Source organism: Rhinoderma darwinii, chromosome 4 (assembly GCF_050947455.1).
Source record: "Rhinoderma darwinii isolate aRhiDar2 chromosome 4, aRhiDar2.hap1, whole genome shotgun sequence".
NCBI classification, from domain to species: domain Eukaryota; kingdom Metazoa; phylum Chordata; class Amphibia; order Anura; family Rhinodermatidae; genus Rhinoderma; species Rhinoderma darwinii.
Genome location: NC_134690.1, coordinates 55,153,903 through 55,393,255, shown reverse-complemented (window position 1 = coordinate 55,393,255; position 239,353 = coordinate 55,153,903). Strand labels below are relative to the sequence as shown.

General features: G+C 42.6%; 5 protein-coding genes across 7 annotated transcripts; 2 read left to right on the top strand and 3 right to left on the bottom strand.

Moving 5' to 3' along the window:
• Positions 1-6,140: 6,140 nt before the first annotated feature.
• ITGB1BP1 (integrin subunit beta 1 binding protein 1) lies at positions 6,141-22,187 on the bottom strand. Of its 2 annotated transcripts, none has more exons than XM_075861119.1 (7): positions 22,071-22,187; positions 16,263-16,362; positions 14,730-14,808; positions 13,223-13,359; positions 12,766-12,858; positions 11,645-11,794; positions 6,141-9,232 (listed from the first exon to the last, which is right to left on the bottom strand). In XM_075861119.1, the coding sequence occupies exons 2-7, from the start codon at positions 16,332-16,334 to the stop codon at positions 9,149-9,151; spliced, it is 615 nt and encodes a 204-aa protein (XP_075717234.1). In that variant the 5' UTR covers positions 16,335-16,362; positions 22,071-22,187; the 3' UTR covers positions 6,141-9,148. The 2 variants fall into 2 exon arrangements, with proteins under 2 accessions (XP_075717234.1, XP_075717235.1); XM_075861120.1 differs by lacking the exon at positions 22,071-22,187 and adding an exon at positions 21,711-21,775.
• On the top strand, positions 22,043-46,928 carry CPSF3 (cleavage and polyadenylation specific factor 3). Its single transcript, XM_075861118.1, has 18 exons — positions 22,043-22,344; positions 25,661-25,724; positions 27,218-27,315; positions 29,785-29,913; positions 33,180-33,357; positions 33,834-33,923; positions 34,753-34,903; positions 35,245-35,420; positions 35,511-35,669; positions 35,899-36,045; positions 36,178-36,330; positions 36,529-36,637; positions 41,963-42,061; positions 43,348-43,442; positions 43,958-44,045; positions 44,913-44,982; positions 45,921-46,017; positions 46,613-46,928. The coding sequence occupies exons 1-18, from the start codon at positions 22,274-22,276 to the stop codon at positions 46,715-46,717; spliced, it is 2,079 nt and encodes a 692-aa protein (XP_075717233.1). The 5' UTR covers positions 22,043-22,273; the 3' UTR covers positions 46,718-46,928.
• A 1,470-nt stretch (positions 46,929-48,398) lies between these two features.
• On the top strand, positions 48,399-60,704 carry IAH1 (isoamyl acetate hydrolyzing esterase 1 (putative)). 2 transcript variants are annotated; one of them, XM_075863894.1, is made up of 7 exons: positions 48,399-48,486; positions 54,130-54,198; positions 55,832-55,884; positions 56,157-56,305; positions 57,993-58,154; positions 58,580-58,701; positions 60,034-60,704. In XM_075863894.1, exons 2-7 carry the CDS (start codon positions 54,151-54,153, stop codon positions 60,199-60,201), a joined length of 702 nt encoding a protein of 233 aa, XP_075720009.1. In that variant the 5' UTR covers positions 48,399-48,486; positions 54,130-54,150; the 3' UTR covers positions 60,202-60,704. The 2 variants fall into 2 exon arrangements, with proteins under 2 accessions (XP_075720009.1, XP_075720008.1); XM_075863893.1 differs by lacking the exon at positions 48,399-48,486 and adding an exon at positions 48,493-48,640.
• A 3,406-nt stretch (positions 60,705-64,110) lies between these two features.
• On the bottom strand, positions 64,111-148,009 carry ADAM17 (ADAM metallopeptidase domain 17). Its single transcript, XM_075861117.1, has 20 exons — positions 147,879-148,009; positions 143,078-143,404; positions 138,365-138,497; positions 135,824-135,957; positions 135,192-135,280; positions 133,612-133,774; positions 115,133-115,275; positions 109,238-109,324; positions 106,528-106,641; positions 105,592-105,736; positions 95,651-95,739; positions 78,977-79,129; positions 77,559-77,758; positions 75,396-75,499; positions 73,724-73,858; positions 71,300-71,430; positions 70,356-70,434; positions 66,489-66,577; positions 65,844-65,900; positions 64,111-64,670 (listed from the first exon to the last, which is right to left on the bottom strand). The coding sequence occupies exons 2-20, from the start codon at positions 143,199-143,201 to the stop codon at positions 64,332-64,334; spliced, it is 2,508 nt and encodes an 835-aa protein (XP_075717232.1). The 5' UTR covers positions 143,202-143,404; positions 147,879-148,009; the 3' UTR covers positions 64,111-64,331.
• A 53,169-nt stretch (positions 148,010-201,178) lies between these two features.
• YWHAQ (tyrosine 3-monooxygenase/tryptophan 5-monooxygenase activation protein theta) lies at positions 201,179-226,179 on the bottom strand. The gene is made up of 6 exons (XM_075861116.1): positions 226,033-226,179; positions 223,224-223,636; positions 206,961-207,084; positions 206,168-206,331; positions 205,267-205,362; positions 201,179-202,422 (listed from the first exon to the last, which is right to left on the bottom strand). The coding sequence occupies exons 2-6, from the start codon at positions 223,518-223,520 to the stop codon at positions 202,357-202,359; spliced, it is 747 nt and encodes a 248-aa protein (XP_075717231.1). The 5' UTR covers positions 223,521-223,636; positions 226,033-226,179; the 3' UTR covers positions 201,179-202,356.
• Positions 226,180-239,353: the final 13,174 nt, after the last annotated feature.

Sequence of the window (239,353 nt, the reverse complement as noted above, 5' to 3'; positions counted from 1 at the left end):
CTTTAGTTTAGTGCAAAAATTTGGTCGATAAATTCATTGCTTATTTGTGAAAAACACCAACATTTAGCGAAAATATGAAGAAATTATGATTTTTCCAATTTTAAATGCATCTGCTTGTAAAACAGATACTAATACCACACAAAATAGTTACCAATTAACATCCCCCATATGTCTACTTTATGTTTGCATCATTTTTTGAACATCCTTTTATTTTTCTATGACCTCACAAGGCTTAGAACTTCAGCAGCAATTTCTCATATTTTTAAGAAAATTTCAAAAAGCGATTTTTTTCATGGACCAGTTCAGTTCTGAAGTTGTTTTGAGGGCCCTATATATTAGAAACCCCCATAAAACACCCCATTTTGAAAACTGCACCCCTCAAAGTATCCAAAACAGCATTCAGAAAGTGTTTCAACCCTTTAGGCGTTTTACAGGAATTGAAGGAAAGTAGAGCTGAAATTTTCAAATTTCATTTTTTTTTACAAAATTCATATGTAATACATTTTCTTCTGTACCACAGAAGGTTTTACCTGAGAAACGCAACTCAATATTTATTGCCCAGATTCTGCAGTTTTTAGAAATATCCCACACGTGGCCCTAGTGCGCTAATGGACTGAAACACAGGCCTCAGAAGCAAAGGAGCACCTCTTGGATTTTGGGGCCTCCTTTTTTCAGAATATATTTTAGGCACCATGTCAGGTTTGAAGAGGTCTTGTGGTGCCAAAACAGTGGAAACCCCCAAACGTGACCCCCATTTTTTAAACTACACCCCTCAGGGAATTTATCTAGGGGTATAGTTAGCATTTTGACCCCACAGGTATTTTGCTATATTTTCTGGAGTTAGTCTGTGAAAATGAAAATCTACTTTTTTTCTGGAAAAACGTAAAAATTTATAATTTTTGCAAGAAATAAAGGAGAGAAAGCACCCCAACATTTGTAAAGCAATTTCTCGCGATTACGGAAATACCCCATATGTGGTAATAAACTGCTGTTTGGACCCACAGCAGGGCTCAGAAGGGAAGGACCCCCATTTGGATTTTGGAGCTCTGATTTTACTGGAATGGTTTTCAGTGCCGTGTCACGTTTGCAACGCCCTGGAGGGACCTAAACAGTGGAATCCCCCCAAAAGTGACCCCATTTTGGAAACTATACCCCTCAAGGAATTTTTCTAGTGGTATAGTTATCATTTTGACCACACAGGTTTTTTGCTGAATTTATTGGAATTAGTCTGTGAGGATGAAAAGAGGCTTTTTTTTGGAAAAAACACAGAATTTTCTAATTTTTATAAGGAATAAAGGAGAAAAAGCACCTCAAAATTTGTAAAGCAATTTCTCCTGATTACGGAAATACCCCATATGTGGTAATAAACTGCTGTTTGGACCCACGGCAGGGCTCAGAGGGGACGGAGCACCATTTGGATTTTGCAGCTCAGATTTTGCTGAATTGGTTTCTGGGGGCCATGTCGCATTTGCAGAGCCCCTGAAGTACCAGTACAGTAGAAATTCCCCAGATGTGATCCCAATCTGGAGACTATGAAAGAATTAAATTAGAGGTGTAGTGAGCATTTTGAGCCCTCAGGTGTTTTATAGATTTTATTAGAATTGGTCCGTGAAAATGAAAACATTTTTTTTTTCCAATAACCTGTAGCTTTAGCTCAGAATTTTTCATTTCCACAAGGAATACAGGAGAAAAGACACCCCAAAATGTGTTACACAATTTCTCCTGATTACGGAAATACCCCATCTGTGGTTGTAAATGGCTATTTGGACATATGGCAAGGGTCTAAACGGAAAAAGTGCAATTTCGTTTTTGGAGTGGAGATTTTACAAAATTTGTTTTTGACGCCATGTTGCATTGCGCTGAGGTACCAGTACAGTGAAAACTCCCGAGAAGTGACCCCATTTAGGAAACTACACCCCTCAAAGAATTCATCTAGAAGTGTAGTGAGCATTTTGACCCCCAAAGGTTTTGCAGAAATTAGTGCACAGTGGATGTTGCAGATATAAAATTGACATTTTCCACATATATGCTATTTCAGTGCCCAATGCGTTGGGCCCAGCTTGTACCACTGGAGACATACGCCCCATAAATTGTTAAGCGGTTCTCCAGAGTACGGTAATACCCCATATGTGGTCATAAACCGCTGTTTGGGCACACTGCCAGGCCCAGAAGGAGCTCCATTTGGCTTTTGGAGCGCAGATTTTGCTTGGTAGTAGTTTTGTTTAGTGTTTTACTGGTGTTTCAGTTTATAATGTGGGGGCATATGTAATCTGTGCGGAGTACATACATTTTTTGCGTGACACACTGTCGTTTTTATTGGTACCATGTTTGGCTACGCGCGACTTTTTGATCACTTTTTATTCCATTTTTTTGGAAACAACGTGACCAAAAAAGGAAATTCTGCCATAGTTTTTTATGGTATTTTTTTTACGGTGTTCACCGTGCGGGATAAATAATATGATATTTTTTTAGGTCAGGCCGATACGAACGCGGCGATACCTATTATGTCTAGTATTTGTCTTTTTTTTCATTTTTTTTCTAATTATAAAGGGCTTGATCAGGGAAACAAGGCGATTATTGTTTTTATTACGTAAAACGTTTTTTTATTTATTTATCGAAAACTTTTTTTTCACTTTTTATTTTACATATACTAGGGGACTGGAAGATCTGATCTACTGATCCCCTGCACAATACACTGCACTACTTCTGTATGTACTGATGTAGTGCAGTGTATTGTAACTGTCACTTTACAACTGACAGTTGAGCCTATTATGTCCTGCCTTGGGCAGGACCTAATAGGCTCCCGTACCTGGCAACCAGGAAGCCGTTGCTAGGCTTCCTGGTTGCCATTGCAACCATCAGAACCCCGCGATTTTTCGCGGGGGGGGCAATGGGGTGCAGAGGGAGCCCCCTCTCTCTGTATCAATCACTTAAATGCCGCTGTCGCTATTGACAGCGGCATTTAAGGGGTTAAACGACAGCGATCGGAGAGGACAGTGATCGCTGTAGTTGCAGTGGGATGTCGGCTGTATATTACAGCCGACATCCGATGAAGATGGAGCAAGCACAGCTCCTGTGCCCGCTTCATCCTCAGGGCGTTACTATACGCCCATTTTCGGGAAGGGGTTAATAAAAATAGTGTTTTTTTTTGCACCGCTTTCTCTGATCTCCTCACGTATTTCACAGAAGTGAGGAGATCAGAGAAAGTGACAGGAGCTTTCTCCTGCAGACAACGTCACAGACGGCTGTGATTGGTCAGTCTTCAGAGACTGACCAATCACAGCAATCGCCGGCATTGGGGACTGCTAATTGGTCCCCAGGCCGGTAGCAGAGACGGTTAGCTGTCAATGACAGCTGCCGCCGTTGTTCTGTCACTATGTGATTTCACATAGTGACAGTTTATTCCTGCGCCGTAATAGTACGTCGAAGGTACGCTGGAATAAGCGGCCAGCGACGTACTATTACGTCGAAGGTACGCAAGGGGTTAAATCCAATGTGCATAATAAGTTGGAACACTGTAGAGATCTATGACACCTACATCGTTTTCAAAAGGCCGTAATAAAACAAAATCTATAAAGACTAAGCATTATTAATGTCCAATTAACTTTAGAAATAAAACAAATTCCTGTAAAGACCTTTAAAATACGATTCTTCTGGAAATGTCATAATAAAGAATAAAAATATTTATAGAAGTAGACTTTAAAGCAAAGACACTAAGGCCTCATTCACACGGCAGGGTTTCCCAGCCGGGTGCCGGCCGTTCATAAATCGGCCGGCACCCGGCTGCATTAGGAATGATAGACCCCTAATGGGGCTATTCACACGACCGATTTTTTGACGGCCGGGAAATCCGTCCGTCAAAAAATAGGACATGCTCTATCTTCGCCCGGGTACCCGGCCGTCCGGCTCCCATAGAAGTCTATGGGGCCGGGTAATACACGGCCATCACCGGGATGTGTCCCGAGTGATGGCCGGGTTTTCCGTGGCTTGCACTCTTTCTCCTCCTCCTCACAGCGCAGAGTGCATGTGAGGAGGAGGAGTTGATGCCATTCTGACGAATGGCATCGCTGTACACGGTGTGGCAGGGCCGGGGTGTACAGCAGGTGGAGGGAGCGCTGCGCTGGCTCCCTTCCCCTGCTTGAAAAGCACCCTGGCCCGGCGACACCTTCGATGGCGCCGCTAGCAGCTGCAGCTGCTGCTACTACTACTGTAGCGACGCCACTATAGCAGAGCAGGGAGGTATCTCCCCGCTCTGCTATGTGCTAGCCGCACTTTAGCTCCTTGAAGGAGCGGAATCCCCGTGTTTTCGGGGATTCCGCTCCTGGATAGAGCGCTTGATGTCTCTGTCCATATCTGGGCAGTGACATCAGGGGAAACTCCTGAAGCGGAATCCCCGAACACATGGGTATTCCCCTTCAGGAGTTGCCGCTGATGACACTGTCCGGATCTGCCCGGCCCGGCACGGATGCAAAACTTAATGCAAACCGGCCGGGCAAAATGGCCGATTTTACCGGCCGACACTCGGGCTCGGGAACGACCCGGTCGTGTGAATCCCGCCTAAGTTGAAAGTTGATCTGAACCCCTTGCTACATGTAAATGTCTGCTGACTGCATTTTGGCCTCCTTCGCACACACTTTGGCTGTTTTCTGCAATGTTTTTTTATGGCTATTTTGTTGCCTTTCTTAAGTGTGATTTACTGTTTATTTAAGGCCCCATGCACACGAACGTGCTTTTGCGGCCGCAATTCCCCCGAAAATCCACGGGAGAATTGTGGCCCCATTCTTTCCTATAGGGCCATGCACACGACTATGGTTTCCACGGTCCGTTCATGGCCCAGGACCCCGCACCGCAGAAAGAATGGGCAAGCCTTATTATGGCCGTGTTTTGCAGTCTGGGCTCATTGAAAATAATGGCCGCGGCCATGTGCATGGCCCGCGATTTGCGGGTGTCTCGCGGCTGATACTCCGTGGCCGACCCGGAAATCACGGCTGTGCACATGGCTACGTACGTGTGCATGAGGCCTTAGATGGTGTTTTTCTCACTGCAAATCAGGTGAGTCAAAGATCGTGTGATGCAAACACATTGACACTTAGGTTTTTTTGTTCCTCTTTGGAAAAACACATGGAGGTCAATGGGACAAACGCCATTAAATTATTCCAAAAAAAGCCAAAGCCATGCTTGCTGTGTTTTGTTTTTTTAAAACGCCACCAACCCAAAAATAGCAACTTTTAAATAAAAAAAACCCCATATGTTTGTAGGGCGTTTTATATTTCCATATTGACTTCAAGATTACATCTCGCCACAGCGTTTTTAGACGCTAAAACGTTCATAAAAAGTCTGTGTGTGAATACACCCTCACTGTCATTGTGAAACACTAAACTGCTGATTAGAAGGCTGTGCTTTGTATTTGTGAACACAAGAGGGCGCTCATGCTGTGTACTCAAATGGTGGGAAATTTTTTTTTTACTGTCCTGGGCACCTCAGAGCCTGGAGGAATGGACTGTGGGTATTTCTTTTGTTGTATTCACTGAGGACCAAACCCATGTTGACTTTTCCTTTTTTTTTTTAGCAATTCGTTATACTGATGTACTTATAATGTTATAAATAAAGCAGTTTTTTTTTTTATTAAAAATGAGCTCTGATCTTACTATATTGATTTACTAAAATGGACAAGGTGTAAATAAGGAAAGAAGGTAATTACAGCAATATATTAAAAACGATGTTCACCTTTAAATATTATTTACAGTATATATATATATATATATATATATAACCTTGAACTTGTCTACAACCTGTAGAATATGCCCGAGCTGCATCCACAGAGATCTGCCCTTGGGACTGAATTGCTAAGATAATATATTACTTAGTGATTTATAGTGTCCTGAGGATCCGTGTACATTAGCGGTCACCCATACAACTGATCGTTCCCAGGTACCCCAATAAACATGCACGCCTGTATGCAGGGTCATATGAATAGGGAGAAGGGAAAGCCACTGCCAGACACCAGGCCTGATCTTTCCCCCAATGCCCATCTTTACCGACAAGTTTTGCTGACTTGAGCTGCAATATCAGACACAGAACAAGAGTGACGCTGTCTAATGGATACAAACACAGTAACTGGTTTTAAACTTTATTATAATGCAAAATAAATATTCATAACCTTTACTGACTGACACAAGACCATTATATAAAGGAATGCAATAGAACTCAAAATTAAATACATTTTGTAGTAAAAAAAAAAAAAATATCAGTCAGAATGGAGAATGCAGAATTAAGACGTAGAGAAATTGAAAGCATGAACACACCACACAGAGGGGGAAGACCAACCATTTCTTCTTGGGTATGTCAGCTGGTAGGCCGCCTGCCTGTTCACACCATCAGTGGCCCGCTGACATGAGCAGCCACAGCATGACCATCTTAATTCTTGTATGTATGTAGTTACAAGCGTTGGAATGTAGTTTTCGAAACGTGTTAAAATCTGGCAACACAGCTGTCCCAGTATACGTGTGTGAGGCAATTCACAGTACGGAGCAGATAAGGAATTAAGGGGTAGAAAATACTGATCGGTGTGGGTGCCGAGAGTCGGACCCCCACCGATCAGATGTTTATGGCCTATCTTGAGGAAGCAATGATTGTGTTCTAACCTTTAGCGGGCACCCTCTGCAGTGACACTGATGCCCCGACCTGTGCCCGTTCCAAAGGGTATTGTCCTATTCCTGTTGATGGAGCACAGCTAGGGTTAATCAGAATGGAGTTTCAGAGAGATTTCGTTTGCTACATTAAACTATTATATGGTACAGGTCTAAACACCAACTCCCACAGTGCATGATCTCTACAAACACTCAACCACCAGTAGGCTGTGAGTTTATGCAGCCTGAGAGCCAACTGGAAGTCAGCGGAATTTAGAATGAAGGTCTGGATGGGAATGGAGAAGCAAGATAAACGATAAAACTGAGCTCCGCTATAAGGCTATGTTCACACGCAGAGTCAAAAACATCTCAAAATATGGAGCTGTTTTCAAGAGAAAACAGCTCCTGATTTTCAGACGTTTTTTGTGCCACTCGTGATTTTCGCAGCGTTTTTTACGGCCGTTTTTGGAGCTTCTTTCAATAGAGTCTTTGGAAAACGGCTCCAAAAACGTCCCAAGAAGTCTCCTGCACTTCTTTTTAGCGGCCATTTTTTTACGAGTAAAAAAACGCTCCGTCGGAATAGAACAACGTTTTCCCATTGGAATCAATGGGCAGATGTTTGGAGGCGTTCTGCATCCGATTTTTCGGCCGTTTTCAGCTCGAAAAATAGCCGAAAATAGGCCGTGTGAACATACCCTAAGGCAAGAGCTGTATATATGTACCTGGAGCAGCAGAATCCTTCCATCAACACCGGCAAAGAAAAGTGCTACCGGAGGCATTACTGGCCCTGTAGTCTGGCTAGAATGGAGAAAAACTACTACTGGATATATAAATCCCAAGTCTAAGCTAAAGCAGCCGCTTCATTCCCAGCTGTCTGTCATGTGACCGGCTTCCATGATAGAATGTCAGTGGAGGTAAACCAGCGATCTATACGTAGAATGTAAACATAAAGGAATATAAATATAGTTAATGGAATCGGCTGCGTAGATGACAATCACAGGTCCATATCCACACTCCTCTAGATCAAATTAGAACACAACAAATGTTTCAACATAGAAGACGAACCCAGGCTCTGTTCACATCTTGTTTTTCAGGCACATCGGTGGTATAACTCGGGTGTTTTCCCCGATGTATACACCCACGTGCTCACAGGCCCCCCCATACACTCAGCAAATGACAAGACTGTCCATTATGTGCCGGGAATAGCTTTTTTTCACTGTATAGAAAAGTGTGGTCTACCAGGCTTTTCTAGGCAGTAGGATACAGTAGAAAAAATGTGGACCGCAATAGGAGTTTATGGCCGATATATATATATATACTACTGTATGGCGTACTGGGAGAACTACCGTTGTGTATACCTCCGACGTGCCTGAAAGACCAGAGGTGAACAAGGCCTGACCAGAATGTGCACAATATTCCTATTAGGACACCCGGTCACTACAACTGCAAAAGTGAATAAGACGAGTCAGGCGAGGGATGACTATTTGCTAAGTATGGCCATTAAAACATTGTGGGAGATTTATAAAAAAAAACAGTGCAAAGGAATAATGGAGTTGTCCAAAGAAACCAATCGGATTCCACCTTTCATTTTTCAGAGGCCCTTTGGGAAAATGGCAGCAGCAAACGGAATAATTGCCATGGGATCTGCTTCACTTTTCTTTTGCCTCGGTTTTGCTAAATCTTCAATATAGTGTATATAGTGTGTATACAATGGAAAGGATCCGGATATGGAACAAAAAAAAAATATCAGCCAGCTGCAAAGGACGCAGATGACAGCAGCTCTGAATATGTATTGTATCTCACCAAGGGACACGTGGATAAGGAATGTTAACTGAACATTGAGTCTGGCTGAAAAGAAGCAATTGGGGAGAAAATCTGAGAACCTATGTATTCCCGACTAATAGAAACCAGTTGGAAATGTATGTACCTCACCAGAAGAAAACAGTGAACATTCGGTAACAATTATTTTTAGGCCGGGGTTTCAAAGGGGCCATATTGCTCCAGCAGCACTGATGGGACAATCCGCCATTGTTTTAGATTGTCCCATCTGTGACTACCAGGTAGATGCAGAATACACACAGGACAGAGCAACATATTCATTAAGAGCGGTGGCCTCCACCTCTGACATAACTACAACCCTCAGCATGGCCTGAGCTGGAGAGACTGCATGAAAGGTGGTTACTCTGTTATATGGGCTTCTCCCAGGAGCCGCCATGTAGAGCCTGCCTTAGAGTACAACCGGAAGCCGTTGTACCGGTACCTTTACATATACAGATAAATAACGTACCTGTGAATATCCACCCCTGTAATAAGTGGATGGACACTTCATACCTGCCATGGTCTGGAACCTCAAAGCCGATAACATTGCAGCTTTGGGAGTAACTTTAGTAACGGTGAATATAAAAATATAGCTCTGTGATATATATATATACACATGTCCTCACAAATCCTGGGTTGTGGCTTTCTTCTGCATGAGACAATCCGGAATAATCCTGGTAGATTTGTCACATCCGGCACGGTCATTCTGCAGGCAATCGTGTCTTCTCAGTGAGAACCGAGTCAAACGCTGAGGAAAGGACCTTACAGATGGACTGGGCATGTTCCTGTACAAAGAATGTAATAGACTGATGAGTACTGTAAACTTCCAATAAAAAAGCACTCCGGCAAAACTAAATATTGAAATTATACCCTGTAAACCCAAGGTCATAAATAAACCGGGCACTTTATTTTATGGTTCGCCGTTCCATGCCGCTTTTGGGTCATGTGATCTCCACTCTGACCAACCAAGTCCTATAGCGTCTGCGCTAGGGACCGGAGGTCAGTCTCTCAATGTGCATCGAGGCCATCATAGACTTGCATTAAGAGACTGACTTCCAGTCCTTGCAGCAGATGTTGAAGGATGTAGTAAGCCAATACACCTCACTACTAGGGATGTCACGATACCAGAATTTGGACTTCGATACCGATACTTCGTTTAGTATTGCGATTTCGATACCAATTCGATACTTATAGTATCACAGGCATATATCTATATACAGATAGTACACAGGCATATATCTATATGCCAGTACATTATCTATATTACAGTGCATTAGCCTGTGGATGGATAGTACACAGGCAGTTGTTAGAACATAGATAAGTATGCCCTAACAACAGGAAATATGGTCAGACAGCCCTGGGGTCCTTCAATGGACCCTGGGCTGTCTGCCCATATATGGTATGTCCCTCAATCGCGTCACAGGAATTCCCTGTGACGTGATCCCAGGTGCATCCCCCCTTCTCACTTTCCCCTGAATGCTGCAGTCAGCTGTGATCGCAGCATTCAGGGGAATAACGGCGGAGATGAGAGGTTTCTCTGATCTCCGCTGCGGGGCTGCGTCTGTGTAATACAGCCATTGCCCCGCTCCTGACAGGAAGTGCGTGCGCGGTCAGCATGAGGAGATGCGGCCGGCGCTGCACTAATGAGAGGCGGTTCAGGCACTGAAGACAGAACATGGGGGTGTTTTGTAGTGCGGCCATGTTCTGTCTTCATTGCCGTCGCTCATTAGTGCAGCGCCGGCTGCATCACATCATGCTGACCACGCGCACTTGTCAGGACTCAGGAGCAGGGCAATGACTGTATCACACATCCGCAGCCCCGCTCTCATACATTCATGTATTACTATACTAAGCTGTGCGGCGGCACAACTAAGTATTGAAATACATGAAATAACGGTATTGAACCGTTTGGGGATGCATCGTGCATCCCTACTCGCTACCATTCAGTTATTCACATTTTTAAACGTGGGCGGGAGGGGGGCTGGTTGTCTTCGCTACATTTAGGGTAAGGACACACAGGGCGGATACTCCGTGTAGAAAGCACACAGCGTATGTGTCCTGGAAGCCGCAGGGAATTCCGCCCGAAAAACTGCACCAAATTGTGGTGCATATTTTTTGGCAGAATCTCTGCTGCGGAAACAATGCTAGAAAGTAAGGTTCACTATGACAACCCCCAGGGATAAGTATTAACCTTTTTTCAGTTTTAAACCAAAAAAAAAAAAGTTTTTTTTTTATGATTTGCGATTTTTACGGCAAGATTTGCCGATTTGTTGCTGGTTTTACCTCCCCATTGAAATCAATGGGGAAAACCCTCAACAGAAGAGCAACGATTCCGCAGCATAAATTGACATGCTGCAGATTAATAAATCGCACCGCAGGATAATTTATGAACGGTTTCTCGGCTGATTTTTTCCATTGTGTGTGGATGAGGTTTGTTCAAATCTCATCCATTCGCTGCTACTGTAATACGCTGCAGATTTTCCACATTAGAGGGGTTAAGATTGCCTCTATCCAAGACAAACTTCGTCTATTTGCTGATGACATTCCCCAAATTTTTACCTCTACCACAAAATCTCTCCCCAATATCCTCAAAAATCTGTTCAGCTTCTTGGCACATTCAGGACTGAAAGTCAAAGATTCCAAATCTCAAAACTTCAACCTACCCTTACCCTTACTTGGCCATATATTTGCTGCTCTGCCTTTCTATTACTCTGGTCTGATTCCTCCTGAATAGCTGGGGGTCCCCATGTGTGATGTATCCACGCTCTGCACGGCTAACTACCCACCACCCCTTACTCATTTACAGAAACTACTTAAGGAATGGTGCAGATATTACATCTCCTGGCTGGGACGGATAGCGGCAATCAAAATGATGTTCCTCCCCAAATTATTAAACTATTTCTGAGCAACTCCCATGTATGTACGAACCGCAATAGATGGGGAGTTCCCTGGAATAGTAGAACGCATGATATTGATTTTATGCTGATCAGATTCGTTTCCAAATTCAACCAGGTCTATTTGGTTTTATGTTACCTCAATGTCTCCTACTTCTGGTCACTGGATTAGTTGTGTACTTTGAGGCTCTGTTATTTTCGATTATATCTTTTTAAAATACAATATAAAAAAAAACAACAACGATGATCTGAACTACACATTGGGACTTGTACTGGTGTTTATAAAAGTAAACTGGTACTCACCAGATTGGCACACTGGTAAACCCACAGGCTGCACTGCTCCTCACTGGCATCTTTGGTCTTCAGCGCTAGCAAACTCTTTCCAGCCACCAGTCCATCATCATAGCACACCATGGAGACGATGAGATAGAGGGGATGCCTGTGCAACACATCCTGGCGGTACAAGGAACAAGTGGAAACACAGCACGATGCCGGTCATTATGGTGTTCAACATTTATGGAGTGCTGCACCGACAACATACATGAACGGCGATTAGAAGGCGTTTTCGACAAGTTGGAGGAAAACTTCTAAAGCCACTTCCTAATAGATTCATTAAAAATAAAGATGTAAAATAGAAAAGCTAAAAATTAGAACATGCATCGTCCTGAAAGTAGGTGCGGTGGAAACGGCAAGCATCTGGATAAATCATGGCCGGATACTGTAGGTATCAGCCGGAGAATAGTAAAGTATATTCAGGGCTCGGGTAACACAGACAAAAATCCTCAATGGCTAATTTGCTCAGTTGCAGCGGTCTCCTGTGCAGCGGTGCTGGTAGTATATATGGCACGTCTGCCCCTCATTTAAGGCGCTCTACACATTCTATAAAATCTCGGCTTCCTTGGATGTATCCAGCACAGGTATATCCTATCTACATAGCGGATACAGCAGCAATGTAGACGTGTTGTTATATATTTCCTTTCAGCATAGAGAAAAGCCTGTGCTGGATGGATTCAAGGTAAGTAAACTTTTAAAAAACTTTTGACGTCATAGTGACTTCTCAGAAGTTTTGATCGGTGCGGGTCCGAAAACTGAGACCCCACCGATCGCTATAACGAAGTGACAGAAGCGCGGTGCCGCTTCCTTTCTGGACGACTTTCCTCGGAAACGCGAGTGAGCTGTGTATGGGCTCAGTCTATGCGTTCGTACACAGCTTGCCTGGTTTCTAAAGAAAGCTGATCAGAAACAAAGTGGCACAGCGCTAAACCGTGCGCTGCTGATGCTTTGTTTTACCGATCAAAACTTCTGACATGTCACTCTGACATGTCAAAACTTTTTTAAAAGTTTAGTTACCCTTTAATAACCAAACACAATGTATTGTATAGCTGGCTTTACTGTGCTGATGGAATAAATCTACAATCACTTACATACTGATCCAAGGTAGTTACTTTGATGCCGTATTTTGAAATCACCATAAAGAAATCTTCATCTGAAGGAACAAAGGGAAGTTTTCCATCTTGCTAAAATAGAGAATAAAATCATCAATTATAAACATAAAAATCAGAAATATTCTGTCTACCAATGTGTATGTGCAGAAACACTGCTATTAATTACAAAATAAGATGACTAAGGTCACACTCCAAACGTCGAAAACTGACCTATTCCACTTACTGCCAGAGGATGGCGCTATAGCTGAAGAAAATGAAGCAATGGCAGGGTGCTCACACATTAATGTTTTTTGTTACTAAACTGGCCTTATATTTAGGAATGGGCTAATATGGATCTTATGTGCCACTACACAGGAATTATACATACATCTTGGCACTCTATTAGCGGTCATACAGGGTCAGTGCACAAGTCCCACATGATTGGTAGAATTATTACCTGGGCGACATCAATATAATTTATTAGGTCCAATGAGCCCTGCAGTGTTTTGCTTTCCTCCGGCTTTACTCTTTCAATAGATCCCACATACTTCACCTTGAACTCAGCACAGGGCTCTGAAGTACTTGACGCTTGACCTGTAGGGAGCAGAGATGAAGAGGTTAATAAACAGAAATACATGCCAACATACCCGCGCTGACAGTGCCCCATTACCTATCTTATGTGCTCTTATGTCCTGCATTTTGCATATAGCATTGCATCGCGGGCTGCTGTGCTATCTCTGCCGCGATGAGAGGAAGTGCACTTCCTGCGAGCTTGTTTCATGCAATCGCTCAAAGCTTTTTAAAGGAGACGCGCACATTTTTATCAATATGGCTCAGACAATACAAGCAAATCTCCTCCTGACAGTGAGAATCATCAGGAAAAGAGCTCATATCAGAAGTGATATCATTTATAATAATCTAAAGATGGCCAACAGTGAGCGGTCGTCCTCCTACTGGAGATTCTGCTTGTGTGCAAAATAAAATACACGTCAAAGAGGGGGGGTGGGGGGGTTTAGAAATACCATTTATTTCACTGCTTCCAGCTAATTCTATGTCGGAATGATCTTGTGTCTTTAAACCTACAGAGATCTTCTAACTTAAAGGGATGGGTAATCATGACACTCCCTAGAAAAGGTAATCCCTCAGTATTTCCCCAAAATACATCTGGATAGTCACTTTGCACATGATGTCAGGGTTCGCTAACTATGTTCAACGCTAACATGTTTATTATGTGAGATTATGGCAGCGGCTCCAAGCTGCAACCGCGATCTCAGTAGTAGTCATGGCAACCCTTGTCCCGTGACTGCAGACTATCACTTCCCTGCCGTGGAAATATGGGGGAAGCAGTAGCCTGAGGCACCCGCAGTATAAGTGAATGTGGAGGGTGGGCACAGCTGGTGAAACCATGATCTGCCCATTCACTACATTCAGAACTTGTAAGTGCTGCCACAGAGGGGAGGGGAGTCTTTTTTTTGTCATCCCCCACCAAAGTTTTATATACCAAACAAGAGGCCCAGATAGACTGTTCCGCCGCTTCAATTAGAGAGTTATTCTTGGGTTTTACACGGACGTCCTCGCCTGAGGATAAGCCTTCAAAGTAAAATGACTGAAAAAAAAGCTTTGAAACTATTTTTGTTAAAGAAAACATCCAACGGCTTCCAGCTCCGAGGACTGGCGGCCCGCCTCTGAGGACTGGCGGCCCGCCTCTGAGGACTGGCGGCCCGCCTCCCCTACTGCAAAATGTAGCAGCACTTCAGTAACATAAAAGAGGATCACATCACTGGTCCCCCAAGCGCATGGAGACCCCACCTGGTAACGGCTCATGCTAGAAAAGTGCAAAAAACTCATTTGGGTGCTGCGTTACAAACTTAGCACTTCCAAAGATGAAGTCTGAAGAACCCCGAACATCAGAGCCTGGAGTGCCACATAGACACCATAGAGAGACCCATGTAAGAGAAACTTACCTAAGCTTCTTGTAGAGTCGGTATCGAGGCTAGCCACGGTGCTGGATCTGGAAAGGCCTCCAAGGCTAGAATCTACAGACTAAAAAAAAAAACACAGCTACCAGTCAGCACAAAATATACTGAAAATAAATCAGTCCTTGTTCTTATTTCTATTCTTTATATCAAGAAACAGATCATGCGAGACTCATTACCACAAAGAAGTAGCGGACTAGTAAGAAAACACCCATCTCCTAAAATATTCTGCTGTCGTTAAATTCAAAGGGGCTGAGCTGTAATACCAGACACGACCCATGGACAGGAGTGGCACTATTTCTACCTTTTTTTTTTCGCGATTCCAGTTAAAAGCAGATCCGTCACCACACTATGTTGCCCTGTTTATGAATAGCATAATATAAAGACAGGTCCGCTGTACTATTAGCCCAAAACAAGATGTTGTGCGTTTGGCAAAAAACACCTAACAAAGAATACGGAGGACTCGGAGTCTGCTGTACTCATGAGGGGAACGCGCTCCCGCACCTCCTCACCGGTGACTGACAGCTGCCATTATCCTGCATATAAACACAGTGGCCGTCAATCACTAGTGAGGGGGTCGGGAGGAGCCAGGGTGATGCTCCCCTCATTAGTACAGTGGACTATATATAATTAAGAGTCCACTGTATTCCCTGTTAGGTGCTTTTAGCCAAACAGCACAATAATGTTGTGTCATTTAGGTTATTAGTACATTGGACCTGCCCCCACTATATGCTCCCCTTAAACATGGCAGCAATGTGGTAACAGATTCGTTTTAAATGAGTTTTCTGTAAATAAAACTTTAGTGAAAAGTTCTACTACTTTCTAATATGCTTTGTGTTTCAATTCCACGCCATTTTCAAGATATGTGCTTGCTGTCAGTGAATAAGAATACTCTTGTTTACATTAACAAGCTGATAACCTGTATATACCTAAACCTGCTCCGAGCTGAGAAGTGGCTACAGTTGTACTTATTCTAGGTAATGATTTGCAAACTAAATATATTAACAGCAGCTGCACAAATCTCTCTGCTAGTTTGCTACAATGTATCAGTCTGGATACCGCATTTGCGGGCCGTGCTCCCATTATAAAGTATAGGAGCACGGTCTGCAAAATCGAAAAATAGGACATGTCCTATTTTTTTGCGGGTTATTTCTATGGCCTGGACACCTTCCCGTAAATATACGGGAAGGTGCCCGTGGGCTATAGGAATGAATGGATCAGTATTTTGATCTGCAATTGGATACAATCACAGAGGAAATCCATCACGGCAAAGGCATGACCAAAAACATGTGTTTGATCATACATCATGCCGGGAAGTGTGGTTCAATGGTGACATCAGAGAGGGAGGAAGTAGCCAACTTCTCCTCCTATTGGGTTTTAATAAAAATTAATGTAGCTGGCCGGCTGGGACATAACTCCATGAAAAGAGAAGTCTGACATGTGTTTTTTAATAAACAAATATACCAGTGTTATAGTCCAGCCGGAGACACAAAGGACAATTCTTTCTCATAGTGTACGGACCTTACTCTTGGTGCTGATCTCGCTGCTTTGTGAGCTACTACTGCTGTGTCGCTTTTTCCCCTTACGGAACATTCTCTTATCCCAGGTCCATCCAGACTTCCTGAAGGGAAAAAAGATTTGGTTTGTGAGTGTCCCCAGAATATTTCTGCTACCAACATTCAGAACACAAAAAGGGCGCAGCAAAAATCAAAGTGTAAGGGTATGTTCACACGGCCAAATTTCAGACGTATACGAGGCGTATTATGCCTCGTTTTACGTCTGAAAATATGGCTACAATACGTCGGCAAACATCTGCCCATTCATTTGAATGGGTTTGCCGACGTACTGTGCAGACGACCTGTCATTTACGCGTCGTCGTTTGACAGCTGTCAAACGACGACTCGTAAAAATACAGCCTCGTCAAAAGAAGTGCAGGACACTTCTATACATTATACGCGGGACACTTCTTTCAGACGTTTTTGGAGCTGTTTTCTCATAGACTCCAATGAAAACAGCTCCAAAAACGAGTTGGTAAAAAAATGAGTTGGTAAAAATGCGAGTTGGTAAAAAACGTCTGAAAAGCAGGGTCTGTTTTCCCTTGAAAACAGCTCTGGATTTTCAGACGTTTTGGTTGACTACGTGTGAACATACCCTAAACGTCGACATATACTGTATATTACTATCATTTATATAGCGCCATTATCTTCTGCGGCTCATTAGGACGCCTCCAGACAGAACAGTGGCGTATTACACATTGCAGCACGGTGGCAGGTGTTGCATTGTAACGTCCCTTTGCTTAGTCTATGTGTGCGGATCAGACAAGGGGGACACAGAGCGGATTGGCTGCACATTTGTGGTGCAGAATAAAATATAAAATCTGCAACAGAAGAACAATACAATGCTCGTAAATGGAGTCTAACAAAAATACATACTGCAGAAAAATATAGATCCGTATCATACAATTCCCGAACATGGTGTGTATAAGGCCGAACACACTAAAAAATGCCACATTAACAAATATTGGCTACAACCCACACACAAAAATAGTTTCACGTATAATGTGTTTATTTTCCAGTCTTATGTCCTGCCCCTTAAAACATAAGATCACAACCCGCACCACAAAAGACAAAAACAACAACACCGCCCAGGTAATATCCTTCAACACATCCCCGATTTGTCAAAGATTTTGTTGCAGATTTGACGCGGATCTCACTCTTTGCATTTCAAAGGGTATTATCTACATGGAAAGTCTGCAACAACTCCACGATGTGTGAGCTCAGGCTAAGGGCTAGTCCACACGTGGCGTTAATACTGTGGATTTTCTGCAACGTATTTAGTGGCGGAAAATCTGCATCATAATACAGTAGCAGAGAAGTGGATAAGATTTCACGACATCTCATCTACACGCTGCGTACGTGATATGTGGAGATTCCGCACATAAATTGACCTGCGGTGCAGTTTTTTAAGCCGCAGCACGTCAATTTTGGTTGTGGAATCACCGGTATTTTGTTGCGGGTTTTCCCCATTAAATTCAATGGGGATCTAAAACCCGCAACAAACAGTCATGCGTTGCAACTTTTGCAGCGAAATTGCAGCGATTATGCCGCAAAAACCTTACACTTACCTCTGACGTTCTGCAGGCCGAACTCCTAGGATGATGTTTCATCCCATGTGAATGCTGCAGCCAATCACAGGCTGTAATAGGGCTGGGCAATTAAGCGAAAAATAATCAAAATCAAAATTCTGCGCAATTAATCAACGTCATCTTGGGAATTTCGGTTTTATCAATTATTTTCTCCCGGTTTAAACCGTATCTACATCTTCAGGACGCAGATACAGTTGAATCCAATGGTAGAGCAGGGGACCTGCTCTACCATTCACAATGTATCGCCGGACGCGAGGCAGTGATGTCATCGCGCCTGTCTGCCCAGTGCCGCACAGACCAGAGGGATCTCCTCCACTCGTCGTTGGAACGGGGTTAGGCGGGTATGTATATTATTATTTTTATCTGGCACTATTGGGGGCAGCTGTGGGGGCATTATACAGCCTGGGGGCAGCTATGGGGGACTTTATACTGTGTTGGGTGCATCTGTGGGGGCATTATACTGTGTGGAAGTCAGTTATGGGGGCATAATACCATGTAGAGGCAGTAATGGGGGCATTATACTGTTTGGGCATTTATGGGGCATTTTACTGTGTGGAGGGCAGTTATGGGGGCATTATACTGTGTGGGGGAAGCTTTGGAGGCTTTATACCGTGTGGAGGGTAACTATAGGGGCATTATAATGTGTGTGGTGGGGCAGTTATAGGAGCATTATAATGTGTGGGGCAGCTATGGGACGATATACTGTGTGTGGGCAATGTCAGGGGGTTTATTATATACAGCAGGCTCAGGGGATACATTTTTTATTCAATGGCGTAGCATGCAAATAAGGGGCAAGGTATGAAAAAAGGGGTGTGGCCTAAATAATCGTAATCGAGGTTACATGTTCAATTAATTGCGATTTTGATCATAATTGCCCAGCGCTAGGCTGAAGCAGCAGTCACATGGGATGAAACGTCATCCCAGGAAGCCGGACATTTCATCCCATGTGACCGCCGCTGCATCCAATCTCAGGCTGCAGCGGTCTCCTGAGACGAAACATCATTCCAGAAGAGCGGCCTGTCAGCAGGTCGGCTAATTCTACAGTCCTCTGCAGCGTACATTCCGGGCGAAAAATTGCACCACAATTTGGTGCGGTTTTTCGCCGGAATTCCCTGCGGCCGCCGGGGTGGATACAAACGCTGCGCTTTGTGCGCACAAAAGGTCTGCGTGTCATCAGCATATGGTGCGTGGCTGCGTGATTTTCTCGCAGCCGCCATCATTATGACACTCTGGTTTGATGTTTACAAACAGAAAAGCACGTGGTGCTTTTCTGTTTTCATTCATTTATTTTACTACTGTTGCGCGAATCACGCGAGTCACACGGAAGTGCTTCCATGTGCGATTTGCACGCACCTATTGACTTCAATGGGTGCATGCTGCACGAAACACGGGCAAATATAGGACATGTCATGAGTTTTACGCAGCGCACATACGCTGCGTGAAAATCACTGACAGTCTGAACGGCCCCATTCATTAAAATAGGTCCGTGCGACGCGGGTGATTTCCACACGTGTGGCACGGACATATTATACGTTTGTGTGAATAAGGCCTTACTCTCACCCACAAAGCTGTCCACAGTGCACCTCCTTACATCTGCTCCCTCATCTCTGTCTACCACCCTACTCGCGCTCTACGTTCTGCCAACGACCTTAGATTAACATCCTCCATAATCCGAACCTCCCACTCCCGTCTCCATGACTTCTCTCGTGCTGCACCAGTTCTCTGGAATGCGCTACCCCAGACAATCAGATTCATTCCCAATATCCACAGTTTTAAATGTGCCCTGAAAACACATCTATTTAGACAGGCCTATAAAATTCCCTAATCTGACTCCTTTCCATGGCCCTCCTTTTAGATTAGTCATCAGAACTTGAACCCCTTCATTCAGCAGTATCCCCCACACACCCTGCACCCTAATACACTTCATGTCCGTCATACACGGATACTGGCTGGTGAACGGCTCATGCAGCTTTATGTTACCACCCCATGTGTATAAAAGATGGCTGAACCATTGTACTGAACAAGCATTGTTTTACACTTTGTGTCTCCCTTATTTCCTCATAGATTGTAAGCTCTTGCGATCAGGGTCCTCACTCCTCTTCTTTGGATTAATTAGCTTTGTCACTATGTAATGTCTGATATTGTCTGTACATGTTCCCTCTAAATTGTAAAGTGCTGTGGAATACGTTGGCGCCATATAAATAAATATTATTATAACCCCCATCATCCCTGTATATAACATTGGGGCGGGCACTGTCCGCTCGCCGTGGAGTGTGGGCATTGAGGCTAAAGAAAAAGTAAATGGGGTGGGCATTGAGGACACCATGGACCAATAGGATGCCTGAAACGCTGGTATATGGAAGAAGTCCAGCGGAATCTGAAACGCACCGGGCTGCACAGACCAGAGGGATCTCCACCAGTCGTTATTGGAACGGGTTAGGGGAGTATGGATTTCATTAGACACTATTGGGGATGTGTGGGGGCAGCTATGTGGCATTATACTGTGTGGGGGCAGCTATGTGGCATTATACTGTGTGGGGGCAGCTATGTGGCATTATACTGTGTGGGGGCAGCTATGTGGCATTATACTGTGTGGGGGCAGCTATGTGGCATTATACTGTGTGGGGGCAGCTATGTGGCATTATACTGTGTGGGGGCAGCTATGGGGGCCATTATACTGTGTGGGGGCAGCTATGTGGCATTATACTGTGTGGGGGCAGCTATGGGGGCCATTATACTGTGTGGGGGCAGCTATGGGGGCCATTATACTGTGTGGGGGCAGCTATGGGGGCCATTATACTGTGTGGGGGCAGCTGTGTGGCATTATACTGTGTGGGGGCAGCTATGTGGCATTATACTGTGTGGGGGCAGCTATGTGGCATTATACTGTGTGGGGGCAGCTATGGGGGCCATTATACTGTGTGGGGGCAGCTATGTGGCATTATACTGTGTGGGGGCAGCTATGGGGGCCATTATACTGTGTGGGGGCAGCTATGGGGGCCATTATACTGTGTGGGGGCAGCTATGTGGCATTATACTGTGTGGGGCAGCTGGGTAAGGCCGGATTTACACAAGCGTGTGCATTTTGCGCGCACAAAAAGACGCGGCGTTTTGCACGCGCAAAAGGTACTTAACAGCTCCGTGTGTCACCCTCGTATGATGCGCGGTTGCGTGATTTTCGCGCAGCCGCCATCATTATGACACTGTTTGTATGTTTGTAAACAGAAAAGCACGCGGTGCTTTTCTGTTTTGATTCATACTTTTTACTGCTGTTGCACGAATCACGCACGTCCCACGGAAGTACTTCCATGTCCTGCGCGTGATTTTCACGCACCCATTGACTTGAATGGGTGCGTGATGCGCGAGAAACGCACAAAAATAGGACATGTCGTGAGTTTTACGCAGCGGATACACGCTGCGTGAAACTCACGGACAGTCTGCAGGGCCCCATAGACTAACATAGGTCCGTGATTTTCACGCGCGTTGCACGGACGTATATCACGTTAGTCTGAATAAGCCCTAAGGGTCAGTGTCAGGGTGTGTTATATACAGTCGTTTACAGCCGGCTTAGGGAACTAATGTCATAGCATGCAAATAGGGACGTCGAATTCGAAAGGGGTGTGGACTAAAATAATTTATTAATCGTAATCGAGGTTACATGGTCAATTTATTGTCATTTTGATTTAGGCCATAATCGCCCAGTCCTACTCCACAGCGCAAACAGCGGGGCCAACGCCACTGAACCACCCATGAACCCAGGGTAACAGAGAAACATCTTCTAGGAGGTCCCAGAAGAGCAGACATGTATCGTATAACCCACATACAGTGCACACTGCTGCTGTGCTCTGCAATCTATAACTCCCCAACTGTTGTGAAACCACAACTCCCAGCATGTCCAAGATGTAGAACAGCAATACAGTAAAGTGCAAAAAGAACAGCAGACAATAAGTGGAGCCGTTACCCATAGCAACCAATAGGATCACTTCTTTCATGTTCGAACCTGCGATGGAAAAGTGCAGGAATCTGATTGGTTGCTATGGGCAACAGATCCCTGGGCAAGTTTTGTTGTTCCCAAAAAAAACTTGAGGCCCTGTTACTATACAGCGTGGAGCGCCGGTAGTAACCAGTACACACAGCTGTTATTACCGCTATAACTACCCCAACCAGCCCAGCCTATGACTCACCTGTCGAGCCGCTCCTGCCAGCGTCACTCTAGTACAGAACGAGCAAAAAGAAACTCGCCGCAACGCTAGGGAGTAAAAAGCTAGCGGAACCTTACTGTAGAAAATACCGGAAGTGGCGGGGGATAATCTGAGACGGACTGATAGAGGTGCCAGAGACGGACCGGAAGTCAGGCTGACTTGCTGGGAATGTGGTTGATTTTAAGATGTCTGTGAAGAGGAAAGCGGAGAATGTGATCCCGGCGGAGGAGAGTGACCAGCTCCTTATCCGGCCGCTGTGAGTGCACCTCTCTATGTCTGTGTTCACTAACATATATATATATATATATATATATATATATATATATATATAATGATCTTCTACCTGTGGCTCTCCCGCTTCTATGGAACTACAACTCTCAGTATGTCCTCATAGCTACAGACTGTCATGTCGTAACTGAGGGACCATTATAAGTATGCACTATGCAGGGCTGGCTCCAGGGTTATGTGGGCCATTTTGTGCCCCCCCCCCCCATATAGAAGTTAGGCCGCCAGTTTGTACCTTAGTGCCCACTGTAGATAGCCCCCCTCCCGGCTAGTGCCATGCAGCAGCATCCCTTCCCAGGTAATGCCATGCAGCAGCCTCCCTTCCCAGGTAATGCCATGCAGCCCCCCCTTCCAGCGTAATGCCATGCAGCCCCCCCCTTCCAGCGTAATGCCATGCAGCCCCCCCCTTCCAGCGTAATGCCACGCAGCCCCCTTCCTGGGTAATGCCACGCAGCCCCCTTCCCGGGTAATGTCACGCAGCCCCCCTTCCCGGGTAATGTCACGCAGCCCCCCTTCCCAGGTAATGTCACGCAACCCCCCCCTTCCCGGGTAGTGCCACGCTGCCCCCCCTCCCGGGTAGTGCCACGCTGCCCCCCCCCTCCCGGGTAGGACGGACAGTATATGGATAGTGATGCCAGAAGGAGTCCCAGGCAGAGCACTAGAAGCGGCTCTGCTCCGGTACTCCATCTCTGGGGAAGCCCCTGTCGTCACTGTCCATATATGGATAGTGATGTCCGGAGCAGAGCTGAAGTACCAGGCAGAGCGCTAGCAAAGTCTCTACTATGGCTCTTGGGAAGCCCCTGACATCACTGTCTATATATAGATAGTGATGTCAGGGGCAATACCAGAGCCAAAGTCCCGGGCAGAGCCCTAATAGCACTCTGCCTGGGAGTCTGTAGCCCAGTAAATGGCAGAGTAGGGCGCTACCTCCCTGCTCTGCGTAGCTTTCGATAGTATCTGCGTCCTAAAGACGTAGATACTATTGAATGTAATGGGGCGTCATTACCACTGTAGCAGCCATAGCGGCTGTTAGTGTGGCCAATGGGCATGGGGGGGCGGTGTGACAGCGGGCTGCACGGCCCCCCTTATGCCGCAGGCACCGTGCTACAGCGGTAGTTACGCCGCCTCCTAGACAGGGGCTCCCTCTAGAAGCAGAATCATGTCGGCAACACCCTGGCCGGAGATTCCACTCCTGGCGGAGCCATGGTGGCAGCGTCAGCACCTGGCAGCCGAGTGGGTCCAGGTTCGCTGGGTGCTGACTGAACCGATTCCCTAATTGTATTCTATGGGGCAACAAATCAGGCAAATAGATTTGCTCTTCTCTAATCAGGACTAAAGGCCCTATGAGACAAAGCGATTATTGTATGAATGTTTGTATAATTATTCGAATGTATGAGGTAATCGCCATGTGTAATAGTGTTCAACAACCGGACTATAAATCGTTGGGTTTCCATGAATCAACCGCATCAACCTGAGTGAAAGATTGTCGTTCGTCACCTCCTTATTTCCTCGTCTAATCAGAAATCTTCAGAGATGAGGTGGGGGCGAACGAGCAACGATTTCAGTAACGACTGAACAGCGAAAATCTTCACTAATAATTGTCACGTGTATCAGACCGTCTCTCGAGCACAAACGACTCACTAAATCATCACTTGTCTCTCATTCATGAAAGAATATCTGCCCGTCTAATACGACACTTAAAGAGGCTCTGTCACCAGATTTTGCAACCCCTATCTGCTATTGCAGCAGATCGGCGCTGCAATGTAGATTACAGTAACGTTTTTATTTTTAAAAAACGAGCATTTTTGGCCAAGTTATGACCGTTTTTGTAGTTATGCAAATGAGGCTTGCAAAAGTCCAAGTGGGCGTGTTGAAAAGTAAAAGTCCAAGTGGGTGTGTATTATGTGCGTACATCGGGGCGTTTTTAATACTTTCACTAGCTGGGCGCTCTGATGAGAAGTAACATCCTCTTCTCTTCAGAACGCCCAGCTTGTGACAGTGCAGATCTGTGACGTCACTCACAGGTCCTGCATCGTGACGGCCACATCGGCAGCAGAGGCTACAGTTGATTCTGCAGCAGCATCAGCGTTTGCAGGTAAGTCGATCTTACCTGCAAACGCTGATGCTGCTGCAGAATCAACTGTAGCCTCTGGTGCCGATGTGGCCGTCACGATGCAGGACCTGTGAGTGACATCACAGATCTGCACTGTCACAAGCTGGGCGTTCTGAAGAGAAGTGGATGATACTTCTCTTCAGAGCGCCCAGCTAGTAAAAGAAGTAAAAACGCCCCGATCTACGCACATAATACACACCCACTTGGACTTTTACTTTTAAACACACCCACTTGGACTTTTGCAAGCCTCATTTGCATAACTACAAAAACGGTCATAACTTGGCCAAAAAATGCTCGTTTTTTAAAAATAAAAACGTTACTGTAATCTACATTGCAGCGCCTATCTGCTGCAATAGCAGATAGGGGTTGCAAAATCTGGTGACAGAGCCTCTTTAAGGCCGGGTTCCCACGTAGCTTAAACGCTGCGGAACTTGCACAACAGAAATTCTGTGCGGAAATTCCGCAGCATTTACAGCGGCAGCAAAGTGGATGAGATTTAGAAAATCTAATGCCCACGCTGCAAAAAAAAACGCAGCGAAAACATTGTTAAATTGACCTGCGGTGCGGAATTTAAATCCGCAGCCTGTCCATTTATGCTGCATTTTCAATGCTTTTCTGTTGCGACTTTTACAGCTGAATCGCAGCGATTCAGCTGCAAAAATTACAGCTACGAAAAATTATACTTACCCAGAACTCCCTGCTTCTTCCTCCAATCCGGCCTCATGGGATGACGTTTCATCCCATGTGACCGCTGCAGTGGTCACATGGGCTGCAGCGTCATCCAGGGTGATCAGACGGCAAAGGAGGGACACGTCAACATGACAACGGCCGGGAATAGGTATGAACGTTTTTATTTATTTTTTCTACCCCTGCTTCCTGCAGCGGAAATCCCGCCTGCGGATCTGCACCACAATGTGGCACGGTTTTTAAGACGCAATGTGCTGCGGATTCCGGGTTGGATACGCTGCATAGTTTTACTAATTGTATCCAACCCGTGGGAACCCGGCCTATAGGTGAAGTCACACGTGGTAGATTTTGTTCCGATTGAAAATCCGTTCCATTCTTCTGACAAAATCTGCCACGTGTGACATCAGATTTACTGTTTGAGATGTCACTGTCTTAGTAATTGTTATTCTCTAGTTCATCCTCCACCTTTTATGTGTATTTTTTTCAGTGGGGCTGGTCAGGAGGTCGGAAGATCATGTATCATCCTAGAATTCAAAGGAAGAAAGATCATGGTGAGTGACCGCTTCTGGACATCATAGAAGAATATTAATATTATTATTTTTGATGTACTATACTCGTCATATTTTCTTCTTTCAACTTAAACACAGGACAATAATATACCCATGTACCCTGTATTTGATATGAGGCAGATGTAACCTAGCCGCCTTATACGTATATTCTCTGATGGGCACTGTAGTTATTATTATATCAAATTATCTTGATTGAAGACCAGCAATGCAGAACATAGGAGACAGTCAGATGTAAAGGCCAACATAAATCCTTATAAAGTAGATGCGTCTATAGAATTGCAGCACAACCACGTCATTTTCCATTGACTTCCCAGACGTACTGAACTGCACTCATTATGTCACCCAATGGGAAACCTTTTCTAAAAGCGTATTCTTTGCTTTCACGGTCCATGTAGTTGCACCATATTCCCCAACATAAGTTAAATCGTGCCTATAATTTCATCCTCTTGATTAGGTGGGAGAACGGAATAATAGGAACACTTTAAGTCAATGTGATCTGGTTAAAATTGAGCCATCATTACGGTCATTGATCTGTAAAGAACAGAAGCCATGGCGTTAGTGGGAGCAGCCGAATTCGTCAAAATAATACAAGTTGTGATGGACATCCTGCCCACAAGTCCTGTGATGAATAATGTTTTTGGCACTGCTGTTTGGTCGGCAATGGCTTAAAGGCTATGTACACCTTTGAAAATGTCACATAGATGTGATCGATAACAGGTGGATTCTTCGTGTCAATGACACCCAGGACCCGCTGTCACTGAACCAATCAGGGCCGCTGACCTGACAAATTCAGGTCTCATCGCTAGATTCAGTTGCTCTGTATACGGGATACAAAGCAGCTGTATCTCAAAAAGTCAAAATAATTTTTAATAAAAAGTAATTAGAAAGTTGCACCAAACACACTGATACACATTTTTTTTTTAAATGTGTACATAGTGTGTTCAATGTGCAGCATGAGCATGCCAGCCATGGCCTGGGGTAGGACACAAAAGCAAATTCCCACATCCCTATTCAGGCGTTGCCCATATAGACTGCTAGCGCCGCATATCTTTACATTCCGCCAGCGCTTTCAGTCCTACAGTAGGTTGCAGGCGAGATAAGGAAAAGCAAGGTATTTTTTCTCTGTTCTTGTCATAGGCAGAGGTATCTAGCAGGGAGATATTTTGTATCCTCTGGAATTATCCTTTTAAAAGTGCTTGAAGGCTGTCCAGTCAGTCACTCTAGATATTATCTCCGGGCTGAAGAATCGTGCTAGACGCTGAAAGCGGTCCGTGTGATCCTGGCGGTCGTTTTGGTGACAGATGTCGCTTTGATTTTCAGACCACTACCTCTCAGGGACTTGGCATGAGACTGTAATTAGATATCATCACTGTTTAAGCGAATGGAGCGGGCGGGCACAGCTGGTGACATCATTCACGTTGAGGAGCCAGGGGCTGTGTGACTATTATTATTAATGGAAATCTTTCTGATCTTAGCTGGATTGTGGCATTCACCCCGGGCTGGAAGGAATGGACGCACTTCCTTATATTGATTTAATTGATCCTGCAGAGATTGATCTCCTTCTAATAAGTCAGTAAGTAAAGTGCTGGTGCTGATTATTTACATATGGGTCATTGTTTTATTGCACATTATATGTGTATATTAGGAGTGTCATACAATTATACTCTGACCTGATCAGGAGGTCACTAATAGCGTATCATGAGACATTCAGTATTGGTGCACCAGGGAACTGCACTACAAAAAATTCACAAAATCTATTAGATACAATTGGCCATCTTCATTAATACCGGCGTACCTCCAAGTGGCACACCAGTATGTATTTTATATGCTACATGCGTAATATTCATCAACGCAGCATAAAACGTGTCGATGAATACAGCAGAGCTACTGAGATGCAACAAGATTGCCGGTTCTTTAACCCGTTAGTGACCGGCCCATCGTGTTTTTACGTCGGTCACTAACGGGCCTTATTCCGATGCCATAGACTTTTTACGTCGCGGCATCGGAATAAGTAAACAGAGCAGGGAACTGTCAGATCTCCCTGCTCTCAGCTGCCAGAGGCAGCTGAGGGCTGGGAGCGTCCCTGCTCTGCCGTGTGAGATCGATATTAGTATCGATCTCGCACGTTTAACCCCTCAGATGCGGTGCTCAATAGCGAGCACCGCATCTGAGTGGTTTTGGAGAGAGGGAGGGAGCTCCCTCTCTCCCCCACCGACACCCGGCTATACGATGGCCGAGTGTCTGTGTCACTAATGGCAGCCGGGGGTCTAATAAAGGCCCCCAGGCTGCCTGGAGTGAATGCCTGCTAGATCATGCCGCAGGCATGACCTAGCAGATGCCTGTCCGTGTTAAACGGCCAGGCAGTAATACACTGCAATACTAAAGTATTGCAGTGTATTATAATAGCGATCGCAGAATCGCATATTATAGTCCCCTAGTGGGACTAGTAAAAAAGTTTAATAAAGTTAATTTAAAAAAAAATGAAAAACCCAGCTTTTCCCCTTACAAACTGCTTTACTATTAAAAAAACAAAATAAAGTAAAAAAGTTACACATTTTTGGTATCGCCGCGTCCGTAACGACCCCGCCTATAAATCTATTACATTATTTAACCCGCACGGTGAACGCCGTAAAAAAAATAATAAAAAACTATGGAAAAATTGCTGTTTTCTGTGAATACTGACTTTAAAAAAATTTAATAAAAAGTGATCAAAAAGTCGCATCTACTCCAAAACGGTACCAATAAAAACTACAAGTCGCCCCGCAAAAAAAAAGCCCTCATACAACCGCATCGGCGAAAAAATAAAAACGTTACGGCTCTTCAAATATGGAGACACAAAAACAAATAATTTTGAAAAAAAAGCGTTTTTATTGTGTAAAAGTAGTAAAACATCCAAAAACTATACAAATTTGGTATCGTTGCAATCGTAACAACCCGCTGAATAAAGTTATTGTGTTATTTATACAACACGGTAAACGGCGTAGATTTAGGACGCAAAAAAGAGTGGCAAAATTTCAGATTTTTTTCTAGTCCCCCCCCCCCCAAAAAAAAGTTAATAAAAGTTAAGCAATAAATAATATGTACCTCAAAACGGTGCTATTAAAAAGTACAACTTATCCCGCAAAAAACAAGACCTTATACAGCTATGTCGACGCAAAAATAAGAACGTTATAGCTCTTTGAAAGAGACGATGGAAAAACTTAAATAGCCTGCTCATTAAAGAGGCTCTGTCACCAGATTTTGCAACCCCTATCTGCTATTGCAGGTAAGTCGATCTTACCTGCAAACGCTGATGCTGCTGCAGAATCAACTGTAGCCTCTGGTGCCGATGTGGCCGTCACGATGCAGGACCTGTGAGTGACGTCACAGATCTGCACTGCCAGAAGCTGGGCGTTGTGAAGAGAAGAGGATGTTACTTCTCATCAGAACGCCCAGCTAGTGAAAGTATTAAACACGCCCCGATGTACGCACATAATACACGCCCAGTTGTACTTTTACTTTAAACACGCCCAGTTGTACTTTTGCAAGCCTCATTTGCATAAATACAAAAATGGTCATAACTTGGCCAAAAATGCTCGTTTTTTAAAAATAAAAACGTTACTGTAATCTACATTGCAGCGCCGATCTGCTGCAATAGCAGATAGGGGTTGCAAAATCTGGTGACAGAGCCTCTTTAAGGTCCAAAATAGGCTGGTCATTAAGGGGTTAAGCAAAATAGTGTTTGTGTTGTTGTTGTTTTTTTCTCTTTTCATTTATTTTTTATATATTTTAAAACTCACTACATGCGACTTGGAAGCCACACCAAGTGTTCATGGCTTGATAAATGTAGAGTAAGCCTAAACGCCATTCTTAATAACGCAATTGCACCAGAAAACTGTCCCAATTGCATAAGGGGTTCATAGTATGGCACATATTGTATACAGACAGTGACCTGTATAGATATAGGAGTGCAATCTTGTATGTGATCAGTTTGGTCAGTGCTCATTTACTTTCAATGTTGTATGTGAATGGTCCATTGTTTTATACTTCATACCTTGTTTAGCTTCCACTTAGATCACTGCGGGGCTCTACCATGGTTTCTGCAGAAGACAAACTTTAAAGGCCGGACGTTCATGACGCACGCTACCAAGGCAATTTATAGATGGCTGCTGTCAGATTATGTCAAAGTCAGGTAATCCAGATGTGAAAAATTCTTTCTATATGAATGTATTTGCAGATTATTTATTGCTGTGTATTGATTTTCTGCCCAGAACTCTAAGAATATCTACACACCGGTCGTTTAAGTGATCTTGGTTGGTTTTCAGCGAAGTTTGGCATGAAATTTGATCACTATCTATCTCTCCTAGCTAACTGATATGAATTGACTAAATTGTGGCATGTGAATGCAGCCTTAGGGCTCATTCGCACAAAACGTATTACAGCTCTGCACATAGGCTGTATATTTAGAGCCAACAATGGGATCTGATCCTGTCCTCTGAAATCAGGAAAAAGTATCCTAAAGTTGCAGGTTCGTCAATCGGGGTCTGTGGAAAGCTGGGTTATAGTCCCTAATGGGCATTGTGATGGCTTCTGTTAGTTGTTGCCACCTGTGGAGGAGACCAGGTTATCTTAGAAATGGCTCACTTTAACCTCTTAGTGACCACCAAAACGCTTTTTCACAGCAGTCACCAAGAGGCCTTATTTCGATGCATTCGTTTTTTACGCAGCATCAAAATAAGCCAGTTCAGCTGTCTGATGGCAGACCGGCTCCAGCTGTAACGGCTTGGATCGGCTTAAAGAGGCTCTGTCACTACATTATAAGTGGCCTATCTTTTACATAATGTTATCGGCGCTGTAATGTAGATTACATTACAGCGTGGTTTTTATTTAGAAAAACGATCTTTTTTCACCGTTATGACCTATTTTAGATTTATGCTAATGACTTTCTTAATAGACAACTGGGCGTGTTTTTACTTTTGACCAAGTGGGCGTTGTGGAGAGAAGTGTATGACACTGACCAATCAGTGACCAATCAGCGTCATACACTTCTCTCCATTAATTTACTCTGCACATAGTGATCTTGCGAGATCATGATGTGCAGTGACATACACATTAACGTTACTGAAGTGTCTTGACAGTAAATAGACATCGCGTCCAACCAGGAAGCGATGTCTATTCACAATTCCGCCACTTCGGTAATGTTTGTGTGGGACTTACAGCACAGCACATCGAGATCACGTTGTGCTGTCGTTTACAGCGAGATCTCGTGAGATTACGTTTGCTGTGCTGTAAATCCCACACAAACGTTACCGAAGTGTCGGGATTGTGAATAGACATTGCATCCTGGTTGGACGCAATGTCTATTTACTGTCAAGACACTTCAGTAAGGTTAATGTGTGTATATGAGACTGCACATAGTGAACAACGCAGGATCACGATATGCAGAGTAAATGAATGGAGAGAAGTGCATGACGCTGATTGGTCACTGATTGGTCAGCGTCATACACTCCTCTGTACAACGCCCACTTGGTCATATAGTAAAACACGCCAAGTTGTCTATTAAGAAACTCATTAGCATAAAGCTAAAATAGGTCATAACTTGGTGAAAAATGATAGTTTTTCTAAATAAAAAACACTGCTGTAATCTACATTACGGCGCCAATCACATGTACAAGATCGGGAACTTATAATGTGATGACAGAGCCTCTAAGTGGTTTATAGAATAAAGGCCCTTTTACACTGGCCAATTATTAGGCAAACGAGCGTTCACAGAACGCTCGTTCCCGATAATTGTCCTGTTCATCAGCTGACCGTATCGTTTTAAATGCTGAAAATATCACTGTCGGTAGCACATCTCACAGAGTGAAACGTGCTGCCGACATCATAAAAATGTATGGGGATGAGCTATCGGAGTAACGAGCGCTCGTCCCCATACATAGCTCCTTGTGAAAGGAGCAAACGAGCGCCGATCAATGAGCTGTCTTGTTGATCAGCGCTTGTTTACACGGCCCTCATCGGGCTGTGCAATACCAGCTTAAGAGGGCTCCTTCTTACCCATCGGTGGTCCATGAATGTGATCGTGGGTTGCAGCCCATCGACAGCCGGGGCCCTAAGAAATGCCCCTAGGCCTGCCATGACTGTATTCCTATTAGTCCGTGCCAGAGACACGGCCTAATAGAATGCTTGTCAGTTTTACACTGACAGGCAGTAATGCTTTTGTATAACAAACCAATATATAAGTGATAAAAGCATCTGAACCTCCATAGATTTATGTCAAATAAAGTTCATTAGAAACCAGCGCACAGTAAAAGAAATGTAATCAAAGTTATCAAATAAGTCCCATTTTGCCCTAAAATTTAACCAATGAAAACTACATCTCGTGACGCAAAAAACAACCCCACAAATGGCTACGTCGGCGGGAAAAAAAAATTATGGCTCTTGGAATGCGACGATGCAAAAACAAATAATTTTCTTTTTAAAAGTGTTTTTATTGTGCAAAAGTAGTAAAACCTAAAACCTATATATGTGGTATCGCTATAATCGTATCAGCCCATAGACTAAAGGTAACCGTTTATTTAAAGGGAACCCGTCACCAGCATTTCACCTATTGAACTTTACATATCCCTCACTGGCCGCTGCTATCAAAAGTTCATTGCCGTTATCCCCTCTCCTAAACTCCTCCTCCGACTGTAAAGAACGGTCTGCAAACATTTGACGCTTTTTATCGTAATAATCCGGTGTCCCTTTGTGCGCACATACATACATACTAGAATAGGACATCGATGCACAAGCGCGGGATTTTGTGTGCTGGGGAAAGGCGAGGAGCTGTCAATCAAAAGTAAGGAGGCGGGGTAAACTCAGAAAGACTTGAGGAATGAAGATCCGACTCTTTTCAAATAAAGTTATGACTCTTTTCTGCTCATTAGCATACGGTGTGGGGAACACTAAAAAACTGATTACTAAAGCTACAGAGCCGACTAAGAAGACCATTATAGGTTATATAGCAATGATTTTTCACCCACTACCCCCAGGTATTGCTGGTTTAATAGGTGAAATGCTGGTGACAGGTTCCCTTTAAGGTGTACCTCGTAAATTGAAAACAAAAAAATGGTGGAATTGCTGGGTTGTTTTTTTCCGCACCCCCCCCTCCCAAAAAATGTTATTCAAAAAACAATACGTACCCCAAAATGGTGTCATTGAAAAAAAACAAAAAACGTCCCACAAAAAATAAGCCCTCATGAATCTATGTCGATGGAAAAGTTAAAAAGTTGAGGCTCGTTGAATGTGACAATAAAAAAAAAAAGTGCTTGGTAATTAAAGGTCAAAATAGGCCGGTTTTTAAAGGGTTAAGCAAGAGAACCCCTGAAGATGATCATTACACTTCTTTTCTTTCAATACAACCAAAGACGCTGCTTGTGTGACATCATGTGTTCGTGTCTTACTTCTCCTGCCCTCCAGTAACATCTCCGCAGATGACATGCTGTACACAGAGACCGACCTAGAAGAAAGTATGGACAAAATCGAGACCATCAACTTCCATGAAGTGAAGGAAGTAGCAGGAATCAAATTTTGGTGTTACCACGCTGGACATGTCTTGGGTGCTGCTATGTTTATGATCGAGATCGCTGGGGTCAAAGTAAGTTTAGGAAACATTTATTACCTTCTGCCATGTGATAAAAGGAGACCAATACTAATCGGAAAGTCTGCCACATGTGCTTGCATAATATGCCCTCAGCCCCCATACTTCCTATCCTTGTGTGCAGATGTATAACAGATCGCCTCTGTCATGTCATGATAGCACCAATGTTATATACTCTGCACTTTCACTGGATAAGGGGGCTGGTGCGTGATATACAGGGGGGTACACCGCATCTGTTACCCCGTCCCCTGTAAGCACTGACATCTGCACTTAGACAATCTTGATGGGTACAAAGCTTTACATCTCTATATGGCAGACTTTCTTATTGGAATAGGATCCCGATCAGCACAATGGCTACTGTCAGATTACGATGGTGCAGAAATAACGGTTTCATTATGTAAAATAAAACATGAGCCTTCATTACACCAACACTTAAGCTGCCATTCTTGGATTTCGATTTCTTTATTTTACAGTTGCTGTACACGGGCGATTTCTCCAGACAAGAAGACCGACATCTCATGGCAGCAGAAATTCCAAATATTAAGCCAGATATTCTCATTATTGTAAGTGTCACATTTCTAGATCTGTTTTCTGAAGTTTGCCAGTATCACAAATAGGCAAATACAGTAAACAGGGTTGGGTTCATAAACAATCCTAGGTCTGTAGGTACTTGTGACGCTATTCCATTTTTTCCCGTAAAGTGTAGATTCAAGTTCAGTGAGAATTAAGTCCTAAGAGGTTCTGTCTGAATTTGTTGATCTTCTGGGTATACTTGATGGCAAGAAAAGCAAAGTCTTCAGCAGGTCCGGCATAGTTGCCAGGGCTTTGTTATAAACGGAAATCATGACGCTAGTGTGAACAGTTCCTGAACCTACACCTATGTACTAGGGTATTGCATATAGAAAATTCCAATCCGTGTGTATTATCAGAATTGCTCTCTTGTTTTTTAATAATACTGCAAGGAAATCAAACTTCCTTCAGTTTATCTGTCATCCTTTTTATGACATCCTGTCTCATAGGAAGAGCACAGTGTATTTAGCCTATATTCTGATGACATTTTTGCAAGGAGATGACGGGATCCGCTGTTTGGCTCATGTCTGAGCAATTGCGATAATAAACGTACCTATGAGGAAACTACTGTATATCCAGTTTCCTCCTATATAAGTGTAGGATCACGGAGGGAAAAGTAGGGTTAGGTGAGCCTACACTTCAACTTTACAACTTGTTGTTGAAATATCCTCTATTGTAATGAAAAATCCAGTTTGGAGATCTAGGGTAGACAATATCTTGTATTAAACAGTGAATATGTTGGGAACTCTAGTGTCATTGTGCGTCTTGTCTTGGTTATATGTGTATACAAACAACCTCTGTGTCTGCTCTCCTTCCGTGTAGGAGTCCACGTATGGCACACACATACATGAGAAGCGTGAGGAGAGGGAAGCCAGATTCTGTAACACCGTACATGACATCGTGAACAGAGGAGGACGAGGTCTCATCCCGGTGTTTGCTCTTGGACGAGCTCAAGAACTTCTGTTGATTTTAGGTGAACATTTTTCATGGTCTTCCCAACGCATCAGAACTTGGGATTGATTTATTTCAACAAAGCCATTGTTTAACCAGCAAGTATATCTTAAATAGTGGTGTAATATTTTTGATGGAAAGACTCTAGTAGGGAGACCAATCCCTGCGCTCACAGCTCCTGGTGTAGGAAATGCTGGTAGTCTGTCATCCGCACCATTCAGTTGCTGAGTACAAACTCCCCACAGGAGCATAAAGCCTAAAAGTGCTATTTTTGTTGCATTAAGAAATACGTAAACCTCCTTTTCTGATCTGTGTGGTGACCTTCAGATCTATCTAATGGACTGTGTGTATTCTTTACTACAGATGAGTATTGGCAGAACCACCCAGAGCTACATGACATCCCCATATACTACGCTTCATCATTGGCTAAGAAATGTATGGCCGTGTACCAGACCTATGTCAATGCCATGAACGACAAGATCCGCAAGCAAATCAACATCAATAACCCCTTTGTCTTCAAACACATCAGCAACCTGAAGGTGAGTTATTCCTGTATGCTGCGAGCTGGGGGACATCACATAAATGCATTTGCTACGTCTTTACAAGAGGGAAACGTCTTCCTATTACAGAGCATGGATCACTTTGATGACATCGGTCCCAGTGTGGTGATGGCTTCTCCGGGTATGATGCAGAGCGGTCTATCTAGAGAGCTGTTTGAGAGCTGGTGTACAGATAAGAGAAATGGAGTGATTATCGCTGGATACTGCGTGGAGGGAACGCTAGCGAAGGTAAATGGTTAGCAGGGCATTGCTTTATCCAGACCGGCTCGCTCAATTGAACTAGTTGACTTTTATAACGTTAGATTATATAAAACACATCGAGCGTCTGTACGAGTTGCGAAGTCAATACGTCATGTTATCCAGTATGTTGCTCTTGAGATGGTAGAAGAGGACTAAGCAAGATAATTATTAAGACTTTCACCCATTATGCCAGTTACCAAATAAGCTCTCTCCACAGCACATTATGTCAGAGCCTGAAGAGATTACCACCATGTCTGGCCAGAAACTGCCCCTGAAGATGTCTGTGGATTACATTTCTTTCTCTGCACATACAGATTACCAGCAAACCAGCGAATTTATCCGAGCTCTAAAGCCCCCTCACGTGGTGAGTATCCGCTGATCATCTAGTCATACAAATCTACTTTGGATCTGTATTAATCTTGAATAGAATATAGTTCTGGTACTGTATTGGTGTGTAATGATCCATAACAACACTGGTAACACTTAATCTATACAGATACTGGTGCATGGAGAGCAGAATGAGATGGCACGTCTTAAAGCTGCTCTCATCCGCGAATATGAGGACAATGATGAGGTTGATATTGAGGTTCACAATCCCAGGAACACAGAAGCTGTGACCCTAAACTTTAGAGGAGAAAAATTGGCCAAGGTAAGAGGTCAGATGTACAAAGGCCTCCATACATGATAATTGGGGTTTCCCCAATAATGTATTATACCAGTGCTATCTTGTTTGCTCCAATCTATGGGCTGCCCTTTTCCATGTTTGTAGGGGCTACAACGGTACTTTACCTTAAGGTTACACTGTTGGATACATTCACGTTTCTGAAATCTGCTTTGTTCCTAACAGGTGATGGGTTTGCTTGCGGATAAGAAGCCAGAACAAAGTCAAAGAATCTCAGGGATCCTCGTGAAAAGAAACTTCAACTATCATATTCTTTCTCCAAGTGACCTGTCCAGTAAGTACACAGTATGTATAAGTCTTACAACTCTGGCTTAGACGCGCAAAGTGCCCTGTTTAAAACTGATATCTGCAATTTCAAGTGAAGTTTAATATGCAAAATATTAAAGGCAATCTGTCATGATGCCTCCAACCTGATGACCGGGCGATATAGGGGAGGGGGAGAGCATTGTAAACAAGTTGCATGACTGAGAAAACAAGATTTATTTGTCCCAGCGCTGCAATCGCAAGTGCCACTTAGGCTCCTCACAGCACCCTGCAAGTGCCGCCCCTCTCATCTGAGTGACGGCTCTAGCAATCTGATTAGCTGCTAGAGCCGTGGCTCGGAGCAAAGAATAACATTTGTATCCGCTGTGCCAGGGGAATCAAACGTTGGTTTCTCAGTCCTATAACTTACATGACCAAGACAAAAGGTATGTTTACAATGCTCTCCCCCTCCTCTATATCACTCTCTGCAGTTTTGAGGCCTCTAAGGAAGTGTTATGGAATTAAAGGGGAAAGGGTTACAATTTTTTAATTATTTTTTTCCAAATCCTTACCATTATCACAATCTCTTCTTGCTGTAACTGAATGAAAACATGCTTGCTTAACCTCAGATGTTGAAAACTTGTACAGACCTAATACAGTTGTACAGTGTTAGACACACACAGGACCAGCTGTCACCAAAGCAGTCAGTCCTGCTGACCTGACGGATTTAGCTTTGATGCCAAGATACAGCTTCTATGTATAAAGGATACATAGAAGCTGTATCTCAAAAAGTAAAAAAAATATTTTAATGAAATGTAAAGAGTACACAGCGCCACATGGTGCAAGATAAACCTGGGGGATAAAATGCAAGGAAAGGTGATTGCGCTCACCTATAAGGGTTGTACAAGTCAGGTACAACACTGATGTAAGCGTGTATAGTTTAAAAACAACTGCAACTCCCCAATCCAGAAACCGGTAGCGTAAGCACTACCACAATAAGGATAAATGTAAAAGAAGTAAATGTATGGATATACAGGAAAGTGCTGCTGGTAAGAATTAAATAGCAATGATAAATTCCTTGAATTATTATAAGGCAACGCGTTTCGACACAGGACATGTGTCTTCGTCAAGCCAAGGAAGAACAATCAATAAAAAATTATACACATATATACACATCTAAAAAAGGGTTACACAAATCAAGAACAGCCACAAAAAGACGCGAAAAAAGATCTCATGGAAAGAGCAGCTGTCAGTGACGTCATCAAGTAAACGGATGTCAATACACAGTACGTGAATAAACCACAAATGAATAAACAAACCAACTGATTAGTAATTCATTACTCTGCAAATACCTGAAGATGAAACACCAGACCCAACAATGCAGACGAGCTGAAGGCCGCTATCAAAGCAACCTGGGCTTCCATAACACCTCAGCAGTGCCACAGGCTGATCGCCCCCATGCCACGCCGCATTGATAACACCTCAGCAGTGCCACCGGCTGATCGCCTCCATGCCACGCCGCATTGATGCTGTAATTCATGCAAAAGGAGCCCAGACCACGTATTGAGGGTATATACTGTACATACTTTTCAGTAGGACAACATTTCGGTATTAAAAATCATTTTTAAAGTTGGGCTTATTTAATATTCAAATTTTCTGAGAGACTAAATTTTGGGTTTTCATTAGCGGTTACCATAATCATCAACATTACAAGAAACAAATGCTGGAAATAGATCACTCTGTGTGTAATGAATCTATATAATATAGGACGTGTGTGTGTATATGTATGTGTATATGTATGTATGTGTATATGTATGTATGTGTATATGCGCGTGTGTGTGTGTGTGTGTGTGTGTATATATATATATATATATATATATATATATATATATATATATATATATGTGTGTGTGTGTATATAGTGAAGGAAATAAGTAGTGAAGGAATAAATAGTGAAGGAAATAAGTATTTGATCCCTTGCTGATTTTGTAGGTTTGCCCACTGTCAAAGACATGAACAGTCTAGAATTTTTAGGCTAGGTTAATTTTACCAGTGAGAGATAGATTATATTTAAAAAAAAAAAACAGAAAATCACATTGCCACAATTATATATATTTATTTGCATTGTGCACAGAGAAATAATTATTTGATCCCTTTGGCAAACAAGACTTAATACTTGGTGGCAAAACCCTTGTTGGCAAGCACAGCAGTCAGACATTTTTTGTAGTTGATGATGAGGTTTGCACACATGTTAGATGGAATTTTGGCCCACTCCTCTTTGCAGATCATCTGTAAATCATTAAGATTTCGAGGCTGTCGCTTGGCAACTCGGATCTTCAGCTCCCTCCATAAGTTTTCGATGGGATTAAGGTCTGGAGACTGGCTAGGCCACTCCATGACCTTAATGTGCTTCTTTTTGAGCCACTCCTTTGTTGCCTTGGCTGTATGTTTCGGGTCATTGTTGTGCTGGAAGACCCAGCCACGAGCCATTTTTAATGTCCTGGTGGAGGGAAGGAGGTTGTCACTCAGGATTTGACGGTACATGGCTCCATCCATTCTCCCATTGATGCGGTGAAGTAGTCCTGTGCCCTTAGCAGAGAAACACCCCCCAAAACATAATGTTTCCACCTCCATGCTTGACAGTGGGGACGGTGTTCTTTGGGTCATAGGCAGCATTTCTCTTCCTCCAAACACGGCGAGTTGAGTTAATGCCAAAAAGCTCAATTTTAGTCTCATTTGACCACAGCACCTTCTCCCAATCACTCTCAGAATCATCCAGATGTTCATTTGCAAACTTCAGACGGGCCTGTACATGTGCCTTCTTGAGCAGGGGGACCTTGCGGGCACTGCAGGATTTTAATCCATTACGGCGTAATGTATTACCAATGGTTTTCTTGGTGACTGTGGTCCCAGCTGCCTTGAGATCATTAACAAGTTCCCCCCGTGTAGTTTTCGGCTGAGCTCTCACCTTCCTCAGGATCAAGGATACCCCACGAGGTGAGATTTTGCATGGAGCCCCAGATCAATGTCGATTGACAGTGATTTTGTATGTCTTCCATTTTCTTACTATTGCACCAACAGTTGTCTCCTTCTCACCCAGCGTCTTACTTATGGTTTTGTAGCCCATTCCAGCCTTGTGCAGGTCTATGATCTTGTCCCTGACATCCTTAGAAAGCTCTTTGGTCTTGCCCATGTTGTAGAGGTTAGAGTCAGACTGATTAATTGAGTCTGTGGACAGGAGTCTTTTATACAGGTGACCATGTAAGACAGCTGTCTTTAATGCAGGCACCAAGTTGATTTGGCGCGTGTAACTGGTCTGGAGGAGGCTGAACTCTTAATGGTTGGTAGGGGATCAAATACTTATTTCTCTGTGCACAATGCAAATAAATATATATAATTTTGACAATGTGATTTTCTGTTTTTTTTATTTAGATAATCTATCTCTCACTGGTAAAATTAACCTAGCCTAAAAATTCTAGACTGTTCATGTCTTTGACAGTGGGCAAACGTACAAAATCAGCAAGGGATCAAATACTTATTTCCTTCACTGTATATATATATGTGTGTGTGTGTGTGTGTATATATATATATATATATATATATATATATATATGTGTGTGTATGTGTATATATATATATATACTACCGTTCAAAAGTTTGGGGTCACTCAGACAATTTTGTGTTTTCCATGAAAACTCACACTTATATTTATCAAATGAGTTGCAAAATGACTAGAAAATATAGTCAAGACATTGACAAGGTTAGAAATAATGATTTTTATTTGAAATAATAATTTTCTCCTTCAAACTTTGCTTTCGTCAAAGAATGCTCCATTTGCAGCAATTACAGCATTGCAGACCTTTGGCATTCTAGCTGTTAATTTGCTGAGGTAATCGGGAGAAATTTCACCCCATGCTTCCAGAAGCCCCTCCCACAAGTTGGATTGGCTTGATGGGCACTTCTTGCGTACCATACGGTCAAGCTGCTCCCACAACAGCTCTATGGGGTTGAGATCTGGTGACTGCGCTGGTCACTCCATTACAGATAGAATACCAGCTGCCTGCTTCTTCCCTAAATAGTTCTTGCATAATTTGGAGGCGTGCTTTGGGTCATTGTCCTGTTGTAGGATGAAATTGGCTCCAATCAAGCGCTGTCCACAAGGTATGGCATGGCGTTGCAAAATGTAGTGATAGCCTTCCTTATTCAAAATCCCTTATACCCTGTACAAATCTCCCACTTTACCAGCACCAAAGCAACCCCAGACCATCACATTACCTCCACCATGCTTGACAGGTGGCGTCAGGCACTCTTCCAGCATCTTTTCAGTTGTTCTGCGTCTCACAAATGTTCTTCTGTGTGATCCAAACCAAACACCTCAAACTTCGATTCGTCTGTCCATAACACTTTTTTCCAATTTTCCTCTGTCCAATGTCTGTGTGCTTTTGCCCATATTAATCTTTTCCTTTTATTAGCCAGTCTCAGATATGGCTTTTTCTTTGCCACTCTGCCCTGAAGGCCAGCATCCCGGAGTTGCCTCTTCACTGTAGACGTTGACACTGGCGTTTTGCGAGTACTATTTAATGAAGCCGCCAGTTGAAGACCTGTGAGGCGTCTATTTCTCAAACTAGAGACTCTAATGTACTTGTCTTGTTGCTCAGTTGTGCAGCGGGGCCTCCCACTTCTCTTTCTACTCTGGTTAGAGCCTGTTTGTGCTGTCCTCTGAAGGGAGTAGTACACACCGTTGTAGGAAATCTTCAGTTTCTTGGCAATTTCTCGCATGGAATAGCCTTCATTTCTAAGAACAAGAATAGACTGTCGAGTTTCACATGAAAGCTCTCTTTTTCTAGCCATTTTGAGAGTTTAATCGAACCCACAAATGTAATGCTCCAGATTCTCAACTAGCTCAAAGGAAGGTCAGTTTTATAGCTCCTCTAAACAGCAAAACTGTTTACAGCGGTGCTAACGTAATATGTTTGCTAACTGTGTTAGAAGGCTAATGGATGATTAGAAAACACAATGTACCGTTAGAACACTGGCGTGATGGTTGCTGGAAATGGGCCTCTATACACCTATGTAGATATTGCATTAAAAACCAGACGTTTTCAGCTAGAATAGTCATTTAGCACATTAACAATGTATAGAGTGTATTTCTGATTAATCTAATGTTATCTTCATTGAAAAAAACTGTGCTTTTCTTTAAAAAATAAGGAAATTTCTAAGTGACACTAAACTTTTGAACGGTAGTGTGTATATATATATATATATATATATATATACATACACACACACACATGTAATGTTCTTTAATCTACATGTTATATTCCAGGCCTCCTTTAACTCTCTGCTTTTCTCATAGGTTACACAGATCTGGCGATGAGCACAGTGACACAGACACAAGCCATTCCTTACACCGGCCCTTTCAACCTGTTATGTTACCAGTTGCAGCAACTCACAGGTGTGGGATTCTCGCCCTCTCCTTATATTATTATAGGACTGCCTTCTTCCCTGTTTTCATTAATTGCAGTTGATGCTGTAAACCAGTGGTCTCCATTCTGTGACTTGCCGGCTGTTGGAAAAGTACAACTCCCATCATGCACTGATAGTCTGCATCCGTGGGTAATTGTTGGGAATTGTACTTTGCAAACATCAGGCAAACCACAAGTTGGAGGCCACTGGTGTAAACCAAAGTTTTGATTTTATTTTTTTTATATCCTACACTCCCTATCATAGAGAAATCATTATAATCTTATCCTAAGTGATGTGGACAGAAGGAGAAAGTCTATTGGAGGTGCATGAATGAGCGCTTTTCTCTGAGGATTGATCAGATTGTCCTTTCTGTAACTTTTTGAATTCTATTTCAAAGTTACATTTAGATGGACTTTGCTGATATCCAGGCTTACTGATACATTTCCTAATGCAAGAAGTCGCTGATTTGTTGTGATTTTACAATAAGGCCTGGGCTACACTGAAACTTTTTGTAGAAAACTACTGATTGATTTTAACTATTGAGTGACCGCTGCAGTCCACAAGATTTCATGCAACTCAATGTATTTAATTGGACTGCAGCTGTAGCTCAATAGTTGAAATCAATCCTTCGTTCTACAAAAAGTCTCCGTGTAGCCCTGGCCTTAGGGTGCAGTCCCACGTAGCAGCTGTTACGCACGGCCGAAGCCAGTCTCACCTGTAGAGGCCAACAGCCCAACGATTTTGCTGGGTATTACCGATACAATAGTGTGACCCCCGCTACGTGGGGCCATACACTCAGTGTAGCCCTGGTTTTAGGGGGCTAGGCATGCTTTTAGAAGGCAATGGTGATCACCTGGTCTTGTTGCCATTTAAAATGATCTTCTGATATTGCATGGATACATGTGAGAAGATCATATTGGTTCTCAGACCACCACTTATTTGCAGATTTTCACAGAGATTTGTTACTCATAATCTGACCGGTTCTAAGCTAAGGACCATTCAAATCAATGACCTTTTGCTTCGATTGTTGGGATTTTCAGTAACAATACACCTTTTTACGGTGGTCATTAAGGGGTCTTCTTCTACAGCGCTGCCTTTTTACGGCATTGTAGAATAAGTCCTGCACGGATGTCCCGTACTGCCCTAGAGCGGGTGCGGTGGTTGCGAATAACAGCTTAGCTCTAACGGCCGGGATCGCACTGTTTCTCCTGTGTTCGTTTCTATAGGGTCTTGTGTGAGCTCATATCATTCATGAACAAGTTTTTGCTCTTCCAGGTGAAGTGGAAGAAATTGAAGTGAATGAAAAGGACTGTCTGAGGGTTTTCAAATCCATCACCGTGGTAAAGGAGCCAGGCATGGTTATACTGGAGGTGAGGATAGTTTTCTGCTTTTCCTCTTACTTGAGATATCAGAGGCATAGTATTTTCGAGGAGCCATTCAAAGGTTCAGGATAATCCCTCTGAACAGCAGCGTTCTAATAATCTGCTGATCTCCATAGGTCCTCAGGTAAGTTTTGTCCATAGTGACTACATCATCCAATGAGTGGACATCAATGCAGTATCACTACAGTCAGATACTGGGATGGAAGGGGGGTGGGGTTGATAGACCCCTTTAAGACTCCTCAGTCTGCTCAGACCATAGCATACAACTGGGACAGCAGCCCACAATGCTAAGACCACAGGTCAGAATGGATCTTAGATTTCTCTGTGTGTGGAGGGGCTTCCGGCATTGTACTGTTACCTGAGCTGCGTCTCCCGCTGTCACCCTGGTGGGAGGCGCGGTGCCATACATAACTGGAGGTTCACTTTAATGATATGATGGGGTTATTTGGTTGTCAGACATTACTACTTCCCCTGTTTAACCGTAATATTTCTCTTTCTGCCAGTGGGTGGCAAATCCTTCCAATGATATGTATGCCGACACCGTGGCTACAGTGATCCTGGAGCTGCAGTCAAATCCTCGTATACAGAAAGGTAGGACGTCCAGAATCTTGAGTTCTATGCAGGTCATATTTATATATGTTTTTACATCAGTCATGTAGCGACTGTGTTTATAGACTCCGACATGGTGTTTTGGTCAAGGATTGCTCTCCTCTCTCCAGCTCTTGCACTGTCCGTAGCAGTGACACGTCCCTTTGCCGGTTCGGCAAACAAGTACAAGACTATGTGATCTCTCGTGAGAGATCAGTCTTATACTTGTCTGTCGAGAGCTGAAGAGTGAGAGCACGCGCGCACGCTCTCCAGCTCTTGCTGTGACACTGGCCATATCTGATTGGACAGTGTCACAGCCATGTTACACGCCACCTTGCCATTACACGCTCCGTTGACCGTTCAGGGGGTTATTTAAATATGGGGCGCCAAATATAAACTGCACCGATATCTAAATAACGGAGGAGGGTAGAAAGAAAATGTAAATTGCCCCAGAGTTTGTGCGGCCCGGCCCATTACATGCTACATTCAGCTGCACATGTATGGGGAGGTGGAAGGCACGTTACTGACAAATGGATCAGTCTGCAATTGCTCTAGAGCTTGGATCTACTAATGTGCTGCTATTGCAACGAGTTGTCAGCAATTTTTATACTTTGGGGATTGTTTGGAGTATGTGTCTATAATGCAATCATAAGCCCGAACACTGCTGACAGATGGGAACCAAACAATAGTACTAGATCCAAGAGTCCGGCTTCCCTTATTTATATGCGACTCAACTGTTGTCTATTTTATTGCATGTACTAGAAGCCGTTTTTATTTAGTTGAACCGCGGTAACAGTTTTCAGTGCAGGTTTGTACAATACCTCCTCGCGTATATTAAGTTTATCTGAAGCACATTTTTTTTTTCCCCAGCGGTGAGTCATAGAGCCACTAAAGAAATGGACATGGAATCGTACAAAAAGAGACTGGAGATTATGCTGCAGTAAGTATGGAAGGTTTGGTCGTATTCACTATAAACGATTCCTGCCCCTGGCTTCAATCTACCAACGCTTGTCTTATAAAGCTCCCTATACAATCCCTCTACTTCCAGCCAGGGCAGTAATAACCCTTTAATCTAGTATTAATAGTGATAGTTGATGGATTATCGGATGGTTATGTAATAGCATATAAAACTCACTCGTAAAGTTAAAGGATATGTACACCTTTGAAGTTGTGTTTTTTTTAATTTTGGTTTTGTTTTTTAATAAAAATGTGTATCCGTGTGTTTTGGTGCAACTTTGTTATTACTTTTTATTAAAAACCATTTTTAATTTTTCAGATACGGCTGCTTCGTATCCTGTATACAGAGTACCTGTATCTAGCGCTGAATCTGTCAGGTCAGCAGGACTGACTGGTTCACTGTCAGCGGGTTGGATCGAGCTGTTACCGAACACATCTAAGTTCATAACTTCGATGTGATCGATAACAGGTGGATCCTTCGTAATAGAGACACCCAGGACCCCGTGGACCTGACAGATACAGGTTCAGCACTAGATACAGCGCTCTTTATACAGGATACCAAGCAGCTGTATCTCAAAAAGTACAAATAATTTTTAATAAGATGTAATTCCAAAGTTGCACCAATCATTGATACACTTTTATTTTAAAAAAAAAAAACGTTTTCACCGTTGTACATGGCCTTTAAAGAGCATTTCAGGAAGAAAAATATTAACACAATCTGCCACTATAGCTGTGGTTTTTTTTTGTTTGTTTTTTTGATGAGAGGATTCCCCAAATTGGTTCTCTTTGCTCCGTCTGGCCACGTTATATTTCTGTGCATGGGTTGTCTGACTTTCTGGATTATTGGTATCTTATTGTGTCTAACATTACAATACAATGTGCTAGTACTTGGTTGTGTCTTACATTATCCTCTGGTTACAGGGACATGTTTGGCGAGGAGTGTGTGAGCAGTAATGAGGACGAAACGATCGTAGTCACCGTTGATGGGAAGTCGGCCAACTTGTCTTTGGAAACTCGGGTATGTCAATCACAAATAATGGTAGCACAAAACTGGATGGTGTGTATGAAAACTCGAGCGGACGGTTCACATCTGCGCTTGACATTCCGTCGTTCTTCTCCGTCAGAGGAGCAGAGCAAGGGAATAACTGGTAGCGCTGGTTCCGAAACCCATTGACTTTAATGGGTTCCGTAGGTGTGTCCAAACTAGCGCAGCAAGCTGTACTATTGTTTCTGGTAATTTCGGCCGGATCTGCGATGGAGGCCCCTAACATAGCCTTCAGCGCAGGTGTGAACCGGCCCTAACCGCTAACACCGCACTGGCAGTATTATCTATAGACATACTGTTATATCTCCCATCTCCCAGACATGCATTGATGAAAAAAGCAGGAATAACTGAAAAGCGCCATTAATGGAAATTATTCTATTCTGTGAAACTCAAAAATATAACTTCTCCTTGGGTAGATCTGTTCCTGGGAAAGCAGAATCATAACCACTATGGCTGTCATTGCAGATCCCACAGGGGTTAAGTCACCGGGGCATATTACATGACGACTGTCTGGTGTTAAAATTCTTTACATTTTTTTTACAATCATCTCCATTATTTCATTCCATAGACGGTGGAATTTGAAGAAGGATTGGATGAAGATGAATCGCTGCGGGAGTTGGTACAGCTGGCAGCTCAAAGACTGTACGACGCAATCGGCCCAGCCAAACGCTAACTCGTCACTTCTGTGGGTTTCTTTCCTTTTTGTTTTTTTAAACTCCTGTATCTGCCGCTTAAATATGGCTGAGCGAACAACTGCTGCGTCTCCCCAAATCATCTCCAGGGGGGTTTCTGAAATAGTGTCCGATGATGTAAATAATTAGTTGTAATGATTGATACCGAAGCTGCGACTACCAAGCAACCGAACATTAAATATTTTATAACTATTCATTTATTTGTGTGCATTTTATTCCATGACCAAAGAAAGAGTCGGCACGGCCAGAAATAAGACACGTAAATGTATGTGGCCACGTGCAAAAAAAAATAAACAACCAAAATGATTGTGTCAGGTCCGTATATCAGGGAAGCTCCTTTCTCCCTGTCATTTCACACCGAATAACCACCTCTGTAAATTGAAAGCTGAAGGCATGCCTGGAAAGAAGTGAATGAGTCAGAAATGTTCGCTACACAACTTTCCCTTCCTCGGAAAAGAGGAGAACTGAACTTTTATTCAGAACAAAGAAACAGACAGAGGAGACACATGCCCCTCCCTAGAGATGTGGGACTTGCTTAAGTCCCATTGGCTCCTCTGCTGTAAGTTTTCCTGTACATTCTTCTGCACACTCCTCTTTGCATTCCAGGGGGCGGTGTCTTCCATAGGCGTGTTATGCAGGCTCTTTGTGCTCCATGAATCCAATCTCTTTGTAATATACTGAATATATATATATGTAAGGATAATATTTTTCAAACAATATACATAGTAATGATCCCTGACAATTGGACACCTGCAAACAAATACAATGCCGAAAACGGTTATTCACAAATTCTCATCCAAAGATCATCATCTCCCAGTGGATTAGATATGAGCATAGAAAAGTCATTTCAGTAAGTGTGATGTATCTCTAGTCATATATGTGCAAATTGTGCAGTATCCATGTCAAATAATATAAAATCTGATAACACCTACATATCGAAATATACAGGAATACGTATTCCAGGGTGAAAAAATGGTGGAAGACGCGTGCAGCGTGGCAAATTATAAAGTAGTACAACATGAGTAGTAATCACTGCGCTCCCCCACCCAAGTTCTCAAAGGGTTGTTCCAGTTAAAGCTTATTCAATTTTTGTCAAGATCTCTGCTTGCAGTTATTGAACAGGAACTTTTTTTGCTTAGCCACACGCAAAGCACACTGATGCATAACGCAACTCACGTGGAAAGATTTACGTGCGGTTTTTACGAGCGTAAATCTATCATGCGCGTGTGAATGTAGCCTAACAATAGATATCAGCGAAACATAATCTCTACCGATTAATCCCTTGTTTGTCACATCACAGGGCTACTATACCCATATCATACATGGGTAGGCAGCTCGAAGTCCTTTGAGGAACCCTAGGGCTGTCTGTCTCCCTGAAGTATGGGGAAGAATTTATTTATTTTGCATTTCCATCAAAATATAAATGAATCACTGACACGTGCCTAACAATAGTACCAAAAGAAAGTATAACTAGACATGCAATAAAAAGTTAAAAGGTATTCACTGCCAGAATGACAAAAGGGGGGAAAAAAGGGACCTGTTCTTCAAGGGGTTGAGGCTGTTTTTTGATGAATTGCAGCAGACAAGCCGGCCTCCGTCTATACCCTGTAACAGACACCAGATGTCGCTGTTCTGACTAAAGACCCCACAAGAAGGAAGAAGATGCCGCAGTCTGGAGGAGGCGTCTGGTCATGTGACGCGTTACGCTCCTCCTCTCCCGGAGCCGGCACCGACACCTGTGTAGAGTTCTGTGAGTGTCTCCGTTGCGGTGTGTGAGCGCATGTCCGGTATTCTTGCAGTGATTGTCTGCAGAGATCGCGGGACTTCACTAAGAAGTTCTGTGTCTTCGGGGTGATCCTCCGGAGAATATCCTGTTGTCAGTGCCCGGGCTCCCGATCTCTGAGGTTCGTGGATCCTGAAGGGGAAACTAAACTTAGTACTCCCCCTCCCTCCACTGATGGGCTCTACCCCAACTGGCTATATACATACACTGATATTTAAGGGGACAGACACACGATATATATGAGACATTTGGACCCTCAGTGCACAGATTTAGTCTCCAGATGTTGTGAAACTACAACTCCCAGCATGCCCTGTAAGTCACAGGCTGTTAAGGCATGCTGGGAGTTGTAGTTTCATACCAGGTTGAAGTTCTCTGGGTGAGAGATTATAGTTGCATCTTTGGCCTTTATACCTCCCATTTAGCGCCGCTGTTGGCGATACTGGCAATCGTTTTGTTGCTACAAGAGTCAGGACAATTCCTCAATGTTTTTAGCTTTTTGATTAGAATGTGAGTGCTGAATACCTGGTACAGCCCACCGGACGAGCCACGTGACCACCGGTGACCTGCTCGCCTACGTTTCAACGCATCATTGTTGACTAAAATAGCGGTTCTGTAACCCCCTAAGGCCTCCTGCACATTGGTTTTGAGGCCCGCAAAACCACGGATACGTTGCAAACCATTAGGTATGTTCACACGGCTTATTTTCAGCTGTTTTTCGGGCCATAAACGCCCCAAAAAGCGGCAGAAAATTTGGGGGCTGAACGCCTCCAAACATCTGCCGATTGATTTCAATGGGAACAACGGCATTTCGTTTTGTTACGCACCTGTTTGTAAAAACGGCATGTTACAAAAACGCCCCGTATAAAAGAAGTGCATGTCACTTCTTGAGCTGTTTTTGGAGCCATTTTTCATTGTCTCGATAGAAAAACAGCTCCAAAAACGCCGCAAAAAAACAGCTGAATCGGGCTGTTTTCGCTTGAAAACAGCTCCATGTTTTACGGTCGTTTTTAGTTTGCTGTGTGAACATACCCTCAGACCCTCTGTTGAGCATCCGTGTCTCGTCAGGATTCACGGATCCACAGAAAAATATATATTTTACCAGTTTGTGAAGCTGCAAATCCAGACCATAAAATTACTTGTCCTGAGTTTTGCGGTACAGACTCGCGGCCCCAGTAAGGATCCATGAAAACCAGTCGTGTGCATGGGTCCTTAGAAATGAATAGGTCCGCAATTTAAAATGCGGATAAATCACGGACGCAACTGCATGGTCGTGTTCATGAGTCTTAATGACCAGAGCGTTTCAATCCTAAATAACCGGACACTTTTTTTTTTTGCAATTTTGTGCACGTGGTGTAAAGGTGTTGTCCAGACATGGCTGCTTTCTTCCAGAAACAGCGCCACACCTGTCCACAGGTTGTGTGTGATATTGTAGCTGAGCCCTATTCAGTTCAATAGAACTGAGCTGCAATACCAGACTCAACCCATGGACAGGTGTGGCGCTATTTGTGGAAGAAAGCAGCCATGTTCTTTTCATTCTGGACAACGCCTTTAATGATTTATTTGCTGGGCTACTGGAATAATTTTTGGACATTTTTTTAGATACATTTCAATAACCTTTTTAGAGACACATATACACTACCGTTCAAAAGTTTGGGGTCACCCAGACAATTTTGTGTTTTCCATGAAAACTCACACTTATATTTATCAAATGAGTTGCAAAATGACTAGAAAATATAGTCAAGACATTGACAAGGTTAGAAATAATGATTTTTATTTCAAAGAATAATTTTCTCCTTCAGACTTTGCTTTGGTCTTGGAATGCTCCATTTGCAGCAATTCCAGCATTGCAGACCTTTGGCATTCTAGCTGTTAATTTGCTGAGGTAATCGGGAGAAATTTCACCCCATCCTTCCAGAAGCCCCTCCCACAAGTTGGATTGGCTTGATGGGCACTTCTTGCGTACCATACGGTCAAGCTGCTCCCACAACAGCTCTATGGGGTTGAGATCTGGTGACTGCGCTGGCCACTCCATTACAGATAGAATACCAGCTGCCTGCTTCTTCCCTAAATAGTTCTTGCATAATTTGGAGGTGGGCTTTGGGTCATTGTCCTGTTGTAGGATGAAATTGGCTCCAATCAAGTGCTGTCCACAGGGTATGGCATGGCATTGCAAAATGGAGTGATAGCCTTCCTTATTCAAAATCCCTTTTACCTTGTACAAATCTCCCATTTTACCAGCACCAAAGCAACCCCAGACCATCACATTACCTCCACCATGCTTGACAGATGGCGTCAGGCACTCTTCCAGCATCTTTTCAGTTGTTCTGCGTCTCACAAATGTTCTTCTGTGTGATCCAAACACCGCAAACTTCGATTCGTCTGTCCATAACACTTTTTTCCAATCTTCCTCTGTCCATTGTCTGTGTGCTTTTGCCCATATTAATCTTTTCCTTTTATTAGCCAGTCTCAGATATGGCTTTTTCTTTGCCACTCTGCCCTGAAGGCCAGCATCCCAGAGTCGCCTCTTCACTGTAGACGTTGACACTGGCGTTTTGCGGGTACTATTTAATGAAGCTGCCAGTTGAGGACCTGTGAGGCGTCTATTTCTCAAACTAGAGACTCTAATGTACTTGTCTTGTTGCTCAGTTGTGCAGCGCGGCCTCCCACTTCTCTTTCTACTCTGTTTAGAGCCTGTGTGTGCTGTCCTCTGAAGGGAGTAGTACACACCGTTGTAGGAAATCTTCCGTTTCTTGGCAATTTCTCGCATGGAATAGCCTTCATTTCTAAGAACAAGAATAGACTGTCGAGTTTCACATGAAAGCTCTTTTTCTAGCCATTTTGAGAGTTTAATCGAACCCACAAATGTAATGCTCCAGATTCTCAACTAGCTCAAAGGAAGGTCAGTTTTATAGCTCCTCTAAACAGCAAAACTGTTTACAGCGGTGCTAACATAATTGCACAAGGGTTTTCAAGTGTTTTCTAATCATCCATTAGACTTCTAACACAGTTAGGGTATGTTCACACAGCCTATTTCCGGACGTAAATCGGGCGTTTTTGCCCCGAATTACGCCCGAAAATAGCGCCGACAAACATCTGCCCATTGAAAGCAATGGGCAGACGTTTGTCTGTTCACACGAGGCGTATATTTACGCGCCGCTGTCAAATGACGGCGCGTAAATAGACGCCCGCGTCAAAGAAGTGACCTGTCACTTCTTTGGCCGTAATTGGAGCCGTTATTCATTCACTCCAATGAATAGCAGCGCCAATTACGGCCGTAATTGACGCGGCGTTCAAGCGCCTGCACATGCCGGTACGGCTGAAATTACGGGGATGTTTTCAGGCTGAAACATCCCCGTAATTTCAGCCGTAACGGACGCCCTCGTGTGAACATACCCTCAGCAAACACAATGTACCATTAGAACACTGGAGTGATGGTTGCTGGAAATGGGCCTCTATACACCTATGTAGATATTGCATTAAAAACCAGACATTTGCAGCTAGAATAGTCATTTAGCAGATTAACAATGTATAGAGTGTATTTCTGATTCATTTAATGTTATCTTCATTGAAAAAAAACTGCTTTTCTTTCAAAAATAAGGAAATTTCTAAGTGACCCTAAACTTTTGAACGGTAGTGTATATGTATATATATATATATATACATACATACATACAGTACAGATAAACACAGCACTCCATGCAGCTATATATCAGGCCATGTGCTCGTTACCAGGGGATGAATCAATTCCCCTAAATTGAATAGACAGCAACCATAGAACGCAGTAACGGCACCAGGACTTCCAGATAGATGAAACAGGGTGGATTTATTCACCTCATATGAGCGACGTTTCGGTTCGTCTTAGAACCTTTCTCAAGCTGAGAAAGGTTCTATGACGAACCGAAACGTCGCTGCTCACTTGAGGTGAATAAATCCACCCTGTTTCATCTATCTGGAAGTCCTGGTGCCGTTATTTTGTCCCATGGTTCTTATGTATTCAAGTTGGGGAACTGATTCATCCTGTGGTAACGTGCACATGGCCTAATATATAGCTGCATGGAGTGCTGTGTTCATCTACAATTGGACTGTGTATATATATATATATGTACAAATACAAAGTAGCAGCACTCAAAAGCAAATTCCAAAATGGGAATGTGTGCCCAGCAGGTACTCCTGATCCAAGGACGGTTGAATATATAAGAAATCCTGCAGCACTCCGATATGGCAAAATATGCTATGTTTGCATCTGTTTGTTGATTGAATAAACCACATTTACTGCCATACCGGAGTGCTGCAGGATTTCTTCTGGGAAAAAAATAATTTCTTTACAACCCCTTAACGACATGTCACGTACTAGTATGTGACAGCCGTTAAGGGGAAGTATGGAACGGGCTGAGCTGGCTCCATATTCAGCGCGTGACGGCTGTGTTATACAGCCGACACCTCACTACAACGGGTGGAATCAAAGATCACTTTGATTCTGCCTGTTTAACACCTTAAATGCCGTGGTCAATCGCGACCGATGCATATAAATTGTTAGGGTATGTGCACACACACTATTTACGTCCGTAATTGACGGACGTATTTCGGCCGCAAGTACCGGACCGAACACAGTGCAGGGAGCCGGGCTCCTAGCATCATACTTATGTACGATGCTAGGAGTCCCTGCCTCGCTGCAGGACAACTGTCCCGTTCTGTAATCATGTTTTCAGTACGGGACAGTTGTCCTGCAGCGAGGCAGGGACTCCTAGCATCGTACATAAGTATGATGCTAGGAGCCCGGCTCCCTGCACTGTGTTCAGTCCGGGACTTGCGGCCGAAATACGTCCGTCAATTACGGACATAATTAGTGTGTGTGCACATACCCTTAGAATCAGGGGGGCACCCCCTCAAACGTGCCATCGCGCAGCCCCCCCTTGTACTCCTTTGAAGGGCTTAGAAGGGGACTGTCAAGATCACGATATACTACAATACATTAGGATTGCAGTATTTCATGCAAGCGATCCAATGATCGTTGGTTCAAATCCCCTAGGGGAACTAATAAAAAAGGTAAAAAAAACTTGTCCCGCAAAAAACAAGCCCTCATATGTCGACGAACAAATAAAAAAGTTATGGCTTTTGAAAAGCGGGGAGGAAAAAACAAAAATGGAAAAACTCAAATTGTCCTGGTCTTTAAGGGGTTAAAATAGTTTCCTTATTTTGTTTTGATACATAACATGTATAGTTTTGGGGGAATGGGGCGGCTATGGCGTTGGTTTAGGTTGGCATAGGTGGTATTTTGTTTTTGGCATGTATAGGAGCCCCAGTTACAGGGGAAACAACCTTCTCTGGAGACATTAGTCACTGGCTCAGCTGATCTGGGTTTGCTAAGACCCGGCAGCTTGGCCATCCCAGTGGCGCCTGGCGATCACATGATCACTCGGTCCCATCGAAAGATGCTGTAGGCAGTGGGTGGTTGCTGAAGGGTTAATAAAATATGTTTTACCATCTCTATTTAGGCGCATTGTTTATGTTGTGTTTCGGCCTCTGTGGTAATTTACATAGACGTTTTTCTAGGGACATTTAAGATGAATAAAACTGGAGTTATTAATCTCGATCATCGTTGTCTTCTAGAATTCCACCCTGAGTATTACGATGACTTCCTGGCCCCTCATCCTCCTCTTTGGAGATTCAATCACTCAGGTGAGGAGATTTTGGGCCTGCTTGGATCTGCAGTCTTCATGTAGAGTGTGATTTGCAGTCTCTGTGTACGTGCGTGGAAAGTGCTGAGGTGTTGCTTCAGTGTATAACCGCAGTCCTGTCAGGAGAGGGTCATTTATTATCATTACCGTTCTGCGTCCTCACACATCTCTAGAAAGACATCACAGGGGATTGCTCCCACAATGCACTGCTCCCTGACTATGGAAATCTACGAGAATTCTAAATTTAGCTATCTATATGTATATGGAAGTCATAGTCCCGAGAAGAGCGTCACTAAAAAAAGAGCATCTCTTGCTGCGGCGGACCGGTCCTGTCCCTTTATTGCATAGTCAGCCATTTATTTCAATTGATCTCTGCTGAGGAAATGTATGGACAGCCACAAGTTCCCCCGGTGATATCTGATGTTTGATGGGACTTCAGAATCTGGACTTGCGGCAATCAGCAGATGGTCAGACCTGGCTTTAGTTGAAAGTATTCAGTATTTTATGTGTTTCATTTGTGTAGTGCTATTAATATGTTGTGCAAAAGTGAAGTTTTCCTTTAAGATTGTACTCTGAGGCAGCAGGCGCGCTAGAGTAAGGCCTCATGCACACGAACGTGCTTTTGCGGCCGCAATTCCCCCGAAAATCCACGGGAGAATTGCGGCCCCATTCATTTCTATGGGGCCATGCACACATCCGTAGTTTTTATGGTCCGTGCATGGCCCGGGAGCCCGCACCGCAGAAAGAACGGACCTGTTATATTACGGCCATGTTCTGCGGTCCGGGCTCATTGAAAATAATGGCCGCGGCCATGTGCATGTCCCGCAATTTGCAGGCGGCTCACGACTGACAGTCCGCAGCCGGCCGACCTGAAAATCATGGCCGGGCACATGGCTACGGTCGTGTGCATGAGGCCTAAGATCATTGTTTGTTCCCAGTCATGTAGAACATATTGTCTTCTTTTAGATTAAGGCCCTGTTCACACAGAGGTTTTGGCAAGTAGGAAAAATCTGCCTGCGCTTTTTTTTCTGCATTTTTTGCGCTGCGTTTTAAACCCATGGCCATTGAAAATAATGAAATGACAACGGGCAAAAAAATGCAGCTAAAAACGCTCAGAAACGAAAGTGAGAAAGGACATGCCGCTTTTTTTCCCCACAAGCAGCCAAAAGACCCCTGGGGAAAAAAAAACTCTCTGCCTCCCATTGAAATCAATGCGTGGCAATTGTGGCTGTTTTTTGGCGATGATTCCGGTGCTGTTTCCTCGTCAAATTCAGCGCCACAAAAGTCAGTGTAAACAGGGCCTTAGGCCAGCATCACACGATCAAGTGCAAACTCCGACGTGAAAAACTGCCTCCGAGACGCACTCGTTTTCACAAATCCCTCATATATTTGAGTCTATTGAGGGATCCGTGAAAACTGACGAAAATAGGACATGTCCTATTTTTTCACGGGCCCTTCACACGGTCCGTTAAAACAACGGACGTGTGAACAGCCCCATAGAAATACATGTGTCCGTGTGACGGCTATCAAAATACGGCCGTCACACGGACCAGATTTACGCTCGTCTGAATTCAGACTCAGATTGAGATTTTTGTAGATTGATACAAATTGTAATTTTTTTATTTTTTTTTTAGTTTGCCTTTGAAACAAATGGCTGGGGAGCGACACTGGCTAATAAGCTTGTTAGGTGAGTACCGTCTTCATGAGTATCAACCAGTTTTCACATGACGGGGAGATTTATTATTATTACAGCGTGCCCATCCCCCAGTGCAGCGTGCCACATTCATCATACGCCCTGTAAACAAGTCCAGAAAAGTGGTGGAAAGCTTAATAAATGAGTCACACGGAGTGCAACCCAGAAGGCCCGGCCACATGTTCTGACACGGGTGCGATGCAGAGACTTCATGTATGTGGCTCCCGTGAGCCCCTTAAAATGCTGTGTTTTCTCTATTTTTGTAGAAAGTGTGATGTCCTTAACCGTGGCCTGTCCGGGTACAACACCAGATGGGCTAAACACATCCTACCAAAACTCATCACTAATAGATGCCAAGCTGAAAACATTGCTGCCGTTACCATTTTCTTTGGTGCTAATGACTGTTCTCTAAAAGGTAAATCCACTTGGTGATATATAATGGTTGTGCGCTGCACATTCTCTTAAATCATATTTATTGGGGTTGTCAGAACAACCTTTGTCTGTATGCTGTATTAACATGGACATCACAGGCCGGAGCTCCGCTCAGGACCGGCCTCTATAGTGAGGTATGTATAGGTTTAGTGAGGGTGTTGCTGCAGGGGAAGTGTGCAGTCGCCAGCAGCTTCCCCGTCCAGTTCCAAAGGCGTGGACTCCCAAAATGAGCTCACCAACGAGGAGCTGCAGGTTTAAAAAGATTGTCCAAATTCAATCATCCCTTTAATGTATATGTCTAGTGATTCGCTTAGGAGAAGCACATCAGTGGGTAAATTCAAGCTTCTCATTTAAAATTAAAAAAATGAGTGACTGATGTCATTTATTTCCAGCCTGCACACTCCATTCATTTCAATATGGGGCAGGGTGAGAGGGGACTTGAATTACTGCCGTCCTTTACTTCCTCCCTGCTGAGAAACTAAGGGAGTGAGACGAGGAGAGAAGATAGCTGAAGAACTTGAATATCTTATCTAAACAGGAAATTGCAAGTTGTCTGTGTGACCGTACATGAGGACCTAAGAGCACTGTGAAGTCTTTATTTTTTACTGTTTTTAATAGCTGTTTTGCCCTTCATATACAAATGAGTCCTACCTTACCTTTCCTCTTATCTCAACATATCCTGAGATGTGTGGTGCGAGATGACCGGCTTTGAAAATAAAACATGATATTTTGCGAGACTCTGTCACGAGATGTCTTTGCTATATGTGTCAATGTGTGGCCACCCAGTGGTTTTGATGTGAATTGCAGCCTGTCAAGGGTTTTGCTAGCATGTCCCGATATTGTATTGAATATGTTTCATGATAAATTGGAGTCCTTAACCTTCTTCAAGCAAAAGTAAGGGACGGACGGACACATCTGTAGATCTATATGTGGACACAGTCAGCCTTTATATGAATATATGTAAGAGCGTCATAAGAGGAGATTCCTTAAGACAGTCATTCCTAAAGACATTACAAAATGAAGGATCATAATGCTGTATAGGACCTCCCAGGCTAGGACTCCCTGAGAAGTAGTAACCTTATAAACGTATAAAGCTGGAAGCCTCCCCAAAGGGGCTTTGCAGGAGGGGCTTCCAGCGCTGTACTATTGCCCAGGCGTACTGACCGCCCACCCTGCTGCATCTCCCGCCATCACTCTGAGAGGAGACATAGCTGCGGTCATAACTGGGGGTACACTTTAAAGAAACACTATTAAAAATGAAAAATGTCTCAGCCTCTACGAGTCTTCTGTAACTGCTCCCCCATTTTTGGGACCGGAGAGGGCGGTCATATAGACTCACTGTTATGTCGCCTTTCCCTTTTGTTTCCATAGCAGGGTAAAATCCCAGTATAGGTAAGATTTGTGGTGGTGGGAGGATTGACCTTTGTGCAGAGTGTTATACAACATACACATTTCATGGGCTGGTCCAGTCTTTAATGATAATCCATGGAAATGTCTCATCTGTATCATTCTCCTCTAGACACCCTGTGTTTTTCATCACTCCAGACTGTGTGCTTCTCAAATAATGAGGGTGCCCCCTGCTGGGCATAAAAGCTCTGCCGCTCAGCACCACACTGGGAATTACACACAATTACAGTTCATTTTCTTTTCTTTTATCTCCGTTTATATAGAAGAAAACCCTCAGCAGCACGTCCCGCTGGGAGAATACACCGACAATCTAAGAAGCATGATCCAGTATTTAAACAGCGTCAATATCAAGCAGGATAAAATCATTTTGATCACGCCGCCGCCGATCCACGAACCATCTTGGGAAATGCAGTGCTTCACAAAAGGTAATAGCATTAAGATCACATTACTGAGCACATTAAACCTCCATGACTTCCCCCGCTGATTATCTCGTAGAATAATATGATTTATAACATAGCCTGATATTGGGAATAACACTTCATGATTCCTGCCGAGCTGGTTTCTACTCTCCCTGGTCATCACACTTCTAAAGGTGATCCATATCTGACAGACTTGCAAGGATCACAGAGATTTCTAACTTTTAATATAGTTGTTTGCGACTATTTTCCCAATAGGAAATAAAGTTTCATTGCAAGCATATTTTACAACCGCCCTGTAGCCCCAGACTGAATAGGGTTGCCGGACATCATGTCCCCCGCAACCAGTCTAATCCTAATACTAGTCATTATAGATCTGATGATAAATACAGGTCACTCTCACTAGTATCTCTGTCTATTCTGTCATCATAAAGGATCCAAGCTTAATCGCCTGAACTCTGTAACTGGCGCCTATGCCAAGGCCTGTGCTGAGGTTGGCTATGAGTATGGAGCAGAGGTTGTGGATTTGTGGACGCTAATGCAGGAAAGTGGCACGGTAAGAGGAATCGTGACCTTATTAATGACAAATTATTGAAAACATTGCAATAAATAAGGCAAGGACTACACACAGACTTTTGCAACTTTAACTATCGAGTGACCGCTGCAGTCCACCGTTGCAGATATCTCCTTGTACTCCTCTGGCTGCAGCAGTAGCTCAACAGTTAAAAAGGGACAATTTCACTCGGCTGTGTGCAGCTCTGGCCTTAAACAATTTTACCACTTCCAGACCGCCCATAGACTATAAACGTCCGGGCGGTCCGCAATTAACTCTGCAGGGCCGTTCGAGAACGTCCTGCAGAGTTAGCAGGTTTGCCGCACCCCGGCGGCCTTTAGCTCCGTAAAACAGCTGTCTCTAGACAGCTGTATCATGGAACTTTAACCGGAAGACCACTCAGTGTGGTCTCTGCTCCGAACAGCAGCGCTTACGCGCCGACTGTGATGAGCTCCGTGATACAGCTGTCTAGAGACAGCTGTATCACGAAGCTTTCACCCGGAGACCACTCAGTGTGGTCTCCGATCATGTGATCGCTGTGACAGCATGTCACAGCAATCACATTGCTCCTCCCGGCAGCGCTTACACGCCGTCTATGAGGAGCTCCGTGATACAGCTGTCTAGAGACAGCTGATATCACGAAGCTTTTACCCGGAGACCACTCAGTGTGGTCTCCGATCATGTGATCGCTGTGACAGCATGTCACAGTGATCACATTGCTCCTCCCAGCAGCGCTTACGCGCCATCTATGAGGAGCTCCGTGATACAGCTGTCTAGAGACAGCTGATATCACGAAGCTTTCACCCGGAGACCACTCAGTGTGGTCTCCGATCATGTGATCGCTGTGACAGCATGTCACAGTGATCACATTGCTCCTCCCAGCAGCGCTTATGCGCCATCTATGAGGAGCTCCGTGATACAGCTGTCTAGAGACAGCTGATATCACGGAGCTTTCACCCGAAGACCACTCAGTGTGGTCTCCGAGCTTGTCATCGCGATCACATCCATGCCGTCGGTAAGGAGCTCCATGATACAGCTGTCTAGACAGCTGTATCACCGAGCTTCAGAGTGGTCTCTGGTGAGGTGATCGCTTTGACAGCCGGTCTCCGACACCGATCATATACTAATGACCTATCCTGTGGAAAGGTCATCAGTAGTCCGTGCCTGGACAATCCCTATAATTATGCCTCGCTTACTATATGTGGCCAATTGGATATAGAAAGAGAAGGCGCTAGTGGCGTCCACAATATAATACTCAGGTGATCTATTACAGAGTTCCCTATACTTGTCATCTTCAAAGTAAGTAACTTGTTCAATGTGTTGCGTTCAATCCAGGACTTCACAGTGTATCTGTCAGATGGACTCCATTTATCGGATGAGGGCAACCAGTTCCTGGAGTCCAAATTGTGGCGTCTTTTGGAGAAGAAGTTGGGAGCCCTGCCTTTTATATTACCTTATTGGAATGACGTAGACAATAATGACCCAGAATCCTCTCTGTTCTAAAGCATCGCTGAAAAGGATGAATTGTTGGCTTTAGCGAACCACTTTATACAGGGGCACCCACCAGGGTTTCAGCACATCCAATCCACAGAGATGACATTACAGCATTAGCATTATCTATGTAGCCCAACAGAAATGTGGTAATAGATGGTTTATAATTTACAGGAAACTTCCATTAGATGAGTATAATATACTGTATTATTAATCATAGGGTAAACTGGTCAAGAGAAAAAATACCAGACGCCTCTTTTGTGGGGCTGCTCTTAGGAGTAGATTCTCAGTGCCGCACTTTAGGTGGTCCCTTCCATGATTTATATTTTTTATTTTCTTCTCCAGATCACTCAGGTTTTAAGGAATATTTCTAATCCACTGTAACTAATCTCATAGTGCACGGGGTAGCAGGAACATTATATTGGAATATAGTAAATTAAAGGCTGAGGCTTGGGGGAAGTGAGCAATAAATTGTATTCTGCTTAAATTTGAATAAAAAACAAAATTAAAAAGAATATATATATTTATAATTTAAAGGGTTTGTATCAGATTATAAAAACATGGCTTCTATCTTCTCGCACAGCACAACGCTGTTATGTCAAGTGCGGAAAAAGAACCTCCTATTCTATTTAGTTTTACAATTCTTCCCAGGTGTGCACCACCAATATGAGTCATAGAAAATTGTGGATATGGGGAAAGTAGGGCAAGAATAATTGATGTTAGGTCGCCTTCAATTATCAAAATAATTAAAGACGACCTAACATCAATTATTCTTGCCCTACTTAACCTTCTTTCCTCATACCCACGATTTTCTATATCTAGTGCGGAGCCTGAGGGAGCGGTGCATGACACAGGTATTTATAGACCAAAGAGAGAATCCCGGTGCCATGCTCCGCCCCACAGGCCCGGCACTAGGTATAGCAGAGTGGGACAGATTTACTCGGCTAAAATTTTGGCAGCATAACCCATAGACCAGGCAGTCTGAAGATGCGCCAAATTTATCAGCGTGGTGCCTGCTGTATGATAAATTTGGCATATCTTGCTGGACCACTTTACTCTTTATATCAACTCTTGGTTGGGCTTATTTTCCGTTTAGTGCATTTTAAGCCACGCCTCTTCCCACTAAGCCACACCTCCTTTTGTAGAAACTATTTAAGAAAGTCTAGTGAGGTGCAAAAATTTGTTCTTAAATTAGTCTAACCGTGGTGCATTTTAGGACACATTCTAGACGCAGACGCAGCAGTAAATTTGCCCCAGTGCGTAGATTTTAGCTGGAGTCCTTTAAATTGTAGGGGAAAAATAAAAGAACAATAGTTTATTTTTTATTTCTGTAAAAAATTCAGAATTTCAACTTGTATAAGAAAACAAAAACACATCTTTGCTTAATATCAAGAAAAAAGGAAATATACATCTTGTAAAAATATTTGACAAGTCAAACTGCTGTACTAGAGTCATTCCAAGGACCGCAGACACGAAGCATTCATATCATCCATTTCCCAATGCTTATATAGCTCAACCTATTCTGCAGCGCTGTACAGATATTGCCATTATAAGTCCCCGTCTTCTATGGGGTTCACAATCTAATTTCCCTATCTCAGACACATCCACTAGAGCCAATATCATAGGAAGTAAATGAACCGATCAGTATGGAGTGTGGAGGACTCTGAAGTACCAGAACATGCAAAACTCCATGCCGATGTTGCCCTAGATTCGAACCCAGGACCCCAAAGCAGCAAGACATCCATAATAAGCTGCTGATTCAGGAGATCAAAGATGAAATACTCGAGATTACAGTGTATGACGCTACATTGCACTGAGGCAGCACGTAAGGCTCGGTACACACGGAGACATTTTCAAAAAACAAGCTGCATATTTATAAATTGAGGGGAATTTCTTAAATGTTCTAGGACAGTAGAAAAGTTAAAATTTGAGCAAAAATTTGCGTCTTTGCCAAAAAGTGGATGGGGCTTAGTGAAATGGGTTACAACGCATGACTAATTTACCCCAGAAATTAGCGCAAATCAACACCAGTACATAGGGGTCCTGAGCGGGGCGCTCTATGTCCATGTGCTCTAATAGGGCATATGGAAAGGCGGTGTTTAGGGAACTACATAAATAGCAATTCCCCCTTAAAGTTGTTGACCCATCTAATGTGTTACTGTAGATCTACTTTGGTCAGTGATAAATCAATTAAAACACATGTAAATACTTGCCAAGGTCACATTATTTTTCTCTAAGGCTCTGTTCACATCTGCGTTGGGGTCCCGTTCTGACATTCCGTAGGAGCTTTCCGTCAGAACGGGACCCTGAACAGACACGAACGGAAACCAGAGATTTCCGTTTCCATCACCATTGATTTCAATGGTGACGGATCCGGTGCCCATGGTTTGTCTCAGTTGTGCAAGGGTTCCATCGTTTTGACGGAATCAGTAGAGTAGTCGACTACGGATCCCTTGCACAACGGAGACAAATGGAAACCATTGGCACCAGATCCATCACCATTGAAATCAATGGTGATGGAAACAGAAACTTATGGTTTCCGTTTGTGTCTGAGGGCTCAGTTCCGACGGAAAGCTCAGTCGGAACGGAACGGAGCACTAGCGCAGATGTGAACGAAGCCTAAGAGTCCATGCACACGGCAAAGCTGTGTACACAAACACTTTATGGCAGCACACAATCTCTGTAGTTGTTATCATTGGTATCTCACATGCCATTGTATTCTCCCCTAGAACCATTGCTCAGTCAGTCATACGGCATGGAAGAGAACAATCCACTATTTATTTTTGTTACAGATCTGTATGGAGGTACAGTACGGGCCTTTAGCAGATCCATAATTCGTCTGTGCGTGAGGACATAGGCTCATGTTTTGGGGGTTTGTTACAGATTCATTGATAGATCTAATTATTTAGTTTGAGAATTAAACCAAAGACAATGACTTAAAGGGATCCTGTCATCAACATCTTACCTGTCAAACTCGCCTGACCCCTCAATGGCCGCAGCTGTCCAGAGTTCGTTCCTGTTCTCTTCTTTCCTGAAGTCCTCCTCTGTCGGTAAATATCGTCGTAAACTCTTCCCACCTTTTATGGTAATTCGTTTTTCCACTGGGATGCAGCTTCTTAACCCCGCCCACCGCCACCACCTGTCCGGCCCTGACTGGCTAAGGAGCTGTCAATCAAAAAGGAGGTGGAGTCCACTCAGATGCTGGAGGAATGAAAATCTGACTCTTTTCAGATGAAGATTTGACTTTTCTGCTCATTTGCATACGGCGTGGGACCGCTGAAAAACGGAATACTAAAGCTACAGAGCTTACTTAGAACATATTTATAGCTTAGATGACAATGATTTTTAACCCACTTTCACCAGGTATTGCTGGCTTTATAGCTAAAATGCTGGTGACAGGTTCCCTTTAAGGATAGCTTCATGGATGCAGAGCAATGTTCTGTTGGATATGCAATCCCAATCAAACCTCCCTTCCTTCCATAGAGGAATCTAAGGCTTTATACACACAGTGCATTTTTGGTACAGTTTTTTTAACCCACAACCTGGAGTGGATCGTAAAAGTGAAAGTATATAAGAAATATTCTACTTCTCTTTTTTTAATCCACTCCTGATTGAGGGTTCAAAAACGGCACTGTGTGAATATACCCTAAAAGTAGCCAGGTTTTAAAAGGCTTTAACTGACTGTCATCGGCTTCCTATTGACATGTTATTAAATTACACTTTTTATAGTTGTTATGTTTGCCTTACACCTAAAGATCTTATAGTCTGAAAACTTGGTTACTAGTGCAACAGCCTCTAAAAATGAGTTGTAGAGAATAACAATAGAAAGGCTGAATGACCAAGAATGGCAAATGTCCACCACAGTGAAGTCTTAATTCTAGGAATAAAACCATAAAAAAATAAAAGAACATTTTGCAGTCATTCCAGTACAAAACCAGTGAAAAGCTGTTTTAATCATAAATAGAGATGTGAAAAGGATTCCCTTTAAGAATATGTGTTTGGGCATACAAAACAACACTTGGCAGAAAATATTACATATATACAACATCTGGCAACCTCAGAAAACGGTACACAAATTCAGGGATTTCTGGTAGATTGTCTTGAGACAACTAAATAGTCATGGCTCAGCACCCCGGGAAGTATCAGCACTCGGTCTCCTTGCTGTCCACTCTTCCTTGCCGCTGGAGTTTAAATGAAGATGCCTTCTCGCTCCTGGTGACTGGGTGGTCGGTGAGGTCCTCAAAAGACTTGGCAGGAGAACCACTGTTGGGGAAGGGATCATCATCAAACTGGTCTTCAAGGTGAGAGTCTGTGCTAGGATCTTCCTGGATAGTATCCATCCTCTGATGGTCAGCCTTGGCTGAGCTTGGAGCTACTGGCACTTGCTGCACGGGTGGGAATCGTGAGTTTGGTTGGGAGGATGGGAATGGTTTGACAATACGTACGGGGGCCGAGTCCATACTGCTCAGCATTTCCACATTCTGTCAGAAAGAAAAAAAAGTTATATTGGCCATGTATTCTCCCTCACAAACCTCAAATTCAGAAAGTTAGACCTGTCTATGGCTGTATGGCAACTGGCTGCAGCAAGAGCACTCCCCCAGACGGTTTCAGGTACAGCAGAAAATCCTGCAGACTGACGGACACTGGGGACATGTTTATCTCCTGTTTACTTTCATCATTTTAGCTTTTATATTCCTTTAACTCTGCCATTCAACAAGAGAATACGGATTTAGTCATGTCAGTACCATGTGCATGGCTGTGACAATCTCTAATTTCATGAAAGAATGACTGGTTGTTAATGACTTCTAAAATTATTTGATTTCTAAAGCCTCAACCCCCATTTTACATATCTGTATGATCTTTTGACAAACAGAAACCTCTGGCGCCTTTTATATCACGAGGAAAACGTTACAGATTACGGTCTGGCAGTCCCCATACACATTACGTTGTTATTGGATTGGAAATTATTAAGGTTCATGAGTAGCTTTAGTGTCTGCTAAACAGAAGATAAGAGACTAAAGGTCCTATTACACGGGCCGATAATAGGCCGGTGAAGTGAGCGCCGATCAACAAGATATTGTCACAAAGAGCTATGGATGGGGATGAGCGGCCGTTACTTGTTTACACAGGGAGATGTGCTGCCGACAACGATAAGATTTCACTTTTTTAAAACGATACGACCAGCAGATGATCGAGCGTTTGCTCGTTCATCTGCCGATCGCTGCCCTGGTTACACAGGACAATTATCGCCAACGAGCGTTTTATGAACGCTTGTCTGCCCGATAATTGCCCAGCGTAAAACCCCCTTAAGCCTAGGGCTACATTGTGACTTTGTCTGCGAATCAGGTCGTGTGGCCAAAGATCGCTGTATCGCCCTGTTACATCCCAGGTAATGACAATCACTGTCGCTGCGTTGCAACTCACAGGTTCCGCGACACGAAAGTGCCCAAAAATCCAGCAGGTTAGAATTTCTTGCAACTGTGGAGTCGCGGTTAAAGTAACTTGCGGGTCGCAAAGCGACAACACTGACTTTCATTACCTGCAATGCAGGCAGGGCAACACTAAAGTTACACTTACACTACACTACAGCTCAAGTCGCTATGTAGACCTAGCCTAAATCTCATGAAGCCGTTAATTACAGAATGTGAACTTACACTTGGCAAGAACAAGGATTTGGCATTTTCTTCATACTGCTTGTCAAGCTTCTTATCCTAGAGAATTGGGAAGAACACAGGATTTTAGGAATTTGTAAGTCTTAAAACAATTTGACCTCGCTGATCGAGAAACATCTGGGTGATATAAGACGGATGTCCTATTACTAGTGGCTTTTACCATGTATACAGAAAACGACGAGGCAACACGGACATGAGAAACTAATATTTTGGTGAAGAGATCAGGACGGTCCTATACCAGTAATGCAAGCCTCTATATAAACCGACATTTCCTAGAAAGTCTATGCCACCCTGTTGACGCCGGAGGACTATTCCATCACTTTGCAGCATGGGGACCAGGAGTCTCTACCTGCTGTCTCAAAATCTTCTCCAATTGCCTCTACTGCCTCCTTAGTTTTGTATCCAGGAAAACGTGTGAAGTACAGTAATAAAATACTAGGGGGCAGTGCGGGACCATTCCGATTTTTACAGAATGCGGACTGATATTTGGGGGTCCGGCTGGTAGTAAAGCTTCTAGTCAGCAGCTACACATTCCTGCAGGGGAAATGTCGTTTTATACGGTGCTCATTAAAGCCCATCCATATGACTACAACCCCTTTGAGGACGGGTGATAACTCTCATACTCACCACACAGTGGACAAGAATACTCAGAGGAATCCAGAAGAGCAAAGAAAAGACAATGACGGATCCTACAATGTTGTCTGCCAGGAACTTGCCTGAAAGAAAAATACAACACAGATAAAAAAAGGGTAAAACAACATAAAACTGCCATCCTGTGACTGCACAATCCAAGTTTTCCTGATTTACAGGGCCCCATCAACATGAATATTAACAATGTATGGAGAATCCACGATCAGTGTGTTCGGTATTTCTCAGTGAATATCTAATGGAGATTAATATCAAATATAAAAACATGTCCGGTGTTCCAGTTGGTCCAAAGGACTTCAATTGCCCATAGACCTGATGACCATCATTACGAGGGCGGTTCCTATAATTGTTATGTCTGTGTTCCACCAATCCAATATTTTTTTGCGATTACATGCCTTGTTCGGATAGAGGCAGACATTGCCTATAGACTTGCACTTTATCCTATGGCCTTCCTTCAGATCTCCAGAGTAAGGGGAGATACAGACGGACGTTGCGTTTTTGCGCGCGCAAACAGCGCTGCGTTTTGCGCGCGCAAAAAACATTTGACAGCTGCGTGTGTCATCCGTGTCTGATGCGCGGCTGCGTGATTTTCGCGCAGCCGCCATCATAGAGATGAGGCTAGTCGACGGCCGTCACTGTCCAAGGTGCTGAAAGAGCTAACTCTTTCAGCACCCTCGACAGTGAATGCCGAACACAATATCGAAAAACCTGTTGAAAAAAAAGAAAAAGTTCGTACTTACCGAGAACTTCCCGGCCGTTGCCTTGGTGACGCGTCCTTGGTGACGCGCCTCTCGACATCGGGCCCCACCTCCCTGGATGATGCGCCAGTCCATGTGACCGCTGCAGCCCGTGCTTGGCCTGTGATTGGCTGCAGCTGTCACTTGGACTGAATTGTCATCCCGGGAGGTCAGACTGGAGGAAGAAGCCGGGATTTATCGGTAAGTCAGAACTTCGTTTTTTTTTCTAGAGGTTCATGTCTATTGGGATCGGAAGTCACTGTCCATGGTGCTGAAACAGTTTAACACTTTCAGCACCATGGACAGTGACCATCTCCTGACGTCGCGTACCGATAATTTTTTTGCCGGGTTCGGCCAAAACGAGTTCGGCCGAACCCGGTGAAGTTCGGTTCGCTTGTCCGGCTTCGCTCATCGCAAAGACACTCCGTTTGGATGTTCGGAAACAGAAAAGCACGTGGTGCTTCTGTTTACATTCATCCTTTTGACAGCTGGTGCGCGAATCGCGTGATGCGTGAAATACGCAGAGTTATTGAACCTGTCGCGCTTTTTGCGCAGCAGACAAACGCTGCGCAAAAAGCACGGACTGTCTGTACTGCCCCATAGACTTGTATTGGTCCATGCGTGCCGCATGAAAACCACGCGGCCCGCACGGACCGAATACACGCTCGTGTGAATCCCCCCTAAAGCCAAGAGACGCCAAAGTTGCTACATAATCTAACAAACACTGGCAGCTTCGTTCGAGCAAACAGTGGGGGGTCCCAGAACCCACCCGCTAATAACGTCTGTATGACTGATCACATATTTTCTACAACCTGGACATACAATTCAAACATTTTATAATAAAACGTTTCTGCAAATTTGCTTCTGCTTCTTTGTTTTTGTTTCTTAACCATTTTCCCATTTGCAGTCAGTGAATGGAAACCTGTTTGTTTACCTTTTGGAGAGTGAAGACCAATCAACCTTAACCCCTTAAGGTCCGAGCCATTTTTTGATTTTTGTTTTTCACTTCCCGCCTTCCAAGAGCCAGAACGTCTTTATTTTTCCGTCAATAGGGTGGTGTGAGGGCTTATATTTTGCGGGAGGAGTTGTAGTTTCTATTGGTAGCATTTAAAAGTACCATATAATGTACTCGGAAACGGAAAAAAAATTATTTGCGTGCTGAAATTGGAAAAAACTGCGATTCCTCCATTATTTTGTGTGTTCCGTTTTTACGTCTTTCACCGTGTGGTAAAATCAACAACTTAAACTTTATTCTGTGGCTCAATACAATTACGGTGATATCAAATCTATATAGATGTTTTTATATTTTACTACTTTTAAAAAAAAAAAACACGTTTTGTTTCACCACATTCTGAGAGCCGTAACTTTTTTATTTTTCCGTGCATTGAGCGGTGTGAAGGCTTATTTTTTGCGGGACGAGCTGTCGTTTTTATTGGCACCATTTGTTGGTACATATGACTTTTTGATCACTTTTTATTAACTTTTTTTGGGAGTTGAGGTGGCCAAAAAACTGATTTTGGCAGTTTACAATTTTTACGGCGTTCACCGTGCACCTTAAATAACGCTATATTGTACTAGTTCAGACTTTTACGAACGCAGCAATACCAATTTTGTTTACTTTTTTTTATTTTTTACATTACTTTAGAGGGAAAAGGTTTTGTTTTTTTTACTTTTTATTTTTTTGCACTACTAAAAACTTTATTTCACTTCTTTTGACACATTTTATTAGCTCCCCTAGGGGACTTGAACCACCAATCGTTATATCGCTGGTACAATATACTGCAATACTGATGTATTGCAGTATATCGTCATTTTTACAGGCATCTGTTAAGCCCTGCCACAAGCAGGGCTTAACAGAGGCAGAGTGAAGTCAGCCCTGGGAGCCTTCATTAGGCCCTTGGGCTGCCATAACAACCATCGTCACCCTCCGATCGGATTGCTGGGGGGGCTGTCGGAGGGGACCGCCCCCCTCTTCTCAATGCCTCTTCTCAAAGGTCACGATTGCCTGCTGCATTTGAGGGGTTAAACAGCCAGGAACAGCGCGATCGCTGCTCCCGGCTGTTAGTCCCAGGTGTCGGCTGTAAAACACAGCCGACTCCCGCAGCATATGGAGCGCGCTCAGGGCAATTCAAACGTCAAATCCCGCACCATGACGTACCGGTGCGTCAAGGAAGAGGCTCTGTCACCAGATTATAAGTGCTTATCTCCTACATAATCTGATCGGCGCTGTAATGTAGATAACAGTGGTTTTTATTTTATTATCATTTTTGAGCAAGTTATGAGCAATTTTATATCTATGCTAATTACTTTCGTAATGCCCAACTGGGCGTTTTTAACTTTTGACCAAGTGGGAGTTGTAAAGAGGAGTGTATGACGCTGGATCATGCTGTGCTGTCACTTACTCACACATTAACTTTACTGAAGTGTCTTGAGAGTGAATAGACATCACCTCCAGCCAGGATGCGATGTCTATTCACACTACCAACACTTCGGTAAAGTTTCTGTGGGACTTAATTGCTGCACAGCGTGATCTCGCGAGATTACGCTACTGCTGTCATTCATAGCGTGATCTCGTGAGATCATGCTGTGCAGCAATTAAGTCCCACACAAACTTTACCGAAGTGTCGGGAGTGTGAATAGACATCGCGTCCTGGCTAGAGGCGATGTCTATTCACTCTCAAGACACGTCAGTAAAGTTAATGTGGGTGTATGTGACAGCACATCGTGATCTCGCAAGATCACGCTGTGCCGAGTACAAATGGACATGAATGGAGAGGAGTGCATGAGGCGGATTTGACCAAGTGGGCGTTGTAAAGAGTGTATGACGCTGACCAAAGTTAAAAGTTGTATTTTTACATAATTGACAACCAATACAGATTTAATACTATTTCTCAAAGTGGAGGCTTTGCTACAATTGAATCCAGTCAAGGCAACCCTCTGTAATCTCGACAGCCTGAACTCAAGGTTTAATATAGTTATGGTGCATTGCATTAGAATACGGGTAAGGTCCGAAGTGACGGCGCTATTGGCCACCACAAGTGAGAAGAGTTGTGGCTGCCGCTATGTTGATCCGTGCCCTACAGCTATAAAACACACACAAATGACTCACCCAACATGTTGATGCTTAGTTTGTCAATGAAATCCCAGATCCTCTCGATCACATCTTGCACCTGTTTTTCACATTTTCCCTGTTAGAAGCCACATAAAAAATAGACCACGTTATTAAGACCATTGTCTACAAGGCATTACACATCACACTGCAGAGGAGAACGGATGACTGCTCCTGACATGCACATTAGGCAAATCTCACGAGGCCGGTGCATGTCATCAGTGGTGCTGCCCCTATTCTATACCCCGCGCTCAATGATAAATCAGAGTATACAGAGACGGTGTACCGTGTGTCATACATATACGTAGCACGGTTAGGCTGAATACAGTATTGTTTCTGATTTGATCCCCCGCCGCTGTCATTCATTAGTCCCAGGCGCTCTGGTGCTCACTTCATGGTGTGATAATTTGTCATCCATACAGATATCACGTCATGTGACTGCAGTTAGTGACAACCACTGTGGTCACGTAATGTGGCATTATTAGGGTATGTGCACACACACTATTTACGTCCGTAATATACGGACGTATTTCGGCAGCAAGTACCGGACCGAATACAGTGCAGGGAGCCGGGCTCCTAGCATCATACTTATGTACGATGCTAGGAGTCCCTGCCTCGCTGCAGGACAACTGTCACGTACTGAAAACATGATTACAGTACGGGACAGTTGTCCGGCAGCGAGGCAGGGACTCCTAGCGTCGTACATAACTATGATGCTAGGAGCCCGGCTCCCTGCAGTGTGTTCGGTCCGGAACTTGCGGCCGAAATACGTCCGTATATTACGGACGTAATTAGTGTGTGTGCACATACCCTTACGGACGACATGTTATTGGTGGGGGATGATGGACCCTTGGGCAGGAGACCAGAAATGAATTTTAAAAGTAAAGTATTTTGCTATTTGGGGGAGCTTCAGGGGGTTTCCTGACAAATAGGTGACAACTTACATTGGCATCACAAAAGCCCACAGTGCACGGCTTCCCTCTACGTAATAAGCGGTACTGTTTAGAGGCGTCCACGTATGGACTGCAGATCCCGCCGTGGTCCCGGCAGCAGACTTTACATGAATGCTCCGTTTCTGAAAGCACAAGACACAACATATTGTCAATTCATCTTAAAAACAGAAGTTCAAAAGAAGCCTAGTAATGCCAGTTGTACATGACTGAGTGCCACTTGGGCCAATTTTAACGGCCTCCGAGTGGCACCCATCACGGACTCATTCACTTTAGCAGGTGAATCAGTTTCTTGAAAACTGACCCGATTCTCAAAACCGTGGAAAGATAGGACATGTCCTATCCTTTCCACGGATCACGGACGGGACTCGGCCGGCGCACACTATTGTGTGCATGAGGCATTAGTGTGGTGTTGCGGCAACTTGACCACGTTGACTGTGCGGCCAAAGTCGCCATATAGCCCTAGCCTTCATTAATATCCGACATTTATGTCCCAGAAAAACGGTCTTTGTTGCCCATAGCAACCAATCAACTTACATTTTTCAAGCGCACTAATTGAATTGAAAGCTAAGCTGTGATAGGTCGCTGTGGGTAACAAAGACAGTTTTTCATGAATTTCCCATGGGCCTTATTTTTTCTAAAACGGTCTAACAGAACCACTCGCCTTGTTGCCTATAGCAACCAGAGTTTAGCTGCACAGGAAAAATGAAAGTTGCTCTGTGATTGGTTGCTATAGGCGACATGTGCTTTTACATAGAAGTCATTTTAGGATTATTTTCCTTGAACGGTTTCTGCTCAAATCTGCAACATGCAAGTTGTACCACATGTTCTGGTTATGCCAGTCGTCTGGCTTTCTGCTGCACCACTATCCTATTTGTCCAAAAATATTTCTCTCTTTTTTTTAACAAATTTTATTTATTTTTTTTAGTGCCCACACAAAACAGAAGGTGTAAATGTCACTGAGCTGTAACAACTGCCTCTTGGTGACAAACATTTACATTCACTAAAGAGTTAAAAGAATAAATGTACCTCCAACTTGAAATCATTTTTATGATACAGAATTAATTTCATAATATATCTTTATAGGGGTCAGAGCCTCTTTTGTTCGTATACAGAGCTCCAAATCTTCTACTTCTCTTCACACTAAATTCTGGCTGACTGCAACTGCCACTAGGGGGAGCATTCTACAGACGTCCATTATGTATGCATTATATGCAGTAAGTATCAGTAAAACGTCAGTATCAGAAAAATACAGCTCAGACCTCTATAAAAATATAAATGTAATCAGCACTGAATTTTGGAGCTAAAAACAAAGTTACTTTTAAAATTGTACCTCCAACTTTGAACATATTTATGCCAAATTACAAATCCAATATGAGAATGTTGGAAACAACATACATAAAGCCCAGTTTTTCTATATAACACATCTCATATTATACTGTATTACATGCATTAATAAAAAAGAGAGAGCTTTTTTTCAAGTGACTTTCAAAATAAGTCTGCAAACCCCAGTATAAACTATTCTGCAACATGTTGCCTCCAACAATGAGCTGTAATCTATGGGTGAACCCAGCAGCAATTGTTCCATATTGCAGTGCCCTGCAGCGCCATCACAGGAGAAACGCAGTGTTACATATTTTTTTTATAGAAAATAATGGGGGGGGGCCTGACTCCTTTATTAACTTAAAGGGGGTTTTCCCATCAGGGACATTTAGGTCATATCCACAGGATATATCATAAATGTCAGATAGATGCAGGTCCCACCTATCTCCAGAACGGGGCCCCCTAAACCCCATTCTACCACTCTGTGTTTCCACTGACGCTTGTGATTCCCGACCATGTAAGAAGAAAACAGCATAGCTCGCTGAGCTAAGCTGTTTAACTCCCATAGAAGTGAATGGCAGTTATGGAAGCAGCATAGCATGCGAGCTACACTGTTTCCGTAACTGGCATTCACTTCTATGAGACTTACGGAAACAGCGTAGCTCAGCGAGCTACGCGGATTTCATCTAACATGGTCGGAAATTACATGCTTCAGTGGAAACACAGAGCGGTCGAACGGGGTTTAGGGGGCCTCGTTCTAGATAGGTGGGACCCGCATCTATCTGACATTTATGACATATCCAGTGGATATGTCATAAATGTCTGATGAGAAAACCCCTTTAATGTTCTCTAATAGGGGGTTTGAAGATGTGTTTACTAAGGTGGATTTGAGTCTTTTTTTGGAATCTCCGCAGTTTTGTCACTGCCTGTAATAAACGGACAACAGCTGATCCCGTCCATCAAGCTGCTTAGAAAACGGTGACACAACAGAGCTGGCAACTATTAGTAGTAGCATGAGGATAACTAAGTAGTGGACTGTTCAGCGAGGTGTGTCTGGGTCCCTGTAACAGATGTGGAAATAAAGAACACCCTAACCATTGCAGGCGCAGGACTTGAGCTTCATCTCAATCTCACAGAATGGACGACATTCTCCCTTGGCACATTTTCCCAGATCAACGCAGACTGTCTCATCTGCGGCATTTCCAGGCGCTGGACACTCACTGCTGTTCCCTGTGGATGGATAGAAAGTGAAGTGCATTGACTAGGACAGGAAAGACATATAGAAACATCAAGCAACCTGACCCGTCCATAATGGATTGAGTGATGTGATGACTTGATATTACAAGTACAATTGATGATAAATTAAAGGGGAACTACCAAAAATCAGAGGTTAAAAATTACTTGGCATCAGTGATACAAGCTTCTGTGTCTACGTTCCCATGACAAAACTTCCTGACCCCTGTGCTCTGGCAGCTGGGACTTGGCCCTATAGCAATCAATGACATCTCTGCTTTATCCCTCTTACCAACGTTAGTGAAATGACGGATTGATTTTTATATAGATCACAGGAAGTGCCATCATGAGAACACAGGCACGACATTCTCCACACAGAAATAAGACTTGTTTTTCTAACCTTTTCCCTACATCTAGGCCTCTACAATTAGTCCCTGCACCTTGATTTACTTGTGGCAGCAGACCTCTATGTGGACATAGAGAGTAGACATCTTCAGGAGTCAATGATTGATCATAGAACATGATCCAATGACATGGCCAGTAGCCCTGTATGGTTTACATGCTGTAATATAATAATCAAATCTACAGTATTTCACCAACACCAGGCTGATGCCAAAAGCCTTTCTTGGTTCCCAAGCACCAGATCTAAACATCAAACGGTGACCTGACTTCTTCTGTCCACTGCAGTAAATGAAGAGCATATATAAATGAAAAAAAATTCATTTTATTCCAGAAACAACGCCACTCTTGTCCATGGGCTGCATCTGATATTGCAGCTCAGCAGCATTAAAAGGGTTTTCCCATCTTGGACATTTATGGCATATTCACAGGATATGCCATAAACGTCCGATTAATGCAGGTCCCACCTCTGGGACCTGGACCTATCTGTAGGATGAGGCCCTCCGACTCCTGTCCTACCTTCTCTTGTTCTCGCCAGCTACTGACTGACGATGTGGTTGGGAGTACAGAAACAGACAAAATAGCTGCGCTATGCAGTTTCCGTAATTCACAAAAAAGTAAGTAATACAAAGTGTAACAGAGTGAACTACGCTGTTTCCATAGCTCTCGAGTTCCGGAAACAGCATAGCTCGCCATGCTACGCGGTTTCCATAGCTGCCAATCACATCAGTTACAAAAACAGCGTAGCTCAGCAATCTCAGTCGTTTTCGTACTCCCAACACCTTGGCCGAAGAGCAGTGAGAGCAAGACAAGGTAGAACGGGGGTCAGGGAACCGTTCTAGAGATAGGTCTCTGGGGTGGTACCAGCATCTACTGGACATTTCTGCCATATTTATGGATATGTTATAAATGTCTAAGATGGGAAAATCCATTTGATGGGGCTAAGCTGCAATACCAGACACAGCCCATGGACAGGAGTGGTGCCATTTCTGTGGGAAAAGTAGGCCCTTTTTCCCCCAGAAAAAAAAAGAGAAAGAACAGGACTAAAAAAAAGTCTATAAAAAAAATACTTCAAGCAAGTGATAAACACCATGACAGAAAGACTAAAATTGTCCTCACATGCAGCAACACTAACCTGTGCAGAACGACTCTCCTTTACAGGTGGCATTTATAGCTTCCTGGCATTTCTTTTGTACAGTTTCAAACTGGCACTTCTTGCAGCAAGGACTGTTCCGATCACTGAAATATTGATGGGTTTAGAAATTGGTCACATCATTTTAACTATTACAGATTAATAATTTTGTGAATGCAACTTGCTGGAATGTCAGCCCACTCATGGTCATCTGCGGAGAGAGCCAGGAACAAGAAAAGGGGGCTCAGATACTGAACTTTCTAGCCAAGGTGGATCTTTCTCATTTTTAGTGGACCTCTGGCTTTGCATCGCCCTCTCAACCATTACACTATGCAGAACACAGTATCAGTTTTGCCCAGAGTTTTCCTTTAATATACTTTCAGTAGCAGAACTGATCTAAAGCTAGAGAAGGGGAACAGGAGAAATCACAATCTCTGCAGTTGCTCCCGGAGCCCATCAATAGCCCAGAATTCTCCTACTGAGAATATACATAGTTGAGTCACATTATTATGACCACCAGCCAATATCCAGAGTAACCGCCGTGTGCAGCATGGACAGCAGCTAGACAGGCTGGGAGTTGGTCTTCGGTATCTGGAACCGTGCTGACTGCAGTGCATCCCACATTTGCTGGAGGGTGCGTGGGGGAGGATCCATAGAGCGAACAAAACGATTGAGGTGGTCCCACAGATGCTCAGTTGGGTTCAAGTCTGGGGAATTAGGGGGCCAGTGAACTATTTGGAAGTCCTGGTCGTCCTCTTCCAACCACTGTCGGACATTTCTAGCCGTGTGACATGTCGCATTGTCTTGCTGGAAGACTCCATCTGCCCAGGGAAGACAATCAGCATATATGGGTGGACATGATCTGCAACGATGGATTCGTACCCAAATCAGTTCCGAGTGCCCTCCACATGGATGAGTGGGCCCAGAGGATGCCATGAAAAAATTCCCCAGACCATAACGCTGCTGCCACCAGGTTGTGTTCTTCCAGCAATGGTTGCAGGGTGTTTGTTCTCTGATGTTTCTTGCCTGACAACATCCATCCGTTTGATGAAGCAGAAAACATGATTCATCAGAGAAGGCAACCCCGTACCAATCATCGGTGGTCCAATTCCGATACGGTAGTGCAAATTGAAGCCTTTTTTTCAGATGCACCTTTGTTAGCATAGGAGCAGTGACCATCCGTTTGCTTCAGAGCCCCAGTAGGGTTCGCTGAACTGTTATTGACACACGTTTGGTAGCCCCCTGGTTGATTTTCACGGTGAGCTTCTTTACTGTAATGTGTCGTTCAGCCCTCATGCACCTTCGTAGACGACGTTCACCTCTCACATCAATGGCACGTGGTGCTCCGCAGTTTCCACATCGGTTATTCCCAATGCTGCCATTTGTCCACTTACGATACACTTTCACCACAGCAGCACGCGAACAGTTCACAAACTGCGATGATTGAGAAATACTGCCACGCTTGGTCCGAAAGCCAATAATCATCCCTTTTTGCAACTCTGATAAATCGCACCTTTTACCCAAGGCAACAACGAGTGATATGTGATCAGACAGCCTATATATACACCTTATATACCCACCAAGACAGCCCACGACACATCACTTCCTTCATGGGCTTCACGCTGCCGACGTCAAAAGTAGGAGGTGGTCATAATAATGTGACTCGACTGTGTATTACGAGATTGCACATAAAGCTATCATCATGTGTACTTCTAGACTTTAAATGCCCCCTAACACTATTTTTATGCTTCTTTCGTTTGCTAGAAGTAAATATAGACTTCTCTGTGGATACCAGTAAGTTTGAATGCACACAGGTGGTTTTCCACAGCACAATGGGGGTCATGGGCCCCCCTGTTCTCCTGAAAGGGGTGTGTCCCAGATGTGGGACTCTGAATTATCAGACATTTATGCCATATTATATACTGTATATACACTAACTGCCAATTGTCACAATACCCCTTTAAGTATGTGTCTGGTGACAAACTTGTCGACTATTTCCAATGACATCCAGCAGGACTACTCTTTTATGCAGATTTTAATGTTATTCATGTGGTTTAAAAGTAGACTTTCCCCTTTAAAAATTGGGTATCTATGATTTCTTCAGACTTTAGCAGCTTCTCAATCCCCTACTTCAAAATTCAGTTTACTTGTCTCTGCTGTACAGACCTGCATTTAGCATTATTCTTAAACTTGCATTCAGAGGTACAGCAGGGGTCATCATGCTGGTGCAGCAAGCCTGGGTCACAATCTTCCCCTTCATCCACTCTGGAGTTGCCGCAGACCTTGTTGTTGCGCTCTTTGAAGCAGAGTGACGCTTTGCTCATCAGTGTGCGGAGGATTGACTCTCTGCTGCAAATGGAGAACATCTAATGGAGAGAAGCAGAAAGGAGTTCAACATCTACCTATATAGAGCATCTAACCCAACAAAACCACAAACATTGATATTTATGGGATGTGCTTGTTTAGAGAACATAGTCCTCTTCTTTGATCCTGCTTTCCCCCACATCACAGCTTAAAGATCCTGATACACATATAAAATGTTTTCTAGAAAGGCAAAAAGGCAGTTTGGGAAAAGAGGTAGAGTTAGGGCATACGTACCATAGAGAAAGACCATGTGGCTGCTATAGGAACCTTGGAAAGAGGCGGCTCAGCCCTGGATGGTCCCATGGGCTTTGTCTCTGAGTGTCAAGAACTTGTGTTCTCCCCTCTCCAGAAGAGCTTCACTGTTAGTAGACAAGGGGTGGGGAGTTGTCTCAAGGGTCATTAAATGGTGTGGAGGGAAATAAAAACCCAAAACACCTGCCCTTCTGTCCTGTGTGGTAAAACTAGGCACCATAATGGGTTGCCCATTTTCATCTTTGTGATAAGGTCTCCTTTATTCTATGTACCCCATATATCAGTTGTTCCCTAACCAAAAAAAGGCGGGAACCAGGAGGAGATAGGGTCCTGCTAAAACTTAAAACTGCATATTAAAACTTGTGAAAAGATTTGCAGAGTGGTAAATTGTTAAAGGGGTTGTCCAATTTAAAAAACCCACATTCAAATACATGATTAGGGAATTCTGAGATAATAGTGAGGGGGGGGGGTGCTACCTTGGCCAGAGTGTAGAGCGGTTAGAAAGAGAATCTCGCTCTGGATGATGGTCCGGTCCTGCATTACAGACAACACATTGATATGAATGGGCACTGTGTAATGCTTAATTTCACCAGTGGTGGCACTGCAGAGAAATTGAACACTTACTGCCAGATTTTCCCAAAGATTACAGCTGGGGATCCCAGTAGGGGGACACTTTGTGATCATCTGATTGTCAACTGACCCTTATAACAACCAGGGTTTGTCCAAAGTGGAGAGCCCCTTTAAGTTCTCCATTAATTGTCAAGTTTAGTATTCCAGTAGAGATCATCAGGGTGGCTCACAAAGTATGATACACAAGAGTAAGTTTATGAGGTCCAGATGAAATGTATTTAAGACTGAAAGGAGTTCTGACCTACTCAGTGAGTGCAGAAAGACTATGTAAGTTATTCAGATGTGTGAAATGAGTTACGTGGGCAGAGAACAAATGATAACAGAAGGTTTATCTTTACCTTGTTATTTTGATGGTCTCCACTAACAGCTATGGGGTACATCACAAATTTCCCCCCACGATCCTCACTAGGTGCACAGTCTTCCATGCTGTCAGGGTCGTGTTCAGACCCAAAGTTGTGTCCCAGCTCATGAGTAGTGACTAGATCAGCTTCCTGTAAAAGATAAACACAAGAATGTCAAGCATTGTCACGTATGATAGTGCAACTCTGAATGTAAAGCCAGACTCACGCCTAATTTGGGGCCATGGGGGATGTCATGTACCAGCATCGAACGGTGTTCCCCAAAGCAATTATGGGGGGGGGGGGTAATTTTGGCATTAGGCCATCTATCTGAAGATAATGCACCATTACAGAGCTCATAATTTCTAGCAAATCTTCACCATTAGTGAATGGGCACTTTTATATTAAAGGCTATGTAAACCTTTGAACACCAAAGCCGTCAGTCCCGCTAACCTAACGGATTTGGTTTTCAAGATTAAACTTCTATGTATCCAGGATACATAGAAACTGTATCTGAAAAAGGTAAAAAAAGTTAAAAAAACAATTAAAAATGTGCACCAAAACACGAGGAAACATTGTTTAATTAAAAAAAGTATTCAATGGTTTACATAGCCTTTAACGAATTACAAATCGTAATAGTTGTTTTTCAATTTTTAAAAATGGTGTGCAGATGCTTTAGCTACAGTATGATTCCTCACTTACTAATATGCTGTCTGTAGCTGTAATGCCTCTGTAAGGCAGTCTCCCATGCAGTCACATGACCATGCTTGTGGCGTTTATCTCCTACTTGTATGAAGTTCTGTACTTTGAGCACGTGGTTATCTCCCCTTTCCCACCTCCCTGCAGTTCAGGATGTCACACATCACATGCCTCTTCTCTCTGAATCTCTAAACATCTCTCTTTACCAGGTGTCTCCTATATTTTACTCCATTGTAAGCAGCTTATTTAATCTCACCATAGACTATTATTTTGCCTATTGACATAATAACGTCAGCAGTACAAGCCCTTACATGGTTCGGTTACACAAGAATGTGGCTGCAATAGAAGCTGATTACTGTATGACATGGGAATAAGACTGAATGGTACAATATGAAATCCAGGCTCTTTCGCTCAAAGTAGCTTATTAAGAATGGTTACATGTTGGGGCGTGGCTCGGCGAGCAGCAAAAGCACTCGCATTAGTCTGTAGCTCCGCAGTGAATTTGTGCCATACTCATTCTCCAGACATCCTCAGTTCCACAATTCTGTCCCGGAGATGCAGAAGGTTGAGGGCTACCAGGCAAGTGACTATGAGCCCCACGAGAAGACAAACCGCTGCAGAAAAACTGCAAGAATTTGCTAGGGGAGAGGGGCAAGTTGGCGAATCGGGAATCGGAGCCTACTCTGACAGAGGTGACAAATGAATTGCTGGCAGCTATTTCGGCGTGTAAAATCTCCCTAACTGGCAAGATGGAGGAGGTGAAAATTGATATTGGTCTTATTAGACATGATATGCAGGCCCTGAGAGAACGCATGACATACGTGGAAGACAGTTTCCGGTGTGAAAGATAAGATGGCGCACTTACCCGGCGCCATTTCTGACCTGGAAACAGCCAACGAACTGTGGAAACAGAAAACGGATGATCTGGAAAACAGATTACACCGGAATGACCTTCAAATAATAGGTATGCCTGAACGGACTGAAGGCCAAAATCCGGGTGACTTTCCTAAAATGGATCAGGGATCTGCTCCCAGACGCACCCTTTTCGCAGGCCTTTGCTGTAGAGAGGGCTCATAGAGTCCCATCGAGACCGCCACCGCCTAGTGCCCCACCCAGGCCGCTACTTGCCAGACTGCTTAATTGTAAACGACAGACTTGGTTCTCCGATTGGCTCACAGACTTCCAGATCTGAAGTTTAATGGAGCCGCTGTTTCTATAATCCCTAATTTTTCCCCAGACGTGCAAAAACGGAGAGCGACAATTGTGGCAGTTAAAAGATGCCTCAGAGATCTGAATATTCCATACTCCATGTTGTACGCAGCAGGGCTGCGGGCAGTAGATAATGATCGCTCCACATTTTTCAACTCCCCACAAGATGCGGATGAATGGGTGAGAAGCAAAGGATTGCCTCGACGAGACTGATCCTGGATGGGAATGCATTTACCAAGGGATCTTCTGGAAGCGGGCAACATGGATCCATTGTGGGATTCATACACCCAGCTTTCACTGGAATATTTTGCTTACCCTCGCTTAAAAAAAATGTATGTACCCTGACTCAGGAACGGTATCCTGATATGTGATTACCAAGAGATGATTTGGACTCGCGCACGGGGCAAGTACATGCTGATCGTCCTTTGCAGACCCATGTAATGTTAGGTTTAAAGTTAATAGGTTATGCTGAACGGACTTGCCTTCATGTCCTTTTTTCTAATCTGCCCTGTATTTACTTATCCTCTCCGGGACATTCTCACATACATATGCTGGAATAATGTATTTATAAATTGGATTCCCCCTTTGACGAGTTATGGCATGGGGACACTCCTGTATACCTTACATGCCACGGTTATGGGCATGAACCGACAATGGTACATATGTCTTCTTGCATTGCTGGGCCAGTTTATTGTTCTAATATTAGTTCTACTTTGTAAATTTTAGAATATGCCAGCTATTAGTGAACATTTACTCAAGTACAAGTACAGGTGTAGGTTTATAAATAGACTAGGAATGTGAACCATGTGAGATCTTTTGGTTATGGCAGAGTATATACAGAGCTGAGTAAAGTGGGTGGATGGTTACTAAAGCACTTTAAGTTTCTAAGATGGCATCTGTAACGGTTATGTCGTGGAATGTGAAGAGCATGGGTAGCCCACAGAAACCGGCTATGGTGTTCGCACACATACGTAAATATAACCCTCATATACTAGGTTTACAAGAAACACATTTAGTACCGGATAAAGCCCAGGCCCTGCACAGACCGTGGGTTCATTGGTCTGAACACTCATACCATGCATCTTATAACCAGGGAGTATCTATTCTAGTCCACTAATCCATAAGATGGGAGGCAGTACACACTAAGGTGGATAAGGATGGCAGATATATATGTAGAAAACACACAGTTTGTTATTTTGGGAATGTATGTACCTCCACCTACTTCTTTAAATGACCTGCATTTGGCTGCCACATTTGCTGCGACATACCCGGTTGATACGGTATTAGGAATGGGAGATTTTAATATGGTAATAGATTCATACTTAGACCGATTTAGGGCTGTTCCGATCTCAGTCCCTGACTCGCAAACACAGTCTGCGCTAGATTTGTTGCTCCATGAACTGGGGGTGGAACAATATTTTTCGTTGTAAATACCAGAGCGTACTCCTGTCATTCTCTAGGTCGCAATTCTCTTTCCCAAATCGATTATATGGTTGTCACCAGAGGCACCATGGAGGCATTTCCAATGGTAACTTATAAAAAACAGAGGAGTGTCAGATCATTCTCCCACGGTGATAACATTTTCTATAATTGGTCCATTAAGACCTAAAAGTTGGAAAATCCATCCCTTTTGGTTGACCCCGATTGGTCCTCATGACCGCATTTCAGACCAACTGGAGATATTCCATGATGCACACTGCTCCTTTGATGACTCAAATATTCTGTGGGATACTCTGAAAGCATATCTTAGGGGTGCCTACGTTCTACCATTTCTTTTAAAAAATGTAAATCATCTAGAGGAGCGGGATATGGCACGGAAGTGGGGCTGCACGTTGGCTCAGTGGTTAGCATTATTGCCTTACAGTGCTGGGGTCCTGGGTTCAAACCAAGGACAACATCTGCATGGAGTACTCTGGGGTACTCCCACACCCCAAAAACATACAGACAGGGAATTTAGATTGTGAAATATGTTGGCGCTATATAAGTAACAGAAATAAATAAATAAATGCAGTGCACTAGAAGAACAATCCATAGCAGACCCCTGAGATTCGAATAAAGAACTTTGACTACTGAAAGGGAGGAAATATTTAGTATTTTTGCAAGAAAAAAGCCAATAGGAAGCTATTTCTTTTACCAAGCAAACATATTTCGCATTTGGGAACCAGTCAAGTAAATTACTGGCACATATGATACACCAAAATTCACAGAGCCCAGCTATACTGAAAATCCAAGATAGCTCAGGTAGTTATACACCTACAGGGTGGGCCATTTATATGGATACACCTAAATAAAATGGGAATGGTTGGTGATATTAACTTCCTGTTTGTGGCACATTAGTATATGGGAGGGGGGAAACTTTTCAAGCTGGGTGTTGACCATGGCGGCCATTTTGAAGTCGGCCATTTTGTATCCAACTTTAGTTTTTTCAATGGGAAGAGGGTCATGTGACACATCAAACTTATCGAGAATTTCACACCGCAGAAGAAATGCCTCCTGATCTGACCCCCTTAGACTTATCTTTGGGGTCATCTGAAGGCAATTGTCTATGCTGTGAATATACGAGATGTGCAGCAACTGAAACTACGGATACTGGAAGCCAGTGCTAGCATTTCTTCTGCGGTGTTGCTATCAGTGTGTGAAGAGTGGGAGAAGAGGGTTGCATTGACAATCCAACACAATGGGCAGCACTTTGAACACATTTTATAAGTGGTCAGAAACTTGTAAATAACTCATGAAAGAATAAAGTAACGTTAAAACCAAGCACATCATTGTTTTTCTTGTGAAATTCTCGATAAGTTTGATATGTCACATGACCCTCTTCCCATTGAAAAAACTAAAGTTGGATACAAAATGGCCGACTTCAAAATGGCCACCATGGTCAACACCCAGCTTGAAAAGTTTCCCCCCTCTCATATACTAATGTGCCACAAACAGGAAGTTAATATCACCAACCATTCCCATTTTATTTAGGTGTATCCATATAAATGGCCGACCCTGTAGAATAGCCGAAAGATTTGCACACTTTTATAAAGAATTGTATTCCTCTCAGACCTCCTATGATCTATCAGACTTTGCATCCTATATGGATGGTATAGTGTTCCCCACTCTAGAGGAAACTAGCAGGGAAGCACTAGAACTAGAAATTATTGCGGAAGAGGTTTTACAGGCCTTGAAGAATATGGCCTCATGCACACGACCGTTGCCATGTGCACAGCCGTGATTTTCGGGTCGGCCGACTATCAGCCGCGAGCCGCCTGCAAATCGCGGGACATGCACATGGCCGCGGCCATTATTTTCAATGAGCCCGGACCGCAGAAGACAGGTCCGTTCTTTCTGCGGTGCGGGCTCCCGGGCCATGCACGGACCGTATAAACTACGGTCGTGTGCATGGCCCCATAGAAATGAATGGGGCCGCAATTCGCCCATGGATTTTCGGGGGAATAGCGGCCGCAAAAGCACGTTCTTGCGCATGGGGCCTTAGTCAATGGGAAAGGCATCGGGCCCTGACAGGATCCCTGTGGAAGTTTATCGTAGGTACTCCGATCATTTCATCCTCTCACTTTGCTCTATGTACTCACATGCCCAGAGAATAGGTATATTGCCGGACAGTATGTATGATGCTACTATAATAGTTGTATTGAAGCCTGATAAAGACCCTGTGAACGTGGCTCATATAGGCCGATATCGTTGTTAAACAACGATTACAAAATATTCACGAAGGTACTTGCAAACAGGCTTAACAAGGTTATCCTTCAGGTGATTCATGGGGATCAGACGGGATACATGCCTGGGTAATCTACTTCGGAAAATATTAGGAAGGTACAAATCCTTACACAGACTGGAGTGGCTATGAAGGCAGATTGGGCGCTAGCGTCTTTGGATGCTGCGAAGGCCTTCGATTCAATTGAATGGCCCTATTTGCTGGAAACATTGACCAGATTTTGGTTTGGCCCTCAGTTCATCAGATGGATTTCAGTTTTATATAAGACAGCGAGAGCACAAATTTTGGTTAATGGTGTGAGGTCTCCTTCTTCTCGCTCTATAGAGGCACTCGGCAAGGTTTTCTCCTTTCCCTGTTACTCTTTGCCCTTGCTATTGAGCCTCTAGCAATACGCATATGGCACCACCCAGAATACAGAGGACTAATACTAGGGTCATGAGAGGATTGGATAAGCTTGTACGCAGATGACATGGTTTTATATATGTCCCAACCTACTGTTTCTTTACCGTTGGCCATAGACATACTGGATAAGTTCGGACAATTCTCTGGACTACATATTAATTGGAGCAAATCCTTCTTTATGCCATTACAGGTGATGGGATGGCCGGACACTGCGCATGGCCTAAGGGTAGTACCAAAGTTTAAATATTTGGGTATAGTTATCAATAGAAATCATATGGAGGACCATGCAGCAAATATCTTCCCTTTGCTAGACTATATACAATCTATATGTTGCCACTGGCGGTGGCTGGTACGATTAATCTCTAGAAAATATAGGATTCCTCCAGCTCACCAGTATGTATGTCCAGATTTGGACTGCGCACGGATCCACTTGGTGGCACACGGTACAAACACAGCAGAAACGAGGAATTTGATCCAGCGCGGTTTCGTTAAAAGGAAGTAATATTCTAACTTTATTTTAGACAAGAGTAAAATCCACTAGGAGTAAGGGTGGTTGTCTCAGCAGTAAGCCTACGCGTTTCCGACAGATCACCTGTCCTTCGTCATGGCACAATGTAAATCCTGCAAACAAAGCAACCTACATTTATATCCAGTCAGTTCACCTGTAAGGGTATGTGCACACAACCTATTTTCAGACGTAATTCAGGCGTTTTACGCCTCGAAATACGCCTGAAAAGATGGCTACAATACGTCTGCAAACATCTGCCCAATACTTGCAATGGGTCTTACGATGTTCTGTTCAGACGAGGTGTAATTTTACGCGTCGCTGTCAAAAGACGGCGCGTAAAATTACACCCGCGTCACAGAAGTGCAGGACGTTTTTGGAGACGTTTTTCGTTGACTCCAATGAAAAACAGCTCTAATTACGTCCGTAAGAGACACCGCGAAAAACACGAGTACATGCAAAAACGTCTGACATTCAAGAGCTGTATTCGCCTGAAAACAGCCCGTAATTTCAGACATATATTTTGCGTTTGTGTGTGAACATACCCGAACGCTGTCCTCATATATTCCGGTGTCCAGTCTCGAAACCAGACCTTCAGGACATTAGCACCCACCTGTGCCAGAACCAGTTCCCAGGTAAAAACTCCCAACAGGAACCAGACGGTGCCTATGGATAATGCAACCCACATTCAGCAAAGGTAAAAATGAACCCTTTGTAGTGAAATTCAATATTGTGAACATATGATTATTTGTATGGGAGAATTAATTTACATTTTCTAGAACGGATGTTAGACGGGATATATATATATATGCATATAGATGTTTATGAGAAGAATAACTGTTAAAACAATAATCTGTGCAATCCGCAGAGATATGAATAAAAAAAATCTTCAACTATAAATACAGAGACAAATAGTTACTGTAATGTCAATATCGAAGTATATGGTAGAGAGAGGAAAAAAGTCGCACTTCGATTAGGAGATTGTGGTTAGCCCTAGACTACACAATATGATATATATGTATATTAACACCGCTGGACCTAAAGCCAATATTATAGATCCTTCACTAGAATTTTAATACGATAACGGTGGTATATAATCTGATATTTAGCAAAAACAAATCTGGCATAACCGAAAAAGAAACAAGATAGATACAATGTCCTAATGATCCTATATGTGCAAGATGTTACCGTGAGAAGCGACACGTCTACAACTGTGAAGATAATAGTTTTGATTGATACACGAGATAGAAACATTCTGCATAAATGCGATGAGTAAATGAATAGTGAAACATCAGTTCCTTTTTCATATTTAGACCCATAGGAAATCTAGTTTTTAAATGGTAAATCCAGAAAGCTTCTCGGTCAAGAGGAATATGATGCGATTCCCACCTCTTGGTGGACATTTGACATGCTCAATAGCATATATATTAACAGGTTCCCGACCGCTGGCCGTAAATATACGGCCAGCGGCCAGGGTCTCTAAAGTCCGGCGTATAGTATATATACGGCCGCACTTCAGAGACTGTGCACGCGCGATCGCGTGCACACAGCTCTATGCCCTGGCTGTTGCTAACAGCCATGGGCACTGGGCAGAATGTCAGGGGTCAATCTTTTGGCCCCTGAACATGTGATCGCTGTGACAACCAATCACAGCGATCACATGCATTTCTGCATAGAAAACAGTGTGCACGCGATCGCGTGCACACAGCCCTGTGCCCTCGCTGTTACCAACAGCTCTGGGCACTGGGCAGAGTATCAGGGACCAATCTGATGGTCCCTGATCATGTGGTCGCTGTGAAAACCTATCACAGCGACCACATTTGTTTTATTTTGACTTTTCTGGCAGTAAATCTCCTGCCTCTTTTCTTCTCCTCAAACATTGTTTCAGTTTGAGGAGAAGAAGAGACTCGGGAGAATTGCTGCCAGAAGAATACAGTGAAAAAAAATACAGTTACACTAAAACATTCTCTGTATAGATAGATTTCTATCTATCTATACAATCTATCTATCCATCTATCTTTTTTTCTATCTATCTACCTTTCTTTCTTTTATTCTATTAGAATAGGCAGGTAGGGAGTATATAATTATATATATATCCACATATATATAATATATATAGCAATAGCGGTTTATTTTTTTGTTAGCGGTAGTGTAGATATATATATAGCAGTTAGTTTGTGTGTTTTATAAAAAAAAAAAAAAAAAATTTGTTTAGTTAGTGTTAGTGTTAGTTACGTTATGGCGAGGAAGTTGTTTAGCGCCGAGGAGGCATACGCCATGCTGTGGTCTGAGTCGGAGACCGCATCAGAGATGGCGTCCGAGATGGAACCTGTTTTAGGTAGTGACGATGACAGCGTCACTTCAGGTTCATCTTCAGGGGACGTTGTCCCTGATGCAGTCGAAACTGCAGAACATGAAAGTGCAGGGCCAAGTAGCGCTGTAGCACGGGACAGCCTGGTCCCTCCAGTCCAGGCTCTTGTATGGGCACCTGCCCCATCTTTTGGGCCTAGAATCCACGGATTTACGGCCACTCCTGGCATAACCGTGGACAATACAAATTTTGTCCAAATGGATTACTTCCATTTATTTATAACGGACGACATCCTAAATCAGATTGTCCACGAAACAAATTTATATGCCACGCAATATATAAGGCAGAAACCTTCATCCACCCATGCCAGAGATTGGACGCCCACCAATTTGCAGGAATTAAAAAATTTTTTGGGGCTCACCCTAAATATGGGTATTGTCAAAAAGCCCTCCATTAGGTCTTACTGGTCAACAAGACCCGCCCAAGCCACCCCAGTATATTCTGCGGTAATGCCCAGGTCTCGTTATGAGACAATAATGAGGTTCCTCCACTTCAATGACAACGCACAGGCCCCCCCAAGTACCGATGCAAACCGGGATCGGTTGTTCAAAATAAGACCGCTAATAAATTCCCTGAATAATTTATTTCTGCAACTCTACACCCCTGAGCAGAATGTAAGTGTGGACGAATCCCTCCTCAACTTCCATGGCAGACTTAGCTTTCGCCAATATCTACCTTCAAAAAGGGCAAGATATGGCGTTAAGCTCTACAAATTGTGTGAAAGCGGGTCAGGATATACCACCGCCTTCAGGATTTATGAAGGGCGGGACCGCACAATAAATGTTCCTGGATGCCCCCCTGATCTTTCCACCAGCAGTAAGATCGTGTGGGAGATAATGCAGCCTCTGCTTCACAAGGGGTACCACCTGTACTGTGATAATTTTTATTCCAGTGTGCCCCTGTTTAGGCATTTGCATGCTGCAAGGACTGGGGCATGTGGTACCATGCGCAAAAACAGAATTGGTTTTCCACAGCAATTAGTGGGGAAGCGCATGGTAAAGGGGGACTCCTGTGCTTATGCATCTGAGGAATTGCTGGCGGTCAAGTTCAGGGATCGCAAAGATGTGTATGTGCTAAGCACGATTCATACCGCAGGAACAGTGGCAGTGAGGGAAAGAGGGGCAACATCGGACAAGCACAAACCAGTGAGCGTGTCCGAATATAACAAGTACATGGGGGGGGGTGGATTTAAGCGACCAGGTTTTACAGCCCTATTTAGTAAAACGCAAAACTAAAACCTGGTACAAAAAGGTGGCCATTTATTTGTTACAGGTGGCCATCCACAACTCATTTGTGCTCTATAAAAAAAACAGAGGCAGAGACACATACCTGGATTTCCAGGAGAAAATTATTGAAGGCCTCATTTTTGATGTTCAGGACACCCGAGAATGCCCCCAGTCTGAGGATGTCACGCGACTGACTGAAAGACACTTCATCAGTCGGATTCCCCCAACACCAACCAGAAGCAACCCCCAGAAAAAGTGCCGCGTCTGCAGAAAAGACGGGCACCGCAAAGATTCCCGATATTTCTGTCCCTCATGTCCCTCGCAACCAGGCCTGTGCATTGAGCCATGTTTTAAAAAATACCACACTGTTCTGAATTATTAGATTTTAGTTAATTTGTTGAAAATATATTTGCCCTACATTACGTTTTTATTTTTCCCCTGATTTTACTCCAAGGGTGAGGGAGGGAATGGGTGGGGGGTGGATGTCTTGTTTGATGTTTTCTAAAGTTCATCTGCTGGAGAGCTCCATTTGCATTAACCTGAAATTTCTTATTTTAGAAAACCCCAAAAAATAAATTCCCATTATACCGCTAGATGAATATTTTGGGATCTCTGCTTCAAGAGCAGATATTTTGGAAGTGTTATAGAAACTCTGTTGAGTTTTGTAAAACCAGCTTTGAAAAAAAGCGATTTGTGAAATAATCTTCTTCTATCGTCCGCCCTCCTACATCTCTATGTGATAATAAGGCCACATATTTGGTATCCCCATGCACGGGAGAAGTGGCAGAATGTGAACGGAGATTAATTTTGACCGTGGTCTATGCCGTGTGTGAAAAATGCTGGTATAAACTGACGCATTTGCTAAAAAATTGCTAATTTTATTTTGATCCATCTTATTCAAGAAACTTTCAGAAGAAAACGGGACTGTCTAAAAATATGATAAACCCCTTGAAGGAAACCTTGTGGGGTCTACTTGTGTGAATGAAGTCATTTATGGGGTGTTTCTAATGTTTCAGCAGCATTAGGCCCCCCAGAAAACAGTATGCGGCTATAAAATCAAATGCAGAATTCCTGGACCGAAAAGGCCAAAAAGCCTCCTTTTATGCCAAGCCCTGGCACATGCCCGTGAATAAAGCACACATATTTGGTATCCCCATGCACGGGAGAAGTGGAAGAATGTGAAATGCGATGAATTTTGTCCGTGGTCCATTTTGTGTGTGAAAAAGCTAGCATAAACTGGCGCAATTGTTAAAAAAAAAAGGTAATTTTATTTTGATCCATCTTATTCAAGAAACTTTCAGAAGAAAACTGGACTGTCTAAAAATATGATAAACCCCTTGAAGGAAACCTTGTGGGGTCTACTTGTGTGAATTAAGTCATTTATGGGGTGATTCTAATGTTTCAGCAGCATTAGGCCCCCCAGAAAACAGTACGCTGCTATAAAATCAAATGCAGAATTCCTGGACCGAAAAGCCTCCTTTTATGCCAAGCCCTGGCACATGCCCGCACAGCGAATAAGGCACACATATTTGGTATCCCCATGCACGGGAGAAGTGGAAGAACGTGAAAGGAGATGAATTTTGGCCGTGGTCTATACCGTGTGTGAAAAATACTAGCCTAAACTGACGCATTTGCTAAAAAAGTGCTGATTTTATTTTGTTCCATCTTATTCAAGAAACTTTCAGAAGAAAACTGGACTTGCTAAAAATATGATAAACCCCTTGAAGGAAACCTTGTGGGGTCTACTTGTGCGAATGAAGTCATTTATGGGGTGATTCTAATGTTTCAGCAGCATTAGGCCCCCCAGAAAACAGTATACGGCTCTAAAATCAAATGCAAAATTCCTAGACCGAAAAGGCCAAAAAGCCTCCTTTTATGCCAAGCCCTGGCACATGCCCGCACAGTGAATAAGGCACACATATTTGGTATCCCCATGCACGGGAGAAGTGGAAGAACGTGAAAGGAGATGAATTTTGGCCGTGGTCTATACCGTGTGTGAAAAATACTAGCCTAAACTGACGCATTTGCTAAAAAAGTGCTGATTTTATTTTGTTCCATCTTATTCAAGAAACTTTCAGAAGAAAACTGGACTTGCTAAAAATATGATAAACCCCTTGAAGGAAACCTTGTGGGGTCTACTTGTGCGAATGAAGTCATTTATGGGGTGATTCTAATGTTTCAGCAGCATTAGGCCCCCCAGAAAACAGTATGCGGCTCTAAAATCAAATGCAAAATTCCTGGACCGAAAAGGCCAAAAAGCCTCCTTTTATGCCAAGCCCTGGCACATGCCCGCACAGTGAATAAGGCACACATATTTGGTATCCCCATGCACGGGAGAAGTGGAAGAACGTGAAAGGAGATGAATTTTGTCCGTGGTCTATACCGTGTGTGAAAAATACTAGCCTAAACTGACGCATTTGCTAAAAAAGTGCTGATTTTATTTTGTTCCATCTTATTCAAGAAACTTTCAGAAGATAACTGGACTTGCTAAAAATATGATAAACCCCTTGAAGGAAACCTTGTGGGGTCTACTTGTGTGAATGAAGTCATTTATGGGGTGTTTCTAATGTTTCAGCAGCATTAGGCCCCCCAGAAAACAGTATGCGGCTCTAAAATCAAATGCAGAATTCCTGGACCGAAAAGGCCAAAAAGCCTCCTTTTATGCCAAGCCCTGGCACATGCCCGCACAGTAAATAAGGCTCACATATTTGGTATCCCCATGCACGGGAGAAGTGGAAGAATGTGAAAGAAGATTAATTTTGGCCGTGGTTCATACCGTGTGTGAAAAATGCTATCATAAACCGACGCAATTGTTAAATTCTTGCATTTTTTTCCAATTTTGCCCACTTTAGTGAAAAAAAAAAAAATGATATATACTGACAAATGCCACTAAAACAAAGCCCTATCTGTCCTTTAAAAAGAGTGTAAAATTCAAAGATGAACTTTATTCACCTGCTGAGTTATAGCCATCTAAAGAAGCACATAGCAAAATTGTGAAATTTGCTCTGGTCATTTAGCTGTAAAACAGCCTAGTCCTTAACCGGTTAAGTGACCTAATCGATCTATTGTGTTGCGTGATAAAGTGTTTCGCTGCATTCGAAATATTAAGAATCATGGGGTTTCTAATGTAGCGAAGATGTTCCAGTTTTCTAGTTTTACGTTTTCTGGTCGTGCAACCAACATACATGAGGCAGCGCTCCACACATTCAATAATGTAAGCCACATGCTCAGTGTTGCCGTTTATATAGGTCTTAATCATAAAGGTATTATTTTTGCTAGAATCCTGGAAACGTTTTACGGGGCGAGCAAATGTGCATACCTTCCATGGATTTGAGCCAAACCTAAATAAAACCCTATGTTTCCAGAAGGGGATCTACACTTGTCACCATCCATGTTTTCATCTGACAACGCTAAAATCACAGGGTTACACCATGGGGGTTTCTTTAGGTGTGACTAGTGGATTTTACTCGTCTGAAATAAAGTTGGATTACTTCCTTTTACCAAAACAGCGCTGGATCAAATTCTTCCGTTTCTGCTAGGATTAATCTTATTAAAGTGGTCATACTCCCAAAATGTCTGTATATACTAGAACATGCTGCAACCCCAGTATACAAGTCCCTCTTTAATCGAATACATGCTTTATTCCCAGCATTCATTTGAGGACATAACCGCTCTAAACTTAGCTTGTCCACTTTGCAACACATGTAGCAGGTCAATTACGCTATTTAAGGGTGTGGGTTGCCAGTGTTTCCCTTCCAAACAGGGCACACCATTTAGCATTTTATCTGCATCTATCTCATTTATGGCCGGTGCTGGAAAGTCGCTCGGGTACCGTTGCAAACTTGTTACCCATTCACAAGATAGCGGCACAGGTATGGTCAGCTGCGAAGTCCATCTACGGGTACTCCGACATCCACACAGACATGCCTCCGTGGGATAACTTAATACTTTCCCATATATCGGATGACTTCGCTCCTAACTTGGCTCCGATACGGAGTGGGTACTATAGAGGATATGTATACTGGAAATGTAATGAAATCCTTTAAGCAGATGCAAACTGAATATGGTTGAGAGGCCATCTTTAGAGATTTACAATTACGCCATGCACTTAGGAGACAATTCCCGTCATCTGAGATTACATTTTCACAATTCCCATTGATTGGTATTTTCAAATCCCAGGGACCAATGGGCTCGATTTCAGCCATTTATACGTCTTTTATTCAGTCTAAGCTGGCTAGTGTACAATTGCCTGTGAAGGACAGGTGGGTTGCCCAAATACCGGACCTATCGGAACACAAGTAGGGGGAGATACTATCCTATCCACTTACAGTGTCCCCTGCAGCCAACAATAAAATGATACAACTGTCAATAATACATCAAAGTTATCTCACCCCGGTAAGATTGTATAGAATGGGTAGATACACAAACACAGAATGCCACAGATGCCCATCCTGGAGATCGGATTTCTGGCATATCATTTGGGCATTCCCTATTATATACACTTCTTTTGGAAAGAGGGGATTGAGGTTGTTACTAGCGTGACCTGTATATCCGTACCCCTAACCCCACAGGTTTGCTTATTTGGATATTACCTGAAGATCAGTGGCCTCACTATACACAGATTTTACTCAGGGAGGTATTTTTCATGGCCCTCAAAACAATGGGAAACCTGGTATAATTCCCCACTTACCTAATACACCCCACACCGATTTTCTAATATGAGAGATGCATTGTTACAGACTTGATATGTATCGTACAGTATGATGGGAGATATTGCCTTCTTTCTTGTATTACATCTGCTTGTTATGTACTTCTGCCTGTACAGGAATCTGCGTATTCCTTTTTTCGTAACCAAGATGTCTCGCCTAGTCTCAATTTTTATTTTTCTGTTCTTTTGTATATTCTGGTGAGGTTCACCTGATTTGGTACCACTTATTTACCTTGTAATTGCATTTCATTCTTTCATGATTTCATTTGTACTACAAATTCTTAATAAAACTAATTTAAAAAAAAAAAAAAGAATGGTTACATGTTGTTTTTGGGTCCAACATTCTGTGCGGATTAATTTCTTAAAAGATCATTAGGGGAAGTTTTTCTGATAATGAGCTGCAATTCCTCTGCATAGACAGAGTTAAATAATGCGATTCTGACTGCCTGCAGCCACCACTAGAGGGAGCTTACTGCAGACTGTTTGATTATAGATTTCAATATACTAGTCCTTCTCAATGAATTAAAATATCAAAAAGTTTATTTATTACAGTAATTAAATTTAAAAAGTGAAACTCATATTATATAGATTCATTACACACAGAGCGATCTATTTCCAGCATTTTGTTCTTTTAATGTTGAAGATTATGGTAACAGTTAATGAGAACCCAAAATTTAGAAAATTAGAATATTATAAAAAGCCCAATTTCAAAAATGATTTTTAATACTGAAATGTTGTCCTACTGAAAAGTATGTACAGTATCTGCCCTCACTACTTGGTCGGGGCTCTGACTCTGCATGAATTACTGCATCAATGTGGCGTGGCATGGAGGCGATCAGCCTGTGGCACTGCTGAGGTGTTATCAATGCGGCGTGGCATGGAGGCGATCAGCCGGTGGCACTGCTGAGGTGTTAGCAATGCGGCGTGGCATGGAGGCGATCAGCCTGTGGCACTGCTGAGGTGTTAGCAATGCGGCGTGGCATGGAGGTGATCAGCCTGTGGCGCTGCTGAGCTGTTATGGAAGCCCAGGTTGTATGATCGCGGCCTTCAGCTCGTCTGCATTGTTGGGTCTGGTGTCTCATCTTCCCCTTGACAATACCCTATAGATTCTCTATGTGGTTTAGGTCATGTGAGTTTGCTGGGCAATCAGGCGCAGTGATACTGTGGTTATTATACCAGGTATTGGTACATTTGGCAGTGTGGGCAGGTGCCAAGTCCTGCTGGAAAATGAAATCAGCATCTCCATATAGCTCGTCAGCAGAGGGAAGCATGAAGTGCTCAAAAGTTTCCTGGTAGATGCTGCGCTGACTCTGGACTTGATATAACACAGAAAAAAATGCTGGGAATAGATCGCTCTGTGTGTAATGAATCTATATAATACAGGAGTTTCACTTTTTGAATTGAATTACTGAAATAAACTTTGATATTCTAATTCATTGGGAAGGACTAGTTCCTTTCCGCTGAGGGGTTCCGTCTGAAGTTTCTGTCGGGTTAACCCCTCAATGGAAAGGCAAACACCATTGATATCAATGGTGACGGAAACCTTGCTAAAAGTTTTCGTTTTTCACCGTAGTGACAGGGTTCCGTCGTTTTTGACGGAATTAATAGCGCAGTCAAACGGAAACCTTTAGCAAGGTTGATATCAATGGTGATGCAAACGGAAGCTTAGGTTTCCGCTTGCCTTTCTGTTGAGGGGTTAACCCGACGGAACCCCTCAACAGAAGGGCAACTGTGATGTGAACTGCAGCAGAAATATTAGCGAGGACAATCATACATATTACACTACACCTTTAAGATATTTCAATTTGTGCATAGAAGTGGTTCTCGTTCTACCTTTGTGAGGATGGTTTTTCCGTAGTTTTTTGTACTTGTCAGACCAGTGTTCAAGTAAACAGGTTTCTGTGATGACTCACTTCTGTAAGCTGTCCGGATATAAAAAGAGGTGAAGTCATGTCAGACGTGACATTTCAGTGCGAGTATAATGTAGAAACAAAAGTCAGACACATCAACTTGGTCTGTGAGGACTAGACAACAATTCTCCTGTGACAGGAATACAAAAACGAGAAAGACAGCATCTCCTGGAAGGAACAAATGGCGTAAATAACACATCAAACACTTAAAGAGGAGCTGTCACTTCTCCTGACATGTCTATTTAAGTAAAATACTTGTATTCCCCATGAAATAACAATTCTGGAGCATCTTTTCTTGAATTGTGCCATTCCTCTATTATTCCTCCTAGAAATGTATGGATAAACTGACATCTGGGTGTTACTAGTCCCCTTGTCAAAGGGGCATGTCCCTAAACAATTTCACTGTCAGCACTGATTGGACATTGTCAGTCTGTGTAGGGACAGCATCAAAACAGCATTCAGAAAGTGTTTTAACCCTTTAGGCGTTTCACAGGAATTAAAGCAAAGTAGAGGTGAAATTTACAAATGTCATTTTTTTTTTTGAAAATTCATTTGTAATACATTTTTTCTGTACCACAGAAGGTTGTACCTAAGAAATGCAACTCAATATTTATTGCCCAGATTCTGCAGTTTTTAGAAATATCCCACATGTGGTCCTAGTGTGGTAATGGACTGAAACACAGGCCTCAGAAGCAAAGGAGCACCTAGTGGATTTTGGGGCCTCCTTTTTTTAGAATCTATTTTAGGCACCATGTTAGGTTTGAAGAGGTCTTGTGGTACCAAAACAGTAAAGACCCCCCAAAAGTGACCCCATTTTAGAAACTATGCCCCTCAAGGAATTTATCTATGGGTATAGTTAGCATTTTGAACCCACAGTTTTTTTGATAAATTTATTTGAATTAGTTTGTGAAGATGAAAATCTACTTTTTTTGTGAAAAAATTTAGAAATTTAAAATTTCTACAAGGAATAAAGTAGAAATAAACACCCCAACATATGTAAAGCAATTTCTTCCGATTATGGCAATACCCCATATGTGGTAATAAACTGCTGTTTGGACCCACAGCAGGACTCAGGAGGGAAGGAGCGCCATTTGGATTTTGGATTTCTGATTTTTCTGGAATAGTTTTCCGTGCCGTGTCGCGTTTGCAATGCACTGGAGGGATGAAAACTGTGGAAACCCCCCAAAAGTGACCCCATTTTGGAAACTACACCCCTCAAGGAATTTTTCTAGGGGTAAAGTTAGCATTTTGACCCCCACAGTTGTTTTGCTGAATTCATTGGAATTAGTCTGTAAAGGTAAAAATCTACTTTGTTTCTGTAAAAACTTAGCCATTTTTAATTTTTACAAGGAATAAAGGAGAAAAAGCACCCCAACATTTGTAAAACAATTTCTCCCGATTACATAAATACCCCACATTTGGGAAACTACACCACTTAAGGAATCTATCTAGGGGTATAGTGGGCATTTAGACCCCACACGTCTTTTGCAGCATTTATTAGAATTAGGCCGTGAAAATTAATATCAACATTATTTCCACTAAAATGTTGAATTTTTTTAATTTCACAACTGAGAAAAAGCACCCCAACATCTGTAAAGCAATTTCTCCCGAGTACAGCTATACCCCATATGTGGTCATAAATGTTTTTTCAATAGAAAGTAATTAACCCTTTCCGAACTCATCCTCTTTTTCTTTTTTCCTCCCCGCTTTCCGAGAGCCACAACGTCTTTATTTTTCCGTCAATAGAGCGGTGTGAGAGCTTATTTTTTGCGGGACGAGCTGTAGTTTTTTTTGGTACATAAGACTTTTTGAGCACTTATTACATTTTTTGGTAGAGCCGAGGTGGCCAAAAAACAGATTTTGCCGTTTAAAATTCTTTATTTTTCACGGCGTTCACCGTGCGAGTTCAATAATGGTATATTGTAATAGCTTGGACTTTTACGGACGCAGCAATACCAATTTTGTGTATTTTTTTTTTTACATTACGTTAGAGAAAAAAAAATTGAAAAGGGTTTATTTTTGGACTTTAAATATTTAATTTTTTCCACTAATAATAACTATTTACTTTTGTTTTTACATATTTTATTAGTCCCCCTGGGAGACTTGAACCAGCGATCGTTAGATCACTGGTAGAATACACTGCAATACTAATGTATTGCAGTATATTGTGATTTTTACAGGCTCCTGTAACAGCGCGATCGCTGTTTCTGTCCGTTAGTCCCGGGTATCCGCTGTAATATACAATGTCCAGTGTCGCAGTTATAAATGGCGCCTGATCTTATCCGCTTTTGGAACACTACACATTTTGCATCGCCATAATCTGGGAGCCGGAACTTTTTTATTTTTTCACCACTGGAGCTGTGTGATGGCTTATTTGTTGCGGGACAATCTGTAGTTTTCATTGGTACCATTTTGGGGTAAATGCGATTTTGTTGATCACTTTTTATTCCATTTTTCGGCAAGCCAGGTGACCAAAAACCATCAATTCTGACAATGATTTTTATTTATTTTTTACGGCGTTCACCCTGGGCTACAAATGACCATTATATTTTATTCTGCGGGTCGGTACGATTACGGCGATACCATATGTATATAGGTTTTTTTATGTTTTGCAGCGTTTGCGCAATAAAATAACTTATTTAGAAAATAAATTATTTTTTGTGTCACCATATTCTGAGAGATGTAACTTTTTTATTTTTCAGTCAAAAAAGCTGTGTAAGGCTATGTTCACACGGGCTCTTTTGCCGAGTTTTTTGACGCGGAAACCACGTCGCAAAACTCGGCAGAAACGGCCCGAGAACGCCTCCCATTGATTTCAATGGGAGGCGTCGGCGTCTTTTTCCCGCGAGCAGTAAAACTGCCTCGCGGGAAAAAGAAGCGACATGCCCTATCTTCGGGCGCTTCCGCCTCCGACCTCCCATTGACTTCAATGGGAGGCAGGAGAAAGCGTATATCTCGCTGTTTTATGCCCGCGCCGCTCAATGGCCGCGGGCGAAAAACGGCGCGATAATTGCCGCGAAAATCGGCGTGCAGGGAGAGGAATATCTGCCTCAAAGTTCCAAACGGAATTTTGAGGCAGATATTCCTCCCCCAAAATACTCCGTGTGAACATAGCCTAAGGCGGAATTCACGCGACAGGGATTCCCGGCCGGGTGCCGGCCGTTCATAAATAGGCCGGCACCCGGCTGCATTAGGAATAATAGACCCCTAATGGGGCTATTCACACGACCGATTTTTTGACGGCCGGGAAAACCGCCCGTCAAAAAATAGGACATGCTCTATTTTCAGCCGGGTGCCCGGCCGCCCGGCTCCCATAGAAGTCTATGGGGCCGGGTAATACACGGCCATCACCGGAATGTGTCCCGAGTGATGGCCGGGTCTACCGTCGCTCGCGCACTCTCTCTCCTCCTCCTCACAGTGCAGAGTGCATGTGAGGAGGAGGATCTTTTATTGCTCGCTGTAGGAGTCGGAATCCCCAATCCCCGGCTGGGGATTGGGGATTCCGCTACAGGAGAAGTGAGTGACTACACTGTCCATATATGGACACAGCGAAGTCACTCACTTCTGCAGCGGAATCCCCGACTCTATGGCCGGGGATGCCACTACAGGAGAAGTGAGTGACTACACTGTCCATATATGGACACAGCGAAGTGACTCACTTCTGCAGCGGAATCCCCGACTCTATGGCCGGGGATTCCGCTACAGGAGAAGTGAGTGACTACACTGTCCATATATGGACACAGTGACGTCACTCACTTCGGAAGCGGAATTCCCGACCTGTGGCAGGGAATTCCTCTTCAGGAGAAGTCAGTGACTACACTGTCCATATATGGACATTGAAGTCAGTGACTTCTCCTGGAAGGGGGGGGGATGGGTGCAACCTACAGGGGACTGTGTGGCATCACCTACAGGGGGCAGGGTGGCATCACCTACAGGGGGCAGGGTGGCATTACCTACAGGGGGCAGGGTGGGTGGCATCGCCTACAGGGGGCAGGGTGGGTGGCATCGCCTACAGGGGGCTGGGTGGGTGGCATCGCCTACAGGGGGCTGGGTGGGTGGCATCGCCTACAGGGGGCTGGGTGGGTGGCATCGCCTACAGGGGGCAGGGTGGCATCGCCTACAGGGGGCTGTGTGGCATCGCCTACAGGGGGCTGTGTGGCATCGCCTACAGGGGGCTGTGTGGCATCGCCTACAGGGGGCTGTGTGGCATCGCCTACAGGGGGCTGTGTGGCATCGCCTACAGGGGGCTGTGTGGCATCGCCTACAGGGGGCTGTGTGGCATCGCCTGCAGGGGGCTGTGTGGCATTACCTGCAGGGGGCTGTGTGGCATCGCCTGCAGGGGGCTGTGTGGCATCGCCTGCAGGGGGCTGTGTGGCATCGCCTGCAGGGGGCTGTGTGGCATCGCCTGCAGGGGGCTGTGTGGCATCGCCTGCAGGGGGCTGTGTGGCATCGCCTGCAGGGGGCTGTGTGGCATCGCCTGCAGGGGGCTGTGTGGCATCGCCTGCAGGGGGCTGTGTGGCATCACCTACAGGGGGCTGGGTGGAATTACCTACCAGGGGGGCTGTGGCATTATCTACAAAGGGCTAAATTCATCCGATTTTAAAACGGACAGGGAAAAAAACGGATGCAAATCGGGTCCAAATCGGCCGGTAAAAACGGCAACTCGGCCCGGAACGGAATCGGAACGGATGCAAAACGGATGCAAAGCGGCTGGGAAAATCGGCCAAAAACTGCCGATTTTCCCGGCCGACACTCGGACCCTGTCGTGTGAATGAGGCCTAAGGGCTTGATTTCTGTGGGACGGGTTGTAGTTTGTATCGGTACTATTTTGGCGTTCATGCGACTTTTTGATCACTTATTATTGTATAATTTGGGAGGGTTGGTAACCAAAAAATTGTGATTCTGGCATTGTTTTTCGTTTATTTTTTTTACAGTGTTCACCGTGCGGGAAAAATAATATTATAGTTTTATAGTTAGGGTCGTTACGAACGCGGTGATACCAAATATGTGTACTTTTTTTTTTTACGTGTTCATTTTTTTCCTATAATAAGAGACTTACTATAGGAAAAAAAGCAGTTCTTATTTATGTCACTTATAACTTTTATGTTTACACTTTTTTTAAAACATTTTTATTTATTTTTTTTACTTTTTTTACTTGTCCCACTAGGGGACACTTAGACTTGCAGCTCTGATCGCTGCTGGAATACATTATACTACCTACGTAGTGTAATGTATTCTAACTGTCATTGTGACGTGACAGTCACACTGACAGGAAGCCTACGACGACCACCCTCCAGCTGGTCCTCATAGGCTTCTGTACATGGCAGCCCAGAAGCCATTGTCTGGCGTCCGGTTGCCATGGGTACCATCGCCAGCCCCCGTGATTTCACGTGGGGGGCTGCCGATCGGCGCTAAACAACTTCATTGTGGCGATCAAAATCGAACGCCGCAATTAAGGGGTTAACTGCCGAAATCAGCGGCGATGGGCCACTGATCGGCAACGGGGAATGCAGGGCAGACACCCTGCACAGTTAACCGCCGCTGCGGTGTAGCGCCGCACGGCGGTTAACTGTCAAAGCACTGACGTAACGGCACGTCGAGGTGCACAAAGTTACTGCACACATCGACGTGCAGTTAAGTCAAGGTGCGGGAAGGGGTTAAAACTTTTGGAGAAAAAAAAAAAGATCAATTTCTGAACGATGTTCGTTTATGCGTGTTTTTATAAGTCGCATAGTTAGTAAATAAGCCCCCAGGACGACCTATAGTCTCCGGCATAAAATCTATATTATAACCATTAGCAATCTATGTCGACTCCTTGCAAAAAATTGTATGGAAATTGCCTGATTGTTTAACCCCTTAATGACCAGCCATTTTTTACGTTTTTCCATCGTCGCATTCCAAGAGCTATAACCTTTTTATTTTTGCGTCGACATAGCTGTATAAGGTCTTGTTTTTTGCGGGACAAGTTGTACTTTTTAATAGCACCATTTTGGGTGACATATTTATTGATTAACTTTTATTAACTTTTTTTGGGGGGGGGGGGGGAGAATAAAAAAAAACTGAAATTTTGCCACGCTTTTTCGAGTCTTAAATCAACGGCGTTTACCGTGTGATATAAATAACAATAACTTTATTCAGCGGGTTGTTACGATTGCAACGATACCAAATTTGTATAGTTTTTGGATGTTTTACTACTTACACAGTAAAAACGCTTTTTTTTTTTTTAATTATTTGTTTTTGTGTCTCCATATTTGAAGAGCCGTAACGTTTTTATTTTTTCGCCGATGCGGTTGTATGAGGGCTTTTTTTTTTGCGCGAAGACTTGTGGTTTTTATTGGTACCATTTTTGAGTAGATGCGACTTTTTGATCACTTTTTATCACATTTTTTTTAAGTCAGGATTCACAGAAAACAGCAATTTTTCCATAGTTTTTTATAAAAAAAATTTACGGCGTTCACCGTGCAGGTTAAATAATGTAATACATTTATAGTCGGGGTCGGTACCAACGCGGCGATACCAAATATGTGTAACTTTTTTACTTTATTTTGTTTTTATAATAGTAAAGCATTTTGTAAGGGGAAAAGCTGGGTTTTTCATTTTTTTCAAATTTTTTTTTTAAAGTAACTTTATTAAACTTTTTTTTTACTTTTTTACTAGTCCCATTAGGGGACTTTAATATGCGATTCTCCAATCGCTATTGTAATACACTGCAATACTTTTGTATTGAAGTGTATTACTGCCTGTCCGTTTAAAACAGACAGGCATCTGCTAGGTCATGCCTCCGGCATGATCTAGCAGGCATTCGCTCCAGGCAGACCTGGGGGCCTTTATTAGGCCCCCAGCTGCCATTAGACAGAGACACTCGGCGATCGTATCGCCGGGTGTCGGTGGGATGAGAGGGAGCTCCCTCCCTCTCTCCAAAACCACTCAGATGCGGTGCTCGCTATTGCGCACCGCATCTGAAGGGTTAAATGGGTGAGATCGATACATATATCGATCTCACCCGGCAGAGCAGGGACGTTCCCAGCCCTCAGCTGCCTCTAGCAGCTGAGAGCAGGGAGATTTGACGCTCCCTGCTCTGTTTACTTTATCCTGATGCAGTGCCGTAAAAAGGCATATGAATCAGAATAAAGCCTGTTAGTGGCCGCCGTTAAAAGGCGTATTGGCGGTCACTAACGTGTTAAAAGATACTACTAATTTTTTTGAATCGAATTGAAAAACTGATTGACTAAAGAAACACTTTAGACACAGTCATAAGACATCGTTTAGAATTCACATTCTATATACGGACTATTTAACTAATTGATTTATAGCTATATCTCTATAAAGAAAATATGTTTTTTCCTGCTTTAAAAAAGAAATATAAAACGTAATTTTTCATCAATGAAATGTAACAAAGTATTATGAAAACATTTTCTGTCAATAGACATGGAAAAATATTTAATACAGTTTTCTACTTTGACACTTTTGTCTGATTTAGTGCTTATTTTCTATATGTGGGAAAAGAGGCCATTTCCAATTTTCTTAAATCAGAGTGTCAGGTATCATCTAAACAGCAATGTTTCATTATCGTTTAGCAGGTCACTATATTTTTAAAGGAAGAATTTTTTCTTGGAAAAAAAAGGCACAGCTATGGGGACAAAGTTTGCCCCTTGCTATGCTAATCTTTATGTAGGAGCCATTGAAGAACTGTAGAAAAGAGATAGTTGTAAGTCAATATAGCATTTTATAAACGGACGACATTTTACTTACATAAAAGGCCTCAAAAGAAGAAGACGATATATTGAGGTTTCAAATGTTATCTCTGAGTCTACAATTTTCTTCACATGGCGATAAAAAAAGAAATGGTTAACTCCAGTCATCTCCAGGTCTGCTATAGACTTAAAGAGGCTCTGTCACCACATTATAAGTGCCCTATCTCCTACATAATGTGATTGGTGCTGTAATGTAGATAACAACAGTGGTTTTGATTTAGAAAAACTATAAATTTTGATTAAGTTATGACCTATTTTAGATTTATGCTAATGACTTTCTTAATAGAAAACTGGGCGTGTTTTTACTTTTTGCCCAAGTTGGCGTTGTAAAGAGAAGTGTATGACGCTGACCAATCAGTGACCAATCAGCGTCATACACTTCTCCCCATACATGTACTCAGCACAGCCTGATCTTGCGAGATCACGATGTGCTGTTACTTACTCACACATTAACGTTACTGAAGTGCCTTGAGAGTGAATAGACATTGCCTCCAGCCAGGACGCGATGCGTGATACACATCTCTTTACAACACCCACTTGGTCAAAAAGTAAAACCACGGCCAGTTGTCTATTAAGAAAGTCATTAGCATAAATATAAAATAGGTCATAAGTCCGTCAAAATTGATCTTTACCGAAATAAAAACCACTGCTGTTATCTACATTACAGTGCCGATCACATTATGTAGGAGATAGGGCGCTTATAATGTGGTGACAGAGCCTCTTTAAACGAAGATGCACCCTCACCCTAAGGCCACTTTCGGACAAGCGTTTTTCACATCCGTATTCCATCTGTTTTTTGCAGACCGTAATATGGAGCTTATGTTAATCAATAGGGCTATTCACATGGGCGTATAAAATATGCACGCATTTTAAAAACGCAGCATGCACTACTTTCATCTGTATTGTGGACAGAAAACACCTGTTGAAGTCTATGGAGAGTGATACTATTATTTTTTTTTCCTTTCTAGCAATTGTTTTTGTATTGCCATATTGTAAGAGCCAAGTTTTTTATTTTTCCGCTGACGTAGCTATATGAAGGCTTATTTTTTGCGGGTACACACAGCTGTTTGATCGCTTTCGATTGCATTTTTTGGAAGGCAGTATGAACAGAAAAAAGCAATTCTGGCATGGTTTTAAATTTTTTGACGTTCACCTTCCGGGTTAAATAACATCATAGCTTTATAGTTGAGGTCGTAATGGATGCCGCGACACCAATTACGTGTCGCTACTTTATTTAATTTTTTTTCATAATAAAGCATTTTGTAAGGGGGAAAAGTGGGTTTTTAATTTTATTTGGGATTTCTTTACTAACTTTATTAGACTATTTTTTTCTTCTTTGTTTTTAGTCCCAATATGTGACTTCACTATGTGATCAAGCGTTTGATCGCTTTTTTTTAATACACTGCAATACTTCTGTATTACAGTAAACTATGCCACGAACAGGCGTATGGGCGGTCACTAAGGGGTTTAAGGGTCCGTATTTCGGACGTTTTCAAATACTGCCGTGAGTGTGGGGCCTAAGGCTTTGTGTGGGTCTGACCCCCATCAATGTTTAATGGTAAACCGTCTGATTTATTAAGATACATCCAATTCCGGTAGTTGCCTAGCGATGAGCAAGTGTTTTATTACCTCATACACATAATTAGATAGCATGTATCCTGGAGCGACCAGGAAATGGCCAAATTTAACAACGAAGATCTGACCAATAAAACCATACAAGGAAACCTGCTAATATAGCACGAGAAGGCAGATTTACTAAGACTGGCGTTTCATATGCCAGTCTTGGCATGAAGCCCGCAGGAGTAAGATGCAATAAGTTTATTAGGAGGCACACGCCACAAAGAGAAATCTATGTCAGTTACAAGCTGGCGAAGATTTTTCGCAATAAATCGAAGCCAATTTCTGCCATAAAGGATTGTAAATTTGTCAGGCTACGGGTGGCTTCACCCACTAAGCCCTGCTCGCTTTTTTGAAAAGTGCCATGAGCGGCGTAAAATTGTGTGCAAATTGCGAATTTTGTACACCAGGCAGCTGGCATAGACGTATTGACAAATTTCCTAAAATTTTTACAAATATACAAAAGTTATAAGACAGAAAAATGAACACGCACGTTTAGGACAGATTCCTCCATGGGTGTTTTGTTTGTGGGATCCAACGTAAGCAAGTCCTAAAGTCCCCATGTCAAAGTCCTGATAGGTGAAGAGATGAGCCAGGCAGACACTGGAGGCCTTTTCTGATATGTCATGGCTGAATTGCTGCAAACAAGAAATTGCCATTACGGACTCTACTAGGATATTTAAAGGGAATGTGTAATAAAAAAAATTACCTATTGTTTAAAATCAAGTTTTTATGCTAAACATATTTTCTAACAATTTTTGGTGATTTTTTGTCATTATCTATAATAAAAAAATAATCCTAAAATCTTGCAGCTTTCACACTGGCCACTGAGCCTCACCATAGGCTGACACTTCCTGTTCTATAGAGATCTCTTTTCAGCAGTCATCTCTCTATAATCACAGGCAGGGTTATAATGACAGGCAACACACACACACACATATATATATATATATATATATATATATATATATATATATATATATGTAACACAGGGTCCACCATTGACAATAGGTGATGGACAACAGCTGCTACAAATGTAACGACGCGTGCAAGTACGAAAGGAGAACCACGTAAACAATGAAGTCTGCGGCGCTCGTACAAACAGCTGATTGGCGGAGGTGCCGACAGTTGGACCCCCCACTGAACTAATATTGATCACCTGGATAACCCCCCATAATCCTAATTTTTTTATTATTGTGAGTTGATATTTTAGGGCTTCAGGACCAATTAGAAGTGCCTCATAGATTTATGGTCTACAATGGTTGTCACTAACCCAATGAATAATGTATTATGAGGAAGCACTGTATAGTAAAGGATACTCAGGCATCCTCCAATGAAGTCATTATAATGGAGCAGGTCTCCACCATGAACCACTCCATGCGGAGTGCAGTATTGGGCTGTTGTACATAGGACCCACTTGCCCTCTCACCTCTAGCAGCTGCTTCACATCCCAAGCATCTTTGTTCTCGTCTGGATAATTCTTTGCCATGTTATAATGCAGTTTTGAATGGTTTACATTCTCTGGTTCCTTGTGAACAATGATCTGCATTAAAAAAAAAGGATAATAAAATATAACATAAACCCAGAAGTTGCGCTTCCGTATTTCACATGACTATTTACGTTAATGTTGAATCGTGTATAACTTCAGTGTAGAAATCATATGTAAGCCATTGTATGTTCTGCAGGGCTCGCTCTGGCAGGTTCTCATCGTGCTCAGTACATACTCCAGATTGCTCAGCTTTCATGATCACCCCCCTTCCCCCACACCGTATTAATGTCTGCTCATCTCGCCTCTTCCTAGGAATAGTCATTCAGTCACCTCGTGATCCCAGCCTTCTGCTCATCAACTCATTCCTTTGTGCCAACTACTTCACCCATTTCTGCTACACCATCTGTGCCCAAACTCTGTTACTGTAAGCCCTGAACAAACACCGCATGGCGTAGCAGACAGTAATCATCATAAACGATCATGTCTGATAATCGCTCCACCATTATCTCAACTAGCAATAATGACGGCTCTCAATCATCCTTCATACTACGCTTTCAGTGAAAGAAAGAACTTGTACATCTGGGAAAATATGTAGGCAGAGACGGACGCAACGTGAAGCTTCTGGGCCCAATGAAAAATCTGTAACAGCCCCCCCCCCCCCCCCCCACCTACCATGTGCCATTTCTAATATTACTGTCTTATTGGCAGAGGATCTGTTGTGCGCCCTCTGCAGGCAGAAGACGGACATACAAGTTGAGCAGAATCTGAACTTCCAGCGATCATTCAGATCATAGTGATATTGTACTGTTATCTATGCGCTGATGGCACACACATGGAAACATGGCACTGGGTTTTTACCCTAAAGAAGGTCTCATGATCCTATGATTTTATTCAGTATTTTCATTTAAAAGCTGTTTAAATGCTGCTAGGACCTATTTAGAAAGCCGGTGAGTCCTGCTTCACCCGCCAACTATCAGACATTTCCTGTGATGGTTTTACCCAACATCAGTATTAAATATTCTCCAAACAAAAAAAAAAAAAAAAAAAGATAAATCATGAAGAATGAAATGTTCCCTACACCAAGCATGAGAATCATTAGTCACCCATTAATTATTAAATCTCATTCCCAGCAACAAAGATTCAATCTCCTCCAATATGACATGAGAACACGATCATGAGCGGCGGCCAGACGGCAAGTTACAGCTGGTGTTTGATGGAGAGTGACATCAGGTTTCTGGATGCTGGACAAGCCAAAACAAGTGTGTAAGGAAAGATCCCACCAGACATGCACCTGCCGCCCAGCATCAACGCATGTTTATTAATAAGGGTAGGGACACAGCGTAAACATTGCAGATATTCCGTAACGGATTTCATTGTGGATAATCCGCAGAGTAGTACGGTATCAGTGGATGAGATTTGAACAAGTCTCATCCAAACACAGCAGAAAAAAATCCACGAGAAATGGTTCATAAATTAACCTGCGGTGCGTTTTTTTTAAATCTGCATCATGTCAATTTATACTGCGGAATCGCTGCTCTTCTTCTGTTGTGGGTTATCCCCATTGAATTCAATGGGGAAGTAAAACCCGCAACAAATGTTGCGACTTTTCCAGCGGATAAGCTACGATTCCGCGGCAAAAAAAAATAAAAAAAAATCACAATTCAGATTTGTAAAAAGGTTCATACTTACCACCGTCGTTGTCATGGCGACGCAATACTTTGTTTTAAATACATCCGCCCTGTGTGCGCTTACCTTTAAGGACCAAGCCAAATTTTGGCCTTATAGGGTTATATCATCACTTTATGATTAGTGGGGATACGACCTTTGGGAACCCCACCGATCCTTTGCATTAGCACTGCAGCGCCTTCATTCTGTGAATGCAGGGAACTGTAATCGCCCCAATTACTTGAAAGGGGCTTAGCACAGTTCACTGCACAGCCAGCGGCCGGGGCACTGCGGTGCAGGAAAAACCTGTGAAAGGGATGCGACCCTAAATCAGACCTCAAATCATAAAGTGATGGTATGTCCGGTTTTGTGGTAAAAATAAAAGTTAAAGTTTAATTTATACGAAATATTTAGAATAATGGATAGAAAAACGGAATTCCCCTTTTCTTTTTTATGTCACTTACCAGCAATGACAATATAACTTTATTGTACAAGTAATTGCGAGTACAGGGATACCTAATAGGTTTAGATTTTTTGCTGTTAAATAATTTTCAATCAGTAAATAATAATCTTTATCAAAAAACATGGTGTCTATTGCATTCTTTTCTCTTGCAGCGTAATGTGATTTTATGGTCAACTTTATAATTTTTTTAATTTTTTAGGACTTTTACCTAAGGTATGCCCTAACAGGGACTTATACTGGACAGCAATTCTGGATATCTATGTCTGAAGGTCATATCACACCGATTAGTAAGCGGTGTTTATAAAAGAAACTTTTAGCACAGGCATCATGGACACTGCAGAGATGTGTGCCCGGAGCCCGAGTTCTTTGTGAAGCCATACGGAACCATATGACGGTAGAAGCAAAGTTTTTAGGGGAGAATACCTTCATAATATGGCATTTAGGACCGCGTTGAATTTTGTTCTCATGCTATATGGCGCCATCACTGGGATAGAGTGCTTACCATCGATAGACAAAACATACCTGTTCTATCTGGACTCCATATCCCTTCCACTGAGAATCCCATGATGTGTTCCTGTATATGTCATCCACTCGGTCAATGAGCTCGATCTACAACCATCAGGATGTAACATCAATGAGTTAACTTATCTTGGTAAACACAGAAACATCAATACCGACTTATAAAAGCATAAAATGGTCAGAAAAATTATTTTATCACAGAGAAAAATGTCTTTACTGCAGTCCAACAAAACGTAGCAAATCTGACTAAATTAACAAGCAAATCATTAAAAGGGGTTGTCCGACTTCGGAAAATGAACGTTATTTTTTGAATAATTAAAAGTTATACAATTTTCCAATATAAACGCCCAATGGAAACGCCCTCCAGTAGTTCTTCGGTTGCGGTCGAACATGAACAGTTTGTCCTCCAATTCTTTGTATGGGGTCACCGTCTTTCCCCTGTTCAGGGAATGGCGAGCAGGCGCAGAGAGAAGCTCAGTGATCTCTGCTTTTGCTCGTCTGCCTCCAATAAGTATCGCGGTCTCCTCCACAGTGTCATATACCCCCATGTAGCATTTCTGCAAATCAGTGTCTCTCCCCCTATGAAGTCCATTGCCTCAACCAGATGTCGGGATTTTACTAGAAGTATACAAATAGCAGAGTACTGTAAAACGTTTAGCGGAATGAGGTGTCAGATGCTCGTACGGACGGCTCCCCTCGCTCCTGTGCTTCGAAACGTGAGAGTGTCTTATCTATGGCTGCAGAGCACGGTGCGAGCATCAAACAGTTCCTTCTGCTACAAGTATTACAGTTCTCTACCAGAAGTATACAAATAGCAATGTCCCAACATCTGGTTCAGACAATGGACTTCAAAAAGGGGGAGAGATGTTGATATGTGGAGGTGCAGAGCACATAGACTACAACCAGAAGCGGCAGCCCTGGTATAAATATACCGTAGAAAGACTATACTTTGGCTTTGTACACCATTTGCATGAGATATATATATATATATATCACACTTTAATTAGACAGATATAAACAACTATCAGGGAGGTGATCCAGCGTGCTGCTGGGAACTGTAGTTTCCCAGCGGCCACACGGTATTAGAAGGAGGACCGCCCATTCTGCTCTATGAAGAAGGCTGCACACATGTAGTAAAGGGGAGCTAAACACATACAATGGGATGATACAATACTTTTATTTTGGCATGGGGCAGTATATTTATACATGTTATGAAGATAGTGGACTTTGTGTAAAATTGACTGTGGGAATACCCCCTTTAATTTTCAGAAACCGGACAACCCCTTTAAGGATGGTTTCAACTGTACATCAACATCCAAAGGGTAAATTATACTTGAAGTCATGTATAAAATTCTTAAAAGGAACAGTGTCACCAAAAACATTTTTTTCATATGTTAAAGATGTTAGTGCTTTATTAAAAACGTTTGGATTAATTTGTGTGTTACTTTTTTTTATTTTTGAACTTTTTCTTCCCTATGGGGGCTGCCATTTTTTTTTCCATTTCTGTATGTGTCGATTAACGACACATACAGACATGGAATACGGCAGCCACAGTCCCATAGGGACTGCGAACGGGGCCCGTTCCATCCACTATCGTGTACGCCGCTGTGTGGGAACGGCGCATGCGCCGCTCCCACACAGTTCAATTTGAAATGCGTGCCATTTTCCTGTGGACCGGAAGTCGCGGCCGGACAGTAAGATTACTACTTCCGGTCGCGGCTTCCGGACTTGTGCACATGGAGCAGCGGCAGCAGACGGAGCGGATGGACCGGAGGGAGCGGCGGCGACTGGAGCAGGTAAGGGATTTCTATGTATGTTCGTGTTTCAGTGTGTGTTTACTACTGTATGTAAACCTACTACACTGTGTGTGAGCTCAAAAAATGGCGACACACAGTGTAGAAGGTTAGACCGTTCAAACCCCTCGTTTCTCCCGGCACTAGCCAGGATAAAGGAGGGGGGGATTCTGAGAGCTCACTAGAGCGAGGGATTTTTACCCAATTTTGCAGCATAAAGCAATGTGGTTGCTTTACCACATGCAATGCTGCAATTTTGGGAATGGCTCCATCTAGTGACCAGTGCTGGGAAATATTATAAATTGAATCCAATTTATAATATTTCCTGACTCGTGAAAAAAATTAAATAAATTAGAACAATGTTTAATCACCTACACACTAATTGTTTAACTAAAAAAAAAAAAAACATGTTTTGCTGGCAACACATTCCCTTTAAAGAGGTGACTGATTGTTACAAGACTTCAAGGCATCTCACAAATCATAGATTAGGTTTCATTTCCAGCGGAGTGTTCTGGTTATTAAAGCAGATGATCAGCTGTATACGTGAAATAATATACAAGTCTGGGTTGCTTTTTACTAGAATACAACTCAGCAAAGAGTGACCATTGTATGGTTGGGTGCCTATAAAGCAGTTGCTGGAGCCTTACGGTACCGTCCACACATTGGTTTTTTGTTGCAGAAAATCCGACCCAGATTCCACAGGCAAATACATCTGAGCGTCCGCACTTATTTCGGTGCGGATTTACCGCAGCCGGAAAAAATAAAAAAATACTCTACTACCTTTTTTTGGCGCTCCCATAGCGACACGTCCCTGCTCTCCCGGCTAGTCTCTGTGCAGTTGACATCCTGTGATGAAGTTTCATCAGATGAGACTCCTGCAGGACTCACAAGTGACCAATCGTAATCACAGGAATCAGCTGGGGGAGCAGTGACGTGACGCTACGGGAGTGACAGGAAAAGGGAGTAGTCTTTTTTTTTTTAAACTGAAAATAGTGTTTGTTTTTACGTGCGTGTTTCGCTGCGTATATGCCGCTAATCCGCAGCGACATCTGCAACAATTGCTATTTGTGGTATATTTTGACTTTTCCTTGAACCCAATGGGGAAAATCTGCAACACATACGCAACCATTCCGCAGGTTAATTCCCGCATGGAAATTTTCTGCAGTGTGTGGATGAGATTTTTAAAATCTCATCCGCTTTGCTGCTACTGTAATACGCTGTGGAAGGAAAATCTGCAGCAATTCCACTACATGTGACCATGGCCTTAACAATCCAGCAAAACATTCCACAGCTTTCCAAATAGATTGCAATGCTTAGACTAAGTTCACACCACATTTTTGCATCCTGTTGAACTGTATTGTACCTTTCAACAGGTTGCAATAATGTGAGGCGTACAAAACAAATGTTTATTAAAAACAAAATATTCAGATGGACATAACCGAGGTAGAGAATACCACAATGCGAATACAAAACTTTTCAAACCTCTGTCAACACTATTTTTTTTGTGGCCAGTGAGGACCGAAACTTTCAATACTAACATTGTGGTATTCTCTAATCTCCATTAAAGAGGCTCTGTCACCACATTATAAGTGCTCTATCTCCTAGATAAGGGGATGGGCGCTATAATGTAGGTGACAGTAATGCTTTTTATTTAAAAAAAACGATCTATTTTTACCACTTTATTAGCGATTTTAGATTTATGCTAATGAGTTGATTAATGCCCAAGTGGGCGTATTTTTACTTTAGACCAAGTGGGCGTTGTACAGAGGAGTGTATGACGCTGACCAATCAGTGACCAATCAGCGTCATGCACTCCTCTCCATTCATTTACTCAGCGCATAGGGATCCTGCTAGATCCTTATGTGCTGTCTTATACTAACACATTAACAATACTGAAGTGTTTAGACAGTGAATAGACATTCCATGGGATGTCTATTCACAATCTCTGCACTTCGTTACTGTTTTTATGGTAGTTACAGCAGAGGAAGCGTGATCTCGTTGTAACCGGTCATCTACAGAGTAATCTCGCGAGATTACGCTTCCTATGCTGTAACTACCACAGACAGAGTAACGAAGTGCAGAGATTGTGAATAGACATCCCGTGGAATGTCTATTCACTGTCTAAACACTTCAGTATCGTTAATGTGTTAGTATAAGACAGCACATAAGGATCTAGCAGGATCCCTATGCGCTGAGGAAATGAATGGAGAGGAGTGCATGATGCTGATTGGTCACTGATTGGTCAGCGTCATACACTCCTCTGTACAACGCCCACTTGGTCTAAAGTAAAAATACGCCCACTTGGGCATTAAGCAACTCATTAGCATAAATCTAAAATCGCTAAAATATAGATCGTTTTTTTAAATAAAAAGCATTACTGTCACCTACATTATAGCGCCCATCTCCTTATATAGGAGACCGGGCACTTATAATGTGGTGACAAAGCCTCTTTACGTTCATCTGGAGAGTTTGTATTCTATAAAAAATAGTTAGGCTTAGTTCTCTGCCTTATTCCTTCGCCATGCTTTTCACTGCAGCCCTGCTTAAACTACACTCCTCAACATTGAAATTGCAACACCATGAAGGGCAAGCCGAAAGGTTATGCACATCGAGGAAGTAGCAGGTGTCGCGAAGATCAAATTTTCAAGCACCGAGCTCCTATCTGTGGCATGTGGGTGGGACATAAAAGCCAGATTGAAAACAAAGTTTTTTAGCGACATGAAACCTCAAAAATCAGATCAAGTGGTGCGAGATGAATGTGCAATGCCTCCGGTTAGTCGACGTGCCAGTTATTGCCACTTGTCGCAAGTGGAGAGTGACAGAATGCTTGAACTGAGAGACCTTGGTTTATCACTCTGGCAGATCACTGTGCGCCTAGGCCGAGATGTCAGCACTGTTCAACGTTGTGTGCCCCGGAGGTTGGGAGAACAACAGCCAACGGGAATGACAGCAAGAGGTACGCAGAGGCAAACCTCTGCACTGACAGATTGTCTGATTGGAAGAATGGCACGTGATCCATTCTGTACTGCAAGTGAAATTGGACGTCACATGCCAAGCCTAGGGCGGCAACCAGTGCTGACAATGGTGGCTATAAGCTAGACATCCAGCCTCAGGTGTTCCATTGACCATATGACACCGCTCTCAAAGGCCATCATGGTGCATAGCAACAGGGCAATGGAGGCCGGAGTGGAGGTCTATCCTCTTCAGCGATGAGTCTGGCTTTTGTCTCAGATGCAATGATAGCTGGAGATTGGTCTGGAGACCACGTTGGCAACGCCATGAAGAGGCCTTCACAAGGGACCCCCCCCCCCACCGGTCCTACTCCCGGGATTATGGTGTGGGGTAGCCGGACCCCTCTAGTTTTCATCTCAAGTACACTAACAGCTCAGCGTTACCTTGATTTGGTCATGGAACCAGTAGTACGGACATTTCTGCAACGTGTCCAAGAAGCCGTTTTTCAACAGGACAACGCCAGGCTGCACGTGGTTTGTGCTACTGTGAGCAGCCAGCGTGGCCTAAACGTACTACCATGGCCTGCAGCGTCTCCAGACTTGTCTCCTATCGAGCACAGATCAAAAATTGCAAAGGGAGCCGCCAGCAGCCAATCTTGATGATTTGCGTGCCCAAGTGCATTCAGCGTGGCATAACATTTCTCAAGACAACCATTAGTAACCGAATTGATAGCATGCCAAGGCGTGTAAGTGCGTGTATTATAACGCGTGGCGATCATACACAAAACAGAATAAATCAAGATGTTTGGAAAATGTGGTTTCCTTTTTTTTATCATTTGCATATCATTAACATGTCTATCCATCCTGTGATTTCCACAATTCCAAAACTTTTCCTTCTCGATGTTGCAATTTCAATGTTGAGGAGTGTAAATGCTGTGAGCTTGTGCTGCTACATCAGAAAGTCAAGCTATTCTAGCAATAGCAGAATGTTATAAACCGCAAGCAACGAAAAAAAGGGAAGCTCATGAGGCAGCTAGCACACATATACTGAAGGAATTGAGCCTCAGTAACGGGGATTTTGGAGTTCCTCTTTAAAACTTAGTATGCAGAACACTTGATATGCTCTTAAACAATATTGGTCATAGATTCCTTACCAAATAATTAATAGTGGTGCTCTCTTCCTTCCGTCCCATGTATCTGTAGAAGCGATGATCTGCCACCACGAGCATCGTACATGTGTTCTTAGTGGGATCTGGGGGAGACTTTTGTCTTTTTTCCCGATGTAAATGTTTCGCATCTGAAAATGGAAACAATGGTTATTTTTAGTATCGGTGGTTTATTAATTAATATTAATTCTCATTTATTTATACATGTGCGGTTTGGATTTGACATCTTATGCTATTTTTCTTGGATAAACCCCTACACCTTGTATATAATGAATGCAAATGCAGTACTATGCTAAAACATAACCAGCAAAAAATATCAATGAAATAGGTCGCAACACTAAATATCAAACCGAATACTGCCAACACATACTAGTCTGTGCAAATCACGTTAGACTATCCGTACGTACAGTTTTCCCATGAATCACCGATTAATTATTAGCAATAAAAAAAAAACAATCACCGGCTCTACATTTAAGTGATGGAGAGAAAGGCTGGCTACCTATATTAACCCTTGGTGATCCTACTCTGAAACGGCAAAATTTGTGGACAAACCTAACCTGATAAGAGGGTTAGGCTATATCAGCCCCATCCACCCTCAATTACAAAGCATATTGTTATGATATGCCATCACTTAGATGAGTGGGGGTCTGACTGCCGGAACGCCCACCGATCCCCAGAATGCAGGAGCTGTAGCGCTGGTTACACGCTGTTGCTCCTTCATAGTTTTTCCCTGCACATCGATGTTCCCCTCCACCTATTGTGCAGTAAAATGCAGCACACCCCCAATTCACTGAGAATACCCCTTTAAGGATGACTTTAAATGCTGACCATGAGCTAGGACTTCTCATTTAAGCATGTCAAACATGCACTACTGACTTCCGGTTCCGGCACGCGCATGGGAAGCAGCAGAGTGTCAAGCTCCGGTAACTAACCTCCTGTAAAAGATCTCCCGGCTCATCTACTGGCTTAATATTGGGATTGAAAGCTCAATACCTCTATGTGTCTCCATTGCTGAATAGCATGGAGAGATTTTTGCATAGACCCAGGACACAGACACCTGGCATTTCGCTGCCTCAGAGAGAAGACAGATTGGCGCGAACAAAGATGGTGCCAGAGAAGCCACGCACCACTAGAAGTGGCAGATTTACTTCCCAGCCGGCATGATCTCCCATACTGTTGGAAGAAATTGAGCAGGAGAAAGAGGACGATACCATGGTACCAGGTCTGGCTGTCTCATGTAGGTCTTTGGCTTTGGAAGTGGCAAAGTTACTGGCACCGGACATTACAGCTTCCCTGGAGCAGACGGTAAACAACACCCTCGCAGCCCTGCAAAGGGAGGTAATCTCCCATGGCGCGTAAATAACTGAGTTGGAGCAAAGAGTGGGCTTAGTGGAGGAGGAATGGAGTACAGCTCAGTCCTATTTACAGCATACTCTAAAGTCTAACGAGGATTTGGAAAATAGATTGAGAGAGGAGCAACCTCCGGATAATCGGTTTACCGGAATCCATTCCACAAAGCCAGCTGGCACAGGATTTGCTCGGTGGAAGTACCGAAAATGCTGGTCATACCGAGACAATGTACAATTGAGCGAGACCACAGAGTGGGACCACCCAGGGATTTACAGGATCAGGGTAGCAATGTGAGGCCGAGACCGGTGATGGTAAAATATTTAAACTATGTGGATAAAGCGGCCAACTTGCAGACATTTAAGAAGGCAACTGAACCGATGAAAATCTGTAACTACAAAGTTCTGCTGTTTGGTGACTACTCGGCAGAGGTCGCTAGAAAGAGGAGAGCTTTCTCCACAATATGTTCGACCCTGGTGAAATGTCAAATGCGTTTTTTCTTACAATTCCGGGCAATTTTGAAAGTTTTCCTGCCTGATGGCAAATGTGAGGCCTTTTCATCGCCGGAAGAGGCTGCGAGGTACATGGACTCGGTTTACCAATGATGGACACATATTGACAATCTCGTCGGGAAGCAACACGCCGAGAATAACGCCTCACCGTTCACCTGGCAGGGACCGTAGGGAGACTTGCAAGGAGACGCTCATTTACATTTACAGGGATAGCTTGGTGTTTGAGTTCTATGTCTGAAACTTATATGACAGCAAGTATTTTCTTCGCATTTCATTATTATGATTGTATACCTAAATATCTCTGCTGGTAGCGAATAGTGAAGTTTAGTTTAAATTTATGTGAAATGACGTCACTATGTTCTATAAGGATCTAGATACACAATGTATATGTGAAACTGCTGTATATTCTTCTCTTGGGGGCGCAGAGTCAATTTCGCTATGTTGACAGGAGGCATACGGTTATTTATAGAGCGACTCCCTAAGCGCTTTACGCATTATAGGTGGAGTTGATTAAACTTCCATCTTACTATGTGCGAAAAAAGTCAGCAAGTTGAAATTTTCGTACATGAGTTTGTTACTTATAACGGTTATTGTCTTGCAGGTGGGGGATGTTATTTGGGAAACTGGGGGGGGGGGATTTGTGCCCCTCATCGGGTTGGAGACTAGGGTCGCGGAGAGCCACGGAGCCATTCGGTCTACACAACTGTTAACATTTTTATCCGAGTAGTCTCTTGGAATATGAAGGGGTTATTATCCCCTCATAAATGTATGATGGTATTACGTCACCTTAAAAAAAAATTGAAAGCAGATATTGCCCTCTTGCAAGAACGCATTTAAAAGAAGAGGATTTTCATAGAATGAACAAAATGTGGATGGGAGCGGTTTATGGTTCCCCAGCGGTCAGTGGGAAGGCAGAAGTATTGGCATTAATACATGAAGGACTTAGACACCAGATAACGGACTTGGACAGCCCGGCAGGGGAAAAGGAGCTTGTATAATTTGTATGCACCTAAGGGTATGTTCACACGAGGTCGTTACGTCCGTAATTGACGGACGTATTTCGGCCGCAAGTACCGGACCGAACACAGTGCAGGGAGCCGGGCTCCTAGCATCATGGTTATGTACGACGCTAGGAGTCCCTGCCTCTCCGTGGAACTACTGTCCTGTACTGTAATCATGTTTTCAGTACGAGACAGTTGTCGGGCAGCGGGGCAGGGACTCCTAGCGTCGTACATAACTATGATGCTAGGAGCCCGGCTCCCTGCACTGTGTTCGGTCCGGTACTTGCAGCCGAAATACGTCCGTCAATTACGGACATAATGACCTCGTGTGAACATACCCTAACCGTCCTAACAAACTGTTCTTTCAGAAGATAGAGAATATTTTATTACAAGACCGGCAACAACAAATACAAATTGGCGGGGACCTAAATACAATATATGATGTCTCAGAGGACAGGAAACGCTCACACCAAACATCACAGATGGAGGTATGGGGGGGTGGGGGGGGGGGACTCTTTTGCAACGCGTGACAGGCTCCGCAGGGGTGAGAGATGTGTGGAGATACTTTAATCCCATGGGTAGAGAGTACACACATTACTCCCATTCCCAGTCAGCTTGGTCTAGAATTGATTCTTTTTTAGCCTCTCAGGGCTTGTTACACAGGATAAGAGATGTAGTTATTCAAGATATGGTGATATCGGACCAAGCCCCTGTCCTTATAGAATTAGAAGAGATTTTTCCAAAAGGGAACAGACATTTTATGGCGTCTACCTACAGCATTAGCGCACGATTAGGAATTTGGGAAACTTTTGAAAGGGTTGTGGGAAGAATTTGCTCAAACCCATAGGGAACATAGGTCTAACCCATCCTTATACTGGGAAACAGCCAAAGTCATTATTAGAGGAAATGTTATAGCATACGTGCGGAGGATGCATGGGCATGGTGTAATGCTTCATTTCCCCAGGATAGTCAGATCGATGTGTTGTTCTTTTTTTGGAAGGTAGTCGTGATGAGAGAGCATCTTTTAACCGTTTAACGACCCATGCCGAATATACACGCAATGGACCGGGGGGGTGATGTTTGGTGCGAGCTCACGCGCTGAGCCTGCTCCATACACTGCAGCTGTCAGCTGTGTATTACAGCTGACACTCTGCTCTAACGGCCAGGAACAGCGATCGTGCTGTTCCTGGCTGTTTAACTAGTTAAATGCCGTGGTCAATAGCGGCCGCGGCATTTAAACCGTTAGGAAGAGAGGGGGGGTGGTCCCCTCCGACAGACCAACGGCCCCCCTGCAGAAACCTGTAAAAATGACAATATACTGCAATACACTTGTATTGCAGTGTATTGTACCAGCGATCTAACAATCGCTGGTTCCAGTCCCCTAGGGGGAGTGATAAAATGTGTAAAAAAAAAAAAGTTAAATACATTTTTAAAAGGCGTAAACAAAAATACAACAAATATTAAAAGTTCAAAAAAAACACCGTCTCCCATTTCTCCTCAAGCCCAAAGTAAAAAAATGGTATTGCCGCGTCTGTAACAGTCCGAACTATTACAATATACCATTATTTAACTCACGCGGTGAATGGCGTAAAAACAAAATTAAAAACACCCGAAATCATTGTTTTTTGGTCAACTTAGCGCTAAAAAAAATAATTTTATAAGAAGTGATCAAAAAAAATCGTATGTACCAGAAAATGGTAAAAAATAAGCCCCTACACCTCTCAATCGACAGAAAAACAAAAAAGTTATGGCTCTCAGAATGTGGCAAAACAGAACGGTTAACAAATAGTTTTTCTTTGTAAAAGTAGTGAAATACAAAAAAAAAAAAAAATTATATAAATTTGGTATCACCGTAATCGTATTGAGACGCAGAATAAAGTTAAGTTCACGTTTTTACCGCACGGTGAAAGCCGTAAAAACAAAACCCAAAAAACAATGGAGGAATTAAATTTTTTTACAACTCCACCCCACAAATAATTTTTTTACAGTTTCCCTGTACATTATATGGTACTTTAAATGGTGCCAATAGAAACTACAGCTCTTCCCGCAAAAAATAAGTCCTCACACCACTCTATTGACGGAAAAATAAAAACGTAATGGCTCTTGGAAGGCGGGGAGTGAAAAACTAAAACGTAAAAAACGAAAACTGTCTGGGTCGTTAAAGGGTTAAAGTGTAGGGGGACATAGCTGAACTGGATCGGGTGCAGAGGAGGGCAACCAAGGTAATGGGTAGATTGTCAAGTGTGAACAGAGCCTTAGATAGATAGTTCCAAGAAGAGTTATCAAACTTGGGGTCATTCAGTTTGGATGAAGACGGCTTAGGGGCGATTACAATGTACAAATATATGAATGGACAATATAGAGATCTTCCTAATGATCTTTTTATACCTAGGCCCATAACCATGAAAAATGGGCATCCTCTACATCTAGAGGATAAAAGGTTTCACCATCATCACAGACGGGGATTCTTTACTGTAAGAGCGGTGAGACTATGGATCTCTCTGCCATAGGATGTTCTGATGGTTGATTTGTTAAACACGTTCAAGGAGGACCTGGACACCTTTCGTCACAGATATAATATTATAAGTTTTGAGTACTAGATTCTGGAGATGGGACATTGATCCCAAGGATTTATTCTAACTGTAATATGTGGAGTCGGGGAGAGAGTTAACCCCCTAATATGCCATCAACCTCATGGGGGTTTTAACCTTCATTGCATCAACATGGTAGGTTTATAGGTTGGACAAGTGTCTTTTTTCAATCTTTTTAACTATGTAATTCTGTAAAATAACGAAGACTTAAAAGGTCTGACCAAATGGGTATTAATGAAACGCTGCCTTTAGTAGTGGCCACCCAGTATCTGTTATACCAAAATAACACAAACCGCTATAGAACATATTAATAGACGTCGCATAAGAGTAGGACTTATGTTAGGTCGTCTGAAATGCATAGATGGCACAACTACTAAAGGCATGATCTCCTGATGTAAAATACCAGCATTTGGCATAAGGCGGAAAACATTCATGCAGCACTTTGTAGCAAATTTCCAGTAAAAGTCCAACACTTAAGGCTACATCTATAAATGAATAATCAGGTAAATGAAATACATTAGGACGCATCACCTGCTATGTTTTTCTGACATATAAGGGGGAAGAGTTTTCAAGAGTATCACTAAAGCAGTCCATTACTGAACCCGTCTGGCTCTATTCCACAATACATATTCTTCCAAGATCTCTGCACGCCCACGGACTATCTGTGAGGTTTACCACCTCGCCGGCTGCCACTACAGTATAGTTATCCTCATACAGTGAATCCCCCCAAAAAATATGCTTTATGGAGGATTAGGACTATATGTGGACTATTTATGGACACAGACCAAAGCCATAAAGTGCATGTTTTTGATCAGTCCTTGGTTCATCGTGCATTTATTAAGGTTTGTGTAAGAACAGTTTCAAGTATTTAGGACCAATAGTGGGGTCACTGCTTCACGGTGACAATAAAATCAACATTTGAGCAAATCTCCCCAAAGGGAACATCTATATGGAGCGTGTATGTGCTCAAGTAGTGCTCTAGTACCCCCACACGCTCCAATACACATACTGTACAAGATCATTTAGACCCGGGTTACATGTAATTGCAGTGATTTTCTAGGACAAAAAAAAAATGTGTAGCAACATTGCGAAGGTCACAAAAATCTGACAAGGTTGAAAGTTTTTGTGACAATCACAAGGTTTTTTCTGATGCTAGAGTATTAATATTAGTGAATCCACAATTCTGCCATCAGTATAGAGCTAGACAACTACTTTTCCGCACAATGAGTGAGTAGCACAGTGCAGGGTATAACAATTTCTGCTGTGACTTAGTTCTTGCTTCGCACAGAACTCTCACGAAAAAAAATTTGCAACCCAGGAGATGCATACAACATCACACTATGCGGCCCCCAACCATCAGGGCCCAGACATGCTTGCCGGTTTCCCGGTAAGAAAGACACTCCTATGAAAGGACAGCTGCATCCTTCTTATGCGGCGAACAGAATGCCGCCATTAGACAGCAGCTCATTTCTCTCTTCCCTGCACTGATGATAGACAGTGAAGGTCTTGGAAGATACAGGTGAGCGCCCCCTGCTGGCTGCTCACTTGTATCTTCCATGGCAGAGAGAAGAGCGCCACGCATCGCAGGAGCAGGGATAGGCAAGTACAAATGGTGTACTGTGTGCCTGGCACTAATGGAGGGCATTGTCTGACTGGCACCAACAGGAGACACTGTGTGCCTGCCACTAATGGTAGACATTATTAAGTTGGACAAGGTGTAATAAAATGTGGATATGCTGCCCATAGAAACCTGGAGTGAGGCTTTCAAATCTCATAGATGGGCTATACATTAGATCCAGTATGTTCTCCTTCTTTATTATGGATACCGATCATAATTCACACTTCTCTCTATTCACATGGCCTTGATATATAGAAATTGGAATTTGTTCGTTATTTTCTGTAAAGTTCCCATTGCTTTTTGACGGTCAGAATAGTATTCTCTGCTACTCCATTCTATCCAGTAAAAAAAAGCAAAATAACAAAACCAGACAGCCCTATCATAAGTCAGCGGGAGGGAAAAAAAACAACAATCATAAAATGGATCAGTCAAATCCGTCATGGACCCTATAAAGACGGAAGCTATGATACCAGTGTGAATAGAGATGGGTTTCAGCTATAGGAGGCAGCTATATATAACGAATGTTATAAAGAAAATTATAGAAGAAGATCTAGAAGTTTCTAAGAATAGTTTTTAGAATAAGAGGGAAATACGACGTCACCTTATTTTGCAAACATGATCAGTTCTGGCAGACAGAAGAAAAGCAGTAGAAAGGCAGAGTGTATACATATAATTCCCATTACTGATTCACTGACATCATCTGTATAGGCTACATATGAGAATGAGCTTTATATCACTAAACAAATATTAGAACAGAAACACTTGGGACGCATATGACTCAGATCTCAAAGATTTTGTCTGTAAGGCCTCATTCACACGACTGTAGCCGTACAACACGGACGTCATCCGCGGGCTGTGCACACACAAGACGTTCATTGACTTTAAGGAGCCCAGACCGCAAATGCGGCCCGTAAAATGACTATTTTTTTTGCAGTCCGGGCAATGCACAGACGGTGGAAACCAAAGTCGTGTGCATTTACCCATAGGATACAAAGTGTCCAATACTCTCCGCAATTGCAACTCTGAAATTGCAGATAGTATGCAGCCGGAAAACTACGGTCGTGTGCATGAGGCCTTAGTGTCCTCTTACACGGCCCGTCATGGGCCATGTAAACGAGCGCCGATCAACGAGACAGCTGGTTGATAGGCGCTCGTTTGCCTCATTCACAAAGAGCTATGTTTTGGGACGAGTGAACGTTACTACAATTGCTCGTCCTCATACATTTCTATATTGTCGGTAGAATATCGCATTGTTTACACAGGACATTGATCGGGAACAAGTGTCCACATGAAAGCTCGTTTGCCCGATAAGTGGCCCGTGTAAAAGGGCCTTAAAGCTCTGTTCACACTTGACATGTCCTCTTTGTCAAGTTTTTAAAATTCTGCCGTTTCTTGATGGTCATCAATTGTTTTGAGAAACAAAAACAACCAATACGACTACCATTACACCTACCACCGAGCTTCCCCACTAAAGTTTAACAGCCAAACATATGCCAAAAGGACACGCTTTTTGGGTAATGATAGTGTTAAGGCCCTTTTACGATCGTATGAATACTCATTGTTCCCAATCATTGGCCCGTGTAAACAGAGATGTACCCACAAACAAGCAAACACACGTTTGTCGGCTAATTGGATCTTTTACGCGGCCCAAAAAATGGTTGCTTGTTGGCAGCACATCTCCCCGTGAAAAAAGGGGATGTGCTGACAACAAGATGCAAAGGGGATCAAGGATCATATTTCATTGGTCAGACAAGCGTGGAACGACATGTTGTGATCGCCGATTGGCACTCGTTACCATGTGAAAACCCCCCTTTAGACATAGAATTTCCCTATGTATATGGGGTACATACAGGCCAAACACAGTGTGAACCTAGTCTAAGGTCGCATTCAGATGTCCATAAAGCAGCCACATTTTAGCATTCGTATTATGGCCACGAGAACCAAACTCCCTGTCATTCAAGTGAACTGAACGAAGATCAGCAAAGAATCCTATGGTGATCTATGTTCGTTTCACTTCAACTTTGCGGGGTTAGTCTAGTGGCTGTAGCCGTCTGCCTCCTCCATGGTGTCTCTAGAAAACATTAAAGGGGTTTTCCCATCTCAGAAAGTGATGGCATATCACTTAAAGGACTGTCAGGACCTATAATGAGTTTAGAGCTGCGGCCCCTTTGAAGTTGTTCCCTGCACAGCGGCTCCCAGGCTACTTTCCATCTGGGGAACTGCAGCACAACCCCATCCACTTGAATGGAGATGTGTTCCAGTTCCCTGATCAATATAAATATATCCTCTTGAGGTTTTTTTGTTTTTTTTCATTGGGTTCTCTTTTCTATGAAGATGAATACAAGAAAATAAATGCATTTTTTAAGTTAAATATTGGCAGATATTTCCAGAAGGGTTTAGACATTCTAAAATTATATACATACATAAATAGAACTATAAAAATAAGTACAGAGCACCAAAAAAAAAATTTTTAAAAAAAGTTACAAAAAATCATTTCGAAATGCAAGCGCTCTCCTTGACGCATAAAATGATGTTCTCGGTTACAGGAAGCGGAATGTTATTTTGAGATTCCATGCTGAATATACAGTATTACTATTGCAGGAAACGGAGAGCAGTGTCAAAGTCTTCCAACAACAAAGTTATTTAAATCATGTTTTATTAATATATTTCCCTTTCCTGGAAAGCTCAGGCTACAGAAATAAAGATAGAGTTCTGTAAATGAAAAACAAAAAGTTAATTGCTTAATAAAGAAATAAAAGTTGACACTTACTTAGTCCATTTAACTTCGGCTCTGTTCACATCTGTATTAGGAGACTCCATCGGGGTTCTGTTGGCCATGCCGGTATTTTTGACAGCAAGAATGGCGCGATATGCAGCTGTATCCTTGCAGCCAAAAATATTGGAACTCTAATGGACTCCATTAAAGTCAATGGGGTCAGTCAGTGTCATTTTGAATGCGTCCTAGTGCCATGGCTTCTGTTGTAAACGAAAGCCATGAGGCTTGTGTAAGCAAAGCCTTAGGCTGGGTTCACACGACCTATTTTCAGGCGTAAACGAGGCGTATTATGCCTCGTTTTACGTCTGAAAATAGGGCTACAATACGTCGGCAAACATCTGCCCATTCATTTGAATGGGTTTGCCGACGTACTGTGCAGACAACCTGTCATTTACGCGTCGTCGTTTGACAGCTGTCAAACGACGACGTGTAAAAATACAGCCTCGTCAAAAGAAGTGCAGGACACTTATATACATTATATGCAGGACACTTCTTTGGACGTTTTTGGAGCTGTTTTCTCAGACTCCAATGAAAACAGCTCCAAAAACGGACGTAAAAAACGCCGCGAAAACGGCGCGAAAAACGCCACGAAAAATGCGAGTTGGTCAAAAAACGTCTGAAAAGCAGGGTCTGTTTTCCCTTGAAAACAGCTCTGGATTTTCAGACGTTTTTGGTCACTACGTGTGCACATACCCATACAAGTATATTCCCGGTTTGGCTATGTTAAACATCTGCGTTCAGTATTTTTGTTGCTCTGATCCGTAATAGGAACCAATAGTTGCACAATGGACACAACGGCGGCCAACGAAATCTATTAACTTTAATGGGTTCCCTATGTTTTCTGTCGGGGTGTCCAAGGTTTTACTGGAAACAATAGCGCAATATGCTGCACTATCGTTTCTGGTCATTTTGTCCGGATCTGCAACGGAGGCCCCTAACAGAGCCTCCAACGCAGATGTGAATGAAGCCATACAGTAGTTGCTTCAAAACTACCATTCATGTAACGCAATCAATAAAGTAGGCCTCCGTTCATGTAGAGATGTCCCTAAGGATCCAACCCTCACTATCGATTTGTCTTGCATTATTTTGACCTATTACTCCCAGGATTTAGTACATCTATTTAGTAAGAAACCTAACAAAAAGGAGTCACAAAAATGAAGGAACAGGCAGGATAGTGGAGGTAGAAATTCGATAACACCTGGGTGACTCTGTGACAAGATGATACCCCCCAAAGCCTCTGCAAATGGCGGTTGTAAACTCAGCAACTTCCTACTTCCATTTACAAGGTCAGCATAACTGGCTTACATAGGAAGATAACACCGCAAACACTGAAAGAAGAAGAAGAAAAAGAAGAAGAAGAGTTCTGGGCACAGCCAAGTTCAGATATTTGATTTAACTATTAAATCTCATTCATAACTTAGTGAATCCGGCACTGGATCTACTAGATGTTAGGTCTGGTATACAAAAAAATTCTAAGGATTTACAAAATGAAATTAAGGCAAATTAGTTGTTTTTTTTAAATTTGGGATGGGGAATTACCCCCAAAAATCTATCTACTGGAAGAAGTATTCTAAATCTATGCTATAGCTAGTATTTCATCACTTACTGTCAGAGTTACAATGAAAAAAATGACACATGCTGTGCCAGGAAATAACACATCATATTCACTTCCGTCATCTTTATTCTATACAATAGTATAATAGCGGTCTGTCACTAAACTCAAGTGGTCCCGGAGTCACACAAGAGAGCAGACTGATACCACATGCCCAATGTCACTAAAGACAAATAACCTGTTCATTGTGACGTTGCCCGACACGCTTCAGTGTGAACGTCTCATGGCACCCTGCCCACTACAGCCAATATGAGGGTCATAAAGGGACTTCCCACATAGTACAAAAAAACTCCTGTTGGTAAGTGTCAGTCCTCGAAAAAATGAAAGTGATCTCTAGTAAGACAAGTGAAAAATTGTAGGGAGCGGGCAGAGTGCTCTGCACAGAATTGGTTGTCTAGCTATGGAAGAACTTAGTACAGTTTAATGAGCGTCTTTTACCCAACGGTTTTGGATGATTCATTTCTTCTGAACATCCCTAAGGAACCTGAGGGCATCTTATACTCATGTAGCAGGTCATTTTTCTAGAAAACTATTGACCTTGACTAGATTCTCTAGTTTCCGTTAAGAACAAAAGTGACCTTCCTAACAAGGTTGATTTTATGCTCTTATAATATGGTATCATGGGCGGAGTTTTTCAGTAAAAAAAAACAGATTAGATGATTGATAAGATTAACTCCATCAGGACTACTGCGGTTAACACTATTGCAAAAAATTCCAACCCCACAAACTTGTCTTCTCTAAAGCTGGTCACACATTAGCGATTTTAGACGGTCGTTTTCTGAACAACTTATCGTTCATGGTTGGCCTGTAAAGGTTGTTGTTCTGGACGACAACTCCATAAGTTAATAGACAAATCGCTGATCGATCTCTGTCCTGATCTGTGGTCTGGTCAGGGCTCCCATTGATATTGGCATCAATGACTTTCCAAAAACTGCACCGACGACAACCGAAAACATCCAACATGGCAGATCGACATTTCCACAGATACTGGTCATGCTCAATCGTGTCACAAACACAAGAGGTTGCTTTCAGATCAGAGAGCCGTCAAACGCTCACGAGACTTGGGTACTGGGTGTCGATTTACAGATGGACGTTGGCTCAGACAGATCATTAGTGGAGGAGGGAAATGCTCACTTTACCTCATGAGATATAATTTCATAAACATATTATATTGTGGTCCCATTTCACAAGAGATAGGTCCTCTTTAACAGTGCAACGGGAGTCACTGGACCTCAATTCTTCGGTTTGGTACCATGCCCGTGCCCAGTAATTAAGATCCATAATTACGGGCACAGCCGGCCGCGGACAGCCGACCCTTTTTATTGGCTATTCTCCCATTATAAAGTATGTGAGCACGGTCCGTAAAATAAAAAGACTAGGACGTCCTATTTTTTTCGGCAAGTTTCTATGGCACAGACACCTTCCCGTAACCATACGGGAAGGTGTCCGTTGGCCATGGAAACTAATGGGCCCGTAATTACGGGAAATTTTACGGTCGTGCGCATGGGACTTAAGGTAAGGCCCCAAGAGGGGAGACCACCTTTCTATCATAATTTACGGCATATCCACGAACATGCCATAAACGTCATTCATAACGCTGTGACGGCTTTAAACAAAAAAACTCAGGACAAAACGGATACTGTGTTATGACAAGGGCCTGAGGGGTCACTGCATGACACAGGGATTCAGACACCACCAAATGCATCGCCCATCAGACCCTATACTAGGCATGACACAGGGTAAATAGCAACCAAATTTCAATAATATTAGCTGTGGTTATGAAATAGTTTTCCATGGTAAAATCATTTAAATATTTGTATGTGAACGTTAGAGTCATACATAAAACATCGAAATGACACCTTGTTGAAAAACAGGTCTGATAAAGTGTCTTTTACATTAAAGCAGCTTTTTCTATCATTTTACATCGAAAATCATTCTACAAAAATTTCCAGTAATCCAGTCTTTTTTTGAGACCTAGGTATATTCCATTGCTGATCTGCGATCAGAGTAGTTTTAAATTTGAGCAGCGTTTCAGCAAAAGGGTGTTTGTAAACTCCTCAAAGGCTCCATCGATCACAGGTGATCTTAGTAGGGTGACCAAGCTACATTTGGGAATGATTTTCCTACAGAAATAAGATCTGGTTTCGGAGCATGATATACGGCTACCACACTGATCCATTATATGAATATCTAAATAAAAGGTGGGCATAAATATTAGCTGAAGCTTGGCAGGACCTGCCGACCATCAAATGTGTATGGGGTGTCCCGACTCTCCCCCGTTGACAGATGTCACAGGAAAGAAGGATCAGGCATGTTGGATTTCAAGATGCTTAATCCTTGGTTCTCACAGTAGATCAGCCACCGCCAGAGTTGTCTGACAGCAGCATATTCCCCCTCTGCCCATTGAAAATATATGCAGCCTTGGCCAAGTGTCATAGGAAGTTACTCCTAAGGAGTATAGAGCATTAAAGGCATGAAAAAAAAGAAACTGTAAGGGTCTGTTCACACCTGCTTTTGGAACAACGGACACTCGACGGAATCCATTGACGTTAATGGGTTCCATCGGGGTCTCCATTTTACTGGAAACAATAGTGCAGCACGATGCGCTATTGTGTCCGATATTTTCGGCCATATCTGTGACGGAGGCCCCTAGCGGAGCCTCCAACGCAGATGTGAACAGGCCCTAAATTAAACGGTGGTTGATGCTAAACTACAGAAGAGATAGCGGAAACGGATTGAAGAGTAAAGCATCTCAAACAGTGGAAGTAGGTTGTAGTACTCAAAAAAGAATGAGGAATTGCAAGATTTCAGTACTGGAAGTATGCCCAAGAAAAAAGGGTTCAGCGGAAAGTAACTCTGAGGCTCAAGCAAAAGACATGCAAGAAATAAGCATGGGACTTTTTTCACCTGTACTTTTTCTTGCATTATTCATCTTTGATCAAATGGGTCGTCTCATGACGACAGACGCTCTCCATATGCCCTATTAGGGTTCATGGACGACATGTTAGATGTATGGTCATATATTACATAGTTACGCTACTACGGTAGGGAATATGTGTGGCTGGGTGCAACTTTCCCCGGCAATAACAGCTGATAACCGTGAGCTTCAGAAGCCAGAACCACATTGATCAGCTCAACGCCGGGGCGGCTGCATGAAACGGTAGCATGGGGGAATACAGGGAGGCTGTGTCGTCGTACAGCGGTCCTAACTTGTAATATGAAAGTGCAGGTCGTTGCTAGGGGCAACTGCAAGAACATTTGACCAACGGAGACAATCGGCACCCGTCAGACAAAACCCATTAACGTCAATGGGTTCCGTCTGTTTTTAGTCGGGGTGTCCGTGCTTTTAATGGATAGAATAGCACAAGGGTGCTGCGCTATGTTTTCAGGTATTTTCAATGGAATCTGCGACGGAATCTGCCCCATAAAGTAGCCTCAAACGCAGGTGTGAATTAGGGCTTAGGATATAAAAATAAAAAAAATTGCGTGAGGTAAACTTGTCTGAATATGCCCTAAACAACGCAATTCAGTTCAAGCGTTGGTAAAACTTGTTCAAGTGCAGTCCGGATGATTTTGAATAAGTTTGTATCAGTTTTTTCTTCAGTTTGACAGTTCTTTTCCATCCGGATTGTGTCAGAAATCTGAAGAATGTCCTCAATTGTCCCAGCCCACTGAAAACACCCCCAGGATGGTCACACGAGGGCATTGTCAGATATTTCTTACTTCTGACCAGGTCTTGTATTCAGGACCACGCTGCTCTGGCTCTACTTCCCGTTTCCCTTCTCAAGTGTCTCCAAACAACCATACGTGAAAAACGGAACGGATGGCATTTGTGTGGCACCCGTTTTTCACGCAGACCCTTTAACTTCAATGGGCCATTCCTGCGTGAAAGACGGACAAAGATATAACATGCTGAGATTGATTTTATCACGGACGGATGGTTTGTAAAAAAAAAAAAAAACAACAACCTGTCGTCTGACATAGGTTAATGGGATAATTCAGTGTTCAGTCCAGGTGCTGTCGGTTCTACAATCGGGACAGCACGCGGACGTGAAAATCGTTCGTTAGAATGAGCCCTCAGGTCCTTAATTACATACAAAAATCAGATGATGAGGAAATGTGTCATTGACAGACGTCAGACTTTTTATACGCGACCAGGAGGAGTCTCAATTTATGCCTGCTGTGAAACATCTCGGACAAGGGCTCTGCATTGTGTGTAATAGACAGAACAGTGCATTCATATTGTGGGCCCATCTCCCCCCGCAGGAATCACCACACACATTCAGCAGAGCCGAACATATAATGGAGGGTGGAAAGTGATGTGGACAGCTCGCTCTACAAGCAACATGTTGGCGTCCACAATTAACCCTTCGGTCTCCACCTTATAGCAGATGTCCTCTATCTGTTAGCAGCAGATTAATGTTTTTGCTCCTAAAATTCTTCTGAGCGGTGGACGAGTCGTCACGACATGGATTCACTGTAAGAGCTCTACTAGATGTGAATGCAAGCGAATATGCTTAGCAGTAATCTGTATATAAAGTCACAATAAAATATCATAGTGCTCTTATCCGTAACAGCTCCTACATTATATTCCCCAATTTAGTTTATTGACCGTGGCTGTACGGACATTAATGTCCACCTCCCATAGAGCTGCAGTGCATGTAATGGCACATCATCCCACACAGAGAAGAGTCTCCCCTGCTGCTTATGAGCCGAGGTTCTAGTACAAGATTCTCCCCACGCAGTAGCTGTTCTTTATTACATGTGAGTGGGCAGCCAAGGAGCGGAGGGGCGGCACTTGGTGCCAATATCAAGTCTTTGCTTTTCACCTTCTACAAGGATGATCATTACAGCTGTGCGACAGACAATGAAAAACCTGTGCACTTCTGGAGAAGACACTACAATGCCAACAAAGCTGTCCTACAGCAGATAAATCGAAGACATCGGCAGCTGTCGACAGAAGGAAAAGGCTCTCGTTTCATTAAGTGACCATTAGTGGAAAACACATGAACGCTTGTCACTTGGCGGCCTTCCTTTATGAAATGGCACTAGAAGAATGATAGATACACTTGTATTTCTGCACTAACGTCATCCCTTTCATACGGCCAGGCATAGACTAGACACCTGCCTTCCCATCACTCTCAAGTCATCCAGTATGACACTGATCCAGGGAGATATTCACTGAATCTTTTGGTGTCAAGGTCTTCCATGTTACAGTTTTCTTCACCACCTGATTGGAGGCAGTTTAGTGGATGTAGACGCACCTCACATCTCCCCCTAAAAATGGCAAAATGAAGAGCTCTATCAGGTGATAGAGGTTTTTAAACCGTTTTGTACCAGGGGCTTGGGAGCAAGTTTTCACACATATTCCATACCCCATATAATTTCTAAAAGTAGACACCTGGCATATTATGAAAACGCCACTAAACTCTCATGGGCACATTCATCAAAATGTAACGTTTGTTAAAAAAATAATTAAAAATTCACGTTTGTAACGAATGGTCTCACCCGAGATGCACAACGCCTCCTCAAAAAATAAAATTTCATGATGTGCAGAGTTCATACATACCACTTAAAGAGGCTCTGTCACCAGATTTTGCAGCCCCTATCTGCTATTGCAGCAGATCGGCGCTGCAATGTAGATTACAGTAACGTTTTTATTTTTAAAAAACGAGCATTTTTGGCCAAGTTATGACCATTTTTGTATTTATGCAAATGAGGCTTGCTAAAGTACAACTGGGCGTGTTTAAAATAAAAGTACAACTGGGCGTGTATTATGTGCGTACATCGGGGCGTGTTTACTACTTTTACTAGCTGGGCGTTCTGACGAGAAGTATCATCCACTTCTCTTCACAACGCCCAGCTTCTGGCAGTGCAGACACAGCGTGTTCTCGAGAGATCACGCTGTGACGTCACTCACAGGTCCTGCATCGTGTCAGACGAGCGAGGACACATCGGCACCAGAGGCTACAGTTGATTCTGCAGCAGCATCGGCGTTTGCAGGTAAGTCGATGTAGCTACTTACCTGCAAACGCTGCTGCTGCAGAATCAACTGTAGCCTCTGGTGCCGATGTGTCCTCGCTAGTCTGACACGATGCAGGACCTGTGAGTGACGTCACAGCGTGATCTCTCGAGAACACGCTGTGTCTGCACTGCCAGAAACTGGGCGTTCTGAAGAGAAGTGGATGATACTTCTCGTCAGAACGCCCAGCTAGTAAAAGTAGTAAAAACGCCCCGATGTACACACATAATACACGCCCAGTTGTACTTTTACTTTAAACACGCCCACTTGGACTTTTGCAAGCCTCATTTGCATAAATACTAAAATGGTCATAACTTGGCCAAAAATGCTCGTTTTTTAAAAATAAAAACGTTACTGTAATCTACATTGCAGCGCCTATCTGCTGCAATAGCAGATATGGGTTGCAAAATCTGGTGACAGAGCCTCTTTAAGCCTATGTCTACATGCATATATCTTCACATAATTATAAAAACTAAAGTGACCAATATCTTCGATCGAAATTGCGTTATGGTGTATACAAATGGCCTGGGAGTGATTACAAATGAAACTGCTCTTCTAACCCCTTAAGTAGATAAGGAAACCCTATATGTCACAATCAGAGAGCACATATCCGCTCTCATCATTGGTAAGGGGGGGTGGGTCATGTATAACGCTCCTGGGGTTACTGGAAGGCTGTACAGAGGGAGGGATCACAGTAACAGGCTGAGATCTTATTTCCTGCTCTCACTTGCAGCTCCCCCTCCCTACACAGACACAGCTCTCACTTGCAGCTCCCCCTCCCCTGCTCCCCGACTTCTAACAAGTGTTGCGCTCTGAATATTGCAGCACTCGTTAGAGCTGTGATCCCGGTACCATTTGAAAGCGGATTCTGAGCTTTAATATGATCTAAGCTCTAGCTTCAAACCAATAGTTAGGACTTCACACCAATAGTTTTCAAGACTTTGAGCAGTAAATGGCCATGAGCCAGAGATGAATAAGAAGCAGCTACCTTGATGGGTTTCCCTAGACTCCAGGTTCCTGAAGAGATCCTGTTCAGGTTGGACATAACCACAGACTTTAGATGACTGGAGACGGGACACTTCTCTGATGTCTTCAGATCGGTAGACAAGTAGATTATCTCTCAACGTGTTCCCTGTAAACCTCCACAGTGGCTGAAAGAAGAGGGGATCTAAAATGAAAGGGCCGCTTACCGGTATAGAAACATATTTTACTTCTATGAAAGACTATGGCCCCATGCACACGACCGTAAAAACGCCCATAATTACGGGCCCATAGACTTCTATTGGCCATGGGTACCTTACCGTTTGCATACGGGAAGGTGCCAGGGCCCTTGAAAAAGATAGAACATGTCCTATTGCAGGCCGTAATTACGGCACGGGCAGCCCATAGAAGTCTATGGGGCTCCCGTAATTACGGGTGGCTACGTGTGTGCACCCGTAATTACGGGAGCGTTGCTAGGCAACGTCAGTGGATTTTAATTTTTGAATAAAGAGAAGCAGAGAAAATGGCGTCTGAGCGATCAGGTGACCCTTTTAAAGGTGTTTGGACATGATTGCGACATCATTTCCAATACTTTTTTTTTTTTTTTTTTTTTTTAACGGGTCTGTAAATACAAGTGGACTACGGATGACAACAGACCTGTATTTACGGTCACGGGTACGTAAATATGGGTTAAATGCGTGTGACAAAAGGACCCGTATTTACGGGAGGGAAAAAAATATGGTCGTGTGCACGGGGCCTATGTTTGTAGTTACATAGACCTTCCGGAGCACAGAGTAGGCACATTAAAAACTAGACTTCTCTAGAAAATGTGTTTTTAATTTCAATGAAAATGTATGTAATAAAAAGATGAGTAAACCTGACGGGGTTGTAATTTTAAATGTACCTACTCCTTTAGTAGAGAATATGGTAATGCTGGAGACAAGTGACCGGTTATTAGGTCCTATGCACACGAACGTGCTTTTGCGGCCGCAACGCCCCCGAAAATCCACGGGAGAATTGCGGCCCCATTCATTCCTATGGGGACATGCACACGACCGTGGTTTCCACGGTCCGTGCATGGCCCAGGCTCATAGCAAATAATGGCCATGTGCACGGCCCGCGATTTACAGGCGGCTTGCGGGTGACACTCCGCCCCGGCCGACCCGAAAATCCTTGGCCGTGCACATGGCTTCGGTCATGTACATGAGGCCTTAGTGGAGCAGAAACATTAGAAATCACTGGAACTTCTCAGCTTCCTCACCAAATACAAGTGACATGAGAAAGAAGATGCTACAAGGAGAAAGTCTGCTACCCGCAAATAACTCATGCTTCCGGACGTGAAATAGTTAATGGTATAAAAACAGAACATGTGGCAATGAGTGATTATATGGACTGTTAGTGACAGTGCAAGGCTCATGGCATACCCATAAAAAATAAGCAACTGTATGAAGCAAACTGCCTTATCATCTAAAGCAGCATTTAAAATACAAAAATAAAGTTGGAATATACAGTATATATATTATATACACGTTCATACTAAAAACAGCACAATGGAAGCGGACGTTTGCACTTTTTGACAACTCCTACCTCAATGTTATATTCTTCCCCATCTGTCATTATCCGTACTGTAAAATCGCCATCACCGATGTGTGCTATGACCTTAGAATTGTGCTCCCCTGAAAAACACACCAGTAAGAAATAATAAAAAGTGAAAATAAATGATACCGTATTGATCCAAGTTGCTTCCAGGTATGTGGAAGGCAAATAGCAACGGTGACAGGGATAGATCTAGGTTTACTATGAAAAAGATGAGGAGGCTAACGGGATCCCCATGGACTCTCCAAAGTGCTACCTGCCTAAATGGAGTCTAAAAGACAGGGGAATCTACTACAAGTGAGTTCTCTAATAGAGTAAATTATTGATTTTGGCCCCTTGATTTTTGCAAAAAAAATAGTAGACAATGCTTAGAATGAATAGGCCCTTCAACGCCAATCCCAATTTAGCCCTGTGCGGGATTTGCAACATAGAACCATTCACTTGAATGGGGCTATATTGCAATTCCCTACAAAGTGCTGGGTCGGGAGTGGCGCTGTTTTTAAAATAAAGCCAGAGGTACCATGGACTATTTGTTCTAGGCATCGGTGGTAAATGTTTTGGCGAAAAATCCTCTTTAAAAATAAAATGGAAGAAATTGGTTCTTCAAAAACACAACTACTCACCAACAACATGTCCTGTAAAGAAATCGGAGCGCTTTATGGGATACTCTTTTCCTTTACCGTTCCCGTCCAGTACCACGGCTTTTAAATTTTCAGAGAGATGATCGGCATCTGAGGTCAAGTACAATTTAAAATGCCTGCAAAAAACTAAACTTGATCAAGTATATATTTCACAACAAAGAAAATAAAATCACACTACAAATTTATAAAAGGTGGCCATATCTGGGAAGATAACAGTCCTAGAAAACGGTGACCATCTTCATATCTCCTGTGCCTCACTGGCGAGATCAAGGTATGAGAAGTGAAACCCTTCCAGACAGTGAGAATCTTGTTCATTGTCCGGAGCTTTTACAGCACATTCTCTATAGGTAATAAAAAGCTATATGTCACCATTGGAAGTTTTGTGTGTTTCCAGTCTATACAGCTTGATTCTCAGGTGATCATCAGATTGGACTACGCATGACCAAAATTATTCTGACTAACACAGCCATATAGAAAATATAGTGAGAGGCATGAAATTAAAATATACATTATTATCAATTAACATTAGTCATCAATGATCGGTGTGGGTCCGACACCTGGGACCCCCACTGATCAGCAGGTTGAATGAGCGGTGTATGGTACTGCAGCTCAGCCTATTCTAGTAAACGGGACAGAGCTGTAGTATCATTTTTAGCCACACATATGGATGTTGGGCCGCTGGCTTTTGTTCTGCTAAACTCAGTTCACTTTGACCTGTTGGGTTGTTGTCATTTTGCATCCAGTAGTCACACCCAGTGCTGGTGAGTACATCGTCCCACAACCCCCTACACAGGGTTTATTTACAAAGGCATATTTGTAATTCACGTATCTTCGGTCGGGTTTTTTTTGTTTAACCCCTTCACGACTGCCATACGGCTATATACGTTCTAACTGCTGATGCCCTGTGCAGTTAACACGTATACTTGAGCGTGCATCGGGGTTTAATGACTGCAGAAGCTGCTTCAGCATGAGCAGCTCTGCAGTAATCTATGTGTCGGCTCTCTTTACAAGTACCACACCTCTTTGACTTCGTTTCATAAAACAAACGTGTTTTTTTTATAGTGCAGCGCTGAACACAATGAAGCAGTCTGCACTTTCCCCCCCCCCCACCCCCACCCGCGTGTCGGCACTTCCACCCTCTTCTTCCTCCATCAGCTTCTGCCCAGAGATAACGGAGCCTGTGTGCTATTATCTCGGCAGATAAGGTACTAAAAGTTTTGTTTTAAAGGGAAGGTGTCATGAAATTATTATTTTTTTTATGATATTGCTTTTAGTATGATAAAAAAAAAAAAATGTATTTATTTGTGTTCGTGTGTTCTACTTTTTACTTCTCTATGGGGGCTGCCATTTATTTTTTCATCCCTGTATGTGTTGATTAACGACACATACAGAGATGGAATACGGCACATACATCCCCATAGAGAATGCGAATGGGAGCCGTTCCATTCACTGCAGCGTACGCTGTCAGTGTGGGAACGGTGCATGCGCCGCTCCCACTCAGACCAAAACGAAGCTCGTTAGCAGAGCGAAGTCCGGCGCCATTTTCATGCGGACCGCAAACCACTGCCGGACAGTCAGATGACGACTTCCGGCCATATGTTCAAGGAAGCGAAGGCGCAAGGCATAGGAGCGGAGGCGGCAGGTAAGTTATGTTTGTGTATGTGATGTGTGTATTATGTTCGTGTATGTTAGTGTTATACTGTCTGCGGAGCCCTGTATCTAATCCTAGCCAGAATACTGGAGGGGGGATTGTGTGAGGACACTAGAGCGAGTGTGTCTACCCCAAATTTGCAGCATAAAGCAATGAGGTTGCTTTACCACATTAACCATGTTGCAATTTTGGGAATTGCTCCGTCTAGTGACCAGCACATGGAAATTTTAGAATTTTAGAATCTAATTTATAATATTTCCTGACTTGTGAAAAAATTAAAACAATGTGTAATCACTTAAATAATAATTGTTTAAATTTAAAAAAAAAAAATTCTAGCGACACATTCCCTTTAACGCTTTATCTGTTCTTTATGTGGAGAGAGAAAAAGACTAAATATATTTAAAAAAATTACAAAAGTGTTTTTTTTCCACATATTTTGTGATTTGTCAGCTCATAATAAAAATGTAAAACATGGAATTAATTAAACTAATCTGGAAAATTAAAGCCTCATAAGTCTAAATAGTTAGGATATTCAAAGCGGTTGCAAGGATATTGTTTAAAGAAGTGCACATCAGAAATGGAAAATTTGACCTGGACACGGGGGCATCAATGACCCTTGGTCACGAAATGGTTAAAGAACGAGAATGAAACCTAGAAGAGCAATCTTTCTATCAGAAAAGGGACATTGCAGAAGAATTATCCATCATCTTAAGGGATATTGTTCACTTCCAAACCATAAAAGTACTCAATACCCCTCCTCTGGCCCTACAGATCATTTCCCTCCCAAATGGATAAGACATACCCATGTACGTCCAGCATTAGTTCTTGGAGTGTCAGGGTAGAGAAGGGCAATTGGGTACAATGTGGATTACCTGTGCAGGGCAGTAAAGTCCACTATTCGCTCCACTTGAGACTGCGTCTCTAGATCCCGTTTCCTGATGGAGTGCTGCTGGATTTCAGACAATGAGATAACATCGAACTCTGACAACATGGAGTCCAGGAATGCTGAGGATAAAAAGTTGTATACACATGTTGTATTATATGGACGGGATTACATGTTGAAAATTATGTGAATTAATATAGAAGTATATGATGTATAAAATCTGGGTCCTGTGGTTATTTGTTTAATGCCAGTTGCACACGCCCAAGTGCCACTCGGGCCATTCACTTTAGCGGACTCTCCGATCCGTGGAAAGATAGGACATGTCCTATCTTTCCACGGATTACGGACGGGACTCGGGCAGCCCACATGGTCAAGTGCATTAGGCATTATTCTTTAGTTAAAAAGGCCAGCATATTACGTTACACTCAAATCGAAAGCAAACAAACTACTAGTCAATCTTTTAGTCTACAGCATGTACGATCACCAGCTAGTAACCTGAGAATTGTTGAGGCTCCCCCAACGGCGAGTTCTCATCCTCCGTTAGTCCCCACTTTTTTGTTCCTGCGCTAGATAGTTTTCTTTTTACCTTCCTTTATTGGACGAAATGAGGGCTAAATACATTTTAATAGGTGATCTCCCAATTTTTTTTGCACCCCTTTCCTTTTTATAATCTATGCACAATATTGTGGCATGTTAATATAAATTACAGTATAACCATTGCTTAAAATGTTTTCCTATAAATCAATAATACAATCAAATATTAAAAAAAATAATAATATATTGATTTAGAGAAAAATACTTCTCTCTACTTGTCAGACTCCTCTGCCCCCTACCCTGATCATTTACTCTCAATTTACTGCTGAAATCCATATTCAGCGAGGCAAGAGACTGCTCATTGAGGGATAAGGTCACATGCTGCCCATAGAAGTTTTTAGGGAATGGAGGGGGAGCAGGAGGAGTGTCCATCTGCAGAGAAAGACACAGACAGACATTTAAATATTATCCAGAACTGGGGTGAGGTAGTGAAACATTTCCTAGAAGAAACAAGGAGGACATTATACAAAGGTAATGACCAGTATAGATGTGAATCCAGCACTGGGGAGAGATAAAGCACTAGCAGCTGCTGCATATCTGAGTGGGTCTCTCTCTCTCTCTCTCTCTCTGCAGCTGCTCCTCTTTCTCTGCCCTCCCCTCTCCATAGACTCATATGGGCAACTGTAACCTGATCCCTCAGTGAGCAGATAATCTGTCTTCATCTCTGCTTCACTGAATACGGATTTTAGCAGTGAATTGAGAGTGAGTAATCAGTGCAGGAGGCAAGGGAGGAGGAGGGGAGTCTGATTAGTGGAGAAAGAGGCATTTCTCTTTAATAAGATATATTACAAAGTCTTTTATAGTCGCTTGTACTATTGATTTCTAGGGAAAACTTTATATGGCGGTTACACTTTAAATTCTAACGTGTGCTCTGACAACATGGTCGATGTCGTTTTTTTCTTCTGCTGAATTTTAATGGGGTTTACAGTGTACTGTAAATTAGTCGCCCCAGAAATTGCAATAAATAACCTGTGTGCAAACCCAGTTTTTTCTAATCTTGCCAAATTCCACATTATATTGCAGTCCTGCGCTGGAAACAACTGCCTGATTGTCAAGCTTTCTGGATTATTGGATGCTGGATAAAGGAATTTCAGTGTATAATCTACTTATCTCATCAATGACAAAAAACAGACTATTCAGGTTCTTTACGAGAGATTGAAAATAAGGAAAAAACAAGTCGGTCAATTATTTACACTTCTCTGGAATGTACACAACTTCATGGTTTTATTACTAATGTATTTAACATACTAATTGCTTTAATTTTACACATTTCCTCCAAAATAATCTGCAGAAAATTTCCCTAAAACCGTACTGTAATGGTCATTGTACTGTACAGTAGGGTATTGTGCATTATAAAAATAAAATCGACAAGAACAAGAAAAATCATTAAAAAAGGGAAAGAAAACAATTGTAAAAAAAATAAATAAATGGGATTAATATACATTTTATAACTGAAAAAGAAGTTCCACCTCTGCCTAGCACTCGATCAATAGTCAACAAATTCTAGCTCTGTGTAATACAGCAAATAGTCCTTTATATTGGCACCCTCTGCTCCTGAAATCCTAATAATCCGACATGTGACAAATAACCCGCTACAAGATTAAGAATTTACCTTGGAGGGTCTTTAGTGGCTCCTGAGAAACACAATTAAGGGGTATTTTAAAGGGGTATACCCATCTCCGACATTTAGGGCAAAACAACAAGATATGCCATTAATGTCTAAGATCTCCCAAACGGGGGTCCCCCGATATCGTCCTGTGTAGTGGGGCGGCGGTTGGCTTCCCACTGCCAGAATCCTCAGGGAGAGCATCGGAAGCACTCTGCCTGTAGACTTTGGCCCTGAAGAGGTTCCTCACATCGCTGTCCATATATGGACAGTGAGGTCAGGGGCTTCCACAGGATCGGAGCCCCTGGCCAGAGAGCTTCAGACACTCTGGCCGGGGACTCCGGAATTGTAAAGCTCTTAACATCACTATCCAAATATGGACAGTAACTTCATGGGTTTTACCAGTAGCCGGGGGCCAGAGCGCTTGCGATGCTCTGGCTGGGGACTTCCGAATTTTAGCTTCTGACATCAGTATGTACAGTGACCTCAGGAGTTTCCCGGGGCACAGTGCTTCAGGAATCGCTCTGTCCGGGGTTTCGGGCAACATATTCCACTGTATGCTTATACTCTTGCAGCCTTCTGTCGGAGGTATATGGGAGTCCTTACATAGTTGGCAGAACGTAGAGCACGGGTAGGGTGGTAGATAGTGATGGGGGAAGAGATGCAAGGAGGTGCAGCACTGTGGGTGAGAGTAATACATTTGAATTCAATTCTAAAGGGAAAGATGGGCCTCGCTGCTGAATTCAGGATTAATTGGAGAAGGGAGAAATCAGAGCGATTCCACAGTAAGAAAAGTGCAGATCCTAGAGAAGTTTTTGAGGTTGATATGAACTAAATATAAGTAGTAACGTAGAGAGTAAGTACTGTAGCGTGTAGAATATATTAACCCTTCAACGACACGGCCTATTTTAGATTGCATGAGGCAGCGTTTTTTTTTTATCTCAGTGCTATGAAAATCCTAACTTTATTATTTTTCCCCGCCCGCACAGGCGCTGCCCGCAAGTAAAGTGCCGTAGCGCTCCTCTCTCTCTTCAGTATGGCGACCCTTCTGTTAAGCTCCACCCACCTTTTAGAAAAGTGAATAAAAGTCTGGCATAGAACGAGTAATAAAGTCCCCCCTATGTGTGTACAGTTACTGTGGTAGGGTTAGGTAACATGACATACTCTATATTCATACACTGGATAAATACTAATTTATGGTGATGGATTTCATAGAACAACTTAGTGTGATAACTTGGAACGAATTCCGGTAATTAAAAAAAAAAAAAAAATGGGGGAAATTCATGAAAACTACAGCAAAACTGTATTTTTTTTGCCCATAGCAACCAATCACAGCACATCTTTTGTTTTCTATAGTGCTCTTGAAATATGTAAGCTGCGCTGTGATTGGTTGCTATGGGCAACAAAGACAGTTCTGCTATTAAGACAGTTTTCATGAATCTTTGTATATATATATATATATATATATATATATATATATATATATATATATATATATATATGACTGTTTCTTCACTAATGCTTTGCTTAAGCTTCGCTTGTATTCCAATCAATCGTATGACGCTCCACAGAACGTCTGCCAAGATTTCCTTTTAGTCGGCCACTTGTGCTCTCGTGCCTTCTGTCCGTGGGAAGAGGTTTGAATTTCCTGCACTAAGAGTTATGGCTCCCGCTAGTACCACCAAAATGCCTGGAAGAAAGTGATCCCTCAGCTTGTTAAATATACAGATCGCTCACTCTCCCAACGGGCTTATTATTTCCTGCGCTTCGTGTTAACCACAAGATGGGATAAACAATAAATCTATCCACGTATAAAAGAATAATACAAGCATTTTCTGTGCGCGTATTCCTCCTAGTAGTATTCACGATAGAAGCCATGGTTGTTCCCAATAGAACTAAATGACATAACTTCTATAAGGCCTCATTCACACAGATATATTTGTAGACAATATTTGGAAGCCAAAATCAGGATGGAACATAAACACATTGATAAAAAAAAAAAAAAGATTTTGAATGGGCGTCAGCATGTAATGTTACATTTACCCTGTGCGGGCGCTGCAGGGGAAAAAGTGGGCCAACGTGGTGAGAACAGCGGATCGCCGGGGGTTTGAGAAGCCAGACCCACAGCGATTAGCTGAACTCCTGGCCAGCTTCTATTCAAAAAGGGGTCACGATACAACCCCTTTAGCTTGTGAGTAAATTGGTTAAAGAGGTTATCCCACCATAACAGTGCGCGGCTATCTCCAGCAGTCCCAGAGAATGAATGGAGCAGCAGCGCACATGCGTGTCCTGACTCTTCATTCATGCAGGGGGCTCAAGACACCTGTTCTCTGGATCGGTGGGGGTCCCAAATATTTATCACCTATCTTGTGGATAAGTGATAACAAACAATCCTGTAATGTATTGGGTAAACGTACATTTTAGAGGCACAGTTCTGTGAAGTACGGTCATGCTATACATATAAAACATAAGAAATCAGTGACATTCCCAGGCTGCTCTTACCATGTTTTCCCGAACTATCCTGCTGATGTATCCGTTCGCCAATCAGTAGTCCTGGCGATAACAAGAGTAATAGGGAAAGTACCGTAACAGAATTGATCGGACTGTAAAGTCTGCAGGAATCCATCTTGTTTCCTAACCAAACGTCCGTGTGTCAAAGGTCAAAAATCCAAATAGTCAATGCCCAACAGGTCCATTCACCATCAATATATGCAGGGGAGTAATCCACATGACAAACGCCATGTAAATAGTTATTGCCATAAAAAGTTTTCTTCACGTCTCAAAAGATATGCGATAGGATGATGTGACCACCATAGTTATATCACCTGTCTGGAGAGGAAAACAAGACAGTGAGAAATGTAATTGTGTCATGGAGGGGGGATTGCCAGACACCCAGAGCATTTGCTAGGGTTGTACAATGTATCGAAATAGCGTTATTATTTCGATACCGTGCACCCTCAAACGGTTCAATAACCGTTAATTCATATAGTTCGATACTAAGTTATGCGGCCGCATAGCTTAGTATTGTACATTAATTTAGACAGAGCGGGGCTGCGGCTGTGTAATACAACCATTGCCCCGCTGCTGACAAGTGTGCACGCGCGGTCAGCATGATGTGATGCGGCCCTAATTAGCTGCACTAATGAGCGCCGGCACTGAAGACGGAGAACATGGCGGGCGCACTGCAAAGCACCACAATTTTCTCGGTCTTCAGCGCCGGTGCTCATTAGTGCAGCGCTGACCGCGCGCACACACTTTTTGTCAGGAGCGGGGCAATGGCTGTATTACACAGCCTCAGACCCGCACTAATGGCGGAGAGCAGAAAAACCTCTAATGTTCGCTGCTATTCTCTTGAATGCTGTGATCAGAGCTGACCACAGCATTCAAGGGGAAAATGAGAAGGGGGGGATGCCCCTTGGATAGCATCACAGGCAATTCCTGTGACGCAATCGAGGGACATACCATATATGGGCAGAGAGCCCAGGGTCCGTTGTAGGACCCCAGGGCTGTCTTACCATATTTCCTATTAGGGCATACTTCGGTATGTCCTAACAACTGCCTGACTACTATCAGTATACAGGCTAATGTACCGGCATATAGAGAGATATATGCCAGTACATTAAAGTTTAAAAATAAATAAAAGTAATGTTACATTTAAAATAAAATAAAAAAAGACACATTTTTTTTTACAATAAACATTAAAATAAAAGGCCCAATACATAAAACATACATATATTTAGTATCGTCGCGACCGTAGTAACCTGCACAACAAATTTATAGCGTCATTTATGGTGTGTATACTAAATTAAATCTGCCTTTTTTCACTTAATGTGAGGCACATATGGTTATGAATTTAGTACCTCCATGTACCTCACACATTAACCCAATGTTGTGCATTAGGACAGTGAGAAACACGATGGGGTTAATTACTATTAATGTGAGGCACATGGAGGTTCAGAATTCATCACACCACGAGCCTTACATCAGAAAATGGAAGAACTTTTTTTATTATTATTGTTGGTAAAGTATTGTTTTGGTATCGAGAATCACAATACTACACGAAGTATCGGTATCGAAGTAGAAAAATTCTGGTATCGTGACATCCCTAATTTGGTCCATGCCTGGTTTGCATTCATTACACCAATACAACCACTTTAATGTGAAGCCCTACCTAAAAGTAAAGAGGCTGTCTATAGCGCAGACACTGACAGCATAACGCTAGGATATGGCACCAATGTCTGAGCGGCGGGGGTCTGACCACTGGGATCCCTGCCACTAGCTAGAAACGCGTCGTGACACTTTGTCTCCAGCCAGCTCCGCTCAGTTTTGCCCGGATAATAATTCAAGTGAATGAGAGAAGGCTGTAATACGGTGAACTGCCGCTACTAGCGTGTCACTGCTTCACTGTACGGAGAAGTGCATGAATGGGAAGCAGCACTCGCATGAGCGCCACAGCCCCTCTAAAACAGCTGATCACGGTGGTGCCAAGAGTCGGACCACCAATGATCAAATATTAATGACCTATCCCAAGGATAGGCCATGAATTTCTTTGCAATAAGCAACTTTGCAATAAGTCTTGATTCAAAATGTCCTACCGTTTTAGGTCTATAGCTCCTATGTAGATCTGTCTCCATGGTTACAGACTACAAACGAACCCTGTGTGTAGTCTGATTCTGCTGTCATGTGTTACTTCCTTCCATCTTTCTCCTCTATGTTAGTAAGAAGCAGGGGTCAGATAGAAGGAACTAGCACATGAATGTAGGATCACACTACACGCGGAGCTTGTACTGGGTCTGCAAAAAAACTGTATTATGGAACCGCAGGCAATACGTGTGCAGTCATATATTGTGTAAAAGCAATGCTATATCTCCGCAATATTGTATATGATGGAGCATGCCAAAGTTATTTTCTTGAGGATTATCACAGAATGCGTGAAATAAAAAACCACTGTGTCAACACACAATACGGGCCCATGGTAGGCTACAGGCACCGTATAAAAAAAAAAAAGCCTTACTGTTAATTTTTCCAATACATCAGTTGGATGTCAATTCCTACAATCTACTACACTTTAAGTAAACGTATTTTCTCCTCTGTTAGTTTCAGAATATGCCCCCTTATTCTTTATTGGGGCAATCTTTGACCACCTCCCACCACTGGCACCTCTGTTTATGAAATATCAGCTCATAGACCCCTACCGATCTTTAAAAGGGTCGTCAGATTTGGACTATCCCTACTTGTTAGAAGGGTCCCTTGACAACAAACAGATCACAAAATGTCCCCCTGCTGGGATCCCCCAGCAATCACCTGTTGAGTAAGTGTTCAAATTTACCTGCAGCGCCACTACTGGGGAAATGAAAGAGAACTTGTCACTAGGTCATATAAGATGAACTGGTTTACTGACCTGAATAGTGCTGCCTCCCCGATTCCAGCACCCCCCCCCCCCCATACGTCCCACTGTTGCGTTGGCTGTCTCTATGTTAATTTTCAGCAGTTAGTCAACAGGGTGTGAACTAAACTCAAGCTGCCTCATGCTGGTTGGTCAGCATCAGAGGCAGGGAAGCTAGCTCCACCCAGTTAGCTAACTATAGCAAATTAGCATATGGGGAGCCAGCACAAGAGTTGAAATGGGGGGGGGGGGGGTCCAGTTAAAAAAAAAAAACAGCGTTGCAAATAGGGAGACAGCGCTATTCATGGCATTTAAGTAGTTAAACTTATACTGTAGTGACAGGTCCTATTTTAGTATTTCACAGTGCCTTTTCATATCAATGGGTTGCTTGTGTAATGCAGGACAGGACAGGTCCTCGAGAGACGCTCTTTGTAAAAAATCTTCATTGTAGCCAAGAGATGAGGATCCTGAAAAGAGGACCCCACCTCTAATAACTCAGAATTCTCTAATAGGGTGTATTAAAATGGGTTTTCTAAACTGGACATCCCCTTTAAAGTACCTGTGGCACTATAGACACAGGCATCTATGAGCCAGAATAGCGGGTTCTCCATTACTGCTATGCAGTCCACACTATATCCTCAAAAGAAACGGTAAATGTGACATCACAATGTTTTTTGACATTACACTTTATCCTTTAAAAATTACTTTTTTTTTTAGCAGGGGCTGCAAATAAAAGAAATAAACCAAAAAAGCAATACTTACCTATCCCTGCACCCGGCGATCCAGCGCTGAGGCTCAGACGGCAGTCTTGGTGGTTGTTTACATGCACGTACCATGTGACAGCTGCAGCCAATCAAAAGGCTCAGAAACCATATGTTGTATTTCTGGCATAATACCAGAGCCTTCTGATTGGCTGCAGCGGTCACATGCTACATGCATGTAAACAATAACCAGGACGGCCACCTGAGCCTCAGCGCTGGATCGCCGGCCGTAAGTATTGCTTTTTTGGTTTATTTCATTTGCAGCCCCCAATGTTCACTTCCTAGATAGCCCCTTTAGCGGGTGATGTATGCAGATGTAGGTCTTTACGTTTGCGTAAGTTAAACGAATACATTTTTAATTCCTTTTTTTATAAAATAAAAGTTAACCTTTTCCTATGACCCACCACCCTCTGCTAGCGCAAAAAACAAAGGGATAACTTATATTAAGGGTGGGTGGTTCACATCAGCGTTGCTTTCCGTTGAGGGGTTCTGTCTGAGTTTTCCGTAGGGGGAACCCCTCAACAGGAAGGCAAACCTCAGATTCCGTTTGCCTCACCATTGATCTCAATGGAGGCGGATATTTTGCTAATGGTTTCCGTTTGTCACCGTTGTGAAAAGGTTGTTTTTTTTTTAACCCCTCAACAGAAAACAACGCTCATGTGAACAGGCCCTTAAGAAGTATATGACTTGTATTTTTTATTTTATTTTTTTTTAAAAAAGCACACAAACGTATACAAACGCATGCTTCCGGAGAACACTTGGACTTTCACGTCACAGCGTAAGTTGTGACTCAAAGTTGCGCAAGCCAAAAGTTATAGTTGACCCTAAACAGCGGTATTCCATAAAAGTACTAGACATTTGCATGTCATGCGACAATCATGTGACATTTCCATTGACTTTAAAGGGAAATAAAAGGGAGTCGCACAAAACGTACAAAAGCCGCATCCTGCGGTCCAGTGACTTATGTCTGGCACTATACATTTCCATATAGCCCCAGCCTTTATTGTGATAGAGACAGTGAGAAGCAATGACAATGTTTTTAGTAGAGGAAGGGCAGAAAAGGCAGATAAGGGGTTAACAGGAACTCAATAATGGAAGAGAAGCCAGATAACGACAATCACACCATAAAAAATAGATCATATATAATAATACGTACCTGATCGTTGTGAATGGATGTGTCTGCTGAGCGGAGGATGCAGCGCACGGATACACACAACTCTCGCCTACAAATGAAGCACGATCATGCAACAAGTCTCTGCCTACACAAGACCGGAACTTTATTCCACAGGATATCCTTATGCCAATGTGAATAAACTCCAGAGCATGTGATCTGCCTTGCGTAATGTACGTGACAAGCGTACGTACTTTGCGTAAGAAGCTCTTGTGGCTCTTCTGCTTTCTGCTGAGACGTGTTGGGCGCCTTTTCTGCAGCGTGATCAAGTCTCAGCATGAACGTCTCGATCTGTGTTTGGGAAGGGTGCAGCGTGGATTTAGAGGAAGGATCCATTATAATTAATATATTGAGTTTAGTTGGGTCATATTTACAGCGTTAGAGCATCACTTGTATTGATTTAGTCATATGGTGGTCTAAACTTGGGGTCTTATGATCTTAGCTGGGGCATGGCTCTGGTGCAGAGGTAGCAGTCGCACTGGGCCCCTCAGCCACATAAGAAGACACCAGAATGATAAATTACCCAAGGTGGTGGGGGCACTGTTATAGAATTTGCATTGGGGACCAGGATCTTAAAGTTACTTCTCTGGGTGTTAGCCTCCACAGAGCCCCTGCCCACCTGTATCCCCCATGTCAGGGTGTGTATCCCCCTTAGAGCCCCTGCCCACCTAGTCTCTCCCCTTGTCCACTGACAGAACCCATGCCCACCTACTGTCTCCACCCTGCCTCTCCACAGAACCACTGTCAGTTTGTGCCTCACCCCAGTCCCCCTCCCATCGGTAATTAATTCCCCCGTTGCCGCAAGTGCTCCTGTGTTCTTCTAAGAGAACGCTGCCAGCCCTGCCCCTTTGCTCTGAGTGACAGCTCTAGTGGTCTCCTGATGGCTGCCAGAGCCATCGCTCAGATTATAGAGTGGCGCAGCGCTGGGGGAATTAAACGTAAATTTCTCGGTCATGAAAGTTGCCAGGTATGGTTACAATGCCCTTCTTTCCTATATACCGCAGACTTGAAAATCGCAAGAAATCCCAAAATTGTTCCATTCTTGCAGCGGTTACAGCAACTTGCGGCCACATTCACTTACATTACTGCAGTGTAAGCAGCGCGACACAGTGATCTTTGGACGCGTGACCTGTTTCGCAGCCAAAGTTGCCGCGTAGCCCAAGCCTTGATTTAAAAATTATGAACGTTTTTTTTGTGCTGCAGCTTGCACGGATCACAATACAATGCAAGCTGCTGAACTCCGTCCAGTGTCTCTCCCGGCAGGTGCTCCATGTCCGCTCAGTCTGCAGCCCCTTTTCTTGTGAAGCCGTATCTAAGCTCAAATCTGATTTTGATTTGAGCTTAGATGCTTAGAAGCCACTGTGGATTTTCTCACCGATTTGCCACAGATTTCACAGTTTTTTTCTGGAAAGGATAAAATCCTCGGTGAAAATCTACAGATTTGCCATTCTGTGAATTTTTAAATACGTATCATGCCCTGAATTTAACACAGGTTTTTTTTTCCACTACACGTGGATGGGGTTTTGGGGTAATTTCTGCACAGAATTCCGTTGTGGAAATCCTGCAGCATTTACGCTGTGTGTAAACCCAGCCTTAGAAATTCCACAAGTTAATTTTGCTGCCAGAATTGCATCCTTGACGCTGAGTTTACACACAGGCCAAAAACCCCTCCCAACATGCCGTTTTACAGAAAAACGGTGCAGTTTTCAAATCGATTATTATTGGCTGCGTGTTTTTAGTCGTCTGTTGACCTCAATGATGAAATACTAAAAAGCACTGATCATGATTGATCTGATGAAGACGTAACACCAATGTCTATTATAGACACACGACAGAAGTAGTGGTCATTGAGTGCGTGGGTCCTGCAGAGGTGAAGATGGGCCGTATACAGTTCCTTGCTCGTATGCAGCTTTCTGAGGAGAGACAAAAGGGGCATGGCGTGTATAAAAGACATAGGAAAGATGATCAAAATACAGTATACGGTAAACCGCAGTACAGTTACGGCCCGGTGATAGTGCCAGCTCAGAAGCTGAATCCGCACCATCACCGCCAGGTGTCAGCTGTATATTAGAGCTGACACCCTGCTGTAACGACCAGGAGCGGAGCTAGTCGCCGATCCAGCCGATTAACCCCTCAAATGTTGATCTCAAAAGAGGGATTTTTAGCCAATCGCTGGAGTGACGATGCTTGATATGACAACCGAAGACCTAACAATGGCCTCTGGATCTGCCAAGTGTGGAAACTCAAGGTTGGGTCCTCATAGGCTTGCTGTCAGTGTATGACTGACATCTTTAATTCACTGCACTGCACTGCACTTAAATTGCCTTTTTCCCATAATAAGTCTTTTATTGGGAAAAAATAAAACTATACATAATTGGTATCGCTGCGTCCGTAACAACCCAAACTTTAAATCAATTACGTAATTTATTCCACAAGGGTGAACAGCGTAAAATTTTTAATGAAAAACTATGCCAGAATCGCTGTTTTTACACATCTACCAAAAAAGAATATAAAAAGTGATCAAAAACTCATATATACCCCAAAATAGTAGCAATAACAACAGCCTGTCTCGCAATAACAAAAACCCTGACACAGCGTTGTCCACGCAAAAATAAAAAAAGTTATGGGCCTTAGAATATGGCGAAGCAGAAAACTATTTTTTTTTTAAAAGTGATTTTATTGTGCAAAAGCTGCAATACATGAAAAAAAACGATATAAATTTGGTGTCGCCGCAATCGTATCAACCCACCAGATAAAGTTAACATGTAATTTATGGTGCACAATGAATGCCGAAAAAAAAAAACATTTCCAGAATTGCTTGTTTTGGTTATTTCCTCTTAGAAAAAATGAAATAAAAAGTGATCAAAAAGTCGTATGTGTCCCAAAGTGGTACCAATTAAATCTACAGCTTGTACTGCAAAAAACAAGACTTCACACCGCTCCATCAACCGAAAAATAAAAAAAACTTATAGCACTAGTAATGCGGAGATGAAAAAACATCTCAATGCGCAGGCCGGAGGGGAACATTCCTTCAGTTTCAGGGCCCTAGTATTTAGGATCTAGGAAGGGAAGGGACATAGCACATCTGAGGGGGATAAGAAAGGACATTATTTATCAGTGCGACACTGGCCTGTGCATAACGGATTGCTTTACGGCATAACAAACATCTATGGATTATTTTATTATTTACCGCATAATTATACCCTCCCTCCATACTGAACCCTCCCATATATCCAAACAGCCGTTTATAACCACATACGGGGTATTATCATACTCGGGAGACATTGTTTTACAAATGTTGGGGTGCTTTTTCTTCCTTATTCTTATAAGAATATCCTTATTCTTCTAATTCAGCCAAAATTCTCACTATACCCTTAGATGATTCCTCAAGGGGTGTAGTTTCCCAAATGGAGTCACTTTTGGGGTGTTTCCCCTGTACTAGTACTACAGGAGCTCAGCAAATCCAACATGGCACCCAGAAACCAATCCAGCAAAATCTACATTCCAAAAGCCAAAATCGACATTCTTTTTTCAGTCCTGACGTGTGTCCAAACAGCAGTTTATGACCACATTACTGTACTCGGGAGAAATTGCTTTATAAATGTTTGGGTGCTTTTTCTCCTTTATTTTATTTGAAATGTAAACATTTTGAGCAAAACATTTTATCTTATTGGGGAAAAAAATGTTTCATTTTCGCTACCCAATGCTTTATCAATTCAGAAAAAACTTATTGGGTCAAAATGCTCACTATACACCTAGATTATGGAGTCCCTTTTTAACCCGTTAGTGACCAGCCCATCGTGTTTCTACGTCGGTCACTAACGGGCCTTAATCCGATGCCATAGACTTTTTACGTCGCGGCATCGGAATAAGTTTACAGAGCCGGGAACTGTCAGATCTCCCTGCTCTCAGCTGCTAGAGGCAGCTGAGGGCTGGGAGCGTCCCTGCTCTGCCGGGTGAGATCGATACTAATATCGATACTTTAACCTCTCAGATGCGGTGCTCAATATCGAGCACCGCATCTTAGTGGTTTTGGAGAGAGGGAGGGAGCTCCCTCTCTCCCCCACCGACACCCGTTGATACGATCGCCGAGTGTCTGTCTCCAATGGCAGCCGGGGGTCTAATAAAGGCCCCCAGGTCTGCCTGGAGTGAATGCCTGCTAGATCATGCCGGAGGCATGACCTAGCAGATGCCTGTCCGTGTTAAACGGACAGGCAGTAATACACTGCAATACAAAAGTATTGCAGTGTATTATAAATGTGATCGCAGAATCGCATATTATAGTCCCCTAGTGGGACTAGTAAAAAAGTGGAAAAAAAGTTTAATAAAGTTAATTTAAAAAAAAATTTGAAAAAAATGAAAACACCAGCTTTTCCCCTTACAAACTGCTTTACTATTAAAAAAACAAAATAAAGTAGAAAAGTTACACATATTTGGTATCGCCGCGTCCGTAACGACCCCGACTATAAATGTATTACATTATTTAACCCGCACGGTGAACGCCGTAAAAAATGTAATAAAAAACTATGGAAAAATTGCTGTTTTCTGTGAATCCTGACTTTAGAAAAAATTAGATAAATAGTGATCAAAAAGTCGCATCTACTCCAAAATGGTAGCAATAAAAACTACAAGTCTTCCCGCAAAAAAAAGCCCTCATGCAACCGCATCGGCGAAAAAATAAAAACGTTACGGCTCTTCAAATATGGAGACACAAAAACAAATAATTTTGAAAAAAAAGCGTTTTTACTGTGTAAAAGTAGTAAAACATACAAAAACTATACAAATTTGGTATCGTTGCAATCGTAACAACCCGCTGAATAAAGTTATTGTGTTATTTATATCACACGGTAAACGGCGTAGATTTAAGACTCGAAAAAGAGTGGCGAAATTTCAGTTTTTTTTCTATTTCCCCCCAAATAAAAGTTAATAAAAGTTAATCAATAAATAATATGTCCCCCAAAATGGTGCTATTAAAAAGTACAACTTGTCCCGCAAAAAACAAGACCTTATACAGCTATGTCGACGCAAAAATAAAAACGTTATAGCTCTTGGAATGCAACAATTGAAAAACTTAAAAAATGGCCTGGTCATTAAGGTCCAAAATAGGCTGGTCATTAAGGGGTTAAGGATTTCCACTGTACTGGTACCTCAGGGGCTTTGCAAATGTGGCATGGCGCCCAGAAAAAAACCAGCAAAATCTGCACTCCAAAAGCCAAATGGCGCTTTTTCCGTACTCGGGGAGAAGTTGACTCATAAATAAATGTTGGGGTACTTTTCATTTAGCTAAATCTACATCTTATTGGAAAAAATTTAAAGAGGCTCTGTCACCAGATTTTGCAACCCCTATCTGCTATTGCAGCAGATCGGCGCTGCAATGTAGATTACAGTAACGGTTTTATTTTTAAAAAAACGAGCATTTTTGGCCAAGTTATGACCATTTTTGTAGTTATGCAAATGAGGCTTGCAAAAGTCCAAGTGGGTGTGTTTAAAAGTAAAAGTCCAAGTGGGCGTGTATTATGTGCGTACATCGGGGCGTTTTTACTACTTTTACTAGCTGGGCGTTCTGACGAGAAGTATCATCCACTTCTTTTCAGAACTCCCAGCTTCTGGCAGTGCAGACACAGCGTGTTCTCGAGAGATCATGCTGTGACGTCACTCACAGGTCCTGCATCGTGTCAGACGAGCGAGGACACATCGGCACCAAAGGCTTCAGTTGATTCTGCAGCAGCATCGGCGTTGTAGCTACTTACCTGCAAATGCTGATGCTGCTGCAGAATCAACTGTAGCCTCTGGTGCCGATGTGTCCTCGCTCGTAAAAACGAGTAAAAACGTTACTGTAATCTACATTGCAGCGCCTATCTGCTGCAATAGCAGATAGGGGTTGCAAAATCTGGTGACAGAGCCTCTTTAAACTTCATTTCATTGAACTCAATGAAGCACAGCTCAAAATTTACGGCTGTCAGAGAAGCCTTGCAAAATGCGAGGAGCAGCATTTACGTCTGAAACGAGGCAGCTGTTTTCTCCTGAAAACAGTCTGTCTTTTGAGACGTAAATGCCTGCTATCGTGTGCACATACCCTTAAAGAAAAAAAAGCATTAAAATTGAATATCTGCAACAAAAAAAAATGACATTTTGAAATTTCACCTTTAGGCCTAATATGCAGCAGAATAAAGTAGCAGCGAAGTGGGTGTGAATAAACAAATGTCATCCACGCGATGCGGAAAATTTCAGTCCAGAAATTCAACTGCGGTGCGTATATTTTGTTCTGCAGCATGTAAATTACTGCTGCGGAAAGTGGACTGAATGCCTGAGTTTTTCAGAGGAGATATCACCATCACACAGGCTTGAAAAAACACCGCAGAATCCGCACCATTTTCTGAAGTAAAAAACGCCGGAAATGGTGTGATTTTTCCGCAGCGGATTGTCTGGTAGTTTTAAGCGTAAATGCTGCAGACATTTTCTGACAGAGATCCGTTATGTGTGGAGAAGCCCTTACTTTGCTTTCATTCCTGTGAAATACCTAAAGGGTTAAGAAACTTTCTAAATGCTATTTTGAATACTTTGAGGGGTGCAGTTTTTAAAATGGGGTGATTCTATCGGGGTTTCTAATATATAGGCCCCTCAAAGCCACTTCAGAACTCAACTTGTCCCTAAAAAAAATTGGCTTTTGAAATTTTCTTAAAAATGTGATAAATTACTGCTAAACTTATAAACCATGTAACGTTCTAGAAAAGTATGTTTTAAAAACCATGCCAACATAAAGTAGACGTATGGAAAATTTAGCTAGTAACTAATATGTGTAAACCAACTATTTGTCTTACAAGCAGATACATTTAATTTTAGAAAAATTATAATTTTTCCAAATTTTCTCAAAATTTTGTTGTTTTTCCACACATAAACACTGAATGTATCCTCCAAATTTTACCACTAACATATAAAGTACATTGTGTCACGAGAAAATAATCTCAGAATTGCTTGGATAAGTAAAAGCACTGCAAAGTAGGGCTGGGCGATCATGACCTAAATCAAAATTGAACATGTAACCTCTACTACGATTAATGAATGATTATTTAGGCCACTCTCCTTTTTGCTTACCATGGCCCCTAATATACCCCCTGACACTGCCCACGCACAGTATATTACCCCATAGTGCTCCTCCACTCGTCACCCTGCGAATCAAGATTAGATTGTAAGCCCCCCGCAGGTCTAGCTTGGAAATAATCTTTGCGTCCCGTATGTGATCAAACAGTTCTGAAATCAAAGGCAATGGGTACCTGTTCTTCACCGTGATCTGGTTGAGGCCTTGTTAGTCAATGCAGGGTCGGAGGGATCCATCTTTCTTCTTGACAAAGAAAAACCCGGCTCCGGCCGGGGATGAGGATTTTTGTATGAAGCCCCTCTCCAGATTCTCCTTAATGTAGGCTGACATAGACTGAGTCTCTGGCAAGGAGAGACGGTATACACTACCACGAGGAGGGGACGAATCAGGAACCAAGTCGATAGGGCAAACATATGCTTGATGAAGTGGTACTGTCTCTGCTTCCTTCTTGTTGAAGACTTCTGCGAACTGAGAGTAACAAAGAGTCGACCCTGCCAGTGACTGATGCGGAGGAGACTGAGGCGGATGGACATGCACCAGACAGCGGTCAAGAACCTCTCCAGAGTTCCAATCCAGGACTGGGGCGTGTAGAGGGAGCCAAGGCAAACCCAGCAGCACGGGGTTGACGGCCTTGGGCAGGACAAACAGGGAGATGAGTTCAGAGTGAAGAACTCCCACGTTGAGTCTTAACGGCTTGGTCACAGACAAAACTGGGTCAGGCAAAGGCAGTCCATCTACCGAGGCAACGATCAACGGCCTTTCCAGCAGAACAGTGGGCAACTGAAGAAGATCCACAAGGTCTTGGCAAATGAAATTGGCTGCAGAATCCAGCCAGAATCCAGGTAGGCAGAGACTGGATGAGGTCTCTCGCCAGCGACGATGGTCACAGGAATGAACAGTTTTGAGGAGAGTTCTCTATTAAATGCAGTATCGCCCAGGGTTGTCTCTCCAACCAATCCTAGGCGTTGGGGTTTTTTGGCTTCTGAGGACACAGACGCACGACATGGCCAGCGAGGCCGCAATATAAACAGAGTCCAGAGGTGCGCCTTCGCTGTTTCTCTTGAACGGACAGTTCAAGAAGGCAAGAGGGGTTGCTGGAAGTTGGGTGCCAGTCTAGGAAGCCGTCTCTCCTGTCAAACCTCTTGAGATATCTCTCTGATTATGTCCACTCGAGTTGCAAGTAGAATCAGGTCGTCCAAGGCAGCTGGTAGATCTCGAGCAGCAAGTTCGTCCTTGATCTCAGGCCATAGGCCATGCCAGAAGGATGCTACCAAGGCCTCATTGTTCCAGGACAATTCTCCTGCCAGGGTCCGGAACTGGATGGTGTATTCGCCCACGGAGGCGTCCTCCTGGCGAAGGTTAAAGATAGCAGTGGCTGCCGACGAGACTCGTCCAGGCTCTTCGAATATTGTACGGAACAACTGCACGAACCCTTTGAATTTACAATGTAGGTATAGTGGGTATACGTTTACTAATATATAGTTATAATAATTCTGCCTGTGTAAACGTTTAAAACAAATTTAATTAAACACAATTCATCATTAAAAAAATGTAGGGCAATAATTGCCAAATGATCCAGATACAGGCATTGGCAAGCGAATCCGGATAGCACACAGTAGCTTGGAAAGTGAATGACATGCACTATGGCATCAAGATATGAATGCCTAACATGTAACACCCACCACGCACATTAGAACCCGCCACATGTGCTGGCAAATATTTAAATGGATTTGCCTGCCACAGATATATAAGAGCGACTTCCCAACGCGTTTCTGCCCACATAGGGGAGCATCCTCTGGGGTACACTTAGGCTGGATTCACACGAACGTGGCGTTTTTGCGGACGCAAAAACGCGGCGTTTTGCGCGCGCAAAAACCACTTGACAGCTCCGTGTGTCATCCGTATATGATGCGCGGCTGCGTGATTTTCGCGCAGCTGCCATCATAGAGATGAGGCTAGTCGACGTCAGTCACTGTCCAGGGTGCTGAAAGAGTTAACTGATCGGCAGTTAACTCTTTCAGCACCCTCGACAGTGAATGCCGATCACAATATCGAGCAACCTGTTAAAAAAAAAGAAAAAGTTCGTACTTACCGAGAACTTCCCTCCCGGCCGTTGCCTTGGTGACGCGTCCTTGGTGACGCGCCTCTCTTGACATCTGGCCCCACCTCCCTGGATAACGCGGCAGTCCATGTGACCGCTGCAGCCTGTGCTTGGCCTGTGATTGGCTGGAGCTGTCACTTGGACTGAATTGTCATCCCGGGAGGTCAGACTGGATGAAGAAGCAGGCAGTTATCTGTAAGTCAGAACTTCTTTTTTTTTACACGTTCATGTATATTGGAATCGGAAGTCACTGTCCAGGGTGCTTAAACAGTTTAACTCTTTCAGCACCCTGGACAGTGACTATCTCCTGACGTTGCGTACCGGAATTTTTTTTGCCAGGTTTGGCTAAAACGAGTTCGGCCGAACCCGGTGAAGTTCGGTTCGGTTTTCCGGGTTCGCTCATCTCAAAGACACTCCGTTTGGATGTTTGTAAACAGAAAAGCACGTGGTGTTTTTCTGTTTACATTCATCCTTTTGACAGCTCTTGCGCGAATCACGCAGTTCGCACGGAAGTGCTTCCGTGCGGCATGCGTGGTTTTCACGCACCCATTGACTTCAATGGGTGCGTGATGCGTGCAAAACGCCGAAAGAACGGACATGTCGTGACTTTTTTTCAGCGGACTCACGCTGATGAAAAATCACGGATATGTCTGCACGGCCCCATAGACACATATAGGTCCGTGCAACGCGCGTGCAAATCACGCGCGTTGCACGGACGTTTTTCCCGTTCGTCTGAATAAAGCCTTAGTCTAAATTATCTTTATTGATAGAAGGCCGATTAGCACATGTTTATGCTGTCTTTATTTATATTTCAAACTCGGCGCGCATGAGACATCTGATGTCGGTCCCACAGCACTGGCTGCCGACGAGACTCGTCCAGGCTCTTCGAATATGGTACGGAACAACTGCACGAACCCCTGGAAGTCTCGGGTCCCTGTCGTTCCCAGATAGGATTCGCCCATGCCAGGCCCTTGCCGGCAAGTACAGACATAATGAAGGCGATCCTGGCTCCGTCCGATGGAAATGCTTTGGCGTGCAGAGTGAAGTGGATATGGCATTGGTTCAGAAACCCCCTGCACGAACTTGCGGCTCCATAGAACCGAGGTGGCAATGGCAGCGAGAACCGAGGATCCGAACTGGAGCTGCCAGGAGGTGTAGCAGGAGGGTTGATTGGAGGAGCTTGAATAGGAGCAGAGAAGGAAGTAGCCAGTGCCCCTAGCTGCTGTGCCATAGAGTCTACTGCCATAATAAGTTGATCCTGTCATGCTCGCAGATCCTGCAGGTTCGCCTGCATGGCTTGGGCGGGTGACATGCCCTTGAATTGACCAGCGGGGTCCATGGCCTGGGCGTACTGTCACGGCGTGGGGTGTGGACCCACTGGGCCGTGCTGCGTAGCAGGATGGCAGCTGGCCAACTAGGTACAAAACAATGTCTATAGTTCAGAAAGGGTACCTGAGGCAATGTAGACAGTAGCGGAGACACGTCTTGACTCGCACCGTAGATGGCACAGTGGATGCAGCGGAAGACACGACACGACTTTCACTGTAGATGGCTCAGTGGATGCAGCGGAAGACACGACTTGACTTTCATTGTAGATGGCTCAGTAGATACGATTACACAGGATACAGGGTACAGGCAGCAGGAACGGGTAACACTGGGAACTGGAAAACACTGGGAGACCATTTGCAAGACAAACCTTAGGTATACAACAACGCTCCGGCAAGGATCAAGTGGGCAGAGCCCTTTTTATAGTCCAGCAGCATTCTGGGCTAATTATTGAATACTGACAGTTGGATGAGTACTGGCCCTTTAAGGCTGTGCAAGCACGGGTGCGTGCGCCCTGCGGGAAACAGTCCCAGAACCCGGAAGCGAGTGCCGGCGTCTCCCTAGAGGGAGATGTTGCTGAGAACACAGATGTCCATGGCCAGGGCCGTCAGAGGGTAAGTCTGAACGACGGACCTCGGCCATAGACGTAACAGTGCCCATACATAAAGTGCCAGTGTCCACTATAGCTAGTGCCACAGTGCCCGTATAGTAGCACAGTGCCCAAATATAAAGTGACAGTGCCTGCATATAAAGTGCCAGTGTCCACTATAGATAGTGCCATAGTACCACAGTGTCCACTATAGATCGTGCCACATTGCACACATAGTACCACAGTGTCCACTATAGATAGTGCCACATTGCACACATAGTACCACAGTTCCCACATAGAAAGTGACCTAGTGCCACAGAGCCCATTGTAGATAGTGCCACAGAGCCCACATAGTGTCACAGTGTCCCATGTAGACAGTTTCAGTGTCCCCTGTAGATAGTGCCACGGTGCCCATGTAGATATCTCCGCAGTGTCCCCTGTAGATAGTGCCATCCCTCTGTAGATAGCATCACTGTAGGGGTGGAATCCCTCTGGCCGTGGATTCCTCATAGACGGAGCCCCTGACGTCTCTGTCCATATATGGACAGTGACGTCTAGAGAGCGGAATCCCCTGCCAGAGCGGACCGGGGATTCCGCTCCAGGAGTAACCTTTTGACGTCACTGTCCATATATGGATAGTGACGCCGGGGTCTTCTCCAGGAGCCGAATCCCCTGACCGAGCGGGCCAGGGATTCTGCTCCAAGAGTAACACCTTGACTTCACTGTACATATATGGAAAGTGAAGCCTGGGGCTTCTCCAGGAACGGAATCCCCTGCCAGAGCGGGGTCTGGCCGCCGGGGGATTCCACTCCTACAGGGAGCTACAGTGGCGCTATCTACGGGGGATGGGGGGTTTGCTATCTTCAGGCAGGTGGGTGCTATCTACAAGACTAAAGTACCCGGCTAGAGATCTTGCGATTCTCTGGTCGGGGATTCCACTGTTGAAATCCCTGACTTCACTGTCCTTATATGGACAGTAATGGACAGTAATGTCAAGGGCTTTCTCGGGCTCAGCGCTCAAAGTAGCACTGTGTGCAGGGAGTCCTCGGCTAGGATCAGTTCCTAAAAAAAAGGCCGGTAAAAACGGATCCATTGACTTCTATTGGAACCGTCTGTCCGTAAAAATGGCCAAAAATAGGACATGTCCTATTTTTTGACGGCCAATATTCACAGGCCGTTAAAAAAAAGGCAATGTGACTACACCCATACAACTTCATTTTTCTGAAAACGGCCATGTGGCCGTTTTTCACTGTTGTGGGAATGTAGCCTTAAACCCTATTCACACGACAGGTATTCTCGGCCGTGTGAAAAAATGGAACATGCCATATTTTGGGCCATTCTCCCGGCCGCACGGCTCCCATAGAAGTCTATGGGGCCGTGTAAAGCACGGGTGTCGCTTGGATGTAATCCGAGTGACGGCCGTGCTTTCTGACGCTCGCTCTCTTCTCTTCCTCATAGTATGAAGTGCATGGGAGGAGGAGATGTTTTTGCTCCCTATAGGAGCGGAATCCCTAATACCGCTACAGGAGAAGTCCCTGACGTCACTGTCCATATATGGACAGTGACGTCAGGGAATTCTCCTGGAGCGGAATCACGGGCCGACAGCTCGATGTGGCTGGGGATTCCGCTTCAGGAGCAGAAGACCGCTCCAGAAGAAGTCCCTGACGTCACTCTCCATATATCCACAGTAACGTCAGGGATTTCTCCTGGAGCGATCCCCTACTTTTGAAGCGGAATCTCCGGTCACAACGGCCAGTGATTCCACTCCAGTAGAAGTCCCTGACGTCACTGTCCATATATCCACGTGAATAGAGCCTCAGGAATCTTAAAGAGTAATCAATCCCTCTGTTGACAATAGGGGCCCTTCGGACACAAGGACTACCGCATTTATTCATTGCCATCCAATTATTGTGTGTCAGGCAGAGGGCATCCTGTCATCTGTAATACAACATTTTTCAGGGGGTCAGCATTAGGCTGCATGCACACTTCCTTCGGCCGTTGTCCAGCGCTAATGATGGTTCCATGAAACACGGGCTGCACACGAATGGCTTCCGTGTGCAGTCCATTGTTTCACGGACCGAATCAATGAAAAGGCCGAGACTGTTCCATCAAAAATGGGCAGGAGTAGGACCTGTCCTATTTTTGACGGAACGGCAGCACGGTTCTGTTAAAACAACGGAAGTGTGCATGGCCCCATTGAAATGAATGTGTCAGGGTGCTATCGGTTAAAACAACGGATAGCTCCCTGAAGAAAAAAACTGAAGTGGGCATGAGGCCTTAGGCAGCCGTAACGTTTTTTTCTGGTAACTTATTATTATGGTGCTATGCTGGAAAACTTAAGGCTGGGTTCACACGACCTATTTTCAGGCGTAAACGAGGCGTATTATGCCTCGTTTTACGTCTGAAAATACGGCTACAATACGTACTGTGCCCACGACCTGTCATTTACGCGTCGTCGTTTGACTGCCTCGGCAAAGAAGTGCAGGACACTTCTTTGCAACGTAATTTGAGCCGTTCTTCATTGCATTCAATGAAGAGCAGCTCAAGATTACGGGCGTCAAAGACGCCTCGCATAATGCGAGGAGGAGCTTTTACGTCTGAAACTACGCAGCTGTTTTCTCCTGAAAACAGTCTGTCTTTTCAGACGTAAAAGACAGTTCTCGTGTGCACATACCCTAAAGGGTAACTAAACTTTCAGAAAAAGCTAAGTGACAGAAGCGTTCGGGTGAGTGCTAAGCTGCTTGGTTTCTGATCAGCTTTTCTCGGAAAGCCGATGCAACGGTATACGGGCCCCATAGACTTTCAATTGGGTCTGTACACTGTTCGATCGGTGGGAGTCTCAGTGCCCGGACCCCCACCGATCAAAACTTATGACATGTCAGATTTCTGCAAGTTTAGTTACTTTTTAAATGGCCACAATTGTCATTATTCGGAGAAAAAAGTTTCCAGAGGAAAAAATGTTGTGTGAAGATGACTTGAGGATGCATTCACACTGCCAATCCTTTCTTTAGAGAATGATTCCCTATTCTTTGTGCGAGATCTGCCTTAGGCCGCTTTCGTATGAGTGTAATACTGGTGCTTTTTTGCACCCATATTACGATTGCAAAACCTGGACCTTCCGTGGTTTATTAGAACGGAAGTAATACGCCCATGTGAAAGCAGCCATAGGCCACTTTCACACGGCAGTATTTTGCACCAGTATTTAGGTCAGTACAAATCGCCCCCTATTTATTTCAATGTGAGCGTTTTTTTCCCAGGTGGCTTTCGGCTGCTCACGGAAAAAAAAAACGGCATGCTCTTTCTTCAAGCGGTTTCCGCCTCTGACCTCCCATTGAAAACAGAAGGAAGCAGGGGGCGGAGCTTGGCCGCTGAAGAGTACATTATATTTTCCTTAAACGTATGCAAGTACTAACATATGTCCATAACAATAGGGCTGGTGCACTCTTGGCGAAGAAATTAAAACACTTCCCTGTGTTCTCGTATAGCTTTCCTATTGGATGCTAGGGGCGAGAAAATAGTATACCCCAGGTAGATTGCTGATCAGTTTCGGCAATACTATAGTTCTCTTTATAACATAAAGGAGGACGCCTCGACCTTTCAGCCTTCTGCCTCTGATATGAATAATTTCCTGGACTCAGTGTCGCTACCACAGGTATCTCAGTCTCAACTGCAAGCCCTTTCCGAAACATTTACGACTACTGAGATCTCTAAAACTATCTCTTCCTTGAAACCCTTTAAAGCCCCTGGACCTGATGGCTTCACGAATAACTATTATAAATGCTACGCCCCTTTATTAGCTCCCCACCTACTCAAGGTATTTAAAAAAGCTGCCTCCGAGGGCTCCTTTCCACAGAAATGTTGGCTGCCACAATTGTCACTCTCTCAAAGCCTGGGAAGTAACCTATCAATCCAGCAAATTTCCGTCCGATATCCCTGTTAAATTCGGATATCAAAATCTGTGCGAGTATTCTGTCTGATAGACTCTATCATATTGTCCCAAATTTGGTGAAGTCCGATCAAGTTGGTTTTGTGGCTGGTCGCCAGGCTCCGGATGGCACGCGGAGGTTTATTGATCTCATACAATGGGTGGAGGCCTCTCGGACACCTTCTCTGCTTCTGACCTTGGATGCGGAGAAGCCGTTTGATAGGGTCCACTGGGTTTATCTTTCTCACATAATGGAGCGCTTTGGTTTACAGGGCCCTATTAAATCAGCCATTTTAGCACTGTATTCAAAACCCTCAGCCAAGGTTCTGACCTCAGGTTTCCTCTCAGATTCCTTTACTATTAGTAATGGCACATGTCAGGAGTGTCCATTGTCCCCACTTATTTTTGCTATGGTAATAGAGCCCTTGGTGGAGGCCATTTCGGAACAACTCTAGGGTTAAACGTATTTCGGTGGGCTCGGTCCATAAAATCGGCCTTTATGAGGATGACGTCCATGTTTCAATTACTAACCCACTTTCATCCTTACCTGCAATACAAGATTCCTTAGCTGAATTTTGGAAAGTCTCCTATTATTAAGTTAACTCTTCTAAATCCCAATTATTGAACCTAGGAGTTGACCCTCGAACTAAAGCCTTGTTGACTTCAGTGCCCATATAAATGGCAAGAGGACTGCGTTATGTATTTGGGGGTGTCCATCACTAGTCCCAGCTCAGTATTATTCTCTAAAAATTATATCCCATTGTTAATTAAAAAGACTCTGTCACCACATTATAAGTGCCCTATCTCCTATATAAGGAGATCGGCGCTATAATGTAGGTGACAGTAATGCTTTTTATTTTGAAAAACTATCTATTTTAAACCACTTTATGAGCGATTTTTAGCTTTATTCTAATGAGTTTCTTAATGCCCAGCTGGGCGTGTGTTTACGTTAGACCAAATGGGTGTTGTACAGAGGAGTGTATGACACTGACCAATCAGTGACCAATCAGCGTCATACACTTCTCTCCATTCATTTACACTGCACTAGCGATATAGTTATATCGTTATGTGCAGCTACATACACACACTATAACATTACTACAGTGTCCTGATAATGAATATACATCACTACCAGCCTGGACGGTGATGTTTATTCAGAATCCTGACCACTTCTGAATCTTTTCTGTGAGATTCCAGCAAGGCAAACGTAATCTCTTTTGAAATGACAGGTTACATCGTAATCTCGCGAGATTACGTTTGCCTTGCTGTAAATCTCACAGAGACGCTACAGACGTGTTAGGATTCTGAATACACATCACGTCCAGGCTGGTAGTGATGTATATTCATCATCAGGACACTGCAGTAATGTTAGTCTTTGTGTATGAAGCTGCACATAACGATATAACTATATTGCTAGTGCAGTGTAAATAAATGGAGAGAAGTGCATGACGCTGATTGGTCACTGATTGGTCAGCGTCATACACTCTTCTGTACAACACCCGCTTGGTCTAAAGTAAAACACGCCAACTTGGGCATTAAGAAACTCATTAGCATAAAGCTAAAAATCACTCATAAAGTGGTTTAAATTAGATCATTTTTCTAAATAAAAAGCATCACTGTCACCTACATTATAGCGCCGATCTCCTTATATAGGAGATAGGGCACTTATAATGTGGTGACAGAGCCTCTTTAAAGAGGCTTTGTTACTAGATTCTCAAATCCCTATCACCTATTGCATTTGATCGGCGCTGCAATGTAGATAACAGTAACGTTTTTGTTTTTTTTTAAAACGTTCATTTTTGGCCAAGTTATGAGCAATTTTATATATATGCAAATGAGCTTTGAAATGGACAACTGGGTGTGTTTTTTTTCGTATGTCCAACTGGGCGTGTATTGTGTTTTTAACTGGGCGTGTTTACTTGTTTTACTAACTGGGCGTTGTGAATAGAAGTGTATGATGCTGACGAATCAGTGACCAATCAGCATCATGCACACTCCTCTCCATTCATTTACACAGCACATAGTGTTCTTACTAGAACGATGTGCAGCCACATACACAAGTGTCCTGATAATGAATACACATGACCTCCAGCCTGGACGTCATGTGTATTCAGAATCCTGACACTTCTGAATCTTTTCTGTGAGATTTCCAGCAAGGGAAACGAAATCTCATTTACCTCGTAATCTCGCGAAAAATGTTAGATGGCTTTTCTAAACCTATGATCGAGGGGGCAGGTAGAGTGGCTATTATGAATATCATGGTTTTACCTATTGTACTGTACTTATTTCATACTGTTGTGATTCCTGTCCCTAATACTTACCTTCTCAAACTGCTACATTACATATCCACTGTTTTACCTGACCTCAATATACGTAATTAGGAAACAGCTGGTATGGGAACAATAGGTTCCCTTTATGACATTAATCTCGTTTCAATCTTTAGTTCACAAATACGAAATTCCACAAAGGGACTTTTATAAATATTTACAAATTCGACATATCTTACACTCCCTGCCTTTTTTCGTCAAGTGCACATATGCTTTTTAATACTGATAGTCAGAGGCTCGGGGGAATTTCTTTGTTCTACTCCCGTTTCATTTGCATACTTTCACTTCACTTTCGAAACCCAGTTACTTCCTTAAATGGGAATTAGATTTGGATCAAGTTATCCCAATCCGAGATTGGTACACAGCCATTCACTGGTTTAAGATTTCCAAGGGTGCTAGTCATTGGGAAACTGCACATAAAATTCTATTTAGGGCTTATTCAGACGAACGTGATATACGTCCGTGCATCGCGCGTGATTTTCACGTGCGTCGCATGGGCCTATATTAGTCTATGGGGCCGTGCAGACAGTTGCATGATTTTCACGACATGTCCGTTCTTTGTGCGTATTTCGCGCATCACGCACCCATTGAAGTCAATGGGTGCGTCAAAATCACGCGCACCACACGGAACCACTTCCGTGGGACGAGTGTGATTCGCGCAACAGCTGTCAAACTATGAATGTAAACAGAAAAGCACCAAGTTCTTTTCTGTTTACAAACATCCAAACAGAGTCATAATGAAGCCGGCTGCGCGAAAATCACGCAGCCACGCATCATACGGGGATGACACACGGAGCTGTTAAGTACCTTTTGCGCGCGCAAAACGCACACGCTCGTGTGAATCCGGCCTTAGATGGTATAGAACGCCTTCTCAAATTGCTAAAATGAACCCGTCTTATTCCCTTCTTTGCTGGCGCGAGTGTGGCCTCCCAGGTAACTATACGCATGTGTGGTGGAACTGCCCAGTAGTGTTTAACTTTTGGAAGGCCGTGTTCAGTCTTATTTGTTCTATAACATCTACCACGATTACTCCCTCGCCTTCATTAGCACTGTGCTTTATTGGTCTTTCGGATATCCCCTCATCAATGAGTCATGTAGTGGGTCATATCATCCTGGCCACCAGATTGATGATAACTAGATCATGGAAATCTCCTGTCCCTCTCACAATTGTGGAATTGATCAATCTGGTAAAATTTGATTATACGATGGAAAAAATGGTGGCAGTACGACTTAATTTAGTTGGAAAATTCTCAGCCAGGTGGTCTATTTGGTGTGATTATATGACATCCGAGACTTCCCCCTCCTGGTTTTCCCCACTCTGAGTGAGTGGTGTCTCTCTAAAATGATTTAATGTATTAATCCTAATTTCATGGACTATTCTTAGCTTTACCTGTGTAATATAAATTCTGAGCCCGCTTGTCGCTGGCCTTACTCATTGTTATATATTGGCATTATCTCTTCTTTGCCTGTTGGGAGTTATACCCTTTAACAATAGCTATCTCAATTGTCTCCAATATTTCCAATCGCATATGGATTCGTTTCCAAACCTAGAATACTGTTTGCTGTTATTTTCTTGTTATCTTACAGTACTACGTCTACGGTGTAATGCAGCGTTTACTGTGTATCATTTGCTCGGCCATATTGGCCTCACAGTTTAATATGTTGTATATGCAACATTTTATAATACAAAATTCTCAATAAAAATATAAATTTAAAAAAAGAAAACAGAAGGAAGCCCGAGATTTTTGCATTCTATTCAACGGCCGCAGGCAACAAGACGCGCAATAAAAAATAAAAGCGTCCAAAAACTATGGCGAAAATTTGCCTCAAAGCACTTTTTTTCTGCCTGTCAAAACTCTGTGTGAACTAGGCCTTTGTAAGCCAAAAACCAGGAGTAGAACATAAATGGAGAAAAAGTATAATAGAAAGATTTGTACCTCTTCCATGTTATTGACTCACTCCTAGTTTTAGCTTCCAAATACTAAAGCAACATACTGAGCACAATACTTGGGCCACTTTCACACGGTGGTATTTTGGTCATTTGTAACATGACAAACCTATACAGTACATAGAAGGTGATTTAATTGGGAGCCCATGGATGCCATGTAATAGATTGTGTACATGTGCCATATATGTAGTGCCAAAAACCGGATCGGATCTTATCCTGTGAGACCATGAAAGCCTTTTACCAAAGAAAGCCGTTCCTAATCTTCCGGCACTGGATTCAAACCAGTCCTTGGAATGAAATATACGACTCATACATGAAACTGTAAGCCAGCCCCTTGCATGAGACTTTATTCCCGTCATTTGATTTGTCAAATCATTATCTGTAAATTAGTTTGAAAACAGATGAGTGGGTACTATGAGTTTTGGGGAAGGGTATTGAGAAAGTGGTTGAGGTATTATAAATTAGACTCACACAGGACTGTATGAGAGCTGTGACGTTGCATTGAGAAATTATGGTGCTTCTTACCAATGACCGTTCACTGTTCACAGACCGACAGCATGATCTGGTGTAAAATACATTAAAACGTGTGACGTTCCTAGTGCTATTGTGTAGGCTGTGTTCACATATGCCGTATTTGAAAAAAAAAAGTCAGGGTGACAACCAAATGCAATAAAAACGGCATGTACGCGGCTATAGCCTAATGAACACAACCTTATAACAAATCTGTAAAACAGTGCCTATAACCTCCTATGGCCCCATACTGTACCTTTTTGATTTTATACAAAGCCACCAAAAAAATTGTAAAATGTATTATGCATGTATTTCTCTTTAGAGGCATTGCCTCTAGGGCAGGATAAAGTGCCACAACGAGGTACCAGTAAGGACTCCATATTGAGCCATGCATATGGCTTTGCTGGGTGCCACACAAAGCGCCCGCAATAAGGCCAAAAACGGCAATGGCATGCGTTTTACCACAATTTTTGGGGGAAAAAAACAAAAAACAACTTATTTTTCAAATGCTTATATCCACCCACGTTTTTGCAGGTAAATAGGATGTCCTAACAAAAACTATTTTCCAGAATTGGATTTTCCACCTATACCTTTTCCTCCCGGTAGGGGAAAATCTCTACCTCCAAACCAGCTTCTGAATGAAAAGACACATGACTACGACAGCAAGCAACTAATTCATGATCCTTGGGTGTTGTAAATTATCTGCGATTGTCACAAAATTAAATTCCCCTTAAGGGTATGTGCACGCGCTAGCTGTCATTTACGTCTGAAAAGACAGACTGTTTTCAGGAGAAAACAGCTGCCTCGTTTCAGACGTAAATACTCCTCCTCGCATTTTGCGAGGCTTCTCTGACAGCCGTAAATTTTGAGCTGTGCTTCATTGAGTTCAATGAAGAACGTCTCAAATTACGTCTGAAAGAAGTGTCCTGCATATAATGTATATAAGTGTCCTGCATATAATGTATATAAGTGTCCCGCATATAATGTATAGAAGTGTCCCGCGTATAATGTATATGTGTCCTGCACTTCTTTTGCCGAGGCTGTATTTTTACGCGTCGTTTGACAGCTGTCAAACGACGACGCGTAAATGACAGATTGTCTGCACAGTACGTCGGCAAACCCATTCAAATGAATGGGGAGATGTTTGCCGACGTATTGTAGCCCTATTTTCAGACGTAAAACGAGGCATAATACGCCTCGTTTACGTCTGAAAATAGGTCGTGTGAACCCAGCCTTAGGCTGCACATTGCAGCGGAAAATACGCACCAAAACCGCAGCAATACGCAGGAAATTCACAGGTAAAATCCGCACCAGATCGCGTGTTTTTTGTTGCGTTTTTCGGTGCAGTTTTCACGTTTTAATGCATAAATCGCTGCGTTTTCATGCTGCATGTTTTGGTGTGATTTTCCTCTGCACTAGGCAGATAGAATTCGCAAGCGGAAACGCAAGATAAATTGACATGCTGCAGAATTTAAAATCTGCACCGCAATTTAATTTACGTGCGGCAAAATACTGTAGCGTGTACATGAGATTTCCTGGAATCTCATTGTCTATGCTGGTACTGTATTACGTTGTGGTTTTGCCACACACAAATACGCGCGGCAAAACTGCACGTAATACGCATCGTATCATACCCTCTAATTCTCCCTTCTTCTTAGAGGCAAGTATTTGACAGTCAATGGCAGACAGACCCAAATGCATTGGTATAAGTTTGCATAGTATACGTTCGGATCCGGATGAAGACAAAAAGAAAAGGCACGTTTTAAATATTTATACTATAAAAATGTGCACATTTGTTTTTGTTTTTTAATACCAAAAAGTATACATTCGCTTAACCCCTTAAGGACACGGCCAATTTTGGCCTTGAGGACAGAGCAATTTTTTTTATATTTCCCTCTTTGCATCCCGATGCTCATAACTTATTTTTTTTTTGTACAACGTAGTTGTATGAGACTTTGTTTTTCGCGGGACGAGTTGTACTTTATGTAGGTACCATATTTTAGTACAAATACATTATCGTTTAATTTATATAAATTTTTATTTTGGCGAAAATGCAGAAAAAAAGCAGTTCCGCTGCAGTTTTAATATTTTTTTTTTACACCATACACCGCTCATCATAAATAATGTTATACATTTGTTGGACCAGTTGTTACAGTCGTGGCGATACCAAATATGGGTATATTATTTCATGTTTTGGGACTTATATTTAAAAAAGTTTATTATAAAAAAAAAATTCTGTGTATTTTTTTTACTTTATATTTATTTATCATACATTTTTTTTTTTACATTTTTTTAATCCCATAAAGGGATTTTTAATTTAGATTTTTATTTTTGAACTGTAATGTACTGGCATAGATCTATATGCCAGTACATTAGCCTCTGTACTGATTGTACACAGGCAGTTGTTTGGGCATACCTCAGTGCACAGGATGAGAGGCTTTTACGTCTGAAAAGACAGACTGTTTTCAGGAGAAAACAGCTGCATCGTTTCAGACGTAAATGCTGCTCCTCGTATTATGAGAGGCGTCTTTGACGCCTATAATCTTGAGCTGCTCTTCATTGACTTCAATGAAGAACGGCTCAAATTACGTTGCAAAGAAGTGTCCTGCACTTCTTTGCCGAGGCAGTCAATTTACGCGTCGTAGTTTGACAGCTCTCAAACGACGACGCGTAAATGACAGGTCGTCTGCACAGTACGTCGGCAAACCCATTCAAATGAATGGGCAGATGTTTGCCGACGTATTGTAGCCCTATTTTCAGACATAAAACGAGGCATAATATGCCTCGTTTACGTCTGAAAATAGGTCGTGTGAACCCAGCCGTAGAGTTTCGGTACAGGTTTTCCATGTGGAAGCTGCAATAATTCTGCTGTTTTGGTCACCTGACCGAAGGCTCGGTTCACATTACGTTTGTTGGCATACATGTTTGAAAAACAAAACCGCAGACGTATAAAACCGTATGTCTATACAGTCATATACATCTACCCTACCATGGACTTCCATTAGGAAAAAAAAAAATCGGACACATACCATAAACATGTACATTTTTTTTGAGGAACCGTTATACTGGGCAACACTGTTGCAGTAAAATATTTATAATCTATGCAATTAAAAAAAAAAAGAGTATATATATATATATATATATATATATATATATATATATATATAGTAGTGTTAAAAAAAAATGGCAGTGAGTTTAAAAAAGCAAATCAAGAGCAACATCATTATAATAACTTTTATTTCCATAAATCCAAATGCACTGGAAATACGACACATTCAATTCCAAATCAAAACAAGAACAACATTTCTCCAGTTTGTGTTAACCACTTCCCTCTTTGGCCACTTTTGACCTTCCTGACAGTCTCATTTTTCAAATCTGACATGTTTCACTTTATGTGGTAATAACTTCGGAATGCTTTTACCTATCCAAGCAATTCTGAGATTGTTTTCTCGTGACACATTGGACTTTATGTTACTGGCAAAATTTGCTCGATACATTCAGTATTTAATTGTAAAAAACCACCAAAATTTAGTGAAAAATTTGAATTTTTCTAAATTTAAGTGTATCTGCTTGTAAGACAGGCAGTTATACCACACAAAATTGTTGCTAATTAACATCCCCCATGTCTACTTTATGTTTTCATCGTTTTTTTTCACATCCTTTTGTTTTTCTAGGACGTTACAAGGCTTAGAACTTTAGCAGCAATTTTTCACATTTTCAAGAAAATTTCAAAAGGCTATTTTTACAGGGGCCAGTTTAGTTGTGAAGCGACTTTTAGGGCCTTATATATTAGAAACCCCCGATAAATCACCCCATTTTAAAAACTTCACCCCTCAAAGTATTCAAAACAGCATTTAGAAAGTTTCTTAACCCTTTAGACATTTCACAGGAATTAAAGCAATGTAGAGGTGAAATGTTCAAATGTCTTTTTTTTTTGTTGCAGAAATTCATATTTAATCTATTTTTTTTGTAACACAGTAAGTTTTACCAGAGAAATGCAACTCAATATCTATTGCCCAGATTCTGCAGTTTTTAGAAATATCCCACATGTGGTCCTAGTGTGCTTATGGACTGAAGCACAGGCCTCAGAAGCAAAGGAACACCTAGAGGATTTTGGGGCCTCCTTTTTATTAGAAAATATTTTAGGCACCATGTCAGGTTTGAAAGGCTCTTGCGGTGCCAAAACAGTGGAAATCCCCCAAAAGTGACCCCATTTTGGAAACTACACCCCTTGAGGAAATTATCTAGGGGTATAGTGAGCATTTTGACCCCAACAGTTTTTTTTTGCAGAAATGATTGGACGTAGGCCGTGAAAATTAAAATCTACATTCTTTCAAAGAAAATGTAGGTTTAGCTAATTTTTTCTAATTTCCACAAGGACTAAAGGACAAAAAGCACTGCAAAATGTGTAAAGCAATTTCTCCCGAGTAAAACAATATCCCACATGTGGTCATAAACGGCTGTTTGGACACACGGCAGGGCTTAGAAAGGCAGAAGCGCCATTTGGCTTTTGGAGCTCAAATTTAGCAGGAATGGTTTGCGGAGGCCACGTTGCATTTGCAAAGCCCCTGAGGAACCAAAACAGTGAAAACGCCAAAAAAGTGACTCCATTCACGAAACTACACCCCTTGAAGAATTCATCTAGGGGTGTAGTGAGCATTTTGACCCCACAGGTGTTTCATAGATTTTGTTAGAATTGGGCAGTGAAAATAAAAAACAATCCTTTTTCTTCAATAAGATGTAGTTTTAGCTCAACATTTTTCATTTTCTCAACAAATAAAGGAAAGAACCTCAACACTTTTAAAGCAATACCCCATATGTGGTGATAAACTGCTGTTTAGGCACACAGCAGGGTTCAGAATGGAAGGAGCGCCATTTGCGTTTGGAGTACAGATTTTGCTGGATTTGTTTCTGATTGCTATGTCGCTTTTGCAAAGTCCCTTTGGGACCAAAACAGTGGATCCCCCCCAGAAGTGACCCCATTTTGGAAATAGCACCCCTCAAGGTATTCACCTAGGGGTGTAGTGAGCATATTAACCCCGCAGGTGGTTGGCAGAAATTGGTCTGCACTCGATGTTGCAGAGTGAAAATGGGATTTTTTCCATAGATATGGCAATATGACTTAGCAGCATTTTCGCACATTTTCAAGAAAATTTCAAAAGGCTATTTTTACAGGGGCCAGTTCAGTTATGAAGTGGCTTTTAGGGCCTTATATATTAGAAACCCCCAATAAATCTCCCCATTTTAAAAACGTCACCCCTCAAAGTATTCAAAACAGCATTTAAAACGTTTCTTAACCCTTTAGACATTTCACAGGAATTAAAGCAAACTAAGGGGGAAAATTTACAAATTTAATTTCTTTTTGGAGAAATTCATTTTTAATCCATTTTTTTTTTTTTGTAACACAGAAGGTTTTACCAGAGAAACGCAACTCAATATTTATTGCCCAGGTTCTGCACATTTAGGAAATATCCCACATGGGGCCCTAGTTTGATAATAGACTGAAGCACCGGCCTCAGAAGCAAAAGAGCACCTAGAGGATTTTGGGGCCTTCTTTTTTTATTAGAATATATTTTAGACACCATGTAAGGTTTGAAGGGCACTTGCGGTGCCAAAACCGTGGAAATCCCCCAAAAGTGACCCCATTTGGGAAACTACACACCTCAAGGAAATTATCTAGGGGTATAGTGAGCATTTTGACCCCACAGGTTAATTGCAGAAATTATTGGAATTAGGCCCTAAAAATTTAAATCTACATTTTTTTTAAAATAAAATGTAGGTTTAGCTATTTTTTTTTCATTTCCACAAGGACTAAAGTTTAAAAAGCACCGCAAAATTTGTAAAGAAATTTCTTCCGAGTACGGCAATACCCCATAAGTGGTAATAAACTGCTGTTTGGGCACACAGTAGGGCTCAGAAGGGAAGGAGTGCCATTTGGCTTTTGGAGTGCAGATTTTACTGGATTTGTTTCTGGGCTCTATGTCGCATTTGCAAAGCCCCTGTGGGACCAAAGCAGTGGAAACCCCCCAGAAGTGACCTCATTTTGGAAACTACACCCCTCAAGTTATTCACCTAGGTATGTAGTAAGCATGTTTACCCCGCAGGTGTTTTGCAGAGTGGAGTGCAGTGTGCACTCGATGTTGCAGAGTGAAAATGTTTTTTTTTCCATAGATATGTCAATATGTGATGCCCAGCTTGTGCCACCATAACAAGACTGCTCTTTAATTATTATGCTATGTTTCCCACCCTACATGTGGCCCTAATCTTTTGCCTAGACATTTGACAGGGCTCAGGAGTGAAAGAGTACCATATAAAATTGAGGCCTAATTTGGCAATTTACAAAGTATTGGTTCACAATTGCAGAGGCCCTGATGTGAAATAATAAAGGAAACCCCTGAGATGTGACCCCATTTTGGAAACTGCACCTCACAAGGCATTTATTAAGGGGTGTAGTGAACATCTTCACCCCACAGGTCTTTTCCATAAATGATTACGCTGCAGATGGTGCAAAGTAAAAATTGCAATTCTTCCCTAGATATGCCAATTCAGTGGCAAATATGTTGTGCCCAGCTTGTGCCACTGGAGACACACACCCCAAAAATTGTTAAAAAGGTTCTCCCGGGTATTGCAATGCCGGGTTTTTGGCTGGGACGGCCGCTCTAAATCGTTCGCCTCCCCGGAGGAAGCAGAAGAGGCTCTGACTTTACATTATGCTAGAGAAGGGAATCAAAATGGATCTTCAGTTACCAGACGACGAGAAGATGGAGAGAGGGGTGAAGCATGGAGTCGCAAAGGACGACTGCTTTCGGACTTGGGACCTAGTGACCAACAATCACCGCGTCCTTCTCGGGTAGCTAAGGTCCCAGATTCACTTTGGACAAGAAATATGCATGATGGACGGGTAAGAGGGGTGAACCCTTAGAGTGCTTTATGGGGACTTTCTTGATGGTGATCACATGAGGGGGAAGGATGGTTGTCGGTCATTTCATTTACTTGTATGGCTATGCTTCAGATGTGATATATATGGGGGGAGGGGGCCCTCTTCTTTCCATGCAGGAAAAAAGAGAAGTCCAGACACTAGAGAGGGTGTATAAGATTTGATCTGTTGATTACATTCCTTAACCCCTTAATTACCAGCCTATTTTAGACCTTAACCCCTTCCCGCCATTTCACGTACAGTTACGTGATGGGAGATGGCCTTTTCCCGCATCTCCACGTAACTGTACGTGATGGAGATGAAGCTGGCTCAGGAGCTGAGCCAGCGACATCACCGCCGGGTGACAGCTGTATGTTACAGCTGGCACCCTGAGGTATCGGCCAGGACCGGAGCTAGCCTCCGATCCGACCGATTAACCCCTCACATGCTGCGTTCAATAGAGATCGCAGCATGTGAGGAGTTTATAGCCACCGGCGCCCCAGCAACGTGATCGCTGGGTTGCCGGTGGCTGCAAATGCGATCGGAGGGGTAATACTTACCTCCCGGTCCACCAGTAACGGAATCCTCCTATGCCCCGTCGTCGGCGGGGCCCAGGAGGCTTCCGGTACCATCGGCAAGATGGCGCCGGCTCAGCTTCCGGCTCAGAAGCTGAGCCGGCATCATCAGCAGTGGGTGTCCGCTGTATGTTACAGCGGACACCCCGATCTAACGCCAGAAACCGGAGCTAGCTCCGATTCCTGGCATTAACCCCTTCAATGCAGCGATTCAATTCAATCGCTGCATCAAAGTGGTTTGTATGCAATCGTCAGCCTTGCCATGCGATGGCAAGGCTGGCGACTGCTACTATGGCAACAGGATGCCTAACAATGGCTTCCTATCTGCCATTACGTTAGCTGATTAGGCCCCGCCCGGAGGCGGAGCCTGATCGGCTTGCTGTCAGTGAACAACTGACAGTTCTAATACATTGCACTACATAGGTAGTGCAATGTATTAGAACATCAAAAAAACAGTTGGACCTTCAAGTCCCCTAGTGGGACTAAAGAAAAGTGTAAAAAAAAGTGTAAAAAAAGTAAAAATAAAAGTTGTAAAAAATACAATAAAAGTTTCAAATAATAACACAAAACACAATCGCCCTTTTTCCCTTATCAAGTCTTTTATTATTGAAAAAAATAATAAAGCCATACATATTTGGTATCGCTGCGACCGTAACGACCTTAACTATAAAAATATTATGTTATTTATTCCGCACAGTGAACGCCGTAATAAAAATAACTAAAAAATACTGACTTAATTGCTATTTTTTGGTCACTTTGTCTTCCAAAAATTGAAATAAAAAGTGATCAAAAAGTCGCATGTATCCAAAAATGGTACCTATAAAAACTATAACTCGTCTCGCTAAAAACAAGCCCTCATACAGCTCCGTCGACGAAAAATTTAAAACCGTTATGGCTCTCACAACTTGGCGACAGAAAAAATCCATTCTCTTTACAAAAGTTATTTTATTGTGCAAAAAGTTGTAAAACTTAAAAAGGGCTATAAATTAGGTATTACCGGAATCGGACTGACCTGCAGAATAAAGGTAACATGTAATTTATAACGCGTGGTGAACGCTGTATAAAAAGAACTAAAAAAATATGCCAGAATTGCTGTTTTTTGGTCACCTTGCCTCCCAAAAAAAAAAGGATAACAAGTGATCAAAAAGTCGCATGTACCCCAAAATGGTACCAATAAAAGCTACAGCTCGTCACACAAAAAAAAACAGCCCTCATACCACTACGTCTATGAAAAAATAAAATTAGTCAAGGCACCGATAAGCCAGGAAATAAAAATATGCAGTTGTGCCCGAGGGGAACGTTTCTTCTGTTTCAAGTGGCGAATTATCAAGGCCCCTAAAATTAGGGAACCAGGAAGGGGAGGGTCCAAACATATCTGCTGGAAGCGAGGGCGCCCGTATTATGCCAGGACAACACTTTCCTGCAAAATTCCCCAAACTGCAAAGGTGCGGAGTGTGGACCAAAAGGGGGATAAGTAAAGACCATTTATTAGTGCGACACCGGCCTGTGCAGAAAGGATTGTGTCACAGCATAACACACATCTATGGATTATTTTATTGTTTTTTTTTACCCCACTATACCACCTGACTATGCCCCTTATATACTCCGCCCGCCTTACATGTACCCCCACATTATAAACGGAAACACCAGTAAGACTCAAAACAAAAACTACTACAAGCAAAATCCACGCTCCAAAAGCCAAATGGCGCTACCTCCATTCTGAACCCTACAGCGTGCCCAAACAGCAGTTTACTTCCACATATATGGCATCGCCATACCCGGGAGAACCCTTTTAACAATTTTTGGGGTGTGTGTCTCCAGTGGCACAAGCTGGGCGCCACATATTGGCATATCTATTGAAAAACCATTTTCACTCTGCAACATCGCGTGCACACCAATTTCTGCCAATCACCTGTGGGGTTAATATGCTCACTACACCCCTAGGTGAATACCTTGAGGGGTGTAGTTTCCAAAATGGGGTCACTTCTGGGGGGGATCCACTGTTTTGGTCCCACAGGGACTTTGCAAATGCGACATAGCGCCCAGAAACCAATCCAGCAAAATCTGTACTCCAAAAGCCAAATGGCGCTCCTTCCCTTCTGAGCCCTACTCTGTGCCTAATCAGCAGTTTATTACCACATATGTGGTATTGCCGTACACAGGAGAAGTTGCTTTACAAGTGTTGGGGTGCTTTTTTTCATTTATTTGTTGAGAATATGAAACATTTTCAGCTAAAACTACGTCTTATTGAAGAAAAAGGATTTTTTTTATTTTCACTGACCAATTCTAATAAAATCTATGAAACACCTGTGGGGTCAAAATGCTCACTACACCCCTAGATGAATTCCTCAAGGGGTGTAGTTTCGTGAATCGAGTCACTTTTGGGGAGTTTCCACTGTACTGGTACCTTAGGAGCTTTGCAAATGTGACATGCTGTCAAGAAACCAATCCAGCAAAATCTGTGCTCCAAAAGCCAAACGGCACTCCTTCTATTCTGATCCTTGCCGTATGCCCAAACAGCAGTTTATGACCATAAATGGGGTATTGCCGTACTCCAGAGAAGTTGCTTTACAAATATTGGGGTTCTTTTATTCCTTTATTTGTTGAGAAAATAAAAAATGTTGAGCTAAAGCTACGTCTTATTGGAAAAAAAGGATTTTTTTTATCTTCACTGCCCAATTCTAATAAAATCTATGAAACCCCTGTGGGTTCAAAATGCTCACTACACCCCTAGATGGATTCTTCAAGGAGTGTAGTTTCCTAAATGGAGTAACTTTTTTGGTGTGTTCACTGTTTTGGTCCCTTAGGGGCTTTGCAAATGCGACGGGGGTCTCCGCAAACCATTCCTGCTAAATTTGAGCTCCAAAAGCCAAATGGCGCTCTTTCCCTTCTAAGCTCCGCCGTGTGTCCAAACAGCCGTTTATGACCACATGCAGGGTATTGTTTTACTCGGGAGAAATTGCTTTACAAAAGTAGTGGTGCATTTTCTCCTTTTAGTCCTTGTGGAAATTAGAAAAAATAAGCTAAACCTACATTTTCTTTGAAAGAATGTAGATTTTCATTTTCACGGTCTACTTCCAATAATTTCTGCAAAAAACCTGCGGGGTCAAAATGCTCACTATACCCCTAGATAATTTCCTCAAGGGGTATAGTTTCCAAAATGGGGTTACTTTTGGGGGATTTCCACTGTTTTGGTGCCGCAAGAGCCTTTCAAACCCGACATGGAGCCTAAAATATTTTCTAATAAAAAGGAGGCCCCAAAATCCTCTAGTGTTCCTTTGCTTCTGAGGCCGGTGCTTCAGTCCATTACCGCACTAGGGCCACATGTGGGGTATTTCTAAAAACTGCAGAATCTGGGCAATAGATATTGCGTTGCGTTTCTCTGGTAAAACTTTCTGTGTTACAAAAAAAATAGATGAAAAATGAATTTCTGCAAAAAAAAAAAGAAATTTGAACATTTCACATCTACTTTGCCTTAATTCCTGTGAAACATCTAAAGGGTTAAGAAATTTCTAAATGCTGTTTTGAATACTTTGAGGGGTGAAGTTTTTAAAATGGGGTGAGTTATCGAGGGTTTCTAATATATAAGGCCCTAAAATCCACTTCACAACTGAACTTGCCCCTGTAAAAATAGCCTTTTGAAATCTTCTTGAAAATGTGAGAAATTGCTGCTAAAGTTCTAAGCCTTGTGATGTCATAGAAAAATAAAAGGATGTTCAAAAAACGATGCCAATCTAAAGTAGACATATGGGGGATGTTAATTAGCAACAATTTTGTGTGGTATTACTATCTGTCTTACAAGCAGATACATATAAATTTAGAAAAATGCTAATTTTTGCAATTTTTCGCTAAATTTTGGTGTTTTTCACAATTAAATACTTAATGTATCGAGCAAATTTTGCCAGTAACATAAAGTCCAATGTGTCACGAGAAAACAATCTCAGAATCGCTTGGATAGGTAAAAGCATTCCGGAGTTATTACCACATAAAGTGAAACATGTCAGATTTGAAAAAATTGGCTGTGTCCTGAAGGCCAAAACAGGCTGTGTCTTGAAGGGGTTAATGACCAGGCCATTTTTTAAGTTTTTCCATCGTCGCATTCCAAGAGCTATAACCTTTTTATTTTTGCGTCGACATAGCTGTATAAGGTCTTGTTTTTTGCGGGACAAGTTGTATTTTTTAATAGCACCATTTTGGGGGACATATTATTTATTGATTAACTTTTATTAACTTTTATTTGGGGGGAAATAGAAAAAAAACTGACATTTCGCCACGCTTTTTCACGTCTTAAATCTACGCCGTTTACCGTGTGATGTAAATAACACAATAACTTTATTCAGCGGGTTGTTACGATTGCAACGATACCAAATTTGTATAGTTTTTGTATGTTTTACTACTTTAACACAGTAAAAACGCTTTTTTTTCAAAATTATTTGTTTTTGTGTCTCCATATTTGAAGAGCCTTAACGTTTTTATTTTTTCACCGATGCGGTTGTGTGAGGGCTTTTTTTTTTGCGGGAAGACTTGTAGTTTTTATTGGTGCCATTTTGGAGTAGATGCGACTTTTTGATCACTTTTTATCACATTTTTTTAAAGTCAGTATTCACAGAAAACAGAAATTTTTCCATAGTTTTTTATTACATTTTTTACGGCGTTCACTGTGCGGGTTAAATAATGTAATAGGGGTCGTTACGGACGCGGCGATACCAAATATGTGTAACTTTTTAACTTTATTTTGTTTTTTTAATAGTAAAGCATTTTGTAAGGGGAAAAGCTGGGTTTTTCATTTTTTTTCACTTTTTTTTTAATTAACTTTATTAAACTTTTTTTTACTTTTTTACTAGTCCCACTAGGGGACTATAATATGCGATTCTGCGATCGCATTTATAATACACTGCAATACTTTTGTATTGCCTGTCCGTTTAACACGGACAGGCATCTGCTAGTTCATGCCTGCGGCATGATCTAGCAGGCATTCCCTCCAGGCAGACCTGGGGGCCTTTATTAGACCCCCGGCTGCCATTAGAGACACAGATAAGATCGCCGGGTGTCGGTGGGAAAGAGAGGGAGCTCCCTCCCTCTCTCCAAAACCACTCAGATGCGGTGCACGCTATTGTGCACCGCATCTGAGGGGTTAAACGGGTGAGATCGATACTAATATCGATCTCACCCGGCAGAGCAGGGACGCTCCCAGCCCTCAGCTACCTCTGGCAGCTGAGAGCAGGGAGATTTGACAGCTCGCTGCTCTGTTTACTTATTCCGATGCCGCGACGTAAAAAGTCTATGGCATCGGAATAAGGCCCGTTAGTGACCGACATAGAAACACGATGGGCCGGTCACTAACGGGTTAATGTGTAAGCCCACACAGGGCGATGTTTTTTCAAGTTTTTTTTTTGTTAGTTCTGGTATTAAGATGTTACTGCTTTTATATTGTCTTGCCATATGTGAAGATATATGGGTGCAGAGGAATTGTGGTTGGGGATCTTGCAGACACGTCCATCGTTCTACTAAAATTCTTGCTGGTCTGTCCCTTCATTGGACTGATTTTAATTCTGTTAGTACCTATTTCACAATTAACCTTTTATCAAAGTTATTTCATGGAATGTAAAAGGACTTAAATCCCCCAATAAAAGGATTAAGATTCTGAGGCACCTGAAGCGATTAAAACCAGATGTGTTTTTTCTTCAGGAGACCCACTTGGCTATTCCAGACTTTTACTGCATGAAAAAATTATGGGTGGGATGTTTCTGCGAATCTCCGGCGACAGATGATAAAGCAGGGGTTCTTATTTTATTTCCTAAAATTTTTGCTCACAAACTTCTCTCCCAAGAAACGGACACAGAGGGTAGGTGGATACGAGTTCATGTGGAGGTCAGTGGGGAAACCCTTAGCTTATATAATGTTTTATGACCCCAATGGGGATAATAAGGTGATTTATCAAAACTTAGGTCTGAAACTACAGTAGGATTCACAGCTAACAAAATAGTGTGGGGAGATTTTAACTCCGTGTTACATGTGGGAGAGGATAGCCAAAGAACAGTTAGAGACAGGGCTTCCCATAGAACATCGGATGCGGTCCTGCCCTTTTTTTTTAGAATTAGCAAATCTCAGAGATGATTGGAGAGAAGCCCATCCGTATTGTTGAGAATACACTCATTTCTCACATGTACACCACTCATGCTCACATATTGATTATTTATTTTGTACGGCCCAGATTTCGGGAAGAGTGGTAGATTCGGAGATAGGAGACATACTCATTTCAGACCATGCCCCGATAGCAATTTCCATTATGGATACTCACCTGAGAGGTAGCGATTTTCTATGGAGATGTCCATCCTTCTTGCTCAAGGATGAGACCTTTGAGGAAACCATGAAGGGGTGGTGGACAACGAGTCTCATAGGGAGACACCTGCGTTATATTGGGCCACTGCTAAATGGTTATGAGAGGTAGACTGATAGCTTATGTGAGCACATATAGGAAGAAGGTGACAAGACAATATGCGGATGCCCGCGCACACCTTAGATATGCACTCACCACCTACCTGTCCTCTCATTTAGGCTCTGATAGGATGAAATGGAATGCGGCCAGGCAAGACTATGAGTTGTGGTTGGACAGGAAGGAAAGAATACATAGAGCACACTTTGAAACGGACTTGTTTTGCTAAGGAAATAAGTCGGGGAAACTCCTGGCACGATTGGCAAAGGTGGGGTTTCCGTCCTCTCAGATTTTAGTCATAAAAGATAAGGAGGGTATAATTCAGAGGGGACCGCGAGAGGTAAACTCAATTTTATGCGACTTTTACAAGGAGCTATATAGAGAGGCAAATTCAGATTCAGGGGAGGGAGTGGCTTTTCTTGATTCTATTAATCTTCCATCCATTACTCCGGGTCAGATGGACCACCTCAATAGAGATATCTCGCTGGAGGAAGTTAGTAGGGTTGTAAAGCATTTACAAAATGTCAAGTCCCCGGGTCCGGATGGGTTCACGGGGGACTATTACAAGGTTATGATAGAACAAATTCTCCCAAGAATTGTCTCCCAAATTGTCTCCCTACACAAGTGGCATCACCTCCCGCTCACATTTTTGGGGAGATGTCACTTAGTAAAAATGATGAGTTCCCCGAAGCTTCTTTACCCCTTACAAACATTGCCAATCTTGCTGAAGAATGCAGATATTAACCCCTTCCCGACATTTGACGTATCCAAACTCCAAAGTCGGGTAGGGGAAGTATGGAATGGGCTCACGCGGTGAGCCCGCTCCATACGATGCCAGTGTCGGCTGTATTTTACAGCCGATACTTCAGAATAACTAGCGGCATCGCAGCATTTAAATCGTCAGAAAGAGGGGGGCGACCCCCTCTAACAGCTCATCGCGCCCCCCGCAACGCAATCGCGGGGGGGGCGATGGTTGCTATGGCTGCCTGGGGGCTTAACGAACGCCCCCAGGTCCGCCATCTTTGTACACCTATTAAGCCTTGCCTCCGGCAGGGCTTAATAGCTCCCTGTCTGAATCACGATATACTGCAATACATTAGTATTTAGATCGCTGGTTGAAGTCCCCTAGGGGGACTAATAAAAAAAGTAAAAATGAGTTAAATAAAGTTTTTTTTTGTGTAATAAAAAAAATAAAAGTTAAAAAAAAAAACCTTTTCCCATTTCCCCCCTAGAGCATAGTAAAAAAATAAATAAATAAACATAATTGTAAAGGATCTGCCAGACACAACTTCTGTGTCGACGCCCATAGGTAATCAGTCTGCACCTGATTCTATGTCTGTGAGACTGACTCCTTCTTCCACCACCCAGGATGGCAGGCTTAGGAGTGGGAGAGCCTATCACAGCCTGGCCAGACGGAGCTAGCTCCCGCCCTCTGTCTATTTATACCTGCCTTTCCTGTTCCTCCTTTGCTTGTGATTCTTCTCTGTTGGTTTCCTGGCCCTGCTGCAGCTTCTTTAACTACTGATCCTCTGCTTGTGATTGACCTTGGCTTTACTGACCATTCTTCTGCTCTGCATTTTTGTACCTCGCTCATCTCCTGGTTTGACTCGGCTCGTTCACCTCGCTTGTTGCTCACGGTGTTCCCGTGGGCAACTTCCCCATTTCCCTGGCTTCTTTGTACCCTTGTCTGTTTGTCTGTCGTGCACCTATTGAGTGTAGGGACCGTCGCCCAGTTGTACACCGTCGCCTAGGGCGGGTCGTTGCAAGTAGGCAGGGACTGAGTGGCGGGTAGATTAGGGCTCACTTGTCTGTTTCCCTACTCCGACATTACAATAATTGGTATCGCCGCGTCCGTAAAAGTCTGAACTATTACAATATATCATTATTTAACCCGCACGGTGAACAACATAAAAAAAAAAAAATTGTAAATGCCAGAATCTCTATTTTTTTGGTCAACTAATCTCCCACAAAAAATGAAATAAAAAGTGATCAAACCGTCGTATTTACACCAAAATTGTATTATTAAAAACGACAGCTTATCCCGCAAAAAATAAGCCCTCAAACCACTTAATCGACGGAAAACTAAAAAACTTATGGCTCTCGGAATTTGGCGACACAATATAAATTTTTTACACTTAGGTTTTTACATGTAAAAGTAGTAAAATATAGAAAAAACTATATATACACTACCGTTCAAAAGTTTGGGGTCACCCAGACAATTTTGTGTTTTCCATGAAAACTCACACTTATATTTATCAAATGAGTTGCAAAATGACTAGAAAATATTGTCAAGACATTGACAAGGTTAGAAATAATGATTTTTATTTGAAATAATAATTTTCTCCTTCAAACTTTGCTTTCATCAAAGAATGCTCCATTTGCAGCAATTACAGCATTGCAGACCTTGGCATTCTAGCTGTTAATTTGCTGAGGTAATCGGGAGAAATTTCACCCCATGCTTCCAGAAGGCCCTCCCACAAGTTGGATTGGCTTGATGGGCACTTCTTGGGTACCATACGGTCAAGCTGCTCCCACAACAGCTCTATGGGGTTGAGATCTGGTGACTGCGCTGGCCACTCCATTACAGATAGAATACCAGCTGCCTGCTTCTTCCCTAAATAGTTCTTGCATAATTTGGAGGTGTGCTTTGGGTCATTGTCCTGTTGTAGGATGAAATTGGCTCCAATCAAGAGCTGTCCACAGGGTATGGCATGGCGTTGCAAAATGGAGTGATAGCCTTCCTTATTCAAAATCCCTTTTACCTTGTACAAATCTGCCACTTTACCAGCACCAAAGCAACCACAGACCATCACATTACCTCCACCATGCTTGACAGATGGCGTCAGGCACTCTTCCAGCATCTTTTCAGTTGCTCTGCATCTCACAAATGTTCTTCTGTGTGATCCAAACACCTCAAACTTCGATTCGTCTGTCCATAACACTTTTTTCCAATCTTCCTCTGTCCAATGTCTGTGTGCTTTTGCCCATATTAATCTTTTCCTTTTATTAGGCAGTCTCAGATATGGCTTTTTCTTTGCCACTCTGCCCTAAAGGCCAGCATCACGGAGTCGCCTCTTCACTGTAGACGTTGACACTGGCGTTTTGCGGGTACTATTTAATGAAGCTGCCAGTTGAGGACCTGTGAGGCGTCTATTTCTTAAACTAGAGACTCTAATGTACTTGTCTTGTTGCTCAGTTGTGCAGCGGGGCCTCCAACTTCTCTTTCTACTCTGGTTAGAGCATGTTTGTGCTGTCCTCTGAAGGGAGTAGTACACACCGTTGTAGGAAATCTTCAGTTTCTTGGCAATTTCTCGCATGGAATAGCCTTAATTTCTAAGAACAAGAATAGACTGTCGAGTTTCACATGAAAGCTCTCTTTTTCTAGCCATTTTGAGAGTTTAATCGAACCCACAAATGTAATGCTCCAGATTCTCAACTAGCTCAAAGGAAGGTCAGTTTTATAGCTCCTCTAAACAGCAAAACTGTTTACAGCGGTGCTAACATAATTACACAAGGGTTTTCAAGTGTTTTCTAATCATCCATTAGCCTTCTAACACAGTTAGCAAATGGGCCTCTATACACCTATGTAAATATTGCATCAAAAACCAGACGTTTGCAGCTAGAATAGTAATTTAGCACATTAACAATGTATAGAGTGTATTTGTGATTAATTTGATGTTATCTTCATTGAAAAAAACTGTGCTTGTCTTTCAAAAATAAGGAAATTTCTAAGTGACCCTAAACTTTTGAACGGTAGTGTAAATACTGAATGTATCGAGCAAATTTTGGCAGTAACATAAAGACCAATGTGTCACGAGAAAACAATATCAGAATCGCAAGGATAGGTAAAAGCATTCTGAAGTTATTACCACAAAGTTAAACATGTCAGATTTGAAAAATGAGGCTCTGTCAGGAAGGTCAAAAGTGGCCGAAGAGGGAAGGGGTAAATCAAAGTCCATTTTTCATCAGTACAGTGTCTGGAACAACCCATTTTCCACAGTATTTCAGAAGGGAATGCATTATAACCAACATGTGCAACATTTGCCACCCTCCTGCCTTAAATAAGGGCCAACATTAACACCTGTTATTCCTCAGAATTAATGACTTCACCAATTTAACTCCTCGCTGCTTTTATTTTGAACAAACCAATTTCAATTAACCCCTTTACGACGAAGGACGGATATATCCGTCCTATGTAGGTGCTAGTTCCCGCATAAGGGCAGATATATCTGTCCTCTGATCGCGTGGGTATTGCCACTGTAGCCATTCGATCAGCGGCAGGAGCACGGCTGTTATACACAGCCTGGCTCCTGCCCCAACTGTCGTAATCTAAGCGCTCTTCGATTCCTGCAGTTTAACCCATGTCAATAGCGACAGCGGCATCTAATGTGTTTGACAGAGGGAGGGAGCTCACTCTGGCACCCCGCAAAGAAATTGCGGGGCGCCGTTGGTTTTTCATGGCAGCCTGGGGCCTAACAAAGGCTCCCAGGTCTGCCTTCAGCAACTGACAGAGGCATGGCCTAATAGATTGCCTGTCAGTTTTACACTGACAGGCAATAATGCTTTGGTATACTAAGTATACCAAAGCATTATATCTGCGATCTAAAGATCCCAAACTAAATTCCCCCAGTGGGACAAACAAAAAAGTGAACTAGTTTAATATAGTTTATATAAAAAATAAAATAAAGTTTACAGTAAAAATAAAATAAAACAGCACTCACTGGTCTCCAGTTTTGTATGGGGGAAATCTCGCAGGAAACTTGCCCTCTCCACACTCCAGCGTCCTAAGGTTAAAGAGGCTCTGTCACCAGATTCTCAAATCCCTATCTCCTATTGCATGTGATCGGCGCTGCAATGTAGATAACAGTAACTTTTTTTTTTTTTAAACTTTAATTTTTGGCCAAGTTATGAGCTATTTTATATATATATATGCAAATGAGCTTTGAAATGGACAACTGGGCGTGACCAATCTGTGACCAGTCAGTGTCATACACTCCTCTCCATTCATTTACAAGCAGCACAGCGTTCTTACTAGAACGATGTGCAGCCAGATACACAAGTGTCCTGATAATGAATACACATGAAATCCAACCTGGACGTCATGTGTACTCAGAATCCTGACACTTCTGACTCTTTTGTTTGAGATTGCAACAAGCCACTCGTAATCTCGCAAGATTACGAGGTAAACAAGATTTAGTTTCTATTGCGAGTCAGAAGTGTCAGGATTCTCAATACACATGACGTCCAGGCTGGATGGTCATGTGTATTCATTATCAGGACACTAGATTAACGTTAATCAAGTGTCCTGATAATGAATACACATGACCATCCAACCTGGACGTCATGTGTATTGAGAATCCTGACACTTCTGACTCTTTTCTCTGAGATTTCCAGCAAAAGAAACAAAATCTCGTTTACCTCGTAATCTCGCGAGATTACGAGTGGCTTGCTGCAATCTCACAGAAAAGATTCAGAAGTGTCAGGATTCTGAGTACACATGACGTCCAGGCTGGATTTCATGTGTATTCATGATCAGGACACTTGTGTATGTGGCTGCACATCGTTCTAGTAAGAACGCTGTGCTGCTTGTAAATGAATGTAGAGGAGTGTATGATGCTGACTGGTCACGGATTGGTCAGCGTCATACACATAAACACGCCCAGTTAAAAACACAATACACGCCCAGTTGGACATAACGAAAAAAAAAACGCCCAGTTGTCCATTTCAAAGCTCATTTGCATATATATAAAATAGCTCAAAACTTGGCCAAAAATGAACGTTTTTAAAAAACGTTACCGTTATCTACATTGCAGTGCCGATCACATGCAATAGGAGATAGGGATTTGAGAATCTGGTGACAGAGCCTCTTTAAGGGTGGCTTGGCACTACCTGATTTTTATATTTAGTGGCCAACTCCGCTATTTGAAGAATTGGCTTGCCTTCATTCCAGAGCCATTTTCAGAGTTTTCTTTGGGGCACGTGCTGGGACAGTCTGTCCTGTGGCCTGTTCTGGAGAACCCCACACTGTTTAGAGGGAAATTATTATTACTTCATAGACTTGCACATCCGGTTTGGAAGGCAGCTAAGCTGCTATGTGGTTTTGGGGATTTGGAGGGGGAGATTCCGTTGTGGGATAATCCCATGTTTCCTCACTTACAAATGCTGGAAGGGTCTGAGTTTTGGAAGTCTAATGGGATTCTTCCTCGGTGATGTATATCGGGGAAATGTGTTATAATTTACCCAGATGATGGAATGCTACAACTTAAATTGTACCCAATTCTTTAGATACTTACAACTAAGACACGCGTTGACTTCGCAATTTCGAGCACAGCCCTCGTCTCTTTCAAAATTATCCTGATAGGAATTCTGAAGACACAGGGACCCAAGGGCATGATCTCGGCAATTTACACACATCTTCTGAATGCAAAAACCGAATCGTATACGCTCTCTGTACAAGCCGCCTGAAAAACAATCATTCCTAACTTATCTGAAGAGGATTGGTCAGAGGCCCTAGAGTCACATTTTTTTTTTTCTCCTTCTGTAAGTAATAGACTGTCCCAATTGTATATAACACATCAGTTATCTCACTCTAACTCGTTTATATCGTATGGGTCGTTTGCCACATCCAGAATGTCACAGATGTCACTCTCCTGGGGCAAATTTCATACATCTTATTTGGGATTGTACATATATTAGTTCCTTTTGGGATAAAGTGATTGATGTTTTGAATGGTATTACCTCTGTACCCGTTACGAAAACCCCGGAGGTGTGTTTGCTGCAGGAGGAATATTGGCCATTCCATACACGAATATTTCTTAGAGAAACTTTATTTATGGCTAGAAAGGCTATTGCCCTGAGCTGAATGGCGGATAGATCCCCTTCGGTCACAATGGAAATCCTTGGTTAATACAGTCATCCCATTTGAGAGAGTAGTCTACAGTAAGGCTGGGTTCACACAACCTATTTTCAGACGTAAACGAGGCGTATTATGCCTCGATTTACGCCTGAAAAGACGGCTACAATACGTCGGCAAACATCTGCCCATTCATTTGAATGGGTTTGCCGACGTACTGTGCCGACGACCAGTAATTTACGCGTCGTCGTTTGACAGCTGTCAAACGACGACGCGTAAAATGACTACCTCATCAAAGAAGTGCAGGACACTTTTTTGAAACGTAATTTGAGCCGTTCTTCATTGAATTCAATGAAGAACAGCTCAAATGATCGGCCGTCAAAAACGCCTCGCATAATGCGAGGAGGAGCTTTTACGTCTGAAACTACGCAGCTGTTTTTTCCTGAAAACAGTCTGTCATTTCAGATGTAAAAGCCAGCTATCGTGTGCACATACCCTAATAGGAAATGCCTCCTCAAGTTTGGGAAGATCTGGGATGGATGGATCTCTTCCTCCCTGACCTTAGATTCGGGAAATACTATGCGTTCCTTATTGGTAAGGATGACAGTGGAAGATGGTGTGGGCTAGATCAGGTGGGACACTGACATTGAGTAATATTTATTTTATTTTTCTGTATATTTACTTCTGTCATGCAACCAATTTGCTGAGATGCTCCTTGGAACAGTTGTTTGAAATATGTTTTGCGTTGTGTATACAGTGAATAGAATGGAATGGAATTTTGTTCTTTATATATCAATGTATGATATACTGTAATATTGTATTTTCTCTATTGCAAGCTTTGAGTTCAATAAAACGAGTTTAAAAAAATAAATAAAATAAAACCACTTTTTCCCCAAAAAAACTGGTTTTATATAGTAAAAATGTCAAATCAAATGACACATATACATATATAGTATCGCCGCGGTTGTAACGACTCGAACAATAAAATTAGCACATTAACTAAACCGCCGGATGAAAGGCGTCCAAATAAAAAGCAAAAAACTGGAAATTTCTCTTTTCTCTCCCATTCCCGCCATAAAAAATGAAATAAAAGTTAATCAATAAGTCCCATGTACCCCAAAATAGTACTTATGAAAACTACACCTTGCCCCGCAAACATCAAGTCCACATACGGCCTAATTGACGGAAAAATAAAAAGTTACGGCTCTTGGAATGCGGCGATGCAAAAATAAGTACATTTTTTCTAAAAGAGTTTTCTATTGTGCAAACGTAGGAAAACATATAAAACCTTTACATATTTGGTATCCCTGTAATCGTACCGACCCATAGAATAAAAAGTCAACATGTTATTTACACTGCATAGTAAAAGGCGTAAATTTATAATGTGAAAATCAATGCTGGAATAGCTGCTTTTTTCAATTCTCTCCTAAAATAAAGTTAATAAAAGTTAATCGATGTATTATAAGCATCTAAAAATGGTGCAATTACAAAATACAAATCGTCCCGCAAAAAAACAAGCCCTTAGGCCTCATGCACACGACCGTGCTCGTAATTACGACTCGTAATTACGAGCACGGCCGGGCACGGGCAGCCACGGGCAGCCGGCTGCTTTTGCGAGCCGTGCTGCCATTATAAAGTATAGCAGCACGGCCCGTAAAATGAAAAAATAGAACATGTTCTATTTTTTTAACGGCACGAGCACCTTCCCGTGAGAAAACGGGAAGGTACCCGTGACTAACAGAAGTCTATGGGCCCGTTATTGCGGGACGTAATTACGACCCGCAATAACGGGTGTTTTTACGGTCGTGTGCATGAGGCCTTATACGGCTATGTCGACGGAATAAAAAAAAGTTACAACTCTTGGAATGCGACCGTGAAAAAACAAAAAATAATCCTTGGTCATTGACACGCAAAATGGCCTGGTCATTAACCCCTTAACGCTCAGCGACGTACTATTCCGTCACATACAGGAGCTGTGACAGCTGATGTCTCATACAGCAGTTGCCGCAGCTCCTATAGTGGGGACCGATCGCTGTGTCCCTGCTGATTAACCCCTTAAAAGCTGCGTTCAATAGCGATCGCGGCTTTTTAGGGGTTAAGCTACCATCGCCGGCCTGCTACACGATAGCGGCCAGCGATGGTGACTATGGCAACCGGACACCTAATAATGGCGTCCGGCTATGCCATTGACGGAAGCCTAGTGGGTCCTGACAAAGTCAGGACCCACTATACTTGCTGTCAGTGAGTATCTGACAGTTCTAATACACTGCACTACATGCGTTTTAGAATAGCGATCAGGGCCTCCTGCCCTCAAGTCCCCTAGTGGGACAAAGTAATAAAGTTAAAAAAAGATGTGTAAAAATAAGAAAATAAAAGTTTTAAAAGTAAAAATCCCCCTTTTTCCCTTATCAGTCCTTTATTATTAATAAAAATATATAAACAAACAAATAAACTATACATAATTGGTATCGCCGCGTCCGTAACGGCCTGAACTACAAATTATTTTGTTATTTATCCCGCGCGGTGAACGCCGTAAAAGAAAATAATAATAAACAGTACCAGAATCACAATTGTTTGGTCACTTCACCTACAAAAAAATGGAATAAAAATAGATCAAAAGGTCGCATGTACCTAAAAATGGTCCTGATCGAAACGACAGTTCGTTACGCAAAAAATAAGTCCTCGCACGGCTTTCTTGATGAAAAAATAAAAAAGTTATGGCTCTTAGAATAAGGTAACACAAAAAGTGAATGATTTTTTACAAAAAAGTATTTTATTGTGCAAACGCCATAAGACATAAAAAAACTATAAACATCTGGTATCGCCGTAATCGTATCGCCCCGCAGGATAAATTTAATATGTCATTTATAGCGCACGGTGAACGATGTAAAAAAAAATTGAATAAAAAAACAATAGTAGAATTGCTGTTTTTTAGTCACCACGCCACTTAAAAATAGAATAAAAACTGATCAAAATGCCGCATGCACCCCAAGAAAACTACAATGGATTCCTCAAGGGGTCTAGTTTCCAAAATGGGGTCACTTTTTGGGGGCTTCCACTGTTTTGGCACCACAAGACCTCTTCAAAACGGACATGGTGGCTAATAAAAAGGAGGCATCAAAATCCTCTAGGTGCTCCTTTGCTTTGGAGGCCGGGGCTTCAGTCCATTACCGCACTAGGGCCACATGTGGGATATTTCTCAAAACTGCAGAATCTGGGCAATAAATATTAAGTTGCGTTTCTCTGCTAAAACCTTTTGTGTTATAAAAAAAAATTGTATGAAAAGGATTTTCTGACAAAAAAAAATGTAAATTTCACCTCTACTTTACTCTAAATTCCCGTGAAACACCTAAAGGGTTCATAAACTTTCTAAATGCTGTTGTGAATACTTTGAGGGGTCTAATTTCTAAAATGGGGTGTTTCATAGGGGTTTCTAATATATGGGCCCCTCAAAGAAACTTCAGAACTGAACTGGAACCTAAAAAAATATAAAAATTAGGCAACACTTCGCTTCTTACATTATACTGATAATGAGCCGTGCCCACCCTGAGATGACCCCAGTTTTGATCGTTTGTATAAACGGAGACCCCTATTAGACCGTTTCAGTGCCCGGTTTTCCCAAGCATACACCCCCGAGAAGTGTATTTCTATTGATGAGTCCTTGGTACATTTTAAAGGGAGGCTTCAATTCCACCAGTACCTGCCGGGTAAGAGGGCAAGGTATGGTGTGAAGATGTATAAGCTGTGCGAGTGCATCAGGGTATACCTACATATTTAGCATATATGAAGGGAAGGACACCAGTATTCAGCCCCCAGAATGCCCCCCCTTACTGGGAGTTACTGGGACCCCCAAACCAGACTGCATCCTGGACTACAATAGGTACATGGGAGGGGTGGACTTGTCAGAGCAAGTCCTGAAGCCCTACAGCGCCATGCGGTGTGGTATAAGAAGCTGGCCGTGCACATCATACGATGGCATTGTACAATGCGTACGTGCTACGTCGATGTACAGGCCAGAGGGGAACTTTCCTGGAATTTCAAGAGGTGGTTATCAAGAAACATATTTTTAGGGACCAGGAAGGGGGGGACCCAGTACTTCTGGATGCAAGGCCACACGCATCGTACCAGGGCAACACTTTCCAGGAGAAGTTCCCCAAACTGGCAAGAAGGGAAAAAGTCAAAAGAGGTGCAAATTCTGCTATAAGAGGGGGATAAGGAAGGACACAATATATTAATGTGACACGTGTCCTGAAAAACTAAGGCTCTGTATGAAAGAGTGTTTTAAAATGTATCATACATTCCTTGATTTTTAATCTACCCCAGTTTTACTTACCCTGATGCACTCCGCACAGCTTATCCCCCCCTCAGCTGATAACAAGCACATGTAGGGTATTGCCATACATGTGTGAACACACATTACAGTTTATGGGGTGTATGTCTCCGGTCAAAATGCTCACTACACCTCTAGATGAATGCCTTAAGGGTGTAGTTTTTAAAATGGGGTCATTGTTGGGGGTTTCAACTGTACTGGTACCTCAGGGGCTTCTGCATACATGACTTTGCACCAGAAAATCCCCAGTAGGCCAAATGGTGGTCCTTTCCTTCTGAGCCCTCCCATGGGCCCAAACCGCAGTTTATCACCACAAATAGGGTATTGCAGCACTCAGGACAAATTGGGCAACAAAATGGGGTATTTTATTTCTTGTGAAAATATGACATTTTCAGCCAAAACTACATATTATTCGAAAAAATTAATTTTGTTTTAATTCCCAGCCCAATTGAAATAAGTTCTGTGAAAAAACTATGGGGTCAAAATGGTCACAACACCCATAAATTAATTCCTTGAGGGGCGTAGTTTCCAAAATGGGGTCACTTCTGGTGGGTTTCCATTGCTTTGATACCTCTGGGGCTCTGCAAATGCGACATGGCACCCGAAAACCAATCCAGCAAAATCTGCACTCCAAAGAACACACAGCGCTCCTTCCCTTCTGAGCCCTCCCATGGGCCCAAATTTCACCTCCACTATGCTTTAATTCCTGTGAAATGCCTGAAGGGTTAAATAAACTTTCGAAATACTGTTTTGAATACTTTGAGGGGTCTAGTTTTAAAAATGGGGTGTTTTTTGGGGGTTTCTAATACATAGGCCCCTCAAAGCCACTTCAGAACCGAAAAGGTACCTTAAATTTTTTTGACATTTTCTTAAAAATATGAGAAATTGCTGTTTATGTTCTAAGCCTTGTAACGTCCAAGAAAAATAAAAGAATGTTCAAAAAACGATGGCAATCTAAAGTAGACATATCGGAAATGTGAACTAGTAACTATTTTGGGTGGTATAACCGTCTGTTTTACAAGCAGATGCATTTAAAATCGGAAAAATGCTATTTTTTATAAATTTTGCAATTTTTCACCAATAAACACTGAATATATCGTCCAAATTTCATGACTAACATAAAGCCCAATGTGTCACGAGAAAACAGTCTCAGTATCGCTTGGATAGGTTAAAGCATTCCGACGTTATTACCACATAAAGTGAAATATGTCAGATTTGAAAAATGGGCTCTGAGCCTTAAGGCCAAAACTAGGCTACGTCCCTAAGGGGTTAAGGGGGTTAATGATTCAATTAGGCCTTGTCCACGTAACAGAATTGCTGCGGAAAATTTAAACTAGCAGACAATCTGCACCATTTCCTGCGTTTTTAACTGTAGAAATAATGCAGATTTTGCTGCGGAACGAAAAATACACACCGCAAGTGAGTTTCTGGACCGAAATTTTGCATGGCGTGTGGATGATAAATGTTCATTCACACCAACTTTGCTGCTACTGTATTACGCTTTGTATTTTCCATCCGCAATCCTGGACGGAATTTCGTTACGTTTAGACAAGCCCTTACTCAGAATGAGCGGCATGAATGTCCTAATTGTTGGCTCTGTTTTTTTTCTACTACTCTACAAGTAAATTGTTTGCTATGTAGAAATATCACTACTACCAAAAACATTGATTTATCAGATTAATGATGTTGGACTGCTTTTTTTTTTTTAACACTACTGTAGCTGACTCCCTGACCCTAAGCTATACCACACTACGGCAGTTCTCCTCCTGCTCTTCAACTGGCACTTCCATAACTTTCCGAAACAGTGGTACACTTTCATCTACACATCCAGTCATGGTTTCCAGACACCTGGGACAGAATCGTATTCAAGGGGACAGTATCCAAAGAGAATGGCCCACTTATGACCCATTTGATTAATCCCACCTTCTCTCCAATGATGATTTCAGATAGATTTTTTTTTCTGGGGAGCCTCTTAGGACTCCAGACTACATCATGTACTTAAAAGTTCCTCTCTGCCATCTGTTGAGGCACTTCAATCTTCTAATTCAGAAACTCTGTTCTAGAAGCCTTCTACACTATCCTGTCCTTTATAAGCCATTAGAGCAGAACAATTATAATACCTTATGGAATATATACCACAATGATTTGCTGGGGTTCTAAAGACCAGAGAAGGTCAAACACACTACTAGGGTACCTAATTAATTGGCTATTAAGTGTACATGGTGTGCTTTTGGGAGTGGTTACCCCTGGGTACCCCACATATAGTAGAACCTGGGAGAGGGATGTGGCAGTTCCCATTTATGGGTGGGATTGGAGTAAAGCATTCACACCCACACAAAATGCCCATGGCATGAGGAGCTCAAAAAATATAAAATGACGTGTGTGTGTGTATATATATATATATGTGTGTATATATATGTGTGTATATATGTATGTATATATGTGTGTATATATGTATGTATATATATATGTATGTGTATATGTATTGTGAGGGTTTAGCATCAGGAGAGGTTGGTACAGCGGTTTCTTTGTAGCCAGAGACAGGGACACCGTGCATTAAAAGTCATAACAGGGCTTTGCCTGTGTTTTTATTCTTGTCAAAGAAACAGCCTCTTGTGCAACAAGGCAAAATACAAAATAAATCCTGCTCGTCTGAGCACTAACTAAACAAGATATTATCTAACTATACCAAGTGCCTTCCTACCAGGCACTGGACACAAAGTAACACAGGTCTTTACTCACATAGAATACAGGCTACTCCAGCCTTAGTAGTCTCCAGTCTGAGTCAGGGGTGAGACTCCCACACACGGTGTCTGCACCTTTTTATACACAGGCTACAGGTGCAGCTAATTGAGCAGCAACCTTGTCCTACAGAGATGGACTAGGGATTGGGGAACCCGCCCTGCTCTTCTCCAATCCAACTCCAGGCCCTTTTTTCCGGCTTTTCCTTAAGCCGAGATTGGAAAACTAGAGCTTTCTATTGCAAGAACTACTCATTCCCTGGAGCCTAGGATACATATGACAGGATTCTAGGGGAAATATACCTTCCCTCAATGACTTTACCTGTCACTGTCTCACAGTATATAATATGTATATATGTGTGTGTGTGTGTGTGTGTGTGTATATATATATGTGTGTGTGTGTGTGTGTGTGTGTGTGTGTGTATATATATATATATATATGTGTGTGTGTGTGTGTGTGTGTGTGTGTGTGTGTGTGTGTGTATATATATATATATGTATATGTGTATATATGGATATGCATGTATATGTGTATATATGGATGTGTATATATGTATATACACTAACGTTCAAAAGTTTGGGGTCACCCAGACAATTTTGTGTTTTCCATGAAAACTCACACTTATATTTATCAAATGAGTTGCAAAATGACTAGAAAATATAGTCAAGACATTGACAAGGTTAGAAATAATGATTTTTATTTGAAATAATAATTTTCTCCTTCAAACTTTGCTGTCGTCAAAGAATGCTCCATTTGCAGCAATTACAGCATTGCAGACCTTTGGCATTCTAGCTGTTAATTTGCTGAGGTAATTGGGAGAAATTTCACCCCATGCTTCCAGAAGCCCCTCCCACAAGTTGGATTGGCTTGATGGACACTTCTTGCGTACCATACGGTCAAGCTGCTCCCACAACAGCTCTATGGGGTTGAGATCTGGTGACAGCACTGGCCACTCCATTACAGTCAGGCACTCTTCCAGCATCTTTTCAGTTGTTCTGCGTCTCACAAATGTTCTTCTGTGTGATCCAAACACCTCAAACTTCGATTCGTCTGTCCATAACACTTTTTTCCAATCTTCCTCTGTCCAATGTCTGTGTGCTTTTGCCCATATTAATCTTTTCCTTTTATTAGCCAGTCTCAGATATGGCTTTTTCTTTGCCACTCTGCCCTGAAGGCCAGCATCCCGGAGTCGCCTCTTCACTGTAGACGTTGACACTGGCGTTTTGCGGGTACTATTTAATGAAGCTGCCAGTTGAGGACCTGTGAGGCGTCTATTTCTTAAACTAGAGACTCTAATGTACTTGTCTTGTTGCTCAGTTGTGCAGCGGGGCCTCCCACTTCTCTTTCTACTCTGGTTAGAGCCTGTGTGTGCTGTCCTCTGAAGGGAGTAGTACACACCGTTGTAGGAAATCTTCAGTTTCTTGGCAATTTCTCACATGGAATAGCCTTCATTTCGAATAACAAGAATAGACTGTCGAGTTTCACATGAAAGCTCTCTTTTTCTAGCCATGTTGAGAGTTTAATCGAACCCACAAACGTAATGCTCCAGATTCTCAACTAGCTCAAAGGAAGGTCAGTTTTATAGCTTCTCTAAACAGCAAAACTGTTTACAGCGGTGCTACCATAATTGCACAAGGGTTTTCAAATCATCCATTAGCCTTCTAACACAGTTAGCAAATGGGCCCCACAATGTACCATTAGAACACTGGAGTGATGGTTGCTGGAAATGGGCCTCTATACCCCTATGTAGATATTGCATTAAAAACCAGACGTTTGCAGCAAGAATAGTCATTTAGCACATTAACAATGTATAGAGTGTATTTCTGATTAATTGAATGTTATCTTCATTGAAAAAACTGTGCTTTTCTTTCAAAAAATAAGGAAATTTCTAAGTGACCCTAAACTTTTGAACGGTAGTGTATATATACATATATATATATATATATATATATATACACAGTGAAGGAAATAAGTATTTGATCCCTTGCTGATTAATTGAGTCTGTGGACAGGAGTCTTTTATACAGGTGACCATGTAAGACAGCTTTCTTTAATGCAGGCACCAAGTTGATTTGGAGCGTGTAACTGGTCTGGAGGAGGCTGAACTCTTAATGGTTGGTCGGGGACCAAATACTTATTTCTCTGTGCACAATGCAAATAAATATATATAATTTTGACAATGTGATTTTCTGTTTTTTTTTTTTTTATATAATCTATAGCTCACTGGTAAAATTAACCTAGCCTAAAAATTCTAGACTGTTCATGTCTTTGACAGTGGGCAAGCTTACAAAATCAGCAAGGGATCAAATACTTATTTCCTTCACAGTATATACACATATACATATTAGTCCTTCTCAATGAATTAGAATATCTTTAGTAACTCAATTCAAAAAGAGAAACTCATATATTATATAGATTCATTACACACAGAGTGATCTATTTCCAGATTTTCTTTGAATGTTGATGATTATGGTAAGTTAATAAAAACCCAAAATTTAGTATCTCAGAAAATTTGACTATTAAATAAGCCCAATTTCAAAATAGATTTTTAATACTGAAATTTAGGCCTACTGAAAAGTATGTCCAGTATCTGCACTCAATACTTGGTCGGGGCTCCTTTTGCATGAATTACTGCATCAATGCGGCGTGGCATGGAGGTGATCAGCCTGTGGCACTGCTGAGGTGTTATCAATGCGGCGTGGCATGGAGGTGATCAGCCTGTGGCACTGCTGAGGTGTTATGGAAGCCCAGATCGTACGATAGTGGCCTTCAGCTCGTCTGCATTGTTGGGTCTGGTATCTCATCTTCCGCTTGACAGTACCCCATAGATACTCTATAGGGGTTTAGGTCAGGCTAGATTGTTGGCCAATCAAGCAGTGATACTGTGGTTATTAAACCAGGTATTGGTACTTTTGGCAGTGTGGGCAGGTGCAAAGTCCTGCTGGAAAATCAGCATCTCCATAAAAGCTTGTCAGCAGAAGGAAGCAGGAAATGATCTAAAATTTCCTGGTAGACCGCTGCACTGACTCTGGACTTGCTATAACACAGTAGACCAATACCAGCAGATGACATGGCTCCCCAAACTATCACAGACTGTGGAAACTTCACACTGGACCCTGGGACCTGGATTTCCAAATGAAATGCAAAATTTACTTTCATCTAAAAACAGGACTTGACACTGAGCCACAGACCAGTCCTTTTTCTCCTTAGTGCAGGTAAGACGCTTCTGACGCAGTCTCAAGGAATGCAAACGTTGTAGCCCATGTCCTGGATACGTCTGTGTGCGGTGGCTCTTGAAGCACTGACTCCAGCCGCAGTCCACTCCTTGTGAATTTCCCCCAGATTCCTGAATGGCCTATTCTTGACAATCTTTTCAAGGCTGCGGTTATCCCTGTTGCTTGTGCACGTTTTTCTACCGCACTTTTTCCTTCCTCTCAACTTTCCATTAATATGCTTGGATACAGCACTCTGAATAGTAGCTTCTTTAGCAATGTCCTTTTGTGGCCTCCCCTCCTCTTGTGGAGGGTGCCAATGACTGTCTTCTGGACAACTGTCGAGTCAGCAGTCTTCCCCATGATTGTGTATCCTACTGAACCAGTCTGCTGCACCATTTAAAGGCTTAGGAAACCTTTGCAGGTGGTTTTGATTAGATGCTTAGAGTGTCACACCATGAGTCTACCACCTTCAACATTTACCCAATATTCTAATTTCCTGAAACACTAAATTTTGGGTTTTTATTAACAGTTAGCCATAATCAACAAGCAAAGAAAACCACTGGAAAGATTCATTACACATCGTGATTTATCTAATATCAGTTTCACTTTTTGAATTTAATTACTGAAATAAATTAATTTTGATGATATTCTACTTCATTGATAAGGACTCGTATACTACCCAGGTGGTGTCCCACATTTAAGTTACACCCCCTGGACCCTGAGGAAAACTGGAGATGTGGTTCCAGAAGAGGGAATGTGCTACACATGTGGTGGGACTATTTGAAATTAAAGGCCCTTCTGAATCACTTCCTGAGTTACAAGCGATTGCCAAATATATGTAACCCCCAGATTGCTCTTTGTAATCTTACCATGCTATATCTTGACCATTAATAAAATTTAAAGAAAAACCACTTAAATTGCCACACCACGTGCAGTTATTTCTAGATATCCCAAAAAAAAAAACAACTCTAAATTGTGATTGCATGGGTTCAGAAAGTTATAGGGGCATCATGGTTGTGAAGAGTTCTAAGCGTTTCTCATCTATCCACAAAATAGGTAATAACTCCTAGATTGGTGGGGTCTGACTGCTGGGACCCACACCAATAGTCCAAACAGGGGATCCCACATGCTCCATTAGAAAGGAGTAGTAGTCAAGCATGCACTGTCTATTCTCTTAACCAGAATACACTTTACCGTGATCATGGAGAATGAAGTTTAGTGGCTGAGGATTCTGATATCCTAGCCAATTCCTTATACTGTGTCAACCATGGATCACTTCAAAACATAGCTGACATTTTGAAAATAAGTAAAAAATTAAACGTCTAAAGATTATGGCTGAGTTCCCACGGGTCAGATACGCTGCATAAAAACTGCGCAGCATATCAAACCCGGAACTCCACCTGAAGAATCGCACAATAGCGGCACAGTTTTTTTTCGAATGGAATTTCAGCTGGGGGAAAAAAAAACAAAACAAACATGTTTACCCCCTCCCCTCTTTTCTGCACGTAGTCCAGCCTTTCTGGCTGATGTTGCAGGCCACATGACATGTGGATTTAGATTCCACACCGCAGGTCAATTAATGTTTGCGCTGTGTTTTGTTTTTTTTGCAGCGTGGGCATGAGTCTAAATCTCATTCACTTTGCTGCTGCTGTAAATGCTGCGGAAATTCCGCACAGAATTCAGTCACGGAAATTCCGCAGCTTCGTGGGAAGCCGGCCTACATCCTTTTTTTCCCTAAGGAAACAGCGGGGCTGTGTTAATCCTGGGGTGTAACTGCGGCTTACAAAACATTGTGGCCTAATAGGATCTAAGTATCCACAAGCTACTGTACAAACCATCAGAATGCCTCCAAATGCAAGCATAGATCCTAATCTCTGTCATAACATTTTATTCAAGAAGCAAAGTTTCCGTAACAGAAGAAGGTTACAACTTGAATAGGGCCTAACTGTAGTTTTCCAAAGTTTTTTGGAGAGTTTTTTGATGCGGAAGCCACGCAGCGTTCCAAAACACATTCCATTGATTTCAGCGGAAGGCGGAGGAGTTTTTTCCCACCAGCGGAAAAACAGTCATGCCCTTTCTTTGGGCTTTTCAGTCTCGGACATCAATGGGAGGCACAGAAAGCGATTTTCGCTGCATTTTTTTTGCCCGCGGCCCTCAATGGCCATGGCCGAAAAAAAACTGCCAAGGAGAGTGCATGTAGGCCAAAATGTGAAGGAATTTGAGGCAGTTTTTTGCACCTGTAAATAACTGAAGATGGCCTTAATCTCATTTTCCACTTTTTTTTTAATAATATATATGAAAATTAAGGTCATAAATGAACTAGTGAATTTTCTGATCTTTTTAACTCCAGTGTACCAAAATAAAACACGCTAAGAGAACACCAGGACAACAATAGGAGTGTAATGAAGGTTTATTGGAATAGGCAGGTTTGTCAACTGAACAGCAGCAAAAAATGTAAAAGGAACAGAAAAAAAATAGTAATAGGTCATGAGAATCCCACAATCTTAGTCCACAGCCTCTGATGCATTAGGCCTTGGTCAAAGTGCAGTTTTGCATGCATTGTATTAACAGCCAAAACCAAAATTGCACCGCCCCAAAACTACACTGTGGACAAGGTCTTAAGCTGGCCATACACATAAGCATGTATGGTGGCCGAACCGGACAATTTTGGCCAGACCGGATGTGTATGGCGGCATCCCAACTCTCCCTCAGGGCTAGAAGGGTCCGACATGTTACATTTCAACATGACTGATCCTTTTGTTCATAATGAGATGAACCGCCGCCAGGACAATCTGGCAGCAGCCATCTCCCTTTAGTAAACATATGCACTCTCGGCCGAGCTGAGCGTACACAGGTGTATGGGAGTCGTTAGAAATAGCGGTCGGCCGAACGATTGCTCGGCTGACGGCTATCTAAGGTGTATGCAGATTTACCAGATTTTTGTTGGGTAGAAAAAAAAAAAAAAAAAAAAAAACTTTATGCCCAGGCAGCAGCAATTCAATTGGCTTTTAAGAAGGAGGGGAGAGAAAATATCCTTGGAATATTTCTAGATTTAAATTAATCCATCCGAAAAAAATAAAAAAATAGACCAAAGAAAATTATATTTAAATCAAAACAATTGGGTTTGGCTGCAGCAATTAACTACGTTTCTTACATTTTACATTATTATACACAAAAAAAGTCAGTTGCAGAAACTGGTGGTTCCAATTTTCTTTTCTTTTTTTTTTAATTTAAATATTAGAAAGGCTAATCGTCCTCATCATAAGTGTCTGGTAGTTACGTGCATTGCAAAAAAAAAAATTATATATTTAATTTTTTACATTAAGTGAAACCGTTAATACTTCTCTACAGCAGTAACCGCACACCAAAAAACAAACACTTGATAAAAAAAAAAAAAAAAAAAAAAAAAGGGGAATGGAGTTCTCCAAAAGCTGCAGTGTGAAGAGACTATAAACTTTTTTTTCCGTTACACATGGATGGACTTTCTTTGCTATAAGGAAATCCACGTGGAGCGATTAGGAATGGAGACGTGTAAAAAGGGTTGACCAGGGACAGGTACGAAGCTGCACAAGTTAGTTGTTTTCTCCGGCTTGATCTCCGGCATCATTGTCCTCTCCTGCAGCATCAGAAGTCCATAACTAGAAGAGGGAAAAAAAGTTTTTAAAAATGAGGACCAGTCAGTGCTGCACATCGTAATACCTTCACATCAAACACCCTTGAGAAATGAAAGCTGGACTTTGATTATTTGCTGGAGGCAACACTTTGTTCCAGTTTGGCAGTAAACCCTGGCCCGACGGCCCAAACTAACAGCATCATAGGAACCTATGATGCAATTACTTAGAGACTCTGTCACCACATTATAAGTGCCCTGTCTCCTACATAAGGAGATGGGCGCTATAATGTAGGTGACAGTAATACTTTATTTTAAAAAAAACCATTTTTACCACTTTATTAGCGATTGTAGATTTATGCTAATGAGTGTCTTAATGCCCAACTGGGCGTGTTTTTACTTTTGACCAAGTGGGCGTTGTACAGAGGAGTGTATGACGCTGACCAATCAGTGACCAATCAGTGTCATACACTTCTCTCCATTCATTTACTCAGCGCATAGGGATCCTTTTAGATCGCTATGTGCTGTCTTATACTAACACATTAACAATACTGTAGTGTTTAGACAGTGAATAGACATTCCACGGGATGTCTATTCACAATCCCTGCACTTCGTTACTCTGTCTGTGGTAGTTACAGCAGAGGAAGCGTAATCTCGTTGTAACCTGTCATCTACAGCGTAATCTCGCGAGATCTCGCTTCCTCTGCTGTAACTACCACAGACAGTAACGAAGTGCAGGGATTGTGAATCGACATCCCGTGGAATGTCTATTCACTGTCTATAAACACTTCAGTATTGTTAATGTGTTAGTATAAGACAGCACATAGTGATCTAAAAGGATCCCTATGCGCTGAGGAAATGAATGGAGAGGAGTGCATGACACTGATTGGTCAGTCATACACTCCTCTGTACAACACCCACTTGGGCATTAAGACCCTCATTAGCATAAATCTGAAATCGCAAATAGTGCTAAAAATAGATTATTTTTCTAAATAAAAAGCATTCCTGTCACCTACATTACAGCGCCGATCTCCTTATGTAGGCGATAGGGCACTTATAATGTGGTGACAGAGTCTCTTTAAGGTCAAGTGATCTGTGCCTAATACAGGTGCTGAAATTTGGCCTATTAAAAGGAAGGGTGCCGAATTTTTTTTTATATATATCAATTTGCTTTTAGTGTTTTATTAACATTTTTTTTATTTGTGTGTTTGTGTTTTACTTTTTTTTTTCTCATCTCTGTATGTGTCGATTAAAGACATACAGAGATGAATACGGCACATACATCCCCATAGAGAATGCAAACGGGAGCCGTTCCATCCACTATGGTGTACGCCGTCTGTGGGAGCGGCGCATGCGCCGTTCCCACACACTTTCCAAATGGAAGGTCTTAAGCCGAGCGACATCCGGCAAAATTTTCTTGTGGACAGGAAGCCGCGGCCGGACAGTAAGATTACTACTTCCGGTCGCGGCTTCCGGACATGTGTTCTGAAGCAAGCACTAGGAGCGGACGGACCGGCGGCGGCAGGAGCAAGTTATGTCTGTGTATGTTCGTGTTTTAGTGTGCGATTAGCACTGTATGTAAACCTACTACACTGTTAGCTCAAAAAATTGCGACACAGTGTAGGAGGTTTGAACATTCAATCCCCTCCTTTCTCCTGGCACTAGCCAGGATAGAGGGGGGATTGTTTAAAGGAACAGTGTCATCACAAATTATTTTTTTATATGTTAAAGATGTTAGTGCTTTATTAAAAACGTTTATATTCATTTGTGTGTTTGTGTTTTACTTTTTCTTATTTTTACACTTTTTCTTCCCTATGGGGGCTGCCATTTTTTGTTCCATTTCTGTCTGTGTCGATTAACGACACATACAGACATGGAATACGGCAGCCACAGTCCCATAGGGACTGCGAACGGCTCCCGTCCCATTGACTTCCGTGTACGGCGTCTGTGTGGGAACTGCGCATGCGCCGCTCCCACACAGTCCAATTCGAAATTGGCGCCGTCCGGCGCCATTTTCCTGTGGACCGGAAGTCGCGGCCGGACAGTAATATTACTACTTCCGGTCGCGGCTTCCGGATTTGTGCACTTGGACCAGCGGCAGCAAACGGAGCGGACGGGCCGGAGGGAGCCGCGGCGGCAGGAGCAGGTAAGAGATTTCAATGTATGTTCGTGTTTGTGTGTGTATACTACTGTATGTAAACCTACTACGCTGTGTGTTAGCTCAAAAAATGGCGACACACAGTGTAGGAGGTTACACCGTTCAAACCCCTCGTTTATCCCGGCACTAGCCAGGATAAAGGAGGGGGGGATGCTGAGAGCTCACTAGAGCGAGGGCTTTTAACCCAATGTTGCAATGCTGCAATTTTGGGAAATAGCTCCATCTAGTGACCAAAAATGGGTAGTATTATAAATTAGAAATAATTTATAATATTTCCTGACTCGTGAAAAAAATAAAAAAAAATTTGAACAATGTTTAATCACCCACACACTAAATGTTTAATTTTTTTTAAAAAAAACATGTTTTTCTGGCAACACATTCCCTTTAAGGATGCTACAGCGAGTGTGTCTTCTCAAATTTTGCAGCATAAAGCAATGTGGTTGCTTTACCACATGCCAATGCTGCAATTTTGGGAATTGCTCCCTCTAGTGACCAGCACAGGGAAATGTTAGGAAATATTATAAATTAGATTATAATTTATGACTCGTGGAAAAATGAGAACAATGTCTATTCATGTATACACTAACTGTTTAACTAAAAAAAAAAAAAATTTCTAGCGACACATTCCTTTCAAGCATAAAAACTGTTCTAAGGCCAGTTTCCCACGAGAACAAGACCCAACGTGTCCCTCTCAATTTTAAAACAAATACTTACTGTTAGGTTATCTCTAAGTAGCTGCATGATGAGCGTGCTGTCTTTGTAGGAGTCTTCATTAAGGGTGTCGAGTTCTGCAATGGCTTCATCAAATGCCTGCAACGGATATAAAGATTTACACTTTGTTAGTCTATAGTTGTAAAAAAACAAAAACAAAAAAAAAACAAAAAAACAACTTTGTGAGGGGTGTGGAGGCATAAAACATTCTTTTATGGCTCTATTCACATCTGCATCAGAGGCTCAGTCAGGAGACCCTGTTGCAGATTGTCATATTTGGCAGGGAGAATAGTGCAGTATGCAGAGCTGTTTCTCAGATGTGCGCTCAGCCTCTACTTGTCATTTCTTTAGAATCCACTTTTTTGTAACCAAAAATATAAGGAGGCATCAGACCTCATAAGCAATGGTAGCCTTTGAAATTGCTGCTAGAAGCCACATCTGACAACATTCCCTGGCTCTAGGCAAAAGCTACTGCCCTATAATGGAGACATCACGAACGAAGAAAAGTACTACTTTTGATACATCTCCCCCAACGTATTTACATTTCTGTGTGGAGATGTTCAGACAGCACTAGTTTTTCTCAGGTGCTCAAAATAAAGCCCAACCCAGTTGAAGGAATGGAAAGAATTGTATCCGGCACTCCTAGAAAGGTAAAGTGGATTTTGTTTTTTTATCGTGATGCCAGTGGCTATATGTGCAACGTTTCGGTCGTTAGACCTTCATCGGGCACTGAGCCGTACTGGGGACTGTTTTTACTAAGCTGGCGCTCTGGAAATAATGGCGGCTTGCCGCTTTCATTGGCGCATTTACATTTCTGCTACAGGGTAAATAAAAAGAATGTTCAGAAGTGTGTGCAGCGTTTAGACGTGGGACAGCCATGATGGTATTTTGAGGAAGTACTTACAGTCTTTGCCAGTGTGCAGGCCTTTTCTGGGCTATTAAGAATTTCATAGTAGAATACAGAGAAGTTCAGGGCCAAGCCCAAGCGGATGGGATGTGTTGGTTGCATTTTCTGTTTGCTGATGTCAAATGCTTCTTGATAAGCTTCTTGTGAGTCTTGTATTGTACCTGTCGTGCAAAGAGACAGAATCACCATTACTTCCAAGCTCCAGATGACCACTGCACATTGCATGTAGGAGCTCATTCATGCGAGTTACAAAAGTGGTGACAATCCTGTTTATAAAAAGGGGCTTTCCTGCACGCAGCAGTTCTCCCCCATCCACAGAACAAGGGCTAAGTGTTGTTTGTGGCATTATCAGTGTCACAGCACCTATTAGATAAAGGAAATTGGGCATTATTAAACTAGTGACATATCCTCTTTAAGAAGTGGGTCCTGAAACCACTAGAATCAAAGTGGAGTGACTGCTCATAACAATGGGACCCACACCAATCAGATTTTTTACAACATGCCTGACCAACAGGTTATGAAAGTGTTAAATTGGGACATTAAATTTAGTTGCACAAGTTATGAGGATCAGACTAATACGATATAACCATAACTAGAATGAGACACTTTATCCCATTATCTAAGACATTTTGTCACCTACAAAGTTAAAAACTCATCTGTCCCATTGTATTCCTATGGACTGCAATGCTCTGAATTCTGAGCGAGGGATCGGCACTCAGGGATTCAAAATACACAAAAACACTCAGATTTTGTTTTTCATTGTCTATATATATCTAGTAAGGACACTCACGGGCTCGATCTTCTCCAGCGGCCACTTCTGCAAGGTATCGGTAGTAGTCTCCCTTCATCTTCAGGTAGAAGACCTGGCTCTCTGGTTGGGTGGATTTAGTGATCAGGAATTTGTCCAGCAGGGTCTAGATTAGAAAGAACAAAACAGCTACAATAAAACTTTATAAGGTACAATGTAAAATACATTAACACAAAATAGGACATTACTGCCCATAACATATCACCTGCACCAATCTAATTCCCTGTTAGGCCTCAACCACACGGATGTAATAAGAAAGCTTGTGATGGGCCCATAATGTAACTCAGTGAGCCTCCGATTTTATATGGCCCCCGCCACAGCTTTAGCCTTGTGGATTTTGGGAAGAAAATTAATTATTGTAGCATGCTCCATTGCAGAGATAGCCTCCCCTAAGTATTCATTCTAGGGAAAGTTACAGTGCCACCCGAGTAAGCGAGCGCCATACAGTGTCCATGCACATGCTTTTCCATGTGCATAAACCCTTAAAAAGGGTATTCTCCCTGAAATGTATGGCTCATTCAGAGGGTATATATATGACCCACGCCTATCTCTAGAATTGGGCCCTCTCACCCCTCTACTAGCTGCTGTCACTGGGCACCGGCTACTGATTGACGAGGTGGCCAGGTTCTCACAACAGCTGAGCAAGTTTTGCTACGCCGCATCCGAAACTCCCATAGAAGTGAATGTAAGTTACGGAAACTGTATAGCAAAGCAAGCCATGCGGTTTCCAGAAAACCAGAGCCCAGCGGCAGAAGGAAAGACTGGGCTCAGGGGACCCAGAGGTGGGACCAGCATTTATCAGACATTTATGGCATATCCTTTAGATCTGCCATAGAGGCCTAAGAAGGAAATGCCCCCTCAAGGTGCCCATACATATCAGATGATAGCCAGACCCACTGACGTATGTGGGTGTACCAACAATGGAATGTAATATTTACATATACCATAACTCAGAGCTTAAAAGTTAGGTTGCTGTTTTTTTTTTAATGGCTGTAAATAAAGAATTTTATTTCGTTTTCTTTAGCAAGTTTAATGGTTCCGCAGACGAGTGGGGACGACAAACATATATAATATTGGAATGCATGTAATATAGCAGTTGAAAAAGCAATAATTTCCCAATATGTTCATCTTTTTATAAAATATCCCATAATAATTCAGATGTGGCACTTGAACAACATTTTTTCAGTTGTGAATCTGAGCAGCAATATTACTTTTAATGAAATCACCAGATGCTCTAATTATATAGTAGTCGCCCCCCCCCCTCCGTCTCACACTGCATGAAGCAGGGTCATGTATGTGACCTGCTTATAACCCGCTTGTCAGACTCCCCACAAGAGTCCTGACCCATTTCTCTCTCGAGTAGACATTCTGTGCTGCATTCTGTTTATTTCTGCGCCACAAATGGCACTAGACTGTAGGAGCCAAGGAGAAAATTTAGAGACTAGTCACTAGTTTATTCCCCATCTCCTAACTAATCTAAAAAGCGTTTTGCGGCGGATAACTAGCGGGATTGTTTTTGAAAAACATTTGCAAAGATATGTTCATTTTTCTAAATATGCTAATTTGTCTATACTTGCCAAGTGGGAGGTGACTACTTTGGGCGGTGTAATGTTTTCTGTATGATGCTGTCCAATCAGCATACAGCTTCTCCCCCTTTCCAGCAACACAGCCTGATCATATAGTATACAGCTTATTCGCTATATGCAGCCACATAAAACACACTAACGTTACTGCAGTGTCCTGGCAATGAATATACATTGCCTCCAGCCAGGACGGGATGTATATTCAGAACCCTGACGACTTCTCTGCATGTCTGATTTACAGCATAGCAGGCGTAGTCTCGCGAGATTACGCTGTAAACTGTAATTTACAGCGAGATCTCGCGGTGCTGTAAATCACAGAAACGTGCACAGAAGTGGTCAGGATTCTGAATACACATCACGTCCTGGCTGGAGGTAATTAGCATAAATCTAATATAGGTAAAAAATTATCGTTTTTCTAAATAAAAAAACACTGCTGTAATCTACATTACAGCACCGATCACATGTACAATATAGGCCACTTATAATGTGGTGACAGAGCCTGTTTAAAGGGAACCTGTCACCAGCATTTTAACTATAAAGCCAGCAATACCTGGTGAAAGTGGGTGAAAAATCATTGTCATCTAAGCTATAAATATGTTCTAAGTAAGCTCTGTAGCTTTAGTATTCCGTTTCAGTGGTCCCGCGCCGTATGCAAATGAGCAGAAGAGTCAAATCTTCATCTGAAGAGAGTCAGATTTTCATTCCCCCAGCGTCTCAGAGTGGACTCCACCTCCTTTTTGATTGACAGCTCCTTAGCCAGTCAGGGCCAGACAGATGGCAACGGTGGGCGGGGTTAAGAGGCTGCATCCCAGAGGGAAAAATATTTACCATAAAAGGCGGGAAAAGTTTAAACAACGATATTTACCGACAGAGGAGAACTTCAGGAAAGAAGAGAACAGGAACGAACTCTGGACAGCTGCAGCCATTGAGGGGTCAGGCGAGTTTAACAGGTAAGATGTTGATGACAGGATCCCTTTAAGGATTACAGCTCATAACAGTGGCACTTACTATCGACCTGGGCATAAACTTGACTGATGAAAAAAATAGATCCGGAGTACTAAAATATAACTTTTACTAGTATGAATAAAATAGGTATAAACAGATATATGAACAATAGGAGGAACCCATTTGCCAATACTGCATACATATACTTAATTGTTTCCCATCGTTTCAAATTGTTGTCAACAATATTTTTGTATTGACAGCAGATAATGATCAGTCCGCCTTTGTAAGGTTTCCCAATTTAGAATGGTTCTTTTGGTCACATATGGAGGAAAGGAATGTTGGGACACATGTCCTCCTACCCCGTTTCTGTCGGTAAATAGTCCTCCACATCAAAGTGTCCAGAAATAATGTTACGTCCTCTCCTGGATGGTGAAAGAGCGACAGGTGGGTCTCCCTACGCGTTTCTTGCTGACCAGGCAATTCCTCAGGGGAGATAGGTCAGTGAAGCATGGATGTCCGAGGTTGGAACTTGCTGCTTGAAATGTGGCTGTCGATTCATATGGAGAGGAATGCTCTATAATTCAGAGCATGTTGAATCAATGGAGCAGTAAATTTCAGTTTCTGCTCAGCTGTCGTTGCACGAGGGAAAAACTCATTAGTTTGAGCAGGTCTGCAGTGGCAAAAGGGAGTCCATTAGTTAAAACACCCTTGCAGTGGCAAGTGATGTAACCTTCCTGGTAGGAGGCAAACACAGAACGCCTATCCCTGGCATGCTCTGAATTATAGAGCATTCCTCTCCATATGAATCGACAGCCACATTTCAAGCAGCAAGTTCCAACCTCGGACATCCATGCTTCACTGACCTATCTCCCCTGAGGAATTGCCTGGTCAGCAAGAAACGCGTAGGGAGACCCACCTGTCGCTCTTTCACCATCCAGGAGAGGACGTAACATTATTTCTGGACACTTTGATGTGGAGGACTATTTACCGACAGAAACGGGGTAGGAGGACATGTGTCCCAACATTCCTTTCCTCCATATGTGACCAAAAGAACCATTCTAAATTGGGAAACCTTACAAAGGCGGACTGATCATTATCTGCTGTCAATACAAAAATATTGTTGACAACAATTTGAAACGATGGGAAACAATTAAGTATATGTATGCAGTATTGGCAAATGGGTTCCTCCTATTGTTCATATATCTGTTTATACCTATTTTATTCATACTAGTAAAAGTTATATTTTAGTACTCCGGATCTATTTTTTTCATTATTCTATTACTACGGAGAAGTGAATTAACCATTATCCAGGTGGGGGATATATAACACCACGAAATATACACATAAACTTGACTGGAAAGATGGCATCTTAGGACTGTGGCACATTGAAGAGGAGCTCAGTGACTTTCAACGTAACGAAGGCTGACCATACATTAGTCTTTTTTGGTCCAATCAAAAAAAATAAAATGACTTTATGTCTTTGTGACACGAACGAGAATGAAAGACACCAACCGAAGACAGATATCAGTGTACAAGTTGATCGGTAGGGTTGTTTTTTTTTTTTTTTTTTTTTTTGAAGGTGTGCAGTGTTGTAAAGTCAAATCATGCCAAACAGTTCAGCATTCCATTAATAGAAGCTCAGACCAGGCTACAGATCAAGGCATATAGCAATCATCGTTTGGTTAACTTATGACGTGGTCATCCGGAACCACGAACAAGTCATTCCAGAAACGGTCATCTTAATCTGCTGCTCACGCATGTCGATGGAGACTGAACGGCGGTTTGCTTGATTTTACTCACACATTAGCAACGATTATGGCTGAATCTGTTAAATCAACTAATTTTACAAGCATTTACTGTAATCTAACTAGATACAAATAGATCTTTTATTACGAGGATCTCTGCAGAATTTGAGAAGGTTCATGGCTACACTGCCAGCAATTTCAGCTAGGGTTTCAAATTAATTCTCATTTTCCAGCATTTCAAAGCAGACTTCGAAACCTGATCTCAATTGTTGCAGCATTTTCACGGTGGTTTTACACGGCTTTAAGTACTTTGTAGAAGTGACGAGAAAAAAAAAAGGTCATCACGAACCCACATTTGACAAAAAGGATGACTATACAAAACGTGGTAAGAAAATATTTAAAGAGGGGCTATCTGGTTTGGACAGTCCCTTACCACATAGGATGTGTGTGGGAGACCGAGGCCAGATACAGTAAGTATCTGTGCGGCTGGCGCAGGTCAGGCTTCACTGTGAATGTACGTTTACACGCGACAGATTTTTTTTAGAACAATTTCTGTGGCATAAATAGTGCCACAAATGAATGGGGTTTTTACAACAGTATTAGAAAAGCCATTTAGATGCATGGGATGGATTGTTACAACCGAAATCTGCCGCATGTGAACACACTCTAGACTGAATTTTTTTTTTGCGGCGGAATCTGCCATGGGCTCCGCCTCCCATTCAGCTCAATTCTTTTTCAGCTAGTGGACAAAAGTGTCCTGCCTGATCTCTGGGTGGATTCCGCCCAAACCTCCCATTGAAGCGAATGGGAGTAGGAATCTTCCTGCCAACAGCAGGAACAAATCCGCGGTGGGACCCGCCAAGCAAAATCCGCCATGTGATCATAGCCTTCATGTTTGTTCCCACAGGCAAAAATCCCGCAGCATTTGAAGTAGCAGGAAAGTGGATGAGATGTTTGCAAATCACAGGCACATGCAGGAAGGAGAAAAACAAGTCATGTGGAAAGTATTTTGCGTTGAGACTTTGATCCCAGCCTAATTTGACATGGTGTGGATTTTAGATGTAGCGTAAATACTGCAATTTTATTGTGGAAAATCCGCAGCGTATTGCAGTAGCAGCAGAGTGGCTGACCTTTGAGCAAATCTTATCCACGCTGCATTAAAAAAATAAAAAAAATAAAATAAAAAAATTGACCTGCGGTGAGTTTTTTTTAAATCTGTAGCACAGGGGTCAGCAACCTGTGGCACCAGTACCACATGGGGCATTGTTTGCTGGCACACTTCTCTCCCGGTGTCCAGTGAACACAGGGAGAGAGCGCGACACTTCATTATGCGCTTGGCGGTGCCGATTACCAGGAGAGAGCAGTGCTTGCCGAGTGTTCTGTAGCGACAAATAGAATGAAGCACTGCTCTCTCCTGGTGATCAGCGACGCAAGGACGGGGTCTCCTATCTGCTCCCCCCCCCCCAACTCTGGCGTTCAGTGGACGCGGTCTCTACTATGTGCACCCAGTCCCCCCTAAGCTGGTATTTAGTAGCTGCAGTCTCGCATGTGTGCATTATTCCCTAGCTCTCCTATGTGCACCTCTCCTCCTGCTGGTGTACAGTAGCCGTGGTCTCTCCTATGTGCACCACGGCCACAGCAGGTATTCAATAGGATCTAACGGATTTATTAGTTTATGTTGCATGCATGGTAACAGTTTGTCTTATATGACTTCGGTTTGCATGGCACAGTGTACTTAAAGAGGCTCTGTCCCCAAATTATAAGTGGCCTATCTTGTACATAATGTGATCGGCGCTGTAATGTAGATTACAGCCGTGTTTTTTTATTTAGAAAAACTATAATTTTTGACAGAGTTATGCCCTATTTAAGCTTTATGCTAATGAGTTTCATAATGGACAACTGGGCGTGTTTTGCTTTTTGACCAAGTGGGCATTGTACAGAGGAGTGTATGACGCTGACCAATCAGTGACCAATCATCGTCATACACTTCTCTCCATTCATTTACACAGCACATAGTGATATAGCTATATCACTATGTGCAGTCACTCACATATTAACGTTACTGAAGTGTCCTGACTGAATAGACATCACTACCAGCCAGGACGTGATGTCTATTCAAAATCCTGACACTTCGGTAACATTTGTGTTAGATTTACAGCACAGCAAGCGTAACCCCGTTTTAAATGACCGTTTACAGCGTAATCTCGCGAGATTACGCTTGCTGTGCTCCAAACCGGTAACGTTTGTGTGAGAAGTGTCAGGATTCTGAATAGACATCACGTACTGGCTGGTAGTGAGGTCTATTCAGTCAGGACACTTCAGTAACGTTAATACACTACACTTCTCATTGTTCCAGCCCAGCTTATCTCGCTTCACAATCACACTAACAATGGGCTGGAACAATAAGAAATGTATGACGCTGATTGGTCACTGATTGGTCAGCGTCATACATTCCTCTGTACAAGGCCCACTTGGTAAAAAGTAAAAAACAAGCCCAGTTGGTCATAAAGTAATTAGCATAAATCTAAACTAGCTCATAACTTGCTCAAAAATGATCATTTTTCAAAATAAAAACCACTGCTGTAATCTACATTACAGCGCCGATCACATTATGTAGGAGATAGGGCACTTTTAATGTGGTGACAGAACCTCTTTAAATTCTAAGCCTTGAAACGTCTTGGAAAATAAAAAGGATGTTCAAAAAACGATGCCAACATAAAGTAGACATATGGGAGATGTTAGTTAGTAACTATTTTGTGTGGTATTACTATCTATTTTACAAGCAGATACATTTAAATTAGAGAAAATTTGCAGATATCATTTTTCTAAAAGGTTGGTGTTTTTTCCCACAAACAAATACTGAATTTATTGATCAAATTTTCTCACTAACAAAGCACAAATATGTCACGAGAAATCTGAGAATCATTTGGATAGGTAAAAACATTCCCAAGTTATTACCACAAAGTGACATGTCAGATTTGAATAAAAATCAGCTGCGTCCACAGGGCCAAAACATGCTGCGTCCTGAAAGGGGTTAAGGCACATCTACACAGAGCAGTGAGGCGCACCAGAAAAGCCGCACGTGCGTGCAAAGAGATTCTATGCAAACGTACCTAGAAATTTATATGAAAAACAGCAATTGTAATTTTCACATGCAGTTTTTAAAAAGCCCAAAAACAGGACACGCTGCATGCCCTGAAAATGATGTTTTTTGTAGTTTTGTTTTTTTTTTTTTTTTTTTAACGGTTGCGTGAATGGGATTTTATAATATCCCATTCAGTACACTAAGCAGTCTCTCCACTCAAATGCAAAGAAGTTGTCCCACTTGGGGGCTACCTTTCTATGAGCCAGTGAAGACCATGCTGGGGAATTTTCGCAATGCAGTTCTGTGCAGAAATTCTGCAGCATTTACAGTAGTAATGAATGAAATTCAGATTTAGGGTCAATTCACACGTTGCAGAAATCCGCAGCATAATATAGTAGCAGCATAGTGGATGAATTCGAACAAATCTCATCCACACGCTGTGTAAATACGGAGCGGGAAAAAAAACCCCTCAGAAATTTACCTGCGGTGCAGAATTTTAATCCGCAGCATGTCAATGTTATTCACGTAAATGCTGCTTGTTTGTCGTGGATTTTCTCTATTGAATTCAGCGGGCATGTAAAACCCGCAACAGATAGCAGTTGTAGCGTTTTGCTGAGTCCACCACAAAAAAAACGCAACCGAGAAGAAAAATAAAAAAAATCTTGTACTTACCCAGATGTCTGGTTCTTCCTTCCAGGTCGGCCTCCTGGGATGACGTTTCATCCCATGTGACCGCCGCGGCAGCCAATCACAGGCACACAGCGGTCTCCTGGGATGAAACATCATCCCAGGAGGGCGGCCTGTCAGGCCTGCTAAATGCTCAACAGTTTTCCGCAGTGAACATTCCGGCCGAAAAGCTGCACCACAGTTTGGTGCGTTTTTTCCCCAGACGTTCCTGTGGCCACCAGGGGAGTTACGCAGTGTTACTTTACGTATCCGCACCGTGTAAACTCAGCATTAGGCTACATGCACACGACCATAAAATTTGTCTGATTACAGACCCACTGATTGGCCGATATACATCTGCCTGTATATTTACGTAGTTACCTTCCGTAAAAAATACGTCAATTTATTCTGCATGCTCTGTGCAAAGATGCTGCGTGTTTGACCTAGGGCTGGGCAAAAATTCTATTTTTTACTGGTTTAAACTGTCAACATCTTCAGGACGCAGAAACAGTTGAACCCAATGGTAGAGCAGGGGACCGTAAGATCGTGCCTATTATTTTTATTAGGCACTATTGGGCTGTGAGGGGGCAGTTGAGAGAATTATACTGAGTGGGGAGCACTATGGGGCAATGTCAGGGGGTATATTATATACAGTAGTGTACAGCAGGCTCAGGGGATTAATATTAATTCAATGGCATAGCATGCAAATAGATGGGGTGGCCTAAATGATCGTAAACGGGGTTTCATGTTCAATTAAACTTGATTTTGATCATAATCACCCAGCCCTAGTCTGACCCATAGACTTCAATGGGGAGCATAAAATCTGCAACAGATGTTGTTGCAGTTTTAACATAGTAAAAACTACTTTGCTATAATCAATGCTTCACACTAAATCCTCAGGTAAAACCCACAGCTATAAGCAGAAAAAATGCACTATTTGGTGCACATTTTTGAGACAGATTTACCAGCATTTTTCGAGATTCTGCTGCAGAAAATCTGCCGTGTATCCAGTGTGGGGACATAAGGCCTTGTTCCCACAGCTCAGATTTTGCATGCATTTTTTTTAATGAAACTGAATTGGATCCAGGAGAACAGAACTATAAGGCCTTCTTTTAAATATTTAGGTTCCATTCCTGGTTTTGGCTTAAAAAAAAAAAAAAAACATGCAAAATTTGCACTGTGGGAACAAGGCCTAAAGAGGGCGATCCCAGAAATCAGGTGGTTCTGGTTTTACAAACTTGTTTGACAGGGAATTGCTGGAAATGGACAAAGTAAGAGTAAGTTCACACAACTTATTTTCAGGTGTATTTCAGAGCATTAAATGCTTGTTATACGCTCCACCACACACTTGAAATACCCCTGCAAAGAGTATCCTATTGTTTTCAATAGGCAATTAACCATAGTTCATGCAGCTGAATTCCAAAAACGGCTTGTAAAAATACGTGCCATATCACTTGGAAGCATTTGAGATAATTTTCCATTGACACTACAAAAACAAAATTTTATATTATATATATATATATATATACACACACATACATACATACACAAGCCTGAAAAAGCGTTCACATTTCCATCAGGACTCACGGGTTCCGTCTGAGCTTTCCGTCAGGGGAACCCATGAACGGCATCACCATTTACTTCAATGGTGGCGGATCCGTTGCAAATTGTTTCCATTTGTCACAGTTGTGTAAGGGGTCCGTCGTATTGACGGAATGAATACCATAGTCGACTGCGCTCTTGATTCCGTTTAAACCAAACCCTTACATAATTTGCACCGGATCAGTCACCATTGAAATCAATGGTGATGCACATACACATTAGACATAGCTCGGCCAGACCCGCCAGCATAATGATTTAATGTGTATGCGGCTACCCGACGCCTGCTACGTCAGGAGGAAGTAGTATTAGGCATGTTGCTTTTCAACATGCCCGATCCTTTGTTCCCATGGGAGATAAGCCGCTACCAGAGTTGCAACAGTTATTTAACGTGTACGGCCACCTAAACTAATAGAGTAAATATCAGTTATGTGCCTTGCTACATATGCACTCAGGATCGCAGACAGAGAAACATTAAATTCTGTTCTGATCAAACATCAGTTGGAGCAGTTCACTTAAGTATCAAGCTATGAGAGGACATGACATCACAAACCATCATTACAGTAACATTGGTAAACTTAGGGGAGAGGAATAAAAGAAAAAAGTGCCTTTTTTTGGCACACTGCTAGGAAATGATGATCTTATTGATTAAAGCAATTTAATCATTAATCTTCAAAACTGGACTGAATTTAGGCAATGCGAGGGTTAAAAAAAAAATAAAAAAAAAATGCTGCATTAACCTAAAGCCATCCTCTTTTTGGTGTATCCAATACAGTGCCATGTCCGTAGTGTCTGCTGACACGTTATCTGCAGCATGCTTGTTACTGCAGTGCTACAGACAGAAGGATTTATACAACTTCAATGATTATTGATCCAGCAAAGCCGGATGGCGCCACTCCTGCACTGCTGACATAAGTGCAGGCTACACAATGCAGCAAAGTCACTGCTGAAAGCATGATGCAGCTCATTATACCCCTCACTAGAGCTGGAAGCCAACACAAGAGGATACGTCTTATATACACATACATGTAAATATCTTACACTACCATCATCTGAGCGGAGCAAGGAATTCCACACGCAGCAGTGATTGCTCTGGTTATAGGACTGAAAATGTCTGGATGCACCAGAGTTCATATCATAAGGGAATTGCATAGAATTCAGTTTTCTACTTAGAGGCTCTGTCACCACATTATAAGTGGCCTATATTGTACATAATGTGATCGGCGCTGTAATGTAGATTACAGCAGTGTTTTTTATTTGGAAAAAAATATCATTTTTGACGGAGTTATGACCTATATTAGCTTTATGCTAATGTTTCTTAATGATGAACAACTGGGCGTGTTTTACTTTTTGCCAAGTGGGCGTTGTACAGAGGAGTGTATGACGCTGACCAATCAGCATCATACACGCCTCTCCATTCATTTACACTGCAGCTAGCGATATCGCTATGTGCAGCCACATACACTATAACATTACTGCAGTGTCCGGATAATGAATATACATTACCTCCAGCCAGGACGTGATGTGTATTCAGAATCCTGACACTTCAGTAGCGTCTGTGATATTTACAGCAAGGCAAGCGTAATCTCGTGAGATTACGATGTAACCTGTCATTTCAAGTGAGATTACGCTTCCTGTGCTGTAGTGTCGGGATTGTATTAGCGAAGTGTCAGGATTCTGAATACACATCACGTCCTGGCTGGAGGTAATGTATAGTTATTGTCAGGACACTGCAGTAATGTTAGTGTGTGTGTATGTGGCTGCACATAGTGATATAGCTATATTGCTATGCAGTGTAAATGAATGGGGAGAAGTGTATGATGCTGATTGGTCACTGATTGGTCAGCGTCATGCACTCCTCTGTACAACGCCCACTTTGCCATATAGTAAAACACCGTTGTCCATTGAGAAACTCATTAGCATAAAGTGAATATAGGTCATAACTCCGTCAAAAATGATCGTTTTTCTAAATAAAAAACACTGCTGTAATGTACATTACAGCGCCGATCACATCATGTACAATATAGGCCACTTATGTGGTGGCAGAGCCTCTCTAAATACCTTGGATGAGGATTGGGCAGGAAGCCTGGGGCAATATTAAAGGAACAGTGTTACCACAATTTTTTTTTAAATATGTTAAAGATGTTCGTGCTTTATTAAAAACGTTTGGATTAATTTGTGTGTTACTTTTTCTTATTTTTACACTTTTTCTTCCCTATGGGGGCTGCTATTTTTTTTTCCATTTCTGTATGTGTCGATTAACGACACATACAGACATGGAATACGGCAGCTCCAGTCCCATAGGGACTGCGAACGGGGCCCGTTCCATCCACTAACATGTACGCCGCTGTGTGGGAACGGCGCATGCGCCGCTCCCACACAGTTCAATTTGAAATGCGCGCCGTCCGGCGCCATTTTCCTGTGGACCGGAAGTCGCGGCCGGACAGTAAGATTACTACTTCCGGTCGCGGCTTCCGGACATGTGCACATGGAGCAGCGGCAGCAGACGGAGCGGATGGACCGGAGGGAGCGGCGGCAACTGGAGCAGGTAAGTGATTTCTATGTATGTTCGTGTTTCAGTGTTTTTAACTAGTGTATGTAAAGCTTCTACACTGTGTGTTAGCTCAAAAAATGGCGACACACAGTGTAGGAGGTTAAACCGTTCAAACCCCTCGTTTCTCCCGGCACTAGCCAGGATAAAGGAGGGGGGGATTCTGAGAGCTCACTAGAGCGAGGGCTTTTTACCCAATTTTGCAGCATAAAGCAATGTGGTTGCTTTACCACATGCAATGCTGCAATTTTGGGAATGGCTCCATCTAGTGACCAGCAATGGGAAATATTATAAATTAGAATCCAATTGATAATATTTCCTGACTCGTGAAAAAAAATAAAAAAATTAGAACAATGTTTAATCACCTATACACTAATTGTTTAACTAAAAAAAATAAAAATAAAAATCATGTTTTGCTGGTAACACATTCCCTTTAAGCTGCTGCAAACTTTCTACAAGCTACAGACTTTAGTAATCTGGTCACTCCGCCCATACCCGTCAGGACACAGGCTGGTCAGAGTTTGAGGACTTGTTTTTAACAAATATTTTCATTGCCAGTACTCAATAGGTTAAAGAATCTGTTCTTTTATTTAAAAAAAATAATCCCCTCTTTATCCTATAGGTCTGCTGGTGGATATAAATATAACAGAAACCCATAGTGCCGGCTGACACTTCAATCACAATGCATTCTGGGAGCTATGCTACAAAGACCAGTCACTGAGCTGGGACATGAAAAGTGAAATCTTCAGCCCCTTCTATGCAAAATATCAAGGATTACACAATGCATTTCTTACAATATATTAAGTAGGGCTGGGCAATTAATTGAAAACTAATCGAAATTCAGCGCAATTAATAGACGTAATCTTGCGAATTTTGGTGTTATCAATTATTTTCTCCCGGTTTAAACCGTATCTGCATCTTCAGGATGCAGATACAGTTGAATCCAATGGTAGAGCAGGGGACCGTAATGTGGGGGCATTATACTATGTAGAGGCAGCTATGGGGGCACTATACTGTGTGGAGGGCAGTTATGGGGCATTATACTGTGGGGTGGCAGCTATTGGAGGCATTATACAGTGCGGGACACTATGGTAGCAATATATTGTGGGGGGGCAGTGTGTTATTGTATACAGCAGGGTCTGGGGGTAAAACTTAAATTAAATAACGTAGCGTGCAAACAGGGGGTGTGACGTGCAAAAATGTGTGTCCCCTAAATAACCGTAATAGAGGTTACACGTTCAATTAATCGTGATTTTGATTCAGGTCATAACTGCCCAGCCCTAATATTAAGGGTTATAAAGTCTAAAGCATGAATATGCAGCAAGAAACAGACCAAGACAGAAGTTGTGATCAATAAGAGTCAAGAAGTTTGGACTGCAACCAATTTAAAATAAATAAAAGCTGACATATAGAAAAAAAACGATTATAGTGCAGGAGTGCACACAATTAGATTTTCTAAACGACTTGTAATATCAACTCTGCTTCTAACTACAGCACAGACCGTCTAGTCGGATGCCAGCGGCTCATAGCTCTGCAATAGGAGAGTCCTGCTCGTCTCCAAGGATCCCGTAACTGCCGTCAGAGCTGTAGACTAATGTGATCCTACATTATGTTAGTATAATTGGAGTTACTCTTTAAAGTTAAGTCCAAATCACATGCCAGTGTCAAATTTGGGAAAGTTCAGCTCTTAAATTTGGTGTCAAAGGTCCCAAAAAACTTGATGGCCTATCCTTAGGATAGGCCAGCAACAAAGAATCGGTCGGGGTCCTACTCCCAGCACCCCCGATTATCAGCGGTTTTGAAGTGGCCGCAGCACTTACACAAGCGCTGCTTCCCCTTCATTTCTACTGCTCACACTGAATCGCCAACATACTTGTAGCGGCGGATTACAGCAGTCTCCCATTGGAGTGAATGATAGAAGGCTGCAATACTGTAAACCGTCGCTACAAGTGGGTCGGCGACTCAGCGCGAGCTGTAGAAATAAATGGGAAGCAACGCTCGTAGGAGAGCAGCGGCCCCTTCAAATCAGCAGATTGGCAGGGGTGCTAGGAGTGGAACTCAGACCGATCACAGATTGATGGCCTATCCTGAGGATAGGCCATTTTTTTGGGACTGGAAAACTCCTTTAAAGGGGACAATTGATATGGAGTCAAAAAATGACTACAAAACCAGTGACAGCATAGGGTGCAAATCTCCCAAGTTCTCCAACAGGAAAATCTAGACAACCTCCAATTTCCTTAGGCAGTTATGCCTTTAGAATGTTTGACCCGCACATTGTTCCCCCAGCAACTGAGTTTATTAAATAGGGCCCTAGAAATAAATACAATAAGAATATACTAGTCATATTGAATTTGCCTTGAACTGTTGAACACTCATATGGAAGCTAATTCGGTACATCCAGGCAGGGAAGCACAGCTCACACTGTGTACAAGTCTCAGGCATTAGACCTTCGTTATTCTACATCTCTACTGGTTTAGGTCCCAATAAATACTTGTGTCATCAACTATCAGCAATTCAGGGAGTCTCTAGTAATTTCACATTGCTCAAAATAGTGGATCAGTAGTAGGATATTGGTATAAGACGTCACCTGGAGAGAACCCTTTACTTAAAGAGGCTCTGTCACCAGATTTTGCAACCCCTATCTGCTATTGCAGCAGATCGGCGCTGCAATATAGATTACAGTAACGTTTTTATTTTTTAAAAACGAGCATTTTTGGCCAAGTTATGACCATTTTTGTATTTATGCAAATGAGGCTTGCAAAAGTACAACTGGGCGTGTATTATGTGCGTACATCGGGGCGTTTTTACTACTTTTACTAGCTGGGCGTTCTGACGAGAAGTATCATCCACTTCTCTTCAGAACGCCCAGCTTCTGGCAGTGCAGACACAGCGTGTTCTCGAGAGATCACGCTGTGACGTCACTCACTTCCTGCCCCAGGTCCTGCATCGTGTCGGCCACATCGGCACCAGAGGCTACAGTTGATTCTGCAGCAGCATCAGCGTTTGCAGGTAAGTAGCTACATCGACTTACCTGCAAACGCCGATGCTGCTGCAGAATCAACTGTAGCCTCTGGTGCCGATGTGTCCTCGCTCGTCCGACACGATGCAGGACCTGTGAGTGACGTCACAGCGTGATCTCTCGAGAACACGCTGTGTCTGCACTGCCAGAAGCTGGGCGTTCTGAAGAGAAGTGGATGATACTTCTCGTCAGAACGCCCAGCTAGTAAAAGTAGTAAAAACGCCCAGTTGTTACACACACATAATACACGCCCACTTGGACTTTTGCAAGCCTCATTTGCATAAATAAAAAAATGGTCATAACTTGGCCAAAAATGCTCGTTTTTTAAAAATTAAAACGTTACTGTAATCTACATTGCAGCGCCTATCTGCTGCAATAGCAGATAGGGGTTGCAAAATTTGGTGACAGAGCCTCTTTAAACCGTCATTAAACCAGCGGTGGACAAATCCCAGAATGCAGCTAACACATCCAGAATTAAGCTACTAGAGTCCAACTTTTTGGTTGCTTTCCATTGATGTCTATGGAAGTTTATTATCTGGCTCTTATATAGGGCTACTAGATTATACTACCTACAGCCAATCATGTAACATAAGTATTGTAGTCCAGAACCTAAATTAAGGGATATCCCAACCAAGTATATCTGTAGGATATGTAAAATGTCTGATTGGTGGGGATGTCCATTATGAGATTGGGGTCTCATGGTTGATGGTGGTGAGAAGAGGAGGAGAATGACGGACAAGACGTGCGGTGCGCTCTTCATTGAAGTCTGAACTTTGGACACAGCAGAGCCTAATTGGATCCTGGTCTCCAAATAGTCAGAGGCTATTGTGATAATCAGAACACCGCTTTTAAGTTTCAGATATTTGCAACATTAACATTTAAAAAAATAAAAAACAGCTGCAGAGCAGTATATAAGCCCATTAACAGAGCTCAAGGCAAAAAAAAACAACTTAATTTCTAGGTTCACTACTAAACCAGTAACGGCGTTGTTCATGTCAGCAGGAAGCAGAAGAGATTCCCAAACTGATCAACTCTGCAAGTTACAAACTTACCAAAACAGTGTCACATATAGACTTAAGTTCACCCTCCACTTTCTCCCTGTACTCCTTGACCATCTGAAGCTTCTTGTCAGATCCCTCAGTCTTCTGCTCAATGCTGGAAATGACCCTCCATGCTGACCTCCGCGCGCCGACTACGTTCTTGTAAGCCACAGAAAGAAGGTTCCTTTCTTCATTGGACAGCTCTTCCCCACACTCTGTCACAGCCTTCATGTTAGCCGCCATATCATCATAGCGCTCTGCTTGTTCTGCCAGCTTGGCCTTTTGGATCAGCTCGGTTCTATCTGCCATGGCTTGAGCGTGATTTGGTACAGGGGAGAGTAAATCAACCCGCAGGAAAGGAAAGTTGTGAAGGGGGTCAAAAGAAGAGTTCTACCTAGACCTGAAGCTGGAGCAGGCAGCCAAACCTGTAACAAAAACAAAAGTGAAAATGATGTAAGGAAAACGTAAGGTTTAACACCAATCCATCTTCATACTACACTATCCTATGTAACGACAGCATAGAATAGGGATGGGTCCGTTCTACTGTTACCAAACAGCGAAAGAAAAAAAAATAATTATTTTCTCTAAGTCTCTGTTCACATCTGCGTCGGAGGCTCCCCTAGGGACCTTAGTCACAGTTATGGTGAAAAATACACAACATACACCGTCATGGAAACCCGACCGAGCCCACTAAAGTCAATTGGTTCCATCGGGCACAGTTAAAGCGTCTCTGTCCCCACATTATAAGTGGCCTATCTTGTACATGATGTGATCGGCGCTGTAATGTAGATTACAGCAGTTTTTTATTTAGAAAAACGATCGTTTTTGACAGAGTTATGACCTATATTCGCTTTATGCTAATGAGTTTCTCAATGGACAACTGGGCGTGTTTTACTACGTATACAAGGATTCCTGCTCAGTATAGGACATGCACATATGATACGCCATTAGTTTGATTGGCGGGAGTGGACAGAATCCGCAGCAATAATGAGCACGCTGTCCATTTAAAAATCTGCTCCATGTTCATTATCCTGCACGGATAAGTTACTGAGCGTACGACTGGACTAAGGGTCAGTCCACGCTTTTTTGGTGCTAACTTTGATGCGTAAACCGGGAGGCAAAGGTGTTTTTCCCCCGGGGCAAATCTTGACCGCTCACAGGAAAAAAAGGCAGCATATCCTTTATTTCCATGGTTTCTGCTTCTCACCTCTCATTGAAAAAAAAAAAACCTGCAGCACTAGGTTTGAGCATTTTTTTGCCCGGGGTCATTGAATTAGATTCAATGGCCGCGGGCCAAAGACGCCATGAAAAATACACCGAAAAATTAAGTGCAGGTAGTACAAAATCTGCCTCAAAATTCGTGAAGGAATTCTGAAGCAGATTTTTTTTTTCATGCAAAAACTGAACAGGGCCTAAAACTCCCCATTTAACATGCACTGCCGGTGGAATGAAAGCGGATTCTGCGCCTAAATCCTAAACATGTGAACACGGCCTAGAAGGGTCGGAGCTCTGGTTAAGCGCCGCGTCCCATTCTGATTTTCCCCACACTGCAGCACCCCCCGGCCGGGAACAGCAACCCCATTCATATGGGCTGATCAGTGTTCTATTATATTAACATGGTCCGTGTTCACAAAGCACAGCTATGTAATCTTCATTCATAAATGATGCAGGAAATTCCAGCTCACATGTCAAATCCAAGTAGGAAGCGCACACCCAACACTGCAGAAGGCTCCGAAAACTGACCGACCGCTCTGCGTATGAAATGTGGAAAAAACTCAAGTCACCCCACAGATTTTCAAGGGAACATTTCCTTGCAAAACGAGTTAACACATGAGTCAGTAACAGGAGAAGGAATGAAGCTGCCCTGCCTTTTGTCTCCAGGCTCTATGGATCATCCCCGCCCTGACTGCCTCTCCCTCCATGACTCCCACCCCGCAGGGGGAGCCAGTCTTCTCAGCAATATACTACTACCACCACCACCAGCGCTACAGAACGGGCACGGTGAGCGTGGGTGACAGCGTGCGCGGGTATCCGGGGTCACAGAAGGAAGCGGAAAAAAAGCGCTCAGAACACCGGGCAGGCGCTTCATGTACAAGGGGAATGCACAATCTACAGTCAGTGTGATACACGGCTCCCAGCATTTACAGGTTTAGATTACATAAAGAAAAAAAACCTAATACAATACAAGGATCAAAGACAAGATCTAGAGCGGACAGGCGCCCATGCGAATCACCCACAGGACATCGCGCAGCCGCGTGTAATGGAAACCCACACCAGCGACAATAGACCGGAGTATTCAAAGAAATTAAAATGCAGCGGAGGATGGGAATTACCCTCCTCCCACCGCAGGAGCGAGAGCTCGCTAATCCAGAGGTGGAGATCACACACACACACGTTACAATTCTACCTGCAATACATACATCTACATATAGACAGCAGAGACTATATAAAAACACACACACACTAAATGATCATCATTCTAGGGTGGTACACCAATGTCCTCACAGCAGGAGCAGCAAGAGATAGGCGGCAGCTAGAGATAGGCGGCGTCGCAATGACACCAGTCCCCGTCTAATGTCACATCTGATACCACCGCACAGACAGGACATTGACACAGATACATAGACGCTCTTCACTGCCGGCCGCCATTGTCTATGTATAGAACGAAGCCAGATGCAAGACGCTGCCATGACATTGCAGATTGTGCTCAGATGACAGGATAATGGCGCGTGCCGTGCGTATAGTATTTCTGACAGGTGGGTGGTCGGTCGGCCGTTGTCACAGCCGAAGCAAGCGCTAGAAGCAGCGTAAAGACACTCACCTGGCGCTCCTCACCGTGTGAGCCGCTGGCCGGCTGAGAAAGGAGAGAGAGGACAAGAAAACCCAGAGACTGAGTGCAGCGTACAAGAAACCCCTCAAGGCTCAACCTAACCCAATTACCAGGCGTTGGCAAAAAGGGCGTGGTAAATAGAAGCCAGCCAATCTGAACACTGGGGATAACCCGCCAATTCCGCGTTTACCTATGTCCGGTAGTCAATCAGGAGCTAGCGCGGGAGCTAAAGGCGGGGTTAGGGGAGGACAGGAGGATGGGTTAGGTTGAACGACAGGCTGCGGCTTGGGCCACGGGGTTTTCTCCAATGAGATGCAGGGTAAAATGACGTCATTGTTGCTGTGGCAACCGAGTTGCAGCTTTCCCTCTTGACTCTCTCTCCTCACACTGTGCAGCCTGGGCGTGGTGGTGGTGATGGCGGCGGCGGCTTCCTGCAGTAGAAGTGCTGCGCTACGGCCAGGGCGGGCCGCTCACCAACCCATGACTGTGTAGAAACCACTGCTCCCTCCATCAACACACAGCATAGAGCAATAACTCCTAATTCATCTACATCAGTATCTTCATTAGAGAGATAGATAGATATGAGAGAGATATATAGATAGATATGAGAGAGATAGATAGGTATGAGAGAGATAGATAGATAGCAGTGGCGTAACTACCGCTGTAGCGGCTGCTACGGGGCCCGCAGCATGAGGCAGCACGGGACGCCCTTCACATGGCCTACAGCGCGACGCCACTGAAGGGGTTGTTCCTACAAAAGACGTGCATCCCCTGATACACGTGGGACCGCTGGGACGCCCAGCGATTAGGAGAACGGGGGACCGAAAGTCCCCAGAAGTTCTCCATGACAAACCTCGGACTTCCGGGGTCTGTCAGCAGCTCCATAGAAATGACTTGCGCCCCAGCAGCTTGATCACTGCTCCAAATCTATCGTCGTCCAAGAATAGGCAGCACTCCAAGTCACGGTGAAAAAATGGCCTTTTTATTAGCCCTTGTGCAACGTTTCGGCCATAAATGTGGAGCCTTTTTCAAGATTACAACCAGTGCATACACATGTGATATATATATATATGGGGGCCGGGCAATTGGTCCCATTAACAAGTGATTTAATATAAAAATAGAAAAAGACAATGATATGGACATTGTACTAGTGACAAATTTTGAAATGCATATAACATAGTGATAAAAACCCATAATAAACCCCATAAAAGATGAAATCACTGTATACAGAAGTACATAAATGCTAATCAGTGACCATAACATTAACTGGTCACATATGTGATCAATACATTACAAATTAAAACCAGTTGCCATGTGATACCTCGGATCCATGTTCCAGCGTGTATTTCCGGCGCTCTAGGAGTGAAACGGCGCTCTTCTATGACGTAGATCCATGAATCCAATGCGCATTTCCGCGCATGCGCATAGTGAACCCGATGTCGGCGGCAGCCATTTTGGTAAAGGAATATAAGCCTCATGGCTGTGAAGCCAATAGTGGCCGTCTTAGTGACGTAGATTGTACTCTGCTCTGTCAAATCGGCGCATGCCAAACGCATTACCAGTGTAAAAAACAAGATTGATGGTACTCTCCGGAATATGGAAGAGAAATTCCTTCGCAGGGGCTATCCAGCATTGTCCCTCAAATATCAAAGGACAAAAGTGGAAAAAATACAGAGAGATAAACTGTTAAAGACTCAGACACGTAGGTCATTACCTGCATGTATACCCTTCGTTACCACATTTGTGGAAAACGGTGACTCCATTAATAATATTATATTAAAATACTGGCCTATGTTGAGACCTAGATTACCAAATATACCTGAAATGAAAAATGATCCTTTATTTTCATATCGGAGATCACCCAATTTACAAGACAGACTGGTCAATTCTGATATAGGTCCCGGCAGAAAAAATAGACAAACCTATTTTACCAAAAGTAACACGGGTTGTTATCCCTGTCTTGATTGTATTAACTGTCCCTTGATATAAAAAGGACCAAGATTCATCCATCCTCAAATAAACAGTCATTCGATATAAGATTTTATTTGAATTGCATATCTGACCATGTTGTGTACATTTTGGGGTGTCCTTGTCATTTTTTATACGTTGGAGAAACCTCTCTTGAGTTTAAGATACGGTTACACCAACACCGATATACCATACGCAAAAAACAGTTGGACCTCCCGGTCTCAAAATACTATACAGAGACGGGGCATACGGAGAGAGACATACGGGTTTGTTTGATAGACCATGTACCAATTCCTCGTAGGGGAGGTAATCGTATAAAACAGCTCAAATATAAAGAATGACAGTGGATAGAAGATTACACACATTGAGACCTAATGGCCTCAATGTTGATTTTGTGACATGGTGTGATATAGGGACCAACTTGCCCACAGGATAGGATGCGTTGACTATGTACCCTCTGTGTATATGAACTAGTGCAAAAAATTATTTTCTATATTTTTTAACCCCTTCCCGACATCCGCCGTATATATACGGCGCTGTCGGCAAGGTGTTCCCGTAAACCGCAGTACAGTTACGTCGCAGTGATGGTGCGGGCTCAGAAGCAGAGCCGGCATCATCACCGCGGGGTGACATCTGTATTATACAGCTGGCACCCTCCTGTAACTGCCAGGACTGCAGCTATTCTCCGATCCGGCTGATTAACCCCTCAGATGCTGCTCTCAATAGAGCGCAGCATCTGATGGGTTTTAACCCGACCGGCAACCTAGTGACGCAATCGCTGGCTTGCTATGGCTATCGGATGCCAAATAATGGCGTCCGAGTCTGCCTTGTACGGGAGCCGATGAGGACAGCGCTAACTGACAGCGCTAATAAGTATGTAGTGCAGTGTATTAGAGTAGCGATCGGGGCATCAGGCCTTCATGTCCCCTAGTGGGACAAGTCAAAAAAGTAAAAAAAAGTTAATAAAAATGTCGTAAAACAAAAAAAACACAAGTTTCAAGTTAAAAAAAAAGCTAAACTGACTTTTTTCCCATAGTAAGTCTTTTACTATGGGAAAAACCGTAAAAAAACTATACATAATTGGTATCACCACTTTCGTAACGACCCAAACTACAAAACTATTATGTAAATTATCCCGCACGGTGAACGCCGTAAAAAAAAAACCATGAAAAACAGCGCCAGAATCTTTGTTTTTAGGTCACATCTCCCCAAAAATACTATAAAAAATGATCAAAAAGTCACATTTACTCCAAAATAGTACCAATAAAAACGACAATCCGTGCCGCAAAAAATAATCCCTGACACAACTTTGTCCACACAAAAAGAAAAAAGTTATGGGTCTTAGAATATGGCGACACAGAAAACAAATGATTTTATAAAAAAAGTGATTTTATTGTGCAAAAGCTGCAATACATGAAAAAAAAACTATATAAATTTGGTATCGCCGTAATCGTATCGACCCGCAGTAATTTAGGGCGCACAGTGGATGCCGAAAAAAAAACCAATAAAAAACTATTCCAGAATTGCTTGTTTTTGGTAATTTCCTTTATCAAAAAATGAAATAAAAAGTGATCAAAAAGTCGTATGTGTTCTAAAATGGTACCAATAAAATCTACAGCCCGTCTCGCAAAAAACAAGTCCGCACACCGCTCAATCAACTGAAAAATTAAAAGTTATGGCACTAGTAATGCGATGATGAAAAACATCTCAATGCGCAGGCCGGAGGGGAACATTCCTTCAGTTTCAGGGCCCTAGTATTGAGGAACTAGGAAAGGGAATGGACATAGCACATCCGCTGGAAGCGAGGGCGCCCGTATTATACCAGCGCAAAACTTTACCAGCAATATTTCCCAAACTTACGAAGGAGAAAAATTCCCCAAAAGGGGGATAAGAAAGAAAACCGTTTATCAGTGCGACACCGGCCTGCGCATAACGGATCGCTTCACATCGTAACACACATCTATGGATAATTGTATTATTTACCCCATTATTATACCCTCTTATTATGCCCTGATGTACTCTGCACAGATTACATATACCCCTGATATACTCCGCACAGATTACATATACCCTGATGTACTCCGCACAGATTACATATATCCTGATGTACTCCGCACAGATTACATATACCCTGATGTACTCCGCACAGCTTACATATACCCTGATGTACTCCGCCCAGCTTACATATACCCTGATGTACTCCGCCCAGCTTACATATACCCTGATGTACCCGCACAGCTTACATATACCCTGATGTTCTCCGCACAGCTTACATATACCCTGATGTACTCCGCACAGCTTACATATACCCTGATGTACTCCGCCCAGCTTACATATACCCTGATGTACTCCGCCCAGCTTACATATACCCTGATGTACCCGCACAGCTTACATATACCCTGATGTTCTCCGCACAGATTACATATGCCCCCACATTATAAACGGAAATACCAGCAAAACCCCAAACAGAACTGTTACCAAGCAAAATCCATGCTCAAAATATCGGTCTTTCCCTTCTTAGCCCTACAGTGTGCCCAAACAGCAATTTATGGCCACAAGTAAAGCATTACCATACCCGGGAGAACCCGCTTAACAATTTATGGGGTAAGATTCTCTAGGGGCACAACATATTGTGCGGTGAATAGGCAGATCAGTGGAAAAATTGCAATTTTCACTTTGCACCATCCACTGCGTATTCATTTCTGAAAAACACCTGTGGAGTCTAAATTCTCACTACACCCCTTGATAAATGCCTTTAGGGGTGTCGTTTCTAAAACGGGGTCACTTTTGTTTGGTACATCACTGGTTTTGCAAATGCAACATGGCGTCCGCAAACCATTCCAGCAAAATCTACGTTCCAAAAGATAAATACCGCTCCTTTTCTTCTGAATGCTCCCATATATGTAAACAGCTGATTATAACCACATATGGGGTGTTACCGTACTCGGGAGAAATTACTTTACAAATGTTGGGGTGCTTTTTCTTCTCTATTCCTTGTAAAAATGAAAAATGTTGATTTAAAACTATATCTTGTTGGAAAAAATATTTTTTTTTCATTTTCATGGTTTCATACTAATTAATTCAGCAAAAAACCTTTGGGATCAAAATTTTCACTATACCCCTAGATGATTCCTCAGGGGGTGCAGTTTCCCAAATGGAGTCACTTTTTGGTCCACTGTACTAGTACTACAGGGGCTCAGCAAATGTGATATGGCGCCCAGAAACCATTCCAAAATCCAAATGGTATTCTTTCCATTCTTAGCCCTACCGTGTGTCCAAACAGATGACCACATGTGGGGTATTGTTTTACTCGGGAGAAATTGCTTTACAAATGTTATGGTGCTTTTTCTCCTTCAGTCCTTGTGGAAATAAAAAAAAAATACCTAAACCTACATTTTCTTTGAAAAAATGTAGATTTTCATTTTTACGGCCTACTTCCAATAAGTTCTGTAAAACACCTGTGGGATCAAACTGCTCACTGTACCCCTAGATAATTTCCTCGTGGGGTGTAGTTTCCAAAATGGGGTCACTTGTTGGGGGTTTCCACTGTTTTGTCCCCTCAGGGGCTTTGCAAATGCGACATGGCCACCGCAAACCATTCCTGCTAAATTTGAGTTCCAAAAGCCAAATAGCGCTCTTTCCCTTCTAAGCCCTGCCGTGTGTCCAAACAGCCGTTTATTACGACATGTGGGGTATTGTTTTACTCGGGAAAAATTTCTATACAAATTTTATGGTGTTTTTTCTCCTTTAGTCCTTGTGGAAATAAAAAAAAATTAGCTAAACCTACATTTTATTTGAAAAAATGTAGATTTTCATTTTCACAGCCTACTTCCAAAAATTTCTGCAAAAAACCTGTGGGGTCAAAATGCTCACTCTACCCCTAGATAATTTCCTCAAGGGGTATAGCTTCCAAAATGGGGTCACTTGTTGGGGGTTTCCACTGTTTTGTCCCCTCAGGGGCTTTGCAAATGCGTCATGGCCTCCGCAAACCATTCCTACTAAATTTAATTTTCAAAAGCCAAATGGCACTCTTTCCCTTCTAAGCCCTGCCGTGTGTCCAAACAGCCGTTTATTACCACATGTAGGGTATTGTTTTACTCGGGAGAAATTTCTTTACAAATTTTATGGTGCTTTTTCTCCTTTAGTCCTTGTGGAAATGAAAAAAAATTAGCTAAACCTACATTTTATTTGAAAAAAATTTAGATTTTCATTTTCACAGCCTACTTCCAAAAATTTCTGCAAAAAACCTGTGGGGTCAAAATGCTCACTATACCCCTAGATAATTTCCTCAAGGGGTATAGTTTCCAAAATGGGGTCACTTGTTTGGGGTTTCCACTGTTTTGTTCCCTCAGGGGCTTTGCAAATGCGACATGGCTTCCGTAAACTGTTCCTACTAAATTTGAGTTCCAAAAGCCAAATGGCGCTCTTTCCCTTCTAAGCCCTGCTGTGTGTCCAAACAGCCGTTTATTACCACATGTAGGGTACTGTTTTACTCGGGAGAAATTTCTTTACAAATTTTATGGTGCTTTTTCTCCTTTAGTCCTTGTGGAAATGAAAAAAAATTAGCTAAACCTACATTTTATTTGAAAAAATGTAGATTTTCATTTTCACAGCCTACTTCCAAAAATTTCTGCAAAAAACCTGTGGGGTCAAAATGCTCACTCTACCCCTAGATAATTTCCTCAAGGGGTATAGTTTCCAAAATGGGGTCACTTGTTGGGGGTTTCCACTGCTTTGTCCCCTCAGGGGCTTTGCAAATGCGACATGGCCTCTGCAAACCATTCCTGCTAAATTTGAGCTCCAAGAGCCAAATGGCGCTCTTTCCATACTAAGCCCTGCCGTGTGTCCAAACAACCGTTTATTACCACATGTGGGGTATTGTTTTACTCGGGAGAAATTGCTCTACAAATGTTGTGGTGCTTTTTCTACTTTAGTTCTTTTGGAAATGAAAAAAAATTAGCTAAACCTACATTTTATTTGAAAAAATTTAGATTTTCATTTTCATGGCCTAGTTCCAAAATTTTTTGCAAATAAACTGGCGGGTCAAAATGCTTGCTACACCCCTAAATAAATTACTCGAGGGGTGTAGTTTCCCAAATGGGGTCACTTTTGGGGGGTTTCCACTGTTTTAGTTCCACAAGACCTCTTCAAAGCTGACATGCTGCCTAAAATATATTCTAATAAAAAGCAGGCCCAAAATCCACTAGGTGCTACTTTTGCTTCGGAGGCCGGTGCTTCAGTCCAGTAGCACACTAAAGCCACATGTGGGATATTTCCTAAAACTGCAGAACCTGGGCAATAAATATTGAGTTGCATTTCTTGGGTAAAACCTTCTGTGGTACAAAAAAAATGGATTCAAAATGAATTTCTGGAAAAAAATAATGAACTTTGTAAATTTCACCTCTAATTTGCCTTAATTCCTGCGCAATGTCTAAAGGGTTAAGAAACTTTCTAAATGCTGTTTTGAATACTTTGAGGGGTGCAGTTTTTAAAATGAGATGATTTAAGGGGACTTACTAATATATAAGGCCCTCAAAGCCACTTCACAAGTGAACTGGCCCCTGTAAAAATAGCATTTTGAAATTTTCTTGAAAATGTGAGAAATTGCTGCTAAAGTTCTAAGCCTTGTAACGTCCTAGAAAAATAAAAGGACGTTCAAAAAACGATGAAAACATAAAGTAGACATATGGGCGATGTTAATTAGCAACAATTTTGTGTGGTATAACTGCCTGTCTTACAAGCAGATACATTTAAATTGAGAAAAATGCAAATTTTTGCAATTTTTCGCTAAATTTTGGTGTTTTTCACAATTAAATACTGAATGTATCGGGCAAATTTTTCCAGTAACATAAAGTCCAATGTGTCACGAGAAAACAATCTCAGAATCGCTTGGATAGGTAAAAGCATTCCGGAGTTATTACCACATAAAGTGAAACATGTCAGATTTGAAAAATGAGGCTCTGTCAGGAAGGTCAAAAGTGACCACAGCGGGAAGGGGTTAATATTGTATATCTTTTTCAGATAACCTATAGAGATTCCTTCAAGTACCTACCGTGTTTACTTTGGACCCATTGTCCCGGTGTGTGTATATAAAAGAGGCTTATAAGTATGGCGTATGCTTTTTTTTATTGTCATTTAAGGATGCCCCCTTGTTCTTTGAATAAATTCATTTTTTAAGGGTAAAACTGTACAAATAGCTTAAGAATATGTTTCTTAAATTCCATCTCTATTTAGCTTTTGATACATGCGACTTTCTTTGCCTATATACACACTGTGCGTTTTCAATAGCATTTTTTTGTCAACATTTATTTTTGATAATATTCACTTTCTCTGAACGAGTTATCATCTACAGTGACATCAATTTATTTATTACTTTACACATGACATGATTGTCATTTTATAGAAGTATATATTCATTTCATAATGTACTTTGGCTTTATAGCTAAATATTTAAACTATAGTTCTCATTACTTACGTTTCCTCTGCAGTTAGGATGAGTTCGTCATATATATATTCAACAGCGCATGCGCCGATTTGACAGAGCAGAATATTATTTACGCCACTAAGATGACCACTATTGGCTTCACAGCCATTAGGCTTATATTCCTTTACCAAAATGGCTGCTGCCGACTTCGAATTCACTATGGAGTGCTGCCTATTCTTGGACGACGATAGATAGATATATAGATAGATGATAGATAGATAGATAGATAGATAGACATTCAGTGTCACTGCTGTGGCTTTATGGCTCACAAAAGTCTATTTTTTCCCCCGAAATTAAGGATTTTGCTCACACTATTTACATTAAAGAAAATACTAAAAATTGGGTGACACATTGTTACGCCGCATTCCTGTTAGCAGAACTTCCTAAATAATGTGATAAATATAGTGTCCGTTATTTCAGTTATAGAGCATACAATGCTGATACGTCTAATAAAGTTTATGACGAAAAATGGTTTCTAGTTTAGTTTTTTGGGTTTTAAATTACATTGTTATATTTTCTTTGTATATTCGGCATTATGCCCATATATACGCAATCGGACAATCCCCCCCCCCCCTCGTGACAGGTGGACTTCAAGGGTGTCTATCACCAAATTTTCGATGTCTTTGACGTGATCATTATAGAATAATTTTTATATATATATTCTGCTCTAAGTGACTGATTCTTCTAGTTCTTGCACTGCAGCTGTCCTGAATTTTATCTATGTATCTAAAAATAGCTTGTGATAAATATTTATTATGCGGACCGGCCTTGTCCAGCCATTTTACATAAGAGGATTTAGCAGCTGATATGTCGACCAAGGGACATCACACCCAATTTGATTGGTTAAGGCCCTCATTGCAGCTCCAGCCTTTAGACTCATTTAGGTACAAGCAGACCCTTTAGACTCATTTGCCTTAAAGAGACTCTGTCACCACAGTATAAGTGCCCTATCTCCTATATAAGGAAATCAGCGCTATAATGTAGGTGACAGTAATGCTTTTTATTTAATAAAACTATCTGTTTTCATCACTTTATTAGCGATTTTAGATTTATGCTAATGAGTTGCTTAATGCCCAAGTGGGTGTATTTTTACTTTAGACCAAGTGGGCGTTGTACAGAGGAGTGTATGACGCTGACCAATCAGTGACCAATCAGCATCATGCACTCCTCTCCATTCATTTAGTCAGCGCATAGGGATCCTGCTAGATCCTTATGTGCTGTTTTATACTAACACATTAACAATACTGAAGTGTTTAGACAGTGAATAGACATTCCACGGGATGTCTATTCACAATCTGTTCACTTTGTTACTGTTTCTATGGTAGTTACAGCAGAGCAAAGCGTAATCTCGATGTAACCTGTCATTTACTGCGTAATCTCGCGAGATTACACTTCCTCTGCTGTAACTACCACAGACAGAGTAACGAAGTGCACAGATTGTGAATAAACATCCCGTGGAATGTCTATTCACTGTCTAAACACTTCAGTATTGTTAATGTGTTAGTATAAGACAGCACATAAGGATCTAGCAGGATCCCTATGCGCTGAATAAATGAATGGAGAGGAGTGCATGATGCTGATTGGTCAGCGTCATACACTCCTCTGTAGAATGCCCACTTGGTCTAAAGTAAAAATATGCCCACTTGGGCATTAAGCAACTCATTAGCATAAATCTAAAATCGCTAATAAAGTGGTGAAAACAGATCGTTTTTTTAAATAAAAAGCACTGCTGTCACACATTATAGCGCCCATCTCCTTATGTAGGAGATAGCGCACTTATAAGGTGGTAACAGAGCCTCTTTAAAGTGAAAGCTACTGAATTAAAGAACAGAGGCGTTAAAATGTCATACACTAATACTGATTACACCCCAAAAACTGGTGAGGGATACACTTTCATAATGTGCTGTGTACATTTCAGGCGCCACAAGTACACCCAAAAAGCTGTCATAATCTTGCCCCCATAACACAGCCTATTAAATAGCCATTTTAAAGAGACAGCCACAGTTCCCCCTATATAAAGCCAGCTTGCAACAATAATAACATGACATAATCAGCCTGCTACACTGCCCCCATAACAAAGGCAGTCTACAACAGTAGCAGAGGCAGCATGCAATAGTAAAAGATACAGCTTGCAACAGCTGGAAAGGCAGCAAGACTTTTACAAAAGAAGAATAGCCAGGAGGCACAAGCAGAAATCTTGAAAATTGTGAGGAATTAATTCAGAAAGTATTTTGGAAAATTGTATAAATTTTAATTATACAAAAAAATAACATTCATTTTCGGACAACCCCTTTTAACCCCTTCAGGACACAGCCTGTTTTGGCTTAGTGGACACAGATGATTTTTTCAAATCTGACATGTGTCGCTTTATGTGGTAATAACTTCGGAATGCTATTACCTATCCAAGTGATTCTGAGATTGTTTTCTCGTGACATATTGTACTTTATGTTAGTGAAAAACGTTGGTCGATAAATTCAATATTTATTTGTGAGAAACTTCAATTTTTGAGAAAATTTGAATTTTTCTAAATGTAAATGTATCTACTTGTAAAACAGATAGTAATACCACACAAAATAGTGACTAGTTAACATCCCCCATATGTCTACTTTATGTTTGCATCGTTTTTTTCCACGTCCTTTTATTTTTCTAGGACGTTACAAGGCTTAGAAATTTAGCAGCAATTTCTCACATTTTCAAGAAAGTTTCAAAAGGCCATTTTTTCAGGGACCAGTTCAGCTCTGAAGTGACTTTGAGGGCCTTATGTACTAGATAGACCCCATAAATCACCCCATTTTAAAAACTGCACCCCTCAAAGTATTCTAAACCGCATTTAGAAAGTATTTTAACCCTTTAGGTGTTTCACAGGAATTAAGGCAAAGTGGAGGTGAAATGTACAAATTAAATTATTTTTGCTGAAATTCATTTGTAATAAAAAAAAATCTGTAACACAGAAGACTTTACCAGAGAAATGCAACTCAATATTTATTGCCCAGATTCTGCAGTTTTTAAAAATATCCCACATGTGGCCCTAGTGTGGTAATGGACTGAAACACCGGCCTCAGAAGGAAAGGCTCACCTAGTGGATTTTTGTGCCTCCTTTTTTTAGGAATATATTTTAGGCACCATATCAGGTTTGAAGAGGTCTTGTGGTGCCTAAACAGTCGAAACACACCAAAAGTTACCCCATTTTGGAAACTACACCCCTCTAGGGGTATAGTTAGCATTTTGACCCCACAGTTTCCTTGCAGAATTTAGTGGAATTTAGTCTGTGAAGATGAAAATCACCTTTTTTTTCTGTGAAAATATAGAATTTTTTAATTTTTACAAGGAATAAAGGAGAAAAAGCACACCAACATTTGTAAAGCAATTTCTCCCGATTACAGCAATACCCCATATGTGGTCATAAACTGCTGTTTGGACTCACAGCAGGGCTCAGAAGGGAAGGAGCGCCTTTTGGATTTTGGAGCGCAGGTTTTGCTGGATTGGTTTTCAGTGCCATGTCGCATTTGCAATTTGGAAACTACACCCCTCAAGGAATTTTTCTAGGGGTATAGTTAGTATTTTGACCCCAAAGGTTTTTTGTAGAATTTAGTGGAATTAGGCTGTGAAAATGAATATCAACATTTTTGTCCACTAAAACGTTAAATTTTTTAATTTTCACAAGATATAAAAGAGAAAAAACCGACAACATTTGTAAAGCGATTTCTCCGGAGTACGCCAATAATCCACATGTGGTCATAAATGTTTTTTTTATTAGAACTTTTTTAACCCTTTCAGGACTGTTCCTTTTTTGCTTTTTCATTTTCGTTTTTCACTCCCCGCATTCCAAGAGCCATAACTTTTTTATTTTTCCGTCAATAGAGCAGTGTGAGGGCTTATTTTTTTGCCGAAGGAGTTGTAGTTTCTATTAACATAATTTAAAATACCATAAAATGTACTGGGAAACGGAAAAAAAAATATTTGCGGGATGAAATGGAAAAAACTGATTCCTCCATTGTTTTTGGGGTTTTGTTTTTACGTCTTTCGCCGTGCTGTAAAAACGACAACTTTAGTTTTATTCTCAATACGATTACGGTGATACCAAATTTATATAGTTTTTTTTATATGTTACTACTTTTACAAAGAAAAGACTATTTGTTAAAAAAAAAAATAGTTTTGTATCATCACATTTTGAGAGCCAGAACTTTTTTATTTTTTGGTCGATTGAGCGGTGTGAGGGCTTATTTTTGGCGGGACGAGCTGTAGTTTTTATTGGTATCATTTTATGGTACATACATCTTCTTGATCACTTTTTATTAAATTTTTTTTTAGAGAGTGACCAAAAAAATTAGATTTTGGTGTTTTAAATTATTTATTTCTTACGGCGTTCACTGTGTGCAATAAATTACATTTTACTTTATTCTGCGGGTCAGTATGATTACGGCAATACCATACGTATGTAGTTTTTTTTATGTTTTGCAGCGTTTGCACAATAAAATTACGTTTCTATAAAATAATATATTTTCTGTGTCACCATATTCTGAGAGCCGTAACTTTTTTATTTTTTAGTCAAAAAAGCTGTGGGAGGTCTTATTTTTTGTGGGACGGGTTGTAGTTTTTATTAGTACTATTTTGGGGTAAATGCGACTTTTTGATCACTTTTTATTATTTATCTTGGGAGGGCTGGTGACCAAAAAATAGCGATGCTGGCATAGTTTTTCGTTTATTTTGTTTCGTTCACCATGCGGGAAAAATAACATTATCGTTTCATAGTTTGGGTCGTTACGAACGCGGTGATACCAAATATCTGATCTTTTTCATTTTTTCCCTATAATAAATTACTTATTATTGGAAAAAAAAACCTTTTAATTTTTAACTTAT

Coding starts and splice junctions, on each gene's coding strand:
- ITGB1BP1 (XM_075861119.1), bottom strand. CDS start 16,334: ATGTTCCGTAAGGGGAAAAAGCGACACAGCAGTAGTAGCTCACAAAGC. Junction 12,859..13,222: donor ATTATATTGATGTCGCCCAG/GTAATAATTCTA, acceptor TCTCTATTTTAG/CAAGATGGAAAACTTCCCTT. Junction 11,795..12,765: donor TAACTACCTTGGATCAGTAT/GTAAGTGATTGT, acceptor TTGTACCGCCAG/GATGTGTTGCACAGGCATCC.
- CPSF3 (XM_075861118.1), top strand. CDS start 22,274: ATGTCTGTGAAGAGGAAAGCGGAGAATGTGATCCCGGCGGAGGAGAGT. Junction 33,358..33,833: donor TCGAGATCGCTGGGGTCAAA/GTAAGTTTAGGA, acceptor TTTATTTTACAG/TTGCTGTACACGGGCGATTT. Junction 42,062..43,347: donor CCAGTTGCAGCAACTCACAG/GTGTGGGATTCT, acceptor TTGCTCTTCCAG/GTGAAGTGGAAGAAATTGAA.
- IAH1 (XM_075863894.1), top strand. CDS start 54,151: ATGACTTCCTGGCCCCTCATCCTCCTCTTTGGAGATTCAATCACTCAG. Junction 55,885..56,156: donor CTGGCTAATAAGCTTGTTAG/GTGAGTACCGTC, acceptor CTATTTTTGTAG/AAAGTGTGATGTCCTTAACC. Junction 56,306..57,992: donor TAATGACTGTTCTCTAAAAG/GTAAATCCACTT, acceptor CCGTTTATATAG/AAGAAAACCCTCAGCAGCAC.
- ADAM17 (XM_075861117.1), bottom strand. CDS start 143,201: ATGGATTCCTGCAGACTTTACAGTCCGATCAATTCTGTTACGGTACTT. Junction 133,775..135,191: donor GGGAAGAATATAACATTGAG/GTAGGAGTTGTC, acceptor CTCTTCTTTCAG/CCACTGTGGAGGTTTACAGG. Junction 64,671..65,843: donor AATCCTTGTTCTTGCCAAGT/GTAAGTTCACAT, acceptor TCTTTCTGACAG/AATGTGGAAATGCTGAGCAG.
- YWHAQ (XM_075861116.1), bottom strand. CDS start 223,520: ATGGCAGATAGAACCGAGCTGATCCAAAAGGCCAAGCTGGCAGAACAA. Junction 206,332..206,960: donor CGCTGGAGAAGATCGAGCCC/GTGAGTGTCCTT, acceptor TTTGCACGACAG/GTACAATACAAGACTCACAA. Junction 202,423..205,266: donor TACTTAGAGATAACCTAACA/GTAAGTATTTGT, acceptor TCCCTCTTCTAG/TTATGGACTTCTGATGCTGC.